At 44.5% G+C, this 288,358-nt stretch overlaps 2 protein-coding genes, 2 long non-coding RNA genes and 2 pseudogenes across 10 annotated transcripts; 5 read left to right on the top strand and 1 right to left on the bottom strand.

The window, feature by feature from the left end:
* The first annotated feature begins 32,192 nt into the window (after positions 1–32,192).
* On the top strand, positions 32,193–34,659 carry LOC311620721 (eukaryotic initiation factor 4A-I-like; annotated as a pseudogene). The gene is made up of 3 exons: positions 32,193–32,279; positions 33,063–33,629; positions 34,067–34,659. The product of its transcript is annotated as a eukaryotic initiation factor 4A-I-like (transcript).
* A 1,864-nt stretch (positions 34,660–36,523) lies between these two features.
* Positions 36,524–42,751, top strand: LOC311633773. Of its 5 annotated transcripts, none has more exons than XR_014797010.1 (3): positions 36,524–36,685; positions 37,409–37,563; positions 37,957–42,751. It is a non-coding gene; the product is annotated as an uncharacterized lncRNA (long non-coding RNA). The 5 variants fall into 5 exon arrangements; XR_014797011.1 differs by lacking the exon at positions 36,524–36,685 and adding an exon at positions 36,690–36,711; XR_014797012.1 differs by lacking the exon at positions 36,524–36,685 and adding an exon at positions 36,881–36,955.
* A 61,475-nt stretch (positions 42,752–104,226) lies between these two features.
* LOC311633794 lies at positions 104,227–200,972 on the bottom strand. Its single transcript, XR_014797015.1, has 5 exons — positions 200,931–200,972; positions 133,040–133,098; positions 107,418–107,532; positions 106,661–106,795; positions 104,227–105,335 (listed from the first exon to the last, which is right to left on the bottom strand). It is a non-coding gene; the product is annotated as an uncharacterized lncRNA (long non-coding RNA).
* LOC311612271 (integrin beta-1-binding protein 1-like) lies at positions 157,971–158,627 on the top strand (annotated as a pseudogene). Its single transcript has one exon. The product of its transcript is annotated as an integrin beta-1-binding protein 1-like (transcript).
* On the top strand, positions 175,267–181,736 carry TBC1D21 (TBC1 domain family member 21; the record flags this gene model as incomplete). Its single annotated transcript, XM_084906825.1, is given in 10 exon segments — positions 175,267–175,425; positions 175,571–175,675; positions 175,679–175,707; positions 176,821–176,915; positions 177,431–177,541; positions 177,656–177,756; positions 178,771–178,867; positions 179,089–179,189; positions 180,192–180,308; positions 180,963–181,736. Coding segments are annotated over 10 exon segments (1,200 nt in total), but the record flags the coding sequence as incomplete, so codon positions are not given.
* An 18,841-nt stretch (positions 200,973–219,813) lies between the features above and the next one.
* LOXL1 (lysyl oxidase like 1) lies at positions 219,814–243,190 on the top strand. The gene is made up of 7 exons (XM_084905937.1): positions 219,814–221,284; positions 234,307–234,415; positions 237,225–237,362; positions 237,845–238,001; positions 238,586–238,681; positions 240,813–240,928; positions 242,852–243,190. The coding sequence occupies exons 1-7, from the start codon at positions 220,150–220,152 to the stop codon at positions 242,856–242,858; spliced, it is 1,758 nt and encodes a 585-aa protein (XP_084762063.1). The 5' UTR covers positions 219,814–220,149; the 3' UTR covers positions 242,859–243,190.
* The last annotated feature ends 45,168 nt before the right edge of the window (positions 243,191–288,358 follow it).

Raw genomic sequence — 288,358 nt, 5'->3', positions numbered from 1 at the left:
AACTGTCACCAGCCCTGGTCCAAGACAGCCTCTCTTCTCCATTCCCTCTGCAATCCCCCCTTCCCACCCCACTTTCTTATTCTCCCTTGCCAGGGCTGGTACTTGCAGCTTACTTTTTAATTTGGAGTGCCTTCATCACTCCATTTGCTTAGGGCATGGGGAGTCACTGAAGAAACCACACTGGGGACTTCTTTACTTTATTTTGTGTTTTCTGACTAGAATATACCACTAGTGTATTATTTTGATACTGTCCATCTTACTGACCTCTCTCATATTTTCTTATTAATTTTTCAGTTGATTCTCTTGAGTTTTCTGGATAAACAATCATATCATGAACAAATAATGATAGCAATTTCTCCTCCTTCCTGAACATTTTGCTTCTTTTTTTAAAAAAAAATATTTTTTTTGCTTAAAGTATTATAGAAAGTAATACATATGTCTCCTTTTTCTCCCCATTGGCCTTCCACCAGTCTCCCCTACCCCCAGTATCTTTCGTCCATTGGTTATGTTTATATGCATGCATACAAGTCCTGCTGTTGATCTCTTATATCCCAAGTCTGCCAGCCCTCCCAAGTCTTTTTGCTGTAGTTTGACAGTCTTTTTGATGTTGCTCTGCCTCTGTATCTATTTTTGTTCATCAGTTTATAATGTTCTTTATTATCCATAAACAAAATGAGTGAGGTCATGTGGTATTCTTCTTTCATTGATTGGCTTATTTAACTTAGCATAATGCTCTGCAGTTCCATCCATGTTGTTGCAAATGTTAAGAATTCCTTCTTTTTACAGCAACATAGTATTCTATGTGTAGATATACCACAGTTTTCTAATCCATTCATCTGCTGATGGGCATTTAGGCTGTTTCCAAATCTTAGCTATGGTAAATTGTGCTGCTATGAACATAGGGGTTCATATATCCATTCTGATTACTGTTTCTGTTTTCTTGGGATATATTCTTAGAAGTCGCATTACAGGGGCAAATGGGAGTTACATTTTTAACTTCTTGAGGAAACTCCATACTGTCTTCCACAGTGGCTGCACCAGTCTGCATTCCCACCAGCAGTGCACAAGGGTTCCTTTTTCTCTGCTTCCTTTGTTGATTTGTTGATGATTGCCATTCTGACAGGTGTGAGATGGTACTTCATTGTTGTTTTGATTTGCATCTCTTGGGTGATTAGTAACTTTGACCATGTTTTCATATGTCTCTTGGCTTTCCAAATATCCTCTTTCGCAAAGTGTCTATTTAGGTCCATTGCCCATTTTAAAAACTGGATTATCTTCCTTTTGTTAAGTTGTATGAGTTTCCTGTAAATGTTGAAGATTAAACCCTTATCGAAGATAATATTGGCAAATATGTTCTCCCACGCATTGGACTTTTTTGTGGTTGTTTTGTTGATGCTTTCTTTTGCTGTGCAGAAGCTTTTTATTTTGATGTAGTCTCATTTGTTTATTTTCTCTTTATTTTCCATTGCCCTAGGAGCTGTATCAATAAAGATATTGCTACGACAAATGGCTGCTATATTGCTGCCTATGGCTTCTTCTACTAAGATTTGTATGGTTTCCCATTTTACATTTAAGTCCTTTATCCATTTTGAGTTTATTTTTATGTATGATGTAAGTTCATAGTCTAGTTTCTTTTCTTTCTTTTTTTTTTTTTGTAAGTATCTGTCCAGTTTTCCCAACACCATTTATTAAAGATAACTGTTTTGTCTCCACTGAATGCTCTTTCCTCCTTGTCAAATATTAAATGAGCATACTGGCTTGTGTCAATTTCTAGGTTCTCTGTTCTGTTACATTGGTCTATATGTCTGTTCTGGTGCTAGTACCAGGAAGTTTTGAGGATAGTCACTTTGTAGTATAGCTTGATATTTGGTATTTGATCCCTCCTACGTTGTTCTTCTTTCTCAAGATTGCTGCAGTTATTCGGGGTCTTTTTTTTTCATTCCAGATGAATTTTTGGAGAGGTTGTTCTAGGTCTTTGAAGTATGCCATTAGTATTTTAATGGGGATTGAATTAACTTTATAGATTGCTTTGGGTAGTATAAACATTTAGATTATGTTGATTCTACCAATCCATGAACATAATATATTCTTCCATTTGTTCATGTCTTCCTCTATCACTTTGTTCAATGTCCTGTAGTTTTCTGAGTACAGGTCTTTTATGTCCTTAGTTAAGTTTATTCCTAGGTATCTTAATTTTTTTTTTTGTGCAATGGTAAATGGGATTGTTTGTTTGTTTGTTTGTTTTCTTCTCTTTTGGTGTGTTCGTTATTAGTGTATAAAAAGGCCATTGATTTCTGGGTATTAATTTTGTATCCTGCTACTTTGTCAAATTCACTTATTAGGTCCAGTATTTTTTTTAATGGAATCTGGAGTTTTCTATGTACAATATCATGTCATCTGCAAATAAGGGCAGTTTTACTTCTTCTTTTCCAATTTTGATGCCTTTTATTTCTTCTTCTTGTCTGTTTGCTGTGGCTAGCACTTCCAGTACTATGTCAAACAGGAGTGGTAAAAGTGGACATACCTGTCTTGCTCCCGTTCTTAGGGGAAATGAGTTTAATTTTTGCCCATTCAGTATCATGTTGGCTGTAGGTTTGTTGTATAATACGTTTATTATGTTGAGGTATGATCCCTCTGTTCCCACTTTGCTAAGAGTTTTTATCAAGAAAGGATGTTGAATTTCGTTAAATCCTTTTTTCTGCATCAATTGATATGATTATGTGATTTTTGCCTCTCAAATTGTTTATTTATTGTCACATTTATTGATTTGCAGATATTGTACCATCCTTGCATCCCTGGAATAAATCCCATTTGGTCATGATGTATGTTCTTTCTAATGTAATACTGAATTTGATTTGCTAGAATTTTGTTGAGGATTTTAGCATCTATGTTCATAAAGGATACTGGCCTATAGTTCTCCTTTTTGTGGTGTCTTTATCTGGTTTTGGGATTAGGGTAATACTGGCTTCATAGAAAGAACTTGAAAGGGTGCCTTCCTCTTGAATTTTTTGAAATAGTCTGAGGAGGATAGGTTTTAGTTCTTTGAATGCTTGGTAGAACTCCCTTGTAAACCCATCTGGACCAGGGCTTTAGTTTGCTAGAAGATTTTTTTTATTGCTTCTTCAATATCTTCAATAGTTATTGGCCTAATCAGGTTTTTTGATTCTTCTTGATTGAGTTTTGGGAGCTTGTATTTTTCTAAGAATATGTCCATTTCACCTAGGTTGTCTATTTTGTTGGAATAGAGTTGTTTATAGAATTTTTTTCCATAGTAGTTTGTATTTCTGTGAAATTGGTTGTTACTTCATCTCTTTCATTTCTGATTTTGCTTATTTGGGTGCTCTCTCTTTGCTTCTCGTTGAGTCTGGCTAGAGGTTCGTCACTCTTGTTTATCCTTTCAAAAAACCAGCTCTTGGTTTTGTTTGTTTGTTTGTTTGTTTATTTATTTATTTATTTATGTCATTTATCTCTGATCTGATCTTTATTATTTCCTTTCTTCTGCTTATGCTGGGCTTTTCTTGTTGCTCTCTTTCTAATTCTTTGAGTTGTAGAGTTAGATGATTTATTATCATTTTTTCTTGTTTTTGAGATAGGCCTGCAGAGCTATGAACTTCCCTCTCAAGCCTGCTTTCACTGTGTCCCATAGATTTTGGATTGTTGTACTTTCATTTTCTTTTGTTGCCAGAATGCTTTTATTTTTTCTTTGATTTCTTTGGTAGCCCAATCATTGTTTAATAGCGTGCTATTTAGCCTCCAGATATTTGCTTTTTAAAATTGTTTTTATTGTAGTTGATTTCTAGTTTTATGCCATTGTGATCTGAGAAGATGATTGATATGATTTCTATCTTCTTGAATTTGAAGAGACTTTGCCTGTGCCCCAATATGTGGTTTATCTTTGAAAATTACCCATGTGAAGAAAGCAAGATGGCGGCATAGGATAGACATCCGAATGCAGCCTACTACAACAAATTTGAATTTAGAACTGGAAAACAGGGGAGGCATTGCCCTGAAGCACCTGACAGCTAGCTGAAAGGAGGCTCTGTCATCAAGGAAGGAGAGAGAAGGCACGCTGACCCTCAGGAACTGTGAAGGTATGGAGAACTGTGCATGCGAAAAGGCGCTGGCCGACTCCCGGTGCACGGAGAGGGAGGGCTGGGCTGAGTTGGCTACTGGCTTACTCCCGGGGCGCAGAGAGGGCGGACAGCTAACATGCAGCTGGCTTTCTTGTTAGAGAGGAAAACAGAATCACCCTATTGCTCTGATAGACGGCCCCAGTCAGGGAGAGGCCAGACTGTCAGGCAGCGAGCAGAGATCTCTCAGAGGTGTGTGAAGCCAGAGGCCATTACTGTGGGACTAGGGGAGGAGCTGATGGGAAAACAAAGCTTGTCTGCACCAACCCAAGACTCTGCCCCATCCAAGCTGAGCACAGAAGCTCTCCCAGAGGCTGGCTTTCTCTAAGGAGGGACTGGCTGGAATCCAAAGCCTGTCTGCGCCTTTACCAAAGAGGTGCTCATGCCTACAACCAATCTTGCAAGACTCACCGCGAACAGGACTTTTCTAAGGCGCAACTGACAGGAAACTAAAGATTGTCTGCTCTTCCCCGAGACTCCGCCTCATCCAAGCGGAGTACAGAAGTCCTCCTAGCTGAGATACTGCTGATTCTCACAGCCAATTGTCTTGGAGATCAACGCTTCCCAGTGATACCAACAATAAGCAAGGCTTAACAACAAGACTGCACGCAAAGCTCACAAAGGGCTACACCAAGACTGTCCACCACAGGTAACTGGGAAGGCTGTGCTACTGAGCTCTACCAGAACACCTAACACACAAAACTATTCCATCAAATCAGGAAAACAACTACAATGCAGATAAAAGGCAGGACACAAAGGAAGGAGATGGAGGAAAAGAAAAGAATGGACATTGAGTTCAAAACTACAGTTATAAGGCTTTTCAAGAATATCTTTAAAAAGGCCGATAAAATAAATGAGACCTATGAGGTTATGAAAACGGATCAACTAGAAATAAAAAGGGATCAATTAGAAATAAAAAAGGATCAACTAGAAATAAAGAATACATTGTCTGAAATAAAAAATATTACACAGAGTCCTAAAAACAGACTGGAAGATCGCAAGAATCAAGACAAAGATTTAGAACACAAAGAGCCAGAGGACACTCTTCTGCAGAAGCAAGAAGATAAGAGAATCCAGAAAGTTGAAGATAGTGTAAGAAACCTCTGGGACAATTTCAAGCGAACCAACATCAGAATTATGGGGATCCCAGAAAAAGAGAAAGAGCAAGATACCGAAAGAATACTGGAAGAAATAGTGACAGAAAACTTCCCCCACTTGGGGAAAGAAATAGTCCAGGAAGCCCGCAGAACCCCAAACAAAAGGAATCCAAAGAGGACCACACCAGACACATCATAATTAAAATCCCAAGAGCAAAAGACAAAGAGAATATTAAAAGCAGCAAGAGCAAAGCAGGTAGTTACCTAAAAAGGAGCATCCATACGATTGTCAGCTGATTTCTCAACAGAAACCATGCAGGCCAGACAGGAATGGCAAGAAATATTCAAGGTGATGAATACAAGAACCTATAGCCATAAAATACTCTACCCAGCAAAGCTATCACTCAGAATCGAAGGACAGATAAAGAGCTTCACAAATAAAGAAAAGCTAAAGGAGTTCATCACCGCCAAACCAGAATTATATGAATTGCTGAAGGGGGTTCTTTAGGAAGAGGAAGAAAATAAAGATAAAAATTATGAACAACAAATACTATCAACAAATGAAACTAAAAACCAAGGGAATTAAAAAATCTGATGAACAATATCAACTGTTGAATATAATAGAATCAGAGGTATGGAAGGGAAGTGGACTGACGATTCTCAGGGAAAAGGAGAGTGGGGGTGCAGGTAGAGACTGAAGAAAAACTGTACAGCTATGGATGAGGACAATGGGGGATGGGGAAAGGACATAGGGTGGGGTGGAAACCTCGTGGAGGGGAGCAATTAAGGGGTGGGAGGAAGAGGAACACATTTGTAATAATCTGAACAATAAAGATTTATTTTAAAAAAAAGAAAAAAGAAAAAAGAAAAAGAAAATGACCCATGTGCACTTGAGAAGAATGTATATTCTGCAGCTTTGGAGTGGAATGTTCTGAAGATGTCAATTAATTCCATATTTTCTAGTCATTAGTATTGTGCAGGAAGTGCCGGGAGGTCAATTAGGATTGCTGTTTCTTTGCTGATTTTTTGTTTAGAAGATTTGTCCAGTGGTGTTATTGTCCAGTGGGGTATTAAAGTCCCCTACTACGACTGTATTGCTGTCAATCTCTCCCTTGATATCCTCCAGAAGGTGTTTTTTTTTTGTTTTTTGTTTTTGTATTTTTTTGTATTTGGATGATCCTGTATTGGGTGCATATATGTTTACCAGAGTTATATCTTCTTGCTGTATTGCTCCCTTTTACCTTATAACCGTGGTTTTGAACTCTCTATCCAGTAGTTTGCTTTCCTCCATTTTGTTATTTGTCACCTGTCTCTTTGTCTCTGTGTTTTGGCTGCTTCTCTGTGTTGATAGAGTGGCTTTGTGTGCTAGGTATCCTATAGCGCCCAGTGACTCAGCCTCCTTAGTTACCTGATGTGGACACTCTTGGTACACCCCTTTGTGGGTTGTGTGCACAGTCTTGGTAAGTTTAAGCCTTGATTGCTGTTGGTATCACTGTGAGCAATTGACCTCTCAGCCAGTTGACTATGAGGAGCAGTTGTGTCTACAATGGGAGAACTTCTGTGCTGGAGACACCCATATGGGACAGGACTTGCTTTAGTGGGGCTTTGCCACTCGCTGAGTCTGCCCCCTGAGTGTGTCTCTTATGATTGTGAAGAGTTGTAATTTGGATGGTCTCACTCTGACCACTGGGTACACTGGCTCTTAGATTTCCAAGGAAGTGCACAGTCAGCCACTGCCTGAGGCCACCCAGCAGGAGCTACAGAGAAATATGCAGAGTCTTCCTCTTTTTGGGGGGTTTGGAGGTGCCCAAATGAGGCTCAGCTGTGAAGCAATGCAAACTGCTGTCCAGACTTGGTCTTTCTTTTGGAGGCTCTGGGGCTGTTTGACCCAGCTGCAGTTTGACAGGTTTTTAGGTGGAGAAAGGCTAAGCCATTTTTTTATGCAAAAGCCTTCGTGTACAGTTGGGGTGGATTCTCAGGGAATCACCAGGGTGGAGCAAATAACAATAGCTTCTTATCAGCCCTACCCTGAAGAGGCTCTGAGTCTCTGTGACCCACAGCACCATGCTGGAACAATGACTGCTGCAAGCACCTCTGAGAGTAAGCTGCCCTCACATTCTGGCCTGATGCCAGACAGTCCAGATTCTCCCGTATGAGTCTGGGTCCCCAGAGTCTCACCCAGAACTTGAGTTCAGAGCAGTTGGAAACTTTAATATCCCTCCTGATTGAAAAGACAATAGCATACCCAGTTACCAGCCCCTTTCGAGTGCACCTCTGTACCTCTGCACTTCACTTCCACATTTCAGCACCTCCTACCAGACTCAATGTGCTTTTCTATTTCCTTTTAGTTGAAGAATTTCCACTTAGACAGCCTTCCTGTGGTTCTGGATGATATTTGTTTTTTCTTTTATTTGTAGTTTTAATGTGGTTGTGTGTGGCAGCAAGTTCAAATGTTTACCTATGCCACAATCTTGGTTGTCCCCCGCCATTTTTATTCTTTATGTCTGTGTTCCTTCTTCCCTTTCTATTTCTTCTTTTTATAGCAGATCCTTTAGCATTTCTTGCATTGCTGGTTTGGTGGTAATAAAGTCCCTTAGTCCTTTTTTGTCTATGAAGCTCCTGATTTCATCCTCAATTTTGATTGATAGCCTTGCTGGGTAGAGTATTTTTGGATTCAGACCCTTGCTTTGCATGACTTTGTATATTTCATTCTATTCCCTTCTGGTCTGATGTGTTTCTGTTGAGAAATCAGTTGATAGTCTGATGGGAGATCCTTTGTAGGTAACTTTCTGTCTCTCTCTGGCAGCCTTTAAGAATCTTACTTTGTTGGTGGTACTTGCCTATTTAATTGTAATGTGTCTTGGTGTCAATCTTTTTGGGTTCATCTTGTTTGGAACTCTCTGAGCTTCTTGGACTTGCATGATTTTTTTCTTCCCAATATCAGGGAAGTTTTCTGTCATTATTTCTTGAAACAGGTTTTCTATTCCTTGTTCAGTTTCCTCTGCTTCTGGCACCCCATGTGGATGTTGCTTTGTTTTGTGTTGTCCCAAAATTCCCTTAGGTTCTCCTCCTGTTGTTTTTTTTTTTTTTTTAAATTTTTTTTTTTGGGGGGTATTTTTTCCTACTTTGTCTTCTAGCTCACTGATGCAGTCCTCTGCTTCTAGTCTACTATTGATACTTTCTATTGCGTTCTTTATTGCAGCACTGTCATTTTTCATTTCTTTTTGGTTCTTCTTCATTTCCTCTTGGTTCTTAAACATATTGTTGAATTTGTCTTCCATCCTTTTCAGCAATCTTATGACCATTGGTCTGAATTCTTTCTCTGTCATATTGCTAGCCTCCATTTCATTTACCTCTTTTTCTGGTGATTCCTCCTTTTCTTTCACATGCGTGCTATTTCTTTGTCTCCCCATGGTTGCTACTCTCAAGGTTTCTGATTATGTAGCTCTCCCTCTCCTGTATTAACTTTCTTTAGGCAATGCTAGCTGTGTTTAACTCTCCAGTTCCAGGTGGTTGCTCTTTGATTCACCTGTTCCTTATGCTCTGTGAGAAAGTTCAGGGCCTTTATATGATTTTGCACTTTTGTCTCCCTCTGAGCAGACCTCCTAGATGCTTGTGGTCAGGGAGGTTGAAGTTCTGGCATTTGTGATTCACAGCTGAGGTAACTGGTCACTGGACATTGTAGTTTTAAGGTGCCGGTGGCATCTGAGATTTCCCCAGTTGAAGGTAAGGCTGGGGTTATGATCCAGTCAGTTTTTTATCATAGTCATCTCCCCTTAAGATCATGCAGCCTCTGCAGCAGAGCTGGCTGCTCTGGGAGAGATTTCAGCTGCAGTATAGGCTTTCCAGTCATGGGAGGCCAGTCCACTAGTCTCCAATAGCCCCTTGGAGTATAGCTGTCCTTCACTCACAAATACTGACACTCCCCACACATCCACACAGTCTCCTTTCATTCTCTCACTCTCACACTATCTAGCAGCCTGCAGTCTCATCATCAGCCATCTTGGATCTCGCTTCTTTTTCTTTTCAATGTACTGTTGTATTGGCTAGAACTTCCAGAACAATGTAAAGCAATTGTGTTAATTGCAGACATTTTTGTCCCACTCTGACTTAAATATGAATACATTTTGCTGATATTTTATTGCTAAATATGATGTTGATTGCTGTTTGCACATAGATATTTTTATTATGTCAAGGAAATGCTTTCTTATGAAGTGTTTTCATCAAATGTGTCTTTGGCATCAGTTAAGATGGTCACATAACCTTTTTTTTCCTATTAATTGACATGATTAATTAGATAAACCTTTTTTATATATATATATGAAATGGTCTTTACCTCATTGTATTTCTAATTTCTAATGTAGTCATCCGTGAAATGGGAAGGCGACCCACTGACCCAGAGAAATCTGGTTGAATAGCAGACCTAGCTTTTGCTCTGCCTTGCCCCCCAATCTCAGGGAGGCTCACTGTAAATGCCAAGGGCTTGAGCTGTGTCTCTGGAGAGCTGGATGAGGTGTCAGCTGGTCCCAAAAGTGATCTTGAAAGTTAAGTCATATCAGATGATTCCCTTAGGTGGCTCCTCATTGCCTTCAGCAGAATCTCAAATTTCTAGGTGCATTGCCCAAGCCTCTTACAACTGGTCCTGTCCAAAACTCCACCTTGTCACAGAAATCCTGGATGGTAACAACTCTCTTACATGCTGCTCCCCTGCCTGAAATGTCCTTCCCACTTTCCTCCTCAGATTGGACTCAGAGGTCCCTCCATGGAACCTTCCTGACCCAGCAAGCTTGGGTAGGAGACTCTCCCCAGGTGACAATTCCTGACCTCACCACCTCTTTGGTATTTACCAGGTGGAAGGTGGTCCTGTGTGCACCTCTATCTCCAGGAGCTCCAGCAAGCTAAGCACCATCTAGACCCCCCCACCCCTGCCCAGGGTTTCATCTTCCAGCCCCACCCTGCTCCACAGTAGTGCTGCTCCATCAGGACTAGCGTGAGCACACTCCAAAAACACCCATGCACACACTCTTGCACCCATATTCCTGGATGTACGTGCTGAGCCCTGCACTGCTGTTCACCACCAGGGCTCCATGTCCTAACTCCTAGCAGTTAAGTGTTGAAGGGCCCCAATTGAGGCCTCACAGGTGACTGCAGCTCTCTGGGGCCTCTTTAGAAAATCTAACCAGCCTTATTTCCTCCTCATAAAAAATGACATACTTAGCACAGTTGGATCCTAGAGAAGAGTGCTTCCCCCAAAAGCTCCTGCCACAGGAGGGGGAAGCTAAGTGGGCCCAGATGACCTCTCAGAAGGCAAGGGTTTTTTTCCTCTCCCTTTCTTCTAACTACCCAGCTGTTCCCATGAGCTGTGGGATGGTCTCAGGGCTGCACACCAGCACCAGCCCAGCCCCTTCTCCTCTTCTGCCTACCTCTCCACATGGATGGAGTCCTAGATATCCTTAAGTGATTGCGGAGTGCTCTGTAACACCGCTGTGGGTGGATTCAGACAGGGTGATGTGATGATGAAGATTTCTTTATCTTCCTGAGCTGGATTCCACATACCTGCATACATTCACTCCTAAACACACACACTCACATGCATTCCAGCTCTCCTGGTGGCCACACTTTTTATTCAAGGAGCTTGAATGGATGCTTGAAATCTCTTTGCAATTAACACGCTGCTGCAGTATTATTAGCCTCTGATAGTCAGGTCTGCCTTTGTCAGAGACTATAAATATGTGGGACCTATGACTCAGCAAATCTGCTGCTATTTTTCTTGCAGATCCATGTGGATCTGTGTTTGTGTACACTATGGTCCCATCTCCCAGTAGCTCCCATTGCTTGTATCCATGGAAACACAGTCCTCCCCAACTACAGTACTCTTGGAGACAAACACTGGGAGTCTCACCCACCTTGGAGACAGAGTGTGGACCCCAATAAGCAAGAGGATGATACTTGAGGAGGAAGTGTCACTTTCTCAGTAGCTTTAAAAGTCCAGGCAAGGCTGGGCCTCTAAGCCCTTCTCCCTCTGGTTGTGGTCAAGGCCTTGTCACCTGTGCAAGGCGAGTGGTCTGATGAGGGATCCCTTACTGAGGCCTGGGCCCTTGTGGGAGTGAAGTTGGCAGGAGTTCCTGAAAGCTGTTGGTAGCGGAGGGCACTAGCATATGGGACAGAGGGAAAGGGTCAGTGGGGAAGAGAGAGGGAAGGAGATAAAATTTGGTATAAAACCTAGGGTCCTGTCTCCTGGCCTTAACTCTGTGAGATAGAGGAAAGAGCATGGGCTTTGGAATCCCTCTCTCCATCCTTTTCTTCCAGAAATATTCACTGTGGCTCACTTTGTGCCAGGCCCTGTGCTGGGTGTGGAGATGCAGAGAGAAACAGGACCCTTCTGCTTGAGGACTCAGGGTCTAGGACTAGGAGGACATACTCAACATCAGGCCAGCAAGTTAGGAGTCCTGAAGGTCAGGATGGAGTAAGGGGACACATGAGAGTGTGAGGCCACCCTTGGGGCCTGGAGAGGCTTCCTTGGAGACCTTGCAGCTCAGGGAGAGAAAGGATGAGACAGAGTACAAGAGGTGCTGGTCAGAGGCAGAGAAGGCATTCCATGCAGATGGGCAACCTGGGAAGCAGGTTGGTGAGACTCACACACAGGTCTAATTCTGGCTTCTATTAGTGGCATTATTTGAGAAATTGATGCAAGCTTTCTAATGCTTACTTCACAAGGCTGGGTGAAAATTAGCTAAAGCATCTGGGTCCTAGCTACAGTGAACACTGATTGTACTAACTCTATACCAGAGCTGTCTACATGCCAGTTATTTTGTTCCCTTTGGGCTCAGTTTCCTATATCAAACAAGGAGGCTTGACCAGATGATGTCTAGAGGCCCAGCAGCTCTGCTTCTCCGTGCCCTCAGTTTTCCCACTTCCTAACAGGTTTCACAAGTGAGAGGGTGGATCCTGGAATCATTCATTCTAAGCACACCAATTTATACAGCTTGCTTAGGGAAAGCAAGACCAGGTTGATGTCACAGCTGCCTCCTCCATAGGACATAGAGGAGCAGGAGACCCAGCCCCTCCCTCAGAACATCCAACATGACTAGAGAGACCCAATGTGACAAGCAGCTGTGAATTCACAAGGCTAGGTGTGCTGTGTATTTCCCCTTGCTGCTCTCCGCGCGCCTCTCTCTCTCTCTCTCTCTCTCTCTCTCTCTCTCTCTCTCTCTCTCTCTCTCTCTCTTCTCTCTCTCTCCTGTTTTGGAGAGGGGGAGGGCTCAAGGCTATGAGCTCTAAGGACCAGCTGGCCATGTCTGTTCTTCAGACCACTTAAGTCCTTATTCTCAAAGCCTTAGGAAGACTGGGGAGCTAAAATTACTGAACACCCTTTTTGTATGCTTATAGTAACATCACACTGATCCTGTGAGGTAACTATTATTACTATTATCCCCATCTCACAGATAAGGAAATTGCAGCTCAGAATGTTTAGGGACTGGCCCAAGATCACTCAGATGCAGGAAGCAGAGCTAGGTAGGCTATCAGTCCAGCTCAGCGTCACTCTGGGGCCTCTGCTCCCAACCTTCTCTGCACCTCACCCTCTGGAACTGGGTGTAGTTCCTTTTGAGGAGTAGAGAAGATATAAATAGCACATTGTGAAGCAAATTGTGGAGCAAAACAAGCAAGTTGCAGAGCAATACACACAGGATGGCTGCAATCATTTAAATTAATAACTACAGAGCTCAATAAACCCTGGAAAAAATTAATGTAGCCATCTGTGTGTATTACAACCAGAGGGAATGTCCCATGTCCCTGCTTCCTCTTGGATCCCCAACCCCCAAATATGAGTTCTAGAGGAGGTGGTTATAATTTCAGACCACTCCCCCCAAGATACTCCCATGACCACTGCTCCAGCTCTAGAGCTGAGGTTGGAGGGCCTGCCCCTATGACACTCTGGCTGTGATTCTGTTTCCTCAATGAATAGCAAGATTGAATGGGGCTGAGGCAGAATGCCCTGAATGAGAGAACCTACTTTGCTAACTTTTCTCTGGGACTGCATCTCCTCCCTGCTCTGTGAAGCTGTAAGGAGCTAGATCTGTGGCTAGAAGGACCTGTCTCTGAATCCAGAGACAGGGCTCAGGCTAAAGCTTACTGGAAAAGGAAGCTCCTAAAACACCTGCCCCCTCACCCCCATCCCCTGGACCCAGAAATCTTTCTTCTGTATTGCCCCTGTCCCCATTCCCTTGTTCCCCTTTTCTCTCTCCATAGCATTACCCGAATGCCAGTTGGGTGCTCAGCATTTCAAAACAATTGATATGAAGAGCCTTAGTGCTCTTTTTCTCCAGGTTGTCCCAGGTCTTGGGCTTCTGGGATCCTCTGTGTACAGGTGTTCTAGTTCCTAAGACAGCTTGGCACAGGGATTTCTAGGAGAGCTCAATAAATTGGGGAATAAATGAGTGAATCAATGAACGATATCTCACTGAAAGACTGAAACACTTACTACCAGTATTAACTTGCAAGGTGAAAAGACACCTTGTTGGAGAGGGAGGTGATATACACTGTAGCATTACATCTTTGGGTGACGAATGCACTGTTCAAGGTGGCCCAGGGCATTGTGAGGTAAAAGGAAAAATGTCTAGTCTATTCTGGTGGTGTGGTCAAGGGCAGTGATTTTTTGGAAGAGGTGGCATGGACTGACTTGTTTAGTGTGCGCAACAAGAATAAGTAGGAGTTAACCAGGAGATCAATGGGACTGGGAGAGTTCAGGGAGTAAGAAGTGCAATTACATAGGGCAGTGAGATTCCTGACCTCAGTAAATTAGTTAAGTTATTTAATTCTCAGCTTATTCCCAGGGCATTTCCTGCTCCTACAGAATCCTGGATTCAGGGTCCCAATCTCCATTGCATATACCAAGGTTAGGGAAAGAGATCGTTTTCTACTTAAGCTCAGCATTCTAAACTGGAGGAGGGTGGTATAACAAGGATGCACAAGGCTGGAAGTAACAGAAAACCCAGCAAACAGTGTCCTAATACTTAGGGGTGGTGTTTGTTCTATACAGCAAGGGATTGGCAGTCCAGGGCTTGTGTGAAAATCAACTAGGCTGTCCAGGCCCCAGGTTTCTTCCATCATTCCTTTCCACTCTTCTTTTTTTTTTTTTTAATATAAACTTTATTGATTTTTTACAGAGTGGAGGGGAGAGGGATAGAGAGAAACATAGATGAGAGAGAAACATCGATCAGCTGCCTACTGCACACCCCCTACTGGGGATGTGCCCGCAACCAAGGTACATGTCCTTGACCAGAATTGAACCTGGGACCCTTCAGTCCGCAGACTGACGCTTTATCCACTGAGCCAAACCGGTTTCATCTCTTTTCACCATTCTTAGTATGAAAGCTTTAGTTTGCATGCTTCTTGCCTCATAATAGCAAGAGGGCTGCAGTGACTTGAGACTTTCATGTTGCCGACAGAAAGAATATGGAAAGCCTAAAGCTTTTAAAGAGTGCCTTGAACCTCCACCCAGTGCTTCACTTACATCTCATTGGCCAGAAGTAGATCACATGGCTATCTATAGCCCAAGCACTGGAAGGTGGCTGGGAGAAAGAGGTGTGTAGGGATTTGAGTCAACCAGCCAGCAGTGTCTGCTATAGGTAGGTGTTTGTGCCAGAACATATAGCCCTCAGGCCTTGGACACAGGAGCCAGGCAATTAAAAAATGGCCTCCTTTGAGCAGTCATTCAACCAAGTGTTAATGATGCTCTTTGTGCCCAGTGATTGAGCCCTGGTGCCCAATGAGGCATGAGCTACAATCCAAGGCCAGTAAGAAAGGACAAGAGACCAAAATGAACTCCTCCCTGAGGTAAGGGAAGTGCTGGATGGCAGTGGGTCCTGAGCCTGCACAAACCTTTCTTGCCATAGAAGAAAAGGGCTTCAAAAAGGCCTCCAAACCCCAGAGGAGAGGATCCAGCCTCTTCATCTGACCAGTTATGAAGTGGCTTCTGTTGGAAGTTGGAAAAGATGTGCAGACAAGTGAGGTGGTATAGTTACACTGTGAATTGAATATGGTATGAGTGGGTCACTGCTCTCCAGCAAGTTAACCCCCAGTGTCAGAGAACCGAGGCCTGTCTTCCTACTGCTACCTGGCACATCCTTAATGGTCAGAGCCCTGACCCCAGAAAAATACTTCTCACATTACAACAGACAAGGTCCTTCAAGTCTTTCTGAGCTTCCTCACAGTTTCCCCCATGCAACTTGCTTTCACTCTAGCCCAGAACTGGGCCTCAGAAGACCTGTGTGGCCTTAGTTAAGTCTGTCAACCTCACTGGATCTTTAGTGACATCTTGTGGCAGCTTGGGTGAAAAAAAAACCCCACACAAAACAAAATATATTGCCCTCTCACTAGTCCCTTTAGGCCAAGCCCAGGACTGTCTGTCTAACCACAAGGCAGAAGGATCGCATATCTGATCCACCCTCTCCCAGTCATGTGATTTTAGCCACACTTCCCCAGGGAAACAATTGCAGCTCAGTCCTCCAGACTTGAATTGCAGGTATCAATGCTCTGTCCTTCATGATACTTTCTTCGGGTCTGGGAATAAGATGTGAGGGGCATGTGCTGATCACATGAAGTCAGAAAATCTCCCCGTTTTCCAGAAAGAGAAAGTGAGTCCATGGTAGAGTAAAGCTTCACCTGGGTTACTAATCTCTAGACTTCCAATCATTTTCCCTTCTCAGACATGTGTACGGTCTCACTCAACCCACAAGTAGCCAGGAAGATTATGTGTGCATTCGTGTGTGTGTGTGTGTGTGTGTGTGTGTGTGTGTGTGTGTGTTTTCATGCAACCAGGGAAGTTCTTCCTAGGGCTCCTACAATGAGTCCCTCTATGGGACTCTGTAGTTATCTCTGTAGTTCTCTCAGAGCACCCTTGGCCCCTGTCCTGTGCTCTGTTGAATTAGAAGAGTTATTTAGGGGCAGAGTCCTTCCTCCTGGGTTCCTCAGGGCCTAGGACAACATAACACACACTCTTGGCCTCCAGGACACTCTGGAGAGCTTTCCTCCTCATTCCCAGGGGTGCTAATGGGTGATTTTCCTCCAAGATGTGTATGATGGGGTTGCAGGCAGGGTAAGAGCACTTATTATCTCCCTTCCTTGCAAGCTAGGTCTTGGGGTGCAGTCAGCCCTCAGCCTTTGATGGGAGGAAGACTTAATTACCTTCTCAGGCATTGGCTATAAAGAAACAGATGAAAAGCCAGGGCCACTCCCTCTCAGCAACCAGCCTGCCTCCACCTCTTTTTGCATTCTGCCCAGTGCCTGAAATCCCCCAGTAGCATTTCCTGTTGGGGGTCACACCAAGTAGGAAACATTGGTCAAGATCCCCTAGATTACATTGTGATCCTGGGACTCTTTGGATGAAGGAGGAAGTGACAAAACAAATATGAGAGCTTCTGGGCATAAATTTCTTAAATGAGAGTCAGTGGGGTCATGGGCCTGCCTCCCGTGCACCTGGTGGGGGTCTGCATTTGTGACAACACAGCTGGGCTCTGAAGCTTTCTTATGTCCATTGCAGAGTGGCTGGTGTGCTCTTGGCTCTCAGTGGGCAAGAGGAGAGGGGAGAGGAAGAAAAAGAGGAGAAAGTGTCAAGAGTGTCTGAGAGGAGGAACCAAGATGGCAGTGTAGGTAAATGTGGTACTCACCACCTCCCACAACCACATAAAAATTACAAATAAAATACAGAACAACCAGATTTCAGAATCACCTGAAATTGGCTGAATGGAAGTCCAACAATTAAAGAATTTAACAAGAAAGTACATTGAGACTTATAGGAGTAGCAGAGCTATGGAACTGGCTGGTCTCACACCCATGTGTGGCATGCTTTTAATCAGGAGGCATAACTTGGCTGAGGAGGCCTCCTGTGAGGAGAAAGAGGTCCCAGAAGCACAGGAGACCCCCCAGCCCAGTGTTTCACAGCTGGAAAGAGAAGTTCCTGTAACTTTGGACTATAAAACCTGTGGGAACTATGGCTGAGTCACACGGAGGGGGTTGGAGATACAGGTGTTCCTCTTAAAGGGCTGGTGCATGGATTTATTTGGACTCACTCCCTGTGAGTTCCAGCACTGGGGCATATCTAACAACAATTGAAAATCTTAAAAGTTTGAGAGGATCTAGAGGTATACTGGAAGAAATTAAATTGTCTGGCATCAGGGCAAAAACTGGGGGACAGCTTTTCCCCAGACAAAGTGCTGGCAGAGCTCATTATTCCTCTGCTGAAACCTGCTTCCCTCTTCCTTCTCCCTCACACACATACAGATGACTAGCAGGTGCCTTATCTGAGTCTCCATCAACTTGGGCCTCACTGTTCACCCTGCCTTGGTGATTTCCTGAGATCCTTCCCCATCCAATTTGCAGCCCCAACTAAACTGCAGTGTCTTTTCCATTTGAATGGCCTGTGCTGACTCAGGCTTCAGACTTTCCTAAAATCTCCCAAACAAGTAGCAGCTGGGCTCAGCATATCCCACACCTTTCAATAAGTGGTCCAGGCCCAGCACTAGCAGCAGCTTTCCAAGGTTCACAGCTTGGCTTCCCCTAGTACCTTCAAACCCAACACAAGTAACAGCCACCTGCAGATCACTTTGTAGCTTGTGCTGGGTGGCCCAAGCAGGGCACAGGAAGTTGCTGATTTTGCAAATCCCAGGAGGCCCAGAACCAGTGCACCCTGTAATCTGGTGTGGTCTGTGGAAAGCTTCAGACCATACCAGGTTACAACTCTACCACTTCCACAAGTGACACAGTGACTTGTGGTCTCAGTGAGCACCAAGATCCTATTGAAGCCAGTCCTGCTCCATAGCGTGTCTCTTTCACAGCTGCTCTCGCACTGTAGTCACAGTTTGTCCTCATAGCCAATTGGCCTGGGAGTCAATTCCTTCAGTTGACGGCAACAGCAATCAAGGCTCAACTATAACAGGACAGTACACACAGCCCACCTAGAGTGCTCACCTAGAGTGCTCAGCTCAGGTGACTGGGAAGGCTGTGCCACTGGGCCCTTCAGGACACCTACTACACAAAGCCACTCTACCAATTCTAGAAGACATAGCAGCTTTACCCAATACATAGAAACAAACACTTGGAAGCAGCCAACATGCGGAGACAAAGAAATATGTCACAAATGAAAGAATAAAAGAAATCTTTATAAGTAAAACTAAAATGTAATGGAAACAAGCAAACTACTAGATACAGAGTTCAAAGCAATGGTTATAAGGATGCTCAAGACTCTAAATAAGAGCTTCAAGGAACTTAGTGAGAATATCAAAAACATGAAAAAGGACCACTCAGAAATGAAGGACTAATTGAAATGAAGAACAATTTACATGGAATCTACAGTAGAGTGAAGGACACTGAGAATCAAATCAGTGATTTGGAATTCAAGAAAGTAAAACACCCAATCAGAAGAGCAAAAAGAAAAAGAATAAAAAAATATAAAGATAGTGGGATACACATTATGGGGGTGCCAGAAGGAGAAGAGAGGGGGCAAGAAATTGAAAACCTATTTGAAGAAATAATGAGAGAAAACTTCCTCTGTCTGGTGAAATAAATAGACTTACAAGTCCAGGAAGCACAGAGAGTCCCAAACAAGATGAACCCACAGAGGCTCAGACTAAGGTGCATCATAATTAAAATGCCAAAGATTGAAGAGATAGAGAGAATCTTAAAAGTAGCAAGAAAAAGGTAGTTAGTTACCTATAAGGGAGTTCCCATAAGACTGACAGCTGATTTCTTACAGAAATTTTGCAGGCCAGAAGGGAGTGGCAAGAAGTATTCAAAGTGATGAAAATCAAGGATCTACAACCAAGATTAATCTACCAGCAAAGCTCTCATTTAGAATTGAAGGTCAGATAAAGAACTTCAGAAACAAGGAAAAGCTTAAGGAATTCATCATCACCAAACCAGTATTACCTGAAATGTTAAAGGGTCTTATTTAACAAGAAGAAAAGGAGAAAAAAATATGAACAATAAAATGGCAATAAATACATATCTATCAACAAATTGAATATCAAAATAAACAAGGAATCTAATGAACAAAATAAACTGATGAATAAAATATAATCAGAGGCATGGGAACATGGAACAGACTGACAAATCTCAGAGGGAAGGAGGGGCAGGAAGAAATTAACTAAAGAACTTATATGCATACTAGTGGCCCAGTGCATGGATTCATGCACTTTGTAAGAAAATTAATTAGAAGAAATATTTTAATATTGCTATTCACCCTTTTTCTATAATAGAAGTGTCAACCAATTTCACACTCAACAATGACAGATCAAAACACTTGTGTGATTGGTGCCAGTGAGAGCTTTATATGATCTCACATGTGTGAGTTAACTTAGCCCTGTTCATGAATCCATGAACCAGTAGTCCTCTGCAGGGCCTTGCCACTCCGTGCCCACTACCCAGAGGCTCTCCATGGCCCAGAGGCCCACCCGCATTCTGCCAGGCCACTCATGCTGCCCGCTCTCAGCAGCCTACCCCACGGGACTGGTGCACTCTGGTGGGCCTGAGAGGACTGGGTGCTGCCATCTTGTGGCTATGAGCACTTCCATCCTTGTGATGGAGGGATGGTTAATTTGTATATTACCCTTTTATTATATAGGATGGAATAAACTTGCTTAATTAGACCTGTTTGCTGATTTACCAAACTTTTTCCAGTTTAGTGAAGCACCCCAACTTTCCTTTCAGGTAATTGTCAGGAACACAGCAATAAATATCAACATAAAGCAAATTATTATTGTAGATCATGCACGGAGAACAAAGGGTAAACTATTTAACTGCAGTAGTGTTTGACTATATTCTGCACAGTGAGAAAACGTGAAGTCATTTTCAAGGTCCACATTTCTTACTTCTTTTCAGTTGGGCTAAGTTTCTCAGCTTTCTAAATCTCCATTTTCTGGCTAATGAAAAAATGATAGAACTCCACTGAGTCTCCTATTTACCTACACCAGGACTTCTGTGAGGATCAAATGAGATGAGGCACAGGAAAATGCTTCATAGACATTTGGTTAAAGTGTGAAATGTTTGCACCTGGCTATAAAGCAAGTCATGTTCCTGAGCTGAAGAAACTGTAAGGAGGATAATTGTCACTAGGGAGAGGAAGCTGGGTGTTGCTACATGGCATCATTACCAGGCGCCCATAACCACTGTTTCCAGGCTGGGCTGGGCTGTGGGCCACATTTTGCACTATGGGGTTTTGGCAACATCGGCTGTGATTTGGTGGGCTGTCATTCCAGGGTGGTGGTGGGGCCTGTGTCCCACTTGGGGGAAGCCGAGTGTTGCTTTGTGGGCACTAGGTCCATAGTGCTGTTTCTCTGTAAACAGCCAGTGTGCAGCATGGCAGTTCCTGCATTGAGTGTCTGCATCCTGGTCAGTGCAAATCACAGCAACTAGTCAGACAGACATTTAGTATATTATCTATCTATATCTATATCTATATCTATATCTATATCTATATCTATATCTATATCTATATCTATATCTATATCTATATCTATATCTATATCTATATCTATACCTATACCTATATCTATCTATCTATATCGACTAAGGGCCCATGAATTTGCTTACCTTGAAAAAAACTGTAGGCCACGAGGCTGCAGTGGGCACAGGCATGAGTCTCGGCCTATCCTCTGCAGCCTTGTTTGGCCCCCAGTCCCCTCTCTGCCAGCAGCCCTGCTCCCGCTGCTGCCACTCCTACATGCTGACAGCGCCAACTCTGCTGACATTCACTGACGGCGAGACACGATTGGGGCTGGCGCCAGCAGCAGGTGCAAGTGGGGCCATCTCTGGCAGTGGATGCAAGAGGTGGCTGCTCGCCCTGAACGCCCCTTAGGAGCAGGGGGAGGTGGAGAAGCCCTGAGGGGGTGATTGGGGCCAGCAGCTGCCACTTGCACCTGCTGATGGCACAGAGCAATTGGGACCAGTGCCAGGTGCCAGCAGCAGGTGCAAGCGGCAGCTTCAGCGCTGGCAATGGGTGAGAGTGGGGCCAGTGCCAACAGCAGGTGCAAGTGCTGGGCAGGACCATAGCACGTGGAGGAAGAAATTTTCAGTAACTGCCAGAAACTCGCCCCAATGACAGTGACTGGTGCCCTGCCTTGGTCTGGCACCCCCACTCTCCTGCTCTACCACCCTGCCAACGCCCACTATGTTCCTCACACACCCTCTGGTGGTCAGTACACATCATAGCTACTGGTCGTTCGGTTGTTCTGCCGTTTGGTCTATTTGCATATTAGCCTTTTATTATATAGGATAATCAATATCAATGAACAGATGAAAGAGTGGTAGAAACCTGGGGCAGGGTGGAATCTGGGTGGAGAAGAGCAATGGGAGGGGATATAGGGAAGGAACATCAATAATAAATGTTTTTAAAATAATAATAATAAAAGAAAAAAGTGTCTGAGCAAGAAACAGGGGGGAGGGAGAAGAAGAAAAGTTGGGCATCATTGCAGGACAGACCCATCATCCTGGATTCTTCCTTGAGGGTGGTGCTGGCTGCTGTGTCTCAACCTGGAGAAACTTTTCTGCCCTTTTTTTGGAAATGTCCTAGAACTCAGCCCAGTACAGACCCTGGCTTCAGGCTCTGAGCCCAGGGTTGCACACAGAACTGGAGAGGGCAGATGGAATGGGACCTCCAGAGTAGGATTGGTGGAGAGGAGTTTGACGGGGAACTTCTGATGGGGAACCCTGGTGTCTGAACATCCCCTGCCCTCCCTTCCATGCCGGTGCTACTCCTTCCCAGAAAGGTAGTTAAAGTAGTGGGGGGCTGCTTGGGATTGCGGCCCCCCTGCCACTGACCAGTTGTTTGATTTTGGATATTTCTTTCCTTTTTTTTTCCAGAGATGATTTCAGACATTTCTAAGCCTTAGTTGCTTCATCTGTAAAATGGGGATTGTAATATTATATCATCTCATAGGTGTGTTATGAAGATCAATAAACAAAATGTATGTAAACTGCTTAGCATAATTAATGGCATGGATCAGATGTTCACAACTCTTAGCTATTATAATTATTCTGAACTTAAAAAAAATTCCTTGCTCCCTGTGATAAGCATATAAACCTCAAACTCCTCCTTTTAATAGTACAGAATTGAAAATGCCAAAGAAATAAAAGGTTGAAGCAAAAAAAAAAAAAAAAAAAAATCAAAGCACTTATTATATGGAATATGCTTTTTTTCAAACTAAGGAGGGCTTTCCCACACAGCTCAGGCTCACTTGGAGGGTGTGGAGTGGGGAAGTAAGAATAGCTTGGACTGGACTTGTGGGTCCTTAAAGCCAGTCAGATAGTGTGCTAGGATGGGGTGAGGGAGAGACAGGAGAGGGACCCTCTACTCTAGCCTGCCTGCCTACTTACCCCAAGAGGCCTCTGGATCCCAATTCAGCTTATCAGCTCCAAGGACAATGCCTTTTAGGGGACAGAGGTAGCTCTTTGGAATACAAATACCTTTGGACCCTTTAATGTCAGCTGGTGTCCCATTCTCATGCTAATACAGAGAGAAGTTGGGAGTAGCGTGAAGGGGAAATTGCTGACTATAGGAAATCTACCTCCTGCCAGGCTCTGGGGACAAGACCCCACCTCCTTTTCAGCCAAACCTCCTAGTACTCACCACCACATACTCAGCACAGGGTTCTAGCCCTGTAGTTTTGACAAGTCTTCTGGTGGGCTGGGTGGATTCCACAATGCAGAGTTCATGAGCTGGACAATTGCCCCTTCCAATCTTCCATGCAAATATTTGACAATAACAATTGCTTCTACCTCACTCCTCTTCTGCCCTTCTTTGTGAGGTGCTTTATGCATCGGAGTTGTCTCTTGCAACCCTCACGCAGTAGCCCAAGGAAATGAGACTCATAGAGAGTAGCATTTTGTTCTAAACCTCACAGCTGTGGTACCCTGATCTAAATCCAGGTGTGTATACTTCAGGACTCCAGCTTGAGGCCTTTTGGCTGGTGGTATTGGAGATCTTGTGAGTGACATGATGGCATCAGGGAGGCCTGGTATGTGATGGAGGTGGGGTTCGCACAGGCAGATCTAGGCTCTCGGAGGTGCAGTCATAGGCATGACCCAAGTGTCTGAAAGGGACCCAGAAAAGGTGGTTCAGGTTAAGTAGGCACCTTCTCCAGTGTTGAGTCTCAGAGTTTTCAGCTCAGGCCCTTCTGGGGTTCGTGGAGGAGCAGAAAGGGCTGGGCATTGAGGAATGGAACATAACAGACCTTATCTGGAGGGTAGAAAGTTGCTACTAACTCCTCCTGGCCCTGAAGGCCAGATCAACAGTCTGGGGGAGTTAAGGCTGAAGGCCAAATCAACAGTCTGAGTTAGTCAAGGCTAAAGAACAGGACAAACCAAGAAGGGAGATTAGGCCATCTGGCCGATGCATGCAACCATAGCAACGACCTCCACCCCCCTTTTTCTGAAATGTATAAAAAAGCTGGATTTGTAACTGTTATTGCTGTTTCTGCCTGCTCCATCCTGGCGGTGGCAGCCCAGATTCGAATCTGTAATAAATTTGTTACTTAACTCCGCAATTGGCTATTTGGAGTCGTTTCCCGGGTAGGGGTCTCTGTCCCTTGGGTGGTCTCTTCTCCATTCAACATTTGGAGGCCCCAGCGAGATAAGAGACCCCCAGATGGGCAGACCCCCCATTCTTGTCGTCCGGACTACTTGAACGGCGGTGCCGGTAAGTAGAGGCCTCATTTGTTCCTTGTGTTTCTTGTTCTTGGTTGCTCGCGAGCGCTTGGGATCAGAGAACGGCGGGACGCTGCCAGAAGTTCTCAGATCCGGCCGGAGTGGGGGACGCCCCACCTGCGGTCTTGGTTTCTTGTTGTTCGAGTGGGTGGAAGTGTGAAAGAAATGCTGTGGTATGTCTGGGTTTTTTGTGTTTCTAGGAATGTTACTTGTCGTCCTTGTTTTGGACTTAATTTGTTGCCTAACTGTTTATAGATTGGGAAGAAAGAGAGAAATGGGGCAAGGAAACTCGAGGGAGAGTCACCTAAGTCCCCTTGAATGTATGATTAAAAATTTTTTCTGACTTCAGAAAAGGGTGAAGGCTATGGTGTTTCTGTAGATGCCTTCACTCTCCGGAGACTCTGTAAGTTGGAGTGGCCGAGATTTGGGTTTGATTGGCCTTCAACAGAGACCCTAGAAATGGGGCCCTGTACGGGAGTCCGGAGGATAGTCTATGGAAGCCCCGGGCATCCGAACCAAATTCCCTACATTGATATTTGGATTGATGTTCTTTTTGATAACCCCAAATGGCTGAAGGAGTGTGGTTGTCTCCTTGACAAGGAAAATTGGGAAAGAAACCTTTAATTTGTTTAAAGCTGAGTGCTCTGATGGCTAGCAAACTGCCCCGAGTGGCCACTGGGATTCCTTTTTCCCAGGGGTGCTTTGCTTTCTATCAGAGGGGTATCAGCCTACCTAACAATATTTATGTCTATGTTTATTGATTGGAAGGTATGAAATTGTAACAATTGTGGTACAAAAACAAACAAACAAACAAAAAAAAAAAAAACCTAAATGAATTTATGTCTGCCACCACCCAGTCTGATCAGTGGTGGAGGAACTGTCTCAGAACTGTTTGTTTCAATTGGCCATTTAAGTTTACATTGTAAAATCTTTAAAAGAAAAGGAAAATATTTTGTGGGCCACTTGGTCCTTGTGTATATGTCAACTCTTAAGTTATAATTTTAAAATCAGTAAGAGCTTGTCAGAAAGTTCAGGGAGTGTGATTGCAGTGTAGGGGTCACCAGTTCCCCCATGGCACCTTTGCTAGCAAGAGGCAAGCGGCGGACTGCCAGATGAAAAAGCCCTGGTGGAAGCACCTCCTTCGACACCTGGGACCCCTCGGACCCTTGTACTCCCTGCCTCAGCCCACCTGGTGTCTATTCCCTCCAGGGGTTGTTTTGAATAGCTGGAGGCAGCAGATAATTCCCCACCAGCTTTTGAAATTCCCCACCGTGAGGCGGAAACTACCTAGATGATACTGGTAACAAGTTTACAGGAATGGCTAGGAGTCTTCAGCTAAAGAATGTGTTCATTTGCAATTGAATGCTACTCCAGTGATCTACAGGGAGTGGCAGGTAATTCCATGGTGAAGATGCCCCTGATGGCCTTGCTTACAATGTTTAGTCCTTGTCATTGGTATCAGCTAAGCAGGGTCATATAGCTACTTAAGTATAAATTATGATTGAGAAATGTAATGTTATTAATCTGAAGGAAAAAAAAAATGCCAAATATATTTTACTTGCCAGCTTTAAAAGTTCAAAGTATACATTAAATTAGGAAAAGTTAATTGCAGTAACTAAATGCCTAGAATATGGCAGGCTAAACTGTATTACATGTGTTAAGAATAAGCAGTAATGAACAAAGATCTCAAGGATTGATTTATTCTCATTTGTCAGGTGAGGAATCTATATGATGCTTGAGCCCTCTCCAGATTGTTTCATACAGACCTAAGTAAATTTGTTGGGAATTTATAGTATACCTCTTGTGAGGAAGTAAGCCAAGTCATATATTTTTCTCTTAATGTAGAAAAAGTGATAGCCATATTAATTTGTTTTGTTTTGCTTTTCTCATATGCCATTGTTATCATTTCTAATTGCATTGTAAGCTTGAATTTGGGCTTGTACCTGCATCTTGTATTTTGTTTGGGAATCATTTTTGGTTTCAGTCATGTGTGCCTACTCTATAGATTTAAGTAGACTTCATCACAAAGGTTTATAATTTATTTGGAATTGTGTTAAAACAATGTGAAAACTTGGTTTAACCCCCCATGACTGCTTGGACACTTTTCACCGTGTTCTATTAGGGGACTTAAAGGCACAGTTAAAATTCTCCTGTTCCCCTTCTCAGTCTTATCTGTAGGAAGAATGTGGCAGTTTAAAATTCAAGCGGCTACTGGGAACAGAGTGCTAGACCTGCTCTCTCTTCCCTCTGCCTTTCCTAAATATTCTAAAATAATAGAAAATTTGAGGTATGGTTGTAGATTTTTGAAGGACATAGAAAGAAGGTTTAAAAGCTAATAAAGTTTTTATGAAAGTTGTACATATGATGAGAAAGAGAAACAGGGAGAGAGGGAAAGAACAAAACACAGACTTAAGAGACTCTGGGAGTCCGAGAGGGAAGGATTAGCAGAAACAAAGATTGGAAGAGAAAGTGATAAGTATGTATGTGAGAAAGGGAGGAAGAGATATATAAGCTAGAGACAAGAAAGGACAGAGATTAGAGAGGGAGAGAGACAGAAGGTGAGGCCGGAAGAGACAGAGACAATCTGAAAGAAAGGGAGACTTAGATTCCAAGGGTTTTTAACCTCGAGCCCTGACGAGACCAGGGCTCCTTTCAATTAATCCTCCAAGGGTAACCTTACAAGTGAGAGGCAAAGCTATTAATTTCCTGGTGAGCACTGGGCAGTTTATTCAGTCTTGACAGAGCCGATGGGACCTCTAGGAAGATATCAGTCCAGGGAGCCACCAGACAAACTGACTGTTTTCCTTGGACATCAAGAAGGACTGTAGACCTAAGAAGGAACACGTACAGGAGGAACGCAGTCGCTAAAGTGGACTGAAGTAGAACAATGGGCCTTTGAGGAGCTAAAGAAGGCTCTCATCTCAGCACCTGCCCTAGTCTCGCCAGATATCACGAAGCCCTTCCACCTTTACGTGAGTGAGGTAAGAGGCATTGCCAAAGGGATTCTCACTCAGACTCTAGGTCCCTGGAAGAGACCTGTGGCCTATCTGTCTAAGAGACTAGACCCTGTGGCAGCAGAGTGGCCAGTGTGCCTCTGGGCAGTGGCCATCATTTGAGGCCATCTGACTCCCAAAAGCAGTTACAATAGTGCACTGCAAAGGACATCAGAAAGGGGAGACAATTAAAGCCAGAGAAAATAGAGCCACAGACCAAACTGCAAAGGAAGATGCCCAAAAACCAGTGGGGCCTTTACAAGTCTTAGTAACCCTGACAGACCCCAACCTACACCAAAGAAGAGGAAGAATTGGCTGAACAGAAGCAAGTCATCAAAGGACCAGATGGTTGGTGGACCCTACCAGATGACAGACTGTTGGTCCCAGAGGTTCTAGGTCGGACGTTAGTTGCCCAGTCACGCCAGGTTACCCACTTAGGTATCATCAAGACTTCTGAATTTCTGTGAGGCAGATACTACGAAGCTTAAGTAAGGTAAAAGCATAGACACTAGAAGTACTGTCTGTGTACAGGTAAATGCTAGGGAAGAATTGAGGGACCCCCTGGGAATTCGGGCCCCAAGGAAATTCCCTAGGAGAGCATTAAAAGGTTGGTTTCACAGAGATTAAGGTATAAGTACATGCTAGTTTTTATAGACACCTTCCCAGATTAGGTTGAAGCGTAGAACAGAAACTGCCTCTATAGGAGTCAAGAGATTATTCCAGGAGATTATACCTAGATTCGAGCTGCCAGTAGTCATAGGATCAGATGACAGCCCAGCCTTTATAGCAAGGTATCTCAAAGTATAGCTCAAGTCTTAGGACAGGCATGAGTAGAACTCTAAAAGGTTTAATTAAAATTGTCCTGAAAACCGGTGAAGATTAGACCAACCCCCTGCCTTTCACCCTCTTATAGGCCAGGTATACCCTCTAACGGGAGAGGTTCCCCCCCTCTTTTTAGGATCATGTATGGTAGACCTCCCTCCATCCTTCCTGGGGTCAGGGAGAAACTGAAAGCTAGAATTCATAACCATTCCCTTGCTCAAGTCCTTACAGGCTCTGCAATTTACCCAGAAGGCCGAGTTAATAGCCCTCACTCAAGCCTTGGAGTGGGGAGAAGGAAAAGCTCTCAACATCTACACTGATAGCAGGTATGCTTTTGCCACTCTTCACGTGCACGGGGCCATCTATAAGGAGAGAGGCCTCCTCACGGCCGGAGGGAAGGACATTAAACATGCAGCAGAAATATTATCTCTCCTAGCGGCCGTGTGGAAACCCCGCAAGGTGGCCGTTATACACTGTAAGGGCCACCAACGAGGTGATTCCTTGGAGGCAAAAGGGAACCAGTTCGCAGATGAAACAGCGAGAACTGTGGCCCGGGAGGGGCAGGCACATGCATTATCGGTCACCCCCTCCCCGGTCAAGGAAGACCAGCCAGCCATAGTCCCCTCATATTCAAAAGAAGATGATGAACTGGCTAGGAAGCTAGGGGGGACTAAGTCCTCAAACGGCTGGTATCAGTTGCCAAAAGGGAGAGTGCTACTCCCAAAAGCAGTGGGGAGGCAGATAGTGGAGCAAACGCATCATGCCACCCACTTAGGAGAGAACAAGCTGGCTGAATTGATAAGGAAGCACTACTTGATCCGAGGAATATACAAAATGGCACAAGACGTAACCGAGAGATGTACCGTTTGTGCCACAGTGAATGCGAACTCTAGCCCTCGGATTGAAGGAGGCGGTGCCCGCCTGAGAGGTGAGCAGCCAGGAGAACACTGGGAAATCGACTTCACTGAAATGACTCCAGCCCGAGGAGGTTACAAGTACCTCCTCGTATTCATTGACACCTTCTCAGGATGGGTGGAGGCTTTCCCTACGAGGGGAGAGACAGCCCAGGTAGTCTTAAAGCACTTAGTTAATGAAATAATTCCCAGATTCGGATTACCCCTCCGATTAGGCTCAGATAATGGTCCTGCCTTTATAGCTAAATTAACTCAGATGTTGGCTGAGGCATTAAGAATAACGTGGAAACTCCACTGTGCCTATCACCCTCAGAGTTCAGGACAGGTAGAGAGAGTAAACAGGACTATAAAGGAAACAATTACCAAAATGAAAGTAGAGACTGGTGGCGACTGGGTGAGTTTGCTTCCTCAAGCCCTCCTCCGGGTAAGATGCACTCCGGGCAGGGAAGGGTACTCCCCTTTTGAAGTTTTATACGGGATGAAGCCACCCATTGTACCCCGCCTGGGGCTAGAGCACCTGTCTGGCATTAAACAACGAACTTTGCTCAAGTCTTTGCAGGCTTTACAGGCATCCCGAACCCAGAGTCGAGCAGCACTGAACGAGGCTCGACCGAATCCAGACTCAGCCATGGCGGAGAAGCAGCTTTTTACTCCTGGTGACCTGGTCTATCAACCCAGCACAGCTGACACCCCGCTGGGAGGGACCCTACCAGGTTATCATCAGCACTCCGACAGCAGCTCGAGTGGCGGGAAAGACTGCCTGGATTCACCACACCCGGTTGAAGAAAGCACCGCCTCAGGACGACAACGGGACATGGCGGGGAGGCCTCTGTGCAGCGCTGGGAGAGGCTTGTTGCTTCTATGCCAACCACTCAGGCGTGATAAGAGAGAGCATTAAAACCCTACAGAAGCGACTGAGAGAAAGAGAAAAGGAGAAGGAAAGTCAAGAGGGCTGGTTTGAAGGGCTGTTTAATTGGTCCCCTTGGCTGACCACCCTAGTATCAGCCTTGGCGGGACCCCTCCTACTCTTACTTTTAGGCCTGACCTGTGGGCCCATCATAATTAATAAGTTAGTAGCTTTTATTAGAGAGCGTGTTCAGGCTGTTAAGCTGTTGGCCCTAACCACCCAATACAGCCGAATCGTGCAAACTGAAGATGTAGCTGTTTAGCTAACTGCTGATTTCTTGCTTTTGTAAACCTGCTTGCTTGCTTGCTTGCTTACAAAGAAAAGAGGCCAAGGATTTGACCTCTGCTAAGGAACTAAAAGCAGTGGGGAATGAGGAATGGAACATAACAGACCTTATCTGGAGGGTAGAAAGTTGCTACTAACTCCTCCTGGCCCTGAAGGCCAGATCAACAGTCTGGGGGAGTTAAGGCTGAAGGCCAAATCAACAGTCTGAGTTAGTCAAGGCTAAAGAACAGGACAAACCAAGAAGGGAGATTAGGCCATCTGGCCGATGCATGCAACCATAGCAACGACCTCCACCCCCCTTTTTCTGAAATGTATAAAAAAGCTGGATTTGTAACTGTTATTGCTGTTTCTGCCTGCTCCATCCTGGCGGTGGCAGCCCAGATTCGAATCTGTAATAAATTTGTTACTTAACTCCGCAATTGGCTATTTGGAGTCGTTTCCCGGGTAGGGGTCTCTGTCCCTTGGGTGGTCTCTTCTCCATTCAACAGGCATGAGCTCTTTTTAAAGGGATTGACATGGATTTTAAGCAGATGGTCTGCTGGCTGCTTATGGGGTATTTTGTGGGCAGGCCATAGATTTAGACAACTTGACTACTTCTTAGCTTGGTGAACTTCTACTCATTCTTTAAGGCCCAATTCAAACACCACCTCCCCAGTAAGTCCTCCCTGACTCCTCCAAGCTAACTACCCCCTCTGTGCTCCCACTTTCCCAAATTTCTGTGGTACCACTTAGATGTAGCTCTGCCTCTTCCCCTGTCATGGGAAGTTCTTAAGGTAAGAACCCTTGCATGAGTCATCTCCATAATTTGAGCACCAAGCATATGGCCTGACACTCATTATGCCTCCAGGAATGTTTGCAGAATGAATGAGTGAGTGTGCAGGATGGTCCAGTTGAGGAAAACTGATCACGCTTATAGAGTCTTCAACAAAAGAAAGGCACTTAAATCAAAGCAGGGAGGTGACAGCTGGCATAGTGGATCTCTCCATTCCAGCACCACATCTTTGTTCACTTCTGCTTCCAGCTGAGATGGCAGTATCTCCCCTCCCACCACCCCAGCATATCCCTGAAATGGTTTACTTTCTGCCTCAGGGTCTTGTCCAATGCCAAGGAAGTTTACTTGACCCCTGAGCAAACATAGGTTGAAATTGCGAACCCTTAGCCAACTGGGGAATAGGAGCCAGTGGGTAGAGGGTCCCCAGAGGAAAGAAATAGGGCTGGTGATGCTGGGTTAGGGTTGTTGAAGGAAGTTGTTGGAGGTTTTATGAGAAAGCCATTTTATCTTAATTGTATTGTGCACATTAAACCAACAACCCCAGGAGCAAAAGGATGGGGAAGGCAGAGTGGGAAAATGCTGGAATGAACTGGTGATGATGGTGTGGTGGGGCAGCTGAGGATTCATTGGGGATAAGGAATTGGCTAGACAAGTTCACCTGCCTCATTTCTTTCCAGTTAGAACATAGAGAATGTGGTAGGTAGAGGGTGGGAATTGGGATTCTGCTGAATTGACCATCTGTTAACTGCCAGGCATTGTGACAGATGCTTCATTGGATCCCACACACTCATAAGCTGCTTTACATGCAGCTCCAGATACAACCCTTATAGTAGACCTTTGAGGTGAACACTATTGCTATCATAATTTTCAATAAGGGAATAGCACAGAGAGGCCAATGACTTGCCCAAGGTCACACAGGGTTTAATAACCCTATCCAACCCAGATGGGATGAGCCTGGTCTCTATAGTGAAAAGATGGGAGAACTGAGGCCAGACCCCCAGTGAAGGATGGACAAGCCATTTTGGAGAATCTGTGAATTGACGCAGACCCTATCCATGAAGTAAGCCAGCCATCCAGTAATGCATGCACTGATTCATTCTATCACTGACTCTAACATTGGGACCTGCGTAGTTGTAAAGAGAGACCATGGTCTTGTAAAAGGGGAAGCCCTGGGCCTTCATGCCAGTAAGAGGAGGATGAAGATCTCTGAGAGGATCAGTGGTATAAAAAAGACTTCCTAAAAAAGTGTGGCTGGAATTTGGTTAGGCTACTTCCTCTCTCTGTATTCAAGTTGCCTTATTTAGAAGAAGGAAGTGGCATCCCTGCCCTTTCCTTCTGGTTAGGGGCCTCTAGAAGGATCCAGGAGCTCCATGCTTTAGAATTTGAGCATCTGTGTTGGAGAGTGATTAAGATTCTCTGAGGCTAGAAACAAAAAGTGAATTTAGAGGGTTGCAGGGAAATCAAGCCAGAAAGACCAGTCCTGGGGGAGGGATGATGCAGACCCATGGCAGAGGTGAAAACAGACTGGATTTTGGGGGTCTAGAGTGTGAGGTTCATTAGGCCTCAACCAGAAATGGTGCCCAAAGCCCTGGCGCTGAGTGACAAGAAAAGATCCAGAGACAATGGCCCTGATAGAATGGAGTCTGAAGGCATCATCTATATAGATAAAAAGCCAACAACCAGAATGCTAAAATGACCAGAATGACTGGTCACTATGACACCCACTATCAGGAGTAGTGCCAGCCAGCCAACATCTCATGGTCCCTCCCCCTGGCTGGTCTTACCCCCGATTGCCCCCGTGCCGCCTGTGACAGTCGGCCCCGTCTGCCCAAGAGATAAGGACTCTGGAGACAGACCAGGCCAGGGGGAAAAAGTTTAAAGGAGTAAGGTCGGTCGTAACTCGGTGCCGGGAGTTCCTTTGGGTGGGACATGCAGGCCTCTCTCCAGATCAGGCTGATAAATTGGGGTCATAAAAAACCGCAGCATCCTGCACTCCCGTTGGGAGTCAGAACAGACATTCTGTTTGAAGCAAAACAGGCCAGGTTGTGTAAATCACCTAAGGAACAGCTAAAGACGGCCAGTTCTTTGTCCTGAGGGGCCAATCAGAGAGTGAGAGACCAACAGTGGGATGGGATGGGAAAAAGAGGTATAAGAGGAGGGACTGCCCCTCCATCGGGGCTCTTTCCTGGGTGTTTGCTGGCTGCTGCGTCAGCCAAGGTTTGAGCCCGGATTCGAATCTGTAATAAATTCTAGCATGCTTAATCAAATTGGCTCCGGTGGTTTATCTCTTGGGGACTCGCTTCGTAACACCGCCCCCCCTCCCCAATCGGGGGCAAGGATGGCCAACCTCCTGCATCCCCTCCTCCCTGCCAGCCCAGCCCTGATTGGCCCCCATTGGGGCAGGCTGGCCAGACCCCACCCATGAACCAGGTCTCTAGTCAAGAATAACTGGAATTAGATCATTGTCAGCTTTGATGACATGAATCTCTCAGAGTCCTTCCTCTGTGGCATCTATGCCTATGGTTTTGAGAAGTCCTCTGCCTTCTAGCAGTGAATCATTTTTCCCTGAATCAAGGGTTATAATGTGATCGCTCAAGTCCAATCTTGAATAGGAAAAATAGCCACTTTTGCCATATGGATTATGCAACAGATTGAATTGGATTTAAAGGCTACACAAGCCTTGGTCTTGGAACTCACTAGAGAACTGGCACAGCAGGTACAAAAGGTAGTCATGGCTTTAGGAGATTACATGGGTGCTTCCTGCCATGCCTTCATTGGGGATGCCAACATGCATGCTGAGGTGCAGAAGCTGAAGATAGAAGCTCCCCATATCATGGTGGGCACCCGAGGACTTGTGTTTGACATGCTTGTGTTTGACATGCTTAATCACAGATACCTGTCTCTCAAATACATCAAGATGTTGGTACTGGATAAAGCTGACAAAAATTTAAGCCATGGGTTCAAGGACCAGATCTATGACATATTCCAAAAGCTCAACAGCAACACAACCCGCGCGATTAGGGGCCACTCAGGGTCCGGTTTCTGGAGGAGGCCACACACTAAAATGAAGAGAGACTAGAAAAGAGTTAATTTGGGACAAATGGGGGGCCAGGTGGGAGTCAACCTCTAGTGGTAAGACTCTCTAGGCTCTGGCCTTGTTATCCCTTTTATTGAGGCTGCTATGGGATACACCCATTACCCGTAAGCAGCTTTGGGAAACACCCAGTACCCTTAAGCAGCTTTGGGAAACACCCATAGCCCTTAGGCAGATAATAAGTGGATTATCATAACAGTAAGGATTTACATGATTACAAGATGGGGAAGTTGCCTCAGTTACTATTGTCTCAATTAGATAGGGTGTGGTTGGCTCTAACCTTTCAGAGCTTCAAGGTTGACCAGCCTCTTTCTATTAGTGAGACAATGATTGGTTTCCGGCACAACACCCAGGTGGTATTGCTGTCAGCTACAATGTCTTCTGATGTGCTTGAGGTGACTAAGAAGTTCATGAGGGCCCCATTCAGATTCTTGTCAAGAAGAAAGAGTTGACTCTGGAGGGTATCTGCCAATTCTATATCAACATGGAATGACAGGAGTGGAAGCTGGATACATTGTGTGACTTAGATGAAACCTTTCATCACCCATGCAGTCACCTTCATCAACACTTGAAAAAAAGATTAATTGGCTCACTGAGAAGATGAACACCTGAGACTTCACTGTCTCTGCTATGCATAGAGATATGGACCAAAAGGAATGAGATGTAATCATGAGGGAGTTCCACTCTGGCTCTAGCAGTGTATTGATCACCACTGACATGCTGGCCAGAGGCATTGATGTACAACAAGTTTCTTTAGTCATCAACTATGACCTTCTCACCAATAGGGAAAACTATAACCACAGAATCAGTCAGGTGGATGCTTTGGCCATAAGGGTGTGGCTATTAATATGTTGACAGAAGAAGACAAGAGGACTCTTTGAGACATTGAGATCTTCTATGACACCTCCATTGAGGAATGCCCCTCAATGTTGCTGACCTCACCTGAGAGAGGCTGGCTTACTATTTTATCCCAGCAGGGTTCTCAGTCCTTGGCAGGCTGAGGAGCAGGAGGGGGGAGGGAAGGAAGCCAAAGGAAGGACATCTTGTCTTTAGTTTTCCTTTGTATAAATGTCATTTTTTAGGCAAAGAAGGAACCATGGCCCTAACCGGTTTGGCTCCGTGGATAGAGCATTGGTCTGCAGACTGAAAGGTCCCAGGTTAGATTGCAGTCAAGGGCATGTACCTTGGTTGTGGGTATATCCCCAGTAGGAGGTATGCAGGCGGCAGCTGATCAATGTTTCTCTCTTATTGACGTTCCTAACTCTCTAACCCTCTCCCTTTCTCTCTGTAAAAAAAATCAATAAAAAAAATATATATATTTTTTAAAGGAACTGTGAACAATTTAGATACCCAGGTGCCATCTCTTCTCCCCAAAACACTGATCTACTTCCCTAATCTAACCAACCTCCAAATCCCAGAGATTTCCTGATCCTCTGAAAATGACTCAAGGGGGCTATAATGTCACTCACTCTCATTTACTGGACCAAATTTAGAGAGAGAGCACCCGAATTAGGTGGCCCAGGGGACTGTCCTCATGTATGTGTGTGGGGAAGGCGGGGGGACAGGAGAGAAAAAAATAGTAGCCATTTTTCACATTGTTTTGCTCTCTCTTCGTCCAGAGGATTCGTCTTATCAGATAGACATCATGGATTCCAAGCCAAACCACTGAGGCAATCCCAACTCTGCATCTTCCAGGCTGAAAAGGGGTAGGCAAGTTATCAACATCTCTGTACTCCAGTTTCTTTATCTGTAAAATGGGCTATTATGAGGAATAAATAACCTAGAACACAGCAAGTTTCATATAATTGCTAGCATGAGGAAAAAATTGGTCTTGCAAGGCGTGTCAGGCCATAAAAACTGAACAATGCACTGCTCTGTGTGCGGGAGGGGGGGAGGGGGGGTCGTTATCACTGGCCCCAGGACAGATCATTGGATATGGCCTGGAGACCCCCAACACCTGGGGGGCCTTGCTGTAAGTTCATGAAAGGGGGAAGAACCATATCTGCAAGACAAAGACCCCAGAAGGTTATAAAAAGTGAAGCCCTTGGTGAGTTTCTTCACTCTGATTTGGAAATTACTCCCAGAGTCCACAGTATTAATAAAAGGGGTCCCTCCCTTTCTCTAGGAAGTGTGCTTGGTATTTCTTTGGTCTTTTGCAACATTTTGTTCTCTGATTGTGAAGTTAACCACGTTTGGCTCTTGCCCCCAATGAGTGGACAGGGTTTGGGGCCCAGGGGTGTGGGATAGGCCTCCGGAAAGCATGTGCTGCTGGTTTTAGCAGAATTGAATGGGGGGAAGGGGTGCAGTCTTCAGGCGTTCCTGGACCACAGCCCAAGACCCAGTCGGCATCTGGAGAAAGTGGACAGACACCTCTGGACCTGTCAACATAATTCGTAAGGTAGTGTTGTGGAGTGAATGACCACTGGAGTCCAGGCCAAATTAAAATGTAGGGAGCCTTTATTAGCCGGCTGGTGACTGTTCTTCCTTTCTCCACGCAGGGAGTCCAGAGAGCAGCCCCAAACCTTTGTGCAGCCCCAAACCTTTTAAACCCATTTACCACATCTTGTTTTTGAAGAGTAAGTAATTTAAGACAAAACAGTTTTTCTTAAATAATGTCAGGGTCATGTTATTGATGACCATGTTATTTACAGGGTCATTGTGTTCTCAAGAAAGCTGACAGTGACCTATGAAGGAAGGCCTACATGCTGGGAAGAGGCCATGAGACCATATCTCAAGGCCTGGCCTGGTGTCAGCACTGACAACTCTCTCTGGGGTTAGTCTACGATCTCTCTGGAATGGGAGTAGTCTTATTTTTTGAGGTGCAGCTGGGATTCAAGGCCAAGTTGAGTAGGAGGAAGCATGTTCAAAAATTCTAATTCTTTAACATTAGGGGCTTGAGTCAGTCAGGCCCACTCCAAGTGAATGGAAGGGGAAGCTTGATCACCTCCCCAGGAGCCATAGGACTTCATCAGGTAAATTAGGAATCAGGTCTTCGGAGGTGAGTAATTTCAGAATCAATTAAGGAATTATGGGTTCACTCTTCTCTGTTTGTTGTGTGTGGGATTAGCAAATTTGCTACCGAGGAGGCTGAATGCAATCTTGACTCCTCTGGTAGGTTCTCACCGAGATATCAGTCGAGAAATTCTGTTCTGGGGCGTGGGTGCTGGGAGTGTCCCCATGCCAATCTGGGGAGTTGGGCATTATCTGCTCAGCTCCAGTCTGGGTTAGTCTACTGAGAGAGTGTGAGTACAAATGTTTATCTGCCTTGGCATAATTATCTGCTGATTAACTGGTCCGCATGAAAGCGAAAGGGGGGGAACAATAGCTGATTTTCTGTTTGCTCATCTGGTTAAAACATTTGATCTATTGAAGGCTGACCCCTTGATGGTCTTCAAAAGTCTCAAGCAGCACAGTTGAGTTAGTTTCCTCAGAGATGTTTGCTCTCTATCACGGAGGAGTAATTGATAATTTTTTGGGGTCTATCTTTGTGTACTAGGAGCTTTGGTTTGCTCTGTGATTTTGCTGTGTTAAATCGAAATTTTGGAATTCTGGGGTAGATTTAAAGGTATTTGGGGCTTTTCTTGTCTCTTTTGGCTGGCTGGGACTTTCAGGGGCAGAGTTCACAGCTCTGCAGGGCGGAGAGATTTTAGCTGCCCTGCCCCCTGCCTGTGCTGATTAAGGATCTTTTCTTTAAGGAGACCTGCTGGAAACCAAATCAGTTTCACTGAAAAAGAGATGTTGACAGGAAGCCAGGAAGGCTGGTCAGAAAAGGTGTGGAAGATTCACCAGAAAAAAGGTGAGGGAAATTCACCGCACTCAAAGCCCATGGCCAGCTGCAGAGTCACGAACTGTAAGTAGGGTGGGAACGTCTTTTTTCAGCCAGGCTAATGGGGAAGAATTAGGTTATAAATATAAAGTAAACTTTATTATAGATTTTTGGTTTGTAAACTTAAAGAATGTGGTTTCTTGTTCAAATTAAAATCTTAGTTTGTATTTGGAATTTAAAATCTGTGATAAGAAATGAGACTCCACTGCTGAAACCGCCTCTGGTGTGGAGAATTTCAAAGGTGGCAGGAGAGGGCAAAGTTATCTGCTCTCCTGCAATGAGATTACTTAAAGTTTTCTTTAAAAATTATAAAAGAATTCGCAGGGAAATGCTGATCTTGGCCAAATTGGGTGCTAGTTATTACTTCAGAAAGCAAAAAAGAAAGAAAAAAATTAAGACCTGTCTTTATCTTTTAAGCAAGAAAAAATATGTGGCCAGAATTGTTGCTGGAACTTCCCCCAGAGCAAGGAGGATTTGGGAGATCCAATCAAGAAGCCCACTCTCCAGTGTGCTGAGGAATGTGGTATTTTGCATTTGAATGGCTATAAACTTCCTCCAAACTTATGTGACAAAATTTTTTTGGAAGTTGGCTTAATTATATAAATAAAACATAAAGTTTAAAGTTGCCTCATAAAAAATCTAGAGGACAGAATGGAAGCTCTTAATTGACTATGTCTTGTATTTTCTTAGAAATGTAAAGTGTTATTAATCTAGAACATGCAAAATATATTTGACTTGCCAGCTTTAAAAGTTCAAAGTGAAAATTAAATTGGGAGAAATTATATAGTTGTAATTAAAATACCTAAAGTATAACTTGTTTTTGAGAAAATAAAAAGTGTGTTTTCTTTAATGATTAAGAATTCAAAATAAGTTGCTTATTATTGGTTTAATTAAAAAAAGAGGATTAATTCTGTGTTCTCAACCAAATATTTTCTATGCAAAAACTAGTCTAAATTTAATTGATATCTTAAGATAATAATAAAAGGTATTATAATATTTAAATCATATATGGATATAGATATTTGTTTGATGGTTTTTTCCATGTTAAAATTTCAAGGCCTTAACAGAGATGATTCTTGGAAAGCTCCAAGGGCCCGGAGAAATACAAGAAATTTATTCTCTTAAATGAAATATTTTAAAAACAGATTTAATAAACTTGAAATTGCATGGAAAGCCTTATCAAATAAAAATTAATAAATATAAATATTTTAGAAGGTTTATAGGCATGTATTGTTAATGGCAAAGGAAAGCAGTTAACTTATTTGGCGCATGGTAAAGAAGACGTATAGACGCCTGACACCTGAGAATGTCTTTCTTGCCATGTTAGCAGTAATCATCTGTACGGTAATATTACCTGGGACAAATGTGGAAGTGTTCAGGACTTATGTTCCTGACCCTTCATGGGTAAAAGCCCTTATGTGGGCTGATCCCTTGCCAATGTAGTCACCAATAATACTAAACACTTTGGTCATCCAGGAGGAAAATGGGTGGGGCAAGGAAGTATAATTACACAGGTGTTGCCACCCAGCTTCCCTTTTTGTATGACACAAAATCAAACCAATGCTCCTTTGTGTGTAAAATTAAAGAGAGGTTTCTGGTTTGCACCAAAGTAGAGGAATATCACTACTTGCTCCTGGGAGAGGTGCAGAGAATGTAACTAAGACCTTGTCTATACAAAAAAAAATTGACAGCCAGTTTGAATTTGAATTGCCATTGGCTTAGAACAAAGAATATCCTTGCATGGTATTATTCTACAATGTCATTTATAATTTTTGATATTTTACAACAGCATATTGTACAATTATTCCAAACAAAATTAAAAATCTAATTTTTGAATGTTTTGCAGCAATTTAAAAGGACATGAAAGGATTTAATCCCTTCTACTGTGTGGAAAGCCTCACTGGGAAGGCACTTGAGCATTCTATATTGGCCTTTCTTGCCTTATTTGCAAAGAGGGACCCTCTTGTCACAATCCAATTGCCCACAGCTGTTGCCAGAGTTTTCAATTCATGCTGAGGTTAAAGCCTCGTGGTGGCTGGTACCATGGATTCGTCTCTCGCACAATGGCGTGAGCTGGGACCTCCCTGGAGAAGAAACCTGGGTTCCCCAAGATATGTGATCAATGCCGGGGCCCCACCAGCAGGCGAGGGGATCCCAAGGCAGGTACTGGGCATAGAGGCCATAGGGGCATAGGCTACCAAGGAGACAGAACTGAACCTCACATCACCCTGCTTGGCCCCAGAGGATGGCTGGTTAGCCAATGACAGGTAAGATTCCTCAAGGGAGGGACAACCTAAGACAGGCACAGCCGCAGAGGACCATCAGGAGAGGACCTGGGGGCCAACAGAGGTGGGGCACAGATCCTCACCCCCCCAACGCTGTAGGGGCTTGAACACTCGCCCTTTTGAGGGATGTCTCCTGCCCCATGGCTGCTTCACGCTTCTCAGATTGGGACCCAGGCAACAAACAGATTTGGTCCAGCTCAGATTGAGACCCAGCTCCAAACAAGAGACTTGGCACAGCTCATATTGAGACCCAAGCAACAGAGAAGTGGCTGATGGCGACTGTCCTACATCTAAATCCAACCTAAATCTACGAGTGCTCAGGGCTTTCTCAAGGATGCATATAATCTTTTCCATTAATATTTACAGAGTAAACTAAAATTGTTGTTAAAGTATTAAATTTGACAGTAAAATAGTCAAGTTTTCAAATTAATTTAAATTGGCTAAATGAAATGCGTTAATATTCAAGAAAATTTAATTGTACAACAGGCTGTTCCTAAAGTATTAACCAAAATTTCTATTGGTAGTCCATTTCATGGTAAATTTGTTTAACATACAATAAACCCTAAAGCAGTCATAGTTTTAGTACAAAAAATTAATATTTAAAAGTTATCAAAACAGCATTATAAAAATTTTTTCAAAAAGCCTCCTAATAATTAAATAGAAAAAAGGGGGATAGTGGAAAATACCATGTTAAAAAAAAAAAAAAATGTGTCCTGTAAGTAAATTACATCTAGAAAAATTTTTCTTCTTTTGAAAACCAATTTTCATTTGTAATGATAACAGTAGACAGCCATGAAAAACACACATAGTACCAAAATAAGTCAAAGAAAAATTGTTTGGGCAAAAAATTAAAAGTATCCCAACTAAAATTTATAGAAAAGATTCCTTTATTAATTTTGGTCGAGATATGTTTGTATATTTTCAGAAAACTCCAAGACCATGTGGGTTCCTGCAACAGAGGAATTAGCAGGAATGCTCGAGCCATGAAGACAGGAGGAAAAACAGACCAGAGATGGAAGATGCTGACGACGCCTTGCCATACTAGCAGTCAGCAGATGTGCGTCGCTGCAGGTTGTCCAGGACCAAACCAGAGGTCGGACCTGCATTGCCACCATTTTTCCACCATCCGGATACCATTGCTGACATGGACTCAGAACTGTTGGACATTAAAATTTGGACTTGAAACTTTTGGAAACTGAAATTTGGACTCAAAAAACTGTTGGACATTGAATCTGGGATTCAAAACTGTTGGCCCAGAAAGAAACATACTGCAGACTGATTTCATTTGACTCAGCATAGCCATTGTTGCTTGTTTCATTTTTTTTTTGTTGTTTGTTTATTTCTAGTCTGCATATGCAAAATTTTTTAAGGAAAGAAAACGGGGGAGATGCTGGAAACCAAATCAGTTTCACTGAAAAAGAGATATTGACAGGAAGCCAGGAAGGCTGGTCAAAAACCTTAATTGCCCTAACCTTTAGTTGAGATTTTGTTAGCTGAAGCAGAATCTACCTTGTCTGTGAAAGTTTCTGTTATTTCCTGCCTAAGGGCTACATGTAAATTTCTGTTTATGTTGCTTAAGATGTCTTCCCCAAAGCCTCAATAAAAGGGGATGGCAGGACCAGAGCAGGAGTAGTTCTCCCACTAGAGTTGGACTACCGCCTGGCCCCCCAAATCGCCAAATTAAATGTCTTCAAGTCTCTTTTCATTTGTGTGCGGCCCTTCTCCAGAACCTGAACCCTGAATTGGAACTCTTTCTACGCGGGCCGTGAAAGAGACTCCAATAGAGACCCTCCAGGATTTTAGTAAATTTCCCTGCACCCTTGTCTGTCTCTCACCACCAATCATCATGGAGTTGGGACAAAGTAAACCCACTGTTCTCAACTGCAAGTTGGAAAATTTTGAAAAGGGTTTTATTGAGGACTATGGTATTAAAATGAACCCCCAAACACTAAGGAAATTCTGTGAATTAGAATGGCTAGTCTTCAGGGTCAGCTGGCCCCTGGAGGGCTCTTTAGATGTAGGACTGGTCAGGGTGGTCTGGAATGTAGTCATGACAGATCCCGGACAACCAGACCAGTTCCCTTACACAGACAGCTGGTTAGGAATTGCTCAAACCTTGCCACCTTGGGTCCAGTTCTATAAGGTTTTAGTAGTAGGAGAAAAGAAACAGGTCTATCAGAATGGAGCCCAACCCCTTGTTCTGCCAGGATCCCCTGAGAAGTCCCACCAGTCTTATCATCTCCATATGTGCCACAGGCAGCACCAAGTGCTTCCCCAGCTGGTCTGAAAGTCCAGAAACTCCACCCCCTTCAGTTTCTCCTCAACCAGCCTCTCCAGATCCAGTTGGGTGGTGCTTGCGTTCAGTCGATCAAGGGCCCATGCCACAACCAACACATCAGATACCTCTCAAGGAGATGTTGGTGCTAAAGTACTTGGCGAAGATGCGACCTTGCAGGAGGGAGGGCCAATCTATTATTATCAGACCTTTACTACCAGTGACATCTTAAATTGGAAACATCACACCCCAGCTTATTCTGACAAACCTCAGGCCATGAAAGACCTCCTGGAAATGATCTTCCAGACCCAGAAGCCCACCTGGGTGGACTGCAAGCAGCTTCTTCTCACATTCTTTAATACTGAGGAGCACATGAGAGTAGTAACAGAGGCTCAGAAGTGGCTCCAGACACAGGCCCCAGCAGGAATATTAGATACAGACAGATGGGCTAGGGAGACCTTCCCAGATGAGAAACCCGATTGGAACCAGTGCTCAGAAGACGGAAAGACTAGCTAGAAATATATCAGCTGGCCTTCCACCAGGGGGTCAGGGCTGGAGCCAAGAAACCCACCAACGTGGCTAAAATCTCTGAGGTTTTCCAGAAGCCTGACAAAAGTCCAGAATCTTTTTTTAAAATAAATCCTTATTGTTCATATTATTACAAATGTTCCTCATTTTTTCCCCTCCATTGCTCCCCTCCACCAGGTTCCCACCCCACATTGTCCTCATCCATAAGTGCACAGTTTATGTTCAGTCTCTTCCCTCACTCCCCACTCCCCTTTTCCCGTAGAATCATCAGTCCACTCCCCTTCCATACCTCTGATTCTATTATATTCAACAGTTAATATTTTTCATCAGGTTTTTTTAATTCCCTTGGTTTTTAGATTCACTTGTTGATAGTTATGTATTTGTTGTTCATATTTTTTATCTTTATTTTCTTCCTCTTCCTAAAGAACCCCTTTCAGCAATTCATATAATTCTGGTTTGGCGGTGATGAACTCTAGCTTTTTGTTTTTATTAGTGAAGCTCTTTATCTGGCCTTTGATTCTGAGTGATAGCTTTGCTGGGTAGAGTATTTTATGGCTGTAGATTCTTGTTATTCATCACTTTGAATATTTCTTGCCATTTTCATCTGGCCTGCATGGTTTCTGTTGAGAAATCAGCTGACAATCATATGGGTGCTCCTTTATAGGTAACTACCTGCTTTTCTCCTGCTGCTTTTAATATTCTCTCTTTGTCTTTTGCTCTTGGAATTTTAATTATGATGTGTCTTGGTGTGGTCTTCTTTGGATTCCTTTTTTTTTTTTTAATATATTTTATTGATTTTGTACAGAGAGAAAGGGAAAGGGAGAGAGAGCTAGAAACATCAATGAGAGAGAGTCATCGATCAGCTGCCTCTTGCACACCCCCTACTGGGGATATGCCCGCAACCAAGGTACATGCCCCTGACCGGAATCGAACCCGGGTCCCTTCAGTCCCCAAGCCAACGCTCTATCCATTGAGCCAAACCGGTCTCGGCTGGATTCCTTTTGTTTGGGGTTCTCTGTGCTTCCTGAACTTGTAAGTCTATTTCTTTCACCAGGTGGGAGAAATTTTCTGTCACTTTCTTTTTTTTTTTTTAATATATATTTTTATTGATTTTTGTACAGAGAGGAAAGGAGAGAGATAGAGAGTTAGAAACATCGATGAGAGAGAGAGAGAGTCATCAATCAGCTGCCTCTTGCACATCCCCCACTGAAAATATGATCACAACCAAGGTACATGCCCTTGACCAGAATCGAACCCAGGACCCTTCAGTCCCCAAGCCAACGCTCTATCCATTGAGCCAAACTGGTTTCGGCTCACTATTTCTTTCAATGTTTTCAGTATCTTGCTCTCTGTCATCTTCTGGGACCCCCATAATTTTGATGTTGGTTCGCTTAAAGTTGTCCCAGAGGTTTCTTACACTATCTTCAACTTTCTGGATTCTCTTGTCTTCTTGCTTCTGTGGAGGAGTGTCTTCTGGCTCTTTGTGTTCCAAATCTTTGACTTGAATCTTGCAATCTTCCAAAGTTCTGTTTTTAGGACTCTGTGTAATATTTTTTATTTCAGACAATGTATTCTTTATTTCTATTTGATCCCTTTTTATTTCTAGTTGATCCCTTTTCATATCCTCATAAGTCTCATTTATTTTATCGGCCTTTTCTAGAAAATTCTTGAAAAACCTTATAACTGTGGTTTTGAACTTTATATCCAGTCACTTTTTGTCTTCCATTTCTTTCGTTTGTGATCGGTTTCCTTGTCTCAGCATTTTTGCTGCTTCCCTAAGTTGGTAGAGTGGCTTTGTGTGTTAAGGTGTCCTATATGATTCAGTGGGTCAGCCTCCCAGTTATCTGAGGTGGACATTCTTGGTGCACCCTTTTGTGGACTGTGTGTACAGCCTTTTTGTAGTTAAGTCTTGATTGTTGTTGGTATCACTGGGAGAAACTGACCTCCAAGCCAATTGGCTATGAGGATCAGCTGTGTCTCTGCCAGGAGACAGCCTTATTTGACTAGACTTGGAAAATTGCAAAAGTCTCTGTGCTCAGCTTGGATGGGGCAGAGTTTCAGGGTGGAGCCTACAGCCTTGGATTTCCGTCAGCCCCACGCTTTGAGGTTCCTGAGTCTCAGTGTTCCTCAGTGTCCTTCAGTACTCACTGCAAGCACCTCTGAGAGAAAGGTGCACTCAAGTTTCGCCCACTACCAGACAGTCTAGTCTCTCCCCCAATGAGCCCGGAACTGGCGTTCAGTGCAGTTGGAAGTGGGGTTAAGAGCATTCTGGAACTTATGTCTCCTTCTCTCTAGGGCAATCCAGCAGCACAGTCAACAGTCTGTCCTCTACGCACAATGTGCGCACCTCCAGGGCTCTACCTTTCACCGCTCCCCTGAGTTTCCTCCCTGAGAGCCCAGATTTCTTCTGTAGGAGCCTGGGATCCCAGGGTCTGGCCTAGAACTGGGGTTCAGTGCAGTCGAAACTGGGGCTCAGCACAGAAGGAGCTTTTATCTCCTTCCCACTAGGGAATGCTAGCCAGGTACTCAGCCACTCCTCCTCTCTAGCTCTGTCCTCTCCCCACGCGAACCATGTCTTCATACCTTAGGCTTTTACAGCTCCTCTGATTTTCCTTCTGGTTTTCTCTTTCATTCTAGTTGTAGAATTTCTAGTCAGTCAACTTTCCTGTAGTTCTGGATAATGTCCACTTTATATTTTAGTTGTATTTTTTGAAATTGTTGTGTGAGGCTGCAGTTAGGCATTTACCTATGCCGCCATTTTGGTTTCTCAACCCAGAATCTTTTTATGAGAAACTATGCAAGGCATACTGAATCTACACTCCCTTTAACCCGGAGGCCCCAGAAAATCAAACCATGATAAATGCCACTTTGTAGGCCAAGCCCTACCTGATATCAGGAGAAAATTACAGAAGCTGGAAGGGTTTGCAGGAAAAATGCCGCCAAACTGCTGGAGATAGCCAACAAAGTTTTCATCAACTGAGACAGTGTGGCAAGGAGGGAAGAAGAAAAGAATATATAAAGAAGGGCCAATATAGTAGCGACTTTTAGAGGCTCAGGCTCCCAGTCAGACTAGAAAGGGAAGCAAGAATACATATTAGGGGGAAAAGGAAGGGTGAGCCTGAGACGAGTCCAGTGTGCCTATTATAAAGAGATAGGACACTGGAAGAATGAATATCCCAAATGGCAAAGTAAGAAGATTGGGCCCCCTTTTCTGCCCAGTTGCTAACAACCAGAGCTACCTGTAGCAGCTCTCATTGGGCTAGCAATGGCTGATTCTGACTAGGACAGATTGGGCTCACTTCAGCTAGACCTCCATGAGCCAATGATCAGAATGAAAATTGGGGGCCAGTCTATGGACTATATGGTTGATACAGGAGCTGAGCACTCAGTAATCATACAGAAAGTAGCGCCTCTTTAAGGAAAGGAGATCACCATTATTGGAGCTACTGGGAACCAGACCCTTAGACCATTCTGCCATCCTCACTGATGCCAATTTGGTGGTCATCAAGTAACATGAATTCCTGTACTTGCCAAACTGTCCAGTGCCTAATGGGTAGAGACCTTTTAGCCAAAACGGGTGTAGAAATCACTTTTGCTCCAAATGGCTCAGCACCGCTTCACCTAAGTGAGGAGACCTCCCCAATGATCCTGTCCTTAGCAGTGCCAAAGGAAGAAGAATGGAGACTTTATATCCCCCAGACAAAGGCCTCACCATTAGAACCTGAATTAGAGAAGAAATTCTCGCTGGTCTGGGAAGAAGGGAATCCTCCAGGCCTGGCTAAGGACGATGGCCAGGTGCTAATCATGTTAAAGCCTGGGGCCCAGCCTGTTAAAATTTGCCAATATCTAATTCCTAGGAAGCACACCTAGGAATCCAGGTCCACTTAGACCGGCTGCTTCAGTGGGGACTTGTTAAACAATGCACGTATCCATGGAACACGCCTCTCTTGTCTGTCAAAAAGCCTGGGACTAACAACTACCACCCAGTGCAGGATCTACAGGCTATAAATGAGGCTGTTATAACTCTGCATTCAGCACTGCCAAACCCCTGCACTCTTCTGGGACTTATCCCATCAGAGGCAAAATGGTTTACCTGCCTACATCTGAAAGATGCCCTTTTCTGCCTTCGATTAGTGCCTTCCAGTCAGCCTCTCTTTGCTTTCAAATGGGAAAACCCAACTACAGGGGTCAAGGACCAGTTCACCTGGACCAGACTGCCACAAGGGTTCAAGAATTCCCTTACTCTTTTTAGTGGAGCACTAGCATCTAATCTGTCTAAGTTCCCAGGATAGGACTTGGGATGTGTTCTACTCCAGTATGTAGACAACCTTCTACTGGCCAGCTCCATATGAGCTCAATGAGGGAACATAGCCCTTCTGAGACTACTAACTGAAACAGATTACAGGTGTCTAAGAAAAAGGCACAGATTTGTCAGAAAGAAGTCAAGTATCTAGGCTTCTGGATCACCCAAGGGAAACGAAGGCTAGGGACTGAAAGGAAGCAGGCAGTATGTGCCATCCCAGACCCTAGCACCTGGTGGCAGATTTGGGAATTTCTGGGAGTGGCAGAAATTTTGTCAAATCTGGACCCCAAGGTTTTCAGACTTGGCCAAGCCTCTCTAGGAAGTTTTAAGAGGAGAAGAGAAGGCACCCATTGACTGGGGTCCTGAACAGGAGAAATCCTTTATCACAGTAAAGGCAAAGCTCACTGAGGCCCTGGCACTAGGGCTACTAGATGTGATGCAAGACTTTAATCTTTTTGTTCATGAGAACAGCAGGGTAGCCCTAAGAGTTCTAACCCAGAAATTTGGACCCTGGCAAAGACCAGTAGTCTATCTCTCCAAGCAGATTGACTCAGTTGCCTCCGGGTGGCCACCTTGTCTCAGGGCTCTTACAGCCATGGCATTATTAGTCAAGGAAGCGGATAAGCATACCTTATGACAAAACTTAAACGTAAAAGTACCTCATGCTGTTGTCACCCTGATGGAAGCAAGGGGGCAGCACTGGCTGACTCATGCTCAAATGACTCAGTATCAAGGGCTGTTATGTGAGAATCCGAGTGTATGATTAGAAGCAGTGAGAATACTTAATCCTGCCACTTTTCTACCCATTGCTGAGAGGGCCCCTGAGCATAATTGCCTGGAAGCCTAGAGGAGGTTTATTCCAGCCGGCCAGACCTAAGGGATAGGCCCCTGCAAACAGCGGACTTGGTATTATTCACAAATGGCAGCAGCTTCTTAGATGAAGGAAAAAGATGAACCGAATATGCAGTGGTATCAAACTTTGAGATAACTGAAGCACAGGCCCTGCCTGAATGACAGTCAGTGCAGAGAGCAGAACTTTGGGCTCTAGTAAGAGTCCTAGGACTCAGTAAGAATAAGCGTGCCAACATCTACACTGACTCACTATATGCCTTTGCTACCCTGCATGTCCATGGGGCCCTATATAAGGGAAGGGCTCTTGACAGCAGGAGGAAAAGGAATCAAAACTTAGAATGAGATTTTAAAGTTACTAGAAGCAGTATGGGAGCCTAAGGAAATAGACGTCATTTATTGCAAAGGTCACCAGAAAGGGAAAGACTCAGTATCAGAAGGAAACCAGTGTGCTAACGCCACAGCCAAGCTGGCTGCTAAAGAACAAGCAGCACCAGTACGGATCATTTTGGCCCCCGGATTACCTGAACCTCCAAAGTACACTCCTCAGGAAGAGAACTGGGCTCCGAAAGAAGGGGGAAGAGAACAATGGAAGGCTGATGGATACTCCCAGATTATAGGGTCTATGTCCCAGAACAGTTAGCCCATAAGGTAGTCCTCCAGCAGCATGATCTCACTCATTTAGGAAAGGCTGCCCTAGAAGCTTTGTTAGGCAGTTACTACCTAATTGCCCATCTTCCCTCCTTGTGTGCCTCAGTCTCTCAGCATTGCCTCCTCTGTGCTCAGAACAATGCCAAACAGGGTCCTGTGGAACTGATAGGAGTTAAGTGCTGTGGGCAAGCTCCTTTTGAGGACTTAGAAGTAGATTTTACAAAAATAGGGCCTGTAGCAGATGGAATAAATACCTGCTAGTCTTTGTTTGCACTTTTTCAGGTTGGGGCGAGTCATAACCTACTCACACTGAAAAGGCGAGAGAAGTCACTACGGCATTGCTGAAGGATATAATTCTACAGTTTAGAATGCTTCTGACCATAGGGTCTGATAATGGCCCAGCCTTTGTAGCAGAAATAGTACAACAGGTAGCCAAGACTTTAAGAATTAAATAGAATCTACATACAGCTTAGAGGCCTCAGAGTTCAGGGTAAGTGGAGCACATGAACCAGTCTCTAAAGCAGGCTATGGCTAAGCTATGCCAAAAGACAACCTTACCCTGGACAGATATCTTGCCTCTTGTACTCCTGCGGGTATGCTGTGCTCCAAGGACAAGGGTAAGTTTCTCTCCCTTTGAAATTCTATATGGTAGACCCCCTCCCTTAATTTGGCCAAAGGAAGATTTAGAGGAAATAGGGAACTTAGAAATCCAGAAACAACTACAGGGACTTGGAAAAACTGTCTTTGAGGTCCACAGGTGAGTTATTGACTGACTACCCATCTCTCTAGGAACAGCGGTATATCCTTATAAACCTGGAGACCAAGTTTGGGTATAGGATTGGAAAAAGGAGCCCCTCAAGCCTACCTGGAAGGCACCCTATCCAGTCATGTTACCCACCCCCACAGCTCTTAAGGTTGCAGGACTAAACACTTGGATTCACCACTCCTGGGTGAAGGCAGCCCCCCAGCCGAGTGACATCCAGTTTGAGTGGAAGGTGACCTCTGACCAGAACACCACCTGTGGATCACCCTCAAGAAGACAGCAGACCTGGCCAAGCAACCTGCTCCAAGGAATTCAGATAACACCCTGCTGAATTCTCCCTAACACTAATCTTCCTTTCTTATCTCTTCTTAAGGTAACATGCTCTAGTATTTCTGGATAATCACTGGTTTTATCTAATAATTCTCATTTTGTTTTTTTATGAGTGCCAGTAGAATCTGAAACTAGGACCAGGAGGAGAACTCATCTGCTCTTGCTGGGACACAGAAACACCATAAAATTACTGCTCCCTACACATCAAGAAAACAAAGGCCTTATCATAAATTGTTGGATTACACCTTGTCATACCATCCTTTGCTCCTTGCTTAGAGACTCGCTACCTAAATATGCTAGACCGGATAGTCCATGAGAAAACCCAATAAAGCCAGATTTTTGTTAGCTATATTTATCAGCCTTTGGCATGTTACGACTCTACTACCAAATGCATATGGGGGGGTGGGGGGGGATTGTATTGGACAAAAAATAAAATAAAAAATAGGACCTGTCATGACCAATGTGCAGCTAACTAATGTTGCTCCTATTTGTTTTAGCAGTACACAGGGCCAACATCCAACGGGTCGCCTCCCAGATGAACTATGCAACTCTACCCCCAAGGCTGAAAACACCACCTACTCCTGGTACCTCCTGCAGGAACATTCTATTCATGTGGGACTATTGCTTACCTTTGCTTGCCTGCAAACTGGACGGGAATGCCTTTAAACTTCAGATGGTCCTACAAACCAGAAGAACTCCCTACAAACTCCTGAGAGGAAGATGATAACCCCTTTGTCATCATCCCTTTCCAGCAGGAAGTAGCTAAGATCGGTCATCACCCCTGTTCAGCATAACATCCTATGGTCGTTGCTCCACAAGGATAAAAGAAGCTTGTGGGACAAGCGGGCGGGGTGGGGGAAGATGGGAGATAATGAGGAAACTGGTCTTGCAAGGTGTGCCAGGCCATAAAAACTATGAACAATGCACTGTCCAGGGGAGAGGGGAGGAGGGTTGTTATCGCTGGCCCCAGGACAGATCATCAGATATGGTTTGGGGACCCCAACACCTGGGAGCCTTCCTGTAAGCCCACAAAAGGGGCAGAACCATATCTGCAAGACAAAGACCCCAGAAGGGCCTTAAGCAGAGGCCAGGGATGGCCAGAGCTGGCCAAGGCTGCAGAAACTTGGTTTCCTCCATTGACAAGGGCAACCCTAGCCTCCTGCTCTCTGCAGCTCTCTAGCTGCTGCCATTTCTGTTGGAATTTATTTATCTTCTATAATTGAAACTTTGTACCCTTAAGCAGAGGTCTGGGCCAGCCAGGTGTGTGGAAAGCTTAGCTTTCTCCATTGCTGGGGAAACCCAAGCCTCCCTCCTGCTTGCACTTAGCTGCAGCCATCTTGGTTGGGTTTAATTTGCATACTTGCTCTGATTGGTTGGTGGGCATGGCTTGTAGGTATAGTGGAGTGATGGTTAATTTGCATATCACTCCTTATTTAGATAGGATATATAATAAAGAGACAGGGTGTAATGACTCATCACGACCAAATGTTAACCATCCAAAAGTCAGCTCTGGTTTCCCATGGTGACCCAGCACTGACTACTGTGGCTGCAGGCCTGGTGACCCAGCAGTGACTGCTGGGGGGAGGGGGGGGGCAAGGTTTGAATCAGGCCCAGAAAGAGACCTAAAGAGAGAAGCAGGGGCTGATCTGTAGCATCTGAAGCAACTTTTGACCAGCACTTGCCTCTCTCTTCCCCTCCAAGCCTGGCCAGCAGTCCCCAGTCCATTTCTCTCCAGGCCTCCACCAGGCCTGCTAACCATCCCCACCTTTCTTATCAGGCCCTGTTGATAGGCCCAGAGTCACTGACTGGTGTAGAAATCAGCCAATCAGAACACCAATCTGGAAGTCAGTCCTGTAGTCAGCTCTGGGTTGCCATGAGGACCCAGCACTGACTACTGCAGCTGCAGGCCCTGTGACCCAGCAGTGCCTGCTGAGAGAGCTTTGAATCAGGCCCAGAAAAAGACCTGAAGAGAAAAGCAGGGGCTTATCTGTAGCCTCTGAGGCAGCTTTTGACCAGCATCAGCACCCTGGTATCTGGGGTTTATTTATCTTCTATAATTAAAACTTTGGAGGCTGGAGCAGAGCTAAGCCTCCTGCTTGCTCTGTGGCTGCCACCATTTCTGTTGGAATTTATTTATCTTCTATAATTGAAACTTTGTGGCCTTAAGCAGAGGTCTGGGCCAGGGCCTCCTCTTGGGTGGCTGGGGGGTGTGGCCAGCCTGCAAACCACCATAGGCCCCTTGCCCAAGCCACCCCATGTCCCAAGGGAACCCCCACCCTGATCCGGGACAACCTTCAGGGCAAACCAGTCGGCCCCCCCCCCCCCTGTGCACCAGGCCTCTATCTTATTTAATAAAAGAGTAATATGCAGATTGACCATCACTCCAACACACAAGATGGCTGCCCCCATGTGGTCAAAGATCTGCCTCCATGTGGACACAAGATGGCCACCACAAGATGGCCAGCAGGGGAGGGAAGTTGAGAGGGACCAGGCCTGCAGGGGAGGGCAGTTATGAATGACCAGGCCTGCAGGGGAGGGCAGTTGGGGGCAAACAAGATGGCAGGGGAGCAGTTAGGCATCAATTAGTCTGGCAGCAAAGTGGTTAGGATGTGATCAGCTAGCAGGCAGAAGCGATTAGGGGCAATTAGGAAGACAGGCAGGTGAGCAGTTGGGAGCCAGCAGTCTTGGATTGTGAGAGGGATGTCCAACTTCCACTGGGATCGGGCCTAAATGGGCAGTCCAATTATCCCCCGAGGGATCCCAGATTGGAGATGGTGCAGCCTGGGCTGAGGTACACCCGGTACCACCATGCATGAATTTTGTGCACCAGGCCTCTAATCCTCTAATATATATATATATATATATATATATATATATATATATATATATATATATATATATATGGAGAGAGAGAGAAATCAAATAATTTGTATACATGTATTTCAGTGCTAATATATTGTTCCATAAAACATATACAAAATAGTAATTTTAAAAGGATAATACAAAAATATATAAACAGAAGTTCTAATACTTTCTTTCTACACCCCAGTGGATCTTTTTGAGTCCCCACTAGAAGCAGGCACAGTGCTTTGGTGACCACTTCTTGTACTAGAAGCCTGCATACATTGTTCAAAAAAGTTTCTGCCAGGGCTGATGTGAGAGGATAAGCTCCAGGGCCCCCACATGGGAGCCAAGGAGTGCTAATGTGGGTGATTAAATAATTTGTAATCCATTTGGAATGGCAGCCATGTCTAACAGAGGTCTGATGACTGCTCTATAAATAGAAAGTTGGCCAGGGAGGCAGTTGGTGGGACATATTCCAAGGGCATGGGGTAGGCATATGCAGACTTGCTCTTGCTATTCAGTGTCTTCTTGCTGCAAAAAGTGCCTGCCCAGTGCAATTGGTCAGTCTGCCCCTTCCCTGCCCAAACTCACTATCCTCTTCTTCCTCTGAATCATTCTCTCCTGTGCTCCATAATCTCCACTTGGAACAAGTCCTCTTATTTGAATCTTCCTCCCTCCAAGCTTTTTTCCTCTTTCCCTCCCTTTCTTTCATCCATTAGTGGCTCTGTACTAGCTCTCTATTCTGTGTACGGCATGTAAAGTGTACCTGTTGTTTTTGCTCTCCCAGCATTAGTTTCCCTTCTTCTGGAAACCATAATCATCTTTTCCTTTTATGAAATGTCCCCTATCTCATTTCAGGCTAAGAGACTTGGGTGGTATTACCCTCACTCCCATGGTTCTAAGAATGGGCACATCACCCAGGTCTAGCCAATCATAGTCACATTGGTGGTCACATGATCCATCCCCGGCCACTGGAACCACTGGGAAAGAGGTACCCTCCACTGTAATTGCTAAGCTGATAGAATATAAACTAGGAACTGCTGGGGACTATTTGCCATCCTAAGGGGAGGTGGCACAAAGCATGTAGATTCTTGAGGACCTCAGTGGAGCCTCTGATTCAATTATATTTGAAACTTATTAACTTATTCTTTTATGTGAGCCAGAAATTCCTTTGTTTGTGCTTAGGCCATTTTGAGGTTTTTGATAGATTATAAATAGAGAAGGTAGACCAGAGACTGGGTGGCAGGACACACACAGGCTTTATTGGAGGGAAGGGTACCCCTGCCAGCTGCTTCCACGGAGAGGTGCGGAAGAGAGTGAGCGAGGGGCTTACAAGCACCTTTAAGGATAGGGGGCGGGGCTTAGGGCACTCAGCACACGGATTGATTAGGGACCAAGAGACTTAGGAATCGGGGGCTTAGGGTATTTGATAGGTGCTGATTGGTGGTTCAGAGCTCAGGAATGTCTGGCCGCAGGTGGGGTTTATGTCTGTCCATCAACTGAGGGAAGGGAGGATCTATCATTCCAGGCTTCTGGTAATATTTAAAAAAATTGAGAGTCCGGGCAAGGTCAGGGGGCGAAGGTCAGTCTTCCGTAGCTACTTCCAGCTGTGAGGGGGCGTCGTCTTTTAGAGGCATCTACTCGGGGTCTCAAAGATTCTGGTGTTCAGTTCTGAATTCAGTGCCAGATAGATCTTTCCCACCTTCTGGTTGACGAACTCCTGCATTCTGTTCTGCAAAAGACATGGGCCAAAGAGCAAAATTAAGAGTATAAATACCAGTGGGCCTAATAGTGGGAAGAGCCATGGGGTATGTGAGCAAAAAGTAGGTAGTGTTTTTCTGTGCTGGTAGAGGGGTGTGCAGCAGCATGATTTCTCCAAGAGACTGGTTGGTGTTGAGAGCGATCCTGTTGAGTCACTTGGGAGGTAAAAGCTGGTTCTGAGGCTGCCACGGCATCACTTGTCTGGTTTTGCTGTTTCTCTGGGCCTGGAGCTGAAAGACAACCTGGAGGGTAAGATTCTTGGGAAGGTAAAAAGGTGGGGCTCCTTGGTGTAGCCCGGATTTCAGTTAGGACCATGGGCAGAAGGTCCGGCTAGGAGCTGCAAATTTCTGGAGAGAGAGAGTTTAGTTAGATGGTCTTTAAGGAAGCCGTTGCTCTTCTGGATTTTATCCGATGAATGTGGGTTTAGGGTATGTGCAGTTTCCAGGAGATGCCAGAGATTATGTGTGTTATCAAGATCTCAGCCACAACCTCAGCAGTTTCCTTGTAGGTAGGAAAGGCCTCTGCCCACCCTGTCAGGGTGTCTACCATGGTGATAGATATTTGGTCCACTTGTGGGGAGGCATATAAAGTCTACCTGCAGTCCTGCCCTGGGAGGTGTCCCCTTCATTTGATGGGTAGGAAAGTTGGGGTGCATTCCTCCCTAGGGTGAGATAGCTGTACACGTGGAACAGGAGGAGCAGGCACTTGTGACTGCCTCTGGCAGTGTAGGCGAGGTGAAGAGGGATGAAGGCCATCTCCAGGGTCTTCAATCAGGTAGTGTTGATCACAATCACGTAGGAGGCTTTCCGAAGTTCCTGGGGATCTAGACACAAGCTTCCATCCACAAACAGAGTTAAATCAGGATTAGAGAGAGGAACCTGTGAGTCCCACTCAAGGTTGAATGAGGGCCTCTGATGACCTCAGGGCAGGAGTGCTTTGCTGCAGTTTGGGTGGAGGCAGCAGGAAGGAGAGTGGCTGGGTTCAGCGCTGGGGACTGGGTTAGGGAGATGTCAGGACTCTCAAGGAATAAGAGATGGAGTTTCTGCATGTGAGAGGGGGCAAGGAGAGATCAGGATCGGTGTGACAGAGAAGACCTATGGGTGGAGAAGACCTGTAAGGGTTGCTGGAGGCAGATCTTCTGGGTCTCCTTGGTGAGAACAGCAGCTGCAGCCAGAGCCCAGAGGCAGGGCTGCAGTCCCCAAAGTGTGGGATCAAGCTGTTAGGACAGGTGGGCTACAGGGGTGAAGGCTGGCTCTAGGGGCTGGGTGAGGACCCCATGGCTATTCCCTGTCTTTCATCAGTAAGTAGTTGGAAAAGCTTAGAGATGTCTGGAAGAGAGAGAAAGAGAAAGAGAGAGAGAGAGAGAGAGAGAGAGAGAGAGAGAGAGAGAGAGAGAGACCAGAAGGGTATCCTGGAGTTAGAAAAAGCTTGGCGAACGAGGGAGGGTGAGGAGACCTGGTATAAGGGCTTAGATAGGAGAGAAAAATTTGGGATCCAATGATGGAAAAATCCTACCAGTGGAGGACAGTTGTAGTGACATCCAAGAATGCTTGTTAGAACCCAGCACTACAACTGTAGAATAGTTCCCTGTAGAATAGTTCCCTGTAGAATAGTTCTGTAGAATAGAACTGTAGAATAGTCTCCCCTGTAGAATAGAACTGTAGAATAGTCTCCCCTATAGAATAGTTCCCAGACTGACCCTCTGGCTAGGCTCCTCCATTGCAGCACCATAAGTTCTCAATCTCTAGTTCAGGTGAGCACTAATGTAAGGCCTGGCCAAACAGGTGACTATCTCTGAACCCCTGGGGCAGGATTGTCCAGGTGAGAGGGAAGCAGACCTGGAGCTGAAAGATAATTGAGACCTAGATGTTATTTTTAGGGGGAAAAGAGTAGGTGTCTTAATTGCCTCACTAGTGATATGAAAGGGGAGAATAGGTTACTGTTGGAAGTAGGTTCTTGTTTTTCCAGTTTTGCCCCTTGTTGGACATCCACATGTTTCTTGTAGTTCCTGAGACAGGGTTTCAAAGTAGGTAGAGCAGTAGTTATGGGGACAGGTAAAGGCTGATTATTGAGGCTGCATCTACGTTGGGTGAGAGATAGATTAGAGTACAGGTTCCTGTCCAGCTGATGGGGAGACAAATGTATGAGTTTTCCCCACAGAGGAAGAAAAATCCCTGATGATGGAGACAAGCTGATAGGTGTAAGGAGAAGAGGTGGACTGAAGGGTATGAGATTCCTTTTTCTTAGTTCTGCACTCCAAGCTGAGAGAGTAGATGAATGATTGAGACTGTGTTGCAGTGAAAGTGGGAAGGAAAGGGGAAGGAAAGTAGTAAAAGCCAGGGACCTAGATGTTGGATAAGAGGTTAGAGACTGTGAATATTCTGGTTTAGCTTAAGAAGTATCCAGCAACCTTGTCCTGTCAGGCTTGGGGACTGAAACCTCACTTTCTTGCTTAGAAAAGGGGCAGGAGTCGGGAGAGGGAGCAGGCTCCGCAGCTGTTTCAGGTTAGCCAGGCCTCTAGCCACTTGAGGTTTTAAACTGCCTGCATTCTTCCTAGAGATAGAGGAGATAAGGAGATAAGGTGTTTACAGGAATAGCTCAGAGAGTGAAACTGAGGTAGGTGACTGAGGTTTGGGAAAACTGGGTTTTATGAGGGGATGCATAGTAGTCCTGGTGGGGTACCGAGGTAGAATGAGAAAAGAGTGAATTTGAGATGGCTAATGGCTGTGAGACTGATCTGTCAACCCCCATAATACAGACTGAGGAGGGGACAAGGGTCCCAGCGAATTCAGAGAGGGCAGAATGAGTGGCCACAGTGTCAATTAAAAAGGAGATGGGCTTACCTGCCACCACAGTCGTTACCCGAGGCTCTGTCCTGCTGATGTAAGTCTGCGAGGCCCTGTCAGAGCATGGGCAGCTTCTTCGGTGGCCAGTCCCAGGAGGTCTGGGAGCTCCAAACCGGATCCAGAGAATGGCCTTGCTGGACTCGCTGAGGCCAGACCAGAGGGTCAGACAACAGTCTGATTTCCAGTGGCCTTCCTTCCACACCTTGGGCAGGGCCCAGGCAGGGATCTCGTGTTGTGGAATTTTTTTCTGCATGAAGTCAAGAAGCCACACACTAAGCTGGCTCTAGGCACCAGGGGCCAGGTCACCTTTCCAGTAACACTCCCATCTCTGGCCTCTTGACCTTTAGGGCCAACATTGTGTCCCACAGGGTATGTTGGTGCCACTTGTATCCATGGCTAGATTCATTTATGAATTCTGCCTAACCATTGTATTTGGCCCACTTTATGGATGAGACAGACATGCACTCTGCTGGACAGGCAGCTTAATATTTGATCTGGAGTGAGGCATGTGCCTGGTTTGAGCCTCAGTTTTTTCATCTCCCTTTCCAGGAGTGACCTGGACCAGGTAGGACTGTGGCTGAAATGAAGATTTACAGGCCAGGTGGGGTCAGGATGGACAGGGAGGGCCTCTGCAACTTCTACTTCTGGAAAAGCTTTTAGAGTGGGAGATATAGGTCTGTGGTAGGGCTGATGTCAAGGGCAGGAGCCAACTAAGAGGTCACCTGTCACCTGCCTCTTGGCTGACCGCTCCTTCCAGTATTTGCAAACTCTGGCAGGAGCTTTTATTACCTGTTACCTGACAGCTAATTGACAACAGAAAACCTGCAAGTTGGCTTTCTTCCCTGGATACCTAGAAGCCTGCATGGAGCTGCCAGCAGTGGTTGGTAGGGGCGGAGATGGGTTTTAGTAGGTGAGGGAGAGGGGTTGGGCCTGGGATAGTAGCTAGGCCAGGGGGCAGGGACACAAGTGGTGGGAGGATTGGGGAAAGTGGGATTTTCTTAGGAGTTCAGGGAGGGTCCATGGGCAAGCTCTGCCAATTTTGGTTCACACTCACCTATTCATTCATTCATTCATTCATTCATTCATTTAACAGAAACTGACTGAGCAGCTGCCATATGCAAGCTCCACCCTGAGCACTGAGGGAATCTCAGGAAGGAAACAGACAAGAATACCTGTCCTCAGAGGAACCTTTTTTCTCAGGTGAGAGTCTCCCCTGTAGAATAGTTCCCAGACTGACCCTCTGGCTAGGCTCCTCCATGGCAGCACCACAAGTTCTCAGTCTCTAGTTCAGGTGAGCACTAAGGCAAGTAAGCGGCCTGGGGCTCTGACCCAGCCAGGGACTGAGGGACTGTGGAGCCCACGGAGGGGCACAGGGCCTGACTGTCCCTTCATATCATTCTCTTAATCTCCCTGTACTGAAAGAGGCCAAAGCTGTTTTGCCCTAGTCAGTAGCCCTTATCCCAGGGTTTACCAGGCATCTCAACAGGAACTCTGTCCCTCAAAACATTTCTGTCCTGGTCCTTTCTTTTAGTCTGTTCCTAAGAGTCCATGGAATTCAGGAGCTTATGAAACAGATCACAAACACATTCATATGTAGCCCCCAACCACACATTCTGTAAACGCATGGGCCTCCAAAGTGCTGCCCTTGAGGATCCTGGATGCAAGTGGGGAGAGGGGTCTGGGTCCTCACAATAGTACCATGTGAACTTTGCACCTAGCATTGACCCCCTGTGACATTGTGGGTGTGATTCTTGGCGCTTAATGTATTTTACCCATATATTGCTCATGAGAACTCTAGGGAGTAGGTTCTATCATATCCCCTTTTTACAAGTGCAGGAGGTTCCTTCATTTGCCCATGATCATCCAGGTAAGGGTGAGGAGCTTGCCCACACTATTCCTTCCTGAGAGGCAAATCAGGAACAGCAGGGCAAGGACATGACAAGTAAGAAAGAGAGCAGTGAGTTCCTTAGTGCTTGGAGGGCCGAGGTTCCTGTGGACTGGGTATTCTGCGAAGATGCCTACAGGAGGGTGCTCCTCAAGGCAGACGCTGAACAGACCCCTGCTGGTGACCCCTCTCAGCACAGGGCCCTGCACAACCTCTGCTCTCCAGGAAGGCTGAATGAAGGAACACCTTGTAGTCTCCCACCAGCCCTTTGGGGACCTGTAGTTGGGTTAGAGATGAAGAGCAAGAGCATTGTCAGGACAGGGAATTGCATGAGATGGGTCCTGGCAGTGAGGATGATTGGGAGGCATTCCTAGAGAGGAGCCTTGGAAGGGAATTCTCAACTTGGTGGGGAAGGAGTGGTGAGGACCCAGGGGCTAGTGTTGAATTGAAATTGTCTGGCTCATGCAAAGGGGAGATGTGGCAGTTAAGAGGTAACCTTTGCTTTGTCCAACTTTGGGAATAATTGGGCTAGAAGGACCGTCACAGATCAGAGGGCTGAACCTGCCTTGTGCAAGTGGGAAATGGTAGTTCCGGAAGGGGAGGGCAGCTTGGAGGCCTCCTTACCTCTGGGGAGAGCAATAGGCAAGATGCTTCCAACCATCCAGGAGGAACCCTGAAAATATAAATCTCTGAGAGAGGCCCCAACTAAGGCTTAGAAAGGACAGAGGCTGACCCCCACCCCTAAGCCCTGTCTGCTTCTGCCCCTCACTGGCCAGCCTCTATCCTACTCCATATATTTGTTCAGCAGCTCCCAGAACCACAAATGACCCCCATCCTCCTTTCCATCTCTCTAAATCTCCCTTATATTGGCTGGGCCTTTATCTATAGCTGGGCCCAGCTCCACGTTCTACTTCCTCCAAGATGTCTTCAAAAATCGCCCTCACCTGCTGACCCCTCATTTCCCCTAGGGGTTTTCAACCTGAGTCTGTTCTGATAAAATTAATGGGATTGTGTGAAATTAGGGTTTCTTCCTCTGTCCTTTCACTGGCCTTCTGCTCCTCCCCTGCCATGCTCTGAGCTCCCTAAGGGGATGAGCCTGTGGCAGGCTACACTCCAATCACACCTTCCCAACCACCTTACCCCCACAGAAATCATGCTGGAGAAGAGAAGGCTGCCAAACCCTGGACTATAGGGGAAGCCAGGGATAGGCTCCTGCACCCCATTCTGCCTGCCCTTGTCACCTTCATGGACAGAGAAACAGCTTTAGGCATGAGATCAGATACCACCTAATATCTATAACTTCATCCACCACCTAGACCAGCCCCCTCCCAAGCCCTTTGTGGATTATCTCATGGTCAGACAAGCACATGTGAGTATTAGACCAGAGCCTTTAACACTAAGTCTCATTCACCTTCTCTTACATGCCTCAAATGACAGGCTTCTCACTACCAGTAGCATCACTTCATATCTTGCCTGAGTGGTCACAATCTGTGTCTCTTTAGGTATGCAGTGCCTGGTGCCAAAGGTCCTGACATGAGGACCAAAGATGGGTGAGCAGAACAAAGGTTAGGCAACTCATCATCAGTCACCAGGGCACGGGACCACCATTTGTGCTCTACTCTGGCTGCTAATCCTTCTGTCTGGGATGTACATGGCCTGCCTGCCTGTCCTCTGTTTTTCTTCTTTCCTTTTTCCCTCCTCTCCCCACTTCTTGAATCTAAAGATTGCATGAGTCACTTCACTTTAAGCACCAGATGTCAGATGCGGTTGGACTTGAAGTAGAGGCCAATTTTCCCCCTTTAGTCAAAGAGAGGTCAGGGCTGAGGAAAGTACCCTACACTGTCATCTGGATTTTTTCTGGAGTGTGAGGGTGATAGTTCTCTTTCCATTCCCAGCTTGAATGTCTTCCTTCTGGCACCAGGCAGGGGCCAGGCAACTCCATGCAGTCCAGGGCATGCTCAGTCACCCAGACAGTCAGCATAGCTAGTCTAAGAGGAGCCTGAGGCCCAGTGCCAATTCCCACTCCACCCAGAGAGTGCTCAGTGAAAGCCTCCTATGTCCCAGCTCCATGTTGGAGCTGTAGGATAGACAGGAAAAATAAAGAAGCCCTTGTCATTAAGGGATTGGCAGTCCATTTGGGGAGACAAAATTTATACAAACAATAGTTCATGGCTTTTAGCTGGATTGTGTTTCTACTTCTATACATGACTTCATTTTGTTCTTACAACTCTTCCACATGGATGTTATTGTCCCCATTTCACAGACAGGAACACAGGGCTCTGAGAGGTTAAGGTCAAATGGGCACTGTGATAGAGTTGAGCCCTGACCTCATCCATCAAATCCTAAGCCTCACTATCTGGTCAAACTGGAGAAAAGGCAGGGACAGCTCTAGGAGGAGGGGCCACTGTCCTCTCTTCCCCAACTTAGCCTGGGTTGTGCTCCTCTACTAGGAGAACTTAGAGGTCTTAAGCAAGTCTTGAGGTGCTTGGCAGGCCAGAGATATTGCATGTCAGAGATCTGAAAGTGGAATTGGAAAAGAGTCTTAGTTTGAGTTCCCTTGAAAGCAAAACTTGAGATTAGGATGAGGGTGTCGGTGATATACTTGGGAGCTAGAAAGGGGGAGTGGCGAGAATGAAAGAAGAAAGTCAGAAAAACTGACAAAAAGGAACATTAGCATAAAAGCCAAGGTGGGGGTGGGCTCTGCTCCTCTGGTACCTCCCAAACTATTTGCCTAAAAGATGGAAGGCTGGAACAGGTGACCCATTGGCTCCAAACCCCACTGATTGAGGACTGGCCCAGCTGATGTTCACTCCTCTGCCTTACTGTATGTACTTGCTCATGAGCCCAGCTGGCACCTGTGGCATCAGAAAGATATTGGAAAGATTAATTTTAGGTGCTTGAGGTGGGCACTGAGCTGGCATAGAACTGTCCATCTCTAAATGCAGTTGAGCCAAAAGTGGGTTTTGCTCTAGGGGATAAGATGCATTTTGTTCTGAGCCACCAAATTCTGGGCCTGCCTTAGTAACCCAGAAGATATGCTTTATTGAGCAGTCCCAGCAGGTACCTAGCTGGGAGCCCTGGAGTACAGTGCAGAGAAGCTAAGAAAAGACATAAAAGAGTGACGAATAAGATTTCTACCCAGTAAAGCTATCATTTAGAATTGAAGGTCAGAAAAGAGCTTCACAGACAAGAAAATGCTAAAGGAGTTCATCATCACCAAACCAGTATTACATAAAATGTATAAGGGTATCCTTTTCTAATTTAATTTAATTTATTTTTAAATTTTTTATTGATTAAAGTATTAAATATGTCTCCTTTTCCCTCCATTGGCCCCCGCCCCAGCACATGCCCTCAACTCCCTAGTGTCTTGTGTCCATTGGTCATGCTCATATGCATGCATACAAGTTCTTTAGCTGATCTCTAACCCCTCACCACACCCCCACACTCCCGTCTTCCCTCTGAGATTTGTCTGTCTGTTCGATGCTTCTCTGGATCTACTTTTGTTCATCAGTTTATGTTGTTCATTATATTCCACAAATGAGTGAGATCATGTGGTATTTATTTTTCTCCAACTAGCTTATTTTGCTTAGCATAATGCTCTCCATAGCAATTCATGCTGTTGCGAATGGTAGGAGTTCCTTCTTTTTTACAGCAGTATAGTATTCCATTGTGTAGATGTACCATAGTTTTTTAATCTATTCATCTGCTGATGGGCATTTAGGCTCCTTCCAAATCTTAGCTATTGTAAATTGTGCTGCCATGGGATGGATGTATCCTTTCTGACTGGCATTTCTAATTTCTGGGACTATATTCCTAGAAATTGTATTATTGGATCAAATGGAAGTTCCATTTTTAATTTTTTTTTTTTAGGAAATTCCATACTGTTCTCCACAGTGGCTGCACCAGTCTGCATTCCCACCAGCATTGCATAAGGGTTCCTTTTTCTCTGCATCCTCACCAGCACTTATTTGTTGATTTGTTGATGATAGCCATTCTGACAGGTGTGAGATGGTTTTTCATTGTTGTTTTCATTTGCATCTATCAGATGATTAGTGACTTTGAGCATGTTTTCATGTCTCTTGGCTGAAGGGTATTCTTGAAGAAGAAGAGGAAGAAGAAATTAAGCAATAAAATGGCAATAAATACATATATATCAGCAATTGAATCCTATCTAATAAAAGAGTAATATGCAAATTGACCATCACTCCAACACACAAGATGGCCACCCCCATGTGGTCAAAGATGGCCATCCCCATGTGGTCAAAGATGGCTGCCCCCATGTGGACACAAGATGGCCACCACAAGATGGCCAGCAGGGGAGGACAGTTGTGGGTTACCAGGCCAGCAGGGAAGGGCAGTTGGAAGGGACCAGGCCTGCAAAGGAGGGAAGTTGGGGAACCCAGACCTACAGGGGAGGGCAGTTGGGGGCGACCAGGCCTGAAAAGGGGGGGCAGGCAGTTGGGAGGAACCAGGCCTACAGGGAAGGGCAGTTGGAGGCAACCAGGCTGGCAAGGGAGGGCAGTTAGAGGTGACCAGGCTGGCAGGGGAGTGGTTAGGGGATGATCAGGCTGGCAGGCAGAGGGGTTTGGGGTAATCAGGCAGGTAGGCAGGCAAGCAGTTGGATCCAGCAGTCCTGGATTGTGACAGGGATGTCCAACTGTCCATTTAGGACCGATCCCACTGGGCATTTGGACATCCCTCAATGGGTCCCAGATTAGAGAGGGTGCAGGCTGGGCTGAGAGTCACACAATCTTCCCCTTGTGCATGAATTTCGTGTACCAGCCTCTAGTTTAAAAATAAAAAACAAACAAGAAATCTAATGAACAAAATAAATTGGTGAATAAACCAGAGTCATGAAACATGGAACAGACTGACAAAAGTCAGAGGGTAGGGGGGCAGGAAGATATTAACTAAAGGACTTATATGCATGCTAGAGACCCAGTTCATAAAATTTGTGCAGAGGGGAGGGTATCCCTCAGCCCAGCCTGCACCCCTTCCAATCTGGGACCCCTTAGGGGATGTCCAACTGCCAGTTTAGGCCCAGTCCCTGTGAGATCAAGCCTAAACTGACAGTCAGATATCCCTCTCACAACTCAGGACCGCTGGCTCCTAACCACTTGCATGCCTGCCTGCCTGATTGTCCCTAACCGCTTCTGCATGCCAGCCTAATCACCCCCAACTGCCCTCCCTTGCTGGCCTGATTGCCTACAACTGGCCTTCCTGCCACAACCTGCCTCTTCCACTGGAACCCATCTTCTCCATGCCACACAAAGCTGTGGGACCTGGAGGCCTCACTGCATGGAGTGGCCACCAAGCCCCACCTCCACTGTGTGCATAGCTATCTTGTGACGGCCGTCTTGTGATGGCCATCTTGTGATGACATGAGGGCATGACACCACCTAGGCTATTATTAGTATGGATATGCATTACTCATGATGCCACCTAGGCTATTATTAGTATAGATATACATTACCCATGGACACAGGGTGGTGAAGGCTGGGGCAAGGCAGGAACTGGGTGGATGGGGAGCTGTGAAAGGGGGACAAGGGAGACATTTATAATACTCTCAGTGGTAAATATAAACTGGAAGATACATCTCTTCCTTTATGGGAGACAGTAAAAAACACAAAACAAGTCAATGGAGGAAATGTGTCTTTCTTACACAGTATATTTTCCCAAAAACAATTGGCATTTTGAAACCACTTCATTCTAACCATAAGTAATCAGTGGAAGAGAAAGGGTGGGGAAGAGACAACAGATGGTTTTATGCACATTAGCAGAAAGGCCAAGATGCGGGTGGGGCTCCACTCCCCAATAAAGATGAAAAAAAAATACATTGATGTACTCTTAATTCATTTTGCTGATAGCATCAGTTGCCTAAGTATCTTCCTTCCCTACTGGCTGGCTGGCTCCTCAAGAGAGAGATCTCTGTCTGTCCACAGCTCCCAGAGGAGCTGCCAGGGAAGCTGCACTGAAAAACTTAGTGTGACTACCCAGCCTATGCTCTTGGCTGCCAAAAGTGGACTGTAGGTCCCTGACTCATCTTAGACTGCCCTGGGTCTCAGTGGAGCAAGAAATGAGGTTCTAACTGCTCAAAAAACTATAAGTTGTCTTTCCCACCCTTTCTCTTCCACTGATAAGTTATATCTGGAATGAAGTGGTTTCAGACTGCCAAGTGTTTTGGGGGAAAATATCCTGTGTAAGAAAGACATTCTCCCCATAAACCTGTATTGTTTTTGATTGTCTCCCATTAAGAGATGTATCTTCCAGTTTACATTTATGGCTGTGTAACTAAAAAAAAAATTCCCTACTCTATATTTTGTCAGCCAAACTTCCCCCAGCAGTCTTTCTGTTGGGCCAGCAGGCTGATGACCAGAGTTCATGGTTGGAGGCTCCTCAGCTGAACAAGCTACCAGGAAGAGCCATAGGCTGAGCTGGCTGTGGGCCTGGCATAGACTGGCACAGCCAGGACCTCTTGTCTATGCTTGCTTTCCAAGCCAAATCAGAAGGCAGATGTTGGCTGAGAGAATGTAGCTGGTCATCCAGGCAGAGAGAAGGCAGAGAAACAGAGGTAGCCCTAGCCTGCACCAGCACCCTCCACCAGGCCCAACACATATGATAGGGCAGTAGGGACCTCCTCCCCATCAGCCTCAAGTGCTACCACCTCCTAGATGAAGTCTTCCTGATTGCACAGAATAAATGGAACTTCTCAATTTGCTAGCTTCCTTGCAGGAACCAGATTGTTTTCTGTCTGCTGTGGGGTCTTTTGGAGTCATGATTGCCTAGTAGTTCAGAGCAGAGTTTCCCCCATCAGAACACCTCCCTTCCTCACTGTCTGACCTGGGCCAAGTTACTTCACTTTTTAGGGTCTCAGTTTCCTCAATTGTCAAATGAGGGATCTTTTAAGGATTAAATTAGATGGCCTGACTTAAAACCATTAACACCATTTACTGCTTAATTTTTTTTCATAGTACTATCACCCTTTAACATTCTGTTTCATTTGGCTCAATGCCTTTCTGCCCTCTCTGAATACAATCTCCAAGAGGGCAGGTGTGGCTGCTTTCCTTACTGCCATGTGCCTGGAGAGGAGGGTGCATGGAACCATGTGGAAGGGCTGGCCCAAGAGAGCAGGAGGAGCATAGGGCTCTGAGTCAGCAAGTGCAGTAAATGTGGTTCTCACTTCTAGCATTTCTGGAGTCTCTACTGTGGTGTTTTGGGCAGGGAATGCTCCATCCAAGGCCAGAAGTTGCCCATGAGTCTATTGCCAGCACCAAACTGGAAGCCCTTTGGGGACACAGACCATGTCTTGTCATTTCAGGGTCCCCAATGTCCTTGCCCATAATGGACCCTCTTGGGATTTGAGGGGCCAGAGAACCAATGCCTCTAGGCTCTGACAAGGGTCACTTTAGTCCAACTATCCTTGCTGGTGCTGTTCTGAGTTGCCCAATCTCTCTGCACCAGGCCCAAGTTGCCAATACACTCCTGCACTGGGTTGGTCCACAACTCTCACTTGCCTCAACTATCTGGTCGAAGTTTGCCAGACAGTGCTCTGACTACAAGGTGGGTTGGGGAGTCCACAGGCTTCTGTGTCTGGCAGACATGGCTTGATTTCTGGAAAGTGACACTGGGCCAAATCCAACCTCCTTGAGCCTATTTTTGGCATCTGCACAATGGGGAGGGTGGCAATTGTAAACGGAAAGGGAGGTCTCAGAGATGCACCCTCCTGGCAGTACTTTGGCTAAATACTTTCAAACCCTTTCTCACCTTCTATTTTTGTCTGATTCTCATAGATATGCGGAAACCCAACAGCAGTTATGCTCATTCTAAAGATGAAGAAACTAAAACCAAGAGGCAAAACTATGCCTGATGATCTCCTAGCAGCCTGGGGCCAGACAGACCAAGTCTCCTGGCTGCTAAGCCTGCCCTGACACCAGTTACAAGCTACAAGCTACAAGCTACGAGGGTCTTGAGGGTAGCAGCAGGGCTCTGGGAACCTCCCTCCTGGCCCCACAGGAGGAGGGGAGGAGATTGCTATTCTCTCTCTTCTCTCTGCCTTTTAATTGCTTGGAAACAGAGCTGAGGGCAGCTGGAACACTCATCCACTGCTGATCTCATGACTGGAGGCTTGTTTGTTCACAAGCTCCTGAAAGCCCTCAGACTCATATTTTTACACTCAGGCTTCTGCTAAATTATGCCGCAGACTGAGCTCTTCCTTGCTGAAGATCAAGTTTGAGGAGTGGGGAGTTGATTTCTGGGTTTATGAGTCATGTTGGAGCCTATCAGAAGCCAAGCAGGGGAAAATTAACAACAAAAAGAGTAATAATGGGCAGTTTGGTGTTTATTTTCTGGTGTTTCCCTCCTATTATGGGCCCACCATGGTCCCTAAGTGCATCAACAAAAAGAAGCTTCGCAGGGAAAATTAAATGGTTCCACATTTAAGATAGAGCAATCAGCTTGTGCTGGTTGCTGTTTAGCACTTATGGGGCTCATGACATCTCAGCTTGATGGAAGAAATGGGGAAGCCTCAGAGCAGCTCTTCAACATGCACACACAGAAAAAACAGCCTGCTGCATCTCTCTGTGTAGAATTACAAAGTTCAGGCAACATTCCGTAGGAGATTGGGCTCACCTGAGAATAATGAGGGAGCGCTTCCTAAGGAAAAGAGGGCATCTGAGCCTGACTCATAATGGGTCAAAGGCAGGGACAGATACACTGCTGCTATGAAGGAGGGAAGGGGAGAGAGAAGGCCAGAGGATGGGCTGGAACCTATTTTGGAAGCCTAAATTTTTGCAAAATATCTATTGATATGGGTTCTGCCCCAGCAAGTAAGGTTTGGGGCAAAAACACTTTGTATCTACTGCAAATAAATGAAGGGCTGGAGCTGGTGAGAGGGTGTTGGAGGAGATCCCAGCTCCTGAAAGACCTCAGAACATAAGAGAGTTGTCTCCTAGTAACTGAGCCAATAAGGGCCTAGGTAAGGCCTGTGAAGGTCAACCTCATGAATGCAAGGTCATGAGGGCAGGGAGAGGGGACAAAGGAGACACGGGGAGAGGGAATCACCCTGTGTTCAGTGTTTACATGTGGTAGGTACTTAACACATGTTAGTTCTTGGCTCTACCTTTAACACTTAGGGCATATGTGGCTTTCTTGTTCCCCTCAGTGTCCACCAGGGCACAAGTCTGTAGATTGGGTCCACCCATTCATCTATCCTCCAACCCACCAGTTCCCATCTATCATCTATCCATTCACTCACCTACCCAGTTAGCTAGTCCCCCTCCCACATCCAGCCACTCATTCAGTCAGCTCCCTACACAATAGACAGGCAGGCAGTGGAGCACAGTACAGAAACTCCTCACCATCAGCCTGCTTGGTAACCTGGAGGCTCCTCAAGGTGGTACTACCTTGGGAGGTACCAAGGACTTGGCTGCCTGCCTTAGAGCTGCAGAATCTGCTTTGGGGAGCCAGTGCTAAGGAGATTGATCTCTATGTCAGACTCACATTTACCAAGCTCACAGGGACTGACGCTTGTATACATACTCTGATGCTCACATTAATTTGTAATAAGCAGAGTCTCTCCCAGTAGGCAAGTAACATGGGAAGTCAAATTATCATCAGAAATGCTGGCTTAGTAATTCACGGTGAGCAATGGAACTTCTGAGGGGTCTATCTTATCCCTTAAAAGCAAGTTACAAGAGAAGATCGTCAGAAGACCCCTGGATGACCCTATGTTAGAGCTGGTGTTTGGCAGGGGGTTGGCTGTGTGATTTACTGTCTGATGGCCTCATGCATCTGTCCCACTCTGGAACTGATCTGTTTTAAGCACCCTCTACCCCAGGGGTCAACAAACTACAGCCCACAGGCTCAAACCAGCCACTGCCTGTTTGTACAGCCTGTGAACTAAAAATGGTTTTTATATTTCCAAATGATTGAAAATAAATTGAAAGAAAAATGTTTTATGACATGAGAAAATTACATAAAATTCAAATTTCAGCACCCTAGATAACGTTTTAATAGAACACAGCCCATTCATTGGTTACCTATTATCTATGGCTGCTTATTTGTTACAACCTCAGAGTAAAGTAGTTACAACAGAGACTGTGTGGCCTACCAAAAGCATAAACTATTTACTATCTGCCCCTTTCTAGAGAAGTTTGCTGGCTCTTGCTCTAGGCCACATGTGTCAAACACAAGGCCCGCGGGCCAAATCCAGCCCGCCAGGCCTTGCAATGTGGCCCGCACCGCGCTGTCATCACTGCACTCTGCTGTCAGTTTATGACATTGTCAGTTTATGACTGTTCAGTAAACCATTCGGCCCGCAATTTAGGCTGGATTTTAGATTTTGGCCCCTTCTCTGATTGAGTTCGACACCCCTACTCTAGGCCAACCCCTCACCCATCTGTGGCCTTTATATCTTTATTGAATTTCTGTCACCCTTCAACCCTGTTGACCTGAGATTATTTGGACATCACTTGGATCACGGAAACTGCCCCAGTTGCCCAGTAGTAAAATTTAGCCAACCTCTTGCTTCCTGCACACACATTAGCACATCATGAGCACTGTGTGAGGATGTAATCAGTCTTTGCTTGCAGTGGGTTCATTGGCACCTCCATGTACTAACAACACAAAACACTTGTTTTCATCTTTCCATTCACCCACTGTTCCCCCATTCACTGCCAGCCTACTACCCATCACCTTTTTACCTGCCAAGCCAGTCTCATTTGCCCACTCATGGTATCACCCACCCTTCCATCTCTTGAACATCCACTTAGCCTGTAGTCTAACGAGGTACAGCCTGTTGTTGTACACATGCACACCCCCCAGGTGTGTGTGTGTGTGTGTGTGTGTGTGTGTGTGGTGGATGACTGTACTACTTGACAAACTCCACCTGTGTTTGAGACTTTAATCAGAGGTTAAAGGCAGATGAAAAGGTCATGGTCCCTATAGATGGGAGTTTAGATAAGCTGAGTCAGGCTGTCTGTCTCCAGGGAGAATTTCTCTGATTGAGAATAAACAGCGCAGCTGCAACTCTGTAGCCTTCCTCTGCTTTAAGGCTGTGCAGTGTCTATCCTCAGGAGTTCTTATAAGGCAGCTGTGTGGCAGAGAGGAAAACAAGAAAAAAGAAGTCTGGAGAGAGGGGAAGAAGGAGACAAAGAGCTGAGGAGAGGAGGGAGAGGACGAGAGAGTCGTGTCCTGTTGGAATTGTTTAGGTGCCAGTGGCTCAGGGCCCATTGATTCATTATTCCAGAGTTCCTTTGTCTGGGCCTGGATGATGTGAGCAGGCTTATCTGGGTGTGCCTGGGGGTGGTATGGGCACAGCTGGGCACTCAGGCAGCCAGCACATGGGCTCTGCCTCCTATAGTCCTTCCCAACCAGCTAGGAACTTAGCTCTCTGGCTCTCGTAGAGGGGCTAGGAGACTGTGCAGCATTCAGCCTGAGCTTTAGGGGCACTCAGGTTGACAGGTCCCTTAGAGATAGGAGAAAGGGAGGGTCTCTGTAGTCAATAGTGCCTGTCTTGCAGCCCTGGAGGCCAGCTCTGGATCCAGCTCAGCTGGTTCCCCTTAGCCTTAGACACCAGACCTAGGGCTAAATGGTGTTGGCCACACAGAGGTGCGTAGGCAGAGTGGGAACTGAACCCCAGTCTCTGAGTCCCCAAGCCAGGTTTCCAGGGGCCACAGACAGAGGTTGGAATTAAAACTGAGAGAACAACTTTGGAAACAAGATGTCAATCATTGCTTTTTGGGCTACTGGCATATATCTTTAAATCTGGAAGCATCCATTCATGGATGGAGAAGCCAAGGCCTCAAGTGACAAAGAATGAAGGACATGGTCATTATAGACATTGGGCATCCAACCCTTGAACCCAGAGCCTCCTCTCTGTAGGGAGGCAGCACAATGTAACAGTGAAGACTATAGGTTGTGATGGCAAATGAGAGGGCAGCGCGGGGTGAGAAGGCAGCGCGGGGGGGGGGGGGGGGGGGGGTGGGGGCAGCTCCCAGTAACTACCCTAGGCCTAACCCAACCAATCAGGTCAGCCAAGGTAGTGGCACCACCCTCCCTATAAAACCCATTGATATGTTAAGTTCTTTCTCTTTCTGGCCATGCCCTCGCTGGTGTAAGTGGGACTGAGCTTGGACTAGTCCGAAATAAATACAGGCTTTCTGCAATTGCATCGGATTCGGCTCCCTGGTAGTCTTTGGGGTTTATGACACTTGGGCATTACAGCAAACATATGTGGCTTCCTCATATGTCCACCTCCTCTCCTGGCCACTGTGAATCTCAGTTGCTTCTGTAAAACGGTTATTTGAGGAATGAAAGAGTCATCCTTGTAAAGTGCCTGGTGCATAGTAGGTGATTAACTATTAAAAAGTCCCTTCTGTGTGTTAGACCCTAGGGTTAGAAAATTGAATAAAACCTTCTCTGCAAGGAGACACCAGTTTGTGGGGAGATGTTTAGAGTCACCATCAGAGGATTCAGGACAAGATGTGGGTGGTGTGGCATCATGAGGAGAAGGGAATTAGATGGCTTTGCAGAGATGGCAGGTGCAAAGACGCATGAAGGCAGAGTATTTGTTCAGCAGATGGGCAAGGCAGAATATTCCAGGCAGAGGTAGCACAAAGGCAGGCATGGGTGAGCCCTGGGCTGGAGGCTGCTCACGGGGCAGCCACGGAGTGTTCTCTCTGCCAATTGAAGGCCCCCATTTGGCCTCACAGGGACTTGGGCTCCTCACTACCCTTCCTCCAGTGTGAGCTTTGGGAAAGGAAATGAGCTTAATTTTTTGCTGAAGCCAATCAGCATTATGGTTCAGCAAATTTTCTATTGGAAAAAATAATTCTGTAATGAGGCCCTACACTTTGCCAGAAGGGACAGAAGTGAGATATAAGAATAAAGGGGGTTAGCCCTAGATGGTATGGCTCAATAGTTAGACCATTGATCCACATACTGAAGGGTCATGGGTATGATTCCAGGTCAAGGGCACATACTTGGGTTGCAGGTTCAATCCCTGGCCTTGGTGGGGGTGCATACAGGAGACAACCAACTATGTATCTTTCTCACATCAATGTTTCTCTCCTCTCCCTCACCTCTTCCCTCCTTCCTTCCACTCTCTCCAAAAATCAACATCCTCAGGTGAGTATTAACATCAACAAAAAAGGATAAAGAAGGTTAATATGTGTGTGGAGCCTCCTTCACCCCTCCAGGAAACTCTTCAGTTTTCACTCTGGTAGGCACACACATAGAACCCTCCCACCATATACAGTCACCACTGAGCGTTCACATCCAAGCTCAGTCACATGCTCACCTCTGAGCACATGCAGACTCCCAAACTATCTGTGTCTGGGTGTGTGTGTATGTGTGTTGTCTTCTGTAGAACTCACACACTCACACTCATATTCACACTCTGGGCTATCCTGCGTGTTTCTCCAGACTACTGTTTCTAACCTTCTAGATGCTAGGGAACAGAGAGATTGGGAGCTCTGGACCCAAAAGTGACCTGATGCTGCTAGTTGTCACTGCCTGTTTCCCTTCAGGTTGGAAGGCACAGGAATGCCCCTGCCCATCCCAGGCTATTTGCTGAGCACAGAAGGACTGGAAGGCATCCCCTCTGACCCTTGTTCACTTATGGAGTTGGGAGGGGCACCCAGGGGCCCTCTGTGGCCAGAGCTCAGGGGAGGTCCTGTGGAAGGCAGTAGAGTCCAACCTGTCAGGTTTAGGGGCCCAAAGACAAAATTATGTCACTGCTAAGTTCTCTGGGGATGTAATTGGGTCTAGCGGTCCTTGACTAATCTGTGTTTATCTTCCTCAAACCCCTGCCATGTTGCCTTTTTCCTGCTTAGTGACCACAGCCCTGAACATGCCCTCCACCTAGACAGGCCCAGGGAGGGAAGAATGAAGGCAGGAGCAGGGGTGGAGGCCCAGATCTAGAGCCAGACCAAGAGGCCACAGCAGCCAGGCTCCAGTTTCCAGAATTAAAAATTAGAAAATCAGTTTTTCTGGACCAGTTGGAAAATGAATCTTCCCCACAGATGCCCAACTTGAGTGCCATGGATATTCTGCCATGAGGAGGGTCTGGAGTGGTGCATTGCTCAGGGGAGCCTTAGGGTGAGGAAGGTTTAAACAAGAAGAGGGGCATGCTAGATGCTAGATGGGGGGCAGTGACAACCAAAGTTCTAATACTTCCTAAGGATTGACTGTGTGCCAGGCACTATTCCAAGTGGTTTTGCAGGGCTGAATTTACTTTATCTTCACAACATCTAAGGTACAGAGAAGTTAAGTAACTTGCCCATAGTCACTTAACTAGTAAGTGGCAAGGCTGGGATTTGAACCCAGAATGTCTAACTCCAGACACAAAGCTCATAACCACTCTGCTATGTGGTTATGAGTGGAGGGAGGGTCTGTGAGAGGAGGAGTTTGAGAGGTAAGGGCATGGGAGAGGAGTTGGAAAGGTACTGAAATGCCAAAGAGAGGATTTTAGAGCTGATCCAATGGGTGACTGGGAATAGAAGGGACAGTCTCTGTACCTCTTTCCCACCTAGAGCACCACCACTTCTGGCTTCTACCAGCTCAGAGGAGGAGGAACTATTATAGGTATTATAGTAAGATCTCCATTGTTTTGTCTGCTTAGACCTTCCTGCTTCTCAAGAACCTGCCCATCACTAAACCACCCCACCTCAGTTCTGCCTCCCACCCCTATCCCCACACAAAGGGACAGGTACATAACTCAAACCTGTCCAATTAATATCCTTCCCTTAGATTTAAACACCTGAAACCCAATAAAAAGCAGAGAGCTCTTGTCAGAGAGAACCCTGGAGCCCATGGACAAGGTTCTGGCCAGTAGAGAAGGCTAGCATGAGGAAAGGAGGCTGCCAGTCTCTTCCAGCAGAGAAGAGAGGCTACAAGGGAGCCTGTAGTGTAGGAGTCACATCCAGTCTCCAGGAAGCCGGCTGCTCCCCACCTTACCCAACATTTAGTTTTGGGGTTTAGTAACATCCCTTTTGTGCCTTGCTAGCTCAAATCGATGTCCATCATTGGTCATCAAGAGGGACTGAAAATGTAAAACTCTGGAGGGGAAGGAGGAGTTTCTAGTGAAGTCTCTGTGTAGAACTTGGGGGGCCCTGATAAGCATCCCCTCAGTTATCCCATCCCAAGATAGGGATTCACTAGGTATGTTCCGGTCAGCCTGGCAATGCAATGGTCAGGGTGAATTGAACACAGTCCCCAAGGCTGTTGGCCTGGCAGCTAGACAGACATATGGACGGTGAGCACCCAACATAGCAGAATGGAGAGTGGGCTGTGTGTTGGTGCTGCACCCCCTCCCCACCACCCCAACCATGAGAGCTGGGGATAAGACCCTATGCCCTAACCCCAGGCTATCTCCATACAAGCTTTTAAGGGAGGAGGGCAAAACTAGTCTTGGGTCACTCCACTTCCTAAGTCAGCTGCTACATTGGGTCCTCTCTCTCCCTCTAGGCAGAAAATGTTTCTGTCCCATTAAAAACAGTTAGAAACAAGTACTTCCTAAATCCTAGAGCATTTAAGTCTGGTGATTGTGCCTGGGGATTTGGGCCTGCATTTCCTATGCCAGGGCTCTAGCACAGTGAGTAAGGGAGAGGAGAGGGATTCCGGCCCAGGAAGGAGCCCTTGGTAGGCTCCACAGTAGACCTCTGAGAGAGGAAGCTGTATGGTTCCCAGCAACGTTATAGCCTCACTTTGGGGATGTAGGGTCATTCAAGAGCTGTGACAGCAAAGAACAAATCATGGCAACACACTCCATTTGGCTTTTGGACTTAAAGTGAAAACCAAAGAGCAAATGACAAATTATGGCTTAGCTCCAGCCCTTGTTGTGTGTGTACATTATGTGTGTGTATGACTGGGTTGAGTGTGTACTTATAAGCACATATGCATGTAATCTGTATACATGCTAAGGCCTTCCTACATCTGCCCACATCTTCTACTCATGGCAAGGGCCAATCTTCAGCAGAGCTGAGAAGTTTGAGGATTCTGAAGTGTCTGCTGTTGGTGCTTCATCCCCCGTCATAGCCCTGGCCCTGGCTTTCCCCACTCCCTAGCCTGCCCCTCTGGCCTCCCTTCTGCACTATTTCCCCACAAGATAGGCATTGACTGACAAGTGCCGATTTTGATTTCCATAACAGGTTATAAAGAACTAGTGGCCTGGTGCACAAAATTTGTGCACATTAAAAGGGAATTAATTATAAGAAATATTTTAATATTGCTATTTGCCCTTTATTTATATTAAAAGTGTCAGAGATGAAAGAAAATTAGTAAAATGTATATGAAAATCTTCCTCCTGTCAGAGTTTGGGGCACAAGCCTACCTGCATGCACCTCAAAATTGTTCAAGACCCAGTCCCAGCTGGACCCCCCTCATTGGGCAAGATCCAGATCTGGCCAGCCCCACCCCTGTCAAGCCCCACTGGGTGGGGGAGCAACCTCAGGTCCCCTGGCCTGGTGCTAAGCAAGGGTCACAGCCTTAGGTCCCCTGTCAAGCCCCACTGGATGAGGAGTGCAGCCTCAGGTCCCCCACCCTGGCCCAGTGCCACACAGCCTCAGGTCCCTGCTGATCACTCATTAGGGCTCATTATGGGAACCCCACCTCTGCTGGGTACAGCCATCTTGTGATGTTGAGAGAGTCAATTTGCATATTACCTCTTTATTATATAGGATACCATCTATAAACATGGCTTTTTCTTTAAAGCCTTATTAACCAGATTTGATATTTCTCAAAGTATCTGGAAGTTACTATTTAGTAATAAAAATATTAGAACATTTGCACCTATTGTATAAGTTTCCAGCCCTAGGTGTTCTGTTCCAGGCTCTTCCCACCCTGGCTCTAATCTCACTTTTCTGCCTCCTCAGACCTTTATAGACCCTGCTCTCGCCCCAAGGTAGGAAGAAGTGATCTGGGGCCATGGGAGAACTGAGAGTTGAGTTTTTTGGGTTCTAGTCCTATCTCTGCTTATAACTGCTTTTGTGACCTTGGACAAGTTTCTACCTTTATTTGGACCCATTTTCTTCTCTTTAATTTGGGTGCATGAGTCATTGTGGGGGACTGTCAGTACCTCCAAGGGTGACTTTTGAGATTTGCAAAGAGTTTATTTGTTTCAAATCATTGTATTATGTGATTTTTAAAGTTATTATATTAGTTTCCTATAACTGCCATAACAAATTACCACAAACCAGGTAGCTGAAAACAACATAAATTTATTCTCTCATGGTTTGGGGCCTAGAAGGGATTTTAGCAGATCAGCATTCCCTACAGAAGCTCTAGAGGATAATTCATTCCTTGTCTCTTTTAAGTTTTAGTGGCTGATAGCATTTCTTGGCTTATGGCCACATCACTATCTCTGCCTCCATGGTTATACTGCCTTACCTTTGTGTATGTCACATCTCCCTCTGTAAGGATACATTAGATAGATAGTATTTAGGGTTCACCAGATAATCAATGATAATCTCCCCATCTCAAGATCCTTAATCACATCTGCAAAGACTCTTTTTTCAAATAAGGTAACATTTATAGGTCCCAGGAATTAGAACTTGATATCTTTGAAGACCATTATTCAGCCTACTATAACCATAGCATTAAATCCATTTAGAAATGTCACCCATCACTAAAAGCAAGTGCAAGTTTTTTTGGGTTTTTTTTGGTTTTTTTTTTAATATATCAAAGGAAAGGAGGAATTTAAAAGAATTGAGAAACAGTGGACAAAATAACCTGTAAGGATCCTCGTGGTCCTATCACTGTGCAATTCTAACTACCACATACTGATGGAAATGCATATTATTGATTTTTAACCAAACTAGTAAGTAGTGACAGTCAAGGAGTGACATTCATTGCCAATGGATAAAATTGATCCCAGACACATGGCAATGAAATCTTCCTATGAATAAAGTATTATCTAGATCTATGGGAATCATGGGTTCAGCTGATTGCAGGGTCTTGACACTGGCTGTTTGTTTCAGGCCAGATGGAACCCAGGCCAAGTTGGCAGACTGGGTGGAGAGGCCATAAACCCAGGCTTTTTGAACACCCCAGGACTCTATTCCCTTGTCAATGCCCCCAGTTGGCCCAGGTTATGCCCACTGCACACCCTCACCATGGGAATATGATAACCTCTCAGACCATTCCAGTCAAGTCAGTTGAACCTCTAAGCCTGTGTCTTGCAGGGGAGGGATGAGGGGGAACCCAGAGGACAGAAAACTGTCACTATGGATCACTTTGCTTCTCCCATACCCATGCATTCCTGCCTGTAGCCTCACAGCCTCCAGGAGCCACAACCAGGGTGGGAGTGGGAAGAGATTGGTGTCAAACACTTTTAGGCTAATATCTTGGCTCTGCCATATTTGTCTGACTTTTCTGGGGAGATTTCACCTCCCAGGGCCTAGGAAGGTCAAGGAAGGGGAAGCTGGGCCTAAGTGAGGGTTCCATTGGACCAACTTGCCCCCTGTCCTGCCCTCTCAGGGGAACTGCCTGAGGATAGATGAGGAAGTGGGGACATCCTAGTGTGTAAGAATGTCATGCTGGGGAGTCTTCACTCTAGGGGAAGGCACAGGAAGGATCCCCCAGCCTAAGGCAGTACAGGGGGGAGGCCAACCTCCCTGCACACTCATTCTCTGTTTCTCTTTCCAAGGCTGCCAGCCTGGCTCCCTTCCTGGGCCTGCTGTCTCTCCTCCTCTCCCCAGTGAGGACTTAAACCCCAATTCTGTCATATGAGGTGTGTGGATCCAAACAGAATCTGCCTGAAAAAAAAGACGCAGAGGCAGGCCAGGACAGGTAGGGATAGAGAAGAAGGTTCCAGAGCCAGGGTCTGGACTCAAAGCCAACCTCTGCTGAGTACCATATTTTCCGGCATATAAAACGACTTTTGAAATGTAAAAAAGTAAACCAAAAATCGGGGGTCGTCTTATACGCCGAGTATATCCCGAAAAAGTCTCGATAGGCCGCTAAACGCTAAATGAAAAGAATGCCAAGGAGTAAGTGTGCATTAAGAAGAGGCACCTCTTATTGGCCAGAACTCGAAAAGCATGTAGCAGACATGGTTCTTGAGCAAAATATGTATGTTTGCACTTCAGTGGGCCAAATCTAACCCAGATAACAGCAAAGGATTTAAGGCCACTGTATCCTGAAGTACTAGGTTCTTGGAACAGCACAATCTGGTACTGAGGCAAAAGACCAAAATTGCACAAAAATTACCTGCAGATCTTGACGGCAAAGTAAGTCTTTTCCATCAATATGTAATACAACAGCGCAAGAAACATGGCTATGCATTAAGTCAGATCGGAAATATGGATGAAACTCCTATGAATTTCGATATGGTTGGAAATAAAACTGTTAATCCAAAAGGTGCAAAAACAGTGTTAATTAAAACAACAGGACATGAGAAGTCCAGTTTTACAGTGGTACTAGCATGTACAGCTGATGGTGCCAAACTAAGACCAATGATTATTTTTAAAAGAAAAACAATGCTGAAAATCAAGTTCCCTGTTGGAGTTTTTGTACATGTGAATGAAAAAGGATGGATGGATGAAGAGGAGTAAAGCTTGATAACGTATGGAGTAGGCGACCAGGTGGACTTCGTCAAGAACGTAGCCTACTGGTGTGGGATATGTTCAGGGCTCATTTAACTACCAGCACAAAGAACAGGCTGGCAAGAATAAACACAGATGCAGCAGTTATTCCTGGAGGATTGATATCATTGGTACAGCCACTGGATGTGTGCTTAAACAAGCCATTTAAAGATCGCATTAGAGAACAGTGGAATGAGTGGATGGTTAGCGGCGAAAAGTTATTCACAAAAGGAGGAAACATGCGTGCGCCACAATTGGATGTTTTGTGTAACTTTGCCATAAAAGCCTGGAATGATATTACTGAAGAAACAGTAATCAAGTCTTTCAAGAAGTGTGGCATATCAAATTCTTTGGACGGTATGGAGGATGACTTCTTGTGGCAAGATGAAAAGGAAGCCGAAGCTGAAGCCATATCATCTGATTCAGAATTTGATCCATATGATGACTGTCTTACAAATGTACCACAAGAGGTCATTGATGAACTTATGATGTCAGAAGATGAACATGATGAGGATTTTGAAGGATTTTAAGCTCACAATGCTCCTCTGCTTAGAAAAACCTCTTATCATCCCAGTCAGTCACAAACAAGCATTTTCTGCAAGTTCTTCATGTAATTTTCTTTCCAGATGATGCCATCATTGTTAATGTTCTCTTTTGGATTTCTTGTTTCTCGGTCAAGTTCATGGCATTGCCATTTGTGAAGAGACCTTCCATTTATCGTATCAATGTACAGTATATTACAGTATGTTCGAAAAATGTCATTCATTAAAAATTTAATTAAAAAAAGAACTGGTGTTGCCTCGGAAGTGGGGGGTAGTCTTATACAGCGAATATAGGCCTAAACCTATGTTTTAACTGTAAAATTAGGGAGTCGTCTTATACGCCGGAAAATACGGTAAACCGGGAACCTTCCCAGGGCCTCAGGACTCTTCTCTAATCCCCAGAAAAATGCACACTCCATGAGGCTGTACCAGCCAGGGTTCTAGTGTCCAGAGATGGGTGCACACAGATGGTCTGTCCTGCAGCTTTCTCAGAGAGCAGGCTCCTGGCCTGAAGCCAGGCCCAGGTGATCTCCATCTTATTTTCTAGGTCTTTCTCTGCCTCTGGTTCTCTTTTCTGATACCTGCTTTCTTTTCTCTCCTCCTGGACTCTTGAAATCCCAGTTATCCAGCTGTCAATCTTTCCTTTTTTTTCATTCCTTCTTTAGTCTTTCTCTCAACTCCAACTGTCCACACCCAGTTAGCTCAATGGCCTGCCACATTTTTCACAGAAAGAGCTCTCACAGCTGTCCCTTTCAGCCCACTCCCAAGGTTGCCACTCTAACTGAGACACTCTAATGGCTCCTCTTCACTCATTGCCAAAATATTGTCCCCAAATTTCATTTCCATCCTATCCTCTTCATATCACAGTTCTCTGGAAAGTCAAAGGTAAACCATTCCTGTTGTTATTCAGATGCTCTGTCCTCTGAGCGGGTTTCCCCCACATCCCTCCCCTGAAAGACTAGGAGCAAGAAAAGGATAGATATATGGCCTTTCAGAGGTGGGGGGTGCGCACAGATGAGGGGTTTTGGGGGCTTTCCCCAAATCTGTTGGAAGAGACAATCCTGGGACCTGAGGCAGAATTGTAGCTGGGGAGAACCAGGAAATAACCCAGAGGGTGTGCTAAGACATAGTAGCAAGGGGGTGGGGATGCAAGAACTCTGATCACAACCAGCAGAATCAGGTGGAACAAGATAATTTCTACATCTAAAGCTGTTCTCTAGGATCATCAATGAAAACTGGGAAGGCATCCCATCTGCCAGGTCCTGAGCTGGCCTTGTTTGCTCAGGTGTGGGAATAAGAGCCCAGAGGGCTGAAGATGGAATTTGGGATGGGATGGTTAGATCCTGGTTGAGGAGAAAGGAGGCTGGGGCTGGAGTAAAAAAGGCCCAAGAGAGATCCTACTGAGGGTCAGCCAGACAGAGAGGTTCTGGAGACAGATCCGTATAATGTTTCTGGGATATGCAATATAGAGTCCTCCTTATCTGCTCTGTAAGATCCTTAGTAAAATCTACATCTCTCACTAATGCTCAGGTGAGTGCATTGCTTGGGAAAGTCTGGAGAGAGTTGGGTTTCTTACCTGGATGATCCCGGTGGGGGCAGAGAAAGGCACTGAGGGTAAAAGTCTGGAGAAGGAGGCCTGAGATAGCCCTGGGAATTCCCAAAGACCTTCTATATCGGACCCCTTTTGTGATTGGGGTACATGAGAACAAAGCAATATATGGTCTACCATTCCTGGGCAGAGATGGATGGCTTGTTCCTAGAGGAGGGCAAAGGGTTATATGAGTTAGTGTGTATGTGTATAGAGAGTATACATGTGAGCTAAAAAAACTGCATTGGAACCTCAGGCCTACAGAGATTTGATGTGACCACGGGTCAGTATAAGCTCTCCACTTCCCATATCCCTGGAGAAAATGCTGCTGGACTATCAGTGCCAACACAGCTATAGCCACTGACAGGGACTCACTCCACCAGCCTGCCAAACTGCCACAGCTCTGCAAGGGTATGGGCACTCAGCTGCAGATCACGGGATGGCTTTGCTGGCCCAGAGCTCTTTGGTTTCTCTCCTTGAGGCCATAGCACCAGGATCAACCTATAAATCAGACTGTGCATGCACCTCTGGGGTTCTTGGTTTTATCAGGAGGCCCTGAGAAAGGAAAAATATAGTCAATGAGGGTAGAAAGAGGTTATTATGTCATTTTATTAGTAAAAGGATGCAATCTCATTTTGCACTCCTCCCTAATTGAGAGGACATATAAGTTGTTGTTGCCTTAACTCTGACCTAATTTAAGCAGTATATCCCTGGTCTGGGAGAGGCAGTTGGAGACTCGGCATCCTGACCCAAGAACCTGTGTGATCCCTGAGGCAGCACAATGTGATGTGTCAATAAGGAGAATCAGAGCATTGAGTCTGGTTTTTCTGATGTTTTCTACATGTTTCCAGAAATTTAATGGTGCTCTGACATGTGCAATTTTTTCGTAGTCCAAATGGTATGGTCTGGATTTTCAGGGGTGAATGAGGCATGTTGAATCATTTGCCCAAGAAACACTAGAATGTTTATGTTAGACAATTACTATCTGTGGCCATGATGATGTCACCAATTTAGGTTTGGATGACAGACTCCCCCAGCTTCAGAACATGTTGTAGGCCTGGTTGAAATGCACAATAAGCTGAAGACAAGTCTAGACTAAGTCAGGCTAGGCAAAAATCTTGATGCTTCTCACAGGTGTGGCCAGTGCCAAGAGGAGGCAAGAGGCTGTAACAGATGACCCTAAGACAGTGGTCGGCAAACTCATTAGTCAACAGAGCCAAATATCAACAGTACAATGATTGAAATTTCTTTTGAGAGCCAAAAACTGACTTCTGCTCATGGGCCACGAAGTTTTAAGCACAGTGTACTTTTGCGCCCACATGTGGTATTTTGTGGAAGAGCCACACTCAAGGAGCCAAAGAGCAGCATGTGGCTCAAGAGCTGTGGTTTACCAACCACTGCCCTAGGAGACCCCATCCTTATATTTCCTGGTTCTATCACCAAAGAGATTTCTGTTGATGTTGGCCATTAGACATAAAAAGTTAAATTGAAGAAGTTACACTGAAAAACAATGAACTATAGTTACTGAGAATTCAGTGTGCTTTAGACTTTGTGCTAGAGCCAGCAGTCGCCAACTGGTGGTCCGCGGACCACTGGTGGTCCATGAAGCCCAATAGCTTGGTGACTGCTGTTAGACACTGGGATCCAATAGGTAACAAAACAGTCATGTAAGTCAAAATGTTTAAGCATTGGATATTTTATGTGTTTCAATTAATATTTTGAGAAGCTCAAAGGTAGGTTATGAAGACAGGTGAAGAGGCAACTGGAATATACTATGACAGGCTTGGATATGACAAAACACAAGGAGCTATAGAAACCCCAAGGAGAGGAGTAAGCCTGAACCAGGGCATCATAGAAGGCTTTCCAGAGAAAGTGGCATTAATAAAAGCTGAAGAATGGGTAGGGCAGTCAGACAAGGATGGTGGCAGGAGAGGAGATGGGGGGAATTGTAGGGAATATGCAGAAAGGCCCAGACATGCAAGAAAACATGGCATATTTGAAGACCTGGTGTGATCAATGCACTGAGTTCAAGAAGGGGTCTGGTGGGAGGTGAAACTGAGAAGTAAGCAAGGCAGGGTAATAAAGGGCTTCCATGCCGAAACCGGTTTGGCTCAGCGGTAGAGCGTCGGTCTGCGGACTGAAAGGTCCCAGGTTCGATTCCGGTCAAGGGCATGTACGTTGGTTGCGGGCACATCCCTGGTAGGGGGTGTGCAAGAGGCAGCTGGTCGATGTTTCTCTCTCATCGATGTTTCTAGCTCTCTATTTCTCTCCCTTCCTCTCTATAAAAAAATCAATAAAATATATTTAAAAAAATAAAAAAATAAAAAATAAAGGGCTTCCATGTTAAGACATTGAACTAGACTTCATTTTTAATATAAGCCATTGGAAGTTCTAAACAGATGCTCTAGAAAGATCATTCTAGTTTCCAGAGTGGAGTCAATAGATCAGAAGAAAATACTGGAGTATTTTCTGGAGGTGAGGGCAATAGTTAGGAGGTTCTCAGGGTGAGAGATGGTTGTAGGTTGGATATGGGCAGTGATGATGAATATGAAGAGGAGAGGAAGATTAAGAATGATTGAGTGGAGGAATACCTGAAAGTCTTCTGTGATTTAGAGACTGAGCAGAGGCCATGCTTCCTCCTGCAGAGCTCCTCAGTGGAATATGCAAAATTTTTTTCATACACTTCTCACTGTTGTCAAAGAGAAAGATGTCTAAGAGGATGACTGTATTGGGGAGCTGGGAAGAAAAGTCCATGCAAAGTCCATGAATTTCATGGATTGGGCTTGGGCGCAACAGAACCTAGCCCTCCAGGAAACAAAATGCCACCTTATTCTCAGCCCTGGCCTATGACTACACACCTTTCCTGCTCTTGCTTTGCCAATCAGATTCTGAAACTGGAGTTTCTGCTTTTTTCCATTTGAATAAGTCCAGCTATACTTTATGCTTTTGCTGACTCAGGCTGGGTTCCTGATCACCTGATCTAATTCACCCTATGAAGAAGTTTTGGACCTTGTCATGGTCCCTCTCTAGTCACAGCCCACCTCTAACTCAGCCACATTTTTCATGCTTTTGAGCATCCACTGGCTCTGAAAGTCTTCTGTTCAAGGATAGCTGTGCTTGGTGAAGCCAAGGAGGCAGAGTGATAACTACTGGCTCCTTTACTCTGAAAGTGACTTGAGCTCTCCACCACAGACAAGACATTCTAGACCCAAGCTATATAATAAAGTCTAAGGACCCAATTCCTGGCTCTGTGCTCCCAACTGTATTGGCCTAAACTCCCAGGAATTCTAAAGCATATACTCCAGTAACTATAAATTTTCTTCATCCTTTCTTGGTCCAAGTAAGAATAAATATTTTCCCAAAATTGCTCCATCCCTGAGTACTGAGTGGGAGAGAAAATGTGAGTACAGGGGGGAGTTTCTATGGAACTGGGGATAAGGAGATAGGGACCATGCTTCTTACAGTCAGACCTCTCCCCCACAATTACAGCATTCTGTCTCCAAGGATTAATTAGATGATCACAGGTCTGGGGAGTGTATGGCTTGTCAGTTTTCTTACCCTACCTGAAGAAAAGGTAGGGTAAATTGTGAGTAGAAGGAGAAGCTCTGGAAGAAGTGGGTGCCAACAAGTAACCAGTGTTTTGTTTTGTTTTTTCTTTTTTTTTGGCTGTCTCCTCATTATTGGTGGCTACCAGTGAGGATGCCTTTGGCTGTAGGTAAGAGAAAACTCCAGCTCAAGTGGCTTAAATAATGAGTTTTAGTATCTCCCAAAACAAGAAGGCCAAAGTGGAGGTATATACTAGTGACTCCAAGAGCAGCTCTGACTGCTTTCCACTCTTGGCTTCATTCTATTATTCTGGAAGAGACCAGCTCTTCCTGCATGGTTCTTTTTATTTTTGACTATTCTTTTTTTTTTTTCATAGTTATATTTTTTCTCATGCTGTTGAGCATCTTTACTATCATTACTCTGAACTGTTTCAGATAAATTTATCTCTGCTTCATTTATCTCTTCTTCTGGAGAATTCTCTTGTTCTTCCATTTGGGAGTTGTTTCTTTGTCTCCTCATTGTGGCTGTCTGTTTGGGTTTGTGACTATTAAGTAAGTCCTCTATGCCTCTCAATTTTAGTGCAGAACAGTGTCAAATGCTGTTTCTGACTAATTAAATCAGACAAAGACTCAAAGCCTCCAGAGACCACCTCTGTCTACAGACTGATAGGATTCCAACTTGAATCGCCCCAGGCAATTATCTTCAGGTATGGCCAGAGTTTTTTTCTTATAATTTCCCCCCCAACAGTGTGGGGCAATTGCTTCTGCCTGGAGTCTGATTGTTATTTTAGTCTCTTAAGTGGACTCAGGGCAAGGTGTTTTCCAATAGGATGAGGCAACTGTCTCCCCCCCCCAGGCCAGGCAAATATCTGTATGGGAAAGATGTCCTCTGCTGAGTGAAAGAATAACTCAGCACAGGAAATCAAGGGTATCTGCTTTCTGAGCTCTAACCCCTGAATCCCAAATCCTAGCTTCTACTCTCACAGCTCCAGTATACTCTGCCCTCCCTCTACAGGAGCACAAGGTGGGTAACTCCACATGAAATTTTGTGTATTGTCCCCTTAAGAGGGTGCCTGCATTTCCAGCCGTTGCTCCCTGGCAACAGCACCCCTACTGCTTTTCACAGCCAGATATTATGTGGTGTTCTCTGCTTGAAGATGTGTGTGTGTGTGTGGGGGGGGGGGGGCGCAGCTTGAGGATTAGATAAGAATTCTCAGGGGCAACTGACGCCCACAGCTGAGATATCTCTCCAGAACTTTAGCTGCTGTCTTTGGGTGCCCGGTCAGCCCTTTCTCACCTCTGCCCCTCCTTCCATTCTCTATGTGGTCTCTATCTTTGCTCCTTAGTTTTCACGGTTCTCTCCAGCAAGTCTTAAATTGAATATTCAGGAAGTTTTTCTGTACTTTAGTTGTAATTCTAGTTTGATCCTGGAAGAATGTCTGCGCAGCATCTACTTACTCTGCTGCCATTTTTAATCTCTCCCTGCATGGTCCTTTTAATTTCTTAAATCAATGTGAGCTCATATCCATACCTCCCAGAAGGCTTTTTCTCACAGATCTTTGGCCAGAATTGTTCAAACATCCATTCTTATAACAACAGTTGTCAAGGATTTCTTAGTGAAATCCATCACTTTCCATAAAAGAAGTTCTCCCTTAAACACAATCTAGGTTCTGTTAGTGGAACAAATGGTTGGCAAGTAAGTTGAATGAGTAACAAACACTGCCCATTGCAGGTAGTAAGGTTGAAATCAGTTTGGGCTCTTTCTCTGTATCACTTGGGGTGGGGGTGGGGGAAGGGAAGTGGTGAGGGAGTGCGATAAGACAATTATTTTCAGCAATAAGAAAAAAGGCATGAGAATCACGGCAGATCAGGGGCTGAACTGAACATTTAGACTGAGCAGAAAGTCTGTATTTTTTGCTGCTCACAGCACTTTTCTTTTTTTTTTCTTTTTTAAAATTTTTTTTTTTATTAAATTATTATCTGTGTACATATTTTAACATTGCCCTCCCCTCCCAAACCCTCCCTCCCCAGAGTTTTGTGTCCATTGGTTGTACTTATATGCATGTATACAAGTCCTTCGGTTGATCTCTTATCTCCCCCAGATCTCCCTACTCTCCCCGCTGTAATTTTACAGTCTGCTTGTTGCTTTACTGTCTTTATATCTGACTTTTGGTTTGTCAGTTTATAATGTTCTTTAATATCCATAAATGAGAGAGGCCATGTGGTATTTCTCTTTCATTGACTGGCTTATTTCACTCAGCATGATGTTCTCTAGTTCTATCCAGGTTGCTGCAAATGATGAGAATTCCTTCTTTTTTATGGCAGTATGGTATTCCATTGTGTAGATGTACCATAGTTTTTGGATCCAGTCATCTGCTGATGGGCACCTAGGCTGTTTCCAGATTCTAGCTATTGTAGACTGTGCTGCTATGAACATAGGGGTGCATATATCCTTTCTGATTGGTGTTTCTAGTTTATTGGGATATATTCCTAGGAGTGGGATTACTGGGTCAAATGGGAGTTCCATTTTCAGTTTTTTGCGGAAACTCCACACTGTTCTCCACAGTGGTTGCACCAGTCTGCATTCCCACCAGTAGTGCACGAGGGTTCCTTTTTCTCCACAACCTCGCCAACACTTGTCGTTTGTTGATTTGTTGATGTTGGCCATTCTGACAGGTGTGAGATGGTACCACATTGTTGTTTTGATTTGCATCTCTCGGACAATTACTGACTTTGAGCATGTTTTCATGTGCCTTTTGGCCTTCCTTCTATCTTCTTTTGAAAATATTCTCTTTAGGTCCATTGCCCATTTTTTAATTGGATCATTCATCTTCCTTTTATTTAGTTGTATAAGCTGTTTGTAGATATTGAAGATTAAACCTTTATCAGTGGTAACATTTTCAAATATGTTCTCCCACACAGTGGGCTTTCTTGTTGTTTTGTTGATGGTTCTTTTGCTGTAAAAAAGCTTTTTATTTTGATGTAGTCCCATTTGTTTATTTTCTCTTTAGCTTCCATTGCTCTAGGGGCAGTATCAGTGAAGAAGTTCTTTTGGCATATGTCTGAGATTTTGCTGCCCGTGGATACTTCTAGTGTTTTTATGGTTTCCCGTCTGATGTTTAAGTCCTGTATCCGTTTTGAGTTTATTTTTGTGTATGGTGTAAGTTGGTAATCTAGTTTCATTCTTTTGCATGTATCTGTCCAATTTTCCCAACACCATTTATTGAAGAAACTGTCTTGACTCCATTGTATATTCGTGCCTCCTTTGTCAAATATTAATTGAGCATAGTGATTTGGGTTGATATCTGGGTTCTTGATTCTTTTCCATTGATCTATATGTCTGTTATTGTGCCAGTCCCAGGCTGTTTTGAGAACAGTGGCTTTGTAATACAGTTTGAAGTCTGGTATTGAGATCCCTCCTACTTTACTCTTCTTTCTCAGGATTGCTGTGGCTATTCAGGGTCTTTTATTGTTCCAAATGAACTTTTGGAGAGTTCTTTCTAGATCAGTGAAATATGCCATTGGTATTTTAATGGGGAGTGCATTGAACCTATAGATTGCTTTAGGAAGTATGGACATTTTGATGATGTTGATTCTACCAATCCATGAACATGGTATGTTCTTCCATCTGTTTATATCTTCCTCTATCTCTTTTTTCAGTGTCACGAAGTTTTCCGTGTATAGGTCTTTTACTTCCTTAGTTAAGTTTATTCCTAGGTATCATAATTTTTTTGGTGCGATGGTAAATGGAATTGCTTTTTAAGTCTCTGTTTCTATAAGTTCGCTGTTGGTGTATAGAAATGCCATAGATTTCTTGGCGTTTATTTTGTATCCTGCTACATTGCCAAATTCATTTATTAAGTCAATTAGTTTTTAATGGAGTCCTTTGGGTTTTTTATATACAATATCATGTCGTCTGCAAATAAGGATAACTTTACTACTTATTTTCCAGTTTGGATGCCTTTTATATCCTCTTCTTGTCTAATTGCAATGGCTAGTACTTCCAGTACTATGTCAAACAGGAGTGGCGATAGTGGGTATCCCTGTCTTGTTCCTGTTCTTAGAGGGAATGGTTTTAGTTTTTGCCCATTGAGTATGATGTTGGCTGTGGGTTTATCATATATAGCTTTTATTATGGTGAGGTATGTTCCTTGTACTCCCACCTTGTTGAGAGTTTTTATCAGGAAAGGGTGTTGGATTTTATCAAATGCTTTTTCTGCATCAATTGATTTGACTATATGATTTTTATCTTTCAATTTGTTTATGTGATGTATCATGTTTATTGATTTGTGGATATTGTACCATCCTTGCATTCCTGGAATAAATCCTACTTGGTCATGGTGTATGATCTTTGTGATGATCTGCTGGAGCCGATTTGCTAGAATTTTGTTGAGGATTTTGGCATCTGTGTTCATGAGGGATATTGGCCTGTAATTCTCTTTCATTGAGTTGTCTTTATCTGGTTTTGGTATTAGGGTGATGCTGGCTTCATAGAAGGAGTTTGGAAGTGTTCCTTCCTCTGAATTTTTTTTGGAATAGTCTGAGGAGGATAGGTTTTAGTTCTTCCTTGAATGTTTGGTAAAACTCTCCTGTGAAGCCATCTGGCCCCAGACTTTTCTATGCTGGAAGCTTTTTGATGACTGTTTCAATTTCTTCCCAAGTCACTGGTCTATTGAGATTTTTAGATTCTTCCTGATTGAGTTTTGGAAGTTTGTATTTTTCTAGGAATATGTCCATTTCCTCCAGGTTGTTCAGTTTGTTGGAATAGAGTTGTTCGTAGTATTTTGTAACAATCCTTTGTATTTTGGTGGGGTCTGTTGTTATTTCACCTCTTTCATTTCTGATTTTGTTTATTTGGGTCCTCTCTCTTTGTTTCTTGGTTAGCCTGGCTAGAGGTTCATCTATCTTGTTTATTCTTTCAAAGAACCAGCTCTTGGTTTTGTTGATCTTGTGTATTGTTTTTTTGGTCTCTATATCATTTATCTCCGCTCTGATTTTTGTTATTTCCTTCCTTCTGCTTACACTGGGCTTTTCTTCTTGCTCTTTTTCTAACTCTTTGAGTGGTATGAGTTAGATCATTTGTTACCATTTTTTCTAGTTTTTTGCAATAGGCTTGTAAGGATATGAACTTCCCTCTCAAAACTGCTTTTGCTGTGTCCCATAGATTTTGGATAGTTGTGTTTTCATTGTCATTTGTTTCCAGGATGTTTTTAATTTCTTCCTTGATTTCTCTGGTAACCCAGTCCTTGTTTAATAGCATGCTGTTTAGTCTCCATGTGTTTGATTTCTTTGGATTATTTTCATTGTAGTTAATTTCCAGTTTTATGCCACTATGATCTGAGAAGATGCTTGATATGATTTCTATCTTCTTGAATTTGAAGAGACTTTGCCTATGTCCCAAAATGTGGTCTATCTTTGAGAATGTCCCATGTGCATTTGAGAAGAATGTATATTCTGTGGCTTTGCGGTGGAATGTTCTGAAGATGTCGATTAATTCCATCTGGTCTAGCGAGTCATTTAGGATTGATTTTTCTTTGCTGATTTTTTGTTTAGATGATTTGTCAAAGGGTGACAGTGGGGTATTAAAATCTCCTACTATGATTGTATTGCTATTAATCTCTCCCTTAATGTCCTCCAGCAGTTTGGTTTTTTTTTTTACATATTGGGGTGCTCCCGTATTGGGTGCATATATATTTACCAGGGCTATTTCTTCTTGTTGGATTGCTCCCTGTAGTATTATGAAGTGGCCTTCATTATCTCTTGTTATGTCCTTCACTCTGAGATCTAATTTGTCAGATATAAGTATTGCTACCCCAGCTTTTTTTTCATTTCCATTCGCCTGGAATACCTTTCTTTTATCCCTTTACCCTCAGTCTGTGTGCATCTTTTTTTCTGAGGTGGGTTTCTTGTAGACCACAGATATATGGGTCTTATTTTCTTATCCAATCCGTTACCCTATGTCTTTTGATTGGAGCATTTAGTCCATTTACATTTAAAGTTATTATTGATAGATACTTATTTGATGCCATTTTTATTCTATACCCATGTGTTCCTTCTTTGCTTTCTATTTCTTTAATTTTACAGTAGACCCTTTAGCATTTCTTGCATGCTGGTTTGGTGGAGCTAAATTCCCTTTGTCTGTTTTTGTCTGTGAAGCTCCTGATTTCACCTTCACTTTTGATTGATAGCCTTGCTGGGTACAGTATTCTTGGATTCAGACCCTTCCTTTGCATGACTTTGTATATTTCATCCCATTCCCTTCTGGCCTGATAAGTTTCTGTGGAGAAATCAGTTGCTAGTCTGATGGGGGTTCCTTTATATGTAACTTTCTGTCTCTCTCTGGCTGCTTTTAAAATTCTTTTCTTGTCGTTGGTGTTTGCCAGCTTAATTGTAATGTGCCCAGGGGTCGGTTTTCTGGGGCTCATTTTGCTTGGGACTCTGCGAGGATCTTGGATTTGTGTGGGTTTTTTCTTCTCTATCTCAGGAAAGTTTTCTGTCATTATTTTTTGAAATACATTTTCCATGTCTTCCTCAATTCCCTTTCCTTCTGGAACCCCTATTATTCTCATATTGTTTTGTTTTGTATTGTCCCAAAGTTCCCTTAGACTTTCCTCCTGTTTTTTAATTTTTTTTTTCCCCAGAAGCTGTTCTAATTGGGTATTTTTTTCCATCTTGTCTTCTAGCTCGCTGATGCGGTCCTCTGCTTCTTCTAATCTACTCTTGATGCTTTCTATTGAATTCTTTACAGTAGCGATGTCATTTTTCATTTCTTCTTGGTTCTTCTTCATTTCCTCTTGGTTCTTACTCATATTGTCAAATTTGTCTTCCATTCTTTTTAGCCATCTTATGATCATTACTCTGAATTCTTGCTCTGGTAGGTTGCTTGCCTCTATCTCGTTTACTTCCTTTTCTGGTGAAGCCTGCTTTTCTTTTATATGTGGGCTGTTTTTTGGTCTCCCCATGATCTCTCTTTTTAGGATGTCTGTTTGTGTAGTTCTCTCTCTCCTGCTTTGATTTAAAGGCACAAAATACAACACAACCAGGTACAACACACAAGGCACTGAATAGAAATGTGTTTGCGATATTAATAACCACCAATAAAGGTGACTAGAACCCAGCTAACAAAAACATACAATCAAACAAAAAGAATAGGCAAATCAATCTTATTTAAAAAAGCATACAACTTCAGTATAGTTAACATTCAACATACAACTTCAAAGAGTTAGAGAGAAAGACTGTTTTTTTTCTGTTTTGTTTTGTTTTTAGGACAACTGCGAGGAAGCTGTGAATGGGCTTGGAGCAGGGAGTTGGAAATTAGATATAAACAAGTAGGGTAAATTGGTAGTAGTAATAATGTTGATTACATATACAATGTAATAATTATAAAGTTAAAATCAAGTGAGGAAAAAGAAAAAATAGTTTCTTGAGTAAACGTTGCAAATAATGAAAACAAAAATAAAAACCAAAAATTTAAAAATTAAAAAAAATTTTTTAATTTAAATAAAATTTGCAGTAATGAAGGTCATTTGCTTCCTCTATTGTTATGATCCAGTCCTGATTTTTAGGCAGGTTTTGCTTTGTTTTTATTACACTAGAGTCAATTTGTGTTTCTAGGTTGACTTCCCAGACTCTCTAGAGCAGGGGTCTTCAAACTTTTTAAAGTGGGGGCCAGATCACGGTCCCTCAGAGAGCTGGAGGGCCGGACTATATGAACTACTAATTCCTACTGTAACACCTTGGCTGTGCTCACTGCCCAAAACACCTGGCTGGCAGGATCAGACTCCCCTGGGGGCTGCTTGTGGCCCACGGGCCGTGGTTTAAGACCCCTGCTCTAGAGCCTCTCCAGCTTTTTTTTTTTTTTTTTTCTCGTCCTCTCTGCAGCAGGATCTACAGAGCAGGGGAGGGGGCAAGTCCGAGCAACTGCAATCTCCCGCAACTCTCCGATACCCCTCTGAGCCAGATCCAAATGTGTTGCTCTTTAGATATCTTCCCTGTTAGGAGCCCCGTCCACTTTCACGGGTGACACCCGCCCAACAGCTGGGGCTTATACTTGTAATCACCGCCCTTGTCCTCCAGCTTCTGCACGTTCTGTGAGCGCAGGCTTTTGTCTTCGCCGCAAGCACTCTCCACCCTCTCCCCGCCAAATCTGACCTTTTCGCCGAGCAGTGGGGCACTCCAGTGAGGCCAGGTGTTCGCGCCACCTGGGATCCGCGTTCTGGGGGTCACAGCTGCTTGGTAGTCGCTGCAGCTGTGGATATTCAGGCCTCTGACACGATCCTATCTTCCTCTCAAGATGGCGAGGTTTCCCCGTCCAAGCCGGTAGGTAGCTCTGGGCAGGGACGTAGCCCGCGTGGGTGCTTCCCTGTGAGAGGTACCTCTGTCAGCGGCCCCCCAGCAGTTTCTTCTGGTGTTCGCTGTCTCCCAGCTTGCTAATAAACACTCACAGCTCAACACCATCAGCTGCTCTCTCTTTCTGCTTCAGGACAGGGCTCAGAATCCACCCATCTATTCTTCCACCATCTTACCTCCTCCACAGCACTTTTCTATCTCCTGTCTTACCCAATAATCATGCAGATCTTTTGAGAAAGGCAGAGAAGTAACTATTATCTCCATTTGATAAGTGAGGAGACACTCTAAGATAAAGTGACTTCCCATCGAGTTCCCCTTTCATTCACACCTCCTAGGTAAACCAGCACGAAATAATGGCTTATTTTTAGATCTTTGTGTAAAATGATTTTGTTTCATTGATTACATGGTCTCAGGGGTCAGCCTGTGGAGTCAAGCATCTGGATTCTCAGGACACTTTTCAAAATATCCAGGTTTTTTCCCCTTATGGGAGGAGATACAAAGATGTCCTTCCAGGCCTCATCACAGGCCTTTAATAGTATTAGTAGAGGCCTGCTACATGAAATTCATGCATGCGGGAGGAGGTCCCTCAGCTCAACCTGCACCTTCTCCAATGTGGGAGCCCTTGGGGGACATCCAACACAATCCGGGACCTCTGACTCCTAATCATTCACCTGCCTGCCTGCCTGATCCTCCTAACTGCTCTCACCTGCTGGCCTGTTTCCCCTAACTGCCCTCCCAGTTGGCCTGGTCCCCCCTAACTCTTCTCCCTTGCCAGCCTTGTAGTCCCTATTAACTTTTTAAAAACCCTTTCACACACATTTGTATTTGACTTCCTTGCTTCTCCCTCTCACACATTTTTTCTCTCTTTTATCTAACACTTTTTCCTACTGACTCATCATTTATAAACTTTTCTTTCCTCCTGATTTCCTACTTCTGTTCCATTATCCTTCTTCCTATCTTTCTCCTACCCTCCCCACATTCCTTCTTTCCTTTATTTTTACCCCTGCTTTTCCTTCCTTCCCATCTTACTTTTTTTTTCTTCACTTCCTCCCTCAGACCTGCTTTGCCCCCTCCCCCATTTCTTCCTTCTTCCCATTCTCCTTTTAAGCTCTACTGGCTCCCCTTTAAAACTTTTCTTCCCTCCCTCTTTCTCTCTCATCCACATTCTTCTCTACTTACTTCCACTGTGTGTGTTTTTTTACCTGTACTTTTTAAAAATTATTGATTAAGGTGTTACACATGTGTCCATATCCCTCCATTACCTCCACCCCACTCCCATACATGCCCTCACCCCCTCCCAGTGTCTTGCATCCATTGGTTATGCTTATGTGCATGCACACAAGTCCTTCAGTTGATCTCTTACCTCCCCTCCTCCCCAGCCTTCCCGCTGTAATTTGACAGCCTGTTCAATGCTTCTGTGCCTCTGTATCTATCTTTTTGTTCATCAGGTTATAATGTTCTTTATTATCCATAAATGAGTGAGATTATGTGGGATTTTTATTTCACTTAGCATAATGCTCTCCAGTTCCATCCATGCTCCTGCAAATGGTAAGAACGCCTTTTTAAAAGCAGCTTAGTATTCTATTGTGTAAATGTACCATAGTATTCTAATCCACTCATCTGCTGATGGGCACTTAGGCTGTTTCCAAATCTTAGTTATTGTAAACTGTGCTGCTATGAACATAGGGGTGCATATATCCTTTCTGATTGGTGTTTCTAGTTTCTTGGGATATAGTCCTAGAAGTGGAATCACTGGGTCTAATAGGAATTCCATTTTTAGTTTTTTGAGGAAACTTCATACTGGTCTCCACAGTGGCTGTACCAGTCTGCATTCCTACTAGCAGTGTATGAGGGTTTCTTTTTCTCCGCATACTCACCAACATTTGTCATTTGTTGTTTTGTTGATGACAGCTATTCTGATAGGTGTGAGATGGTTCCTCATTGTCGTTTTGATTTGCATCTCTCAGATGATTAGTGACTTTGAGCATGTTTTCATATGTCTCTTGGCCTTCATTTATTTCCTCTTTCGAAAAGTTTCTATTTAAGTCCGTTGCCCATATTTTTTTTTTAATCTGGTTGTTTATCTTTTTTTGTTAAGTTGTATGAGTTCCCTGTAAATGTTTGAGATTAAACCCTTATCGGAGACAACATTGGCAAATATGTTCTCCCATTCAGTGGGCTTTCTTGATGTTTTGTTGATGGTTTCTTTTGCTGTGCAGGAGTTTTTTATTTTTATATAATCCCATTTGTTTATTTTCTCTTTAGTTTCTATTACCCTAGGAGCTGTCGGTAAAAATATTGCTTTGGAATATGTCTGAGATTTTACTGCCTGTGGATTCCTCTAATATTTTTATGGTTTCTCATCTTACATTTCAGTCCTTTGTCCATTTTGAGTTTATTTTTGTGTATGGTGTAAGTTGGTAGTCTAGTTTCATTTTTTTTGCATGTATCTGTCCAATTTTTCCAATATTATTGAAGAAACTGTCTTGACTCCATTGTATGCTCTTGCCTCCTTTGTCAAATATTAATTGAGCATAGTGGTTTGGGTCGATTTCTGGGTTCTCTATTCTATTCCATTAGTTTATATGTCTGTTCTTATGCCACTACCAGGCAGTTTTGAGAACAGTGGCTTTGTAATATAGCTTATATCTAGTATTGAAAGGCCTTCTCCATTTCTCTTCTTTCTCAGGATTGCTGCAGCTATTCGAGGTATTTTTTTTAATCCAGATGAATTTTTGGAAAGTTCTTTCTAGGTCTGTGAAATATGCCATTGGTATTTTAATGGAGAGTGCATTGAATCTATAGATTGCTTTAGGTAGTATGGACATTTTAATGATGTTGATTCTACAAATCCATGAACACAGTATGCTCTTCCATCTATTGATATTTATGTCTTCCTCTATCTCTTTGTTTAATGTCCTGTAGTTTTCTGAGTAGAGGTCTTTCACATCCTTAGTTAAGTTTATTCCTAGGTATCTTAATTTTTTTGGTGCAATTGGGATTGTTTTCTTAGACTATCTTTCTGTAAGTTCACTGTTGGTGTATAAAAATTCCATAGATTTTTTTGGCGTTAATTTTGTAGCCTGCTACATTGCCAAATTAATTTATTAAGTCTAATAATTTTTTCATGGAGTCTTTAGGGTTTTATATGTACAGTATCATATAATCTGTGAATAATGACAATTTTACTTCTTCTTTTCCAATTTGGATGGCCTTTATTTCTTATTCTTGTCTGATTGTTAGGGATAGCACTTCCAGTACTATGTTGAGTGGTGAAAGTGGACATCCCTGTCTTGTTCCTGTTCTTAGTGGAAATGGTTTTGGTTTTTGCCCATTGAGAATGATGTTGGCTGTAGGTTTATCATATAAGGCTTTTATTATATTGAGATATGATCCTTCTATTCCCACTTTGCTTAGAATTTTTATCAAAAAAGGGTGTGGGACTTTGTCAAATGCCTTTTTTGCATCAATTGATATGATTAAGTGATTTTTGTCTCACTTTGTTTATGTGATGTATCACATTTATTGATTTGCAGATATTGTATCAGCCTTGCATTTTTGGAATAAATCCCACTTTGTCATTGGGTATGATCTTTCTAATGTAATGCTGGATTTAGTTTGCTAGAATTTTGTTGAGAATTTTAGCATCTATGTTCATCAGGGATATTGGCCTGTAATTCGCTTTCTTTGTGATGTCTTTACCTGGTTTTGAGATTAGGGATATGCTGGCTTCCTAGAAAGAGCTTGTAAGTGTGCCTTCCTCTTGAATTTTTTTGAATAGTCTGAGAAGGATTGGTTTTAGTTATTCTTTGAATGTTTGGTAAAACTCCCCTGTGAAGTCCAAGGCTTTTGTTTTCTGGAAGCTTTTTGATTACTGTTTCAATTTCATCAGTAGTTATTGGCCTATTCAGGTTTTTTTAATCTTTCTGATTGATTTTTGGAAGCTTATATTTTTCTAGGAATGTGTCCATTTTGTCAAGGTTGTCCAGTTTGTTGGAGTAGAGTTGTTCATAGTATTTTTTTTTTACAATCCTTTGTATATCTGTGGGGTCAGTTGTTACATCACCTCTTTCATTTATGATTTTGTTTATTTGGACCATCTCTCTTTGTTTCTTGGTGAGCCTGGCTAGAGGTTCATCAATCTTGTTTATCCTTTCAAAGAACCAACTTTTGTTTTCATTGATCTTATGTTTTTGTTTTGTTTTGTTTTGTTTTTTGTCTCTATGTCATTTATTTCTGCTCTAATCTTTATTATCTCCTTCCTTCTGGTTATTGTGGGCTTTTCCTGTTGCTCTCTTTCTATTTCTTTAAATTGCAAGGTTAGATGACTTATTGCCATTTTTTTCTTGTGTGTTTTTTGTTTGTTTGTTTGTTTGTTTGTTTGTTTTCGATAGGCTTGTAGAGCTATGAACTTCCCTCTCAGGACTGCTTTCATTGTGTCCCATAGATTTTGAATTCTTGTGTTTTCATTGTCATTTGTTTCCAGTATGCTTTGAATTTCTTCTCTGATCTCCTTGGTAACCCAATCATTGTTTAATAGCATTAGCTATTAGCCTCCAAGTGCTTGAATTTTTTTCATTGTTTTTTATTGTAGTTGATTTCTAGTTTTATGCCATTATGGTCTGAGAAGATGCTTGTTATGATTTCTATCTTCTTGAATTTGAAGAGTTTGCCTGTGTTCCAATATGTGGTCTATCTTTGAAAATGTTCCATGTACACTGGGGAAGAATGTATATTCTGTAGTTTGGGGGTGAAATGTTCTGAAAATGTCAATTAAGACCATCTGATCTAGTGAGTCATTTAGAATTGCTGTTGTTTTGCTGATTTTTTGTTTAGAGGATTTGTCCAGTGGTGTCAGTGGGGTATTAAAATCCCCAACTATGATTGTATTGCTATCAATCTCTCCCTTGATATCTTCCAGAAGTTGTTTTATGTATTTGGGTGCTCCTGTTTCAGTTCCTTGGTTCCTATGTTTACTATAGTGATATCTTCTTGTTGAGTTGTTCCCTTTAGTATTATGAAGTGGCCTTCCTTATCAGTTGCTATGGCCTTTACTTTGAGGTCTATTTTGTCAGATATAAGTATTGCAACCTCAGCTTTTAAAAAAATATATATTTTTTATTGATTTTTTACAGAGAGGAAGAGAGAGGGACGGAGAGTTAGAAACATCAACGGGAGAGAACGGGAGAGAAACATTGATCAGCTGTCTCTTGCACACCCACTACTGGGGATGTGTCAGCAACCAAGGTACATGCCTGTCCCGGCCTGCGGGACAACAACGGGGGCCCGCAGGAACCACCTAAGAGAATGAGGCAAACAAGGAACGCGAAAGAATGGGAGCAAGACAAGGTTCTGATCAAGCTCCGATTTTTATTCTCTGAAATGGCTGTATTTATACAGCAGAAACAAAGGGGGGCAGGGTTGCCTATGCAGGGGGGTCTTTGGTATCTGGCAACACAGGATTGGCTAACTGCCAGGGGCGGTGTGACATTCCAAGGTGCAACATTCCAAGGCTGGGCTATCTAGGGGGGAGGATCAGGAAGGGGAAGTGGCAGGAAGATGCTAAGCAGGAAGATGCTAAGCTGCAGGTTATCTTATCTTCTGGCCAAGCCCTCAGGGCACCACATAACTTCTGCTAGAGGGAACTTAATTCTATTTCCTTAGGACTGAGTTGCTTGCCTCAACTCTGCTGGCTCCCAACACATGCCCTTCCTTGACCGGAATTCCACCTGGGACCTCAGCTATTTTTTTTTTTTTTTTTTTTTTTTTTCATTTCCATTTGCCTGAAAATTTTTTACTATCCCTTCACTATCAGTCTGTGTGAATCCTTTGTGCTGGGGTAGGTCTCTTGCAGACAGCATATACATATATGGGTCATGTTTTCTTATCCTTTCAGCTATCCTATGTCTCATGATTGGAGCATTTAGTACATTTATGTTTAATGTTATTATTGATAAGTAGTTATTTGTCTTCAATTTTATTATTAATGTTTGTGTTCCTTCTTGCCATTCTGTTTCTTCTTTTTATAGCAGCATGTTTAGCATTTCTTGCATTGCTGGTTTGGTGGTGATAAATTCTCTTAGCCCTTCAATTTTGAATGATAGCCTTGCTGGGTATAGTATTCTTGGATTCAGTCCCTTGGTTTGCATGACTTTGTCTATTTTATTCCATTCCCTTCTAGCCTGGTGTGTTTCTGTTGAGAAATCCATTAATGTTATAATGGGAGATCCCTTGTAGATAACTTTCTGTCTCTCTCTGGCAGCTTTTAAGATTCTTACTTTGTTGTTGATGTTTGCCAATTTAATTATGATGTGTCTTAGTGTTGGTCTTTTTGGGTTCATCTTGTTTAGGACTCTGTGTGCTTCTTGGACTTGTGTGTGGGTGTTTTTTGTCAATATCAGGAACGTTTTCTGTCATTATTTCTTCAAACAGGCTTTCTATTCCTTGCTCTGTTTTCTCTCCTTCTGGCACCCTTATTATGCATATGTTTTGTTTTGCATTGTCCCAAAGCTCCTTTTAGGCTCTCCTCTTGCTTTTTAAGTTTTCTTTGCAGTTGTTGCTATGTTTGTATGTTTTTTCCTACCTTGTCTTCTAATTCGCTGATCCAGTCCTCAGCCTTTTTTAGTCTACTGTTTAAGACTTCCATTGTGTTCTTTATGGCAGCTATTTCATCCTTCATTTCCTCTGGGTTCCTTTTCATGTTGGTGACATTCTCATTCAGCTCCTTATAATTCTCATTGAGTTGTGTGTATTTGTCATCTTGCCATTTGAGCATCCTTATGACAATTACTCTGAACTCTTTCTTTTACATGTTGCTTATCTCCATTTCATTTAATTCCTCCTTTCCTTTCCTTTGGGGATTGTTTTTTTGTGTGTGTTTTTTTTGTGTTTTTGTGTGTTTTTTTTTTTTTTTTGGTCTTCCTTTTTTTTCCTGTAACTTTTTAATTATTTCTGTTTCTGTTAGAAATAAAGTGAGTTCCCCAAGTCAGGGGTTTTGGTAGAATACAAAACACTCAGGAGCCAGGCAGCAAGGCAAACATATTTACTTCTACATAGAAGGGTGCACATACATGGTCTGGAAGCATGTGCACACCAAGCAAGCAGTCTGCTTGGCTTTATAATCCCTTATGCACGTGACCTGTCCTTTGCTCTTGATTGGAGCTCAGGTGCACAGTCTTTTGCAATTGGCTAATTCAAAGGGTGGGGCTGGCCTTTGTTTCAAGATGGCAGCCCCCAGGGGAGCTGCAAGCCATGCGGCCAACAAGGTGGCTGCCAAGTCACATGGTACAAAATGGCGGCTGTCTAAACTGTTTTTTGATAGAAAAGATGACTTGTTTATTTTCACAGTTCTTAGATCCAACTGCTTTGCTACCCAGGTTCTTTTGAGGGTGGTAGTAGAGGTGTGATCTCTCAAGTTTCCTGGGCTTGGTGATCTAAAGGAGCTCCCTACTTGAGTATTTGGGTTTTCTTGATATAGTTGGATACTGAATGTTAGTTCATTTTTCATGAATAAATTATCTTCTTGGGTTGGCAATGTGAATCACCCTCAGCTTCATTGTGCGTGCTGTTTTGGATGTGATTGTGGTTCTGGCTCTTGTGGAAAAGGTCTTTCTGGTATGTTATAACTGTGGGTTCCCAGAGTTCACAGCCTGGAAGGAAGGAGTATCAGGGCCTGAGGCTCAGGTACTGTTACTTTGGCCAGTGTGGTGTGACTCCTGCTGGATTAGCATCACTCTGAAACTCACTGTGTGGAGCACTGACCCAATGACAGTGGGGGGGGGGGGGGGGGAGAAGGAGCAGGTGTCTTGTAGTCTCTGTTTGAGGCAGTGGCCAAAGTGATTTCCCTCTCTGGATCACAAGGGGCTTCATGATCCAGTGGCTGGGGATGTGAGAATCTCAGGGTCTGTGGCTGAAATAATGTGACCTTGTTCAGGGAGGCAAGTCCTCAACAATTCACTGAACTGTCCAGAGGTAGAGAGCCAGGAGAGGGATGTCATGGATCCTACTGAGGGAGCTGTGTGCCCCTGGTTAGAGAGGCACATTCCCAGTGGCAGCACACAGATGGGCCCAGGCATCTTCAGCTGGGGTGTGATATTGTGAAGCCCACATGCTGGATCAGAGTGATTGTGGTGTGCCACTGGCTCTGCAGAGGGAAAAGTCCACAGTTTATCCCAGTTTCTGGTTCAGGGGATGAGCACCCTTGGTTAAATATGCCCACTCAATGGCTGCTTACAGAGGCACCCAGGAGTCGCCTGCTGGGGCACTGTCTTCAGGGGACCTGCATGCTGAAACCACATGATACAGTGTCTGATGTCTGTGGGTAGGCAGCCGGGAAGGGAGAAGTCCAAATTTCTACTGCCAGGGCTGTATGCCCTTGTTTGGATATGAGTGCCCTGACCTGGGGCTTAAAGAGGTACCCTTGAACTGCCTATAGGGCAACAGGCTCAGTAGGCCTGTGTGCTGGAAAGGTGCAACTGTGGTATCCAGAGTTCAGTAGCCAGGGAGGGGGATGTCCCAATTTTTGCTGTCTTTTGCCCTTGGGTAAAATCGCACATACCCATAGGTGGCTCACAGAGGCATCCAGGAGTCATTTGTCAGGGTGGTAGGGCTCAGGAGGCCTGCGCTCTGGAAAGGTGTGATTACAGTGTCCTGATGTTGGCAGTTGTGGGGTGGAAAGACTCAGTTTTTGCTGCCAAGGCCTTGTGCCCTTGGTTGGATTTGTGTGCGCCCAGCGGTGGCTCACTGAGGCACCTGGAAGCTGTTTGCCAGGGCAGCACACTTAGTGTGGCCCTTGTGTTTAAGACATGTGACCAAGGTGTCTATGGGCAGGCAGGCAGAATGGAGGGAAATCTGAATTTCTATTGCCAAGGCTGTGTGTATCCTTGTTTGGATACAAGTGCACCCCACGAGGGCTCACAGAGGCACCCAAGAGCCGCCTTTGAGGCGGTGAGTTCAGAAGGCCTGTGTTCTGAAAAAGAGCAACTGTGGTGTCAAAGGTCAGCAGTTGTGAATTGGGTAGACGAATTTTTTGCTGCTGTGCCTTTGGTTGAATTTGCGTGCACCCAGTGGTGGCTCATAGAGGTACCCCAGGGCTGCTTGCCAGGGTGATGCACTCAGAGAGGCCCTTGTGCTGAATCTGCATGACTGAGCTAGCTCTGGGTAGGCAGACAGGAGTGGGGTAATTCCTAATTTCTACTACCTAGGGCCCTGTGCCCTTGGTGGCTTTTTTTGCACCCAGTGGCAGCTCACAGAGGCACCTGAGAGCTGTTTGCCAGAACAGTGCACTCAGCATGACCCTCGCATTGAAGCCGTGTGATAAAGGAGTCTGTGGGCAGGTATCTGAAAAGGGGGGACTCAAAATTTCTATTGCTGGGGCAGTGAGTCCTTATTTGGATAAGAGTGTGCCCAGTGGAGGCTCACAGGGGTACCCAAGAGCTGCCTTTGCGGCCTCTGACTCAGGAGGCCTGTGTGCTGGCAAAGCGCCTCTGTGGTGTCAGAGGTTGATAGCTGTGAAATTGGAAAACTCAGTTTTTGCTGCTGTGCCCTTGGTTGTTATTTGCACACTCCCAGTAGTGGCTCATCGGGATACTCCAGAGCTAATTGCCAAGGCAGTGCACTCAGATAGGCCCTTTTGCTGAAGCCATGTGACTGAGGTGTCTTTGGGTAGGCAGACAGGAGTTGGGTAAGTCCAAATTTCTACTGCCAGGGATCTTATGCTCTTGGTTGGATTTGCTCACGCCCAGTGGCGGCACACTCAGGCACTCAGAGGGGCCCTGGCGCTGAAGCCACACAACTGAGATGACTGTGGGCAGGTATCCAGGAAGGATTTCTATTGCCAAGACAGTGGGCCCTTGTTTAGGTAAGAGTGTGCTCCGCAGTGGCACCCACTAGCAGTCTGTGGAGTGGTGGACTCAGGCAGCCTATGCACTTAAAAAGCACGACTATGACACAGGAGAAGTGTGACTGTGGTGTCAGGAGTTAAGCTACTGGGAAGGCGGGAAGTCGCACTTACTGCTGTGGAAACATGCACCCTTGGAGGTGGAGGTCCCAGGGTCCATGGGTCTGCAGCTGGGGCAGCAGGATTTTGCATGGAGTGGCTGCCAGGTCATAGGCAGTGTCTAAGGGCTGTCAGGGTGGTGGTGCTGATGAGTTCCTAGAAGAGGCCACTCTCCCCTTCAAGACGCTGTGGGCTTCGTACCTGAGTTCTGCAACCCAGGGAGTGCCCGCAGCAGTGGGAGTCTCTCCCTGTCCGGGAAAGCCTGATCTGCCAGCCCCTGCTGTTCCTACCGGATTTAACTGTCCTTCACTCACTCACACACACACCACACACTCTCCTCTCATCCCCTCACTCACTCACACCCTCTCCCTCATCTCCATCCTGCACGCTGCCATCTTCTATCTTTTACATCCACTTTTAAAATCTATTTACCTGCCTAATTATTCACTATCATTTATCCTTTTTCTTTTCCAACTCTTACTTTTAAAATCTGTCCCCAGTACACAACGATACTTGATTTTCATTATATCTCCTACAGTTCACTCACACATCTTTTTTCCTTCTTTAACTCTGCTCTCTACTGACTCCTTTATAAAGTTCTTCCCTCCCTCCTTCCCTTCTTAAAGCTTCCATTTGGTAGGCAGTGCATTAATCCCCAGTCCAAGGCTCATCCCTGGCCAGGTGTTCACTGCCGCCCTTCCCTGGCCTCCCTGCCGCTATCCTGCTCCCATTCCCTGCCCAGGATGCCCAGCCCAGTGAGGGTGGCTGAGGCCCACATGGCCCAGGCACTGCTGCCATGAAGTAAAGCAGGAGCGCCTCTGCCCAGAAGGCCTCAGACTGTCCTCCATTTCATCCAGACCATGGGCACCTCCCAACCAACTGATCTCCTGCTGCGTCTGGGTGGGGCTCCCTGCTCCACATCGCCTGTGCCCTGCCCCACACCAGGCACACCTGCTCTGCTTCCCCCTTTCGCATGCAACTTCCTTCCCTTTTTCATCCTTGCATCTTTTTCTTGTTCCTTTATGTATTTCTGTTTCTCCTCTTGGCCTGTCTGCATGCAGGCCTGCCTTCCTCTCCCTCTCCTTTCTTATCCGCTCCTATTGTATCCTATCCTACCCCAGCATTGCAGCTGCCTGAGCAGAGGGTGGGGATGTAGCCTGCTAATGCGGTCATGATGTGAAACTGTGATGGACAAATTTGCATGTTCCTCTATTATTAGATTAGATGGAAACAGGGTATTCCCAAACCAACATTGCCCTCCAAGGAGTGGCACTGTCCTTGATACTGGCTGCTACTTTCCACCACATATTGTCCTTGATGCCTTTCCTTTTCAGCTTTGAGGTGAAATTATTAAATTAAGATCTGTTTGTTTCACAGGCCTCCTTAGAATCACCTTTGCTACCCCACTGAGCCACTGAGGAATTCTCCTATGGCAGAAATGAAATGAAAAATTATTTGTGAGTTCCAGACACATGCTCGCATGCACTCAGAGCTTAGTTAGCTTAGCGCACACCTATAGCACTAAACTGTCTACATTCTTTAGTTCAAGGGCTGACAAGCTATGGCCCACTGTCAAATCTGGTCCACTGCCTGTTTTTGTAAATAAATTTTTCTGAAACATAATTATATTCATTTCTTTCCTAATTGTCTTTGGATGCTTTAGGTCTACAACAGCAGAGTTGAGCAGTTGCAACAGATACTGTATGGCCTACAAAGCCTAAATATTTACTAACTGCCATTTTATAGAAAAAAAAAATTGCCAACTTCTGCTCTAGTTTATTCCATTTGGAACAGATTTTTGTTTTGAGCACAATCCTGTATTTTTCATGACTCCCTTCATAGCTACCTTCCTTCCCAGCTCAGGATGAGGTCTTTCCCTAGTATGTCATGCCAGCACAGCCAAGGGTGAACCTGAGGAGAGGCAGTGAAGGATTAAAGAAGACAGACAGGAGAATACAGCCGGGGCTTGATAGATCTCCTGTGCCTGGATGAGGACACAGAAATACCCAGCCTGCAAGCCAAAGCTTTATTTTATAGTCAGATCACACAAAGCAAAACAAGGGAAGTGGTCAACATGTTTACAATGTTCTTGTGAGTTTCACCTTGTTTTGGCAGCACTTGCTGCACCTCCCACAGCCCATTAGCTACCCAGGAAGGAACTAGGGAGGACTATAACGTCCAGCTTAATTATGCTAAGAGGGCTCTGCCCTCCAAGCTGGGACTTGTCAGTCTGAGATTTAACTCTATAGCCACTCCCTACATCTCTCCATTTTTGTTTGTTTGTTTGTTTGTTTGTTTTTAAACTACTATAATAAAGATAAAACTTGAACAGCAAAGCTCTGACTATTAAAATAGTAACAAAACAATGCCAATGCAAAAACCAAACTACAGACATGTTAACATTTTAAAACTTGAACATTAATAACAAAACTCTGGCTATTAAAACAATAACAAAATAATGCCAATACAACACAGAAGTAAGAGAGAAATCAAACTACAGACATGTTAACATTTTTAGCTACAGAATGAAAGTTTCTTTTGCTGCTGGTGTATAGTTACTCAGAGTCCTCAGACTTGGCTGCACAAGATTTTACAGAAGACTGGAAGCTAACCAATGCTAGCATAGCCAGAAACATGGGTGAGGGAGTAGCTTCCACTTCTTGCTTTTCTACCATCTGCTGGGCTTCAGTTGTTAATTTCTTCAGCTGACCCCATTTTGACACCTCAGCCCCTTGTATAGCCTTTATTTTGTTCTTCTACATTGCTGTTATGGGGCAACTCTCAGTCTTTTGAATGAATGGCCAAGGAGCTCCTCTGGGTCCATTGTGGTGATGCACATAATGGTCTGGAACCCAAATCGGCTGCACTGTTCCTTCTGGAAAGATAAAAAACACAATCTCTTCTCCACATCATTACTGGATCTGGTCCAAACCATTGCCCAGATGGTGCATCCTTCCATTGGGTTAACCTGGTGGAGACTATTGTACTGAAGGCCCAATGCTTTTGGATTCTGTAAAACCCTCTGCATCATAATTCAAAAACTTTAACACATAATATCCCTCCATAACATCTTTCTCCCTCTTTTTGTTTTTGTGCTTCTAAGTGTCCTTGGTTTAAGGAAGATAAGATTTATATTTCATGGGGGAAGGTAATGGGGGAGAAATGAGATATATGTACTACTATATGTAATAATATGTAATACTTTAAACAATAAAAATAAAAAAGATTTATATTTCAGTATTTTGTAATTTTAAAATACCTAGATAATTAATAACTTTTATTATTTAATTTAGCAATGTTCTAAAGTCTTTAAGTTACCAAGGACTTTGGAAAACTATGTATAAGCATGGCAAAAAGGCAGGGGGAGGAGGGAGCAGGCCTCCAGACTGCTTGAATTTTAAAACTGCCACATTCTTTCTTAGAGATAACATCTAAGGTTGGTGCTGTGGTTTTTCTGCTTTTACAGGGGGAAAGGTGACTGGCCCTTTTCTCTAACAGAGAGGCAGTCAGTCTCCTCTTGAGTGGCTGGACTTACATTATTAATATAGTTATAATTATTACTAAAAAAGCTTTATTACAAATTCTTTCATTTTAGTTACATTTATTTATGTTTTAACAATTTTGAGATTTTAAAGCCAATTATTATTATCCGAGGCATTTTCTTTGGCAATTTCTGTAACAGAGATAACTTCCTGACTTTCAGTGGCTTTAATGTTAAAGTATTATTTCATTTTATTTTCCTTTATAAAAACAGGAGTGCCCCGGAACCTGTGAGGAAATGTTGGAAGGCAATCCATTATTATTCAAGAACTACCCATTAATATGGAAACACTTGTTGCCCAAACCCAGCCTGTATATTTTTTCTTGTGTCATTTTTGCCATCTTTTAAAGAGAAAGAGTCTTGGGTTTAATCCATAGCATCTGTGAAGAGATGGGGTTAAATTCAAGAGGCCACCCAAAATAGGGTGGGGTGTGCCTTCTCTTAAGCTAGCCTTTTTCTCTTCACAGGTACAGAAATGACAGATGTATCCCTAAATTGTGAGAAATTTTTCATCTATTCTAATTTCAAGTGACGAACTGGGGAATAAAAATATGGCAAAAATGGGACTTTTAACAACACTCCCAAGAATGGGCTTCCATTTTATAGGATCATCCAAAGACCCAGTAGTTAATGGGCTGGGGCCTTTTTTAGTTACTTACCTTTGTCTAGGGAATTTTTCTAGAACCTGTGACATCAGCCATGTGTATTGTTTATATTCTTCCTCTCCATCCCCACATTCTGTTTGCTCTGGGAAAATTTAGTAATGGTCTGGGCATCTACTGTTTCTTAATAGACTAACATTAAACAAATTAAAGCAAACAACACAGACAGATAAAACAACAATCAACCAACAAGCACCCATAAGACATAGATAAGACTTAATAAATCAGAGTTCTTTTCATGAATCTTTCAGATGTTTTTTATACTGCTTGGGACTTACAGCCAGAATGAAGCCTAGATCTCAGCCTGTTGTTCACAGATCTTATCATATTCTGCTCTCCACAGCATTAACTGGCGTTTAAAGTTATTTTTGCTAAAATTTGCCTGTCCCAAGGTGTTATATTGTAATTTTCAGACAAAGCATTAAAGAGTCCTTTGTAAGAGGACTGTTAGCCCCATTTTCTCTAGCTGTTGAGCCTTCACACACGAGGGGTGGAGGATCTGAGGCCTTAAGTGTTACAAATTTTGATTCTCAATACAAAGTGGGCATAATGCAGTTCAAACAAGAGCCCACATAGTTAAAGATGACAAGGGCACTTGTATTCCTTGAGCCTAATTTAAGAAAGTACCTTTTGACACCTTAAGAAATTTAGAAATTTGACTATGCTTATTTGAGCATTGTTTAAGATATCCCTTTCCTAAGATCTTGAATTTCCCATGTTTTACACCTAGCTATTACCAAACTGCTCTCCTTACCTTACTTTTTGCTTTCTGCACTGGAGCATCCTTTCACCTTACAATTATAGTTCCCCCATACACACATTCCATATTGGACGCCACATGTGCCATGCCAGCACAGCCAAGGGTGAACCTGAGGAGAGGCAGTGAAGGATTAAAGAAGACAGACAGGAGAATACAGCCGGGGCTTGGTAGATCTCCTGTGCCTGGACGAGGACACAGAAATACCCAGCCTGCAAGCCAAAGCTTTATTTTATAGTCAGATCACACAAAGCAAAACAAGGGAAGTGGTCAACATGTTTACAATGTTCTTGTGAGTTTCACCTTGTTTTGGCAGCACTTGCTGCACCTCCCACAGCCCATTAGCTACCCAGGAAGGAACTAGGGAGGACTATAACGTCCAGCTTAATTATGCCAAGAGGTCTCTGCCCTCCAAGCTAGGACTTGTTTGTGGTCCTGCCACTGGTCAGTCTGAGGCTTAATTGTAAAGTCACTCCCTGCACCTTACCTGCCCCAGTTCCTGGATAAACCAGCTTTCCTACCTGTATGTGTCCTAGGTCCATCATCTCTTTAAATTTAAACTACTTTTCTCAACTAGTAATTCAGTGGTGTTCTCTGGACTTTTTCCACACAAGTTTCCTAAACCCACTCATCTTAGTCACACAGCTTTCTGCTCATCTTCCCCACTCCAAGCTAGACAATACTAATAGTTAACCCAATATTCACCTCCAGGAGACTCAAACTTCTTTATAATCTTTCTCAGTGTGTTAAGACTTTTTCAGTTGCAAATTACAAAAACCTTATCCAAATTAGCTTAATTTTCAAACAAAAAGTTTTCTACAAAATCTAGCTGATTTATGGCTCACAGAACTCAGATGATACGATATGAACTCAAATATATATGTCATTTTTTGGTGCTGTATTCCTCAGTATTAGCTTCATTTGAGTAGGCCTTTATCATGTGGCAGTCAGAGGGCTATAACCATTTTCAGCTTCTCATATCTCTCAACATCTCCATAAAAGAAAGATCCACTTCATTATAACAACAACAACAACAACTAAGAACTGAGTCTCAGTGGCTTGCATGGGGTCATGTGATTATCTCTGAGACAATCACTGTGGCCAGAAGAGTGGAATATTGTGATTGGCTTGGGGTAGATGTTGGGTAGGCAATCCAAGTGGATAAGCAGACTTAACCTGGCAGAGGACTGTTTCACAGAGGAAAATGCTCTTACCAGATGGAGAGTGAATGGATGCTGACCAGACAAGAACTATAGATAAACATCTCACCCCACCTGCTGGGTTTGTATTTCTTATCCTTCCAGATTTTTGCTTTCTCCTTCTCTGCTGTCTTCTCAAGAGGCTGTATCAACATTTGAGTCTCTTCCAGAACCACATGTGCTTCCTGAGCTATAATATACCTTCCCTCTAACCTGTTCATCCACCCTCTCCTTTATCTCATAAACTCTGGGGATGTTCAGCTCCCACCATCAGTTCCCTAAATGTCCCAGGTCTTCACTGTTTCTTTTCATGCCTCATTCCTTCTGCCTTTTTTACTTTGTCTGTGGAAGGCACTTCTGTTAGACTCTCCAGGTCAAGAATCCCATCCTCTGGGAAGCCCCCTACCCTCTAGAGTAGAAGACAGCATCTGTTATCACTGCCCCTGCACCAATGTCTTGCTGTTTCTCTAATCTGGCACTTACCCCCACAGGATGTATCTTTGTCTTCTCTTTTAGACAATGGGTTCCTCAAGGACAGGGAATTTTTAGGAAATGTCTGCTGAATGTACACATCTTATCAGTGAGCTGGTCTTTGTATGACTTTTCCAACTCCAGACTTATAGCAATGTCAGTCCCTCTAAAATCCCATAGGATTAATGGGAGACCACAGCTAGACACATTACTAACTAATTCAGTAAACATTAGTGAACACTTTATGTGCCAAGCAATGAAACCATGGGATGATTTAATTATATTTTCAACCTCAAGAAAGCCAGTTTATGATAAACAAAGGAAAATGTCTTGCCTTTTTATCACTCTCTCCCCAATACCTAACTTAGTATCTGACACATAGTCAATGTTTACTAAAGATACTGAACAAATAAATGAGAAATGAGTACATGAAGGAGCTAATGCTTTGGAAGGTGTAGCTTAGGCTCTGTCAGAGTGTGGGATCCAAATAGACAGCTGGAGAGGTATTGTTCCATTGTCTCCTGAGAGTGCCAGGAACTGTACCAGTGCTGGGGATTCAAGGAGAAGGGACAACCCACTGCTGACTCCATGACCAATGCCCCCCATGTTTACAAGAGAGTGTTAGAATTGCCAAGTAGAGGTGGGCTGAGAGCTATGATGAGAAAATGTGGTGAGGGAGTGTAAAGAGGGGAGCCAATAAATTTCTTGATTGAGCAGTGAGTGTCTTTCATAATGAGATCTCTATGTTCTCAGCCCTTTCCACAGTTTTCCGTGGGAGCCTCAAGAAAATACTAATCCATTTGCTCAAGGAAATTATCATTCTCACTAGAGCCCTGGTACACAAAATTCATGCTCAGGGCGTGGGAGGGAGTCCCCTTACCAGCCTGCACACTCTCCAATCCAGGACCCCTCAAGGGATATCTGACTGCCAGATAAGGCCCAATCTCTGGGATGGGGCCTAAACTGAATCAGACATCCCTCTCACAATTCTGGATCACTGGCTCTTAATTGCTCATCTGCCTTCCTGCCTGGTTGCCCCTAACAGCCCCTTCCCTCACAGACCTGATCACCCTTCACTGCCTCAGCATGCTGGTCTGGTTGTCCCTAACTGCCCCCCTGCCAGCCTGGTCACCCTAACTGCCCCCTCTGCTGGCCTGATTGCCCCTCACGGTCCCCCCACCAGCCTGGTCGCCCCATGCAGCCTGCTGTTCAGTCATTTGGTTATCCTTCACTAACCCTCCTGCTGGCCTGGTCGCCCCATGCAGTGTGTTTGTTCAGTCATTTGGTCATCCTTCACTAAGCCCCCTGCTGACCTGGTTGTGGGCAGCCATCTTGTGAGGGTGTGATAGTGAATTTGCATATTACCTCTATATTATATAGGATGATGATGTGTGTGTGTGTGTGGGGGGAACACTCATAAGACACTAAGAAGAAAATTAGTAGACAATGGCTGGCTTCATGCTAAATTCAAGACTAAGAAAATAACAAAAGAGAGAACTGACATTCATAGTGGTCCCAGGTGTTTGGAAAAAGCTTCTTGGAGGAGAAACATTCAGGATGGGGAGCTGTGGGGACTTTAGACCTCTGAGGCTCTCCAATGGCAGGCTGGGGCCCTTTTATACAGTTACAGTTTACTCTGTTGGTAGCAAAGAATCATTGGGAGGGGTATAATTAGATATGGATTTTAGAAAAATTAGTCTCATACATAATATAGAGATGAGGGTGGGAGGTGGGGATGTGAGATAAGATCAAGGGGAGCTAGCTTTGCCATAGCACCAGTGAAAAACCATGGCAGCCTCAATCACATCCTTCAGTTGAGATACCTGGCTCCCAGCAGCTGAATGGCCATCACAAATAGTTCCTTTCCCTTGGCACCTGGTCTAGTAAATATTTCTGGGGGGTTGCAATTTACTCATTCATTTATATTGTTCTAAACTACAGTCTAGGTACTGAGAATAAATCTGTGATCAAAACAGTAAAATCCGGTGTCTTTGTGGGGCTCCCACCCTAATAGTCTTTTGTACTGCCATAGATTGCTCCCAGGGAGAGAGGAACATGGTACAGAATTGTCTTTCAGGGCAGTATATCTGGGAGATTCTTTTGGCAATCAATCAGCTTTCCCTACCCCAACTCTCTCCCACATCCCCATTGGCTAATAAGCCATGTGCTTCTTCCATTTTATCCAATTTAGTCCTGATCCCCAGCAGAGCCTAATGAAGTGGATGGTGGTGCCTATTATGCAATAATGTGTGGGAAAGGACTCTTGGGATGTCTCTGGCAATGGCTTCCTTTAGAGAGTACTGAGGCAGGGGGCATGTATGGGCTCAAGCTGCTATTCATCAGGCACGGGGTTAGTAGGGAGGCCCTGACTCAGGCCAAGGAGGCTTCCTCAATGCCTGAGTTGGTTCATGGGTCCAGGGGAGGACCACACCTCTCAAAACGAACACTGGTATCTACAGAATGCTGATCAGACCCAGACCTCAGGATCTAAGATGATACTGTGAGGCAGAAAATACACAAAATAACCAAGCAGCCTTTATAATTAACTTCAGATCCCTTCCAGCAGTCATTTGGAGTTAATAGTTTCTTAATGCAGTGCTCATTTTGGTGACTTTAATTTCCAATTAATTTTGCCAATTTTCCTTCGAGGTGCTCACAGTGTGATAGAAATTCCTGAATGGTAAAGTCCCCACCATGGGGACCTAGGTGGGGGTAGCTGAGGTAAAATTATCACCAGAAGGCTGGGCCCTGCTTGGATAGAGAAGTCAGAGCCTCCTGAGTCCAAGGAGGCTCTTTTGGGGATTAGGTGACAGAGGAGAGCTGATAAAGTGATGCAGGGGTGATGATGCCCTAAATTTCGCTGGCTCTTGATGAGAGTGGGGGAGCAGAGGCAGACCACTCTGCTGGAACTATAAGAGATGCTGCAGGACTAGGGACAATGTCCTTCTTTCTGTCAAGGAAGATCTTAGTGCTCTGTGCCAGGACCATTGGTGCCTGCCCAGATCCCTTTGCTGGGCCTATGCAGCTGCTGCAAGTGTTAGCTGCTAATGGTGCAAAGCACCCACTTCTTTAGAATTGCCTTTGGCAAATGGAATTCACTTCTGCCAGGAGGCTCCACCTTCCCTGCTGCTCAGGCATCCTGTACACAAGTGCTGAGTGGTATAGGCAAAAGTTTGCCCTGTTGCACCTGTACTGACCCCTGCTTCTTGCCAAAGGGTGAGGCTGCCTCTGTGCTGTGGTTAGGGTTCCAGAGTGTGCAGCCAGATGCCAGCTGAGATCATGTTCTTACTTAAGTCTTTCTAATATTGTGTCCTACTTCCTCCCTCCCTTTCTCCTTTGAGGATTGCTCATCAAGTCCCATGTACCTCGATCTCGGTCTTGGGCCCAGCTCTTGGTATTTTATTACATTATATTCTTGTCTAGCTCTTACAGTGTATAGATAATGTTCTAAGTCTTCTATTTTAAAATTTCATCTTATCCTTATAGCAATTCTGTGATGTAGGCATTGTTAGCATCCCTATTTTGAGATTTAAAAAAAATGAGACACAGAGCGGTTGGGAGATTTGCCCAAGATCAACATAGCTAGTAAGTGCAGAATAGGAATATGACCTCAGTCAACCTGGTTGCAGCCTCTGTAACTTAACCATCATTCCGCCCAATATGTAACCACTAACCCCAACAACTCCCCTAGAGGCATGGGCAACCAGAGGGATAAGGGACAGCTTTTCCCAAGGTCACTGTCAAGGGGAGTGAGGCACAGGAAGTTGGGAAACCCTGCAGCTCTGGTCCCATGATGTCAGAGCACACTTTTAGGCAAACTCTCCCCAACCGCTGCAGGGATGGTACTGAGACTGATAACATGACTCAGTGGAGCCAATACTAGTGTGGAAGTCAGATAACCCAGACTCTAGAGCCATCTTCAGGACTTGGAATGAATAATTTTTACCAGTGGGCCTCTGTTTTATGAAGAGCCCTAGCTCTGACTCTTTGGCTTTAGGAAGTGGAAACTTGTTGCTTCTCTGGGGATCTCTCATCAGAGGGTGAGCCCAGATGTCTGTCCATGAAAAGCAGGAAGATACATCCCAGGACCTGCAGGAATCAATGGCTTTGTCCCCAAGGGATTGGAGGAAGGGTCCACGGGGCTACAGAAAACCTTGGGTTGCAATGACTACTCAATGTCCATCTGTCAAGTTTTGTCAGATGCCTGTATTATGTCAGGGACTCTACACTTGTAAATCTACAGGTGTACAATGGAGATAACTTCACAGCAATTGTCATTAATTCACTGACCCTTGCCCTATGTAAAAATCCCTCCCCCCAACACACAGTGATATTTAAAGTTTCCATGGTGTGCTTCCACTGTTCTGGGGAAACTGTTCTCTGCTATCAAGTGGGGTTATGCCATGTCCTTGCTCTGCTGCCAGAAACCCTCTCAGTGATGACCACTGCCTATAGAGCCACAGGAGAGGACTCCACTGCTGAATCTATGGCCAATGTCTTTAATAAGAAAACCACAGCTGGCTGTGCTCCCAAAGATGCCAGTCCACAAGGGACCACAAAGCTGCTGTTCTCTTTGACACTCCTCAAAGGAAAAGAAGAGACCCCGTTCACTTCCTGAGGCAGGGCTGGAGTTGGGTAAAGATTGTGAGAGGAGGTGAATAGGAGTTGTGCAAATATTCTTTCCTTCTCTCCTACCTTCCCCAACACCCATTCTGCTTCCTCCTTCTTTTGACTTAACAAGGCCATATCCAGGGTGGCCATCTCCCCACAGGCCAGGAAAGCAGGGTGGGGACAGGGCAAGATCCTGTCTGCCATCATGCTTTCTGTGAGTTTCAATCCCCTTCCATTTTCCCCCACAAAAACCAGCCCTCGCTAACGCCTGTGGCAAAAGCTGCTGCCAGGTCAAAGCATCTGCCGGGAAACTCAGGCCCAAGACCTGCCAGAGGGTGTCAGAACCATTATGGCCTTCACTGTAACAGATCCCAAATCCCCAGCTGGCAAGAGCTTCAAAGGCCAGCTGGCCAGGGCTGTGAGCTGCCTTTGTGGAGAAGGACACCAACTTTACTCTTGGAGCCAGGGTGACAGGTGGTATGTTGTGGCTGTTAGAGGCAGTGCTGGAAGATCCTCCTTGTTGTGCTCCAGCTTCTTTTCTCACCCTCTCCACTCTCCACAAGCACAGCTTTGACCACACCCATCTCCTGTTCAACAACCATAAAAGATTTTATAAAGCCCACTGGATGAGCTGCCATGCTCTGGCTCTAAGCCACCTTTACTCATGTCATAGATGCCAGTTAAACCTAAACTTGCCTAAACTTGCCCATTGCTGCCAAGCCTCAGAACCTTGGCACATGGCATGTCCTCTGCATGGAGTGCTCCACGGTCCTCTTTCCCACTGTGGAGAACTTGGGCCAACAGGCCTGATACTAAGTCAGCCAATATTATCCCTTTCCCTGGTGCCCATGCTCTCCCCTGCCCCCATGGCCTTTGTCTCCCTAGATCCTGGGGAATGCAGCAGAACTATTGTCATAGGGTTGGAAGGGACCAGAGAGCTCCAAGTCCTCCTACACACCTCCTAGATCAGTGATTCTTATAATTAGGATGTATCAAATCTCCTGAGAGGCCCACCACCAGAGTTTCTGATTCAGGAGGTCTGGAGTAAAGTCCAAGTATTTTCATTTCTAACAAGCTACCAAGTAATGTCAATACTGCTGGGCCAAAGACCACACTCTGGGAACTGCTGACTAGATTTTGATTCAGAAGTTAACATTATATCTCTGTTTCCCCATAAGACTCAATGTAAACATACCCACTCTCTGGTTAGGCTTTCATTGATGGCTGTGGTGCCTGAGGGAGAGTCTGAGCTTCCAGGCACCTGCCATTCAGAGTCCTGAGGAAGGTTTCAGCCATCAGTACTATAATGAAGTCAGTAACAAGAGCATAAAATCCTCTGCAGGGAAAATAATCACAGTGATCCATAAAGTAGCATGATATAACCATCAATAGTGGCAATAATAATAGTAATAACATTATTATAATATAATGTCATCTGACATAATATGCTAAATCCAGATTAACCTGAGCAATAGAAAAGAATTACTGACATGGGTTGAGTACATGTTAAGGGATAATATTGGCTGACTTAGTATCAGGCCTATTGGCTTGGGTTCTCCACAGTGGGAAAGAGGACGGTGGAGCACTCCACGCAGAGGACATTATTATTTATTATTCATAAAGTTTAATTGGGTGTCCTGTATTTTATTTTCTAACTCTGGCACCCTGACTGTGGAAGGAAGGAGGGAATAAAAAGAATAAAAAAATGTTGCTTGCCCTCAGACAACTTCACTGCCTGACAGGAGAAGAAAGATGAATCCAGGTCCATATGATCAGTGGGATGAGGGTTGCGCTTCCCAAACTTGAATGTGTTCAGGAATCACCTGAGGATGTTGTTAAACTGCAGTTCTGCTTCAGGGAACCCAGGATGGGGCCCAAGATTCCACATTTCCAACTACCTCTGGGAGATGCTGTTACCATTGATCCCTGACACACTCTTTGTAAGAGAACTTGCAGAGGGAAGCTTAGAAGCTGTGGTAGCTCAGAGGAGGTACCTGGTTCCCTCTGGGGTGTTTTTGGAGGAGGTGGTACCTGATGGGTCTTGGCGGATAAGACTCAGGGGAGAAAGGTAGAGAAGGTGTGCCAGGTGAAGAAGCACCATTTGTGGAGTCCCAGTGGAGAAGAATTGCAGGTTAGGGAAGGACAGGGGGAACATGGATGGAGGACAGGGTTTGAGCCAGCAGAACTGGACTCTAGGAATCCAGATATTATCAGACAAAGTTGTTTCCAAATCGGACGCCCACCCTATCTCATAGGAGAAGAAGAGCTAAGGTCAGACCAGTATCATCCTATGTTCTGGTGCTGAGTTGGAGGTAAGCACTGGAGTGGGGGGAGCCCAGGGCTTGTTGGATGAATGAATTTAATATAAATTTAGTGCAGGGCAAAGGCAAGGCACAGAGGAGGCCCAACTGACACAGTGACCCAGAGTCTATATCCCACATCATTCACATCATCTCCACATTTTGATCAGAATATCAGTGGCAGAGCAACTGGTTTTGTCAGTAGCCTTGTATTCACATGATTGGGTTCTAGAATTTGTAGTGATTATGTGGCCTTGAAAGACTTTAAAGTTACCAGCGCTGGGGTAGTAGCCCTCACAAGACCTGTTCTATTTTTGCAGGTTTATCACAGCACCGAAGACAGAATCCATTCTCTTCCTCTTCCTTTGGTAATAGATCTCCTATGTTTTAGCTTGGGACATGGCCTCTCAGAACTAAGTCTACTTCCAGCCTCCCTAGATGTGATTTTGCCAATAGGGTGTGGTAGACATAGTCTGGGAATCAGTCTGGGTGTAGTGCAGGAAGCAGGATCTAATCTAGGTGTTCCAAGTAAAATGGGTCATAATAATAAAGTTGGCACTTAAAAAATCATTGGCAGGACTGGAAACAGTAAGGTGGTGAAATACTGCTAGGATTTGTAGTCATGGCAGCTGTAGACCAGAGGTCAGGAAGCTCCAGAACACTCCAATGTTGCAGCTGCCCACAGACACAAGGTGATCTTCAGCGCACTGGAGATCTAGCCACTAGTCAAAATTCTCATGGGCAGAGGTTAAAGGCCAGCTGTGTCCACTGCCTTAGGAAGAATAGCTTCCACCTTCTTTCTGCCTTCCAGAGCCATGTGGTTGAAGCTCATTGGCTGGAACTAGTCACATCTAGAATCCTAGTGTCAAAGGAGCCTGAGTCATTCAGTGTTGAGGCTTCTAGGCTCTGTGATAAAGCTAAAGCATAGCAGGGCAAGGGCAAAGCAGGCCAAATGCCCCTGGACAGTACTTACTATCACCCTTCCTGCCAGCTGGGACACAATGGGCACAGCAACATCCTGGGATGGCAGAGAATCACAATGGAGGTCTCATAAATACCCCAGGACCTGGGTGAGAAGTATACTTCTATCATATTTAAGTCATTGTTTCAGCAGCCAAACTTGTTCTGATACAGCACCACAAAGTATAAAATGAGGCCTCAGAGGTACCACTTCCAGAACCTGTGATGTTGAAGGTACTGGAATATCAATTCCACCTGGTTAGCAGGGCTGCAGTAGTCAATACTCTATCAAATGGCAAAGCAGTATTTAGGGTTGTGGGTGGCTGGTGCCAAATGCGGACCATTGAGTCTATGCTAAGGGAAACTGCAGTACGCTCAGAGGGGACAGGGGTGTTGGGGAAGACTTCTTGTAGGAGGTGGAACTGGGAACAGAGAGGGAGAGAAAAGCCTTCTGGTGGAGACCATTTTCTGTCCCTTCCCCAGAGCCTCATTGACCAGAGAGCCACTCTAACAGCTATGGGGGCAGGAGATATAAGTATGGTACCCAGTTAATCACAGGACTAACCTTCAACCTGGAGCAAGATGGAGACCAGAGGATGGCCTAGGATTAGAAATTAGTCTTGGCCAGAGACCAGACTGCTGGTCCAGGCTCACAATGTAAACTGTGACAAAGACCACAGCTCAAACTAGAATCAGTGGCAGGACTCCATCTGGGACTGGTGTCTGGCTCATTTTTTTTATGGAAAAAGTATTGTCCCCTGTGTGTGACCCATGTGTGAGCTCAATTTCATTAGTTCCTTTGACAATAAGCCCCAATGAAAGGCTGTCAGAGTGTGTGTAATTTCTTCAAAAATCATTTTACTCTGAACCCTCTCTTTACTCTTTCCCCAAACTTAGATTTAGACTCTTATCCCCTCCTGGTGAAAGAGGACCTGCAGGCACAGAGAATTAAAACAAGCTTCCTTCATTCTCACAGCAAGTTCAGGAGAAGCCAGTTGAGCAGGTGCCCAGCCCAGGGCAGCCTAGTGGACTCACAGCTTCCTGCAGTGATTTGGAGAGAAGCCCCAGGTCACCCTGAAGCCCACAGGCAGGCGATCAGCTGGAGGAGTTGGCAACAGGAATATCCTGGATCAGAGCCTTGGGCCACAGCCAAGGCAGTTTAGTTGGGGCAGAGGGTGAGGGCTGAAGCTTACTCAGCCTGTTCTACAGCAAGCCTGGGGGCAGGTGCCAGCAATTTCCCATTCCTGAGTGATGGATTCAGGAACCACCAATTGGCCAGAAAGTACAGGGACCACCTCGCTCCAGCTCCTCATGGGCATACTCAGCTGCTCAAGGAAATACAAAATGATGGTAAGTGACAAAATCGAAAATGTAATTATGACAGATGGACCATGTAATTATGAGCAGATGTAATTATGAGCATATGGACAGATGATAAAAACTGATCCCCAGGCTCTGAGATTTAAAGTGAGGTCACAGAATGACCCCATCTTGGTCACACAACCAGCAAAGTGAAGACAAAGGAATGAGCTTGAGGACAGGAGCCAAGCTCTGTGGAGGACAGCGAGCAAACAGCTTCAGCTGCACTGCACTGATAGAATGGGGTCAGATACAAGGATGAACTTCCTAGAAGTGAGGGTGCTTAAACATTGGCATAAGTATGACATCACCTTCTTTTCCAAAGGACATGTATATCCCTCCTGGACAGACTCTGTACAACAGGACCCCTCCAAGATCTGTAGGAATAAGAATGGCTCCATTATCAAATGAGAAATCTGCAAAGGTGGAGGCAGATGGCATTTGAGAAGAGGGCAAGAGGAAGAAGACTCAGTGTGTAGCAAGGCCCAGAGGGCTTTCTTCAAGCAGAGCTGGAGAGCAGGCCCCATGCAGATGGACATCACAATGCTTGGCCCTGACAATGTAAGAAGGTCTCTGAGTGATTCCTTTTGTTCCTTTTGAGCTTCCTTCCCCTTGATCAGACCAGGGGCAGAGCAGGCATGGTGGCCACTCCTCAGGTGGAAACAGCAGACTGCCTAGCCCTGCACTCTTTGAGGCTCTAATGGAGGGAAACCTGTCTAGGCTCATGTGGCAGATGGGATTCCTGGGATCTGTGGAAATGTTCATGCAAAAATTGGGGAGCTTAGCACCAACATCTTGAGCAGACTTGCGTTGCCAACTACTGCTGAGAGATCTGGTTTAGCTTTACTATGAAGGACTGAATTGGCCAGCTTCATTGGTCCCCATTCCATCAACCAGGCAGGAGATAAGTTCCTTATGCTTGGTAAGTTCCCAGGTTGGTGAGAAAGAAGACTCATACTCCAACTCAAAATAATCAAGGTAAGTTTCCATTTATTGAGCATCTACCTTTTCTAGGCAAGGTATCGGGTCTAGTAATAATTAATGTCGTTTTTAAACATTCGTTTAAAATCTTGCTTGGCGTTGACTTGTATTGACATAACCTTCAAACACGTGGTATCTACAGAACGTGTGAAGTGCAATTAACAAGTTTTTGCTTGAAAAAGTTTGTGTTTGGTTTGGTTTTTGTTGCAAAACTAGGGCTAAGAAGATGGCGGATGAAGAGCATATTCGGCACTGCATGCTTTAGGAGTTCCAATTAGGAAGAAAAGCAAGTGAGGCTGCAAAAAACATCTGTAGTGCTCTTGGTCAAGATGCAGTTAGCGCCAGAAAATGCCAGCGTTGGTTTGAGAAATTTCGCGAGGGAAATTTTTCGTTAGATGACAAGAGTGGTCGAGGCCGTGTGTCCAATTTTGATCAAGAAGCTCTTCAAGCTCTTTTGGTGCAAAATCCTCAAATTACCCAACAAGAGCTTGCGACAACTTTAAATTGTTCACAAAAAACAATTTCCAATCAATTGCGTGCACTTGGCAAAGTCCAAAAGTTTGGAAAATGGGTTCCTCATGAGTTGACCGACAACAACCGTAATCAAAGAGTCACAATTTGCAGTTCGCTCCTCTCTCGTCAAAACCGTTTTCCGTTTTTAGAGCAAATTGTTACCGGAGATGAGGAATGGATGCTGTATGTTAATTTGAAAAGGCGGCCTCAATGGTTGGACAAAAATGAGGCTCCGCAGCCCACGCCAAAACCTGACTTGCATGCGAAAAAAGTGATGTTGTGTGTTTGGTGGAATTTTAAAGGAATTCTTCATTATGAACTTTTACCATCTACCCAAACCATTACAAGTGCAGTGTATAGTGCCCAATTGGAAAGGTTAGCCCAAGCTTTAAGAGAAAAAGAACCCGCGCTGATTAATCGGAAGGGCGTAATTCTTCACCACGATAACGCACGACCACATACTGCAAGAATCACTGCTGAAAAACTGCGCCAGTTGGAATGGGAAGTTCTCCCTCAACCTGCATATTCTCCTGATATTGCCCCTTCCGATTACCATTTGTTTTGTTCTTTGCAAAACTTTCTTCTTGGAAAAAAATTTAATAATGAAGAATGCCTCAAAAATGCATTGACCGAATTTTTTGCATCAAAATCACAAGAATTTTACAACAGAGGGATTAAAATGCTTCCTGAGCATTGGGCACAAGTAGTAGAAAACAACGGCAACTATATTGTTGATTAAATTTTGTTGTATTGTTTAAATAAATTCGATTTAAAAAAAGTATTAGAAAACAACATTAATTATTACTAGACCTAATAGAAGCCCACTGTGGAGGTTAAAAAGTTTATAGTTGGCTGGGAATTGAGACATAGAAACAATCCAATATAATAAAAGGCTAAATATGCAAATAGAACAAATGGTGGAACTACCAAACAACTGGTCACTATGACATGTGCTGACCACCAGAGGGCGCGCACGGAACATGGTGGGCATCAGCTGAGGTGGGATGCAGCAGGTGAGTGGGGTGAAGCAGGTCAGTGGGGGGCGCCAGACCAAAGTGGGGTGCCAGTTGCTGTCATCGGGGAAATCCTCTGGTGGTTATTGAAAATACTTTGCTCCCGTGTACTGTGGTCCTGCCCAGCACTCTCACCCACTGCTGGTGCCTGGCACCAACCCCCAATCACTTAGCACTGTCAGGGTACAAGCAGTGGCTGCTGGCCCCGGGGGCTTCTCCACCTCCCTCTGCTCCTGAGGGTGGATCGGAGCAGCAGCCACTGCTCACACCCACTGACAGTGCCAGCCCCACTTGTACCCACTCCGTACCATCAGCAGCTGTGAGAGGGGCCAGGGCTGTCAGTGTGTGGGAGCAGCGGTGGCAGGAGTAGGGCCACTGGCAGACAGGGTACCAGGGGCTGTGGCAGGAGGGACTGGACAGGGGCATGGAGGATGGGTTGAGATCCACCCCTGTGCCCACCACAGCCTCGCAGCCCACAATTCCTTTTAAGGTGCAAAAATTTGTGTACTGGGACCCTAGTTAGATATAAGTGAAATAGCCAGGTATTAACTCAAGGTCACACGTGGTTCACATATTAAGTGCATAGGAGCTAGGGAAAGGAAGAGTATAGGCCAGAGTAATCAGTATAGGCTTCTTGGATGAGGTAGAGTTTAAATTTGACCTCTGTGGAATAAGAAAGAATGGCTTGGAAGATTAGAGGGGAATGCATCCCAGGTGAGTTCAGTGTATAGTACACATGTAGAGGTGGAAAAGAGTATTCAGAAAGAGGGTTTCTGAACTTCAGCTCAGTGCTAAGGTCAGGGGGCAGAAAATAGATCCTTAGTGATTCCAGTAGGTCCAAGATCACTTTATGAACAAATGTTTCTCTGTGAAAGAATCCTGTGCCAAGGGATGAATTAATTTCCCCAAGTGGACAGATTCATCTCTAGGAGGTCAGCCCATATCTGAATGGTCCCTGTAGTCCATAGTCTTGGGTTTGTGGAGCAGGTTACATGAGTCCTGACCCTAAGCCACAGAAAATGAAACCAGATTGGAATAAATGATGACCCTCTGCTGTGTTGATGGTGAAAGATCAGTCATTCTACCCTCCCATGTCCAAGAAGTGGAGAGATGAAAGTTTTGGGAGAGGAGACCAGTGCCTCCTTCCACCAGGAGCTGAACCATGAGCTCCTTTGGCTCCAAGGCTAACACTGCAGTCCTCTGTTGCCAGGAAAAATGTAATGAAAATAGGCTGGTCCTACCATTCCTGGACCATCATTCATCACAGGACACATCTTTGTTACAGGTACTGAGCATAACACAGAGCAGGCACCATTGAAGAAACTGGAAACAAAGAAGGAGCACTGCATCAAGCACACCATCTGGCTGTCCATCACAGGCCACGCATTTAGGCCTGCAGCCAAAACACTGGAATGTAAGATTTGGATTTATTGGGGGTGTTAAATCACAATGAATGCCACTCTTTTTCCTTTTAGGGACAGTCTTCCTAAAACATCTCTAACTCCCCGACTAGCCATTCCTAATAATTCAAGACATGTGTGTCTGCCCACCAACAGCCCTTTTCTGGGGATTTTCTCCGTGATCTCCCCTGATCCCATGAGTCAGCCTCTCACCTTGGGGAAGCCCCTCCCTCACCTGGGAGAAGAGGAGATCAGAGTATAAACTGTATGGGGGAGGAGGAAATAAGGTCCCTTTTTTTATTTAGCTACTTGACCTTCTGGGAATGTGGGCATTCCAGGGGAGTTCTTGTCTCTCACCCCTACTGGCCCTAGGGGAACAATGGCAATTCTAGATACCAGCTGTGTTGCCTTGGAGAAGTCACTCTTCACACTTGGGACCTTTACCTTCTCCATTAAATGATGGGATCAAATTGGACAAACCTTAAAGCTTCTTCCCACTCCAAAACTGGGTAAGCACAGATTCTGGAGGCCTCAGCTCATTCAAAGCAAAGCCTGGCTAAGGGTCAGCATTCCAGAGTTTCAGAGAGAAGCCAGAGCCAAAGACCAAGGCTGGGCTGTGAAGATGACACTTAGTCACCTTCAAATTGGGGGATTCCATTGGGAGCTGTTCTTTTTGGCACTTCACTGCTGGCTCCCACCCCATCTTTTTCTCTGCTTGCTTCCTTTCTTTCTTCCTTCTCATCGATTTATACCTGCCATACTTCTTCCCACAAACTATTTATTTCAAACCATATTTTGTCAAGCTAGAAATGGTCCTAGTGTTGTCCCTCCCAAAATCAGAATCTGAAGCCTCAATTTCTGATTGGTCTTATTGTTTAACGAGAGGCCTGATGCATGAAATTCATGCAAGAGTAGGTCTTCCTTCACCTGGCTGCTGGCACTGGCTTTCCTCTGGCACCCAGGACCCAGGCTTCCCTTGCAGCCCCAGCTTTGTCCAGGAGGTCATCCAGTCTAATTTGTATATTATGCTTTTATTATTATAGATGACATCAGAGACTGCCTTAGTAAGAGACCCTCATGGAGAAATGATGGAGAAACATTCCTAAACCTGAGCATTGGACATCTAATGTGCTTAGAAGCTGGGAAACATTTCCACTCTAATTTCCTCAGTCCACCTTCCACTCTTATTAGGATGTAGCTGGTTCTGTCTAAAACAGCGGGCTCCAGTAGTCCATTTATTTATTTATTTCCTTTAAAAAAATTTTTTATTAAGGTATTTATATGTGTACATATCTTACCATTGCCCCCACCCCCCACTCTCATATATACCCTCAACCCCCAGAGTTTTGCATCCATTGGTTATGCTTATATGCATGCATACAAGTCCTTCAGTTGATCTCTTATCTCCCCCATCTCTCCCTAACCTTCCCGGTGTGATTTGACAGTTTCTTTGATGCTTTACTGTCTCTATATCTATCTTTTTGTTCATCAGTTTATAATGTTATTATCCATAAATGAGTAAGATCATGTGGTATTTTTCTCTCATTGACTGGCTTATTTCATTTAACATGATGTTCTCTCCAATTCCATCCAGGTCGCTGCAAAGGATAAGAATCCCTTCTTTATTATGGCACCATAGTATTCCATTGTGTAGGTGTACTATAGTTTCCTGATCTAATCATCTGCTGACAGACATCTAGGCTGCTTCCAAATCTTAACTATTGTAAATTGTGCTGCTATGAACATAAGGTCCAAGAGTCCTTTTAGAGGAGGCTGACCTGAAGTGTGAGGTAAGCATTCACAAAGAGGAATCTCTGTGGCTCCAAATACCTGTCTTAATAAACCAAGTAACATGGTTATGACATAGCAGTGTCTTTTGACAGAGACATATATTATTTTTTAAGTTTTTTGAATCTAAAATATCTTCACATGGTTTCAAAATGAAAAAATATTAAAGGTATATAGTGAAAGATTTTCCTTCATTCCCACCTAAAATCCAGTTTCCACTACTCCCCCATTCAACTGCTATTCATTTCTTATGAAGTTTTCCAGAGTATTTTTATGTTTATTACTAGAGGCCCCCCAGTGCACGAATTTGTGCATGGATAGGGTCCTGTCAGGCCCGCCCCAATCAAGGTGGATCAAAGACGGGCCTGTTGGTGGTAGGCAGCCAGCCCAACACAATTGGGGCCTGATCAGGGTCAAGTCAACTGGGGGGAAGGGCCACGGGTGATTGGCTTGTGGGCTCTGCCCCTGATTGGAGTGGGGGGCCTGATTGGGGTGGGGCCGGCCATGGGGAGGGGCTGTGGGTGGTGGGCCAGCGGCCCCTGCTCCTAATGAGGTGGGGGGAGTCAATCAGGAGCAAAGCTGGCTGGGGGGAGGGGCCGTGGGCCTATCTAGGTGGTGGGGGCCCATCAGGGGTGGGGCCAGCTGTGGAGAGGGGCCGCAGGCAGTTGGCTGGCCGGCCCTACCCCTGATCTGGCGGGGAGGTGGCTATCTGGGGTGAGGCTGTGGGGGAGGGGTTTCAGGAGGTTGGCTGGCTGGACCTTCCCCTTATTGGGGTGGGGGAGCAATCAGGAGTGGAGCCGGCTGTGGGGAGAGCCTTCAGGTTAATGGGTAGTGGGTGATCCTTGGGGGAGGGGGTTACCAGGGGAGGGGCTGCAGAAGGTTGGCCAGCTGGCCCCGCCCCCTATTGGGAGATGGACAATCAGGGGTGGGCCAGCCTGGGGGAAGGGCCACAGTGGAGGGGCATTTGGCCAGCAGACCCCACTCCCCAATTGGGCTGGTTCATTGACTGCAGTGGGGATCATAACAACTGGTCATTCTGGTCTTTATGGCGTTGTGGTCACTGGCTTTTTATATATTCAGATAAGCAAAACCAAATATATGTTTCAATTTCTCCCTGTTTTTCACAAAAGTTAGTATCCTATACATGCTATTTTGCTTTTTGCTTTTTTCACCTCATGAAATATCTTAAAGATTTTTTTATTTCTTAATAAGATCACTCATTTATTTTCATAGCTACATAGTATTCCATTGCAGGCTTTATTTATTATTCAAAATCCTCATACACCCAAAAACATTTTGAAGTGGTTAATAGGAAGGCAGACAATAGAAGATGTTTGAAATAAAAGATGACTCATAGCAGTGAGGCCCAGTCTTCAGTGTGCATAAAAATTGACTTGGAATGTGTAAGACCCCCCCCCTCCTCCACGCTCTGCCATGGTTCTTACCCAGTAGGTCTGAGATTAGACCAGTAAACTGCACTTTAGCAAGTTGATTCTGGTCCAGCATCTATAGCCCTCTCTTTGAGAAGCTCTGGTGAAAGGGAAAGGAGGAAGCAAGAATTACATCCTACACTGAAAATATGGAGCTTGTTGCAATTTAGCTCTGAGGTTCCTGGCAGCTCAAGATCAAAGTGGAAACAAAAGGATATAGTGGCCGAAACCGGTTTGGCTCAGTGGATAGAGCACCGGCTTGTGGACTAAAAGGTCCCAGGTTTGATTCTGGTCAAGGACATGTACCTTGGTTGCAGGAGGCAGCTGATTGATGTTTCTCTATCATCAATGTTTCTAACTTTCTATCCCTCTCTCTTCCTTCTGTAAAAAATCAATTAAATATATATATATTTTTAAAAAGGATATAGTGTTCTCTCTGCCAGAACAAAAGGCCAGTTTTTCAGGAGACATAAACATATCCCTGGCATTAAAATTTAAGCATATTTTATCATGGGAGCCGTTACTTAAGGTACTTTGAGCTATACAACATGCAGCATCTCCCCACAGCCAAAGAAAATGCAGGCGCACTCTTCAGAATTCCTCTGCAGAAGTCTTGGCTTGGCATCAAGGACCATGCTTCTATAGCCAACATGGAACCGAGAAATGAGAAAACATGAGCCATCCTTGCAGTTTTATTGGTCCAAAAGGCACTATTTTAATTGGTCAGAATAGAGCTGCTCTGGTTTGTCAGAGTTGAACAGGTTGGATTAGATGGGGAAAGCCTCCATCCTATTGGTTGAAATAGGGCTGGCTCAGATAGCAGAACACAACGCAGGCAGGCAGTTCATTCTTGGCTTCTCCATAACGTGCAGTTTGTGTGAGAGGTCCCTGTGCAGAAATGACTTTGCACTTTTGTTTGTTTGCTTGTTTGCTTGCTTGTTTTAGTTAGCTACCAGGAGCCCTTCTTAGTAGATATCTTCTTTCTCAGTGTCTACACCAGCAATGCTGGTTGTGTTTTTATAGTCTATCACTCTGATATGTCTCATCTGCCACCCACTTCCACTTTTAAGGACCATTGTGATCACATTGTGCCAATCTGGATAATCCAGATTATCTCCCTATTTTATGATCAACTGATTAGCAACCTTAATTCCATCTGCAACTTTAATTCCCATTTGCCATATAATATAACATATTTACAAGTTTTGGGGATTATAATATGGACATCTTTGGTGGGGCCTACCACTCTAAGTAAAAGAGACTATAGTAAATTCAGCTTCTACTAGTACATCTCAGGCTGCCATAGGATCTATCCTCTATTTCTACCATCCAGAAGAGCTCCACACAGAGCTATGTTCTCAGGACTTTTCTGGGGGACATGTTAGGCAGGGGATGACTCAGCATTGATTTTCTTCCCAGGATTCCATCCTGTGCAACTTTTCTGTCTAGCACACACAGCAGATGGGGCATATTCAAATTACAGGTTTCCTTTCAGAACTCCTCAGCCCAGCTACCTTCTTTCTCCCATAATCTGTAAGGACATTATCCTGAAGAAATCTCACCCATAGTCTGTATTATACCTGGACATCTCTATCTATCCTGAAATTGGCCTTCTCCAACAGCCTCTCAATGAAATCATTGAGAAACCTCGTCATGGATGCTGTGCTATACTGCCCAAATGGCTCCCACAGGACTTATTCTCCCAGCTCCTGCTCTCTCTGGGAATTGTCTCAGCTGAAGAAAGCTTCTTTACCCAAGAATACATCCCCTTCCCTGGGCAGTCAATGCTCAATGACAGGGTACAATGGACCAGCTCCCTCACCCCAACTTGAGAAAGCACTGGAGGGTCATCCTGGCTCCAGAGTACCTGCAGAATCAGCTAAAGCTTCATTGAGATTGTATCACAAGCCAATTTCTCCTTCTGCCCAATCCTACTCCCTTTCTTTCCTTCATAAGCATTGTCTCTGAGACCACTCCCCAAGAAATTTTCTGCACACAAATCATCTCACAGTATACTTCCAGATGAACCTGACCTGTGATAGTTCTAAAGTCTTGGCCCAATTATATTAGGCCTCCTGCTGACTCCCTACCCACCATCTGACTACGTGAGCCAAGGTGCACCAAGGCAGAGGAAAGCTACCTCCCATATCACTTTTTTAAGTTTCCAAAAAGACTGTTTACTTTGTATGATAGTTCTCAGCCTTGCTTATAGAAGCGGGTCTTCCATGATGTTCCCTGGGCCAGCTGACATTCTAAGATGAGTTTTAAGGCAAGCAGATCTCGGTTTGGGCCCTGCTCCTTCACTAACCACCTATGTGATCTTGGGCAGGTTACTTAATCCCTTTATGACATTGTTACCATATCTGAAAGCAGAAATGATAATTTAAAAAAATCACAGGTCTGTTGTAAAATTAAATAATGTAACATAAGGAAAAATATTTAGCACAATGCATGGCATGTAAATATGTGCTCAAAAAACATTCAATTCCTTTCCTTCTTCTTTTGGGTCTGGGGACACTCGCCAACTAATTACCAATTACGATTTTTAAATTGACCCAGTATTGAGCATTATAGACACAGATGTGGTATATAAGTCTATAAAACATTTTCAAATATACCATGCGATGGAGCAGGGAAGTGAGGTATTAGTTACTCAACTCAGTTCTCCCTGTATGCTAGTCTTGATTTTCATGCTGTTGGAAAATTCTTCACATCTAGCAAAAATTCATCTTGGCATGAAGAGTAGCAGGTGTTTTCATTTTATCCTAAGGTATCTCCCTGGTGGTCTAGTGGTTAGGATTCAGTGCTCTCATCTTATCCTAAGGCAAATGGGACCTAGCAAGACATCCTTTCACATCTGGCCAGAGCAGAGGCTGTGCATAGGATCAACTCTTCTTCCTAATAGGGAATGAGCCTTAAATTACGGCTACTTGAGACACACAATTAGAAGAGAGCATGTGAGCAGACAAGTTAGCCTACACAAGCACTGTGCCTTCCCCAAATGCAATGATCATCCACTCCACTCCACCATCTTTCTGCTCCTTCGGCCCAATCCCCAGGGGAGCAGAAGAGGCCCCAACATGCCCAGGGTGGCGCCATATTAGAGCAGTATCCATGGGTTGGATGGGTTTGCAGTGTTGGACTTAGGAGGAGTATGGAGAACCTGGGGCAAGAAGTTACACACCCAGTTCACATTCCAGCTCCAGGTGGGCCGTTCTGACAACCTTGGCCTAGCACATGCCCCTCATAATCCCAGCATGGTGACACCCTCACTGGGCTCAGAGAATGCTGAATTCAGCCCCAATTAAGAGAGCATTTTGGGGCAGGCTGCTGGCACTAGCAACTGCTGCTATTTTGGGAGTTGTTGAAGACACTCTCTTCTCTCTCTCTCCTTGTCCATTTCTGCTGTTTTATTTTTCCTACTCTCTCACTTCTCCATTATCTCTAGGTTTTGCTCCCTGAGTATGCATGTCTTTTAATCTCTGAGCTTCTCTGTCTCTTTGTCACTCTGTGACTGTATCTCACTGTAGATCTCTCTTGCCAAACCAATTTGACAAACAGTCTCACCACCACTGGGCCAGGTTCTAGCTGTGCTCTGGGGAAGAAGCCAAATGCCTCCAGAAGCCTTGGGTATGTTTGCCTTTCTCAGATTCTCCCCACCCTTCTGCATCTTGACCAGCCCAGGTCCTCCTACCCAGGAACTTCAGGGCTTGTTTCTGCCAGCCAAGGAGAGAATCACATTCCAGGCGCCCCTGGTTAACATAGTTTCTATGCCCCAAGTCCCCAGACCTGCCATCAGAGTTTGAGGACTTCTTCCTCTTCACCTAGGCTGGGTGTGCAGGGTTGGTTCTAGAAGGGTAGGGGGAGTCTGGGGTAGGAAGCCACACACCCAATACATATTCCAGCTCCAAAAGGACTGGCATTTCCCAAATGGGTCTGTGGCAACAAAGGCTCCAGGATTCCCAAGAGGCCAAAGACCATGCTGCCTCACCTTGCTGAGCCCAGGGAGACCTGGCATGGGGCCTTCAGTTTGAATGGTTTGCTCCCCCTAGGTCAGGTCAGTAGGACATGCCCCTTGTCAATCAAGAATTCATAGAGGGGAAGGCCTCCTGAAGGGCCCTTGGCCAGCACCATGCTAGGATTATGAGGGTTCTTATTACCATTCTTTTAGTCTTCCAAATCCTTATATCCTCCTCAACCTAGCTCATTTACTTTCTTCCTGATCATCCACCTTACACCACCATCTCCTGCCTCCACTCCTGCATCCCTGGTAGATTGGGCTCTCAGCACTGATCTCTCCCATCCTGGAACCTGCTGGCTGGATTCAACCTGACCTGTGCTCTTTGGCACAGGGTATGAAAGGTGGATGTTTAATAGGATCTGCCTGTGAACTCTCTGTGGTCCTTCCCCTCTCAGACATTTGGGTCGAAGATCTGCCCTCCCAGGGCTCCCCTGTATACTAGAACTAGGGGCTACATGGTAATTCATGTACATTAAAAGATTAACACTTTCTATGTTATAGGCCCTATTAGACATTTGCAGTTGAATTGGCTTACTCTATTCATAGGCCAGCCTTTTGATTTATTGGCCCCATTCTAGAATTGAAGGACCTGAAGCCAAAATGGTTTCCCAAGTCAAATTATAGGAACCCAGGTCTCCTGATTCCACAGCCAGAGTTTATTCTGAACCTCAGTTTCTAATACCTGTAACTAAAAGAAGAAAAGACTTCTATAGAGAATACTCTTCTCCAGGGAATTCCGAAGTGGGGATCCAGGGGACCTCACTGCCTTTAGCAGCTGCTCAAGAGATAGATCCAGCTGTTCAGAAAGATAAGCCCAGTTGCCAGCACACTGAGCTAGACAAGAGCCTGCACCCTTGGCAGAGCGGAGAAGCCCTTGCTCTTGGCCAGGCTAGGCACAGCTGGTGACAGTTCTCAAAGGGGTTTAGGGGCAAGAGAACTCTGGGGGAGGAGGAGATGCTTTATGAGCCAGAGGTTAAGGGAAAAAGACACCAAAAATTCCTGGGTGGTAGGTGGGACTGAGACTCCACACCTGATGAGAAACATGGCTGATTGAGGTTGGACAGCCTAGAGGCAGGACAAACAAACTCCAGGGGAGGTTCTTGCCCTTGTCCCAGGTCAAAGGAACAGACACCCATTCACAAATGTTCCGCAGCAGGGAACCATGGTGGCTGGAGAGGAATTTGAGCAGAAGTAGGATGGCACTGGTGCCCCAGGGGTTCCCCTTCTGCTCCTCCCACAGCAACTTTTGCTACAAAGAAGGGAGCAGTATATAATGAATTGGTAACCCAGAATACAACCCTGCTGGGGGCCACCTGCTTTTGCTTGTGAGCCTGGCCAGAATGGAGGCCAATTATCAGCCTTCAGAAAGCTCAATGTGTCCAACTTCCTATCAGAGTGAGAAGAGGCCAGAGAATTCTGCATTGTCCTCACACCTTCTGGGTCTTCCTTCATTCATGTGCACCTGCCATCTGAGCCATTGGGGGCAGAACAGAGACTGTCTCACCCAATCTAGAGATGAGAAAACTGAGTCCGAGGGAATAGATGGGTTTGACCTAAGTGTCAAAAGCCCAGAACTGGACCCTGAGCTTCCTGCTCCTCAGTATAGAAAGGCTAATCAGATCACCTAGGTCAGTGTAGACAACCAGATTATGTGGAGCAAAAGAATATATTTTGGAATAAAACATTGCCATTACTGCCCAGGACCTTGTTTACTGGTAGGACTCAAATCCACAACATTAGTGGGTTATCCTCAGCTCCCTGCACACATGGGTGACAAAACAGAGGCCTGGGGAATCTGGGCAGCTTTTCCAAACCACAGAGGAAGGGCAGAGCCAAGGCCTGAAAGAAGTTTTTGTGAAGCCTAAGCTCTGTTATCTTTCAACCACCACCTGGCAACAGACAGTAGCCTGCATTGTCAGGAATGTCTGGGCCAGGGAGGAAACAACTATTCTGGCAGGACCAGAGGGTCTCACTGCCTGGCTCCCAGTCCAATTTGACTTTCTTATTGCTTCTCCCTGTGCAAGGGCCTAGTATCTCTGGAAATTGGTCCAGAGAATGAGTACCAGCAATATCAATAATTTCTATTATTACTTTTGTCTGCTTCTATTCACACTGCAACATTTTCTGCACTAAGCCTTTACGCACACACGCGCACACATATACACTTTACACACATCCTCTCACTTCATCTTCAAAACAAACCTTTGAGGTAGGTTCTCTTTTATTCCCATTTTGTAAATAAGGAAACTAAATCTTAGAGGAGTAAAGTAATGCTACAATATTTCCAAAACCTGTACAGTGTACACTACCCACAGGTGTCAGGTTGAAAAATAGACATCTTTCCAACAGTACGTGCTGCCTGAGAGTGACATGGCTTCTCCACAGAAGGCAAGCCCCTAATCAATGAAGCTTGTGTATTGTGCGGTGGGATGAGGTTGTGCACATAAAAATTCTATTTATAGTTATACTTTTAAGTTAATATTCAATTATTAGGAACACATTTGAAAACATAGCTTTTCCTAAGGATTAAGTTCCACTTACCAATCTTATTGCTCCCCTTATAAATGTAATAAGAACATGACCTTCACTTTTTCTTCAATTAAAGTTTGATTAACTCAAGTTGAAAAAAACTAAACTCCCTCAAAACCGTGCCATTTACAACTTAATTAAATTTGCTTAAACAATTTCAGCTACGTTTCAACATTAAATATTTTTTATTTTCCTAAGTAACTTAAATGTCTAACTGAACAGGCAAAAACTTTCCATCATGTACATAAAAAACTGTTTTAAGTCTAATAAATTAAATTTATAAATATAGCAACTTTCATGTTCTCTTAAATGTTGCACCATTAGTCAAATTTTCCCATACCTTTTAACCTCAAATTACAAGCAGACTTCTGGTTATAGCTAAGATGGAGAAAGCACAATTCACCTTCTCTCTCACTGATTATAAATAAAAACAGACACAAGCAGCACTCTCTAAAGACTGAAAATATATGGTGGGTTGGGAAGACAAATAAACATTCAAAGAATAACCATTATGGCAGGAAGTTTCTGGGTTTTATTCTTTCCATATCTTTGAGCTGGGACTTTACAGGGAACTGCACAATCTACAACTGTGCAATGGGCACAAATTAAAAAAGTTCTCTTTCTGGCCAGAGGACTGGGGATAGGAACCCTACAGGATAGACACATGGAGGAGAATTTCAATTTTTTTCTCTTTTACTCTTCAGGGCTACTGCATGTAAAGCCCCAATCATGAAGCCATATTCCTGCAGTGCTGGTGGCACAGGACCTAAAACTCTGAGAAAATCATTCTTTCTAGCTGAAGAAACAGAGAAAATGGGACCCCATGAAAGTATGGGGGAGATTCTGATAATTTTCTCTTTTTTATTTCATTGCTTTATTCTGAAAGTGAATATGAGATGTGTGACAGTATGGGGAGGCTAAAATCACAGATTTTTAGTCCAAGGACTAGGAGAAAGGCCTCTGAGCATCAGAGAGTGGGAGGGGTGGCCATGGGGAACTGGAGAAAGAACTTGCTTCAGTCTGCACATGAAGTTTTAGACTCACCCTTGCGTGTTGAATGCACAGAACTGACCCAAAGCAGAAGGCAAGTCAGGACATGTGGTCTGAAACAAATAAGATTGATTACATAAGATTAAAAATGTCCCAAATTAGTCCACATTCAAAGAATCAGCGAAATCTGTACTCACAAAAGAAAACACAATTAGCAGATGCTGACCTCAAAATGATCCAGGTAGTGGAATTATCACACAAAGACATTAAAGCAGCTGTTAAAATTATAGTCTGTAAAGTAAGGAAAACTGATCCTGATATGATAGAAAGATAGAAACTCTCAGAAAAGAAATAAAACTACTTTAAAAATTAAATGAAATTTTTATAACAAATTTTAATGATCAAAATTGTAAAACTCACTTTGTAGGCTCAATAGAAAAACTTGAATGACAGAGGAAAGTGAGTGAACTTGAAAATAAATGAATAAAAATAATCTGGACAGCAGAAAAAATATTTTTAAAAGGGAATAGATTTTCAGGGACTTCTAAGACAAAATTAAAAATCTGATATTTATGTCAGATAGAGAGGAGAAAAAGTTTGGTGCAGAAAAAATATTTGAAGAAACTTCTAAATTTGGTGAACAAACAAATTTACTAGAGGCCCGGTGCACAAAATTCGTGCAGGCAGGCGGGGAGGTCCCCCTTAGCCCGGCCTGCACCCTCTCCAATCCAAGACCTCTTAGGGGATGTTTGATTGCTTCTCACAATCCAGGACTGCTGGCTCCTAATTGCTCACCTGCCTGCCTGATCACCACTAACCCCTCTGCTTACCTGTCTGATCTCCCCTAACCACCTCTGCCAGCCTGATTGCCCCTAACTGCTCTCCTGCAGGCTTGATCACCCCTAACTGCTCCCCTGCTGGCCTGATTTCCCCTAACTGCCTCTGCCTCACCCTGCACCTGGGATCCAGAATTCCCTTCTCTGGCTGGTCACAGGCACATGGAATCCAGGCTTCCCTTCCTCTGGCCAGCCACAGGCACCCAGGACCTGGGCCAACTTCACCTGGGCTGGCTGCAACTACAGGGGACTGTGGGAAGGCAGTTTTGTCCTAGCCTTAGTTGCAGGCACCTGTAACTGAGGGGTGGGTGGCTTGTCCCTCTCCAAGGTTGCAGCCACAGGTGCTGGTGCCCAGGACTGTGGGGCCAGCATCTTGTCCCTCTCTAAGACCGCAGGCACAGATGCAGCCACTGGCGCCCAGGACCATAGGGACCATAGGGGATGCAGATTGTCCCTCTCTCAGGCTGCAGGTACAGGTGCAGACACTGGTGCCCAGGACATGGGGTGGGCAGCTTGTCCCTCTCCTTGGCCACAGCATGGTTGGTCCCCATTCCTCTCTTGTGAGCTCATTTATTCCTGGCTGGCCCCATTTCTCTCTTGTGAGCTATTTTGTGCCTGACTGGTCCCCATTCTTTTCTCCCTAGTGTTGAGTGTCTGAGCTGTTATGGTGTGACAGCATGACGACCATTTGCATATTAGCTCTTTATTATATATGATAGATTCAAGAAGCTCAGGAACCCCCCTTAAAAAGGATAAACTCAAAGAAAAACTGACTGAAATATATCTTATCAAAACCTTGCTGAAAACCAAGGATAAAGAAAGAAATTTAAAAACAGCCAGAGGAAAATACTAACAAATTCAATAAATTAATACATTTAAAAAAATACATAACAATCCAGTAGGACTCATTCCAGAGGTACAAGGATGGTTCAACAGCAAATATGATCAATGTAATATACTTCATTAACAAACAAAAAATAAAATCATATGATCTTATTAATACCATGTTTCCCCAAAAATAAAACATCCTCCAAAAATAACACCTACTTACAGGTTTCCTTCTGAGTGAAATATAAGGCATCCCCCCGAAAATAAGGCCCCCCCCCAGGCTCTGTCTCAGAATGAAAATTAATTTACCGTAAACTCTTCGCTAGGGCAGCCCCGACTGGCATCTAGCAACCAGTGACTTTACGCGGAGTCCTGATGTCACTGCTGTGTGGAGGCGGAGCTGAGGTCAAAGTGAGTGGTGAACACGGGGCGGGAGAGAGGAGGAGACTTTCGCAGATACGTGTAGAAGAACAGGAGGATTAGAGCTGATGGGATGCTGCAAAGGTGGTGAGTGCTGGTCTGTCTCTGGTAACACGGCCGCCCCCATGATGCTCACAGCCGCCCCCATGATGACTGAAGGTTCTCAGTCAGTGGCAGACCCTGCTCCAGCCCAGATCCAGGCCCCAGCAAGCCCAGTGACAGTCCCCAGGCAGGCCCCAGGGGGTAAATGTCTGATAAAGGGGTAGGGGGGATGTCTGGTGAAGGTGTTCAGTGGCACAGGGGTGGGGGGAGGGAGATCACTTAAAATGACACAGGAGGATCAGAGGGGACAATCAAAATGACACAGGAGGATCAAAAGGGGTTACTGAAATAGTAATCCCCCCTCTGATTCTCCTGTGCCATTTTGATTCCCCCTTTAATCCCCCCTGTGTCATTTTAAGTGATCCCCCTCCCCCGACCTTGATACCTCAATTCCTTTTTTTTATCCCTAGAAATGAGCGCAAAAAGAAAAAGCTACAAGAGAACAAGAAAGGAATCGTGGAAGACTCTTGGGGCCAAAATCTTACTGCTTTCTGCAAAGAGAAGATGTTGAGTATCCAATTGGTCTGAAAATGGCGAGCAGAGTATGGTAACCTCATTGAACAAGTGGACAAGGGAAATGCTAAAAAGCACAAGTGTGGATCAGGTCGGCAATCATTATTTTCCGAGCTGGAAGACCTGATCTGTGAATGAGTTGTTGATAAGAGAACAGAGGCTTTGGTTGTAAATAGGGCTCAGATTCAAGAATTTGCCCTTGCAATGGCACCGCAGTTTGACATAGTCCCTGAAGACTTCAAAGCATCACAACACTGGCTGGATAATTTCCTTCAGCGAAGTGAACTGTCTTTAAGAAGATCTACTGGTACAACATTGTTTAGGTTGGAAGATGCTCAAATTATTAAGCAAGCACTTGCATTCAAGTTCTTTATTGATGATGCTGACTTCTCTAAATACAATCTTTCCAACATGATTGCTATGGATGAAACTGCAGTGTTTATGGACCAATCGTCTCAAACAACAATTGAACAGCGGGGTGCCTCCTTAGTGCCTCCTTCCCTCCACTGCTTACGAAAGTGCACGTGTTTCCTATATTTTGGCAATTCATCTGGATGGCACTAAAATCCCACCTTTAATCATTTCTAAGGGCAAGAAGGAAAAGATTGAATGTGTTTTGGGCATTTTTATTCTTGAAACTGAAAAAGCCTGGGCCACACAAGCAGTTACAAGGAAGTGGGTCGATTTAATGCTGCCGCTTGTTATGTGAGGGAGCCAAAGAGGTCTGCTAGTCTGGGATGTAGCCAGCACTCACCGCACTAAAGACATGAAGACATCTTTTCACGTAAGAAAAATAGATCAGATAATGATTCCCGCAGGAATGACGGCCTATCTCCAGACTCTTGATATTGCAATAAACAAGCCATTCAAAGACAATTTGCACATGGAAATTAATGACTACATTGAAAATAGAATGGAGAGAAATCAGCGTGGAAACTTTGTGAAACTTAAACTGCAAGAAGTTGTGACTTGGGTGAAGAATTCATGGGAGAAAATCAGACAGTTGCATTGCAAATGCACTGCGAGCAGGCTACCTTGACAAGAAGTACTCATTTAAAGACAGTGCTATTGCTAAACATGAGAGATTTGGTCCACTAATTTTGAAAGAAATGGAGTCACAAGAAATTCACCAGGAAATTAAGGAATTGGATTGTTATGATGATGTTTCAGAAGATGATGACATGATTGTTATTGAATGAATGAGTAAATTCTTGATCCTGTAGGATTCACAGTTTGTCTGGTTTGTGTTGACAACTACCGTACTACCGTACCGTATACAGGTAATAAATTTCCTTTATTTTCATTTAACAATAAATGTGTACCATATTCTTCTTCATGAAAAAATAAGACATCCCCTGAAAATAAGACCTAGCGCATCTTTGGGAGCAAAAATTAATATAAAACACTGTCTTATTTTGGGGGAAACAGGATAGATGCAGAAAAAGCATTCATAAGATACAACATATATTTATGATTAAAATATTCAATAAAATGGGTATACAGCTTTAGACCACACCAAATTACAACTCTACTGACATCTATAAGCAACACACTTAAGGAGTGGACTTGGTAAAGCCCCACTGAAGCCAGTCCTACTCCATAGGGATTTCCTGCACAGCAGCTTTTCTATTGTAATTTCAGCTAATCTTCACAGCCAATTGACCTGGGGATCAATTCCTTTCAGTGATGCCAACAGCAATCAAGGCTCAACTACACAGCCCAACAGGGCACAACTAGAGTGCTCATCTTAGGTGACTAGGGAGGCTGAGCCCCTGGGCCCTACGGGACACCTACTATACAAAGCCACTCTACCAATTCCAGGGGACATAACAGTGCTACCTAATTCATAGAAACAAACACAGGGAAGCAGCAACATGTGAAGACAAAGAAACATGTCACAAATGAAAGAAATGGAAGCAAGCGAACTACTGGATACAGAGTTCAAAACCATGGTTATAAGGTTACTCAAGGATATTAATGAGAGCTTCAAGGGACTTAGTGACACTTCCAAGGATTATAGTGAGAATGTCAAAGGGTGAAAAAGGATCAGTCACAAATTAAGCATATACTAACTGAAATAAAGAATAATTTACAGGGATTCGACAGTAGAATAGAGAATTCTGAAAATAAAATCAACAATTTGGAATAAGATGGAGGGGGGAAAAAACACCCAATCAGAAGAGCAAAAAGAAAAAAATTTAAAAATATGAAGATATTGTAAGGAGCCTCTGGGACAACTTTAAGTGTACCAACATTTGCATTATGGGGGAGCCAGAGGAGAAGAGAAGGAGCAAGATATTGAAAACCTATTTGAAGAAATAATGACAGAAAACTTCCCCCACCTGGTGAAAGAAATAGACTTTCTTTAGTTTAGTCAGAAAGCCCAGAGAATCCCAAAAAAGAGGAACCCAAAGAGAACCACATATATCATAATTAAAATGCCAAGGGTTAAAGACAATGAGATAATCTTAAAAGCATCAACAGAAAAGCAGTTAGTTACCTACAAGTGAGCACCCATAAGACTGTTAGATAATTTCTCAACAGAAACCTTGCAGGCCAAAATGGAGTGACAAGAAATATTTAAAGTGATGAATAGCAAGGATCTACAATCAATATTACTACCCAGCAAAGCTCTCATTTAGAATTGAAGGTCAGCAGATAAAGAGCTTCACAGACAGAAAAAAGCTAAAGGAGTTAATAACCAATGTTACATGAAATGTTGAAAAGTATTCTTCAATAAGAGGAAGAGGAAAAGGAAGAAGAAAGAAGAAGAAGAAGAAGAAGAAGAAGAAGAAGAAGAAGAAGAAGAAATAAAAATATTTTAATGTTGGTATTTTTATTTCTTCTTCTTCTTCTTCTTCTTCTTCTTCTTCTTCTTCACTAAAATGGCAATAAATACATATCTATCAACAACTTAATCTAAAAATAAAAATAAACAAATAATAAATCTAATGAACAAAATAAACTGGTGAATAAAATAGAATCAGATGCATGAAAACATGGAACAGACTGACAAGTCTCAGAGGGAAGGGGGGACAGGGGAAGGAAAGAGATTAACCAAAGATCTTACATGTACATATGCATTAACTTACCTATGGACATAGACAATAACATGGTAAAGGTCTAGGGAGGGGCAGAACCAGTTGAAGGGAAGAAATGGGGGACAGAAAGGGGACATCTGTAATGCCCTAAATAATAAATATTTAAAAATAAAAGAAGACCAGATAGAAAAACAAAACACTCAATCAGAGCAGGAAAAAAAAAAAATACCTTAAAAAACATGAGGACAGTTTAAAGAACAACAGAATAATATCTGCATTATAGGAATACCAGAGGAAGAAGAAAGTGAACAAGGGAAAAGAAACTGAAAAAATAATGACAGAAAATGTTCCTGAGGTGGTAAAGGACAAAGCCACATATGTTTAGGAAGCACAGAGGGTGCAAATCAAGATGAACACAAAGAGACATATTCCAAGACATTTCATAATTAAAATGGCAAACATTAAAGACAAAGAGAGACTCTTAATGGCAGCAAGAAAGAGAAAGTCAATGACCTACAAGGGAGCTCCCATAAGGCTGTCACCTGATTTCTCAACAGAAACACTGACAGGTCAAAAGTTCATGGCCTAAAGTGTTTGATATAATGAAAAGCAAGACTCTAAAACAAAGACTCCTCTATTCAGCAAGGCTACTATTCAAAATTGAAGGTGAGCCCAGTGGGCATGGCTCAGTGGTTGAACTTCAATCTTTGAACCAGGAGATCATGGTTTGATTCCCAGTCAGGGCACATGCCCAGGTTGTGGGCTTGGTCCCCAGTAGGGGGCATGCAGGAGGCAGCCAATCAATGATTCTCTCTCATCAATTATGTTTCTCTTTCTCCCTCTCCCTTTCTCTCTGATATCAATAAAAATATATTTTTTAAATTAAAGGTGAAATAAAAAGCTTCCCAGAGAGAAAAAGGCTAAAGAAGTTTATTATCACCAAATCTGCACTGCAAGAAATGCTAAAGGCACTGCTGTAAGAAGAAAAAGAAATAGAGAGAGGAACATAGGTATATAGGAAAAAATGGCAGTAAATACGTGCCTATCAATAATAACTTGAAATGTAAATGGATTAAATGCTTCAATAAAAAGACATGGTGTAGCTGAATGGATAAGAAAAAATACTGTATATGCTGTCTAAAGGAGACCCATTTCAAGCCCTAGCTGGTTTAGCTCAGTGGATAGAGCATCATCCTGTGAACTGAAGGGTCCCGGGTTCAATTTCAGTCAAGGGCACATGCCAGGGTTGTGGATTTGATCCCCAGTAGGGGGCATGCAGGAGTTAGCCAATCAATTATTCTCTCTTGTCATTGATGTTTCTCTCTCTCCATCTCCCTTTATATATAATTTTTTTTAAAAAGACTGACTCAGGATGAAAGTGAAGGGATGGAAAAAAATTTCCATGTAAATTGAAATGAAAGAAGCAGGGGTATCAATACTTATATCTGACAAAATAGACTTCAAAACAAAGACCATAAAAGAGACAAAGAAGGTCAATACATAATACAAAAGGGATCAATCCAGCAAGAGGATATAATCCTGATAAACATATATGCACCCAATATAGAAGCACCTAAACATAATGAAAAGCACTTCGAAGAGTTTAAGGGAGAGATCGATAGCAATACAGTCATAATAGGGGAATTAACAACCCCACTGACATCACTGGGTAGATCTTCCAGACAAAAAAACAAGAAAACAGCAACCCCAAATGACACAACTGATTAGATGAATTTAATTCATACTTAGAGGACATTTTTCCCTAAAGCTGGATATTCTCAAAGATAGACCACATGTTAAGACACAAACTACTAAGTCTCTACAAGCTTGAAATCATATCAGGCATCTTCTCAGATTACAATGTCATGAATCTAGAAATCAACAACAACAACAACAAAAAACACTCAGAAACATTCAATTACATGGATACTAAGTAGCAGGTTATTAAACAATTAATGGGTTACCAGTGAGATCCAGGAAGAAATCAAACACTTCCTAGAAACAAAGAAAAATGAACACACAACTACCCCAAATGAATGGGGTACAGCAAAAGCAGTCCTTGAGAGGTAAGTTCATTGCATTACAGATCTACTACAAGAAACAAAAATATCTCTAATAAACTATCTAACCCTACAACTAAGATAACTAGAAAGAGAACAACAAGAAAATTCCAGAGTAAATAAAAGGAGGGAAATAAAGATAAGAGTGAAAATAAATTATAGAGATTAAAAAACAAAACAAAACAAAACAAAAAAACAAAAACACTCAGTACAAAAGATCAATGAAACCAAGAACTTGTTCTTTGAAAAGACAAAATTGACTAACCTTTATCCAAATTTATCAAGAAACAAGGAGAGAGGATCCAAATAAATGAAACCAGAAATAAAAGAGGTAAAGTAACAAATGACACCACAGATTTTAAAGGATTGCAAGAAAATGCTATGAACAACTATATGCTAACAACAAATTGGACAATGTGGGAGAAATTAATAAATTTATAGAACATACAATCTTCCAAAACTCAATCAGAAAGAATCAGAAAACCATAATAGACAAATAACTAATGGAATTAAAGCAGTAATAAAATAAAAACAAACTCCCAGCAAACCAAAGTCCTAAACTAGGGAACTTCAAAGGGGAGTTTTACCAAACATTCAAAGAAGAACTAACACTTTCACCTCAAACTATTAAAAAAATTCAAGAGAAACAAAAACTTCCAAGCTCTTTTTATGAGCATTATCCTAATTCCAAATCCAGAAGAAGAAAAAAAACACTATAAAAAAAGTATAGCCCATATCCCTGATGAAATAGGTACTAAAATCCTCAATAAAATATTAGCAAGTTGAATCCAGCAATACATTAAAAAGATCATATACCATGACCAAATGGGATTTATTGCAGGGATGCAAGGCTGGTACAATATTTGCAAATCAACAAATGCAATACAACACATTAACAAAATGAAGGATAAAGCTCACATGATCATATTAACAAATGCAAAAAAAGCATTTGACAAATCCCACACCCATTATTTTATAAAAACTCTCAGCAAAGTTGGAATAAAGGGGTCATACCTCAACATAATAAAGGCTATATATGACAAACCAACATCATACTCAATGAGCAAAAACTAAAAGTATTTCCCTTAAGAACAGGAATAAGGGATGTTTGCTTTCACCACTCTTATTCAACACTAGAGACCCGTTGCACAAAGATTCGTGCAATAGGCCTTCCTTCCCCTGGCTGCCAGCACCTGTTTTCCTCTGGCACCCGGGACCCAGGCCTTCACTCTGGCTGGAGCCTTCAGTCTTCTCCATTTTGGCTGGAGAGCCATTCATGTAGCTCCCTTCACCCCCCACCTCATAGCAGGCATCCTGCCCTGTGCAGCCACTCCACGCTTGTGTATGCAAATTAACCCACCATATTTGTTGGGATAATTTACATACTCACTCCTGATTGGCTGGTGGGCGTCGCAGAGGTATGGTCAATTTGCATCTTTCTCTTTTATTAATATAGATAGTGCTGGAAGTCCTAACCACAGGAATCAAATGAGAAGAAAAAATAAAAGGCACCAACATAGTAAAGGAGAAAGTAAAACCATATTCACAGATGACGAGGCCACCAAAAATCTAGTAGAGTTAAAAAATGAATTTGGCAAAATAACAGGATTAACACCTAGAAATAGATGGAATTTTTAAACACCAAATATTGAACTCTCAACAATTCCGTTTATGATTATAACAAAAACAGTTAAGATACTTAGGAAAAAACTTAACCAAGGAGGTAAAAAATCTGTACTTGGAAAACTATAGGATGTTGAAAAAAGATATAGAGGAAAATACAAACAAGTGGAAGCATATTCTGTGTTTATGGATTGGAGCATTAACATCATTAAAATGTCCATACTACCCAAATAAATCTATAGATTCAATATAATCCTTATTAAAATACCATCAACATATTTCATAGATATAGAACAAATACTCCAAAAATTTATGTGGAATAAATAAATAAAAAAGGCCCCGTATAGTCACAGCAATCTTGAGAAAGAAGAACAAAGTTGGAGGGATCACAATACTACACATAAAATTATACTACAAAGCCTCTGTAATCAAAACAGCCTAGTACTGGCACAAGAACAGGCATAGATATCAATGAAACAACAGAGACCCCAGAAATTGATCCAAGTCACTATGCCCAATTAATATTTGACAAAGGAGGCAAGTGTATACAATAGAATAAAGACTGACTTCAATAAATGGTCTTAGAAAAATTGGACAGGTACATAAAAAAATATGAAACTAGATTACTGACTTGTACCATACACAATAATAAATTCAAAATGGATAAAGGATTTATTGTAAGTCATGAAACAATAAAAATCTTAGGAAAAAAAAACATTGTGAGCAAAATTTCAGACATCTCATGTAGCAGAATTTTCATAGATACATCTCTTAAGGCAAGAGGAACAAAGGAAAAATAAACAAATATGATTACACTAAACTAAAAAGCTTCTGGAGATTATTTAAAATAGCAGCCAAATTGGCAGATGTGTCCTGCACCTTGTCACGGAGCAGATAGAAGGAATAACTAAAACAAATAACATCCACCCAGAATTGGCAAATTACCCACAGTTGGTGAGACAATCTGTAGCCAAAAAGGGCAGAGGATGCATGGAGAATTGGGGATCTGGGCTAGAGAAAGAGACGCATGACCACCAGGATGAGAGGGTCAGAAGGAAACTGTGCTGCACCAAATCTGCATCCCTTGGGGACACACATAATACCCGACTGTGGAAGGGAGGTCGACAGGAAGATTTAAATCAGCTGTGAGAGGCTGCATCTAGAAAGGCAGCCTGAAGAGCTGCCCAAGCCTTATGGTATGGGGGGAGGTAGAGAAAAGGGGGGAAGACAAGGGTTATGGGAGAAAAACTCACAGTTGTGCAATTGTTTTGCCTCTGTCTTGTCCTTGCTTTTATTCCTAAACTCAGTTCATAGGACCTTTCAATTACAAACACTTACTGAGGCTGCAGTGCAGGTGGAGGTGTAGTTTTGTGGAGGCTGTAGAGAAGCTGTGGAGATGAGTTGGACAAGGAGAGGTGACCAGGAATCGAGCACTAAGACATTCTGGAAATCTTTACCCTCCAAACCTAAGCAGCCATTTTTCTCCTGAAGAGCCAGACCCTCCCAGCAGCTTCAGGCTCAAGGTTTGCAGAGGAAATAAAGACTCTGAATAGTCCTAGGGAGCCCCATTCATTCAATTCTTTAATCTTACTTTCTGTATATAATTTCTGCCTCTAGAGATTCTATCCCTGTCCTCCCCCCCTTCTTTCTGGGTGTTTGTTGATTGCATTTGTTTGTTTATTTATTTGTTTTGTAGTGTTTTCTCCCCACATGTATTTTTCTTCTTTTTTCTTTTCTCTCTTACTTTTTCCCTTTCTCTGAATATCATTTTTGCTCTCTTTTCTCATCTAATTCTCTTTTCTCTGGTGGTCACTTTTATTGAGGTTATCAGTGTCGTGAATACATTCATGTTTTGTTTCCTTTGTATCATGTCTTGTTGAGTTGTATTTTGTGCTGTTCAGTCAATACGGTAGAGAGAACTTCATAACCAGTCCTGCTGAGAGCAGACTCCATCCACAAATGTGACAATAATACTCAAGATCAAACTACACTAAGAGATCCCAAATAGCCCAAATAGGGGCATCCCTAGAATACCCAGCCCAGAAGACCTGAGAGATTGCACCACTGGGTCCCACAAAACATCTACTATATAACATTAACTAAATATATATATTGATAAATATGGGTAATATAGATGTTTGATCTAATACATAGAAACAACCACAAGAGAACAGCACATATGGGAAAACAAATAAACAACCCCCATATGAAAGAAAATGAGGAATCGCCAGAAAAGGAAATAAGTGAAATGGAGGCAGGCAATTTGTCAGAGAAAGAATTCAAAGCAATGGTTATAAGGACAATTGAAAAGGATGGAAGACAAATTCAACAACATGTATAAGAATCAATAGGTAATGAAGAAGAATCAAGATGAAATAAAGAATGACATTGCTGCAATAAAGAACACAATGGAAAGTATCAACAGTAGACTAGAAGAAGATGAGGACTACATCAGTGCATTAGAAGTCAAGGTAGAAGAAAACACCCAAACAGAGCAGCAACTGGGGAAAAAAAAGAAAAAAGAAAAAAAAAAAAGCCTTAAAAAACAGGAGGAGATCCTAAGAGAGCTTTGGGACAACATGAAACGAAAAAAACACCCACATAATATAGGTGCCAGAATGAGAAGACGCTGAGCAAAAAAATAGAAAACCTGTTTGATAAAATAATGGCAAAAAACTTACCTGATTCTGGAAAGAAAAAGCTCACACAATTCCAAGAAGCACAGGGTCCCAAACAAGATGAACCCAAAAAGACCAACACCAAGACACATCATAATTAAATTGACAAACATCAACGACAAAGTAAGAATCTTAAAGGCTCCCAGGGAGACACAGAAACTTACCTACAAATGATCTCCCATTAGATTATCCAGTGATTTCTCAACAGAAACACATCAGGTGAGAAGGGAATAAAATGAAATAAACAAAGTGGTGCAAAGCAAGGGACTGATTCCGAGAATATTATACCAGCAAGGCTATCATTCAAAACTGAAGGTGAAATCAGCAGCTTCACAGACAAAAAAAAAGGGGGGCTAAGGGAGTTTATTACCACTAAGCCAGCAATGCAAGAAATGCTAAAGGGACTGCTATAAATAGAAAGAATAGGAAGGGAAGAATGAACCGGCCATAAAGAATAAAAATGGCAACAAACAAGTACCTACCAAGAATAACCTTAAATGTAAATGGATCAAATGCTCCAATCAAAGGCATAGGGTAGCTGAATGGATAAAGAAATATAACCCATATATTTGCTGTCTACAAGAGACCCACCTCAGAACAAAGTACTCACAAAAAGTGATAGTGAAGATAAGGAAAAAAAACAACAACAAACTTTCAGGCGAATGAAAAAGAAAAAGAAAAAAAAGCTGAGGTAGCAATAATTATATCTGATAAAATAGACCTAAAAGTGAAGGCCATAACAAGAGTTAAGGAGGCCACTACATATTAAAGAGAACAATTCAACAAGAGGATATGACTCATATAAACATATATGCACTCAATACAGGAGCACCCAAATACATAAAAAAAAAAAAAAAAAAAAAAACTTATGGAAGATATCAAGGGAGAGATCAACAGCATTGCAATCATAGTAGAAGATTTTACTACCCCATTTACACCACCAGATAAATCCTCTAGACTAGGGGTGTCGAACTCAATCAGAGAAGGGGCCAAAATCTAAAATCCAGCCTAAATCGCGGGCCGAATGGTTTACTGAACAGTCATAAACTGACAATGTCATAAACTGACAGCGGAGTGCAGTGATGACAGCACGGTGCGGGCCACATTGCAAGGCCTGGGGGCTGGATTTGGCCTGCGGGCCTTGTGTTTGACATATGTGCTCTAGACAAAAAATCAGCAAAGAAACAGCAATCCCAAATAACTCACTAGATCAGATGGAATTAATTGCTATCTTCAGAACATTTCACCCCAATGCTACACAATATACATTCTTCCAAGTGCACATGGGATATTTTCAAATATAGACCACATATTGGGACACAGGCATAGTCTATTCAAATTCAAGAAGATAGAAATCATATCAAGCATCTTCTCAGATCACAGTGGTATAAAAATAGAAATTAACTACAATAAAAACAATTTAAAAAATCAAGCACTTGGAGGCTAAACAGCATGCTATTAAACAATTATTGGATTACCAAAGAAGAAATAAAAATCATCCTGGAAACAAATAACAATGAAAACACAACAATCCAAAATCTATTGGATACAGCAAAAAGCAATCCTGAGAGGGATGTTCATAGCTCTACAGCCTACCTCAAAAAAAAAAAAAAAAAAAAAAAAAAAAATATATATATAATAAATTATCTAACCCTATAACTTAAAGAATTAGAAAGCAATAAGAAAAGTCCAGAGTAAGCATAAGGAAGGAAATAATAAAAATCAGAGCAGAGATAAATGACAGAGAGAGAATAGAAAAATAATACAAAAGATCAATAAAACCAAGAGCTGGTTCTTTGAAAGGATAAACAAGATTGATGAATCTCTAGACAGGCTCACCAAGAAACAAAGAGGAACAACACAAATAAGCAAAATCAGAAATGAAAGAGATGAAGTAATAATTGACCCCACAGACATACAAAGGATTGTAAAATAAATTAATTAATTTAAAAAGTTAATTAATTAATTTAAATATATATATATATATATATATATATATATATATATATATATATATATATATACACACACACACACACACACACACACACACACACACTATGAACAACTCTACTCCAACAAACAACTCTACTCCAACTCTACTCCGACAACCTAGATGAAATGGACATATTCCTAGAAAAATACAACTTTCCAAAACTCAATCAGAAAGATTAAAAAAACCTGAATAGGCTAATAACTACTGATGAAATTGAACCAGTAATCAAAAAAACGTCCAGCAAATAAAAGCCTTGGTTTGGACAACTTCACAGGAGAGTTTTACCAAACATTCCAAAGAATAACTAAAACCTGTCCTCCTCAGACTAATCCAAAAAATTCAAGAGGAAGGTACATTTCAAAGATCTTTCTATGAAGCCAGCATTACCCAAATCCCAAAACCAGATAAAGACACTACAAAGAAAGAGGATTATAGGACAATATTCCTGATGAACATAGATGCTAAAATGTTCAACAAAATTCTAGCAAATTTGATCCAGCATTACATTAGAAAGATCATACCTCATTGATCAAGTGAGATTTATTCCAGGGATGCAAGGCTGGTACAATATTTTCAAAACAATAAATGTGATAAGAGCACATAAAAATTTGAGATACAAAAATCACATAATCATATCAATTGATGCATAAAAAAGCATTTGATAGAATCCAATACCCATTTACAATAATCTATAATAATAAAAGCATAATATGCAAATTGTCCAAATGACTGAAGAGCAGAATGACCATCTGGATGACATTCTGGATAACCATGCTATGACACCCACTGGAGCCAGGCCAGCCAAGGAGGGTGTATGCGATTAGTTGGGGGCCCGACCATTGCCCCATGGTCACCCTGCAGAGGAAGGCCCAGGCCACCGGCCAGCAGGCTGTGATGGGTGGGCGGGTTCTCCCTCTGCAGGGGCATGATCAATTACCCTAAAGAGAGAGACCCAGACTACCCTGTGGCAACATTGCGGCAGATGGGCAGGGCATCCCTCTGCGCGGGCAATCCATTGAGGAGCCCTGGCCAGGTAGGCAGGATCTACCTCTCTGGGGTGATCATTGCGGGACTCCTACACTATGAGAGGGCATAGGTTGGGCTCAGGAACACCCCTCCCCCCAAGTGCTAAAATTTCATGCACTGGGCCCCCAGTTCCTAATAAAAACTTTCAGCAAAGTTGGAATAAAGGGATTATACCACAACATAATAAAAGCCATATATGACAAACGTACAGCCAACATCATACTCAATGGGCAAAAACCAAAACAATTTCCCCTAAGAATAGGAACAAGACATGGATGCCCATTCTTACCACTGCTGTTCAACATAGTACTGGAAGTACTAGCCATATTGATCAGACAAGAAGGAGAAATAAAGGACATCCAAATTGTAAAGGAAAAAGTAAAACTGTCGAGGAGGTAAGATGGCGGAAGAATAGATGGGCGGATTCTGAGCCCTCTCCCGAAGCAGAAAGAGAGAGCAACTGAGGGTCTTGTGCTGTGAGTGTTTATCGGCAAGCTGGGAGACAGCGAACACCAGAAGAAACTGCTGGGGGTCTGCTGACAGAGGTGCCCCTCACAGGGAAGCACCCACGCGGGCTGTGTCCCTGCCCGGAGCTACCTACTGGCTTGGACGGGGAAACCTCGCCATCTTGAGAGGAAGATAGGATCGTGTCAGAGGCCTGAATATCCACAGCCACAGCGACCACCAAGCATCTGTGACCCCCACAACGCGGATCCCAGGCGGCGCGAACACCTGCCCTCACAGGATTGCCCCACTGCTCAGCGAAAAGGTCAGATTTCGCTGGGAGAGGGTGGAGAGCGCTCGCAGCGAAAACAAAAAGCCTGTGCGCACAGAGCGCGCTCCCGGAAGCTGGAGGACAGGGGCGGTGATTACAAGTAGAAGCCCCCGCTGTTGGGCGGTTGTCACCCTTGAAAGTGGACGGGGCTCCTAGCAGGGGAGATATCTAAAGAGCAACACATTTGGATCCGGCTCGGAGGGATATCGGAGAGTTGCGGGAAATTGCAGTTGCTCGGACCTGCCCCCTTCCCCCCTCTGTAGTTCCAGCTTCAGAGAGGGCGGAGAAAAAAAGCTGGAGAGGCTTTAAAGTCTGGGAAGTCAACCCAGAAACACTGCCCCCAGAGGCTAATTCACAAATTGACTCTAGTGTAATAAAAACAAAGCAAAACCTGCCTAAAAATCAGGACTGGATCATAACAATGGAGGAAGCGAATGACCTTCATTACTGCAAATTTTAATTAAATTTTTAAAATTTTATTATTATTTTTTTAATTTTTAAATTTTTGTTTTTTATTTTTGTTTTCATTATTTGCAATGTTTACTCAAGAAACTATTTTTTTTCTTTTTCCTCACTTGATTTTATCTTGATAATTATTACATTGTATATGTAATCAACATTATTACTACTACTAATTTACCTTTTTCATCTTATTTTCTTTTGTTTATTTTTATTATTTTTATTTCATTTGATTATATACATATATATATATATTTTTTTTTAATTTCAGGATTACTGTTCTACAGTCTTTATCTATCCTTCTTTCTCCAACGCTTTATTCCATCTCAACCCTACCTTTATGCCTTCACCCTCTTTCCAATCTTTTCCTTTGATACCCTGTTTATCTTAACCCTTTCCTGCTCTAGATTTCCCCCATTCCTTCTGTCTACCCCCTCCTAAAATTTCACCCTACTTGTATATATCTAATTTCCAACTACCTGCTCCAAACGCATTCACACCTCCTCGCAGTTGTCCTAAAAACAAAACAAAACAAAAAAAACAAAACAGTCTTTCTCTCTAACTCTTTGAAGTTGTATGTTGAATATTAACTTTACTGAAGTTCTATGCTTTTCTTTTATAAGATTGATTTGCCTATGCTTTTTGTTTGATTGTATCTTTTTGTTAGCTGGGTTCTAGTCACCCTTATTGGTGGTTATTAACATTGCAAACACATTTCTATTCAGTGCCTTGTGTGTTGTACCTGGTTGTGTTGTATTTTGTGCCTTTAAATCAAAGCAGGAGAGAGAGAACTACACAACCAGACATCCTAGATCATGGGGAGACAAAAAAACAGCCCACATATGAAAGAAAAGCAGGCTTCACCAGAAAAGGAAGTAAACGATATAGAGGCAAGCAACCTACCAGAGCAAGAATTCAGAGTAACGATCTTAAGATGGCTAAAAAGAATGGAAGACAAATTTGACAATATGAGTAAGACCCAAGAGGAAATGAAAAAAACCCAAGAGGAAATGAAGATGACTCAAGATGAAATGAAAAATGACATCGCTACTATGAAGAACTCAATAGAAAGCATCAAGAGCAGACTAGAAGAAGCAGAGGATCGCATCAGTGAGCTAGAAGACAAGATGGAAAAAAATACCCAATTAGAGCAGCTTCTAGAAAAAAAAAATTAAAAAGCAGGAGGAGAGCCTACTGGAGCTTTGGGACAATGCAAAACAAAACAATATTCGAATGATAGGGGTTCCGGAAGGAAAGAAAACCGAGGTAGACATGGAAAATGTATTTCAAGAAATAATGACAGAAAATTTTCCTGAGATAGAGAAGAAAAAACCTACACAAATCCAAGATGCTCACAGAGTCCCAAGCAAAATGGATCCCAGAAGACCGACGCCAAGACATATTATAATTAAATTGGCAAACACCAATGACAAAGTTAGAATCTTAAAAGCAGCCAGAGAGAGACAGAAAGTTACATATAAAGGAACACCCATCAGACTAACAACTGATTTCTCAACAGAAACTTATCAGGCCAGAAGGGAATGGGATAAAATATACAAAGTCATGCAAAGAAAGGGTCTGAATCCAAGAATACTGTACCCAGCAAGACTATCAATCAAAATTGAAGGGGAAATCAGGAGCTTCACAGACAAAAAAATACTAAAGGAATTTATCTCCACCAAACCAGCAATGCAAGAAATGCTAAAGGGTCTACTGTAAAAATAAAGAAATAGGAAGCGAAGAAGGAACACAGGGGTATAGAATAAAAATGGCATCAAATGAGTACCTATCATTAATAACATTAAATGTAAATGGTTTATATGCTCCAATCAAAAGACATAGGGTAACAGATTGGATAAGAAAACAAGACCCATATATCTGTTGTCTACAAGAAACCCACCTCAGAAAAAGAGATGCACACAGACTGAGCGTGAAGGGATGGAAAAAGGTTTTCCAGGCAAATGGAAATGAAAAGAAAGCTGGGATAGCAATACTTATATCTGACAAATTAGATCTCAGAGTGAAGGACATAACAAGAGACAATGAAGGCCACTTCATAATACTAAAGGGAGCAATCAAACAAGAAGAAATATCTCTGGTAAATATATATGCACCCAATACGGGAGCACCCAAATACATTAAAAAAAAAAACAAAACTGCTGGAGGACATTAAGGGAGAGATTAATAGCAATACAATCATAGTAGGAGATTTTAATACCCCACTGTCACCCTTTGACAAATCATCTAAACAAAAAATCAGCAAAGAAAAATCAATCCTAAATGACTCGCTAGACCAGATGGAATTAATCGACATCTTCAGAACATTCCACCGCAAAGCCACAGAATATACATTCTTCTCAAATGCACATGGGACATTCTCAAAGATAGACCACATTTTGGGACATAGGCAAAGTCTTTTCAAATTCAAGAAGATAGAAATCATATCAAGAATCTTCTCAGACCATAATGGCATAAAACTAAAAATTAACTACAATAAAAATAATCCAAAGAAATCAAACACATGGAGACGAAACAGCATGCTATTAAACAAGGACTTGGGTTACCAGAGAAATCAAGGAAGAAATTAAAAACATCCTGGAAACAAATGACAATGAAAACACAACAATCCAAAATCTATGGGACACAGCAAAAGCAGTTTTGAGAGGGAAGTTCATATCCTTACAAGCCTATTGCAAAAAAACTAGAAAAAAGTGTAACAAATGATCTAACTCTACAACTTACAGAGTTAGAAAAAGAGCAACAAGAAAAGCCCAGTGTAAGTAGAAGGAAGGAAATAACAAAAATCAGAGCACAGATAAATGACACAGAGACCAAAGAAACAATACATAAGATCAACAAAACCAAGAGCTGGTTCTTTGAAAGGATAAACAAGATAGATGGACCTCTAGCCAGACTAACCAAGAAACAAAGAGAGAGGACCCAAATAAACAAAATCAGAAATGAAAGAGGTGAAATAACAACAGACCCCACCGAAATACAACGGATTGTTACAAAATACTATCAACAACTCTACTCCAACAAACTGAACAACCTGGAGGAAATGGACATATTCCTAGAAAAATATAATCTTCCAAAACTCAATCAGGAAGAATCTAAAAATCTCAATAAACCAGTGACTTAGGAAGAAATTTAAACAGTCATCAAAAAGCTTCCAGCAAACAAAAGCCCAGGGCCAGATGGCTTCAAAGGAGAGTTTTACCAAACATTCAAGGAAGAACTAAAAACTATCCTCCTCCTCAGACTATTCCAAAAAATCCAAGAGGAAGGAACACTTCCAAATTCCTTCTATGAAGCCCGCATCACCCTAATACCAAAACCAGATAAAGACAACTCAATGAAAGAGAATTACAGGCCAATATCCCTCATGAAGATAGATGCCAAAATCCTCAACAAAATTCTAGCAAATTGACTCCAGAAGAACATCACAAAGATCATACACCACGACCAAGTAGGATTTATTCCAGGAATGCAAGGATGGTACAATATCCGCAAATCAATAAACGTGATACATCACATAAACAAATTGGAAGATAAAAAACATATAGTCATATCAATTGATGCAGAAAAAGCATTCGATAAAATCCAACACCCTTTTCTGATAAAAACTCTTAACAAGGTGGGAGTACAAGGATCATACCTCAACATAATAAAAGCTATATATGATAAACCCACAGCCATTATACTCAATGGGCAAAAACTAAAACCATTCCCTCTAAGAACAGGAACAAGACAGGGATGCCCACTCTCACCACTCCTGTTTGACATAGTACTGGAAGTACTAGCCATTGCAATTAGACAAGAGGAGGAAATAAAAGGCATCCAAATTGGAAAAGAAGAAGTAAAGTTATCCTTATTTGCAGATGACATGATATTGTACATAAAAAACCCAAAAGACTCCATTAAAAAACTAATTGACTTAATAAACGAATTTGGCAATGTAGCAGGATACAAAATTAATGCCAAGAAATCCATGGCTTTTCTATACACCAACAGAGAAACTGCAGAAACAGAGACTAAAAAAGCAATTCCATTTACCATCGCACCAAAAAAATTAAGATACCTAGGAATAAATTTAACTAAGGATGTAAAGGACCTATATGCGGAAAACTACACAACACTGAAAAAAGAGATAGAGGAAGATGTAAGGAGATGGCAGAACATACCATGTTCATGGATTGGTAGGATCAACATCATCAAAATGTCCATACTTCCTAAAGCAATCTATAGGTTCAATGCACTCCCCATTAAAATACCAATGACATATTTCACCGACCTAGAAAGAACTCTCCAAAAGTTCATTTGGAACAATAAAAGACCCCGAATAGCCACAGCAATCCTGAGAAAGAAGAGTAAAGTAGGAGGGATCTCAATACCAGACTTCAAACTATATTACAAAGCCACTATTCTCAAAACAGCCTGGTACTGGCACAAGAACAGACATATAGATCAATGGAATCGAATCGAGAACCCAGACATCAACCCAAATCACTATGCTCAATTAATATTTGACAAAGGAGGCACGAATATACAATGGAGTCAAGACAGTTTCTTCAATAAATGGTGTTGGGAAAATTGGACAGACACATGCAAAAGAATGAAACTAGATCACCAACTTACACCATTCACAAAAATAAACTCAAAATGGATACAGGACTTAAGCATCAGACGGGAAACCATAAAAATACTAGAAGCATCCACAGGCAGCAAAATCTCAGACGTATGCCAAAAGAACTTCTTCACTGATACTACCCCTAAGGAAACGGAAGCTAAAGAGAAAATAAACAAATGGGACTACAGCAAAATAAAAAGCTTTTTTACAGCAAAAGAAACCATCAACAAAACAACAAGAAAGCCCACAGTGTGGGAGAACATATTTGCAAATGATACCACTGATAAAGGTTTAATCTCCAACATCTACAAACAGCTTATACAACTAAATAAAAGGAAGATAAATAATCCAATTAAAAAATGGGCAATGGACCTAAATAGAACATTTTCAAAAGAAGACAGAAGGAAGGCCAAAAGGCACATGAAAACATGCTCAAAGTCACTAATTATCCGAGAGATGCAAATCAAAACAACAATGCGGTACCATCTCACACCTATCAGAATGGCCAACATCAACAAATCAACAAACGACCAGTGTTGGCAAGGTTGCAGAGAAAAAGGAACCCTTGTGCACTGCTGGTGGGAATGCAGACTGGTGCAACCACTGTGGAGAACAGTGTGGAGTTTCCTCAAAAAACTGAAAATGGAACTCCCATTTGACCCAGTAATCCCACTTCTAGGAATATATCCCAAGAATCTAGAAACACCAATCAGAAAGGATATATGCACCCCTATGTTTATAGCAGCACAATCTACAATAGCCAGAATTTGGAAACAGCCTAAGTGTCCGTCAGCAGATGATTGGATCCAAAAACTATGGTACACCTACACAATGGAATACTATGCTGCCATAAAAAAGAAGGAATCCTCATCATTTGCAGCAACCTGAATGGAATTGGAGAACATCATGCTGAGTGAAATAAGCCAATCAATGAAAGAGAAACACCACATGACCTCACTCATTTGTGGATAATAAAGAGCATTATAAACTGATGAACCAAAAGATAGATATAGAGACAGTATATCAACAAGTAGACTGTCAAATTACAGCGGGGAGGGGAGGAAGATCTGGGGGAGATAATAGATCAACCGAAGGTCTTTTATACATGCATATACGTACAACCAATGGATACAAAACTCTGGGGAGGGAGGGGATGTATGGGAGGGAGGGAGGGGGGCAAAAAAAAATCAATAAAATATATTTTTAAAAAAATGTGGATGCCATAAAATTAAAAAGGGATGTATTTTAATTCTTAAATCACCATCATCATTGCTAAAATAAGAGTTCTTATTAAAATTTTATAATACTAACATGTGATGTAATGATATTAATAAAAATTCCAGCTTAAAAGCCACAAAAAAAAAAGTAAAACTGTCATTAGTTGCAGTTGACATGATATTGTACATAAAAAACCCTAAAGGCTCTATCAAAAAAAAAAGACTAGACTTAATAAATGAATTTGGCAATGTAGCAGATACAAAATTAACACCCAGAAATCTATGGCTTTTTTTCATTATAACAACAAAAATTAAGATACCTAAGAATAAATTTAACAAGAAGGTAAAATACCTCTACTAAGAAAACTATAGGACATTGAAAGAAGAGATAGAGGAAGACATAAACAAATTGAAGAATATACTGTGTTCATGGGTTGGTAGAATCAATATAATTAAAATTTCCATACTATCCAACCAATCTATAGATTCCTTGCAATCCCCATTAAAATACTAACAACATATTTCACAGTCCTAGGACAAACTCTCTAAAAATTCATGTGGAATAAAAAAAGACCCTGAATAGCCACAGCAATCCTGAGAAAGAAGAACAAAATTGAAGGGGTCACAATAACAGCTATAGTACAAGCCACTGTTCTCAAAATGGCATGCTACAGTCACAAGAACAGACATATAGACCAATGGAACAGAGCAGAGAACCCAGAGATCAACCCAAGCATTATGTTCAATTAATATTTGACAAAGGAGGCAAGAGAATACAATGGAGTCAAGACAATCTCTTCAATAAACGGTGCTGGAAAAATTGGTCAGGTACATGCAAAAAAATGAAACTAAACCATCAACTTGGATAATGCACCAAAATAAACTCAAAATGGATAAAGGACTTACATGTAAGGTGGGAAACCATAAAAATATTAGAAGAATCCATAGGCAGCAAAATATCAGACATATGTCATAGCAATATCTTTATCGGTACAGTTCCTAGGACAATGGAAACTAAGAATAAAATGAACAAATGGGACTACATCAAAATAAAAAGCTTCTGCACAGCAAAAGAAGCCAAACCATCAACAAAACAAGAAAGCCCACTGCGTGGGAGAACATATTTGCCTAACCGACAAAGGTTTAATCTCCAAAATTTATAGGGAATTCATACAATTTAACAAAATGAAGATAAACAATCCAATCAAAAAATGGGTAAAGGACCTAAATAGACACTTCAGAAGAGAACTAACAGAAGGACAAGAAACATATGAGAACATGCTCAAAGTTGCTAAGTATCTGAGAGATGCAAATCAAAATGACAATGAGGCACCATTTCACACCTGTCAAAATGGGTATCATTAACAAATCAACAAAAGACAAATGCTGGCAAGGATGTGGAGAAAAATGAACCCCTGTGCACTGCTGGTGGGAATGCAGTCTGGTGCAGCCTTTGTGGAAAACAGTATGGAATTTCCTCAAAAAATTAAAAATGAAACTTCATTTGACCCAGTAACCCCTCTTCTAGGAATATATCCAAAAAAAAAAAAATCAGAAACAACGATCAGAAAGGATATATACTAGTACACCCCTATGTTTATAGCAGCACAATTTACAATAGCTAAGACTTGAAAAAAGCATAAGTGCTTATAGGCAGATGTGTGGATTCAAAAACAATGGAATACCAGACTGTAGTAAAAAGGAACTCTTATCGAAACAGCATGGATGGACCTGGAGAGCATTATGCTAAGTGAAATAAGCCAGTCAAGGAAATACAAATATCACATGATCTCACTCATTTGTGGAAAATAAAGAAAAGCATAAACTGATGATCAAAAACAGATCCAGAGTCAGAGAAACATCGAACAGACCATCCAACCTCAGAGGGAAAGCAGGGGAGTGGGTGTGAGTAAGAGCAACCAAAGGACTTGTATGCATGCATATAAGTATAACCCATGTACACAGACAGGAGGGGGTGAGGGCATATGCTGGGGGATAGGGTGCAGGGGAGAGGTTAATGGGGTGGGGGGAGAAAAGAGACATGTATTATACTTTAAACAAAAAAGAATTTTTTAAAAATAAAAAGTTCCTGCACAGCAAAAGAAACCATCAACCAGATGAAGAGAGAGCTCACTGCATAGGAAAATATACACTGAGTGGCCACAGATTATTATAATCTCTGAAAGCATTATAATCTGACCAGATTATTATGTGTGCAGAGATCATAATAATCTGGCCACTCAGTGTATTTGCCAGTGATACATTTGATAAGGGGTTAATTTCCAAAATATATAAGGAACTCGTACAATTTAACACAAGAAAAACAATACAATATAAAAATGGGCAAAGGACCTAAATAGACACTTTTCCAAAGTGGGCATCCAGATGGCTGAGAGACATATGAAAAAATGCTCAATGTTACTGATCATCAGAGAGATGCAAATTAAGATGACAATGAGTCATCTCCTCACACTTGCCAGAATGGCTACCACAAACAAGTGCAGACAAAGATGTGGAAAAAAGGGACCCTAGTATACTCCTTGTGAGAACGCAAACTGATGCAGCCACTGTGGAAAACAGTGTGTAGTTTCCTCAAAAAATTAAACATGGAATTGCATTTGACCCAGTGATCCCACTTCTAGGAATATAGCCTAAGAAACCCCAAACATGAGTGGCTGCCCCCGCGCAGGCTGCGAGGCAGTGGGTGTCCGACCACAGATGACCCCAGGGATGGGCCAGCAGCTGTGAGGGGAGCTCCTCTAGACCAAGCTCTAGTGAAACATGTTTCAGAAAGGCAAAAAGCGACACAGTAGTAGCAGCTCCCAAAGTAGCGAGATCAGTACTAAGAGCAAATCTGTAGACTCCAGCCTCAGGGGCCTTTCTCGGTCCAGCACTGTGGCCAGACTCAACAGGGACTCCATTAAAAGCTCAGGACAAAACAATAGCAACTTGGACGCCTGTGTGGAATTCCGAACAATATACGTCTGTGCCATTGAGAAACTGAAACCCTCTATAGGAGAAAGTCTTGAAGAGCCACTGGACCTGATAAATTACATCGATGTTGCCCAGCCAGATGGCAAGTTGCCTTTCGTTCCCCTGGAGGAAGAGTTTAGCATGGGAGTTTCTAACTATGGCATCAAAGTATCCACATCGGATCAGTATGACGTGTTGACAGGCAGGCCCTCTACCTGATCATCCAGATGGTGTGCTATGAGGATGGCCGGGAGGGCAGGGAATAGCCTGCTGGCTCTAAAGACCACTGATCCCAGCAGCGAGGAGGTCAGCCTGTGGGTGTACCAGTGTAGCAGCCTAGAACAAGCACAAGCCATCTGCAGGGTTCTGTTCACCGCTTTTGACTCCGTGTTGACAGCTGAGAAGGCATCAATCTGCCGCCAGCAAAAGTCTGCATCAGGGAAGGAAGGTTCAGCTGTTTCCTAAACTGGTTTTCAATCTGCTGCGCTAAAATTGAAAAGTACACAGTGACCCCTTGTTCTAGATTTTCTGGGAAGAAAATGCAACGCATAAAACATTGATAATTTGTTTTTCTAATAAAATGTGTCTTATTAAAAAGAAAGAAGGAAGGAAGGGAAGGAGGGAGGGAGGGAGGGAGGGAGGGAGGGAGGGAGGGAGGGAGGGAGGGAGGAACCCAAAACCCCAATCAGAAATAATATATGCACCCCTATGTTCAAAGCAGCACAATTTACAATAGCTAAAATCTGGAAACAGCCTAAATGCTCATCAGTAGATGAGTGGATAAAAAAAGCTGTGGTACATTTACACAATGGAATTCTATGAACCTGTAAAAAATAAGTATCTCTTACCCTTTGAGATAGCATGGAGGAAACTAGAGATTATTGTGCTAAGCAAAATAAGCCAGTCAGGGAAATACAAATATCACATGATCTCACTTATATGTGGAATTTAATAATCAAAATAAGCAGATGAATAAAATAGATCCAGAGGTATTAAAACATGGAACAGACTTGAATCTCAAGGGAATAAGGGAGGGGGGTTGGAAGAGATTAACCAAAGAACTTATATGAATATATGCATTACCCATAGACACAGACAAAAAAAAAAAACAAACACCAGAAAACAAAACAAAAACAAAAAACCCACCTCATATCTGTTAGAGTAGCTATTTACAAGACAAGTGTTGGAAAGGTTGTGGAGAAAAAGATACCCTCACTCGTTGTTGGTGGGAATTTAAACTGGTACAGTCACCATAGGAAACATGGTGGTTCCTCAAAAAACAAACAAACAAACAAACAAACAAAAAACTAGAGATGCCATATGGCCTAGCAATTTCTCCTCTGGGAATCTATCAAAATTATTCGCAATGATATATGCACCCCTACGTTCATTGCAGCATTATTCACAGTGGCCAAGACATGAAAACAGCCAAAGTGTCCTTCAATAAAGAATTAGATAAAGAAGATGTGGTACAGATGTACTATAGAATATTACTTAGTCATTAGGAAAGATGAAATAGAGCCATTTGTGACAACATGAATGGGCCTTGAGAATAATATGCTAAGTGAAATAAGTCAGTCAGAAAAAGCTAAGAGCCATATAATTTTATTTATGTGTGGGAAATAAAACTGAAACTTATAGACACAGACACCAGTACGGTGGCTAGCCAAGAGAAAAGGGCAGATAGGGGGAGTAAAGGATAAAGGGGGCCAAATATATGATGATGGAATAGGATTTGACTTTGAGTAGTGGCACACAGATCATGTATCATAGAAATGTACACTTGAAATCTACATGATCTTATTAACCAACTAGAGGCCTGGTGAATGAAAATTCATGCACTGGACGGTGGGTGGGGGGGTGTAGGATGGGGGGGAGGCCCTCAGGCCGGCCTGCCTCCTCTCACAGTCTGGGAGCCGCAGGGGCAGGAGGTGACCCAGTAATCAGGGGAAGGTGACACATCATCAAACCTCTGTTGCTGCCACTGCCACCAGGGCAAGCTTTGGCCGGCCCTAGTTACCTGAGCCTTGGGAAGTCCTGGGAGGCTGGGCAGCCACCATCTGAGGCTTGCCTGTGCCACAGACCGGCCCTGGGCAGCTGCGGATTCGACATCTGAGGCTTGCTAGCACCTTGGGCATCAGCTGGGCACCATTCAAGGCTTGCCTGCGCCGTGAGCTGGCCCTAGGTGGCTGGGGGGCTAAGGGGACTGGGAACTCCAGAGGCAGGTGTACAGAGCAGCCAGACCCACCTGGGGGTGAACCCAGGCTTGCCACACACATGCCACCACAGCACGGCTGAGGGGACTAGGCACCACCATCTTGTGGCTATGAGCGCCACAATCTTTGAAGGCAGGGCAGTCAATTAACATATTCCCTCCTTATTGGCTGTGGGTGCCACCATATTTGAGGGCGGGGCGGTCAATTAGCATATTCCCTCCTAATTGGCTGTGGCTACCACCATCTTTGTGATGGTGTGAGAGTCAATTAGCATACTCCTCCTTTATTAGATAGGTCCAGTCACAAAATTTGTGCACGGGGTGGAGGTATCCCTCACCCAGCATGCATCCTCTCCAATCTGGATACCCTCAAGGGATGTCTAACTGCCTGTGTAGGCCCAATCTAGGTGATATTGGGTCGAAATGGGCAGTAGGACATCACTCTCACAATCCAGGACCACTGGCCCCAACTGCTCACCTGTCTGTCTGCCTGATTGCCCCTAACCGCTTCTGCCTGCCAGCCTGTTCACCCTCTAACCACTCCCCTACCAGACTTATCAACACCTAACTGCTCCCCTGATTGCTCCCAACTGCCCTCCCCGGCTGGCCTGGTTGCCCCATTACCCACCCCAGCTGGCCTGGTCACCCCTAACTGCCCTTTCCTGCAGGCTTGGTCCCTCCCCCACTGCCTTCCCCTGGTGGTTATTTTGTGGTGGCCATCTTGTGTCCACATGGGGGTGGCCATCTTGTATGTTGGAGTGATGTTCAATTTGCATATTGCCTCTTTATTATATAAGACATCATCCCAATAACTTTAATTTTAAAAACAGCCAGAGGAAAATAATGCATTACATATAGGGGAACAACAATTAAAATGACTGCAGATTTCTAATCAGAAACCATGGAAGCCAGATGGCAGTGGAACAGCATTGCTAAAGTTCTGAAATAAAAGACTGCCAACCCAGAATTCTCTATCTCATGAAAAAATATATATTTTAGAACAAAAGAAAAACATTTTTAGATGTAGGAAAATTAAGAGAATTTATTACCAACATGCCAGCTCTATAAGAAATGCTAGAGGAAGTTCTTAATAAAGAAAAATGATACTAGAAACTTGGAACTAAAAGAAGAAAAATAAAAATGATAAATAATGGACTATTTTCAACTTCTTAAGTACTTTAAAATGTATATGACTATTGAAAGTAAAAATGATAACTTTGTTTAATGGATATTTCAATGCATATAGATATGCCACCTATAACAAGTACAACATAAAGAGAGGAGGGAAAAGGGACCTGTATGGCTGCAGATCCAGAACCTGGCAACCCTTTCACACTAATACCTTGCTGATGAAATCAATAAGAGTTTGTTTAAAATGTTCATTAAAGTCAACCTAAGGAATGCTGATTGTTTGCTTTTTTAGTTATTGAAAATTCTAAAGTTAATTCTAAGAATTAAAAATTCAAATTACTTGGGGAAAAAATGTATGGCTTTGGTAATAGAAGGCCTGAGGCATGGATTAGCACAATTTAAAACATAAAGAGGCCATCAAGAGTGCTAATGTTGCTAAGGGTGTGAAAGTGCTCACAAAACAAGAACAATAGGCAATTAAAGAGGCAGAGAAAAATATTGTTGATATGAGTAAATGAAAAGCAGTTAGCTTATAACAGCATTTTGTAGCCTGGGATGGAGGCCTAGGCTGCTAGGGCAGATGGAAAGCTTTGCTTCCTCTGTTGCCTGGGAAACCAAAACCTCCCTCCTGCTCTCTGTGGCTGTAGCCATCTTGGTTGGGTTTATTTGCATACTCGCTCTGATTGGCTGGTGGGCGTGGCTGGTGGGTGTGGCTGAGTGATGGTTAATTTGCATATTGCTATTTTATATTTTATTAGGTAGGATATTAGTGCCCTGGTGCACAAAATTCATACATGAGGATTGGGGGGCGGGTGTCCTTCGGCCTCACCTGCACCCTCTCCAATCTGGGATCCTTTTTGCAATCCAGAACCACTGGCTCCTAAGCACTCACCTGCCTGCCTGCTTGATGCCCTTAACTGCTCCCCTGCCAGCCTGATGGCCCTAACTGCTCTCCCCTCCTTGTCTGATCCCCCTAACTGCCTATCTGCTGTCCCCTCCTTGCCTAAACCCCCTAATTGCCTATGTGCGCTCCCTTCCTCTCCACACCTTCAGACCCTGGAACAGGAGTGCTGAGAGCTCTCTGCAGAGGCCCCACCCCTGTACTGACACCCCCCTCCAGGCCGGGCGGTGTGGAGGACCTGTGCGCGCTTCCTCTGTGGGGGGCAGCACAGCCCATCTTGATGTCCCCCTCCAGCCTCATGTCCCAGTGATACAAGTCTTCACCCCTGTCCCTGCCCACCAGCTCCTGTGTGCGCGCACCTTTGACCAGTCATGACTGGGACACCGTTAGGACCAATTATCATATTACCTCTTTATATAGATATGTGTTTATATGCATATTTGTGGGTTGCTGGTGTTTCTGAGGGTCTGAATCTGTTTAAAAATGAATACTAGGTTCCTCATTAGCGCAGTAGGTAGCGCGTCAGTCTCATAAAAATGAATACTGAAACATGTGGTCCTGCTTGTGTACTCCTAAATTTGAGGGATATTTTGTATCAATATGGAACTTTAACACAGGAGAATGAGTGATGGCATGAACATTTGTGCAGAGATACCCGTGCCTGAGGCAATTTGGGATGGGTGCTGGGAGCTCTTGAGTACCTTGGCCACTTGCTCTTCATATGAAGAAGCCTCCTGCTGGATCTGGCCTTGCTGCCTCATCTGCATTGGAGGGTCAAATGAGGGCCCTTAACCAAACAGCCATCTGAGGTCAGCAGCAGCCCCAGGGATCACAGTTGTGCCAGTTGTCCTCACTGCCTAGCCCAGGAGGCCACAGAAGGTGAAAAGGGCTGCCTGAGGCTGGAGGATCCCAAAATAGGGTTTCTTATGGGTTCAAGGTTAACCTGGATGTGTTCTGGAGCAAATGACAACACAGACAACTGTGCCAAATACTATGTGCTAAGCACTTTAGACATTATTTAAACATCACAACAATACTATGAAGTAGTATCACTACCCATTTTACAGATAAGAAAAAAGAGTCTGGATCACACAACAAATAACTTGTAAGACTTGGATCTTTTACAGATCATCCTGGAAAGAGCGGAGAATGGGTCTCATTTCCCCCTAAACCACCACTTCAAACAGGTCAGTTTGGCTTGATGGAGACAAACATTCATTTCAGAGAAAAAGCTTTACCCGCCCCCTCTGGATTTAAGATCTAAGACTTCTGTGGGGACCAAGGGGGAGGTGGGAAGAGGGAAATGATTGTGTCTTTCCCAGGGAGCCACTGATGTTCCTGGAGCCCAGGCTTGGGAGTGTCCCCTGGCTTGCTCTGTGGCTTCCCCAAGAGGCCTGCTTTGCAGCTCCCTAGAGATCAGGCTGCAGGAAAACGACTCAGGTGACATTGTCAGAGGTGGTCCTGGACACCACGGCTGCTCTTACTGTGCTGGGAAACTGTTCAGTCTTTCCTTCTCTGATGTAAGTAGCAGAGAAAATACATTATTTTTTCATTAAAAATTCATTTTGTAACAAATAGCCTTCAGAGATGTAATTAGCCTCATTATTTCTCTCCATTAGCAGTCCCTGGAGTTTGCTGGAATTTCTTATCCGTTTCTCCCTCCATTTCACTCTTTCCATCCTCGTTATCAGCTAGGTTGTAACACTTCCCCTCTCCCTCTTCTGACCATCACCACTTGTTCTGGTTGGGACTGAACAACTATTTGAATATCTGGAGAAAGAGTTATAGCGAACTACCTCCTCCCTGCTGGACATGGGATCACAGTCTCCTGAAGCAGCAAGGGTTTGAAGGTGCCTATTTCTGCCAACAGGACTCCAAGGGGAGCTCCATGTGATACAAAGGCATCCTGGCTAGTGGCAAAGCTCAGTAGAGCTAGGAGGTTACTGACTCCTCTACTTACTGGCTAAGTGATCCCAAGCAAGTAATGCAATCTCTGTGACCTGTTCTTTTTCCAGAGTGGTCAGGGTTGGCATTGACATATGTAAAGCACTTCACCTGAGATATATAGCAAATGCCCAGTAGAAGGTAGCTGTGGTTGGGCAAGAGGGGGTTTCTGGGGACCAAATAAGCAATAGACATGATAGCAGTAAAGACTCAGACTGAGCTTGGTGAGAGTCAGAACCACACACATGGTGGTTCCCCAGGAGCCTGGACTGAGGGAAAGGAATCAGGAGAACCACAATGAAGGAGCAAGATCCTTTCAGAGCAGGAGGGAGCATGTGGAGGTGCAGCCTCAGCTGAGTGCCTCCCTTTTGCTGACTGTGGTGGCTTCTTCTCAGAGTTGCTCCTCTGGTTATTTCTGGTTTCAGTGACAGCTGGATGGAAGGTGACAGAGAGGAAGTGGGGAGCAAGTGAGAGCTTCCTAAGATGATGGAGATGGTCCAAAATGCAGCAACTAAAACCCAGTGGCATTCCAACTAGCTCAGGGGATTCAGGGTGGCTGGGCTAGCTATTGCTCTGGGGAACTCCAACTGTGTCCAGCCCGCCTCCCTGCTCTTCTCCCACTGGTGACAGATGATGTGAGGCTGTCTCCAGCATCATCAGAAATGCCGAGCTCAGAGGGGGTGAGGGAGGAAAACTTGCTGCTGAATATAAGCTGGCCCTGGCTCACACCATGAGAGCCAAAGAGGAAAGCAGAGCTTTGGCACAGATGATCATTAGTACTTCTCTATGAAATAAAATCACAAAGTGCAGCATTTCAACCTAGAACTAAGTGCCCCAGACTTAGACTATCAAGGGTAGGTGTCCTTTGAAGGGGGCTCACTGATAACTGTTACAGGGACACAAAATCATTTCGTGTTGTGCCAACATGAAGGGAACAGAAGTGAACTCAGTTTCTAACAATGGGCTCATCTTTCTTTTGTGGTGATCTTGGCCTAAGTTCCTGGAGAAATGCAGAGAAACCACAGCTGAGCTTTGAACTTTGCATGATGGAGGCAGGCAGAACTCGGTTCATAAGTAGTTCATAAAGATGTTATGGATAATGTCTTGGGCATTAATAGCACTAATGGTGATGCTGAGGTTCATAGTTTCTCCCATGCAGTTAATTCTTAGTTGTTAACATAATTCGTGTGGAAGAACAGAGGCATAGATCATCCCAAATGGCAAGTAATGCCCACTCCTCGCCTCCTGCTCTGGGGCATTTGCTTTGGACACTTCTTAAGGACCTTAGAATGAAGGCACCCTGTGCGGGAGGTAGTTCTGTCCTTTCTCCACCTCCTCCCTACTCAAAGCCACTTCACCTCCTGTTCTGTGAAGACCTGGGGGCAGCAGATGAAGGGGAAAAGGCTAAATGCTTTCCTGGGTTGGGATGGAGTAGTGGAGGGAGGCAGAGAACACAGCATTTTTATTTAAAAGGCCTCCTGCAGTGCCAGAAACTTTCAGGATAGGACAGTAAATGAGACAATTGTGGCCACTGGAGACTTCCATATGGACACTGATTCATGATATCAACAGGAATGTGAAAGCCAGAGGCCAACACCTTCTGATGTCATGGCTGGGTACCGATAGCTAAGGAGGGAGAAACATCCAAATTTGAGGTCAGAGTCCAATTCCAACTCCAAGCTTCTAATTTAAATTTGGTTGGTCTAATTACTGTCTTCTCCTAACAGTTAAAACTTTAGAGCCAGATGACTTCCACAGCCGGTACCTGAGTAGAAATGCAAGTGATGCTTACGGTGGAGAACTGGTGATGTTGGAGACAAGAGGAGCCATCTCTTCTGTATCATTCGACAAATACTGAGCACCAGTGCCAGGCAGTCGGAAAAGTACAAAAATCAGACATTGACCCTGGTGGGAAAGCACTCAGGGCCTCCATATAGAAATCTCTGTAATACACACAGAGAAGGTGAGATCTGAGAGCTTCACTTATTTTTCCATTCATTTAAGTCCTTTATTCAGTCACTGGGGCATTTTCTTAAGTGCTCTGGATATAAAGGTAAATTAAACTGGTCTCTACAATCTGGAGCTACCATTTAAATACTGAATTGTAGTCACCTAGAAGCTTTTCAAAATATAGTTCCCAGGCCCCAGCCCAGATGTCCTGATTCTGAATGTCTGGAAGCTTCACTGAAGAGATCTGAAGCTTCAATTCTAGATTTCTTCAGGTTTGAGCCCTGGTCTTGTGGGATAACAAGTGAAGAGACTCTAGAGGTGGGAGAGCCAGAGATAGAGAAAGGCTTCCTGGCCCACCTCTGTCAGGAAGCCTTCCCTGACCACTCTACCATACCCTAGGACATGGTCTGCATATCTTGACTCCATCCTTCTGTAGGTACTGCAGTTTTCCTAGATGACTGGTATGCTTAGTCCCCATGGCTCCAGGATGTGTCATACCTTTGATGCTGAGAACTCTGATGTTCCAAGGTCATTGTGACAAGGGTTCTAGGAGCCTTGTGACACACAGCTGGCTGGTTCTGTTCAAGTGTGGGAGGTCAGGAGAGACCCAGTTCCCCCTGGGAATGCAACTCATCCCCCAAAATGAAGATCACTTTCCCTACTAACTAAGCATCATTTAAAGCTAGAAGTAAACTCTGGGTAGAGCGTTAGAGGGTGCTTTGAAGACAACCAGCAGGAGCCATGACCACCCTCTCTCCCGAAAACAGCCTCTCTGCCAGGCTGTCGGCCTCCTTCATCCTGGTGCGTGTTCTTCATAAGCTCCAAGTCCCTCCCTCCCCAATCTCTGGTTTGTATTAAGCCATTTTCCCCCCCGCAGGCTGGGAAAGACTGAAACTGTGAGCTGACCTAGAAGGGTAGGTTGTACCTTGGTCTCACCATCAGCACCAACAACAGGACTGAGAAGCACAGGTCACCTTTCACCCTTCTCTCTAAACTAGTGTTACCTTTTCCTCATTTGTGACATTCTAACTAATGGGGTTTAGGTTTGCAAGTTCAGTCTTAAAGATGCTGATTAATTTTCTTTGGTGCTATTGACAACAATTTTGTTATGCTGCCACCAGGTGGCAGTAATGCTTTTGTTAGTGGTGCTTATAAGCCTAGCTAGTAAGATAGATTAATTCATTAGAAGTCAGCTTCAGTCGTAAAAATTGTCCACACGGTATATTTTTCAAAATTATAGTAACTAATTATAATTTCAAGTCTTGATAATTATAATTATTAAGAGAGGGATAAAAGAGTAGAAATCCAAAAATGGGCACCCTTCTCCCTGAATTTTAAATGTTACTGCTTCATTGCAGATTATTAACGGGCCTTGATTTGAATTTTCTTCATATGTTTCTTCATTTCTCTGAACTTCAAGGAAGATAATAAAACAACACGTTTTCACATAGAATCTATATTGTATAGTGACTATTCTAAATGCTTTATAGCCACTTATCATAACTTTATAAGATGGATGATACTATTCATTTTATAAATGAAAACGTTGAGGCAGAGAGTAAATAAACCTGCCTATACAGCTACTAAGTGGCAGAGGTGGTATTTAGATGTAGACAGTAGGTTACAGAGTCCATTTTCTTCCCCCCGCCCCCCCTCATTGATCTTTAGAGAAAGCAGAAGGGAGGGAGGGGAGAGAAAGAGAGAGAGAGAAACATCAATGTGAAACACATATCGATTTGTTGCCTCCCACACGTTCCCTGATTGAAGCTGAGATCGAACCTGCAATCCAGGTACATGCCCTTGACTGGGAATCGAACCCAAGACCCTTCAGTGTGCAGACCTACACTAACTATTGAAAAACACAGGCTAGGGCAGGAAGTCCATCTTCTAATTCAGTGATTCTCAAGAGTGGCGCTCAAACCTGCAGCATCAACATCAATTAAGAAATGCAGATTCACTGAAACCGGTTTGGCTCAATGGATAGAGCGTCGGCTTGCGGACTGAAGGGTCCTGGGTTCGATTCGGTCAAGGGCCTATCTCTCTCCCTTCCTCTCTGTACAAATCAATAAAATATATTTAAAAAAAGAGGGGGAAAAAAAGAAATGCAGATTCTTTTGTTTTAATAAATCCTCTGGGTGATTCTGATGCACACTAACATTGAGAACCACTGTTTTAAACCATTCTGTTCATCAGCATGCTATATTGATGATATACCCTCCACATCTGGGTTATTGCTAATCACCTGCGTAACTTTCAAGTGCACTTACTTCCCCCCTCCCAATTTTAATATGCGTGCCCTCCTTGGGCCCCCCACCTCTCTCCTGGGTGAGAACCATTGACATGGTAGGCCATAATTACTGTTGGGAGTGTGTCTTGTCCTTGAAGTGAACTGGAGTGTAAAAGAGGTTAAAAATCTTAAGCAGAGTCAATGACCCTTCCCAGGCTTTCTTGAGGGATCTGTTTCTGAGTATTCAGAGGAACCGGGCATCAAAGACAATGACAGACAGTTTTTCTTACCCTCCAGTGGATTTCCTATTTTATTAGAAATACTAAAGGTTCGATGCACGAAATTTGTGCGGGGAGTGTGTGTGGGGGGTAATGTCCCTCAGCCTAGCTTGCACCCTCTTCAATCGGGGACCCATTGAGGGATGTCCGACTGCCCATTTAGGCCCGATCCCACTGGCAGTTGAACATTCCACTCACAATCCAGGACTGCTGGCTCCCAACCGCTCGCCTGCCTGCCTGGCTGATTGACCCTAACCACTTCTGCCTGGCAGCCTGATTGACACCTAACTGCTCCCCTGCCAGCCCGATTGTCCCTAACTGCCCTCCCCTACTGGCCTGGTCATCCCTAACTGTCCTCCCCTCCAGGCCTGCTCTCTCCCAACTGCTAGCCTGATTGCCCCTAACTGCCCTCCCCTGCTGGCCTGATTGTCCACAACTGCCCTCCCTTGCCAGCCATCTTGTGGCAGCCACCTTTTGTCCGCATGGGGGTGGCCATCTTTGACCACTGGGGGTGGTCATCTTGTGTGTTGGAGTGATGGCCAATTTGCATATTACCTCTTTATTATATAGGATTAGTGGAAATTCTTAACCCAAGATGAATAAGGGAAGAGAGGGTGGGGAGATGTACACCTGCAGCCATGGTCTCTGGCCACAGGAAGCCCCTTTCTTCAGGGGAAGCATGGCCAAATTTCTCAGGTTTGCTGGTGGGGAGTTTTAGCCTACTTATGCACATCATGAAGGTAGGCGATTTCCACAACTGCTCTACCTCGTAGTGTTCTTCTCAGGAGAGTAGAAAAGCAGCTACTGCATTGCTGAAGCATATCGAGCTTGGGTACAACATAGTTCCCCCTCCCTGGCCACCAGGCTATTATACCAAGATGGGTTGTTCAGGGCATTAAAGAATAGGGGAATGTGGGCAAATGAAGGTGGATTTGAGAAGCAATGGAGCTAACAGTCCTCATCACTTTGAAGGACCCCAGATACAGGCTCTATGATTTCTGGAACACATGGGTATTGTGGATGTACTAGAAAGGATAGAGGGTCCAAGATTGCGAGAGAGAGTGCAGGCCAGGCTGAGGGACCCCACTGGTGCACAATCGGGGCTAGGAAGGGACGTGGGAGATTGGCCAGCTGGGGAGAGACTGTGGGAGGACTCCAGGGTGTGTCTGGCCCATCTCACTCAGTCCCAATCAGCCAGACCCCAGTAGCAACCTAACCTAATAGTCAGAACATCTGCCCCATGGTGGTCAGTGCACATCATAGCAAACAGCTTAGCATATCATTAGCATATTACACTTTGATTGGTTGAATAACTGACTGATCAACCAGAAACTTAGCATATTGGGCTTTTATTATATAGGATTGCTTAGAAAAGTGTTTGGCCCATCACTGATGCCTTTAAGTGTTTACACTAATAAGAGAATTTAATGAATTTGTATTCACAATTAATTTTTTAATTTCTATTATTTTTATGCTTTATGATTTCATTACTTCCCTGTTGTTTTTGTATTATTAAAATGAATAGGAAGAAAAATGTATTGTTCCTATAAATCTCTAATATTTAAAGTAAAAAAATTAAACAATTTCCTGTCTCCATCTTCAAGTCAAATAAAGAAACTGAATTTTCAGTTTAAAATCTTCCACAAAGAACATTCCAGGCCTAGATGGCTTCACTGATAAGTTGTACCAAAAAGTGAGGAACAAAATAGTGGCAAGTCTTAAAAAGCTTGAAAAGCACAAATGCATTCCTACTCATCCTATAAAGTCAACATTACCCTAACATTAAAATCAAAGAAATTGCAATAAAATTATAGGCCAATATCTCTCATGAGCATGGATGGGAAAATCCTAAATAAGATTTTAGCAAATAAAATCCAATGATTTGTAGGAAGGATAATATATGATTACTAAATGGATTTATCCCATTTCTATAGAGACAGAACATCATGTAAAAAAAAAAAAAATCAAACAATCAGTCTGAAAAAACTCTCAACAAACTAGGAAGATAAGGGAACTTTCTCAATCTTTTCATTTACTCATATCAACAATATTTTTTCTGCCTCTTTAATTGCCTGTTGTTTTTGTTTTGTGAGCACTTTCACAGCCTTAGCAACATTAGCACTCTTGATGGCCTCTTTATGTTTTAAATTGTGCTAATCCATGCCTCAGGCCTTACAATTTTCTTTCCCCAAGTGATTTCAATTTTTAACTCTTAGAAACCTGAATTTTCAATAACTAAAAAAGCAAACAACCAGCATTCCTTAGCTAAGCTACAATTAACATCATATGGCATCATGAAAGCCTGAATGCTTTTCTGCTAAGATTGGGAACAAAAGAAAGATGTCTGCTCTCACTACTTTTGTTCAACATTATACCTGAGTTTCTAGCCAGTGCATGAGACAGGAAAAAGAAATAAGGCATCCAGCCTGGGAAGGAAGAAATTGTTAAACTGTCCTTGTCCACAGAAACATGATCATCTATATCAGGGTTGGCAAACTTGGTCTGTAAAGGTCAAGTAGTATTTTAGTTTTTGTGTGGTGTTTCTGTTGCAACTACTTAACTCTGCCATTATACCACAAAAACAGGTACAGACAATGCATGAATGAATGGGCATGGCTGTATGCTTTTGTTTTAACTTTATGTTAAAAAAATACAACTTGGAGGCAGATTTGGCCCATGGGTCATAGTTTCAGATCTTTGGCCTGTATAATAAGTCCCACAGAATCCATAAAACAAAAACAAAACAAAAAAACCCTACTAGAACTAATAAGTGAGTTTAGCAAGTTTCAGAATATAAGATCAACATATAAAAAATCTATTGTATATACTAACAATGAACAATTAGAAGTTGAAATTTTAAAAATAATACCTTTTACAATAACATCAAAAAAATGAAATATTTAGGGATTAATCTAACAAAATATATGAATAACCTATAACTATAACCTAAAGTCTACATAACATTACTGAGAGAAGAAATTTAAAGAGACCTAAATAAGTAAAAAAATATACTGTGTTTGTGGGTCAAAAGATTCAATAGTGTTATCAATTCTCCCTAAATTGATCTATAGATTTAATACAATCCCCATTAAAAAAAAAATCACAGCTGTCTTTATTATAGAAATTGACCACCTGACTGAAATTCATTTGGAAATGAATTCCTAAAGTCCATGCATTACCTTTTTTATAAATACTCCTATGTATTTTTTTAATTGATTTCAGAGAGGAAGAGGGACAGAGAGATAGAACCATCATTGTTGAGAGAGAATCATTGATCTCCTGCATGCCCCCAAGTGGGGACGGATCCCACAGCCCAGGCATGTGCCTTGATGGGAATTGAACCTGGGACCATTCAGTGTGCAGTCCAACGCCCTATCCAGTGAGCCGAACTGGCCAGGGCATGCATTCCCTTTTATAGTTAGGAATCTGGGACACAGCCCAGCTTTGGCTATCTCCTCCTACATCTGGTACTGCCATTGTGCACGCTGAGTTGCAGCCTCTAAGTATAGATATGAAAACATGACAGCTGTCAGAGGGGCAGAAACCTAGCTCTGATTGGCTCAGATGAGTGTCCATGCAATAGGTGCGAGGTAATGGATTCTGCTTCCCAGGGTTAAGCCAACACTTAGAATTTTTTTGTACCTTCTTGGGCCCACATGTCCTATTTTGGTTCAGAAGATAGAGAATACATAGAGAAGATAGAATGGGTCAGTCCCGGGGGAACTAATCATGAAAGGGTAAGTGGGAAATACAGCAAATAAACCATCACTGTGGTGGTCACTGCCATGGCTCCAAAGGGCAAAGGACACCAGAGCTGGATGCTGCTGGCACATGGGCTGAGACAGCTTTTTGGTTTGTATGCACTGCAGAATGTGAAACAGAAGCAGGAGGAAGGGAAGAATGCAAGGTGCAGGACCAGGGTGGCTACAAAGGGGCAGGTTCCAGTGACTGGAGCATTTAGAGAGAGGCATTCCAGGGAAGGCTGTCTTGCTTGGTGACTTTTTTACTATTCTGAAGGATCATTAAATCTATAGTTTACTACCATTCCATCAGTGTTTCTTTGGGGTGACTGCATTGGCCATTCATTGGAATGTAAGGGAAGTTGACTCTATGTTGCAAAATGAAAGGTGAAACGTTTTTCTTAAAATGTGAAAGGTTTGCCGAAACCAATTTGGCTCAGTGGATAGAGTGTCGGCCTGCAGATTGAAAAGTCCCAGGTTCGATTCCGGTCAAGGGCATGTACCTTGGTTGCGGGCACATCTCCAGTAGGGGGTGTGCAAGAGGCAGCTGGTCAATGTTTCTCTCTCATCAATGTTTCTAACTCTCTATCCCTCTCTCTTCCTTTCTGTAAAAAATCAATAAAATATATATTTTTTAAAAATGTGAAAGGTTTTAGAAAATACATTATTCATTCCATCCCTACCAAACATGGACTAGGGGAAATTATCTAAAACTTGGGCCTATGGGTTCTTTTTTTAATTTCCAGTGTTGTTTTACCATCTAATACCTTGATACTCATATGGTCAATGGACCAGCAGAGTCAGCAATCCTCTGGTAGCTTGTTAGAAATGCATCATCTTGCCCTACCCGGTTTGGTTCAGTGGACAGAGCACTGGCCTATGGACTGAAGGGTCAAGGGCACATGCCTGGGTTGTGGGGGGTCAGTCCTCAGTTGCCCCGACCTGTGGGGCACAACAACGTGGGGAGAGGGAGGACCTGTGGAGGATGAAAAGAAGGGACAGGGGCACGGAGAAATGGAGGCAAGACAAACTTCTGATCAAGCCTCAAACTTTATTTTTGGAACAGCAGCATATATACAGCAGGAACAAAGGGGGGCAGGGTTGCCTACGCAGCGGGGTATTTGACAGTGTATAATTGGTTTAGGCACTGAGTGACAAGGTGGTAAGGTATCTGGCAACACAGGATTGGCTAACTGCCAGGGCAATACTCTAACTTCTAGCTGCTAGGGCGGTGCCCTAACTTTTAGCACGGGCTCTGATTCAACCAGCGGCTGACTCTGGCTGAGTTGCCATGGGAACATTCCAAGGAGGGGCTAGCTATGGGGGAGGATCAGGAAGGGGAGTTGCAGAGATCCTCCGGAGCAAGATGTGCTAAGCGGCAGGTTATCTTTAGCTTCTGGCCAAACCCGCAGGGCACCGCATAACTTCTGCTAGAAGGAACTTAATTCTAAGATGGAGTTGTATTTTCTTAAGATGGAGTTGCTTGTCTCAACTCTGATGGCTCCCAACACTCAGTAGGGGATATGCAGGTGGCACCAATCAATGATTTTTTCTCATCATTGATGTTTCTATCTCTCTCTCCGTTCCTCTCTGAAATAAATAAAAATATTTTTTGTTTAAAAAAATGCATTTTTTTGGTCCTACCCTAGACCATCTGAGTCATAATCTGCATTTTAAAGATTCTCATGTGACTTGTTTGCAAATTTAAATTTAAGTCACATGCATGCATGTTCAGGTACATATTAATGGGAGGTCATTTCCATAAGAACTTTAACTTCTTGTTATTGTTTTAGAGCATTTTTAATTACTTTGTATGCAGTGTACTCATTTCCCCCCAAACACACACACACACACACACACACACACACCTTAATTAGTGCTTATTTTATATTTTTATTATAAAAGCAACATATATCTTTATAGAAAAGTTTGAAAATAAAATGAAAAGGAAAAATTACTTATAATCCTATCATTCCAAAATAATCACTATCATGCTGGCCAGTCTAACTCAGTTGGTTGAACACCATCTCATGCACCAAGAAGTCACAAGATTCCTGGCCAGGGCACAGACCCAGGTTTCAGGTTCAATTCTGGTCAGGGAGCTTATGGAAGGCAATCTATTAATGTTTCTCTCTCACATAAATATTCTCTCTCTCTTTTTCTCTCCCCTCTCCCTCCATCCCCCTTTCTCTAAAATTAATAAAACATACTTTTAAATAATAATAAAAATCACTGTTAGTTTTAGATCTTTTTTTGGTATTTTTTAGTCTTCTAACAATTTTATAGTGGTTAATTCATTATGTATTTGAGTCTATAAGATGTAGTTTTATAATATATTACAAACATTTATGGAGGATAGATAGTACATAGAGAAGATAGATACTGATTGTACAATTTTGTATTCTGCTTTTTTCTGTTAACATTTATATTTTTCCAGATTATTCACCCTTCTAAACATTGTTTTATATGCTTCATAATATTCCAATATGTATATAAACCATGGTTTACATAACTATTCCCAGTTTTGCATAACACTTAGAGCACTTGCATTTTTCATTTTGGTAAGTATGTGCAATGAAAATTATTGTGCATACAACATCTTAATATATTTTTTCAGTAATTTTTTTCAAGATAAATTTCTAGAAATGAGTCAGAGACTACTGTGAGCTTAGATTCACATTGCAAAATCCAGAGTATATCACTTAAAAATCACACTGAAAAGAAAAGCTAAAGGTCCCTAACAGAAGGCTAAGTGGTTGTCCTCCACAGGTGAAGAGAAAACCGCCCATTGACAAGACAGAATGGGATGGCTTCTTTGATGAGAACGGTCAGTTGGCCAAGTCACGAGACTTCATTTGTGTTAACATCCTGGAAAGGGTATGGTCCCCAAGCCTTGGTCTTTCCCTGGAACTAGGGAGCATGGGTGGACAGGGGTGGGTGGGAGGGAGGTAGAATTGGGAGAGGCTCTTTTGGCAGGTCATTCAGAGAACCCATGGCCTCTCACCCCCCATCCCAACCTCAGGGTCTGCACCCTTTCGTGAGGACAGAAGCCTGGAAGTTCCTCACGGGCTACTACTCATGGCAGAGTTCCCAGGATGAGCGGCTCACAGTGGACAGTACAAGGAGGTAGAACATTCCAGATCCTATAGGGAAGGGTGGGTAGTATAGTGGGGAGGGGGTGCTCACCCCAGCGTGGTTTTAAATAGACTTTAAACAGACTTCTCATTCTGAGTGGCAAATTTCCCATGGCACTCCTGACCCAGAAGGGGCCTTTACCAGCCCTGCCCAGTTCTATTTACCAGTCTACATACTAGCGAGACATGAGCTTGACCCCAACCCTTTCCCCACTATGTCCCATCTTTCCCCTGGGCCTGTGCAGCCTAGGGAGGTGGAAAAGATTGACATGCAGGGTGTGTCGTAGGAAAATCCAGGGCAATAAGGGGATCTGAGGGCTAGCTGGGGAACCCTGAGACAAGAGCCCACCTATGTTAGTTTCCTGGAGCTGCTTTAACAAAGCATTATAAACCAAGTGTCCTACCACAATAGAAATATATTAATTCTCTCAGTTCTGAAGGCCAGAAGCTCAAAAGCAAGGGCCTAGCAGGGCCTCTCTCCCCAGGAAGGCTCTATGGGAGCACCCTTAGGCCTTGTCTCTTGAAGGTTCTGGCAGCTCCAGACGTCTTTGGCATGTGGCTGCATCACTGCAGTCTATGCTTCTGTGGTTACATAGCCTTCTCCCTTCTCCCTATATTTCTCCTCTGTGTATCTCTTATATGGACACTTGTCATTGGATTTAGAACCCAACTAGGTAATTAAGAATGAACTCATCTTGAGAATGTTAATTATTATATCGGCAAAGACACTTTTTAAAGTAAGGTTACATTCACAAGTTCCAGAGGTTAGGACATGGACATGGGGGACATCATTCAACCTCATTGTGATGATGGGCACATAACACCCCCTCATTCAATTCTTATAATTCTGAGACATAGGTGCTAGTGTTATCCCACTCTACAAATGAGGACCCTGAAGCTTAGAGAAGGAAAGTGAGGTCGCCAAGGCTTGACCCTAGTTGTAGACCCCAATTATTAAGTTGTGAAGCAAGGATTCAGGTGTGTCCATCAGACTGCAGAACCATGAGGTGAATCTCATCTCCATCTGCACTCCAGGCGCATAGAAGAGCATGGTTAGGGCTGGCACAGGCAGAGTGGAGGGGAGCATCCCAGTCAGTGGGCACAGGTTCCTGATTTAGCCTCAGTCCTATTCTCATAGGAAAAATTATGAAGCTTTATGCCAGATGTATGAGAAGATTCAGCCCCTTCTGGAAAACCTGCACCGGAACTTCACAGAGACTCGGAATAACATTGGTGAGCAGACTGGGGTGGGAGGGCTGTGCAGAGGGGATTGCTGGAAGCCATCTCTGAGCCCTCCTCAGTCTTGTGAGGATATTTCTCCAGTTCCTGGGAGCTGTCTTGACATGAGCCTGAAATTTCCCCAGCTAAACTGTGGTTAGTCCATCCACCCACCTCTACTGGGTGCCCTTAGATGCCCGGGGAGCATGGTGTTTCCCTGGGTGCATGTTGTTCCTGCTGGTTTGTCTTCATCTCTTCTCACCTTGGTCTAGAACTGGGCTGGATTTGAATTGAATGAAGGGTCACAATCCTGGCACTGGGTTCCACCTGGTCAAAAATTTGGAAATGGGAAGAAACCCAGGCAACTCAGGGTGTGGTGAGAGATAGAGTTGGGGCGCAGGAGGGCAGGGGGAGCTGATGTTCCTTTTAAAGCTTTCTGCCTGGATTGGTTGGGGGAAATAAACTCACCTATAGACCTGCTGCTGGAGGTGATCTGATTCTATCCCTCCTGTCCCTTGCTTGCAATTTAGCATACGACATCCAGAAACTCTATGACAAAGATCCCCTGGGAAATGTCATTATTGACAAGAAGAAGCTGGAGAAGATCCTGCTCCTCAGCTATGTGTGCAACACCCAGGCAGGTGCGCCACAGTGCTGAGCCCCCTCTTCTCAATCCCTTGCTGGAATTTCTCCCCTGCCCAAACCCAGGCTCTACTCTCCTACTCAGCCCCTCCTAACCGGCCCCTCTCCCCCAGAGTACCAGCAGGGCTTCCATGAGATGGTGATGCTCTTCCAGCTGATGGTGGAACATGACCACGAGACCTTCTGGCTCTTCCAATTCTTCCTGCAGAAAACGGTGAGAGTTTGGCCTAAGATGAGGGCCTCCTCTTCCTCACTAAATCTTTAAACAACCCCTCGAGTTAGGCAGGCATTAGCAGCCCCAGCATTTCCTCTAGCCCTGGTACAGATCTTAGGGTCCCAGAGGAGCCTAAAAGTGTGCTCCCCAGTGCAGTGTGTTCTGGGTGCAGGTGGCAAGCACTGGAGTTGTGGAGGCTGGAGTGATGCCCTGAGTCCAGCTTTTACCAAATCTTGAAAGGATGTGACTGAAAAAGCCCAGTGATGGCACACATTTCTGGCATTCCTCTCCCAAATATGCTCGGCTCCCACAAACATTCCATGGCTCCTCATACCTTCAGAATAAAAATCCAATGACCTCTGCCAGGCATTCAATCCTCCATCATCAGGCTGCTCTCATGGCTCACTTCTCATGACCTGTGCTCCAGGCACACCGGGGACTCAGGATTACCCAGATGCACACCGCACTGTCCAGGCTAAAGGCTTTTATAATTGCTGCTCCCTAGAAAGACTTCATGATCCGTGAGAGGCTTCCCAGAACCCATTCTCATCCTTTCCTCCACCATACAATAGTGTGCATACTGTGCTTCTCTGGACCTGCTTCTCAACCACAGTATGTGTGCAGAAGAATAACAGGGCTCACTGCATTGTGAGCCACACCTGAAACATCTCTGCATCCCCATCTCTCTCTCTCTCTCTCTCTCTCTCTCTCTCTCTCTCTCTCTCTCACACACACACACACACACACACACACACACACATATGCTCACCCACAGGTGCACACATATATACAGATGGAAACACTGGCACACACAGACCACATAGACACAGACATGATGTGCTCATCTGTGCACACATACATTCACAACATCCAGACTTACACACAGAGACATGGGCCTGACCTAGAATACAGAGACATACAGAAACTCCCTGGAATTGGAGAGCAGGGCTGGCTTTTCTGGTGCCCACAAGCCCAGAGGATTTAGTTTCCCTCCCTCCCACCCATCTTTCACAGGAGCACAGCTGTGTCATCAACATTGGGGTTGGCAAGAATTTAGACATGCTCAACAACCTGATCAGCTTCCTAGACCCTGTGTTTGCTAAGCACCTAAGTGAGTGGACAGGGTTCATTTCAATGGGGTTGGAACCTGGGCAGTTGAAAATCCACCACAATCTCCAAGGGCAGCTGGATAAATGACAGTCAAACACATCCTGTGTTTCCCAAGTGTGTGGTATGCTCTGGTATCTGGCTGTCTGTTTCAGCTCCCTTGTGTGTGTCATCCATTTTCTCTGATATAGCCTCCTGTCTGGCACCCCGTTTCTCTCCCCACAGAAGGAAAGGGTGCGGGGGCTGTGCAGTCCCTCTTCCCCTGGTTCTGCCTCTGCTTCCAGCGCGCTTTCAAGTCCTTCGATGATGTTTGGAGGCTCTGGGAGGTGAGGTGCTCTGCTGGGGGACTGCCCCTCCCCTCAGGCAGGCAGCAGGAGAGCTCTTTGGCTTTGTTGTGGCTTTAGATGGAGTCTAGGTGCTCCGGGTTTATTAGGTCAGTGACCCTGCTCCTGCCCAATAAGGAGGAAGCTAGAGCACCAGTTCATCCATTTGTTCATGAGATCCCATCAACTTCACCTCTCTGGGCAGTCAGGGCAGAAGAAGGGGCCTTACAGCCTATTCTGTGGACACCTGGCCTGCAGCTCACTTCCCTGCCTCCTGCCAAGTGCCTCACTCTGCTCTCATTCCCTCATCTTCCTGTTCCTCCATCTTCCCATCCACTTGGGTGCTAGCTCCTTACTGAGCCTTCCCTCTGGAGGAGGTGGGTCCCCACAGACAGGTTGCACTGCAGTCCTTTGATCCCAGTCCCCATGGCCATCAGCAGATGAACCTCCCCTAGAACATACCTACCACCCATCACTGTCCTGTCCAGTGGCCTCTACTGTCTGCAGAACCCAGTCCAATGTTTAGCCTGAAAGGTTTAGCCCTATAATTCAACCCTGCTTTCCTCCTCCCTCCTGACCTGCTGGTCTCCATGCCCAAGTTGATGACCACCCACAGAACTTTGGTGACACTTGTTATTGTTGACATCAACCATTGCTTTGCTGAAGCTCCACTCAAATGTTACCTGGTTGTTCTCTGTACCTCTCTCTACCTCCCTCTCCACTACCCATCCCTCTCCCCAATTTCTCTCTTCCTCCTTCCTCCATCTAATAAATTCCCTGAAGGCTCTTTTTCTTATTCCCCCAGGAGCCTAGAACCCAGCATAATGCCTAGAACCCCAGAGGTAGCTGTGAGCACTTTTCTGAGTGAGTGAGTGAGTGAATAAGTTAGCAGTGAGGCCCAGGAATGTCTGACCCTGGGCATGTGGGTGGTGGGTACCTCACCATCTTAAGGGCAGTGCAATCTCAGGCCACAGGGCACAGACCAAGACTTGCCCACCCTAACAGGTTCTGCTGACAGGGAAGCCCTGCAGAAATTTCCAGGTGCTGGTGGCCTACAGCCTGCTGCAGATGGTGCGTGAGCAGGTCCTGAAGGAGAGCATGGCTGGCGATGACATCCTCCTGGTGAGAGCACCCTCTGGTCAAGCCCAGCCCCACAGCTTCTGGGGATTCCCCACCCTGCACTTTCCTGGCTGAAGGCCCCAGGCTCATGGGGAGCTGGGCTTCCGTGCCCTCTTTGCCCTGGGAAGGATCATGAAGGAAGCCAACATGTCCTGAGCACCACTCTGAGTGCTTTACAGATGCACTCATTTGAGCTTCACAACAAGCCTGACCCAGAGGGGTGATGCCCATCTTCATCTTCACCCCTATGTTTCCTATGAGGAGTCCAAGGTCTTGAATGGTATTTAACCACTAGGCTTGATTGCTTCACAGTTAATTTCTTGGCTCTAGCATCCTCCTGTGGCAAAAGATCTACAGTTTCCCAAAATTTCTAGCCAGTGCTGAAATCTTTATTCAAAAACATCTTAGGTGGCACCCCAATTGTAAAACAAGTCCTACTTGGCAACCTGTGAGATCCTCAGTAGAACCCCAGAACTCCCTAGACCTCAGTGTGAAAACTACAATTACCATCTCCCCAAAATATAAATTTCCAGTGTTGAAATTTCAAGCACTATGCCAGATGGGTTAGGAAAAGATCCAGTGGCCCCAGTGATGTCCATAAGTAGCGGTTTTGTTTGCTCAGCCTATGCCTGCTTCCTCCACCTTCTCCCGGCACAGGCCTGCAACAACCTGGTCGACCTTGATGCCGATGAGCTGATCTCTGCTGCCTGCTTGGTTTATGCGGAGCTCATCCAGAAGGATGTAAGTTTCCCCAATTATTTGTCCTTCTCCTCTTCCTTTTCCAACCCCAGGCAATGGCAGTTATATTCAGCTTCAGAGACAGTTTGTGCCACATTACCTGACACCAACCCACAGAGGTTATCTGGCGTGGTCTTTTTGCTGTTTTTATATGTAACTCATGCCTCCTCTGGCGGACTACGCTTCCCAAAAAAACAGCCCTGACCCGTCATTCCCTGCGTCCATCCCAGTGGATCTTGGCCTAGCACCGAGCACCCAGGGACTCAAGATAAAATCACTGGCTGCATGAACTGAAATATGAGAGCAGCAGACCAATGTCTGTTTCCCTCAACCTGCCAGTCCCTCCTCTTCCCAGGTTCCAAAGCCATTAAAGGATTTCTTACTCTGAGGACACACACAATGGACAGATGCCCTCAGTGGACAAGACAAAGGTGGTGCTTCATCCATGAGGTCAGGATCAAGTCCGCTGGGGTGTTAGGGTGAGGGCATAGTTAATACAGGTGCAATACAAACAGCCTTCTGGAGTCAGTCTGTGGTGGGCAGTGTGTGCCAGGTGCTGAGGGTAGACAGAGAGTCCAATGAGAAAAGAGGCCTAGGAGGGGAGAAGAGAGATTGCAAAGCTGGAGGCATAAATGCTGGGAAGAGATTGGATGGGTTGAGTCAGCAACTCCTCTGTGGCTAAGAGTTTTCCAAAGTGACAATAGTTCTGCACTGGGGAGCAAACAGTTAAGAGTCTAACCAACTCTAAGAGCCTTTCCACCTCCTGTGAAAGAGAGTTGAATGGTCTAATAGGCTTGTTCAATCCATTGGACTCAGTCCTGAGAGGAGTTGGCATCTCCCATTCCTCCCTTTACTCCCAACACACCAATCCCACATTAAGCTGTTTCTCCAGAGCTTCCCCAGCAGTTCGTAGAACAAAGCCCAAATCTCTGAGTAGCAGGTGATTCCACTCCTGGTTTCAAAGCCTCCCTCTCAATTGCACCTTCATTTATCAGTCTGAAAATATCTCCTCAAATTGAACTATCCTTTTCAGCTTTATACAATCTCCCCAGAGAATGCCACCTTTTTCCTGTCCAGGCAGTTCAGTTTCTCCCTGGGGCAGAGACTCAGCCACACACTCTCCCTAGGTGAGGCCAAAGCTTAGAGCCTGCCTGCCCATGCCCTGAGGGGTTCCTGAGGGTAGACATGAATATTGACCAGAAAGAGCTGGGGTTGGGACACTGACCAACCCCATAGCTGTTCGGTAAGTGTCTGCACATGTATACACACACACACACACACACACACACAGCCCTGCCCAGGGGCTACCATTTTTCAGAGAGGGTTGATGAATAAGAGAGGGATCCATTGGTTTTACTGTGGATCCTGGCCCTTGAGGGTGAGAGATAACCAGCTGCCCCATCCTTCTACTCCCATCCTATCACTCTCAGTGACCATAACTCCAAAGGCATAATCTCCCAGCATTCATTGGGAAGATTCATATACTGTGCTTCTCCTTAGGTTTATGTTCCCAAGACAGGTGATTTAAATAAAGATTCCTGCATGGAATACAGTGCTCCAAGAACAATACTGTGTTTTTATTCTACCAAAGAGCCAGAGTAAAAGACATCTTGGGGAGCTAACTGTAGCCTTGGAAAGAGAAAGTCCACAGAAACATCAAATAAGCATTTTCTAGTGCTTCTTTTGGCCTGGTGGCATTAGTTGGTCTGTGGTTTTTGGTTGGGATATCCACAATGCTGAACATCATCTCTTCCAAAACTAAAAATTAAAAGCATTCACTTCCTAGGCCAATGATTTTCAAACCTGTTTCTAAAGTCATTGTACCCCATCATAACACAGTCTTTCCCAGAAACCCAGTAGTTGATGTTGGGATGGGGAGCCCAGAGCCCTCCTTTCTGGGATCCCCATCAGACTCCTGCTCAAACTCACATCATTAACTCCAAGAAAACCTCTGTTGGTCTTAAAGATGAACTGGATTAAGTCTCAACACTGAATCGTTCCAGATTCAGATAAATTCCAGGTGATATAATGATGGACACAAATATCTTAGAAGAACCAAACTTCTGTTAGCTCATTTACAGCTCTCCTGACCTTGGACTGCAGATTATTGTCTTCTCACCATGGCTGATCATATCATGGAGCCAGAACAGGTTTCTCCTCACTTGTTTATCAGTTGTATAACCCAGTGCTATTTTTTCTAGGTCCAGTCAGGAGATAGAATTATGGGAAGAATTGAAATCCTAATCCTAAACTGTCTTTAATGTAGGGGCTGTACTAGTCCAAATAATATGTTAATTCAACACTTTTGTCCTTACTATGAGCTGCCAATTGTCCAGGCACTGAGAATGTAGCAGTGGGGAAAAGAGAGAGACAATCCCTGTTTCCATGACACTTAGCGTTGAATGGGGGCCATTCAACATTAAAGAATGTGTGATTACAAATTTCCTTTTGTGCTCTAAAGGACAAAAATGCAGTTTTAGGAGAGAAGATACAAATTAGTGGTGTTGGCAATGACATTAATGATGATAGTGGTGATGTCTATGATGGTAGTGATGATAGTAGTTGAGAGGAATTGTGATGTCAATAATAATGGTGGTGAATGATTGTGATATCAGTGAGGACAATAGTAGAAATGTCAATGATGATGGTGGTGGTGCTAATGGTGACTTCAGCAATGGTGTAGTGTTGGCAGCAGAGATGGCCATGTAAATATGGTGATGATAATGGTGATGTCAGTGAGGTTGATGGTTATCAGTGATGTTAGTGTCAACGGCATGGTAGGATTTGTGGCAGAGTTGATGTAGTGTAGTGTGATGATGGTAGAAGCTACTGGGATGTCAGTGATGACAGTGGCTGTTGGAGGTGGTGTCATCAATGGTGCATAGATTTGGTGGAGGTAGTGGTTGTGGTGATGTCAGTGGCAGTATTAGTGGCAGAGGTGTGATATCAAGTCTGCAATGTTAGAGATGAAGATGGTGGTGATTATGGTGGTACTTTCATCCAGTTAACAATGGCCATCTCTGTATTGATGTTGATGATCGTGTTGGTGGTGATGGCAATCATGGTAGAGGTGGAAAAAGTGATAAATTCAGGAGAGAATCCAAGATGGCTGCACAGGTAAACACCTAGCCGCAGCCGCACACAATTTCAATAAAATACAACTAAAATATAAAATGGACATTACCCAGAATTACAGGAAAGTCAACTGACTGGAAATTCTACAATGAGAAACAAGGAAAAAAACAGAAGGAAGAGCGGGGAGCTGTAAAAGCCTAAGGTATGGAGACACGTGGCGTGCACGGAGAGGGAGTCCCAGAGGCGCGCACACTGTGCGCAGAGGACGGACCGTTGACTCTGCTGCCAGATTGCCCTGACAGGAAGGAGACAAAGGCTCTGGACTGTGCTGGGCCCCAGTTCTGACTCCTCTGAACCCCAGTTCTAGGCCAGACCCCAAGGACTCAGGCTCAAACAGAGGGAGCTGGGCTGTAAGGCGGAACCCCGGGGGAGCAGCAAAAGGAGGTCCCGGAGGCACACATTGTGTGCAGAGAAGGGACGGTTGGCTGTGCCGTAGGATTGCCCTGGTGGGAAGGAGACAGGGGCTCCAGACTGCTCTGAATGCCACCTCCAACCCCACTTCCAACTGAACTGAACCCCAGTTTCGGGCTCATTGGGGGAGAGCCTACACTGTTTGGTAGCAGGCGAAAATCGAGGACACCTTTCTCTCAGAGGTGCTTGCAGCGAGTACTGAAGGACCCTGGGGATTACTGAGACTCAGAAACCGCATAGGGAGTGGCTGACAGAAGCCAAGCCTGTAGGCTCCACCCTGAAACTCCGCCCCATCAGGGAAATGGCAAAAATGCCAAGACAACAAAATAGATCACAAATGAAAGAAATGGAGGACAAAAAGCGACTGGATATAGAGTTCAAAACCACACTTATAAGGTTGTTCAAGAATCTCCTAGAAAAGGCCGATAAAATAAACGAGACCTCTGAGGATATGAAAAGGGATCAACTAGAAATAATTAGGGATCAACAAGAAATAATAAGGGATCAACAAGAAATAATAAGGGATCAACAAGAAATAAAGAATACATTGTCTGAAATAAAAAATATTATACAGAGTCCTAAAAACAGAATGTAAGACCGCAAGAATCAAGTCAAAGATTTGGAACATAAAGAGCCAGAAGACACTCCTCCGCAGAAGCAAGAAGGCAAGAGAATCCAGAAAATTGAAGATAATGTAAGAAACCTCTGGGACAACTTCAAGGAAACCAACATCAGAATTATGGGGTCCCAGAAGATGAGAGAGAGCAAGATATCAAAAACATACTGAAAGAAATAGTGACAGAAAACTTCCTCCACCTGGTGAAAGAATTGGACTTACAAATCCAGGAAGCACACAGAACTCCAAACAAAAGGAATCCAAATAAGAACACACCAAGACAAATCATAATTAAAATTCCAAGAGCAAAAGACAAAGAGAAAATATTAAAAGCAGCAAGAGCAAAGCAGGTAGTTACCTATAAAGGAGCACCTATACGATTGTCAGCTGATTTCTCAACAGAAACCATGCAGGCCAGATGGGAATGGCAAGAAATATTCAAGGTGATGAATAGTAAGAACCTACAGCCAAAAATAATCTATCCAGCAAAGCTATCACTCAGAATCGAAGGCCAGATAAAGAGCTTCACTAATAAAAAAAAAGCTAAAGGAGTTCATCATCACCAAACCAGAATTATATGAATTGCTGAAGGGGGTTCTTTCGGAAGAGAAAGTAAATAAAGATAAAAATTATGAACAACAAATACATAACTATCAACAAATGAATCTAAAAACCAAGGGAATTAAAAAAAAATCTGATGAACAATATTAACTGTTGAATATAATAGAATCAAAGTTATGGAAAGGGAGTGATTCTTGGGGGGAAAGGGAGAGGGGGATGTGGGAAGAGACTGAACATAAACTGTGCACCTATGGATGAGGACAATGGGGGGGGAGGGGAAGGGCAGAGGGTGGGCTGGGAACCTGGTGGAGGAGAGCAATGGATGGGGGGGGGGGGGGGAAAGAGGAACATTTGTAATAATATGAACAATAAAGATTTATTTAAAAAATAAAAAGAAAAGAAAATATTAAAAAAAGAAAAGAAAAAGTGATAAATTCATTCTGGAAAAACTAGTGCCTAACACATTTCCAATATAATATTTTTAAATGAGTCATAATGGCCATGATCATAGAGATGAAGAAAATGGAGGCACACAGGCATTATCTAAGCTTTCTAAAACTTGGCCCTGAGCCAGATGTGAAAACTTGGATAGGCTGTGTGCCTTCTGTGGCCTCACCCCACCTCTCCTCCTTTCACTCTTATTCCAAGCCTCTTCCCTGGGGGTCATTTGCTCCCTTTTCTCTGGCCACCTTGCTTGTCTTCATTCCTGGAGCTTGTCTTCATTCCTGGAGCCAGGATAATGGCTCTCTAGCTTCACAGAGGCACATGAATAAAGATCCAAGTCCTCTGGGCCCCTGAGTCTGTGTTTTAGACTCAGAAGGAGAGAAAGGAGGAAGGCTATGAGTGTACCCTCAGGCTAGCCAGACCTCAATCCATTGAGGGGGAAGAATTCCTCCCACCTTTAAGGGGAAGGACACACCAGCAGGGAGGCCTCCACTGCCCAGCACCCAACCCCATTGATATGGCCATGCTTGGAGTGGAGCACTGGCCTCTTAAAAGGACAAGGAGGGAAGAAGAGGTGGATTTTTAAAAAGTGAAGGAAGAAAAGTGGGATGTTTTAGAAAATGGGGGGATGGGATGAAATGGGAAGGAATGTAAGCTTCCTTCTTCACCTAACTAAAGGCCAACACTTACATTAGGGACCATCAACAGAGCTATGAGTTCTGGTTGAACATGGCAAAGTGACTAATGGTGCTTGGGCCCTGATCCTCAGGGCTGATGCTTCTCAGTAATGAATTTTCCAGACTACTCTTTAACCAGCCCAACACAGACAGGTGTACACACATATACTCCACACACTCACAGTGCAGCCCAGGCATCCTTGGCGGTGTTTTTGTTAACCTGACTGAGATGTAGCTATGCTAGAAAGATCTTTTTGTTTGCCTTTCAGAAGAGTCAGAATGTTCAGACCCATTTAGACCAAAGAAACTATCTTCTCTCTTACTGCATAACACATACACACTGCCATGCACAAATACACACTCATACATACACATACTCATCACTCATACCCACTCACACAAATACACACTCAAACATACACACAATACACACATATCAATACACACAATACACACATACTCACACCCACACTCACACACACATACACTCATACACACACACTCACATACACACCCATTCACACAACATGCATACACGCTCATACACACATATACTCACCCACACATACACACTCTCACACAAACACACATACTCACACAAATACATTCTCACACATGCTCACACACGTGTGCACATACACTCACAAATCCATTCACACACATACACACATGCATGCACATACACCTTTATGCCGTCATCAAGTCCTGCCGCTTCTACCTCTACATAGACTATTACTGGGAGAGAGAAGGTGACTTAACCATGTTCTCTGGCTCCTTTCTCTCCACATCTACACAGGCCAGGCTCTGTAGTCCAGAGCTCATTAGTGAGGTAGTCCTAAGGGGGCTCCCTGGCTCCTGCTCCTGCTCCTGTCTCCAACAATCCCAAAGAGATGCATCAGGCCCCATAATCTGGAACTGCAGCTCCTACCCCTAAAGGCAGCAAGTGTTCCCCAATCCCACCCTCCCACTGACCCTTTAGGGACCAGAGGGAGGGGACTGTGACAATAAGGAGTGGGCTGGAGTCCCAGGAGGTCAGGAATAAGGGCACTGTGGCTCCAACCCTCACAATAATTACAGCTGCATTTGCTGAATAATCCCTATGTCCCAAGACCTGTGCCAAGTACTCTTTTTATTGGTGGGGACCTTGAATCACAGGGGTACACAGCCAGTGATGGCAAAGTCAGAATTTGAACAGTGATGGTGAATCCCAGACCCTTCACTCTTAACACTGCAGTATTAGTTCTGTAGCTACTCCAGTGTTCACCTGCCCTCTTCCTGTTATGACCTTAGAACATCTGGAGAAGTTCAAACTGCAGCCAAGTTTACTGCATTTTGTTTTGAAACAAAGTTCAGGATGCTCTGGACAATCCTTCTCCAGTATGGGGCTCAGCTGGGGCTTTGTGGAAGTCAGTTTGCAGAGGTTAGAGTAAGGAGTCAAGGAGGGACTACCATGCCTCTCTCCCAGGCATGGCAATGGCAGCAGCAAAGCTGGGAGGCTGGAGTGGGAGAGAAGGCTAGAGGATGGCTGCACAGGAGCTGATTACTCCCCATACCTGCCCCTGCAGACCCCTCTCTGGACCAGCCCCCGGTGTCTGGTAGATGGGATGGAGTAAGACCAAGGTAGACAGGAAAACTCCCCATCAGTGCCAAGTGCTCCTCTGCTACATGGGAACCACCAGCCTCACTGCCCACAAGGGGAAATGATTTATTTCTGAGAACTCACCTAAAGCACTAGCATTCAACTGTCCTGCAATCCCTAGAGCTAGGCGAGCCTACACTGCTGAAAAGAGGAGGAAGGTAGCAGCAGGGGTGGGAGGGCAGAGTCACAGCAGAAGCTTTTTAATCTCAGCTGCACATTAGAACCACTAGGGAGCTTTTAAAAAATAACCCAGGCCCATGGCTCACCTATGAAATCAGAGTCTCTGGGGGTGAGTGAGAGTACAGGCACATTTAACCTCCACAGTTGGTTCCAGTGTACAATCAGGAGTGAACACCCCTGCACTTAGAGCAGGTGTCTGATGGAGGGGGTGAGTGGTTTAACACTTTTCTTCTGCACAGGATGGGGTGGGGGACTTGCCCAAGGTCACACAGCAAAAGAGTCATGGTCTGTAAAGGGCAGAAGTGACTGTGCAGGACACTATCTGAACTGATACCGAGGACCAGAGCTCATCACTGCAGCCAAACCCTTCCATCAGTTCCACTCTAGACCACATGAAAGTTTCAGGCTGCCCTCTCCTCAATGGCTTTTAAAGAACCTCCCACCTTCCCATCTTGAGCCTTCACCTGAATGACTCTAGAATTAAGCGTTCCAAATTCTTTTCTAAAATATCACATTAAAGAGTCTCTTTAGGAAATTAATAAGTACCCAAGTCTCAAAAACCCAACGCTCATCTGCAGTGATATGCAAACAGCACCTGAACACCCACAGTATAGCACTCAGAAGCTGGGAAGAAATGGAAAGCAAATGTATTCAATCACTATAAGGACAGCCCCAGACTAAGGGCCTCAATCTTTAACCAGACAGCAGCTGTCTCTTTCAGTACAGGCATGGCTGACAGAAGGGCTGAGCTGCCTCCTGTAAAAAGCATCTTGAGGAAGGTTCAAGATGAGGGTGTGTTCTGATATCTGGCTTGCTGATGGTGTCATCTGAGAAACCTAGGAAGGGTATCTGCAGGCAGGATAATGTTCTCTGACTAGGCTCATTGTCCAAGTTCCAGGTTCAATGCCAGGTGGAGAAAAGGTGATGGTGACAGGATGGTGGAGGCCCTGGGAGAGATTATGTGGAATTGATAGGGTTGGAAATAGCTGAGAAGATGGTAGAGATAGAGGTGAGAATGAGGAAGTCCCTGGTAATGATGGTGATGACAGGGGTGAAATGGGGTTAGAGGAGATGATAGCAGGGCAGTAAAGAAGGTAAGTATATATAGTGGAGGTCATGATGGTGATATCATGGCAGAGGCAATATCGGATGTGATGATGTGGATGAAGTGGAGATGACAGAGGTAATGCTAACTGCAGTCACAGTGGGAAGAATGGGGGAAGGATGGCAATGAAGAGGTGAGGGTGTTAGAAATTAGGAAGAGAATTGGCAGTGGCAGGGAGTTGGGGTATGAAGATAACTTTGGTGACTAATAAGAGGTGAGGGTGATGGAAAAGATGATGAAAATGAGCTGGTGAAGATGGTTTCTCAAGACTCTTAAGCTCCTTGGGGGAGGCTGTTAGAGAATCATCAGAACAAAAGCAGGGAGAAAGGGGGAAGGAATCTGAAGAAACAATGTCTGCTGTGATGGGGAAGAGGAGGAAGTTCCCAACCATAGACCTAAAGAAAACTCAGAGACAACTTCTGGCTTCTCTTCAGCAACATCTCAGCTTCACCCAGTTCCATTTTGTGAGGCTAGCAGACTTGAGGTCTGTAAGTGGCCAGTGGGGTGACTGACCAGGGTTGGAGAAATCATAGCCACTGGGCCTTAGTTTCCTCTTCTATGAAGTTGGAGGAAGTATGAAAATGAAGTGAATAAGTGAGTTTGGTCTCTTGCTGGGGCAGCAGGGCCCTTATCCACAGAGGTCCCTGGGCTGACCAGCTGTGCACGTGCAGTGGCAGGAAGCTGCCTGTGGGAGGCAGGGAAGGATGAGGTGAGTATCAGAAAACAGAGAGCACGTGGTAACCAAGACCAAGGAGACATTCGCAAATGTCTCCTCAGGAGAACAGACAATTGCCTGCTATCACTCCTCCATGGCCCAGATCCTCTTCACTTTTCTGTCACCCTCACCTTATTTTGGTTTCTATACTGAAGGTTGCCAGAACTGTATCCCTGACACTCTCCTCACAGTTCAAGTTCCCTCTGGGGAGGTCACACCCTAAGACAACTACAGAGTGAACTGGTTTAGCACACATGCTCTAGAGTCAGACTCCAGATAATAGTTGTGTGACCCTGGTGCTTAACCTCTTTGAGGCTCTGCTTTCTCATCTATAAATTAGGAATAAAAATATCTACCAAACAGGCTGTAGTACGGGTGTCTATAACATGTTTAGTCCAGCTAACTTCAACTCAAAGAACTGGTAGCTGTTCTGAATCACGCAGGCACAGGGCAGACACTTCAGGAGTCAAGTGCACCAATCTCATTTATTCTTTAACCTAAGAAGCAGTAGCCACAGGAGTGAGGGCCTCTCTAAGACCTGTGGCTTCTGACAGCTGCAAGGTACAACAGAGCCATCTGCTCCTTCAAGTGGAACCTACACTTGCACATGTTGTCCTGCAGGGGACGCACCTCCTCCACAAGCCAGGGCTCCATGGAAGACCAGGCTGCCCCAGGGAGAAAACACCCTGCCCAGATTGTAAATCACTCTGCAATCCCTGTGCTCCACTGGAGAGAAGGGGTGAGAAAAAAGGAAGCCTAGACCTCTGGCCAGATCTGCTTTGGGAGGCTGGAAGAGGGGCAGAGAGATGGAATCAGTTGTTGTTTGTGGAGCTCAGAGGTCCTAAGTCTTTCACTCTGTCTGCAGATTTGCTGAGGACTGGCCATTAGCTTAGGGCAGAAGAGCCATCAAGGTTTCCCTGAAAGCATCTCTGGGCAATTCCACACCCCTTTCTTTGTTTGGAATCCCTCCCCACACATACACACTGTGCTCCAGCATGATTCACAGTGAGCGGCCCAGCTGGTGGTCCATGTTTGCCTAGGGTGGCCTGAAGAGAGCACGACTTGGCAGTCACTTCTCCTATGTGTCTATCAGCCTCCTCCCTAGGCCCACAAACCACACAGGCACACACCAGGACGCTGCTGTTCCCATCAGCAGAGGTTCTGCTCTGAGTCACGCAGGCACAGGGAGCAGTGACAACACAAGCCCACAAGCCGTGCCTTCCTGCTACAGGGCCAGTGTCAGGGCCAGCAGGACCATTTAGGATGCACACTGAATGCCAATCTGAACAAGGTAGAACCATGGACATGTATGAACCAGGGAAGGAATGCAATGAAGTCTGGGTTGAAGGGTTCTGTGTGGGGCTGGAATTTGAGGCTGCTTCTGTTTTTTCTAGCCAATAGAACTACACTGTTTGCCACAAATGTGGGCTTTAATATTTTAGTAATTTTAAAAATGAAAAACAGGTAAAATATTTATTATATTTTACTAATATATTCATTGCTTCATGTAATCAATAGGAAGATATTAATGAGATTTTTACATTCTTATTTTGGTATAAGTCTTTAAAATAGTGTATATTTTATACTTTCAGCACATCTGAGTGTGACAAACTACATTTCAAGGGCTCAGTAGCCACATGGAGCTAGTGGCTCCCATATGGGACAGTGCATGTGAGATAGTCACTCACCCTTGTTACCTCTGGTCCCCAATCGCAGTAAGCATATATGGACTTTCTGACTCACAGGCTGGTGGTCTTCTGGGATCCTGAGCAGCAGTGGCTGAAGGATCTAATGAGCTCAGGCTCCCTCCCTTTGATTACCCCCACAAGGGCAGCCCATGGAGCCTTCTGGAGAACAGGAACCTGCTCATAGCTGGATGGGCCATCGACCCTTGCCAGGGAGCTCCCTCGCCAGAGGAGGCTTCCAACTGGTGCAAGCTTCACAGGATAGATACCTCAGAAGCCCTCTTCAAACCAGTCCTCAGGGCACTCAAGGCACAAGGCTGTGCTACCAGAGCTCCTTGCCAGGCCCATAGCCCCACGTGAGGCTGGGGATGGCCCTCTGCCCTACTTGAGGGGAGGAACTTTGTGCAACTATAAGGGAAGTTAACAGTATCTGCAGAGTAAAAGAAGAGAGTACGGAAAGAGGTCCATGAAGGCAACAGTCTGGGCAAAGGTCTGAAAGTGGGATCTAGGGGACAGGCGATGACAGGGAGCCAAAGGAAAATTAGGGGAGAAAGAGAAAGGAGCAGCTGTTGGCCTTGGAGGTGTGTGTGTGTTTGTGTGTGTGTGTGTGTGTGTGTGTGTGTGTGTGTGTGTGAGAGAGAGAGAGAGAGAGAGAGATGCATGCTAAATGCCAATCTAAACAAGGTGGAATCGTGGACGTTCTGAGCCAGGGAAGGGATACAATGAAGTCTGGTTTGGGGGCATGTTAACTGGAGCCCATGCAGAAAGGACCAGGAAGGAAGAACTGAGTAAGGAAGTCACCACTCTGGGGTGATTATACATGGGATGAAGGGGATTTGTGACCTCCTGTGTTTGGCTCTAGAGAGCTCAGCCTAGGTTGGGCCTCCGTGTAGAGTCTTCAGAGAAAAGTGGGTCAGAGGCTTTAAGGTTGGTAACCCAGGGGTTTCCAGGCTTTCTCTGCATGTCTCTAGGAGGGCCTGCCAGCTTCCAAAGGGATTCCAATGGCTACTGTGGCTGTGAGTTGGGTAGGGTTTTGCTTCTCACTCACCTTCTACTCTGGACTCCAGAGTCTGAGGGCTAAGCCGTGAGCCTGGGTTCCTGCACAGCCAACATATTCACAGCCCACTGCAGACCATGCAGGGCATTTGTGAGCATTTTAAAAGGCTGTCCCTCTGAGAAGATGCATCCCTTTGGTAGATAGTGCCTTGTGCTAAAATGTGCCCAGAATGGGCTGGGTTTCACTCCCATCTCTCCCATGGCTGAGACCCAGCACATAAACGACATGGCCATGCATTGCAGTCCTTTATGTTTTCCAGCACTGAGGGAAACTGTGCCAAAGTGGTAAGTCACATCTGAAAAGCACAATGAGACTTTACCCCCATCTCCCTCAGATCAGGAGCTCAGAGCTATGAGGGGACAGGATGGTGGGGAGGTTCAGGCAGAGTGAACTTGTTGAGCCCATGGAATCAGAGCAGCAGTGTGCCAGGCTACAAAGATGGTTACATCTTGTCTTCTTGGAGCCAAGTGAACACAACTCTAGGAGACAGGCAGGATAGAGAGTAGAGTTCTACTTAAAAATAAACAAACAAACAAAAGCCAAAGCATTTAAGTGCCTCAGTTGGCAGTTAATAACAAAATGGTGGGGATAAGAAGCCAAGTCACAGGGCAGTGAAGAGGCACCAAGCAAACCTAGGGATTGTCCTTGCCCTGATCTTGGGCACTCATTTCACCTTTCTGACTTTGTTTATCTGAGTTAACATGAAGATAACTACGGCTCTTCCCCAGATTAAAGATAACACTGTATAGAGAGTGTGTAGTGACGGCTACAGAAACTGGGACTAAGACCTCAATTTCTTGCAGGGAGAGATGTGGACACTCCCTAAAGGCCCATATAGATGAGGAAGTCTAGGACGTTAGAGAGTTGTCAAAGTACCAGACCCACAGACCAACAGAAGGTGGCTCAGAAAGCTGTGCCCAGCCCCCTTCAGGACCAGGTGAACACGGCCTGCTGAGAGCTCCCAGGGTAGCCCAGGCCAATGACTCCATGTGGGCTATGGGTCGGGATCTCTCGCCCAACTTGGGGCAGCTCTGCAGGGCCATCTGGAGCCATCTGCTTTCTCAGCGGTGCAGCTGCTGCTCTGCCCACCTCTCTTCCTTTACTGTGAGAGGCAACCCCACTCAAATCCCTGAGCGTAAACCTCCATCCCTGAGTGCTTCCCAGGGATAGTATTCCTTTCTTCTGGCTGCTGTAACAAATCAGCACAAACTTTGTGGCTTAAAACTACACTCATTTATTGTCTCTCAGTTCTGGAGGCCAAACGTCAGAAATCAGCCTCCAACGTGGCAGCACAGTTGGCTCCTTTGGGGGACTCTAAGGGAGAATCTGTTTACTCACCTTTTCTAGCTTCTGGGGGCCTCCTGCATTCCTTGGCTCGTGGCCCCTTACTTACATCACCCCAACCTCTGCTTCCAATGTCATATCTCCTACTTCCTCCTCAGAAATTCTCATCTTCCTCTTGTAAGGACCCTTGTGATTAAATCTAGGGCTCACCCAAACAATCCAGAATAAACTCTCCAGCTCATAATCCCTAACTTAATCACATATGCAAAGTCCCCTTTCCCATTCAAGATAACATCGCCAGGTTCTGAGGATTAGCATGTGGACATTTTAAAGCAGGGGTCCTCAAACTTTTTAAAGTGGGGGCCAGATCACGGTCCCTCAGAGAGCTGGAGGGCCGGACTATATGAACTACTAATTCCTACTGTAACACCTTGGCTGCGCTCACTGCCCAAAAAACCTGGCGGGCAGGATCAGACTCCCGTGGGGGCTGCATGTGGCCCGCGGGCCGTAGTTTGAAGACCCCTGTTTTAAAGGGACGAGGAGAGCTATTCAGCTTATAACACCAAGAAGCCAAACCAAAGGAAGTAGCCTTCTATCTTAAGCTCAAAGGCCTAATGAGTCTGATTCCATCAAAGAACAGTGGGAGAAGTCTGACTGTTGAAAGCACTGCCTTTGGAGGCAGTGAGACCTAGGTCATGAGATAACTAGCTACCAGGAGGCTTACGCAGGCCTAGAAGTCTTTGAAATCCAGGAATGTCTGCATTCTTTTTTCTCTATCCCTAAATGTTCCTCATTTTTTAAAGCTTGGCTGCTCCAGCCCACTCAGAACAGCTGCCTGCTCTCTGGCCTCCACCCTGCTACCCGGTGCCTCCATTGGTGCCTGCCCCCAGCCTGCTACACCAGTCTGTCTGCAACTTCTTTCTCATTTTTTCACCTTTTGATGCCCAGCATGGGGGTCTGTGCTCCTGGAGAGCAGAAGCCTCATTTGCTTCCAATCAATCAAATAAATGCTCGTAGAACTGGGTCACCCTAAGCTAATCCATAACTCCCAAGGAGAAAGATGAAGTGCAAGGTGTCAGCCCAGTGGCCTGGCAGCTCAATTGGAATGGGTACAGGCTAGGATATTCTAGTGAGCCCCACCTACACTTCCATCCATCTAGGCTTGGCAGCTGGAGGAGTGGTATTCTGCTGCTGCTACAGGCCCACCGGGTGGCTCTCCCTGGCTCTGAGCAACTCCCCAATCTGCTAGTAGCCCTCTTTCTCCAGCCCCAGGTACCTTCCAATGGCTTTCCCATTTCCATATTTTTCAGAGTAGTTTACATACTCTGTATTATCTCTCGTTCTCCCATAAGTCAATCCTGTCTGGCTTCTGCTCCTTTCTCCCACAACACTGCCTTCCCCAGAGTCACCAACAACCAAAGGCTCCAGCAAGGGCTGGCTTCTCTGCAGCTCTCCATCCTGCCCACCCCTTGGCTTCTAAGTTTCTCTTCAAAAGGCAATTCTGTGGCCCTGGACTGGACTTGGTCCCCACATGGGTCAGACTGGAATGCTAGGAGCATGAATGTCCCAGGAACAATCCATAAACGACTAGGGGTGGAAGTTGGTGGACAAATACATGGAACAGTTCTGAGGTATGTTTTGCATATCAGGGAGTCCCCATTGGGGCTGGGCCAGGAGTTGCCCACAGCTGTGGCCTGATCATTAACACACCTCTTATTGACTTGCCTCTCTACCCAATCTCACTTCCCTGCCTTCTCCTCTGCTTCCTGGAACCACCTCCCAAACAAATGGTTCACCCAAATCCTTGTCAAAATGCCTGTTTTCAACCTGGCCAGTGGGCACCAAAGGGTCTTGGGTTCCATTCCTGGTCAAGGGCATGTACCTGGGTTGCAGGTTCTATCCACACCCCAGTTGGGGCTCATTCAGGAGGCAACCAATCTCTCTCTCCCTCTCTCTCTCTCTCCTCTCTCTCTCTCTCTCTCTCTCTCTCTCTCTCTCTCTCTCTCTCTCTCTTTGGGTGTGTGTGTGTGTCTCTTTCTCTCTCTCTCTCTCTCTGTCTCTTTCTCTCTATCCTCTCTCTCTCTCTCTCTCTCTCTCTCTCTCTCTCTCTCTCTCTGTCTCTCTCTCTCTCTCTCTATCTTCCCACTCTCTCTCTCCCTCCCTACCTCCCTCCCTTATTCCTTTCTCTCTCCCTCTCTCCCCATCCTCCCACTCTCTCTAAAGAAAATAGGGGGAAAGATCCTCTGATAAGGATTAAGAAAAAGCAAAAAACACAAGCCTTGTTTTTGTGGAAACCAAACTAAGGCAGCAACAGATCATGTTACTCTTTCCATTGCCAACCAAAAGAGACCAGGCTCCTTTGCTCAGTCTCCAAGGCTCTTGATGGTCCTAATGTGTCTGCCTCTTCTGTATCACTTATCTCCCTTTCCAGCCTAGTGGTCACCAGCACCATGCACCATCCACAGCAGCTGTGTCCCCCATACACAGGAGTGCCCTTGTACCTTTCTACTTTATGCTCAATCAGCATTTTGTCTTGGCGGCCTTCCTTTGTGACTAGGGAGACAAATCTTGGACTTCTTGCCTAATCAGCATACTGTGAAGTCAGCTATGAGGAAGAAGTAGCCAGGATGGGATAGACTGTTGGCCCAGAGTGAGACCTTGTTCTGGAGAGGCTGCTATGCCAGCAAATCCCCTCCCTCCAAGGCCCTGCAGGCAGGCAGGAAGCCTCTTCTCCTTGCCCGGTGATCAGCTTGCACTGTGTTAACCTAAAAAATAAAAAGTTCTTTCAAAGTGAGAGGCAAACAAGCATTTACTTGAGATCAATAAGAACAGCTATTCTGTGCCATGGCTGGTGTGACTCAGTAGACAGAACATTGGCCCATGCTCCAAAGAATTGCAGGTTCAAACCCTGGCCCCAGACAGGGTGCATCCAGGAGGCAACCAATCAATGTGCCTCTCTCACATCGGTGTTTCTCTCTCTCTCTTTCCCACTCCCTTCTACTCTCTCTAATAATCAATACAAATTCTCCAGTGAGGATTTTTTTTTAAAAGCTATTCTAAGATTCAATGAATCAACAGAAGCCCAAATAGTACTGTGTTTAGGAGATGAATATTTATGAGAGGAGAAGGGGAACAATACATCAGTAGAAGAAAGATGTTTTTTGTGTGCAAATAACATACATACTGATGTTCATTCTAAGCAATGTTGTTGATTTTTAGTCCAGAAGTTATCAGATAGTCATAATAACTGTTTTTCCTTGCAAAAAAAATTTAAATATATTTATTGTTGATAATATTACAGATATCTCCCATCTCCCCTTCCCCACTGCCTCTTTCTTCCCCTTTCTCTCAGCCTCTCTCCCTGAAAAAAATTTTTGGACACAGTATTTCCCTAAGCCCAGTCAAAAGGTTATTTTGTCCTGTTTTAACATCCCAAGGTTTGAGGTATCCAACTCCATTTTAAAGTGGCTCCATTTATATTATTGTTTACAACTGGCTCAAAAAAATGAAACTTGCATTTCTTCCCAATTCTGCATTCATTGACATCAAGTTGGTATCTTGAAATCAGCCATGGTGAGAGTATTTACACCATGGAAACTGGCAAATGCTACAAATCAAGGATTTAGTTTTCTTCAGGGAGCCACTACTGCTTTTGTCCCCATCCCTGCTCCCCACAACATGTGGCTCTGAATGTGATGAAATCCACACAATGTTTGCAGGTTTATAGCACAGATTCCAGCTCTAAGTTTCCTTTAGAATCAGGGCAGAATCAGCTTGTGGGAAGGATGTCAATTGGGCAGGATGATTCCAAGATGGTTGTGGATGGAGCAGGGACCAGAGGGCAGATAGGTGAGGTGGAAACCAGAGCAGGAAGGAACTGGGAGGTCAGGGCTGTGTGTGTGTGTGTGTGTGTGTGTGTGTGTGTGTGTGTGTAGAAAAGAGAAACAACAAGGGAGAGACAAGGAGAGAAAGAAAAGAAAAAAGGGAGGGACGAAGACAGAGTAAGGCAAGGTAAATAGAAACAGAGGCAGAAACAGAAAGACAGCGTGAGAAAGGGAGAGTAAGACAGAAATGGCAAAAGCCAAGGGCAAAAATAGTGACAAAAGTGAAAACGGAGTGATGAACAAAGACACTCAGCATCATTACAGGTCCTAGGAGGTAAGCAGGCACATACCTAGCTGACAGTGAAACCTGCTTCTACAGCATTCAAGTTTATTCTATGGAGCAGCTTTCAAAGAGGCCAGAAAACCAGGTATCCCCCATAACCCAACCACCAGCCACAGTGGGAACACCTTAGGTGCCAATCATCTACCAGGATTAAAAAATGCTAATGTTTGATTACTTCTTCCATTTAGGCACAAAGTCCCTCAGTAATTCAATAATGCATTGCCCAATTACTCACATGATGAGCAATTTTAAATTAGGTTAAAAATTTTTAGGCTTGTAAATTGCTAAGTAGTTTGATTGTTTCTGAAGGAAATTCCCTCCTATGGCTTTATTCTCCCTTCTTAATCAGAAGTGAAAGAATGAGCAGATCTAGAGTCTGCCTGGTGGCTCCCCTGGCTGAATTCAGTACATCTGTGAGGTTAGGCTCCCCAATTCACACCCTGCCCCTTGCCTGGCGATGTACTGAAGTCAGCTTTATGATGCAAAAAACAACAAACGACTTGTAAATCTTTTCCCGATTCTGCATTCAGTGGCATCATGTTGGTAGCTTGAAATTGGTTATGTACCCTGACTGGGAACCAAACTGTGACCTCCTGGTTCATAGGTGGAAGCTCAACCCCCTCCTCCTTTCTTCCCTCCCTCGCTCTTTACCTCTCTCCTTCCCTCCCTATAACCTGAGCCGTTACTCCCTATCAACCAATTAGCCCACAGAAAATAGCTAAATATAGTGCCTTATGCCTTGGCATCTACCAACTAGCACAAACTGTCCGTGCTCTTTCCTTGCTCAACTGTGTCGTTCCAGTCATGAGCCATCTGCTGCACCTGGAACCTCATTGGGCTGCTCTCCAGCCTGTTTTTGTTGGGGTCTGCACTGATGAAAAGTAGTTTGTGAAGACCAGTTTGGAAAGACTAGTGTTCAGATCTTAGCGTTACCACTTCCTAGTGTGTGACCTCAGGCAAGTTATTAACCTCCCTGAGCCTCATGGTCCTTGTCTGCACAGTGGGACTAATATTGCATGGCTCACAGAACTGCTGGGATGGTCAACCAGCATAATAGGTATAAGATTCTAGCCAAGACCTGGCACAGAGGGAGAGCTTGATAACAGTTCATCCCTTCCCGTCACACATTCTTTGCTTGTCCCACAGTAGAACAGAAGTCATAAAATTATGCCTACCCAGAAAATCTGTAAAATCAGTAGTTTGTTATGGACAGAGTATCTATCCCTATGTCCTGAACCCCACCTTCCTCTTTGACCCTATGAGGCAGTCAGATGTGCTTCCTGGGGAACCGCGTGTGCGCGCGCGCGCGCGCGCGCGCGCACACACACACACACACACACACACACACACACACACACGAGGGCATGTGCACATCTGTTCACTTATGGTGCAGGTGCATAGGCCATAGGCTAACTGGGGCAGGAAGAATGGGCAGGGAGGTGGGAGCATGCAGTGCCCCCTTAACCCCAACATCCCTCCACCAGCCTGCCTCTGCACTGTCCTCCTAGGCAAGAGGTACCCTGTGAGTGTGAAGAGGCTTTAGTGCCCTCTGCTGACAACAACGCTACCTGCAACCCACATTCAACTCAATAGAGCCTGTGTGGCAAGCACTGGGTGCCTGGGGGACTCGCCTCCTTTTAGTGTGGGGAAAAGGAAAACCAGAAAGGGGGGAAGAGAAAGGATACGGAGGTTCAAAGAACCCCTTCTGTCTTCAAAGCCTTCAGGATGGAGGATCCAGCTATGTGTCCACTGTGAGCACATCAGCTGCTTACAGCAGAATCACCTCCTCAGACGCGCTGAAGACTTCACAGGGACACAGCCAGACCCCAGGGGATCCCTAGGCTCTGGCTGTGATGCCTGTAAATCCACACAACAGAACTATACCCTGTTCCAGAGAGATTTTTCTGCCACCTCTGGAAGGGCCAAGGCCCAGAGGAGGAGGCAGGAGAACTTGATGGTAAAAAATGTGGACTTGGGAGCCACATGACCTTGGGTTCCTAACCTTTCCAAGACTCTGCATTCTTCAAAATGGATGGAAATAATACAATTGCTGTGGGAATTAAATAAAAATTTGCACAGAGCACAGCCCAGGGCCTGGCACACAGCAGGCACACAATAAACACGGCTATTATTATTACTGCTATTGTCTCCCTTCCCATGGGCTTCATGAGTGGTGAAGAACACAGTGTGATCAGAATCTCTGCAGCTTACCTGTACCCTGGGAGGTGGGGTCATCAGAGTCCTGGTCTTTGTCACTCAGATACCTATCAGAAACAAGGGTTGAGATGGCCTTGTGGGCACTGACCCTTTTTCTTCTAGGTGGCTCTTCCCTACTCCCCAGGAGCTGCCCTCCTGGGCCAGGCTGCCTCTGCAGGTGTGCATCTGGCCTCACATGGACGGTGAGGCCCTTCTCTGGGACATTTAGACTTAGAGTCACTGGGAACCAGTTCTGTCTTGTGACAAACCTTCATGTTACAGCACTTGGAAACTGTCAGTGGCTATCACTTCTGTATTGTGGACCAAATCAGTCTGCAGTGAGAGGAAAGAATGAGGCAGGAATAGAAAATGAAGGATTGAAGGGGTTTTCATGGTTCACACACCCCTGGTTCCAGATGCCACTTATGCCCACCTATGTCACCATCCCTCCACCGGGTGAACTACTAGACTCCTACTTAGATTCTGTGAGGTGCTCCAAGGTCCCTACAGTAAGCCCCCACTTCTGCTCAAGTGTGCATGAGTGGGGCTTCTGTTACTTGCAAGCAAAGGGACAAGGACATGGTCCTCAACTCTTTGGTCCCCTGCTGCCTCTCTTCATCTTCACTCACAGCTGTTCCCATCCTACACTTTCGTACATTCCCTAACCCAAAAAAAGTTCCAAAGCTGTTTTTTTATTTTTGCTTTTAAGAAATGTTTTCTCAAGTGTAACATGTTCATTATAGTCTCCGTTTGTTGAAGTATAAACATGAAATTGTTTTCTAACAACTAACCCTCTTACCCAACTGAGTGCCAGGGCTCTGCGGGACACAGTAGGTGCACTGTACACATCCCTGCATTCCCCTCTGTTAGAACAGTCTCATCAGTAAGACTTGTCCCTGTTCCCCTCCTCCAGTCAACCCCATCTCTGCTCAGACAGACTGTGACTGCCTCTCCCTCTCTCTTCTACGGATCTCTGGGACTGGAGACTAGGAGAGGGATTGGAGTCTCATGAAACTGTCCTCTCCTGAGTGAATTATCACTGCTTCTCTGGCTACTAAAACCTGCGTCCCTCGGGAGGGCCTGTTCATCCTTTGAAGTGAGGTTCTCCTGGGTGGGCTCCATCATCACAGCTGAGTGCAGCTCTCTCTGTAGTGCTCTCTCTGCCTCCTTTCTGTCTCCTATTTCCCCTTTCCCCTACTCAGGCAGCTCAGTGTATATCACAGAGTCCCCAGATGAAACAGACACCCACCATGCTAGTCTTGCCTTAAAGTAAATTTCCTGTGGAGAGTAGCTTCTGCCAGTGACACGACAGTTGTTCCCCCTACCCTTACTGCTCTTACACTCGCCGCTGGGTGTCGAGGTTGACAGAGAAGAGACAGTGCAATCCTCTTGCCAGACCTACAGAAGGGAGATGTGCGAATCTCTGATTGTAGGGGTACAAGGGCCCTGATATTTTCACATTCAGTTTTGGGTCTTAGCTGCCTTGCAGAACAGGAGGAAAAGTGCCAAGCAACATCCTGTTATGCTGGCACAGGGCTCTCCTCCCTCTTAGAGCCCAGCCAAACTAATCAAAAAGAAAGGAAAGCTAATTCCCAATCCAGGAATGCGGGGAGTTCATGGGAAATGTGTAAGATGCAGATCTAAGGGAGACCCAAAAGACTGACTCGCAACTTCAGTTTCTGAGAGAGCAACACTGTACCAGGAAAAGCAAGCAGACGAGATGCTGGCAGCATTTGCCTACTGCCCCCTAATTTGGAGGGCAGGGGATAGAACATGAGCTTGCAGAGAATATGCCACTTGCATATTCCATGATGTGGATCAATAGGCTGTGGAAAGAGTTGACAGGGAGGCTTTGGGGTGCATATGGTCACTAGTTCAAGTAAATAATGGTGGAGGGGCGGGGGAGACAGGAAGCTCTCCCTGAATCAGCTTCTCCCTGATTCCACGTTTCTCCTGTCATGAAAGGGTGAGTGCAAGTTTGTCATGGCTACATCAGTTACCTGGCACATAGACCCTGCCTGTGTCCCACTGGACCTGCCCAGCCAACTCCCAACTACACCCCAAGTAGACCCCTGCTTTGTACTCACTTCATTTAATTAAAATGTGAACTCTGAGAAAAGAGATTTGGAAAACAAGAAGGAAAGAATGAAATGAGTAGATGGCTGGCTAACAGGCAGGTAGAAATTAAAAGGAAACCATGTAAGAGCAAGAAAGGTTGTAAAGAAACTAATAATGTAGCTGCAGATTTAAAATTGCTTTATGATGGTAAAACAACAGAATGGAAACTACAGAAAACTGAATTGTTAAGTGTGAAGAACAGATAGGAATTCTCTGAGAATGCAGGGGAAAGCCCAAAGGAAAAAAAACACTAAAAGAGGGAGCATAATAGACATCAAAGGAGAAACCAAACAAATGAAACAAAACAAGAATCAAAGAAGAGAAGAGACAATATTTCTGAGCTGATGAAAACCCTGAGCCTATAAAGTTAAAAGGTACTTTTTTTTTTTTTTTACCTAAGTCAAATTAATAAAAACAAACAAACAAACAAAAACCCACAAATAATTAGAAATACCATGCATGATTTTGTCCATTTTAAGGGTAAAGAAATAAGAAACAATCCAAATTTTTGAAAATATATAATTGGAAGAAAGATTCCATGGAATGCTGGGAAGTGCTTATGTTGTAGGGGGAAAACTTCTGTCATAAAACAAACTTGAAAAATGCTGAATGAATTTTAAAAAAAAGAAAAAAAGAAAAAAAATCTTATATTAAAGCTTTTTTGGGGTTTTTAAAATGTTTGTGTAACTTGTTAAATTAGTGATATTAGCAAGCATAGATTTCCAAATTTATTTGATGATGAACCCCTTTTCCATCTGTGCACTCACTGGAATATACTTTGGGAACCACTCTTCTACAGAATTTTGAGAGATCAGAGTTTATCCTAAAATTTCAACAATCTGCAGAGGCTATCAGCATGAAGACCACAGAAAGACTTTCTGAATGTCAGAATTTAGAATGCATGCCATGTATGGCTCCACCTTCCAGCGGGGAGGGGGACAGTGCTCAAAGATGCACTCTTAGTATGCAGGAATAAAACAAAATAAGTAAAACTATAGTAAACAAAAAATCAGTTTGGGAAAGTTGTTGCAATAAAAGGCCTGGAAGTGAATGTTAAAAACTTGTTAGCCTCGACATCCTTCTCAGCCTAGCCCCTGCCCAGGAGGCTGACCCTCACAGACCATGCTCCTCCAGACTCCCTGGTGGAATTCTGGGTTGGAGACTCGGGGCTGGGAGGAGAGTAAAGTCAGTATTTCCTTATTGCTCATTCCCTACTTTAGTGACCTCTCTCTGGCAGTGGTTTGTTATTCCACTTTTGCATTCATTCATTGTTTGCTTCTTATATGTAACCTTATCATAAATTGAACCCAAAACAGCTTCATAAGCAGTATATCCATAGAGAGATATTGGCAGTCTCCAAACCCTATTAAAGTGAATTATGCTTCATGTGATAAGTACCTGCATAACAGCCTGCATGCTGTGTTTGTGGTTGAACCTCACTGTCAGCCAGCCTGGGGGTCAAGCTCATGCATATTAGCAATCAAGACTCATATACAAGAGTAGGGCCCTACAATGTGCATAAAGGACATTATTAGAGCACCAAGGTCAGGTGATCAGAGAAACTGTGCCACTGGGTCCTCAAGGTCACCCACTACATAAGGCCACCCTACCAATACTGAAAGTCATTGTAGATCAACCTAATATCTTTATATATAAAAACCTAAGCAACCAAATGACCAAATGACCATTTGACTGGTTGCTATGACATGCACTGACCACCAGGGAGCAAACGCTCAATGCAGGAGCTTCCCCCTGGTGGTCCATGTGCTCCCATAGTGGGAGCACTGCTCAGCTAACTGACGGGAGCCAGATACCAGACTCACAGCAGGCAAGTGCAGCTGCGGCAGCACAAGCCTCTCTTGCCTCTGCAGCAGTGCCCTACCAAGCAGCAGCAGTGGCAGGTGCAGCAGGGCCAGGATGAGCAGGAGTGGCACAGTGCCCAGCCCAAGCTCAAGCTCCTCCCTGGCTGCCTGCACTCTGTTCACTACTACAACCCCTAAGGGGGCCCAGATTACAAGAGGGTGCAGGCCAGGCTGAGGAACCCCACCAGTGCATGAATCCGAACAAGCAGCCACAATGGAAAGAAAAAGAAACCCCAAATGAAAGAACAAGTGAATTTTCCAAAAGAAGAGTTAAATGAAATGGAGATAAGCAATTTATCACATAGAGTTCACAGTAATAATTAAAAGGATGTTCAAGAGCATAAAAAAATATATAGAAACTATGAAAAACAAGCAGTTGTAAATGAAGAATGACATAGCAAAAATATGGACTACACTGGAAGGAATAAACAGCAGATTAGAGGAAACCAAGGATCAAATCAGAGAATTAGAAGACAGCATAGAAAAAAATCACTCAGTCAGAGGACTGAAAAGTAAAAGCAATGAAAAAAGTTTAAGGGTGATGTGAGACAACATGAAACATAACAATATCCGCATCATAGTAGTAACAGAAGGAGAAGAAAATGAACAAAGGAGAAAAATTGTTTGAATAAATAATGGCAGAAAACTTTCCTAATCTGGTGAAGGAAAAAAGTTATGCAAGTTCAGGAAGCACTAAAAAGAACCCAATGCCCAGCAAGTACCCAAATCATAAACAAAATGCCAAAAATTAAAGACAAAAGGATAATCTTAAAAGCAGCATGAGAAAAGCAATTTGTTACCCCCAAAGAGCTCCCATGAAGCTGTCAGCTGGTTGCTCAACAGAAACTCCATAGACATGAAGGGAATGACATAAAGTATTCAAAGTAATGAAAGCAAGGATCTGAAATGAAGACTATTCTATTTAACAAGGCTTTCATTAAAAATACATGGTGAAATAAAGAGCTTCCCAGACCACAAAAAAGGGGTAAAGGAGTTTTATTACCACCAAGCCAGAATTACAAGACATATTGTGACTGTTGTAATAAGAAGAAATAGAGAGAAAAACAGGCATAAAGAATAAAAATGACCTATGAAGCTGTAAAAAAAAAAAAAATGAGGTCTCTCTTACCCTTTGGGGCAGCATGGATGGACATGGAGACTATTATGCTAAGTGAAATAAGCCAATCTGAGAAAGATAAATATCAAATGATCTCACTTATTTGTGGAATCTAATGAACAAAATGAATTGACCAACAAAATAAGACCTAAAGCAGGGAGGCATAGAACAGACTGGCATACTTCAGTTGGGGGTTGGGAGTACTAGAAGAGATAAACCAAAAAACGTATACACTTATGCATAGCCCATGGACACAGGCACTAGAGGGGAAAAGACCTGGAGGGAGGAGTGGGTAGGGCCTTGGAGGAGGAGGATAAAGGGGGCGGGGGAGAGTATGGGAGATATCTGTAAAACTACAAATAATAAAAAATATGTACTGTAACTTTTTAAAAATTATTATAAAAGAATAAAAATGGCAATAAATAAGTACCTATCAATAATAACCTTAAATGTAAGTGGATTAACTAATCAAAAGACAAAGGGTAGCTGAAAACATTTTATATATATATGTAGATAGATGATAGATGATAGATGATGATAGATAGATAGATAGATGATAGATAGATAGATAGATAGATAGATAGATAGATAGATGGATACACACACACTGTCTGCAAGATTCCCAACTCAGAACAAAAGGCTCACACAGGATGAAAGTGAAGGGATGAAAAAAAATTATTCCATGTAATTGGAAATGAAAAAAAGTAGGGGTAGCAATACTTACATCTGATAAAATAGGGCATAACAAGAGATAAAGAAGGTCGCTACGTAATACTAAAGGGGTTGATCCAACAAGAGGCAATAACCCTGATACACAAATAGTTTTTTAAAAATATATTTATGTACTCAATTTTGGAGCACATAAATATATTTTAAAAAACTATTTGAGAACTTTAAGATGGAGATCAATAGCAATATAGTCATAGTACGGGACTTCGACACCCCACTGATTTCACTGGATAGATTTTCCAGATAAAAAAATTAACAAGGAAATAGTTATTCTAAATGACACACCAGATCAGGTGGATTTAATTGACATTTACAGAATATTTCACCCTAAAGTTGCAGAATATACATTCTTTTCAAGTGCATGTGGAACATGCTTAAAAACAGACCACAATTTAGGACACAAAACAAGTCTCTACAAATTCAAGAAAATTTAAATAATATCAAGCATCTTCTCAGAACACAATGGCATGAAACTAGAAATCTACTGCAATAAAAACACTTAGAAACATTCAAATACATGGAGACTAAATAGCGTGTTATTAAACAATAAATGGGTTACTAATGAGATCAAGAAAGAAATTTAAAACTTCCTGGAAACAAATGAAAACAGTCCTGGAACAACAAAAGCAGTTCTGAGGGGGAAGTTCATAGCACTACAGGCCTACATCAAGAAATAAGAAAAATCTCTAACAAAATATCTAACCCTACTACTAACAGAATTAGAAAGAGAACAACATGGAAAGCTCAGAGTAAGTAGAAAGAAGGAAATAATAGAGATCAGGGCAGAAATAAATGAAATAGAGGCCAAAAAATCAATGAGGCCAAAACCGGTTTGGCTCACTGGAAAGAGTGTCAGCCTGCGGACTGAAAGGTCCCAGGTTCAATTCCGGTCAAGGGCACGTACCTTGGTTATGGGCACTTCCCCAGTGGGAGATGTGCAGGAGGCAGCTGATTGATGTTTCTCTCTTGTCAATGTTTCTAACTCTATCCCTCTCCCTTTCTCTCTATAAAAAATTAATAAAATATATATTTTTTAAATCAATGAATCCATGAGTTGGTTCTTTGAAAAGATAAACAAGACTGATGAACCAAAAGCCAGACTCATCAAGATCAAAAAGAGAGGACCCAAATAAATAAAATCAGAAACAAAAAGAGGTAAAATAACAAATGATACCACTGAATTACAAAGGATTGTAAGAAAATATTACAAACAACTATATGCCAACAAATTTGACAACCTAGGCAAAATGGACAAATTCCTAGAAACATATAATCTTCCAAAACTGAATCAGGAAGAATCAGAATATCTGAATAAACCAATAACAACTAATTAAATTAAAGCAGTAATAAAATAAAAACTTCCAGCAAACAAAAGTTCTGGACCAGATGGTTTCACGGGGGAGTTTTATCAAACATTCTAAGAAGAACTAACACCTATCCTCATACTATTCCCAAACATTTCAAGAAAAAAAATATTTCCAAGTTTTTTTTTATGAAGCCAGCATTTTCCTAATTCTAAAACCAGATAATGAAACTATAAATAAAATTACAGGACAATATCCCTGATGAACATAGATGCCACAGTCTTCAACAAAATATTAGCAAATATTAATGTATTAAAGATTATTCACCATGACCAAGTGGAATTTATCCCAAAGATGCAAGGCTGGTACAATATTTGCAAATCAATAACTATGATACATCACATAAACAAAATTAAGTATGAAAACCATATGATCACACCAATAGATGCATAAAAAACATTCAACAAAATTCATCACCCATTTTTTATAAAAATTCTCAGCAAAAATGGGAATAGAGGGATCATACCTCACATCCATATATGATTACCCTACAGCCACATCAGACTCAATGCAACATCAGACTCTCATAGCAATTTGACAATGGGAAAAAACTACAAACGTTTCCCTCAAAAACATGTGCAAGGGAGAAACCAAGATGGCAGCATAAGGTATACACCTGTATGTACTGCCTCACACAGCCGCACCAAAACTACAACTACAATAAAAGACAAAACAACTATCACCCAGAACCATGGGAAAGCTGGCACAGTAGAAGTTCTACAATGAGAAGGAAAGAAAAAAGCTCATTGAGACTGTGTAGGAGATGCAGAGGCATGGAAAAGCAGAGACACAGAAGTGCACTAATCGGGCTGGTGACTGGGGGCACTGTTGTGTTTTGTTTTGTTTTTGGTTTTTTTTGTTTGTTTGTTTGTTTTTCAATTGGAGGGAAGATACAAGCTACCGACTGCTCTGATCTCCAGTTTCCAGTGAGACTCTGGAAATCCAGACTCCTACAGGGAGAAACTGGACTGTCTGGCATCGGGTTGGAAAGTGTGGGTGGCTTTCTCACAGAGGGGCAAGCAAAAATCATTGTTTACTGCACTGGGGTGTGGGCTGTGGGGCCATGGAAACATGGAGACATAAAGACAGCTGGCTGGCAGCCATCACTGCTTGCCATACCTTAGTGATTCCCTGAGACCCTGCCTCATCCAATTTACAAACCCACTCAAGCTATGCGCAGCAGCTTTTGCATATGAATGGCCTGCCCTTTCACAGCTTAACCTAACAAATTGCAACTGGGTCCGACACTTCCACCAAGATGAGAAATCTGCAGATCTCGCTGTAGCTCCTGCTGGGTGGCCTCAGACAGTAGCTGACCTGCACCTCTTTAGTGATCAGTGTGAGACACCAGATTTCAACTCCTCACATACATAACTGACATAAGAGGCAGATTCAGTGAGCACCAAAGCCCCACAGAAGCAAGCCCTGTTCCATTATTGACAGAACTGATCCTCACAGCCAACTGGCCTGGAGGTCAATTCCTCCCAGTGTACCAACAGCAATCAAGGCTTAAGTACACTAAGACTGTGCACCTAGCCCACAAAGGGGTGCACTAAGAGTGTCCATCTCAGGTGATTGGGGAGGCTGAGCCACTGACCCCTATAGGTCACCTCCCACACAAAGCCACTCCATCAACACAGGGAAGCAGCCAGAATGCGGAGACAAAGAAACATGTCATGAATGAAAGAAATGGAGGAAAGCAAACTACTTTTAAAATTCAAAACCACAGTTATAAGGTTACTCAAGAATCTTCTGGAAATCACCAAGAAACTTAGTGAGACCTCCAAGTAACTTAGTGAGACCTTCAAAGATCTTAATGAGAATGCCACAAAAAAAAAAAAAGAATGGAAAAGGACCAGTCAGAAATTAAGCATACACTGTCTGAAATAAAGAATAATATACATAAATCCAACAGTAGACTAGAAGACCCCAAGAATCAAAACAAAGATTTGAAATATGAGGAAGCAAAAAACACCCAACCAGAAAAACAAGAAGAAAAAAGATGCCAAAACCAGTTTGGCTCAGTGGTAGAGCATCAGTCTGTGGACTGAAAGGTCCCAGGTTCGATTCCGGTCAAGGGCATGTACATTGGTTGCAGGCACATCCCCGATAGGGGGTGTGCAGGAGGCGGCTGGTCGATGTTTCTCTCTCATCGAGGTTTCTAGCTCTCTATCTCTTTCCCTTGCTCTCTATAAAAATCAATAAAATATATTTTTTTTAAAAAGAAGAAGAAGAAGAAGAAAAAAGAATCCAAAAATATGAAGATAGTGTAAGGAGCCCCTGGGACAACTTCAAGCATATCAACATATTAATTATGGCAGTGCCAGAAGAAGAGAGTGAGCAAAATATTGAAAACCTATTAGAAGAAATAATGACAGAAAACGTTCCCTACCTGGTGAAAGAAATAGACTTACAAGTCCAAGAAGCACACAGAACCCCAAACAAAAGGAGGACCACACCAAGACACATCACAATTAAAATGCTAAGGGCAAAAGACAAAGAGAGAATCTTACAAGCAGCAAGAGAAAAACAGTTAGTTACCTACAAGGGAGTACCCATATGACTGTCAGCTGATTTCTCAGCAGAAACTATGCAGGCCAGAAGGGAGTGGTAAGAAATATTCGAAGTGATGAACAGCAAGAACCAAGATTACTCTACCCAGCAAGGCTATTATGCACAACTGAAGGTGAGATAAAGAGCTTAATAGACAAGAAAAACTAAAGGAGTTCATCACCACCAAACCAGGATTATATGAAATGCTGAAGGGTATTCTTTAAGAAAAGGAAGAAGAAGAAATTGGTAAAGATAAAAATTATGAACAACAAAGTGACAACAAATACATATCTATCAACAAGTGAATCTAAAAAGTCAATACAAAAATCTGATGAACAGAATAAACTGGTGAATATAATAGAATCAGGGGCATAAAAAGGGAGTGGACTGAAAATTCTTGGGGGAAAGGGGGTGTGAGGAGTGAGGGAAGAGATTGAACAAAAATATTACACCTATGGTTGAGCGCACGGGGGTGGGGGGTAAGTTAATGGGGTGGGGGTGGGGGGCATAATCAGGTGGAGGGGCACTATGGGGGGAAAAAGAGGAACATCTGTAATAATCTGAACAATAAAGATTTATTTAAAAAAAAAAAAACATGAACAAGACAGGCATGTCTGTGTTCATTATTCTTATTCAACATAGTACTGAAAATCCTAGCCACAGTGAAAAAAGAAAAGTCATCAAAATTGGAAAGGAGGAAGTAAAACTGTCATTGTTTTCAGATGACAGGATATTGTACCTAGAAAACCCTAAAGACTCCACCAAAAAACTACTTGACTTAATTAATGAATTCAGTAAAGTAACAGGATACAAAATTAACAACCATAAATAGATGGCATTTTTATACACCAATAATGAACTCTCAAGAAGATAAATTATTCCATTTACCATTGCAACAACAATAAAAAAGATATCTTGGACAAGGATGTAAAAGGCTTGTACTCAGGAAATTACATTGAAAAAAATAGAGGATGATACAAACAAATAGAAGGATAGACTGTGGATTAGATCATTAAAATGTCCATACTACCCAAAGTAATCTATAGATTAAACACAATTCTTATTAAAATACTAATGGCATATTTCACATATCTAAATCAAATACTCCAAGAATGTATATGGAATAAAAAAAAGACCACAGCAATCTTTTTTTAAAATATATTTTATTGATTTTTTTACATAGAGGAAGGGAGAGGGATAGAGAGCCAGAAACATTGATGAGAGAGAAACATCAACCAGCTGCCTCTTGCACACCCCTTACTGAGAATGTGCCCACAGCCAAGGTACATGCCCTTGACCGGAATCGAACCTGGGACCTTTCAGTCCACAGACCGATGCTCTACCACTGAGCCAAACCGGTTTCAGCAACCACAGCAATCTTGACAAAGAAGAACAAAGTTGGAAGGATCACAATACCAGATATCAAATTATTGTAATCAAAACAGCCTGGTACTGGCACAAAAACAGGCATATAGGTAAATAGATAGAACAGAGAACCCAGAAATGACCCAAGCCATTACACTCAATTAATAGTTGACAAAGGAGGCAAGAGCATACAATGGAGTAAAGATAGTCTCTTCAATAAATGGTGTTGAGGAGGGGAGCAATTGATAGGGGGGGAGGGAAGAGGGACACATTTGTAATAATCTGAACAATAAAGATTTATTTTAAAAAAAATAAAAAAATAAAAAATAAATGGTATTGAGAAAACTATATAGCTACATGCAAAAACTGGAAAACTAGACCACCAATTTACACCATACACAAGACTAAACTCAAAATGTATAAAAGACTTAAATGTAAATCATGAAACCATAAAAATCCTAGAAGAATTCACAGGCAGCAAAATCTCAGACATCTCTCATAGTAATATGTTTACAGATACATCTCCTAGGGCAAGGGAAAACGAAAACAAAAATAAATAAGTGGTACTACATAAAAATAAAAAACTCATGCCCAGCAAAATAAACCTTCAAAAAAATGAAAATGAAAAGGGACCCCACTGTATGAGAGAACATATTTGCCAATGACACAGGGATTAATTTCCAAAATATATAAAGAACTCATACAACTTAACAAAAGGAAGACAATCCAATTAAAAAATGGACACAGTACTAAGTAGCTACTTCACCAAAGAAAACATACAAATGGACAAAAGACATATTTTTAAATATGCTCAAAGTCACTAATCATCTAAGAGATGCAAATTAAAAGGACAATAAGATATCACCTCATACCTGCTAGAATGGCTACCATCAACAAATCAACAACAAATATTGGTGAGGATGTGGAGAAAAGGGAACTCTAGTACACTCTGGTGGGAATGCAGACTAGTGTATCCACTGTGGAAAACAGTAGGGAGTTCCTCAAAAAATTAAAAATGGAACTCCCATTTGATCCAATGATCCCACTTCTAGGACTATATCCTAAGAATCCCAAAACACCAATCAGAAATGTATGCACCCCTATGTTCATGGTAGCTCTATGTACAATAGCTAAACTCTGGAAACAGCCCAAGTACCCATCAGTGGATGAGTGGATAAAAACACTGTGGTGTATACAGTGGCTCAAGAAAAACAGAAAAAAAAGTAAATCACTTTCACTGTCTATAGCTGCTCTCTGTTCACACTACTAAGTGTACTGAACTGATTGTGTATCCTCTCTAGCCCTCCAGTTTAAAGGCTAACGGGGAAGAATGGTGCACAGATTAACGGAGGGGAAGGCCAGTCAGTCAGCCATTGGAAGCAGAGAGGCAGGTACTAATAATAGACCTACTCTTGTGCAAGTATGAATTTAGAAAGGGCACATGGAAGTGGGGGAGCTGTGGTAAATTTACACCATGGAATACCATGCAGCTGTACGAAAGAAGGATCTCTTACCTTTTGAGACAGCATGAAGGTGCTATTATGCTAAGCAAAATAAGCCAGTCAGAGAAAGACAAGTACCACATTATCTCACTTATATATGGACTCTAATGAACAAAACAAAGTGATAAATAGAACTAGAGATATGGAAGCCTGCAATAGACTAACGAATCTCAGAGGGAATGTGTGGGTAGGAAGAGATTAACCAAAAAGTGTATATGCATACATGCATAACCCATGGACACAGACAATAGTGAGGTGAAGGCCTGTAATTGTTCCCATTTTGCAGAAAGAAAAAAGGCACGATGAGTCACACAGATCACAAATGGCTGGAACAAAAGTCAGGCCCTCTGCGACTCCTATGTAGCATAGGAAGACATGAAGATTACAGCATCATTTATAAGAGCAAAGAAAGTAAAATGAAATCAAAGAGAGGCTTTAATTGTATTATAATTATCCACATAACTCAGTCATTTAAAATCTTGTCAAAGAAAAATAGTTTTCAGAGTAGCCAGGTACTGGTATAGGCAGAACTTCAAGAAGCTTCCAGTTAGAAGGTGCCAGCAGCTGTGATGTTCCATTTCTTCAGCTGGGCAGTAGTTCCACATGTGTTTTCATTTTGGAATCATTCATCAAGCTGTACACTTTGTGCACTTTTCTATATGTATGTTACAGTAAGACTTTTAAGGCCTTGGTCAGGTAGCTCAGTTGGTTAGATCATCATTCCAATATACCAAGGTTTTGGATTCAACCCCCGGTCATGGCACATACAGGAATCAACCAATGAATGCATAAGTAAGTGCAACAACAAATCAATCTCTCTCTCTCTCTCTCTCTCTCTCTCTCTCTCTCTCTCTCTCTCACACACACACACACACACACACACACACACACACACATCAATAAATAAAATTTTAAATATGTTATTTTTTTTAATTTAAGTTGCCAGATGTTTCTTCTGGAATTAAAAAAGCCCCTGGAGTCCCTCTTGGTCCTACAGACATAGGTTGTAGCCACCAACTGCTCCATGGGGAGTTTGCTACCAACCTTTCATGGTCAGAGAAAGTCTGGTCCTTCCTACCACAGGAAGGAAGTGGCTGGAATCCTTCATAGAGAGAAATAAAGCAACCCCACCACTGCACCTTCCCATCTCAACCATTGGGTCAAGATGTCGCAATTTATACCTGCATACCTCCTGTCAGAGTGAAAACTGAAGAGCTGACATTTGGCTCATACCCAGGCCCAGTTCTAGAGAAGATGAGGTTTTAATAGGAGAGGAGCTGAGGCTGGAGCCTTGCCTGAGCCAGGCAAACAAAATCTTGAGCACCTCCTCATCTGGGTAGGCAGGCGCTCCTGTGATCAATATGAATACTAGAAAGAAAAGTAGGTCATGAAAATTACCCTTTCTAAATTTCCTATCATTGATGTATTTCATTTGCAATCTGAATTGAAAAGCTATTTAAAGCTGTGGTCCCTTCCTCTTTTAGCCCCTAGGTGAGCAAAACTGAACTCCTAGCGGATTCCTGGAGGTGGGGTCATTTACACTAAAGTACAGGAAAGAAACTTACTTTGTTTATCCTATGGCATATAATAGGAGCTAATCCATACCCATGACCCTCATCTTATCTCACCCAGAATTATGTCAGTGTCAGACATGACCGTGAGCACACATCTGTCAGCACTGGCCCTGAAGGCCACGCTCCTCCTATCACCTACCTCTACCCTTGCCCAAACCACCTGCCTCCCTCACCACAGGGAAAGAAGCAAATTGCATGTGTCCCACAGAGAGCAGAGAGCAAGCCACCTCACAAAGGTGACACCAGGAAAGTCACAGACAGAGACAGACAGATGGGCAGAGACTGAGGAAGATAGAAATGTCTCTCAGAGGTCATGAAGAGGCAGCACAATGTCTTCACCTCCACTCAGGACTCCTCATGCTGTTCCTTCTGTTCATTTGTATCAATCTCATTAGCCTACAAACTCTTTGGGGATCAGACAGGTTTGCTTCTCTCTGTAACCCCAGTAGCCAGCCAGATGCCCAGGGAACATGATATCAGAGGAAGTGAGTGGATAAGTAAAGGGATAATTGGAAGAAACATCAGCAGATGGAATAAGAGAGATGTGGAAGAACTGAGACTGTGAGACCCAGAAGCAGAGTGAGACAGACAGAAAAAATAATGGATGGATGGATGGATGGATGTACTGAAAACAGAAACAAACAAAAATTCTAGAGATCCAGAAAGAAAGAAGAAAGTTAAATACAGAGGCATGAAAACAAAAGCAGAGAGAGGATGGAGAGAGAATGAAGAGAAGAGCCTTCCCTTAGGACCAGAGGGTTTTTACCTCAGTTTCCCTGCTAGTTCTCCATTATTAGCCTAGCTGTAGCCTAAGGGACTGAGCATCCTCATTGTCTTACCAGCACACTCCTTTGGGCAGGGGAATCTGTTAACCTCCTTCTCTCTACTGCATAGTGGCTGAGCTCCACCCCACAACTTTGACATAAGGGGCTCTCCCACCCAGGAGACCCCAGGCAACAGACTGGACCTCCTCTAAGGAAGGCTCAGGCAGTGGGGATGAGAATAAGTTTTCCCCTCCTCCACCTTGTAATGATGTCCCCTCACCTGCATCTACCAGCTCCCAGGGGCTGGAGAGGGTGGGAATGGAACAAGGAATGTATCATTAAGCAGGCCCCTAAGCCCTGGCTGCCTGTTGAGAGGAGGAGAAAGTCAGAAAGGGGAAAGCTGGCTAGGCTGGGGGCTGAGGAGGCACTTCCTGACTCCACAGAGCCTTGCCTTGATGCCAAGATTGTTCTTATTAGGGCCAGTATTTCCATTTCCCCAAGAACCATGGGGGAGGGGCCCAGAGAGGCCCTTGCCAGAAAGAAAAACTGAGTGGGAGATGGCCAGAGCCACCAAATTCCCATGAGTCTTAGAGAAGGGTGGGTTCCTTCCCTTCCCCTCTCACCCCATCTGTCTCTGACCTCACCTCCCCCACTTCCTGGCTTCTCTGAAGTTCCAACACTAGAGAAAGATGCTTCCAAACCAAAGGTCCCCAGCTCCCTCTATTCCTGGGCTCTGGGGACTGAAACTCCCTCCCCCCTCCCCCCTCCCCCCCCCCCCCCCACTGCACTAGATGTGGCTGCAAGGGAAGGGTGGGCTCAGGGCCCAGCTGGCAGTGGTCACTCAGTGGTCCTCTCCCTGCCCAGTCAGCAAATTCTGTGCCAGCTGCCAGACCTCACTCAGCACTTCCTCCAGTCCACTTTCCAGAGTGGCTGGAGCTTCCACTCCCAATTCAGTACAAAAAGTATTCATGGCTCTTCCTGAGCTGCCCACCCAGGTCCCAGGGCCTGGGCTCAGCAGTTAGTGATCATGGGAGGAGGAGGATACCCAGCTCTGCCCGATGTGAGAAACAGGGCAGGAGCACCAGAGTCTGCCTTACTCCTTCCCAACCACAGAAGCATTCTGAACCACAGTGGGTCTCCTGGTTTTCCTCTGCAAAGCAGTGAGGCACGTCATGGCTCCCATCCCTTCTCTGGTCCTCAAACTCTCTGCTGGTCTTGTTCCCCCACAGATTTTTCAGAGACTGGGAAATTTTCCATCACAAGGGCAAGAGATACTGACCACTCCAAGGGAGCCCTGGCAATAGACAGCCCAGTCTAGAGCTGAGCACACAGTAGGTGCTTAAAAGCCATGCATAGTCAACAAGCTTTTTCAGCCCTGTATCACTGTCTCTTCAACGTCCCTTGAGACAGTTTCTAGTGCCAGGGACTGGCAGCAAGCTTTAACCACATGCCTATGTCTTAAAAATGTGGGTGTGAATCTTGGCCTGTACAGGCAGGCCTCCAGAGGAGCTGCCTGCCTGCTTCACCTCCAGACAGCTCAGGATCAGCCCAACCTGGGGACTCAAAGCCCTCATTTGACCCAAGCCCTTTACCAGCCTTTCCAGGTCTTTCTCAGTTCCCCATTGTGCAGGCCTCAATCAGATTGATGCTGGGAACAACTCCAGCCACTGAGATAAGGTGTTGCCCTTTGTGGAGAGGTAGAATCACAAAGGCTCCCCTGGGCTCACAGAGATGCTGGGCCCTGTCAGCCACAGAGCCCTGGGGAAACCCAACTGAAGGAAGAAGGAAGTCAGAGCGAGGGAATGCAGAAGAGGGATGAGGACAGCCCCAAGGGATGTCTGCCTTGCACAAGGTTCATACTGGACAAGGAAGGATACTGAAAATAGGTAAAAATAGGAAAGAGACAGGGAAAATGGTGGAGGGGGGGGCACCCTTGAGAGATGAGCCCCTTCCTTCTCTCACAGTCCAGAGAAAAGAAAGAAAATAGTGGCCACATGGCTGGTACTATGCTGGGTACTTTCCATAATCTTCTCATTTATTTTCCCAATATACCACAAGAAAGGTATTACCTCCAGACTATAAATGAAGCATCTGAAGCTCTGACAGCTTAATTGGTTTCCCAGGACAGAGGCCTGGCTAGGCCAAGACCCTAGCACCGTCATCCTGGGGACCCCAAGTCTCCAGTCTCAGCAAGGGGCTGGCAAGGCTGCAGCTCTGGCCTTGGGAGATTGTACAGAGGCCCAAGCTGTGTTCAGAGCAGTTTATTCAAACAGAGCCTAACAGGAAACTTGGCTTCTCTGACTTACTCTGATTCGACCTTATTAAGAAAAAAAGAAAGAAGAGCAGGAGCCAGCATAGGGTAGGGTTTCGTGCCAAGAGCTGGCTCAGAGTTAGAAGCCTGCTGAGCACAATGGTCCATGCCCTGATCTCACCACTGCTGGAAAGCCCTGAGGCAGCCCCTGCCTCCTGCCTGGCTTGAATTCTGCCTTCTCGATTCTAGGCCAGTGAGGCTTCCCTACGTCTGTATTCCCTTCATTCTTCCTCTTCCCTTCCCCTCCTGCCTGGGGGTACTTTGAGGCCTGTTTCCACTTCACCTCCTCCTCCTCTCCTGGCGCAGCTGCCCATCTGGCTGGCAGGAGGGCCCTATAGGACCCCAGGGATTCCAAGCAGCTGAGGCCAGCACTGCAGGGGGCAGGCAGGAGGGAGGGTAGGCTTAACCCTCCAAGTCCCAGTGATCCTCTGTAAGCTGGTTTTGCATCTGGCTTGGTGAGCCAAACCAGTTGCTTCTTGCAGGAGTCCTGTCAGGAGTCTGAAACCAAACTCACACTGCATAGCTAAGGGACCAGTATTGAATGGCTGCTGGCTAGGTTATGAGCATTTAAATGGTAGAGGGAAACTCCGAATCACCTGAACCAGCCCGTCCTAAAGCACAATGTGATGGGTGAACAAATGTTGGCAGGGGAGCAAGGGTTCAGGATCCCTGAGGAATGTCCATTCTGGCTGTCTCCTCCCAAGATGGACTCCAGGAGTTCCCAAAGTAGAAGGTTAATCTGCAGTGGCCATGTTAAAGACAGGGTCTTCCTAGCTGTTTTATAAGCACCAGAGGGGGATTTCTGCTCTCCAGTTCCCAGGAGCAAGATTGGAAGGCAGAAGGCAGTCCAGGGGAGACATTTAGAAATTGATTTCTTAGACACCAAAGAGTTCAAACAGGCCCATTCTCCTGAATCTCCCATTATGCCATTCTATGTTATAGCACACAACACGCCAAACGTCCCCTGTCCCACAGCAGACAGCCCTGGGTTTCATTTTATCCTCTCAGGTTATGTCTAGGCTATGTTGACTAAAGAGATACAAAATAGAAACCATATATGTGTAGAAAGTCAATGTCTCTTATGATTTCACAAGTTCTATTCAAAACAGGGGTATAGGCCCATTCTATAGACCAGGAGGGTAAGAAAGAAAAAGCTGAGCCCCAACTCCTTTGTATTCAGGACGCTCCGGCTAGGGTTCAGCATCTCCCCAAGAAGGCCCATCAACAAGGAGGGTGTCTCTTAGCTTTGGGGAAGGGAATGGGAGCCTAGGAATCCTAGTGAGTGGCTGGAGTTAATGGAAGTCAGGGGCTCTTTCAAGCCCACACAAGAAGCAGTAAGTTGGAGAGGAGGGAGTCTGGGTCCAAAGCAGAAAGAAATGGCCAGAGTGCTGCTGGCCCTTCAGCCCTGATCTGCCTACCTGGGCCCCATTTGCTAGGCCTGAGTCCCCAGAGGCCCCCTCCTACTCCAGGCTTCATTCCCTTCCTCAGAGGCAGGTCTGTGGCTTGGCTGGGAGCTCCAGGAACTGAGGGAGCACAGCAGCTGTGGGACGGTTCACATAGCTAAAAGCCGGCGGGCCATAGGGCCCTGCGGAGGAGACCCCAGCAGGCAGACCAGGCTGTCTAAAACCTCCTAACACTTCCAGCCTGTTGCTTATTCATTCAGAGTGGGAAAGCGCCAGCCCCAAAGCCAGCCAGTGCAGGGCTGCACACGTAAGGCCCCCAGGCGGTCCTGCCCGGTGCCCTGCAGAGAGCCTCCTGCAGCCTTGGGCACCGCCCCTGCCCTGCCCTGACCCCTTGGCCTCGAAATGCTGTCATCGGAGGAGCCGTCCCGCTCGGACCAAGGCCAGGATGAACAAAACTAGAGCTGCGGCAGGCAAGGAGCCATCCTGTCCTCGAGGCCGTGGGGAGAGAAGCACGCACAGGGGGCCACTCCTGAGAGCCTCTCGGTCCACCAGGTCTCTTCAGAGGGGCCACCATGGCTTTGGCCCCAGCCGGTTTGCAGGTGGGAACCCTGGTGTGGGGCGCCTGCCTCTGCATCCTGGTACACGGGCAACAGGCCCAGCCAGGGCAGGGCCCGGACTCGGGGCGCTGGCGGCAGGTGATCCAGTGGGAGAACAATGGGCAGGTGTACAGCCTGCTCAACTCAGGCTCCGAGTACGTCCCCGCCGGAGCACCGCGCGCCGAGGGTAGCTCCCGGGTGCTGCTGGCGGGCGCCCCCCAGACCCAGCTGCGGCGCAGCCAAGGAGGTCCCCGGCGGCGGCAGGCCCCGTCTCTGCCCCTGCCCGGGCGCGTGGGCTCGGACACCGTGCGCGGCCAGGCGCGGCACCCTTTCGGCTTCGGCCAGGTGCCGGATAACTGGCGCGAGGTGGCCGTCGGGGACAGCGCGGGCATGGCCCGGGCTCGCACCTCTGTCTCCCAGCACGGGGGCTCCGCCTCCTCGGTCTCGGCCTCGGCCTTCGCCAGCATGTACCGCCAGCCGTCCTCCATCCCGCAGCAGTTCCCCTACCCGCAGGCGCCCTTCGTCAGCCAGTACGAGACCTACGACCCGGCGGCACGGACCTACGAACAGGGCTACGTGTACTACCGCGGGGCGGGAGGCGGCGGCGGCGCCGGGGCGGCGGCCGTGGCCTCGGCGGGGGTAGTCTATCCGTTCCAACCGCGGCCGCGCTACGAGGAGTTCGGCGGAGGGGGCGAGGAGCAGCCCGAGTACTCGCCGCAGGGCTTCTACCCGGCCCCGGAGAGGCCCTACGCGCCGCCGCCCGCCGACGGCCTAGACCGCCGCTACTCGCACAGCCTCTACCACGAGGGCGCCGCGGGCTCCGAGCAGGCCCTCCCCGGCCCGGGCCCGAGCCCCGACGCAGCGCAGGCCGCCGGCGGCGCCTACGGCGGCGACCCCGCCCTCGGCTGGTACCCGCCCTATGCCAACCTGCCTCCCGAGGCCTACGTGCCCCAGAGGGCGGTGGAGCCGCAGCCCCAGTTCCGCATGCCGGAGCCGCCCTACCTGCCGGTGCGCAGCTCGGACGCGCCCCCGCCGGTGGCGGAGCGCAGCGGCTCGCAGCAGGGCCGCCTCAGCGTGGGCAGCGTGTACCGGCGCACCCAGAACGGCCGCGGTGAGTACGGCCCCAGGGCCAGCCCTGTGCTTTGTATTCCTGGTCCCTGATGAACTACTCTGTGCGTCTAGACCCTCCCCGGTCCTTTTTACCAAAGGCCCTCCCAGAGCTAAGTAAAGACCCCCACCCCCACCCCCCCCCCCCAGGTCCCAATCCACAGCCCCAGTGCATACACCTCCCAGCGTCCATATGTCATCAGTGCCAGCATTTGGCCAGGCCTGGGCTCTGACCCTGGCTTGAAGGGCGAGGGGGGGAGGGGAGTTTGGAGGAACTGGTCAAGCGTTGAGATGAGGCTCCTCCCAAACCTGGCTTGAGTCATTTGGCGACAAAGGGAAGGAGCCCTTCTCCCTGCCTCTAAATCACTCCAATCAGCTGCCCCTATGCCAGCCTCACAGGGTGAAGCAGGGAACAAGAGTGTCAGAAAGGCCTTTAGGGATGCCTCTGGAGGTGTGGCAAATTCACAGTCACCGGATTATGTGAGGTTGGCCCCAATGAACCGGAGGCTAGAGGGGAAGCTCTTGCCCCAGGCAGGAATCCAGATTAGATGAGAGAGGTGCAAAATTGAATAGGCTGACAAACAATCAGTAATTGAGATAAGTAATATTTAATGTATTTTTAGATCAAAATAATGCAAAAAAAAATCTGTGATGAGATTTTAAATAGAATCAGTAATGGTGCCATGCCAAGCCAAATTGGAGCCCAAGGCAGACTGAAAAATCAGCAATCCTGATGATATCTTTATTTGAAATTTTGGTATTTTGTTCATCACAGATTTTTTGCATTGATTTTGATTTTTTTAAATATTGTATCAAATATTGCTTATCTTGGTTACTGAGTATTTTGGCGCCCTCTTAAAGTTTGTACCCCAGGCCAGTGCCTCATTCATTCAACTAGCTCATCCTAGTACTGGCCCTGAGAAAGTCTTAGAAGGCCACCGTGGATGGGCCTCCCTCTGGTTTTTTTGGGATGGAGGGGTGACATTACGACCTGGAAAGCCCAAGCCATCTGTACACAAAGACACGGTGCAGGGGACAGACAACCTTCCTTCTTCAGATGGGCAACTCCTCATGTGCTATTAGCAAGTGGGCTACTGTGCCAAGGGCCCGCTAGTGGTCTGGCCAGAGCTGGCCAGCTATTGGCCCACCCTCTGTCTTAGAATCCACTTCTTCCTTCTGTTTCTGCTAGTTCACAACCCACCTTGGTCAAAGTTTTCCATTCAGTCTCCAATGCATGTATGCTCCACTCCTGCCATGCCTTTTTCAAGCTGCAATCAGTGCCCTGATTCTCTCTCTGTTCCACAGAAAATCAGCCCACAAGGGGAGGGCTGAGGCCTTAAGGCCCAGGGGCTCAGGTGCTGCACTCTCAGCCTTTTCTCTGCTGCCTCTGTCAGTACAGGGACTGCTGCCTCGTCTTCAGCCATACTGACCTTGGGTGAGAGGCTGCTGCTGAGGCAGGGGTTCAGGTAAGAGCGGTGCTCCTGTCTCCCTAGGGGCTGCTGGAACCCACGGCTGTAGTTCAGAGGAGTGTCCCCACAGGTAGCACCACTCCCTCACATCCAAGGCATAGCACTCGAGTTGGGTGCTAATTCCCAGTTTGAGAATCTGCAGGAGCTTAAAAAGGACCAAAATGGAGGGCCCTCTGCGATGTGATGAAGGGTGTTCCTCACTGGGACTTGCAGCACATGCACATCAGCTGCTCCTATAGCTCCTTGGAGGGGAGGACATTTGGCCTATAAGGTGCTAAGTTTTTGTGGTGGCTTTTCTTAGGATGGAACTCAGTGGTACTCAGCCAAAGGCATCCCACCTCTGGGCGGAGGAGAAAACCAAAGCCTCAAGTTCCACAGCACTGCTGGCAGAGTCAGACCTGGGGCCGGACATATGTGCTCCAAGACACTGGGTATTTTAGGCCCCCTTTTTGGCCTGTCAGTTTTTAAGGTTCAGAAGGGGACCTGCCAGGATGAGGCCATGTCTGGAGTGGAGGTACTTGCTGCTTAGCAGGGCCTCCGGCCATTGCTCCTGAGCTCCACAGTTCATTTGGATTAAAGACATTTTTCCCCTGAAGGTAGTATGCTAGAGGCCAGGTAGAGTGTGCTGGTGTGCACCAAATTTAGGCCCTGCACTGGGAAGCACAGAAATGAGGGCATCTCAGTACTGTGATTGGGCAAGCATTGGGGGATGGACTATATGAGGTCAGAGGAGGATTCTCCAAAATCAGGGCCTGGGGACTCAGGGTGGACTTCCCAGAGAGGAGGTGTCCAAGCATTGCTGCAAAGGATGGCCATCAGCACCCTCCCCTTGTCATGAAGGGGTGGTGTGTGGGGTGGGACTGTGTGGAGTGCAGGCGAGTTTGAGGCTCAGAGAGGGAACACTACCTTCTCTCCTATTATTGGTCCCCCTCCTTATTCTGCTAGGCCAGGACCATGGAAAATCCTGGTTCAGGGAAGGCCAAGTCTTGTTCTTTAACTCAGACCCCCAGGCTTGGTGTGGGAGTCCAGGGCAGATTCTCCAAAGCTGACCTCATTCCTCCTGGCCACACAGCCAGGGGGCTGAGGCCCAGCACTGGCAGCCTGAGTGTGTGGGTGTGGATGTGTCCTCACAACACTAAACACATGTGCACACCACCCTCCTCCCTCTATCTGGGTGGTTTCCAAGTGCCTGTCCAGAGCCCAGTTTCTTCCTGGGGTGCCTCTCACCCTGGGCAGGGGTATCCAAGAATATCTGACTCTGAAATGTGTAACTGGAGAGAAAACTAGGAAACAGAGGCTCAGAGAGGGTAACATACTTTCCCTGGCTGTCCACAAATCCATGAGAGGCCTGGAGGGTGGCCACCTGCTTCCTAGGCCCAGCTGCATCTCCTTTGCTGTGTCTGTCCCTCTCCCACAGCTAGGCCTCCCCTCCTGGGCTTCCTTGCCCTGCTCCTGCCTCTCCACAGCCTCATCTTCTCTGAGCTGGTGGTCTTAGTGCTGACCCCAGAATACCACAGCTCTTTTCCTAGGGCCTCCCCCTCACACCCCTGGCAACCCTATGAAAGTAACATGGAGCAGGTGGCATGGGCCATCCTCACAGGACATCTCTCATGGCTTCACCAGCCTACCCTGGCAGAGGTTCTCTAGCCCTTCCCTCACACAGCCAATCAGAGGTTAAGAGAGAGCTATGATTTCCTCCTCCCTGATCCCCTGACCCCTGCCTCTCCCTTACCAGTCCATCTGGCACATGGGGCAGATAAACCTTTGCATTGCTGACCATGTTACTCTCCTGCTCAAGAAGGTTATAGCTCCCAAAGCCTTTAGGACAGAATCTAATGCCTTGGCCTGTGGCTCCAGAACCTTGAGGTACCTCCTTCCTTTAACCTCCTCCTCCGCCCCTTCTCAAGCCTCTGCATCCCTGTGGGAACTCTGCATCAGCTAGGCCTAGAGGTTTCCTCTGCCTGCACACCCAGGTATTTCTGGGATACTTACTCTCCATCCAGTGCTCTGCACTCAAGAGGCCATACATGGTCCCTTTGTCCCTGACAGCAGCCCTGGCTCCCTGCTCACATCCCTACTGCCTTCCCCTTCAAGTCACCTACCCACCTTCTTAGGACTTGGAATAGATGTGGTGAAGGACAGAAGCAGTCTACCCTAGAAAGCATCCAGAGCTAGAGTTCCAAGTCAGAGATGATGGTAACAACTTGGCCATTTGCTAAAGAACACCTGCTGAACTTAGTGGTTAAATGTTTACTTTCATTTATCCTCACAGCCTCCCAGAGAGGTGAAGATTATGGTCCTCTAGTACAGCTGAGAAAACTGAGACTTAGAGAGGTCTCACTTCTAGATGCAACTGAGCCAGAGTTCACCTTGACACTGTCTTCTCTGCATTGCACAGAAATGGCCCAGAAGGACTCACTGCAACTGCAAACTGAGCAGGCAATGCAAAAGCCTGGGTCTCCTCCACCAACTTCCCCTCTCTGGGCCTATTCCCCTAATTGCAGCAGGGGAGGAGGATATTGACACTAGCATCTATTGGGCATCTATAAAAGGCTAATATACAACGTGTCCCTGGAGTTTGACCGGGAGACCTGGAGTTCTATTGGTCCTTATGACGTGCACTGACCACCAGAGAGCAGCGTGGAACAAAGGAAGGCCCCGGCCAGCAGCAGGCAGCTGGGGAAAGGAGGCCCCAGCCAGCAGCCAGAAGGCCCTGATCAGCCCTGATCACTGGCCAGGCCTAGGGATCCTACCCATGAATGAATTTTGTGCACTGGGCCTCTAGTTTTACATATCACCCCTTTTAACTCCTGCAGCAATAATGAGCCAAGTACTGTCATTCATCCCATTTTATAGATAAGGTGATAGGCTCATTTGTTAATTGTCACACAGCCTCTTAGTAGTGAAACCAGGATTTGAGTCTGTATGATTTCCCCATCCTGAGTTCTTAATATCATATATTATTACTTTTTAAAATTTTATGTATTATTGCTTACCTTACACACTTCATTTATTTGGTCAATCAACAAATATTTGATTGTCAACTGTTACAGGCAGTAGTTGTGATGGGATGAGCTGGGACAATGAGTGCACAAGGCTTTGGAAGTGAAGAGTCACTCAGCAGTGTGGTGTGATCCTTGTTATCCTCACTCCAGACTTCAGACCTTTATTTAACAAACACTCATCTAGTGCTTCTGTAGTGCCTAACCCTGTCCTGGACACTTTATAATTAGAGTAACTTAATCCTCATAACAACCCAAAGTGTGTTTCTCACCATTTTGCCAATGAGGAAACTCAGGCCCTCAGAGGTGACTTGCCCACAATCACATAACTGGTGACTAGTAAAGACAGAATCCCAGCTCAGTGCCCCTTCTCCTTCCCTGAAGTTGTTTCAATGCTCCTTCAGAAAGAAATGGAGTTTTCAGGCCAACGAAGCTGTCATAAAGGGTCAGATGGGTTGTGGAGACAGGGACCTGGGTCTTCCTTCTAATTCCCTGTTTGACAGTCAAATGCCACTAGTGTGGGAACAAACAAGTGGTATCCTGGCAGCCTCATCTCAGGCAAACTTCCTGTCTCCTCTCTCCTCATCCATTTGCAGAGTCATATCCTCTCGCCCCTGCAAGAAGAGATAATTCCTATTTTAAATAATAATAGCAGCTGATATTTATTGAACACTTACAGTGTACCAGACATTATGCCAAGTATTTTTATTTTCTCATTTAACTCCCCCAAGTATTTTTATTTTCTCATTTAGCAACCTTGGGAAATAGATAGCATTATCACCCCCATTTTACAGACCAGAAAACTGAGGCTCAGTAACTTATCCAAGTTCAGTTACTTATCCAGGATCTCAGAACTCATCAGTGGCCAAGCTTGGGCCAAGGCTGACCCTTTACCCCACTTAACTGCCCCTCAGGGAAGGCTATGTCTTTGTGTTCATTGTTTCGCTCAGGTCTGGACCCCCTGAAAAACCAACATTTTGAGTTTTGCCTTGAGTCCACAAGTGTCACAGCCTTTTTGGGGTGGTGGCCGAGCAAGGTGAAAAGTCATTAGGACCTACTGGCACCAGGCTGCTGCCACACTTGATCTGAAAGTTCTGGCCTTTTGTCTCCCTTCTCCCTATCTCTAACTCTAGGGCCCCCTATTTCAGTGTCCTCTCAGCTCTGAAGGGCACGCCTCCCAATAGTCCCAGCCTGAGTTCACCCCACTCCTATACAAGCCAAGAACACATGGAAAACTCTTCAGAGCAGTGGCTGAAATGGCAGGAGAGGAAGAGGGGGGAGAACTGGAGACGGGAGGTTGGCTCAAGCAGATCACAGCTGCTTCCAATTCCCATGCAGGCATTCCTACTGGGCAGCTACCGGCAGGGCTCCAGAGGGAGGCTGAAAAGAGAGGTTGGGTCGTGTCCTCTACTCTGCCCTGACCTAATGGCCTCCTTGTCATAGGCAGCTGGACCTAGAGGGTCTTTTTTTCTGGATTCAGGATTACAGGACTAGAATTGGGCCAATGTTCCTCTTCCACTTGTTGATGGCACCCAGAAATCAGGAATTCCAATATCATCTGGAAATGGGTGATACTGGTGTCAGAGCAGAAGGAATTTAGATGAGGGAGGCACGGTTCAAGAGGCCTGTGACATTAAAGCCTCAGGAGACAATCCACCCTTATTTCTGCTTATGAGACAATTGGTAAATGTCCTTTTTCAAAAGAAGACTTTTGGAGTCAATCCCAGCCTTTGGTTGATAATATAGTCTATGCTCACACAGGCAGATGTTATCAGACCCTTTGTGGGGTGCAAGTATTTGTGCACATGCACGCCAAGGATGTACAAGTGCTGCCAGGCCGTGAGCTGAGTGCAGGGAACTCAGGGGTGTCCATACTCATCCCTGTCCTTACAGTGGTCATACCCTGGCAGCAAGAAACCAGTCACACAGGGTGCAGTGGCCCAAACCCACCAATATATCAACTGTCTCTCAAGTTCCCAGACCTGCTGTGCACTGAGACCTGAGCCCACAGCTGGGCTGCAGGCAAAGCAGAGCCCCTCCCACCCCCAGGTGCTCTCAACTGGATGATCATTTCATGAGGACATTCAGCTATTTAACAACATTATTTGTGCCTTATTATGTTCTGGGCAGTGGTCTAGAACTTGGGTATTCATTAGAGAAAAGAAAGACAAAATTTTTGCTCATGTGAATCTTATGTTTTCGTGCACGAACATAATAAATAGGTAAATAATAGAAGATGGTAAGTACTATGGGAAAAATATAGTACTATATTTTTCCATAAGGGAGGTCAGGAGTGTGGGCAGGGAGAGGCAGGTTGCAAAAGTGTTCAGAGTAGGCCTCATGAAGGTGCCATTTGAGCAGAGACATGGAGAAGAATGAGTCAACTCTATGTCTGTGGAAAAAGCATTCCAGATAGAGGAAACAGCCAGTACTAGGACCATGAGGGAAGAATTCCCTGGGGTTTTCAAGTGTGTGCCAGTGTGGTTAGAACAGAGTGGAATGGGAATGGGAGCATAATCGGAGACAGGCCAGAGAGATAAAAGGGTCAGAACATGGAACACCCTTCATGAATCGGGAAGCTATTTCAGAGTTTGAGCTGAGCAGTGACATTGAAACAGAGGACCTGACTGCTATGCTGGGAATGGACAATGGAAAGGTAGGCCAGAGACTGATAGGCAGCTAGTACAGAAATCCAGGCAGAGATGATGGCAGCTGGGCAGGGTGGCAGAAATGGGGGTGGTAGGAAGTCAGATTTGGAATGTGTTCTTTAGATAGAGCTAATGGGATTTCCTGATGGACTAGATGTAGGGTGTGAGAGAAAGAGAGGAGTCAGGCATAATATGAAGGTTTAAGGCCTGTGCAGTTGGAAGAATGAAATTGTTAGAAGCTGAGATGGGAAGACCGTGCGAGTGGGTTTTGTAAGAATGGTAAACAGTTCAGGTCACTGTGAAGGATCCCAGGGGCAGAGAGGGAACTCAGGGGACTGGAGCATCCAGGAAGACTTTTGGAGGTGGGGTCAGAATCACTGATTAGGACCCACAAAGATGGGAGGGCAGTGAGGTGTGTGAGGAAGAGGCTGAAGGCTTAGCCAGAGTGGTAGGTAGCTGACCTCCCTAAGGTTAGCCTCCTTCCAGCTCAGCCCCTATTTGCTTCCTGGGCAGTTTGCTCAATTGAACAAACACTGATAGATCCCCTTCTCTGAGTTGGGACTGCCCCACAGAGTGAGGTTGTCACTGCTACTGGACTGTGCCTCCCAGTTGGGTAGGGGCAGCAGATGTGTGCTGGGAGGGGAGTCAGGGTAGTGACAGAGGGATGTTCAAGACTGATAAGGTAGGATTTGGTCTAAAGACTGTGAGGTCAGAGCTGGTGTGTGTGTGTGTGTGTGTGTGTGTGTGTGTGTGTGTGTTTGCGCGCGTGCGTGTGCTATAGACAATTCCATGACAAGAGCACTATAGTGTTAGAGGCCAGGGCAGAAAAGGTTAGTTATGCTAAGTAGATGTCTACTGATCCTTAGGGTTAAGAGAAGATCTAAAAGGTCAGGTGCAGTAAGACCAGACCACCCTGAGAAGTTTAGACTTAATTCTGTTGACAATGGGGAAGCATTGAAAATTCTGGGCCTGACTTTATGGCATCACAGCTCCTTTGCTTGGGCTGCAATTGCCCCTTCATGGCCAGGCACAGTGGACCACACAACCACCTTGCCCGATGTGGCACTGTCAGGCCCGTGCTGACAATTTAATGTTATCATTATTAGATGATAATTTCATAGGGCACATATGTATTTTATTGATTTTTCTCAGAGAGGAAGAGAGGGATAGAGAGTTAGAAACATCAATGAGAGAGAATCATCTATCAGCTGCCTCTTGCACACCCCCTACTGGGGATGTGCCCGCAACCAATGTACATGCCCTTGACCAGAATCGAACCTGGGACCTTTCAGTCCACAGGCCAACACTATCCACTGAGCCAAACTGGTTTCGGCTCGGCTCATCTTTATTCAAGGCTGTGCTCTGTGAGCATTCTGCTCTCCTACCTCGGGACTCCTCTGGAGTCTGGCTGCATGAGCCAGAACATCCGCTGCACACATATTTCACAGACCACTGCCCCGTTCCTGCTGGCCATTGTTTATCCTCCAGCCCGGCTCAGGCTATTTGGCATTCCCATCTCTTTCATCTATTTCTTGTGAGGACAGATTTCCAAAGAGACAAGGTTTATATAACCCATAGAAAGGGGAAGTCAGCAGGGAAATAGGTGAGGTGTGGGGAAACAGCAGAAATGTAACCACAGGTCCTCTGCTCTGGGCAGCTTCCATGAACCACTGAGCAAGAGGGAACAGATCTTTCCTGAGCAAGGAAGTAGGTCAGACGTGGGAGAATCTCCTGGCTGTAATCGTCCGTAGAGGTTGTCAGAGGTCTTAGACTCTTACCCAAGGCTGGGGAGTAGACTGAATAGATCCTAAAAAGTATTTTAATCTCCAAGTGTTTATGGAGCTATCAAATCATGCTCAAGAACTGTTTAGTCCAATCTCCCCATTGTCCATATGAGGAAACTGAGCCTTTGAAAAGGGAAGGGACCTGGACAATGAGGGATTAGGGCAGGCTAGACCTGAACACATTGTGAAGGAGCTGTGGATCCCCTACAGAGGACGCTCTAGAGAGAGAGCCAAAAAACAAAAGCTGGCCCTTGTCCTTGGCTTTGTGTCTTCACTGCCCTGTAGGATTTAATGGGCCCTCCTAGGCTGAAAGGCTTCCCAGACCAGCAGCTGCCTCTGGAATGGCCTTGGGACCAGATTCAATTACATCCAGCCCCTCCCTAGCCAAGCAGCCTGGCTTTGTCCATCCCAGGGGCCTTTGCTGCCCTTTGACTCAATGTTCCCCACTCTGGGCTAGGCTCTAAGCGGCCTGAATTCCTAAGTGCATGACCCCATGGTCAGCATGGAAGAGTGCCCACAGGGGCCCAGCCCAGGGCTCCAGGCCATGAGTAGAATAGAAGACAATTAGATCTAAAGAAACAGAGGCAATCAGGCCTGGAGTGGGCCAAGCCTGCCCAGGGTCACACAGAACATATGTGACAGAGTAGGATAGAAGCCAGGCTCTTGTCTACCTGCTGAGAGCAGAGGACCAGATGCTGATGATGACCAGGGCCTCCCTGGGTAGCCTGAGCAAGGCCATCCTTTGGGTGGTTAGCCCCATCCCTGTGGGTCTATCCCAGGATACCATCTAGCTTGGCCATGGAGTGGAGGATGCATACTGCAGAGTCCTATTTGACAATGACAAGCAATGAACTACATATATCTTAAAAGTTTGCATTGGCTGAAAACTCAAGAATCAGAATGAGATGATAAGACAATATCAATTATATATTTTAAGAATACATAAGCACTGCAGATTTTCTAGAGACACAAATATTCCAGGACATATCTAAGTGTCAGGGCTCAGAATGAAGGTTAAAAATTTTTATTACAATTATTACTGGGCCTTGCATAGACCAATGATAATAGTTAGTTTGCTCTGAAATGAGAATTATGATTAATTCCATTTTCTGCACTTATAAAAACAGGAGTCTCCACAAAAAGTTCTCATTGGAACCCACTTAATAGGGTCTCCAGTGCCACATCCAAGGGCTGGGTTACTCCATACATTCTGAATAAAATATCCCAAACCTTTCTCAAATCCATAGCTTGACTGTGGTGATATTTGCATTTGTCAAAATTTGTCAGACTGTGACCTAAAATCTGTACATTTTAATGTGTAGATGAAATTTCAAAAATGTTCATTTTTTTTTTTTTTTTTTTTTTTTTTAAAGAATGACAAGAGTTCTGGGAGGGGTTTAGGACACAGGATCTCCTGGAGCTGCCCCAAATCCCTGTGTGACTGTGGTAAATTCATTGCCTTTTCTGAGCCTCAGTTCCCTCCAGCACCTCCATGTGCCCTGGTATCTTGTGGGGAACAGGTTGAGGATCATGCTGTGGATGATGGAACAGTAAAGTGTAGTGGGCTCTCTGCATCTGGAGAATGGGAACTGGAAGATAAGAAGGCTGACTAAGGGACTTGAACATTTGCAGATTTTGGTATCCTTGGGGGTGGTCCTGGGAACCAATACTCCTTGGATACTGAGGGATGACTTTATTATTGTGCTAATCATTAAAGAATCTCACCTGACAGAGGCCCTTGGGATGAGGCCCCGCAACATGGGGATAGGAGTGTGGGATGTATGGTGGGTCTTCCCTGCCAATGGAAGCAAGAGGCATCCACCTGAACCTGAGATTTCTCAACAAAAAGAGGAAGATCATCTATGGCCAGGGTCAGGGTTCAGATTGTAACCAGCAGCTCAGAGGTGTCTGCCCACATGTAGTACTCCAACCCCCCCCCCACACACACACACACACTCGCACACACACACACACACACACACATACACACTCGACCCAGCCATGGCTCTGGAGGTTATTTTAAAAACTTGACCACATTCAGCTACAATAAAAAGGATTGTTGATGTCAAAATGACTCATTTTAAGGTGTGGTCTGTTTTGTTTTTTTAAGTACCACGCTTTAGTCTACAGTCAGGAGACAAACAGCAATGAGTCTGAGGTTCAGAATTGTTGATAGGTATCAGACCTCAGTATGTGGTTAGGATCAGGGCTCAATAAAGGACCAGGGTCAAGCAAGAGTCAGAGGTCTGTAATGGCACTAACCTTCATTGGCCCTGAATACCCCTAGCCTCTTACTCAACAGGCTCTTCTAACTTCCCTGGACTGCACAGTTGGCTCGTGGACTGGCCAGGCCAGAAATGCTTTGTGGAGCCATCTGTGCAGTGTTTATTGAAACCGAGCCTGCGATGGGGGAGGCAGCTTCTAGGGCCAAATGCTGGATCTCATGAGGCTTCAAGCCTGGCTGACCACCCTCACATGTTGCTGAAGGATAGGGGGTGATTCCTGTTTTCCTCACTTCTCCCTCAGAGGCTTTTAGGAACCAGTGGGTGAGAACCAGCTAGACACCAAGGTATCCCCTTGCTTTGAAGGCCTGAGGAGCCCTTGGAAAATGACTGCAGGCATTCCTGGGGGCTTGAGTAATGGGAACTAGGCTGGCCAAGATGGCTCCATCAGCCAGGAGCCACCTCATCCTCACCCACCCCAGTGCTCCAAGACTTCTCTTCATTCCAAGGAGGTGAGGTCACACTGGCTGCCTGGACTTGGTCTCCACATGAGGCTGGGACCCCAGGTCAGGCATAGGTACAGTCTGGGACCCCAGGGGACATGTGAGGGATGGTTTGCAGGAAGACACCTCTGTGAAAGGCTTAGAAGCCAGAGTGCCCTCTTCTGCCTCATTTTCTGGGCCTAAAAGCTAACAAGAGGGTTTTGGTAGCCAGAAGAGTGAGCTGGAAGCCTGTACACAGGACAGAAGTCCCCCTGCCTTGCTTGTCTCCCAAGAGCAGAGGGCTTACAACCTTGTTTCATCTTTATTTGCCAGAATCCCCGAAGCCTAAGAGGGGAGAGGATATAGAGGCCCAGGCTCACTTTTCTGTAAGTCAGTGACCCAGCAGGGGCCCAGGGCTCTGGAATCCCCCTGCCCACCTCCCACCATACTCCATGCCCCACCACTCCCACACTCCCAGCATCAAGATTTATTTCATGCAGATGGGGTCTGGAGTTTTAATTCTTAAAAGCCTTAGTGGGAATACCTTATTCTTGGGAGTGTTAAGGAGGAAGGAAGGTCAGATGGACAGATCCTGGCATATCCTGAGAGCAAGTGATCACAGGGGTGTAGAAGGCTCCATACTTCCCCTGAGATCTCCAGGAGAAGAAGCCAGGTGCCCTCAGGTTGGAGGCCAGAAGCTGCAGGCAGGGGAAGGAGGGTGGTCCTGTCTGGGGGAAGATGACTGGAAGGAGTGGGGCTGGGTGCTCAGGCTGAGAACCCTGCCTGGTCAGCAGCCTGCTCTGTGGATATGTTTTCCTTCTAGCCCATCCCTTCCTGCCCACCCCTACTTCTGCCAGCCAACATTCACCTGGCTTTCTCACAAGACTGCTGGGACTCATTTGGGGCCAAAAGCCCAGAGTTATCTTGGTGGTTTATGAAAAAAGCTAGGCAAGAGGAGCAGAGGGTGTCTGGAGGCTGATGCAGAGACCTGGGGAATAAGGACATGGAGGAAGGTATCTCTGTCAGGAAATTACTTGGTTCATGCAGTCTTGCCTCTAGGTCTTGTCCGTGCTGTCCCCCCTTACCAAGAATACCCTTCCCTCTTTTCTGGCTCTCCACATTCTGCCCTGTCCTCTAGCTCTTACTCATGTCCCAGCTATGCTAGCAGGTCTCAGCACTCCCACAGCACAGAGCTCCAGAGGTGAGCTCCTGCTCCCTGACTTCGCTGAACCACACCTGAACCTAGGGAGAAGGGCTCACATCCCACACCTCGCCCAGGCTGGGAGGCCTGTGTAGAGGAAGAAGAATGACAAAGGGTGTTTGGGGCTGGGGAGGTCTCTGGGCATTAACCATGGCCAGCCTGACTCTTAATGTCATGCTCTTCTTCCCTCCTCCCTTTCTCCCACTGCTCATTCCCAGGTCTCCCTGACTTGGTCCCAGACCCCAACTATGTGCAAGCGTCCACCTATGTCCAGAGAGCCCATCTATACTCCCTGCGCTGTGCAGCAGAAGAGAAGTGCTTGGCCAGGTAAGGAGCTGAGGATGAAGCTTGGAGCATTGGGACAATCCCTAGGAGTCACCCAGAACTTGCATGCGAGGCTGCCAATGTCCAAGTGCTTGACTGGCCAAGTGTCTGAGCTTCTCAGGACCTGGTCCTCACCATCTATGAGCTTTGCCTGCTACAAGGGAGTCAGGAGGGGAAGGGAGCAATCTTTTATCCAGCAATTGTCACTATACAAAGAAGCTTCCTTTTACTGTGGCTTTTAATCTTCATATCAGCCCTGAAGATATGTGTTCAGCAGGGCAGGAAACTGAGGTGCAATGATAGGAACTAAAACTTTTTCTTTCTACGCTGCCTTATAAGAAGGGTCCAGGTTCCCAGTGCTTCTACGAGGACCTGGGAAGTCCTCAGGGAGACCCAGGACCTGGGATACAGCAGTGATAGTGGGCATGGGTGACAAAGAGGCCTCAATTATGTGTGGCACCAGAGAGGGAAAAGAGACCAGTTTACATGACCCCAAAGGCAAGCACAGCCAACTCTCCATTGTTCCCAGGTGATTCTGCTTCCTACAGAGCTAGCTTCTAACTTCATAAACAATAAATATTTTATTCAAATATGTACGCCTTGGGGACACCTCCCTGTGCTAAATAACTAGTTCAATATTACATTGACCTACCTCTTTTGTTGACATTTCTCTATTCTGGAAGCACCTATTTTTCTTAATTACCTGCTTTGTTTAGACATTTGAACTCTTTGTTTACTTTTATTTATTTATTTTTTTAGTATCTGGAAAGCCCTTTGGAATCTAAACTTTTTCTCACTATGGAACTTCTAGTCCGCTGCCACTCAGAATAGCTGACCACATCTGTTATTTCTGTGACAATATAAGGAGATTATACCAGGATGTAGCTCAACTCACTGCTTCATTCATCAAGAAAATCTGGCTTCAAAAAAGGCACTATCAGCTTAACTAAACATTGTGATTAGTAATATAATTGATTTACATGCTGGTGCAAGTTCCTTATCTCATTACAAACTGGCAACAAAGAGTGTGTGAACTAGCAACAATCCTGGTACTACACCTTGAGTACCATTCAGTTGTCCATGGAAAGAACACAGTGATGATGCTCCTGCTATGGTTCCTTCAGCGGTGGGTAATTCAGCCTCCGTGGCAATCCATAGGCATAGGCTGAGTTTTGAGGAGCTTGAGCCAAAATCCAACTATCTTCATTGGAGCATCCCCTGTGTCCAGACCTGAGTTCCTGCATGGGCTGGACAGGAGGCAACCGGGCACAGTCCTGCCGGGGATGTCCTGGTCCTGCCAGAGAGACATGCCCCAAGGACAGAACCAGGCACCTGGGAGAGGGAGGAGAGCTAGCATGAGCAGTGTGCAGGCTGGAGTTAGCTGGGAGAGGTCAGCAATGGCTGAGGCATCAGAGGAAGTTGGATGCAGAGTACAGACCTAGAAAACTAGGCAAAACTAAAGCCCTGAAACACAGAGCACTCAGATACCATTGAAGTGTGGGCTGCAGGTGCCAGAGCACATATGGCCAGCAGGACCCAAACAAGGGAAGGGACTTGTTCCAAATCTCACCACAAGTTTGTGGCCTAGCTGGGCCTAGAACCTTGATGGTTTCCAATGTTGTGCTGAGCAGAACAGAAGGATGGTATTGAACACAGCAGGGGGAAAGAGGATGTCTGTTCCAACTCAGACACAGATGGATTGCAAGCATCCTCCAGACAAGACCCAAGACCTTATGTCCTGGCAGAGAGGAGCCTGCAGTGCCTATTGTCCAGACATCCTCTCAGAAAGAGCTAATCCCCACAAATGGCCACCTTCTGCCCCTGGACTTAAGGCCCAGACCTTAATGAATGCCAGAGAAGTGCTCCTGAGGACAACCAGGACAGCTATCTCAGTTGGGAATTGGGGTCATAAGTGAATTGGGAGTCAGCAGACTGAACCAGAGCCATATCTTCTGAACAGAAAAAGGCAGGTCGGTGAAGCCATACAATCAGGTAGAAGTGACCTAGTGACATGGACCTAGCCTGGGGAGAGTGTGGATCACTATTAGAACTCATAAGCAGTCACAATTCCTTCAAGTGGAGCAATCAGAGCAGAATTTCTTAGGGAGGGGAATTGAGTTGGCCTAGGACAGTGGTCGGCAAACCGCAGCTCTCGAACCACATGCGGCTCTTTGGCCCCTTGAGTGTGGCTCTTCCACAAAATGCTACATGCAGGTGGGCAGGTACAGTGTGATTGAAACTTTGTGGCCCATGCGCAGAAATCAGTTTTCAGCCTGGGCGAGTCTGTTTTGAAGAAGCAGCATTAGAACACTCAAGAGCCAAAGAGCCGCATGTGGCTCGCGAGCCACAGTTTGCCAAACACTGGCCTAGGAGGTTGAGCGAGTTCTTAAGCAAACAGCATGGGCGAAAGTATAGATTAGCAAAAGAATTAAGTCTGTTTGAGAAACAGTGTTTGAAGCTGGAACCTGTGTGTGGGGAGTAGAAGATAGGACTAAGAAAGTGAAGAGGCTTTGACATTGAAGAGACTGAACCTGATTCTTAGAACCACACACAAGATGTGACACACTAGTCAACAATTATGACTCTGCTCAGAATCTCCTGGATAGGCCCATTTTTATTGTTTTTTAAAAATATGTTTGTATTGATTTCAGAGAGAGGAAAGGAGAGGGAGAGAGAGAGAGAATCATTGATCATCTGCCTCCTGAGCCTTTCCGAAATGCAGGGGTCAGATATCACGATCATCAGGGACAAGTTCTGGGTTTCAGTGCCCTGGTTCCCAATCCTACTCCCGTATTTCCACCTGTCTTTGCAGCACAGCCTATGCCCCGGAGGCCACTGACTATGATGTGCGGGTGCTGCTGCGCTTCCCGCAGCGGGTGAAGAACCAGGGCACAGCGGATTTCCTCCCAAACCGGCCGAGGCACACTTGGGAGTGGCACAGCTGCCACCAGTGAGTGGGGTCAATGGCCTCTCCCACCCCTCCTCTGGGCTGGAGGACTTGCCCCAGCTCCCCTCCTCCATTAGTGCTAGGGGGTGGGTGGGAGGTGCTGGTAGGAGGGCCCATGAGGTGTTTTCTGCCAAGAATCCACCACTGGGGCAAGAGTTTCTCAAAGGAGCCTTAACAAAAGCTGGAAGAGGGGACTTGGAAGAATCTATCTTTAAGGGATGGAAATGTCTACAATAAAGGGCATTTGCCCAAGGGAGTAGCTGCACAGAAGTAAGTGAGGAGTTCTGAAGGGGTACTCTCCTAGAGTGACCTGGCTAGTTGAGGACAGGACAGATGCTGCCCTGTGGGACACAGGAGGGCAGGAGCCCAGATGGGTCAAGAAGCTGTGTCACAGCAGGATCACTTGGGCCCATCTCAGGAGGGGGATGGGATGGGAAGCACCAGGGTGACTGGGCCTTCTCTGTTCTCCTGTCCTGTGCCTCCAGACACTACCACAGCATGGACGAGTTCAGCCACTACGACCTGTTGGATGCAGCCACAGGCATGAAGGTAGCCGAGGGCCACAAGGCCAGCTTCTGCCTGGAGGATAGCACCTGTGACTTCGGCAACCTCAAGCGCTACGCATGCACCTCACATACACAGGTTGTGCTAGAGATGCAGGGCAGGGGCGTAAGGTGCAGGATGCAGCTGCACCCTAGGAGCTGGAGGAACAGACAGTAAAGCAGCCTGAGCCAAGCTGAAGGGCCAGTGCCAAGGCCCCTGGCCACTCAGATCAACAGAATGGGGGGTCTTCTTTCCAGTCCTTAGAACACCACAGGGCCCTTTGGGGACTCTCTCCTCTCCCCCAATCAGACCCTTTCCTACATCATTCCCAGAGTGTCTACTCATGGAAAGAATAAAACATTCCAACAGAGTAGGATAGCATGATGTTCCAGTTGCCTATTTGTCTACCCAGCTCTGTCTTTCTGTCTTTCTGCCCAAACACCACAAAGTGCCCATATATCCTCCATCCATACCCTTCTTCATTTGATCCCTATAATCCTGTACTTTATTTATTATCTCTCTGGTCCATCCTCCCTGTGGGATTAAGGAGGAGCAGACCCACTCTCAGCAGTTGCCTAAGACCAGGGTCAGGGCAAAGCACAAAGGAAGGAGGGCCCATGGCTGGAGTGGTCATGAGGCCCTCTGAGGAGTATATAGTACCTCACCGTCTACTCTGTTCTCAGGGCCTGAGCCCAGGCTGCTATGACACTTACAACGCAGACATCGACTGCCAGTGGATTGACATAACTGATGTGCAACCCGGCAACTACATCCTCAAGGTGGGACTCCCAGCCTGGAGCACCCCCTCCAGCAGCCTAACGCTCACATCAGTGTCCCCACCTCTGAGATCCGCTTCAGCTTTTGGGCATGTTCCCCTCTTCCCAGCAGCTGAGCAGAAGCAGCATCTTGGGGCATCTTGCATAGGTCTACTCTTCCCACATGAAGGTCTCAGTTTGGGGCAGACACAGCCTCTTTCCATAAAGACATCGAGGACCCCTGGTGTTAGAAGAGGTGATGACTCTGTCTTCCCTAAGCAAAAGGGGACTTGGTCCATGGTCAGTAAAGGCCATCTGGAAGAGGACATCACCCTCTGAGAGAAACCTTCAGCTCTTCACAGTGACCCTGCAAAGCCTGAGGCTCCAGTGACTGAGTCCTTCCAGCCTAAACTCCACCTCCAATGCTCACTTGCTCCAGTGCCCCTTCCTTGGGGGACAGATAGAAAAGCACATTGAGGACACACTGCCCAATGTGGTATATCCCTGCACAGGCTGTGCAGGACTGAGCCTCAAGACCTCACCTGGGGAAGGCAAATCTCAGCCTCCCTTCGCACAGGTGTGAAGTGAGGGTGGGGGTCATTGTGCCAGGTCCCCCGAACCCACTGTTCATAGAAGGAGGAGCAATGAAGACGGGCTTGGGAGACAGCTTAACTTGCATGAAGGTGGCTGCCAGGGGCAGCCCATCCTAAGCGCCTCTCAGGAGTCTCCATGGGCCTCTCTTGACCTCACCAAGGGCCAGGGTTTTCAAGGGCATTCTGTCCTTCCTTCATCCACTCATTAAACATGTGCAAAGGCCCCAGGAATTTTGGGAGCTGGGAATTCAACCATAAGCAATGCACAGTTCCCACCCTTAAGGAATGTGTAAGGACTTAAAAATAATATCTTTCCACCTGACTTAAATGTTATGCTGTATTTGCTTGATGCAGCCTACCCCAGGGAACCACCCTACCCCACAATAACCCAACATTTGAAAGGCTTCCTTGTGTCTGGACAGCTCTTCAGGAAAAAAGTGCAGGTTATGCTTGGGCCATCATCTCAGTGAGTGTAGGGAACCTTGGGCTCCAGGGCAGGGGATGCCACCTGGCATTCAACAAGCCTCCAATGGGTCATATAGACAGGCATGTGTGGTGAAAGGCTGAGAGCCTCGGAGTCGGGAGACCAGGCATGGGATCCCTGCTTGGCCCCTCACTCCCTGCTGTGTACCTCATGGCAGTGACTCAACCTCTCTGACCCCGAATGCCCCATGCTGCACTGTGGGGCCCACCAAGCCTGAGCTGTGGCTCTGGGGAAGCTTCCCATTTTATCTAATAAAAGAGTAATATGCAAATTGACTATCACTCTAATACACAAGATGGCTGCCCCCATGTGGTCAAAGATCCTGCCCCCATGTGAACACAAGATGGCCACCACAAGCTGGCCTGCAGGGGAGGGGAGTTGGGAGGGACCAGGCCTGCAAGGGAGGGCAGTTGGGAGTGATCAAGCCTGTAGGGAAGAATAGTTGGGGGGGACCAGGAGAGGGCAGTTAGGGGTGACCAGGCCTGCAGGCGAGGGCAGTTAGGGGTGACCAGGCCTGCAGGGGAAGGCAGTTAGGGGCAAACAGGCTGGCAGAAGACCAGTTAGGTATCAATCAGGCTGGTAGGGGAGTGTTTAGGGGGTGATCAGGCTGGCAGACAGAAGTGGTTGGGGCAATCAGTAAAGCAGGCAAGTGAGCAGTTGGGAGCCAGTAGTCCTGGATTGTAAGAGGGATGTCCAACTGCCCATTTAGGCCCAATCCTGGTGGGCAGTCGGACATCTCTTGAGAGGTCCCAGATTGAAGATGGTGCAAGCTGGGCTGAGGGACACCCCTTTCTGTGCACAAATTTCATGCACCGGGCCTCTAGTCTTCTGAGAAGGGTGGTCTGATATGTTCTTTGTCTATGACTGTCTCTTCTCTCCTCCCTTTGTTTCTCTGCATCTCCCCATGTCCCTCCATCAGTATATCTCTGTTTCTGTGTCTTCACTTCTCTGTCTTCCTCTCTTTGTTCCGTGTGTGTGTGTGTGTGTGTGTGTGTCTGCCTGCCTGCCTGCCTATCCAGCACCTTCCCTGATGACCAAGTGAAGCACAGCCCCCTGACCTTTTCTCTGTTCCCTCCAGGTGCACGTGAACCCTAAGTACATTGTTTTGGAGTCTGACTTCACCAACAATGTGGTGAGATGCAACATCCACTATACAGGTCGCTATGTTTCTACGACAAACTGCAAGATTGTCCAGTAAGTGCTTCCCCAGCCCACCCTGCCCCAGCCCCTTTCCTGCTTGAGGAGCAGGCTGGCCACACAAAACACACAAAATACAAGGTGATTTGAATCACCTTGATGGCCAAACACAGCTGCAGTTGGGCCCAGCTCACAGGATAAACAGGAGAACCTTGTCTGTGCCAACCCCAAGCTGAGTGCTGTGGTGGGGCTCAGGCTGCAGAGTTGATCTGCAGTGTGGCTCTCTAAGATTTCTCAAGTGGGAACCAGCAGGAGGCAGCTTTGTTGGGAAAACATGCACAGGCACTGCAATCCCACTTCTGTGACTTCCTGGCTCTGTGACGTTGAACAGTTCACCTCACCTCTCTGAGCTACTTTTTCAACTAGGAAAAAAAATAGCCATTTTTTATATCCCACGTGGGCTTCTAAGGAATATTTAAAGGCCTTATGTCTGTGTGTGTTTGAGAACCTTTCACAGTAGCACTTAACGAATGGTAATTGATCATTAGTGTCCTTATCAAGTAGATTGAATTAAACAGTCCCAGGTTAGAAGTGATTCTGGTTGGAATGAACCATCATCAATCTCTGAGCCCCAACTCTGAGTTGATAAACTCTAGCTCCCCTGCTCCCCTGGGCCTGCAGGCCCTTCCCTCTGAGCCCTTCACATAAATGCTTGGAGAGGCTCCGGTCTTGTCAGAGTGTTTCTGAGACACTAACATCTGCGAGCTACTGGCCCAGGAGCCTTCTCACCTATGGGTTTCTGAAGAGGAAAAAAGGCTTAAAAAATATTTATTTAGTTAGAAAGAAAGTATTTCTGGTATTTCTCTGCCTAGAAAATAGTCTGGGCCCAGCCAGCATGGCTCAGTGGTCGAGCATCAACCTATGAACCAGCAGGGTCAGTGATCAATTCCCATCAGGGCATATGCCCAGGTTGTGGGCTTGATCCCCTGTGGAGGGTGTGCAGGAAGCAGCCAATCAGTGATGTTTCTCTCTCCTCAATGTTTCTATCTCTCTATCACTCTTCCTTCCCCTTTCTCTAAAAAAGTCAATAAAAACATATTTCTCAAGGAAAGAAGAAAGGAAGGGAGGGAGGAAAGGAATAAGGGAGAGAAGGAGGGAGGGAGGGAAGGAGGGAGGGAGGGAAAGAGGGAGGGAGGGAGAGAGGGAGGGAAGGAGGGAGGGAAGGAGGGAGGGAGGGAGGGAGGAAGGAAGGGAGGAAGGAAGGAAGAAAGGAAGGAAGAAAGGGAAAAAGAGAGAGAAAGAAAGAAAGAAAGAGAGAGAGAGAAAGAGAGAGAGAGAGAGAGAGAGAGAGAGAGAGAGAGAGAGAGAAAGAAAGAAAGAAAGAAAGAAAGAAAGAGAAAGAAAGAAAGAAAGAAAGAAAGAGAAAGAAAGAAAGAAAAAACTATATGGGGCTAGGCCCATGGTCGGCAAACTGCGCCTCTCGAACCACATGCGGCTCTTTGGCCCCTTGAGTGTGGCTCTTCCACAAAATACCACATGCAGGCGCGCAGGTACAGTGTGATTGAAACTTCGTGGCCCATGCGCAGAAATCAGTTTTCAGCCTGGGCGAGTCTGTTTTGAAGAAGTGGCTTTAGAAGTTTAAGTTTAAAAATTTTGGCTCTCAAAAGAAATTTCAGTCGTTGTACTGTTGATATTTGGCTCTGTTGACTAATGAGTTTGCCTACTGCTGGGCTAGGGCACGGGAAAGGGTGTTGTTGAGACCCTGATCTGGGCGGGAGTCCATGAAACTCTTCTTGGACATGGACTGAGGGGCCTCTCTCCCCAAGCCCAGATTACTGAGAGGAACAAAACCTGTGCCTGCTCTCCCACGTGGATCTGGGTTGTGGAGGGAAGTCTTTGGGCAGGGGAGGCAGTTGGGGGTCTTGCCAACAGTGGAGTGAGAGGCCTTACCCAGAAACCTGCCTCTCTTTCTCTCCTTAGATCCTGATCTTCAAGAAGGTGGACAACTGCCAACCTCCCCGCTTCCCAAAGCAGGTCCTGATTACCAGGCAGCCTCCCTCCAGGACACACCTGGTCCAAGGGATACAACCCCACCCACCACAGGAAGGGGCAGCTGAACACAGGGGCACCTCTCTCTACCAGCCTCAGGGAGTGAACCTGGACCAAAACCACAGGGATTCCTGGTGCCAGGCCCAATTTCATACTTAAGTTTTCACTACAACATTATTTTGTTGGTTGTTGGTTTTTATTTTTTATATTTTGACCATACACAGAGGAAGATTGCCCAGACCTGGGCTGAATAAAACAAGGTTTTTTTACTCTGTGGCTCCTCATGTGCCTGCCGCGGGGCTGGCCAAAGAAGGCTAGGGTGGGCTCAGGGGACAACATGAGACTTCCTCTTTCTCCTAGCGGAATTCAGAAAGAGCAGCCACTACCCACCAGAACTACAGCTTGACCAAGAGGGCATCAGGCCCACTGTGGAAACTTGCAGCGGTTCATCCCAAACCACGTTCTGTGTAGGAAGAGGATTCCCCTGGGAGAGGGGTCTCTGCTCAGTATCCCACTCCTTCCCCACCTGCCCCTGCCTCATTCTACCGGCTACTTACTCACATGTTGAGCACCTACTGAAAGCTGGGTCTGTGCTTAGAGTACACACTGGAGAATCAGACACAATTCCTGCTCTTAGAGTTCACAGGAATAGAGTTGAGAGCACACTACACCTAGTGAGACAACTCCTGGGGGTGAAGGTGGAGTCTTCACATGGGAGGGGATCTCCCAGGGAGGGGAAGGAACAAGGGTATGCTGGGCAGAGGCTGATGGAGGTGGAAGGCAGAGATGCAGGGAAGCCCTTGACTGCTGCAGCCCTTCCTCTCCAGCTTCGTCTGTGGACTTCCTGAGGTCCTGGACACTGAGTCATGGCAGGAAGAAGCAGTAGAGTGGCCTCTCCTCTCCCTTCCCTTCCCACAGCCCTCAGGATACCTCTGCACCCACCTGCCCCTGCCAGCTCCCTGCCTACCTAGGGGAGAAACTAGTGAAAAAAAGGCCAGAGACATCCAAGAAGCAGGGCTTGGTCCAGGGTCCTCCTCCTGCTCACTGGCTCTGTGACTCTGGGCAAGTCATGCTACACCTTGGGCCTTGGTTTCCTCAGCATCAAGTGGGAGCACTCCTGCCAGGCTCACATGATAAAATGGAGAGCCAGTGTGCTGCAGCCACAGGGACAGTGCTAGGTGAGCTGCAGAGGGCTGCACCTAGCCCTCCAGGTCACTGTGGACCGCCACCTGTTTACATCCTCTTTCTCCTAGCAGAATTCATCCCAAAGGAGAAAGTAACCCCTCTTTTGGCTCTCATGCAATTTATAACTCAGGGTCCCTGGCAATAACTAGGTCTTCCAATGAGGTGAGGAGGAAAGGCTTCTTGGAGCCATGCTGAGCTGCCAGAAGAGTCTTGGCCCCAGCCCCCTGAGTCCTTGGGCCACTCCCATCCCAGACACAGAATGGAGTGGAGCATGGCCCCAGCCCTTTCCACGTTCCCTCACTAAGGCTTTCTAGGATCAGCTCAGAGGGCACTTCACCCTGCCACCCTCCATCCAGGGCTGGGCCAAGAGGCCTGAAGAGAGAAGGCGAAAGCCCGTCATCCAATGGTCATCGTCCTGCTGTGTACCCCTTACCCACGTATGCCTCAGAGATGCTGTCTTGATTCCAGCCCCACCCCTCTCCATTCTAGATGCCCCCCAAGAGTGAGCAAAGGAGAACTCAGGCAAGGATCACCCTGTCCCTGACTATCAGAGGAGTTAAAAGTCCCCAATTCCCAGGTCATCATGGAAGCCCAAAATGGGAGCCTGTTTGAGGCTACAGACTCAGCCAATGCTCAAGAAAGGCTCCTGGGGATACACAGTGCTCCCCGGGGGCTCTGGACAGGCTAGAGGGCTTGCAGGAAGAGGAGGAGGGGAGGAGGAGCAGGACCAGCTTCCCTAGCTGAACCGAGAAAGGGTTATTTCTTGAAAGTGGATTTTTAAGAAAATTTGCCAGTTGGTGAGGGCCTTGGCACCAACCAGGGTCCCTCTTGGTCCCTAGCAGTGCCTGTGTGCCCACTTGAACTTGTCACTCAGCACCACACAGAGCTTTCCAAGAAAGTGAGAATGGCATGGTGAGCAAGTCATCTCCATTCCTCAGCCAGAACCTTCTCCCTGTATCCTGATGTGTGAGAATCCATCTGGGCTGCAAAGGGCCTCTCAGTCACCTGCCTCAAGCCCTCCTCCTCAGCTTGCTCAGCCCTGGAGCTGAGAAGCTCACCGCCTCTCAGACACTGCTGTGAGCAACACTGGTAGAGGAGATGGACCTCCATCAGCCTATCTCTGGTCGGCCACAGAATTTATTAAGTTCTAATAATTGGAGTGAGGGTGGGTGAAGGACACAGAGGGGCTATGCAAGAGGTGGGGGACCTGGCTATGGTGCTAACTCTGTCTTCAATTGGGCCTCAGTCTCCCCATCTGTGTCCTGAGGGGCTTGGCTCCTTGAGCTCCAGTGCTGCTCTATTAGAGAAGGTGGGAAACGGAAGGGAAGGGAGAGGTAATAAGCAAAGCCCAGCCTGTGTGAAGGCAGGAGAGGTAGACTGCTGGACTCAAAGCAGCCTGGGAGGGTCTGGGGCATCACTGCAGACAGCGGCCTGAAGTGGGGCATTAGATGTCAAACCACACTGGACCTAGCAGGGAAAGGAGTGGTTGAGTGGACAGAGCCAGTTTAGGGGACAGCTGGGACCCAGATCCCATTGCTGTTCTGCTCCAGATGAGCTCCCTCTCCCCCAGCCCCAGATGCTCATAGCTGCCTGCTACCCAGGGCAGCAGCATCCTCAGCGTAGAGCCCTCTGCGTTGCCCTCACTCTACAAAAATCCCGCCTTGTTTGAAAAGCTATTTAGGCCTATGTCAAGGAAGTATCTCAGAACCACAGTATGAATGGTAGAACTGGCCTGACATTCTTCCTGGCTTTTAGGTGAGGAGCCCTTACTCCATCAGACTGACTTTTAAGAGAGCATGTTAATACGCTGTTTGGCCAGGGATGGGAGATTGTGAATATATTTGTAGATTTCATGAAAACAAAGTTTGACTCTCACTCTCGATGGGAAGGAAGCCCAGGGCCCAGTGCGACCCTCCCCACCTTCCCCTCTCCCCGACTCCTTCCCCTACCCCTCCTTTTCTCCCCCCCTCCCAATCTCTCCACCCCTCCAATCCCCCCCCCCCCCCCAAAGTCTTTCAGTCTCTCGGCCCAATCCTATGGCATCCACACTAGCATACAGGCCATGCCCAACACCCAGCTAAGGGAGGGTCCTGCTTGCTCTGCTGATTCCAGACTGATTGAGGTAACAATGCCTGCCTCTCTAACCTGGGATGGGGGGCTACTTCCCAGCTCCTTCCAGGCATCTCTCTTCTTTTGTTGTCAAGACAAGAGACCAAGGTGCCTTTGGCTATCCATTCATAGTCTCTGAGGCCTGCTGGTCATGCACAGGAGTGGGCTCCTCACTATGGCTGCCTCTGGGCACACACCACAGCCACAGCATATGTTGGAAATCATCACACAGCTCTCTGCAAACCCCCTGGCATCCCCCAGATTGAGTCATGCAGGAGGAGCCCATGGCAGGCCTGGCCAGGGTGAAGGAGAGGTGCTGCCTCCAACCAGGGCCTTGCTGAAGCCTGTGTGGATACAGCTGTAGAGAGCAGCCAGAACCTGGGACTCAAGGGCACACATGACACATGCTACCTGGAATTTGCAAAACTTTCTGAAAACGAGAAGGTATTGAAAAAGCTTTAATTCTGAAACACAAAATATGGAAGGCAGTGGAAGCAGTTGTGGATTTTGGCACTCATATACCCTGACTATAGGAAATCAATTCTTCTTTTTTTTCCCCTTAATTTTTTCAAAATAAAGTGTAATATGCTTTGAGCCACTGGATGCCAAGAGGAAAATTCAATGTACTGAGTCATTTTACTCTCACCCCAGAACACAGAGGAGCCCTATGGTCTTCAGTCCCCTCTATCTCACATAGGCTTGTTGACTGAACCTCCGAGGGCAGGCATCTCCAATTCCCACATGGTCTGGGCACAGGACACCAGTCAGTCTTATCATCCCTCAAGGTTCACCATGACCTCAGGGTGTTGCCAGGCGAGGACACTATCCTTGCTATGGAGCAGAGCCTCAGCCCATCACCCAACTCTTCTGACAAAGATAGCCATCCTACCCCGACCGCCTTAAGTAGGTTACAACCTCTTTCCTCTGCCTGCTTCTACTATGTCCTCCTTAGCTCCTCTCTCCACTCAAGGATACAAAGTTTCAATTATAGAAAATAAAATCCCAAGAAAAATGGCCGCAGCCATGGAGCTGGAGAAAACAGGCTAGGGTTGCCCCCGGAAACAGAGGAAGCCAAGCTTTCCACCTACCCTAGCTGGCCTAGGCCTCCACTCCAGGCTACAAAGTTTCAATTATAGAAAATACATAAAACCAAACAGAAATGGCAGCAGCCAGAGTGAGCAGGAGGCTTGGCTCTGCTCCAGGCTACAAAGTTTCAATTGTAGAAGGTAAATAAATTCCAGATATCAGGGCCTTTGCTTGGGTTGCCAGGGAGCATGGCTGGCCTGCAAACCACCACAGGCCCTTCGCCCAGGCAGCCCCACACCCCAAGGGAACCTCCACCCTGATCCGGGACACCCTTCAGGGCAAACCAGCAGGCCCCCACCAGTGCACCAGGCCTCTATCTTATCTAATAAAAGAGTAATATGCAGATTGTCCATCACTCCAACACACAAGATGGCTGCCCCATGTGGTCAAAGATCCTGCCCCCATGTGGACACAAGATGGCCACCACAAGATGGCCAGCAGGTGAGGGCAGTGGGAGACACCAGGCCTGCAAGGGAGGGCAGTTGGGAGGCACCAGGCTGCAAGAGGTGATCAACCCTGCAGGGGAGGGCAGTTAGGGTGATCAGGTCAGCAGAGGATGAAAGTTGGGAGCAAATAGGCTGGCAGGGGAGCAGTTAGACATCAATCAGTCTGGCATGGTAGTGGTTAGGGGGTGATCAGGCTGGCAGGCAGAAGCAATTAGGGGCAATCAGGAAGGCAGGCGGGCGAGCAGTTGGGAGCCAGCAGTCCTGGGTTGTGAGAGGGATATCCAACTGCCTGTTTAGACCCGGTTCCATCAGGGATAGGATCTAAACTGGCAGTGGAACATCTCTTGAGGGGTCCCAGATTGGAGAGGGTGCAGGCTGGGCTGAGGGACACCCTGCACCCGTGCACAAATTTCATGCACTGGGCCTCTAGTTAAATAATAATATTCTAGGCACATATTTATAAATTGTCAAAACTGACTCAATGAATGAAAGACCAATAACCACGGAAGAAAGTTAAAAAATTGTTATCTCTAAAAAAAGACACCAGGTATAGAATTTGAGTGTGAGTTCCTTTAAACTGGAGGATCAGGTTACTTCTACATTGTTGTTTTTTTAATTCTCCCATAACATAAGGGGTAAATGATGGATTGATTTCATCCTTCGGAGTGAATTTGAAGCCAACATCACTCCAATACCTAATCTGACAAAGATAGCCATCCTACCCCGACCGCCTTCCTGATGATAACCACAGTTTAATTTTACTCTTGGCAATGGAGACAAAAACTCCAGATGAAAGGCTAGTAGTACTTTGGAGTGAGTGCAAAGCTTGCAAAAACACAAAAGGCAACAGCTCGAATTTCAGCTGGGATACCCTGTTGAGTTGATAATTTGTCATTTACTTTCCTTTTTGAGAAGTTCTTTAGTTTGTTTCTTTGTTTTTAAGTAGGTTACATTCTCTGCATCTCCCTACTGGGCTTAGTAATATCTGACTAAATAATCAAGTCCTGATGGAATTCCCTCTTTTGCTGTATTAATGTGCATATGCTCAAAACTTTGGAACAGTGCCTGCCTGTGGTCACCTCGGCAACGGAATCCTGGGCCCAACGGCCTTGATCCAGCTGGCAAAGCATCCATATCAGACAAGAGATGGGGCCTCCTCCATTTGGGGTCCCCGCAGCCTGGGAGAGTCTCAGCCAGAAAACAGACTGTCACTGCACCTGGAGGCCACCTGGAGGTCAGGACTCTATGTCTAGAATACGTGACATCAAAGGCCATCTCATCTCTGACACAACTACTGTCTCTTTCATTTTGTAAAATATAATTCAAGTATTTAAGGAATAATTTGCACATAGTGAAATTCATCCATTTTAGGTACATAGTTTGATGAGTTTGGGCAATTATGTATAGTTGTAAAAAAAAAACAAAAACAAAAAACAAAAAAAAAAACAAGCAACACAATCTAGATGTAAAATATTTTCATTAACCTGAAAAGTTCTCTCCTGCCTCTTTTTTTTTTTTACAGTCAAATTTTTTTCTTTTTTTTTAATCAATCTTTATTGTTCATATTATTACAAAAGTTCCTCATTTTCCCCCCTCCACCAGGTTCCCACCCCACCCTCTGCCCTTTCCCCACCCCCCATTATCCTCATCCATAGGTGCACAGTTTATGTCCAGTCTCTTCCTGCATCCACCACTCCCCTTTTCCCCGAGAATTGTCAGTCCACTCCCTTCCCATATCTCTGATTCTATTATAGTCAACAGTTAATATTGTTCATCAGGTTTTTTAACTTCCTTGGGTGGTTTTTTTTTTTTTAATTAATAAACTTTTATATTTTTAAGAATAAATTTTTAAATCTAATAATTTTAAACCTTGTTTTTTCTGCCCTGGGAACTGAGAAGCAAACTTGTTTACATGTAAACTTACCCTTGGGCTATCAAACTTCTAGCCATTCAAATGTAAATGAACACATTGTTTAAAGATAGCTGCTAGCTGGAATTGGATTACCTGTTCTGGATGGGAAGGGCATGTCCTCCCTTTTCTCCATTAAAATTAAGGTGTTAGCTTTAAAACCTCTTTTTGGCAAGAGACCTTAAACTTTCAGAACTTTAAATTTTTCAGGTAGAAATCAATTACTTAGCATTTTCTCAAATCAATAATACCTCCCCATTCCCAAGGATACACTTCAAACAAAAGACACATCCAAATAGATCAACCAACCTCATCCAGACCCCATACAAGGCACTCACAGATCAACACCCCAGTGCTACAACAACTCAACACATCCAGATCTCAGCCTCATCACTTGATTCAGCAGATCCTCAAGTTCCCCCAAAAGTTTCCAGCCATATCTGAGAAGCAGCCCTGGGGCATGGGCAGGCGAGGAGTGAGCTGTTCCAGGCCCGGCTGCTCCGGGCCTGGCTGCTGCTGCTCCAGACCTGGCTGCTCTCGACCCGCTCTCCTGCCTCTTATAGGCAATTTTCTGTCCCCACCCCTAGGCCCTTGCAACCACTAATCTGCTGTTCTTGGGTGTGCCTTCTCCAGATTCTTATATAAATGGCCTTTTTCTTTCACTTAACATAATGGTTTTCTTATGAAATTCATCCATGTTGTTGTGTATATCAATAGCTTATTTTTTTTATTGCTGTATTACATCCTGTGGCCCCCAACTTATTTTTCCATGTACCAGAAAAGAAGCGTTTGGAATGTTTCCAATTTGGAGCCATTATGAAAAAAACTGCTATAAATATTCACCTACAGGTCTTTGAATGGATATGTGTTTTCATTTTTCTTGGTTATATACCTAGGGATCAGGTTAGTGAGTCACATGTGGGTATGTTTAACTGTACAAGAAACTGTCTAACTGTTTTCCAAAGTGACTATTGCTCTACAAAGTGGCTATTATCACTTTGTATTGTTTTCTTTTTTTAAAAGCTATTCTAGTAGGTATGTAGTGGTGTTTCATTGTGGTTTTAATTTTCACTTCCCTGATGAATAATAATGTTAAGTGTCTGTTCATGTATATATATTTCCACCATATCTCATCCCCAGTAATGTTTCAGTTTAAATCTTTTGCCCATTTTTAATTGTCCTGTCTCTTATTACTGAGTTGGAAGAGTTCCTTATCTATTCTGGATTCAAGTCCTTTATCAGTTATGTGTTTTGCAAATATTTTCTCCCAATCGGTGGTTTGTATTTTAATTTTATTGAAAGCCAATATAATTATTTTTTATATGGATTGTACCGTTTGTCTTCTCTAAGAAATCTCTACCTAAACTAGATCACAAAGATCTTCTATATTTCTCATATAAACATATAATTCTATAATATCCCTCTAAGTGCTACTTTAAATTGTACCCTAAAATTTTTGATATGTTGCATTTTCACTTTCATTTAATTAAAAGTATTTCTAGGAGGATCCAAGGTGGTGGCGTATGTAAACACCTAAACTGCTGCTTCACACAACAATTTCAAAACTACAACTAAAAGACAAAACGTCTATCACCCAGAACCAAGGGAAAGCTGGCTGAGTGGAAGTTCCACCACCAGAAGGAAAGAGAAAAGAGCATTGAGACGTCACAAGCGCTGAAAAGCTGAGGTATGAAGGCGAGCTTGAGATCCGGGCTTGCAGCGGGCATTGCTTTTTTCAACACGAAGGGAGACAAGCTCCCAATTACTCTGAAATCCAGTTTCTGGGGAGATGCGGGGGACACAAACTCCTATGGGGAGAAGCTGGACTGACTGTCATTGAGTCGGAAAGTGAGGGTGGCTTGCTTGCATAGGTGCGAGTAGGAATAATTGTTTACTGCTCTTGGATGCAGGATGTGGGGAAATGGTCAGAGACGCAGAGACAGCTGACTGGCAGCCATCACTGTTTGCCATGCCCTAGCCTAGTGATGCTCTGAGATCCCCACCTCACACAACCTACAAACCCATCCAAGCTCCAAGCAGCAGCTGTTGCATATGAATAGTCTGCCCTATCGCAGCTTAACCAATGCAAACTTGCAGCCCTGGTCAGACAGCTCCAAAACTCCAAACCCCAATCAAAGAGGAGAAAACTATAGTTCTTGCTCTAACTCCTGCTGGGTGGCCTCAGACAGTAGCTGACCTGCACCCCATTGGAGATCCAGGAGCCAGTGTACCTAGTGGTCAGTGTGAGACACCAGATTTCAACTCCTCACATCCATAACTGACACATTCAAGAGGCAGACTCAGTGAGCACCAAAGCCCCACTGAAACAAGTCCTGCACCATAAGCGTGTCTCCAGCGCAGCCATTCTTCCATTATAGACAGAACCGGTACTCACAGCCAATTGGCCTGGAGGTCAATTCCTCCCAGTGTATCAACAGCAATCAAGGCTTAACTACACCAAGACTTTGCACTCAGTTCACAAGAGTGTACCAAGAGCGTCCACCTCAGGTGATTAGAGAGGCTGAGCTACTGGCCTCTATAGGTCACCTACCACACAAAGCCACTCCATCAACACAGGGAAGCAGCCAAAATGTGGAGACAAAGAACCATGACATAAATGGAAGAATGAAGGAAAGTAAACTACTGGACAATATAGAGTACAAAACCACATTTATAAGGTTACTCAAGAATCTTCTAAAAACTGCTGAGAAACTTGATGAGACCTCTGAGGAGCTTAGTGAGACCTTAAAAGACCTTAATGAGAATGCAGAAAAAAATGAAAAAGGAGAAGTCAGAAATTAACCATACACTGTCTGAAATAAATAATATACAGAAACTCAACTGTAGATCAACATAAACCAAGAATCAAACCAAAGATTTGAAATATGAGGGAGCAAAAAAACACCCAACCAGAAAAACAAAAGAAAAAAGAATCCAAAAATATGAAGAGAGTGTAAGGAGCCTCTGAGACAACTTTAAGGGTACCAACATCTGAATTTTTGAGGTGCCAGAAGAGAGAGAGCAAAATATTGAAAACCTATTAGAAGAAATAATGACAGAAAACTTTCTTTACCTAGTGAAAGAAATAGATTTACAAGTCCAGGAAGCACACAGAATCCCAAACAAGAGGAATCCAAAGAGGACCACACCAAGTCACATCATAATTAAAATGCTAAGGGCAAAAGACAAAGAGAGAATCTTACAAGCAGCAAGAGAAAAACAGTTAGTTACCTACAAGGGAGTACCCATATGACTGTCAGCTGATTTCTCAACAGAAACTATGCAGGCCAGAGGGAGTGGCAAGAAATATTCGAAGTGATGAACAGCAAGAACCTACAACCAAGATTACTCTACCCAGAAAAGCTATTATTCACAATTGAAGGTCAGATAAAGAGCTTAACAGACAAGAAAAGCTAAAGGAGTTCATCACCACCAAACCAGGATTACATGAAATGCTGAAGGGTATTCTTTAAGAAGAGGAAGAAGAAGAAAAAGGTAAAGATAAAAATTATGAACAATAAAATTACATCAAATACATACCTACCAACAAGTGAATCTAAAAATCAAGTGAATAAAAAATCTGATGAACAGAATGGAATGATGAATATAATAGAATCAGGGACATAGAAAGGGAGTGGACTGACAATTATCAGGGGGAAGGGGGTGTGAAGGGTGAGGGAAGAGATTGGACAAAAATCTTACACCTATGTATGAAGACAGTGGCGGGGATAAGGGCATGGGTGGGGTGGGAAATCAGGTTGAGGGGAGCTATGGGGGGGAAAAAAGAGGAACACCTGTAATAATCTGAACAATAAAGATTTATTTTAAAAAACTTTAATAAAAATATTTCTAATTATTCTCTTGGTTTCTTCTTTTAATCATGAGTTATTTTTAAACTAGTGGCCCAGTGAATGAAATTCATGTATGGAGGGGGGTGAAGCGGGGAGGGGTTCCTCTCAGCCCAACCTGCATCATCTCCAATCAGGCCTAAACCAGCAGTTGGACATCCCTTTTGCAATCTGGGATGGCTGGCTCCTAACTGCTCACCAGCCTGCCTGCCTGATCACCCTCAATTGCCCTCCCCCTGCTGGCCTGGTTGCCCCAACTCTCCTCCCCTGATGGCCTGATCTCTCCCCAATAGTCCTCCCTTGCTAACCTTATTGCCCCCAACTGCTCTCCTCAGCAAGCCTGATTGCCCCTGATGGCCTCTGCCTCAGCCCCCATCACCATGACTCTGTCCAGAAGGAAGTTGGACATCCAGAAGATGGCCAGTCAACCAGGCCTAATTAGCATATTACCCTTTTAGTAGTATAGATAGATTATATAGTATAGGATTGCTTAAAGGGAGGGTGAGGGGGAGACTTTTTAATCAGAAGGAGATGCTCTTGGCAGACAAAAATACATAATCCCTATACTTTGACTGATAGACAGCCATATGTGATATACTACCAAAATAGTCATTAAAAAATTGAACGGAACCTGAACCTCACACCTAGCCCTAATACTAATCCTTACCCTAGCCCTAATTCTAACCCTAACCCTAGTCCTAACCTTGATGACATCATCATTCCCAGTATGTCCCCTGGACCAAACCATTACCACCTGAGCACTAAAAAAAAAAAAAAAAAAAAAAAAAATTGAACAGCTTTCTTACACCTTACACCAAACAGCTGTTGCCCTTAAAACCCCTCCTCAGCTGCCACCTTAGGTTCTTCCCTCACAGTTCATCCAGATTAGGTTCTGATTGGTCGGTTTCTATGCCTGTCAGTGTCAAAAGCTCTGCCTCCTAGACAGCCATTGGCTCCTGACACTTCACCTAGATTTGGTTCTGATTGGTTGGTTTCTATGCTAGTCAGCATCTCTGGGCCTATCAATGGGCCTGATCAGGGAGGTGGGGCTGATCAGCAGCCCCAATAGAGCCCGAGAGAAAGAGAGGTGTGGTTGCTGGCCAGGCCATGAGCGAAAGAGAGAGGCAAGTGCTGATCAACAGCTGCCATGGAGGCTAATGATCAAGCCCTGCTTCCCTGTCTTCCGGCCTGATCTGCAGCCCATCAGCAGTCAGTGCTGGGTCGGGACACCCACAGCACTGCAGTCAATGCTGGGTAGCACTAACTTCCGGTTGGTGGAGCGTTCAGTCATTAGGATCCTGGCTCTTTATATGTATAGCTGTGTTGCTTAATTTCCAAATATATGGAATTTTCCAGATACCTTTCAGTTACCAATTTGTAGTTTAATTGCATTATGATGAGAAGACATATTTGTATGATTTTAATTATTTTAATTTTTTTTTGAGATTTGTCTTATGGCTCAGAGCACGATCTATTAAACTGGAATTTTAGGGGTAAGATATTCAGGTTCAGGAAATTTTAGAAATTTTGGAAATTAAGGGGACCATGCAGAGCAGCAGAAGGTATATTTCCATAGAATGGGGGAGCTGGAAAGGTGCAACAGGTACATTTCCATAGAATGAAGAAGCTGGGAACAGCAAAAGATCTATATTTACAGAATAAAAAGAAGGAAGCCCTTCATCCATAAGAAGAGGAAGAAAGCCCAAAGGGAATTGAAAAACAACAAGGAGGGGGAGAGAACCTCACATGTGTGAGGTTCAACCTTTGAGCCCAGGAGTTACTATAGTAACCAATCGAAGGGAATGGTGACCAATTAGAAAGAATATCAAAGCACCAGGATCACCAAAACCAGTTTGGCTCAGTGGATAGAGCATCGGCCTGCGGACTGAAAGGTCCCAGGTTTGATTCCGATCAAGGGCATGTGCCTTGGTTGCGGGCACATCTCCAGAAGGGGGTGTGCAAGAGGCAGCTGATCAATGATTTTCTCTCATCAATGTTTCTACCTCTCTATCCCTCTCTATAAAAAAAATCAATAAAATATATATTTTTAAAAAGCACCAGGATCTATAGCCTTTATTGAAGCATCCATCTTATATAAAAACTGCTGTTTGAAATTTTAACCCTGCTATTTGACTCTGTAATAATAAAGAAAATAAGACTACTCCCACCTCAGAGAGGCCATTAAAGCTTCTCCGGATGGGGTTATCAGTGCTGGCACCAGGCCAGGACTTTGGTTGAGATCTCAAGGCCCCAACACATAGGGGTTCTTTAAGAACTTGCAAAGAGGGCCGGAAACACCCTATATTTGGGAAACAAAGAAGGTAAAAACATATAAATAGGGAAAGTTCCTCCATGTTGGGGCCCAGAATTTGAGAGACATTTTCCTTTGAACCCACATGTGATAAATATCATATAACTCCATCTCCCTAAGGATCGCTTGGTTCTTCTCCGGTTTTCTGTAACATTATAAGCCATAGGGAAAATCAACTCAGGGGGACCCTTTTTCCCCTCCCTACTTGGGAGTCCATTCTGTGGGACTCTTTTCATCTCCCCATGTAGGAGTCTGTACTTGTTTTTCAATAAATCTCCACCTTTGCTATACCACTTTCTGTCTGTGGATTCATTCCTCGATTCAGTTGGATGCAGTGATCTCTAAGTGTCAATTAGGTTAAGTTGGTAATACTGTTATTCAAGCTATCCATATCTAAAATGATTTTCCTTCTACTCACTCATTCTGTCAAGTGTTGAGAGAAGTAGGTTTGTCTATTTCTCCTTTCAGTTCTATCAGTTGAACATCCTAAGGGTATGTTCCCAGTACATATGCACTGAGGTTGCTTTTCTTCTTGATGAACTTGACCTCTTTATCATTATGCATTGTCCCTTTTTATTCCTGGAAATATTCTGTATTCCAAAGTCTACTTTGCCTCATGTTAATACATATACTTCAGCTTTCTTTGGATTAGTTTTGGCATAGCATGTCTTTTTGTCCTTTTACTATTAACCTACCTAGGTCTTTAAGTTTAGGCTTCTCGTAGATAGCCTGGTTGGGGTTCCAGGGGGTTTTTCTCACTGGTGTTGTTCCATCCTTTGCTTTCAAAGGCACTTGTCTGCCTCTCCAGAGGGGGCTTTCCATGTGTTCTTGCTTTTGCCCTAGAGTGGCTGCTATTTCTGTTCTCAGTTCTGCTTGCTCAGCCACCTAGAGCCTTTGCACCTGAGACTCGAAGGGTAGGGCTATGTATAAATATTTCTCTCTTTTCTGCATCCATCTCGGCAGAGAATGGTCCAATTCCTGAGTAGAGGAGCCTAGGGATTAAGAAAATGAAAGAGACAGACACAGAAATAGAAGGAAAAAGCTGAGGCCTGGTGGAACAGCTGTCCTCTGATGGCAAAACAGTGACCCAAAGCCAATACAGCACATTTATTTTATATAGCAAAATACCAGGAAGTTTTATTAAAGCTCAAGACAATGGAGATTATGTGCATTCTTGTGGCTTCTTTGTAATCATCACTTCTGGGTGGGCCTGGATAATCATGTTTGTTCCTGGTGCTTGGCTGGATTTAGTTAATGAAACCCACCCCCTGGTGCCTGAGCTGAAGCTCAGAATGACAACATACCTGCCTCTGGAAAAGTATGTTTCTAGTGCATGGTTCTGCTAGGCACCACTGGATTCAGATGACAATCAGCTCGGGGGCCTTTCCCGGGGGCTCTCCACACCTAAGCAGTGTTCTTGTCCTTGTATCTCTGATTGGACTTGAACAGGAGAGCCTCTCCCACAGGAGTTGACTTCTATCCTTTCTCCAGAAGCAGTGGATTTAATTTCTGCTTCTTATCACCCCCAATGGCTTTATTTGAAAGAACTCCTCCCAAAGTAGATGAGTTGTATGCTTATCTTCCAATCACCTCTTGTATGTATGTGCCACCAAGTGTGTGAAAGGGCCTCTCCCCTCTTCTGTTCCTCCTTCTCCCCCTCCAATCTTCCTCTTAGGAAATGGTGGGGTAAGGACAAATTCCCTCGCACCTCCCACATGCTCTCTCTCTCAAGACAAAACAGTGTCCCATCATTCCTTAGAGAACCTGTCAAGTTGGGAATTAGTTCTCCTGGTTACCTATTACATCCTCAGCTCTCTGGTGGGTTTAAAATCCATAGTTTTATAGATTGTTTGGCTTTTTCTTGTTGTTAGATTGAGAATGACATTCTTTTGTGGCTTTCTACATCCTAAAAGAAAGTGGAACTCAAAGGGGTTTCTGTACACCAAGTACCTCTGAGTGACTCCTACTGCCTCTGAGGCAATGTGCATGGCCAATAGTGTCTCATGGGTTTTTCATTGCCCCATAGTTTGGGTTGTGTTTGCTGTCATTCACTGAGTCCTTACTCCATTCCAGTTCTGTTCTGAGTGTATCAGTTCATTTTAAGCCATCTCTAACTCCTCTCTTTCCTCCCACACTCACATCCTTGGTTCTATCTTCAAAATATAACCAGTTCCTTTCAAAACAAAACAGTGAACTCACCAAAGGCCCCACAACTGCAATTATCCCGGAGAAATACTAGTGAGGAGGAAACTGGTGTAGCAAGGCATGTCAGGCCATAAAAACTGTGAACAATGCACTGTCCATGGGAAGGGGGTCATTATCGCTGGCCCCAGGTCAGATCATCAGATATGGCTTGGGGACCCCAACACCTGGGGGCCTTCCTGTAAGCCCACAAAAGGGGGCATAACCATATTTATAAGACAAAGACCCCAGAAGCTTATAAAAAGTGAAGACCTCTGTGTTATTTCTTCACTCTGATTTGGAAATTATTCCCAGAGTCCACTAGTGTTAATAAACAGGATCCCTCCCTTTCTCTAGGAAGCGTGCTTAGTATTTCTTTGGTCTTCTGCAACATTTGGTTCCCTGATTGGGAAGCTAACTGTGTTTGGCTTTTGCCTCAGGTGAGTGGACAGGGTTTGGGGCCCAGGGGCGAGGACAGGCCTCCGGAAGGTGCACACTGCTGATTTTAGCAGAATTGAACCAGGGGGGACTCCAGGGCTCCCAGACCTCAACCCAGGACCAGGCCAGCATCTGGAGAAAGTGGATGGACACCTCTAGACCTGTCTACAGAATTGGTAAGGTAGGGACCCATCAGTCAGGCCCACTCCAAGTGAGTGGAAGGGGAAGCTTGATCACCTCCCCAGAAGTCATAGGACTTCATCAGGTAAATCAGGAATCAGGACTCTGGAGGTGAATAAATTCAGATTCGATTAAGGAATTATGGGTTCACTCTTCTGTTTGTTTGTGTGTGGGATTAGCCAATTTGCTACCAAGAAGTGGGACTGGATGCAATCTTAACTCCTCCAATAGGGTCTCACAGTGACGTCGGTCAAGAATTCTGTTCTGGGGCGCGGGTGCCCAGAGTGCCCTCATGCCCATCTGGGGAGTTGGGCATTATCTAGCCAGCTCCAGTCTGGGCTAGTCTACTGAGTGTGAGTACAGATGTTTATCTGCCTTGGCATAATTATCTGCTGATTAACTAGTCTCTGTGAATGCGAAAGTTACTTTGATTTTCTGTTTGCTCATCTGGAAAAAATATTTGATTTACTGAAGGTTGACCTTGTGATGGTCTACAAAAGTCTCAAGCAGCACAGTTGACTTAGTTTTCTCAGAAACGTTTGCTCACTATCATGGAGGGATAGTTGATAAAAATTTTCTGTTCATGTTTGTGTACTAGGGGCTTTGGTTTGCTCTGTGATTTTGCTGTGTTAGGTTGAAATTTTGGAATTCTGGGGTAGATTTAAAGGTATTTGCGGCTTTTCTTGTCTCTTTTGGCTGACTGGGACTTTCAGTGGCGGGGCTCACAGCTCTGCAGGGCAGAGAGATTTTAGCATCCCTGCCCCTGCCTGTGCTGATTAAGGATCTTTTCTTTAAGGAGACCCTCCAGGCTTTTAGTAAATTTCCCTGCACCCTTGTCTGTTTCTTGCCACCAATCATCATGGGGTTGGGACAAAGTAAACCCACTGTTCTAAATTGCATGTTGGAAATTTTTTAAAAGAGTTTTATTGAGGACTATGGTATTAAAATGAACCCCAAAACACTAAGGAAATTCTGTGAATTAGAATGGCCAGCCTTTGGGGTCGGCTGGCCCCCGGAAGGCTCTTTAGATGTAGGACTGGTCAGGGTGGTCTGGAATGTAGTCATGACAGACCCCAGACACCCAGATCAGTTCCCTTACACAGACAGCGGGTTAGGATTGCTCAAACTTTGCCGCCTTGGGTCTGGCTCTGTAAGGTTTTAGTAGTAGAAAAGAAACAGGCTTCTCAGAAGGGAACCCAACCCCTTGTTCTGCCAGGATCCCCTGAAGAAGTCCCACTAGTCTTACCATCTCCATATGTGCCACAGGCAGCACCAAGTGCTTCCCCAGCTGGTCTGAAAGATCCAGAAACACTGCCCCTTTCCATTTCTCCTCAACCAGCCTCTCCAGATCCAGTTGGGTGGCACTTGCATTTAGCCAATCAAGGGCCCAGGCCACAACCAGCACATCAGATACCTCTCAGGGAGATGTTGGTGCCAAAGTACTTGGCAAAGATGCGACCTTGCAGGAGGGAGGGCCGGTCTATTATTATCAGCCCTTTACTACCAGTGACATCTTAAATTGGAAACACCACACCCCAGCTTATTCTGACAAACCTCAGGCCATGAAAGACCTCCTGGAAATGATCTTCCAGACCCAGAAGCCCACCTGGGTGGACTGCAAGCAGCTTCTTCTCACATTCTTTAATACTGAGGAGCACATGAGAGTAGTAACAGAGGCTCAGAAGTGGCTCCAGACACAGGCCCCAGCAGGAATATTAGATACAGACAGATGGGCTAGGGAGACCTTCCCAGATGAGGAACCGGATTGGAACCAGAGCTCAGAAGACAGAAAGACTGGGCTAGAAAGATATCAGCTGGCCTTCCACCAGGGGGTCAGGGCTGGAGCCAAGAAACCCACCAACATGGCTAAAATCTCTGAGGTTTTCCAGAAGCAACTTTCTATGAGAGACTATGTGAGATTTACTGAATCTACACTCCCTTTAACCCGGAGGCCCCAGAAAATCAAACCATGGTAAATGCTCCTTTGTAGGCCAAGTCCAGCCTGATATCAGAAGAAAATTACAGAAGTTGGAAGGGTTTGCAGGAAAGAATGCTACTGAACTGCTAGAGATAACTAACAAAGTTTTCATCAATCGAGGCAGTGCAGCAAGGAAGGAGGAAGAAAAGAGAATACAAAGAAGGGCCAATATAATAGCAGTGGCTTTTAGAGGCTCAGGTTCCCAGACAGATCAGCAAGGATACAGATCAAGGGGAAAAGGAAGAGCGAGCCTGAGACGAGAACAGTGTGCCTATTGTAAGGAGACAGGAGACTGGAAGAAGGAATGTCCCAAACAACAAAGTAAAAAGACTGGGCCCCCTTTACCAACCAGTTGCTATCAACCAGAGCCACCTGAAGCAGCTCTCATTGGGCTAGCAATGGCTGATTCTGCCTAGGACAGATTGGGCTCACTTCAACTAGGCCCCCACGAGCCCATGGTCAGAATGAAAACTAGGGGCCAGTCTGTGGACTTTATGGTTGATACAGGAGTTGAGCACTCAGTAGTCATACAGAAAGTAGTGCCTCTCTAAGGAAAGGAGATCATCATTATTGGAGATACTGGCTACCAGACCCATAGACCATTCTGTCATCCTCACCAATGCCAACTTGGCAGTCATCAAGTAATTCATGAATTCCTGTACTTGCCAGACTGTCCAGTACCTCTGATGGGTAGAGACCTTTTAGACAAAATGGGGGCAGAAATCACTTTTGCTCCAAATGGCTCAGCACAGCTTCACCTAAGTGAGGAGACCTCCCCAATGATCCTGTCCTTAGCAGTGCCAAGGAAAGAAGAATGGAGACTTTATATCCCCCAGACAAAGGCCTCACCATTAGAACCTGAATTAGAGAAGGAATTCCTGCTGGTCTGGGAAGAAGGGAATCCTCCAAGCCTGGCTAAGGACAATGGCCAGGTGCTAATCATGTTAAAGCCTGGGGCACAGCCTGTAAAAATCTGCCAATATCCAATTCCAAGGGAAGCATGCCTAGGAATCCAAGTCCACTTAGACCGACTGCCTCAGTGAGGACTTGTTAAACAATGCAGGTCTCCATGGAGCACGCCTCTCTTGTCTGTCAAAAAGCCTGGGACTAACAACTACCACCCAGTGCGGGATCTACAGGCTATAAATGAGGCTGTTATAACTCTGCATTCAGCACTGCCGAACCCCTGCACTCTTCTGGGACTTATCCCATCAGAGGCAGAATGGTTTACATGCCTACATCTGAAAGATGCCCTTTTCTGCCTTCGATTAGCACCTTCCAGTCAGCCTCTCTTCGCTTTCGAATGGGAAAACCCAACTACAGGGGCCAAGGACCAGTTCACCTGGACCAGACTGCCACAAGGGTTCAAGAATTCCCCAACTCTTTTTAGTGGAGCACTAGAATCTGATCTAAGTTCCCAGGACAGGACTTGGCCAGCTCCACACGAGCTCAGTGTTGGGAGGGAACACAAGCCCTTCTGAGACTCCTAACTGAAACAGATTACAGGTGTCCAAGAAAAAGGTATAGATTTGTCAGAAAGAAGTCAAGTATCTAGGCTTCTGAATCACCCAAGGGAAACAAAGGCTAGGGACTGAAAGGAAGCAGGCAGTATGTGACATCTCAGTCCCTAGCACCTGGTGGCAGATTCGGGAATTCCTGAGAGTGGCAGGATTTTGTCGAATTTCGATCCCAGGGTTTTCAGAGTTGGCCAAGCCTCTCTATGAAGTTTTAGGAGGAGAAGAGAAGGCACCCATTGACTGGGGTCCTGAACAGGAGAAATCCTTTATCATGATAAAGGCAAATCTCAGTGTGGCCCTGGCACTAGGGCTACTAGATGTGATGCAAGACTGTAATCTTTTTGTTCATGAGAACAGCAGGGTAGCCCTAGGAGTTCTAACCGAGGAGTTTGGACCCTGGCAAAGACCAGTAGCCTATCTCTCCAAGCAGATTGACTCAGTTGCCTCTGGGTGGCCCCCGTGTCTCAGGGCCCTTACAGCCATGGCATTATTAGTCAAGGAAGCGAATAGCTTACCTTATGACAAAACTTAAATGTGAAAGTACCTCATGCTGTTGTCACCCTGATGGAAGCAAGGGGGCAGCACTGGCTGACTCGTGCTCAAATGACTTGGTATTGAGGGTTGTTATGTGAGAATCCGCATGTACGATTAGAAGCAGTAACACTTAATCCTGCCACCTTTCTTCCCATTGCTGAGAGGGCCCCTGAGCATAATTGCCTGGAAGTCCTAGAGGAGGTTTATTCCAGCCGGCCAGACCTAAGGGATAGGCCCCTGCAAACAGCGGACTTGGTATTGTTCACAAATGGCAGCAGCTTCTTAGATGAAGGAAAAAGATGAGCCGAATATGTAGTAGTATCAAACTTTGAGACAATTGAAGCACAGGCCCTGCCTGAATGACAGTCAGTGCAGAGGCAGAACTTTGGGCTCTAGTAAGAGCCCTAGGACTCAGTAAGAATAAGCCTGCCAACATCTACACTGACTCACGCTATGCCTTCGCTACCCTGCATGTCCATGGGACCCTATATAAGGAAAGGGGGCTCTTGACAGCAGGAGGAAAAGGAATCAAAACTCAGAATGAGATTTTAAAGTTACTAGAAGCAGTCTGGGAGCCTAAGGAAATAGCCGTCATCCATTGCAAAGGTCACCAGAAAGGGAAAGGCTCAGTATTAGAAGGAAACCAGCATGCTGACACCACAGCCAAGCTGGCTGCTAAAGAACAAGCAGCACCAATACGGATCATGTTGGCCCCCGAATTACCTGAACCTCCAAAGTACACTCCTCAGGAAGAGAACTGTGCTCAGAAAGAAGGGGGCAAGAGAACAATGGAAGGCTGGTGGATATTCCCAGATCATAGGGTCTATATCCCAGAACAGTTAGCCCATAAGGTAGTCTTCCAGCAGCATGAACTCACTCATTTAGGAAAGAAGCTTTGTTAGGCAGATACTACCTAATTGCCCATCTTCCCTCCTTGTGTGCCTCAGTCTCTCAGCATTGCCTCCTCTGTGCTCAGAACAATGCCAAACAGGGTCCTGTGGAACTGATAGGAGTTCAGTGCTGTGGGCAAGCTCCTTTTGAGGACTTAGAAGTAGATTTTACAGAAATAGGGCCTAGTAGGAGGAATAAATACCTGGTAGTCTTTGTTTGCACTTTTTCAGGTTGGGTTGAGGCATAACCTACTCACACTGAAAAGGCGAGAGAAGTCACTAAGGCATTGCTGAAGGATATAATTCCACAGTATGGATTGCTTCTGACCATAGGGTCCAATAATGGCCCAACCTTTGTAGCAAAAATAGTACAACAGGTAGCCAAGGCTTTAGGAATTAAATGGAATCTACATACAGCTTAGAGGCCTCAGAGTTCAGGGAAAGTGGAGCACATGAGCCAGACTCTAAAGCAGGCTATGGCTAAGCTATGCCAAGAGCTAACCTTACCATGGATAGATATCTTGCCTCTTGTACTTCTGCGGGTACGCTATGCCCCAAGGGCCAAGGTAGGTTTCTCTCCTTTTGAAATTCTATATGGTAGACCCCCTCCTTAATTCTGTCAAAAGGAGATTTTGGGGAAATAGGAAACCTAGAAATCCAGAAACAACTATAAGGACTTGGAAAGGACACACAATGTGTGTTTGAGGTCCACAGGTGGGTTATTGGCCAACTACCTATCTCTCTAGGAACAGCAGTATATCCTTATAAACCTGGAGACCAGGTTTGGGTAAAGGATTATAAAAAGGAGCCCCTCAAGCCTACCTGGAAGGCACCCTATCCAGTCATATTACCCACCCTCACAGCTCTTAAGGTTGCAGGACTAAACACTTGGATTCACCACTCCTGGGTGAAGGCAGCCCCCCAGCCGAGGGACATCCAGTCTGAGTGGAAGGTGATTTCTGACCAGAAACACCCCCTGTGGATCACCCTCAAGAAGACAGCAGACCTGGCCAAGCAACCTGCTCCAAGGAATTCAGATAACACCCTGCTGAATTCTCCCTAACACTAATTTTTCTTTCTTATCTCTTCCTAACATAACATGCTCTAGTATTTCTGGATAATCACTGGTCTTATCTAATAATGCTTATTTTGTCTTTTTATGAGTGCCAGTGGAATCTGAGACTAGTACCAGGAGAAGAATTCATCTGCTCTTGCTGGGACACAGAAACACCACAAAATTACTGCTCCTCACACAGCAAGGAAACAAAGGACTTATCATAAATCACACCTTGTCATGCCATCCTTTGCTTCTTGCTTAGAAAGTTGCTACCCAAATATGCTAGACAGGGTAGTCCACGAGAAAACCCAATCAAGCCAGATTTTTGTTAGCTATATGTGAAAGAAAAAAGCCACATGCTAACCTGACAAGCTCAGGCAAGGCCTGCGTGGCAATCTTACAAACCCAGAGACCTAAGATAAGCACAAACGATGGTTTGAAAATTAAATATTTAGCAGGTTATAGTAGGTAGTCATGTTCCAGATATTTCACCTGACAAAGCTTAACTTTGATCTTTTACTGAGCCCAATTGCCTTCCTGCATCTGAGATAACATATCTGTGAGATGTCTGGGTAACTTGTAACTTCCTTTTTTACCCCAGAACCCTCAGAGCACAACAAATGGCCTCAAGACATTCCCTCATTTTTATTGTTATCAAGTTAATTGTCAACTGTTAATTACATTAGAGTATCCTGTATCCATCTCTATAAAAGAAGCTCATGTCCATCATTTAACCTTTTATTCCATCCCAGAGGTTTCCCCACTTTGCTCTGTCCCACCTCCTTAATCTATCACCAATGAATTTCATGTAACTCACCTACATCCCTTTCCTTTGATTGCAATGTATAAATATAGAAATGGAAGCAAAGCTGTGAGTAAGTTTCCAACAAGAACTCAACAGAGAAACACAAAACCAAGATGGCAGCATAGGTAACCGCCTAACTGCAGCCTCACACAACAATTTCAAAAAATACAACTAAAATATAAAGTGCACAGTATCCAGAACTACAGGAAAGTTGACTGACTGGAAATTCTACAATGAAAAGGAAAGAGAAAACCAGAAGGAAAATCAGAGGAGCTGTAAAAGCCTAAGGTACAGAGACACGTTGCGTGCGTGGAGAGGACAGAGCCGGAGAGGAGGGGGAGGCTGAGTGCCTGGCTGGCGTTCCCTAGCGGGAAGGAGATAAAAGCTCCGGACTGTGCTGAACCCCAGTTCCGACAGCACTGAACCCCAGTTCTGAGCAAGACCCTGGGGACCCAGACACATACAGAAGGAATCTGGGCTGTAAGGCGGAAGCTCAGGGGAGCAGCGAAAGGCAGAGCCCACGAGTTACGCACATTGCACGCAGAGGACAGACTGTTGACTGTGCTGCTAGATTGCCCTAGCGGGAAGGAGACAAAAGCTCTGGACTGTGTTGAGCCCCAGTTCCAACAGCACTGAACCCCAGTTCTAGGCCAGACCCTGGGGACCAAGGCTCATACAGAGGGAATCTGGGCTGTAAGGTGGAAGCTCAGGGGAGAGGCGAAAGGCAGAGCCCCCAAGTCGCGTATATTTCACACAGAGGCCAGACTGTTGATTGAGCCTCTGGATTACCCTAGTGGGAAGGAGACATAAGCTCCAGACTGCTCGTAACCCCACTTCCAACTGCACTGAATCCCAGTTGCAGGCTCGTTGGGGGAGAGACTAGACTGTCTGGTAGCGGGCGAAACTCTAGGGTACCTTTCTCTCAGAGGTGCTTGCAGCAAGTACCAAAGGACACTAAGTAACACTGAGACTCAGGAACCTCATAGGGCGGGGCTAACCAGAAGCCAAGGTTGTAGGCTCCACCCTGAAACTCTGCCCCATCCAAGCTGAGCACAGAGGCTCTTGCAGTTTTCCAAGTCTAGTTGAATAAGACTGTCTCCTGGCATAGATACAGCTGATCCTCCCACCCTACCAACTCAGGGAAGCAGCAAAAATGCCGAGACAAGGAAACAGAAAGAAATGGAGGACAAAAAGTTCAAAACCACGCTTATAAAGTTTTTCAAGAATTTCCTAGAAAAAGGCCGATAAAATAAACAAGACCTATGAAGATATGAAAAGGGATCAACTAGAAATAATAAGGGATAAACAAGACATAAAGAATACATTCTCTGAAATAAAAAATATTATACAGAGTCCTAAAAACAGAATGGAAGATTGCTAGAATCAAGTCAAAGATTTGGAACACAAAGAGCCAGAGGACACTCCACAGAAGCAAGAAGACAAGAGAATCCAGAAAGTTGAAGATAGTGTAAGAAACCTCTGGGACAAGTTCATGCAAACCAACATCAGAATTATGGGCATTTCAGAAGATGACAGAGAGCAAGATACCGAAAACATAGAGAAAGAAATAGTGAAAGAAAACTTCCCGCACCTGGTGAAAGAAATAGACTTACAAGTCCAGGAAGCGCACAGAACCCCAAACAAAAGGAATCCAAAGAGGACCACACCTAGACACATCATAATTAAAATTCCAAGGGCAAAAGACAAAGAGAGAATATTAAAAGCAGCAAGAGAAAAGCAGGTAGTTACCTATAAAGGAGCACCCATACAATTGTCAGCTGATTTCTCAACAGAAACCATGCAGGCCAGACGGGAATGGCAAGAAATATTCAAGGTGATCTCTACCCAGCAAAGCTATCACTCAGAATCGAAGGCCAGATAAAGAGCTTCACAAATAAAGAAAAGCTAAAGGAGTTCATCACCGCCAAACCAGAATTATATGAATTGCTGAAGGGGGTTCTTTAGGAAGAGGGAGAAAATAAAGATAAAAATTATGAACAACAAATACATAACTATCAACAAATGAATCTACAAACCAAGGGAATTAAAAAATCTGATGAACAATATTAACTGGTGAATATAATAGAATCAGAGGTACGGAAGGGGAGTGGACTGACGATTCTCAGGGAAAAGAGGAGAGTGGGGTGCGGGAAGAGATTGAACATAAACTGTGCACCTATGGATGAGGACAATAAGGGGTAGGTAAAGGGCAGAGGGTGGGCTGGCAATCTGGTGGAGGGGGGAAAAATGAGGAACTTTTGTAATAAGATGAACAATAAAGATTTATTTTTAAAAAATAAAAATAATAATAAATATAGAAATGTAACCCACCATTCTCTGGAGCATTATCTCAATCTGTTGAGGTTCTAATTCTTGGCATTTGTCAACAGTTTGGCTCAAATAAACTCACAAAAATTCTTTACAGGTTTCAATGGTTTTTTTCGTTAACATATACTTATCAGCCTGTGGCATGTTACAATGTACTACCAAATGCATTTGGGGGGGGGGGGGGGTGTATTGGACGGAAAAAACATAATAGGACCTGTTGTTGTGGGCGACCCGCGAATGATGACCACCAGTCAACCAAACTGGAATTTAGGAAGCCTTTATTACGAACTCGAGTCTGGGCTCACATCTCAACTGACACAGCAGTGAGCAACGAGAGCCCTGACCCACTCTAAGTATGCTACGTTTATCCCCATTTTAGGGATGCCTGGCAGATTATGATTGGCTAAAAGTTTTAACAAAGAAATGTCAGTTATAAGTTATAGAAAAATTCCACTAGTACAGTAACATTTAGTTTATACAACACCTGAGGTGGGGGTTTATTTTCAGCTTAAGCAGTCTCTGTTTGACCTGGTTTGGTCTGTTTGTTCTGCCATGTGGCTACTGGAAACAGGACGTGCCTGCCTGGGGGTTGAGCCTTGCAACAAAACTATTTTATGGCTAACAGTTATGCTTAGCTAAAGTGTATCATGCTACATTCTTTGTTGTGGGTCTGGTTGCTCGTTCCTTCCCTGGCCTGGAGCCCTGCCTCAACAGGGTCTTGCTGGCCACAACACTGTCACGGCCAATGTGTAGCTAACTAATGTTGCTCCTATTTGTTTCAGCAGTACACAGGACCAACATCCAACAGGTCACCTCCCAGATGAATTATGCAACTCTCCCCCAAGGCTGAAAACACCACCTACCCCTGGTGCCTTTTGCAGGAACATTATATGCATGTGGGACCACTCCTTACCTCTGCCTGCCTACAAACTGGATGGGAATGACTTTAAACTTCAGATGGTCCTACAAACCAGAACTCCCTACAAACCCCTCTGAGAGGAAGAAGCAGGATGCTAATCCCTTGATCATCGTCCCTTTCCAGCAGGAATTAGCTAAGAGCAGTTGTCATCCCTGTTCACCATAATATCCTGTGTTCATCACTCCACAAGGCTAAAAGAAGCTTGTGGGACAATGGGGTGAGGGTGGGGGATGGGGAGGGGGTGTGATGAGGAAACTGTTGTCGCAAGGTGTGCCAGGCCATAAAAACTGTGAACAATGCACTGCCCTGGGGGAGGAGTGGGAGGTCATTATTGCTGGCCCCAGGACAGATAATCAGATATGGCCTGAGGACCCCAACACCTGGGGCCTTCCTATAAGCCCATGAAATGGGGGCCGAACCATATCTGCAAGACAAAGACCACAGAAGGTTAAAAAAGTGAAACCCTCTGTGTGTTTCTTCACTCTGATTTGGAAATCATTCCTGGAGTCCACTAGTGTTAATAAATAGGACCCCTCCCTTTCTCTAGGAAGTGTGCTTGGTATTTGGTCTTCTGCAACACTAGTAAAGACTTATTTTGGCCAAAGCCAGTTTGGTTCAGTGAATAGAGCATCGGTCTGCGGACTGAAAGGTCCCGAGTTCGATTCTGGTCAAGGGCATGTACATTGGTTGCGGGCACATCCCCAGTAGGGGGTGTGCAGGAGGCAGCCGGTTGATGTTTCTCTCTCATCGATGTTTCTAGCTCTCTACCCGTCTCCCTTCCTCTCTGTAAAAAAAATCAATAAAATATATTTTTTAATGTGTGGTTTTATTGCTCACCATAGCCTGAAATCTACTAAGAGAGAGTGCCACTAGTATAAATTATGCAATTGAGTTCCCACATTTGGGGAAATTGCAGGGGTCAGCACATCTGGAACACAATGGATAAGCTTCATCCTGGGAAAGCCACCTTCATGATCATGGTATCTCACCTGCCAGGTTGTTGCTCAACTACTGAGCCACACCAGGTGGGCATACTTTTTTACATTTGTGCTTCAAAAGATACTATCAAGAGAAGAAAAAATGGTGAGTGGATAGGCTGATGTGTTGCGTATCTCCCCCTAGGACCAGACTGGAAAAGCAACTAAATCAGAGAACATCCACTCAGAATTAACAAATTAGACACAGCTGAGGAGACAATTCTCAATAAGGAAGGGCAGAGGATGCCTGGAGAATAGTAGAAGTGGGGATCTGAACTGGAGGGGAATGCCCACCCCTGGGTCAAGAAGGTGAGGTGGAGGCTGCATTGCACCTGTTAAAGAAAAATAACATTGAAACCTGTAAATAATTTTAGTGAGTTTATTTGAGCCAAACTGTTGACATGCCAGGAAGCAGAACCTCAATGGATTGAGATAATGCTCCGAAGAATGGCAGGTTACATTTCTATTTATACTTTGCAATCAAAGGAGGGACATAGGTGGGTTACATGAAATTCATTGGTGATAGATTAAGGAGGTGGGATAAAGCAAAGTGGTGGGAAACACCTAGGATTGGATAAAAAGTAAAATGATGGATGGATACTTAGGTGAGTGCAGGAACAATTAACATAATAAAGAAGAAATTTGAGGCATCTGTCCTGGGGCCAATCACATTTGGTTGTGCCCCAGGGGCTCCAGAAAAAGGGAAGTTACAAGTTAACCAGACATCTCACAGATATGTTATCTTAGAGGCAGGAAAGCAAATGGGCTCAGGAAAGATCTAAGTTGATCTTTGTCAGGGAAAATATCAGCCTAGGACATGACTACCCACTATAACCTGTTTGTAGTTAAAATATTTAATTTTCAAACCATCTTCTGTGGTTATTTTAGGTCTCTGAGTTTGCAAGACTGCCACACAGGCTTCCCCTGAGCTTGTCAGGTTATCATGTGGCTCCTTTTGTTCACACACCAAAGCAGAAAAAAAACATGGTTTAAAGTTAATTATTAGATTTTGAAATTTATTCTTAAAAATATAAAAGTTTATTAATAAAGAACTGCTAAATATTTACTTACAAGCTCTGAAAGTTTAAGATTCAGATTGAATTAGGAAAAGTTATATAATTGTGGTAACTAAATGCCTAGAGTATAGCAACTTGTTTTTGAGAAAATAAATTGTGCTCTCTCTTAAATGATTAGGAATTCAAAATATTTTACTTCTTGGTATGATTTAAAAAATAGGATTAATTCTATGATCCAGTTTAAATTTAATTGATATTCTTTAAGATAATTTAAGTATATAAACTTTAAATCATGTATATAAATACATATTATATATTTGATCTTTACAAGTATATTTCAAGGTTTTGAGTGTAACTTTTGGATATTTTAACGGGCCCTGAAATGTTCAAAAGTCTGTTCTCTCTTTAAAAAATGTTTTTTTGATTAAACAGATTGATACTTAAATCACATAAAAAGCTTTATCAAATAAAATTTAATTAATATATTTTACTTATATACTACATATTAAAGTTATGAAAGTTTTTGCCTGTAAGAAAGGCAAAAACAATATATTTCTTAAATATAGCCAAAATTTTCAACAGCAGTAGTATTTGAAGAAAGAAAAGCCTCAAGCAGCCTGCATGCATTTTTTAATCCACTGGAGGTGCGACACTGTTTATGCTTTAAGATCAGACCAATAAAGTATCAAACCTATAAATTTTACTGAATAAGTTTCTTTGCCATTTTAAAAATTAGATACTTACTTAAAATACTTTATAAATTGCTTTTAAAATATAATCAATGTCTCATAAGTTAAGTTACATGAGAAACCAATGTTTTTATAAGTAATTGAATCCTGTCTGGTAGCCACCTGCATTCTTAATTAAGCTAGAGGTGGGGCAACATTTGCAGTTTGTGAATTCAGAAGTAAATTTGTTTTATTTTAAAATGAAGATACCTACTTTAATTACTTAAATAAATTAGATTGTTAAGTTATAATCAAGATTTTCAGCTAATTGCAAAGCCAATAATTTTATAAACAATTTTAACAAAGACCAGAAAACAGCTAGTGATTGCCTGCAAGGTGATTTTGACTTTCATTTAAAAGAACAAATTGAGCAGCCGCCATGATAGCTATATGTCTTACCGCTCACATGGCTTGCTGCCCACCATCTTGAAGTAGCAAAGCCAACCCTCTTACTTTGAATAAGCCAAAGCCTTTATAAGCAATTTATTTTTATTTTTTATTTATTTTTAAAAAATATATTTTATTGATTTTGTACAGAGAGGAAGGGAGAGAAATAGAGAGTTAGAAACATCGATGAGAGAGAGTCATCGATCATCTGCCTCTTGCACACCCCCTACTGGGGATATGCCCGCAACCAAGGTACATACCCTTGACTGGAATTGAACCCGGGACCTTTCAGTCCCCAAGCCGACGCTCTATCCATTGAGCCAAACTGGTCTCGGCCCTTTATAAGCAATTTAAATAAGTTTTCTATGAAAGTTGCTAAGACTTTGCATAATCCCTCTGTATATGCAAATAAGCATGAGAGGATACTTTAAAAATATAATTATAATTTTAATAAAAAGAGAAATTTTAAAATTTTGAATTCTCTTTCACTAATATTTACATGTAAACTAAGATGGTTGTTAAAATGTTAAATCTGAAAGTAAATTAATAGTCAGCCTTACTGTAAGAAGACTTGTAATATAACTAGCTAGTCGGCTGTAGGGTTACTTCTCAAGCTGCAGCCTTACAGGACGCTTGTTGTAAAAGGGGAGACAAATAGATTCTTAAATGAAACTCTATAGCCTGAAAAATATTCTGAAAGGAAATAAAAGGTTTCCTTCAAATGCTGTAATGATTGTAATTGAAATCAATTGTAATTGAAATCAAGTATATATTACAATTGATTGTAATATATACTTGACCTCTTAAGAAGGGCAAAACAAAGTAACCAAGTAATTGGTAGCCAGTTTGAAATTGAATTGCCATGGCTTAGAGCAAAGAATATCCTTACATTATATTATTCTACAATGTCATTGTAAATTTTGATATTTTATAACAGCATATTGTACATATATCTCAAACTTACAAACTAACTCTATGAATGTTTGGCAGCAATTTAAAAAGCATTTGAAAGGATTTAATCCCTTCCACTGTGTGGAAGGCCCCCTGGGAAGGTACTTGAGCATTCTATATTGGCCCTTTTTGCCAAGAGGGACCCTCTTCTCACAATTTAATTACCCACAACTGTTCCTTGAGTTTTCAGTTCATGCTGAGGTTGAAGCCTCATGGTGGATGGTACCATGGATCTGTCTCTCGCACAATGGTGTGAGCTGGGCCCTCCCTGGAGAAGAAACCTGGGTTCCCCAAGATATGTGATCAAGATATGCCACCAGCCGGCAAGGGGATCCCAAAGCAGGTGCTGGGCATGGAGGCCATAGGGGCATAGGCTACCAAAGAGACAGAACTGAGCCTCACATCATCCTGCATGGCCCCAGAGGATGGCTGGTTAGTCAATGACGGGTAAGATTCCTCAAGGGAGGAACGACCTAAGACAGGCACATCTGCAGGGGGCCATCAGGAGGGAACTTGGGCATCAACAGGTGGGGCACAGATCCTCATCCCCCAATATTGCAGGGGCTTGAACACTCGCCCCTTCTGAGGGAGGTCTCCTGCCCCATGGCTGCTTCATGCTTCCCACGCCCAGCTCAAATCAGGACCCACGCAACAGAGATGTCGCCCAGTTACAAATGAGACTTGGCACAGCTCAGATTGAGACCCAGGCAACAGAGATGTGGTTGTTATATTTAAATCCAGTCTAACACCAGGAATGCTTAGAACTTTCTCAAGGATGCATATAATCCTTTCCATTAATATTTACAGCATAAACTAAGATTGTTGTTAAAGTATTAAATTTGACAGTAAAATAGTCAAGTTTTCAGATTAATTTAAATTGGCTAAATGAAATAAATTAATATTTAAGAAAATTTAATTATACAAAAAGCTATTCCTACAGTATTAACCAAAATTTCTATTGGTAGTTCATTTCATGATAAAATGCTTAACATGCAATTAACCCTAAAGTAGTCATATTTTTGTGCAAAAAAATAAAATGTAAAGTTATCAAAACTACATTATAAAAATTTTCCAAAAGCCTCCTAATAATTAAATAAAAAGGAGGATAGTAGAATAATATCTTATAAGTAAATTATATCAAGCCTTAATTGATTTAAAATTTTTTGCTTTAAAAAATTTTTTTTACTAAAAAATTAATTTCCATTTGTAATGCAAACAGCAAAACACACATGATATCAAAATAAGCCATAGGAAAATCATTTGGACAAAAATCAAAAGGGTCCCAAGTCTAATTTGTGGAAAAATTTTATTTATTAATCTTTGGTCGAGAATATGTTTATATTTCCAGAAAACTCCAAGGCCATATGGATTCCTGAAACAACAAATCCTAGAGAGAACTTGGTAGAATTGTTCCAGCCACAGAATAAGCAGTGGCCCACAAGAACAGAGGAGAAATAGTCCAGAAATAAAGATAGTGAAGATGTCTTGCCATGCTAGCAGTCAGCACCTGTGCATTGCTGCAGGTTGCCCAAGACCAAAGGCAAGGAAGGTCAGTATGAATACATTTCTAGACCATGTGCACACCCTTCTGCATAGAAATCAAAATGTTTAATGTTTAATGTTTTTACCAAGACCCCTGAGTTGGGGTCTTGCTTTATTTATAACACAGGGAATGGTGTTAACTGCCACATTAAAGAAGGTATTATACCTCGGGCATTGCGGTATAAATGGATCCAATTCTAGAAAGGCTGGATCTACTGCAGCAGGGGGACAAAAGTCCTTCAAACCTCTTATATTTCAATATAAATACAAGCTCTTATTTATACCTTAACAGATTTTACTACAGAGCCCATCAACCTATAGTAATAGTACTTTTGTGGTAAATATAAGCAAAAATTATTGAAACAACAACTATAGGGCACACTAACTTAGAAGAACTTTTCATTTAACTTTCAACTTTTAAAATATTAGAGAAAGAGGGTGAAACCAAGATGGGGGCATAGGTAAATGCCTAACTGCAGCTTCACACAATTTCAATAAAATACAACTAAAATACAAAATGGACATTACCCAGAACTACAGGAAAGTTGACTGACTGGAAATTCTACAACTAGGAGGAAAGAGAAAATCAGAAGGAAAATCAGAGGAACTGTAAAAGCCTGAGGTACTGAGACACGGTGCACACGTGGGGAGAGGACGGAGCCAGAGAGAAGGGGGCAGCTGAGTGCCTGGCTGATGTTCCCTAGCGGGAAGGAGATAAAAGTTCTGGACTGTGCTGAACCCTAGTTCCGACAGCACTGAACCCCAATTCTGGGCGAGACCCTGCGGACCCAGGCCCATATGGAGGGAGTCTGGGCTGTAAGGCAGAAACTCAGGGGAGCAGCGAAAGGCAGTCCCGGAGGTGCGCACATTTCTCACAGAGGACAGACTGTTGACTCTGCTACTAGATTGCCCTAGCGAGAAGGAAACAAAAGCTCCAGACTGCTCTGAACACCACTTCCAACCCCACTTCCAACTGCACTGAACCCCAGTTCCAGGCTCATTGGGGGAGAGCCTAGCCTAGACTGGTAGCGGGCGAAACTCGAGGGCACCTTTCTCTCAGAGGTGCTTGCAGCAAGTACCAAAGCAGCGAGTACCAAAGGACACTAAGGAACAGTGAGACTCAGGAACCTCATAGGGTGGGGCTGACGGAAATCCAAGGCTGTAGGCTCCACCCTGAAACTCCGCCCCATCCAATCTGAGCACAGAGACTTTTGCAATTTTCCAAGTCTAGTCAAATAAGGCAGTCTCCTGGCATAGACACAGCTGTTCCTCACAGCCAATTGGCCTGGAGGTCAGTTCCTCCCAGTGATACCAACAACAATCATGACTTAACTACAAGGCTGTACACACAGTCCACAAAAGGGGGCACCAAGAAAGTCCACCTAAGGTAACTGGGAGACTGACCCACTGAACCATATTGGACACCTTAGCACACAAAGCCACCCTACCAACTCAGGGAAGCAGCGAAAATGCCGAGACAAGGAAACAGAACACAAACAAAAGAAATGGAGGACAAAAAGAGACTGGATATAGAGTTCAAAACCATGCTTATAAGGTTTTTTAAGAATTTCCTAGAAAAGGCCAATACAATAAACGAGACCTATGAGGATATGATAAGGGATCAACTAGAAATAAAAAGGGATCAACTAGAAATAAAGAATACATTGTCTGAAATAAAAAATATTATACAGAGTCCTAAAAACAGAATGGAAGATTGCAAGAATCAAGTAAAAGATTTGGGACATAAAGAGCCAGAGGACACTCCTCCACAGAAGCAAAAAGACAAAAGAATCCAGAAAGTTGAAGATAATGTAAGAAACCTCTGGGACAACTTCAAGTGAACCAACATCAGAATTATGGGCATCCCAGAAGAAGAGAGAGCAAGATACCAGAAAACATACTGGAAGAAATAGTGACAGAAAACTCTCCCCACCTGGTGAAAGAAATAGACTTACAAGTCCAGGAAGCGCACAGAACCCCAAACAAAAGGAATCCAGAGGACCACACCAAGACACATCATAATTAAAATTCAAAGAGAGAATATTAAAAGCAGCAAGAGAAAAGCAGGTAGTTACCTATAAAGGAGCACCCATACAATTGTCAGCTGATTTCTCAACAGAAACCATGCAGGCCAGACGGGAATGGCAAGAAATAGAACTCTACCCAGCAAAGCTATCACTCAGAATTGAAGGCCAGATAAAGAGCTTCACAAATAATAATAAAAAAAAAGCTAAAGGAGTTCATCACCACCAAACCAGAATTATATGAATTGCTGAAGGGGGTTCTTTAGGACGAGGAAGAAAATAAAGATAGAAATTATGAACAACAAATACATAACTATCAACAAATGAATCTAAAAACCAAGGGAATTAAAAAATCTGATGAACCATATTAACTGGTGAATATAATAGAATCAGAGGTATGGAAGGGGAGTGAACTGACGATTCTCAGGGGAAAAGGGGAATGGGGGGTGCGGGAAGAGACTGAACATAAACTGTGCACCTATGGATGAGGACAATGAGGGGTGGAGAAAGGGCAGATGGTGGGGTGGGAACCTGGTGGAGGGGAGCAATGGAGGGGAAATAAAATGAGGAACATTTGTAATAATATGAACAATAAAGATTTATTTAAAAGTAAATTTAAAAAAAAATAAAATATTAGAGAAAGACAATGTCCATGTTTTATTAGAAGCAATGTCCTCAGTGTGTTATCCACCTCTCTGTGCCAACATTAGGGATCAATACCCAAGGAGTTAAACATAATCAAATCTGGTAAATTGGATATCACTCAATAATGGAAAAAGCCAATCATACTCTTAAACTAATTTATTAAAATAAAAAAAGGAGATACAGATGTTATGTGTCACCTCAAAAAAGCTATCATGCTTTTTATACTTTAAAAAGTTTTTTTAATTGTGATGCAGAGGATTGTACAGCAGGTGAAAGGCATCAGGCCTCCTGTATGATAGCTTCTACCAAATCAGCTAGGTGGAAGGAAGCATAAACTGGACAAGAGTTTTATCAGATTCGGTAATAATGTGGGGAAGAGTTTGTATTTTATATCTTTCCAGAAAGAGCAATGCAGCCAATTTGGGTGCCAGAGTGTTACATCCCTCATCACAATGGACTCAGAGAAGCTCCTGTGTCCCTTCACTCAAAAGGACTAAGTACTGCCCAAGATGACAGCAAAGGTAGAAGAAGAAGAAAACCGAAAGCTACGCTAGGGACTGTGGTGCCAACATGGAGTCATCTGAAGAAGTTAAAGACTGAAGTGGAAGCTACTTCAACCATGTACCTGCTCATGCTGGCATCTGTTAGCTGCCAATCTTCTGCAAAGTCTTGGGCACCAAGTCCAAGGACTCTGAGTAAATATACACCAGCAGCAAAAGAGACTCTTATTTAATAGCTAAAAATGTTAACATTCCATAGTTCTGATTTCTCATATTGTTGTTTTGCATCGGCATTGTTTTGTTATTATTTAATAGCCAGAGTTTTGAAAATGATAACATCTATGTAATTTAGTTTTTGCATTGGCATTGTTTGCAATTGTTTTAATTTTAGAGCCCTGTTATTAATGTTTAAATTTTATTTTTATTATAGTAGCTTAAAAACAAACAAACAAACAAAAAAGGATGAGATATAGAGGGACACCCAAGAAGGCACATGGACATTCTTTAAATTGTTAGCTGAGCCCTAGGCACTGGCAGAGTACCTTTATCCAGGTGTCAGCAGGGGCAGGTCTAGATATGTAAATCCAGTAATGCTAGAGTCTAGTTAAGAATGCAGATAAGCTCCTTTGACCCTATAAATAAACCTGCTGCTTGGCTTCGGGTCGCCTTGCTGCCTCTCCATCAGAGAGTATGGCACCCACCTAGCACCCAGCTTGATTAATCTATTTCTGCCTTCTTGTCTTTTTTTCTCTAATTTCTTAATCTCCAGCTCCTCCACTCAGGAACCTGTCGTTTTCCATTTTGGACACAGAAAACAGAAACAGCCCTCTGCAAAAACATGCTCAAAGTCACTAATCATCTGAGAGAAGCAAATCAAAATGACAATGTGGTACAATCTCACACCTATCAAAATGGCTATCATCAACAAATCAACAAATGGCAAGTGCTGGCAAGGATGTGGAGAAAAAGGAACCCTCCTGCACTGCTGGTAGGAATGCAGACTGGTGCAGCCACTGTGGAGAACAGTATAGAGTTTCCTCAAAAAAATTAAAAATGGAACTCCTATTTGACCCAGTGATCCCACTTCTAGGAATATATCCCAAGAAATCAGAAACACCAATTAGAGTGAATATATGCATCTCTATGTTCATAGCAGCACAATTGACAATAGCTGAGATTTGAAAACAGCATAAGTGCCCATCAGCAGGTGAATGGATTAAAAAACTGTGGTACTATTGTATCACAAGTCAGCAAGCTGGACAAGACTCCTTAATGAGCCAATTAGTTACGAGTCATCTTTATTGTGTGCAGGTTCAGAGCAGATTACCTCTGTCAAATTCTGAACATCCAAAGGAGGAATCTCTTTTTATATCTTTTTATGTCTTTCTGTAAGTTATTTTTACAGACAATTTGTAACCTTGAGTACATATATCTAACAACACCTATAACCTTGAGTATATATCATATTCATACAGACACCTGGCATGGGAGTATTATCAGTATCAGTGTATTAGCCCTTTACATTCGATGGCTAGCTTGCAAGGTCAGACAGTTAGGTTTATCTTTTCTATTATTTAAGCTTAAAAAAAAGTTATTTTTCAGAATAAGAGACTATAAAAATAACATAGTTGACTTACAGAATAAGAGGCTGTCTAAGAATTACAGAGTAGTTCATACAGCAGTTTCAAACAGCAGTTTTCCAAAGGAGGGACCACCATGCTTCTGTACATCTACACAATGGAATACTACACTGCTGTTAAAAAGAAGGATCTCTTACCATTTGCAGCAGCATGATGGACCTGGAGAGCATTATCCTAAGAAAAATAAGCCAGAGAAAGATAAATACCATATGATCTCATTCATTTGTGGAATATAAAGAACAATATAAACTGACGAACAAAAATAGATCTAGCAACACAGAAGCATAGAACAGACTGTCAATCTGCAAAGGGAAGGCAGGGGAGGGTGGTAGGGGTGGGGGTAAGAGATCAATCAAAGGACTTGTATCCATGCATATGAGCATGACCAATGGACACAGACAATAGGGGGGTGGGGGCATGTGCTGGGGAGTAAAATTGTGTGGGGAGAGTTCAATGGGAGAAAAAGGAGACATATGTAAAACTTTCAACAATAAAGAATTATTTACAAAAGAAAAAAAGGAGATAACTATCAAGGAAGTGAAGCCCTGGTTTATTTATCTCAGTGTTTAGAGCATCTGCCTGCAGATTGTGGATTCAATTCCTGGTCAAAGGCATGTACCTTGGTTACAGGTTCCCCAGCCCAGGTAGGGATATGTGTGTGGGAGGCAGCCAATCGATGTTTTTCTCTATCTCTCTTTCCCTTCCTCTTTCCTTCCTTCCGCTCTAGAAATCAATGGAAAAAATATCCTCAGGTGAGGATTAAAAAAAAGTAAGTCATAAGACAATCCACAAAATGAGGAAAATATCTGCAAATTATATGTTTGATAAGGGATTAGTATCCAGAATATACATGAGAGGTTCAGACAGAAAGGTAAATGAGGTATATATAACTTCCTGAGCTAAGGAGTGATGTCAGGATCCTGAGGCTTCAGAGGGAAGGAAGGTCATATGCAGAACAATAAGAAGAGCAGATGTTCAACAAGTAGATGTGTTCCATATCTTACAGATAGATCATAAAAAAAGTATTTCTGGTGATAACTCTTATTATGGGCAAGGACCCCAATTTAAGTTCCTTTAGGGAGAGATAAGTTTCTCTTGAGCCTGCAGGGCCCTGCTTGCCCTTCAGCTCAAAATAACCCATGAGCCAAGTAGCCCAACTTGGAGAGGTGTGTTCTGAACCCCTTAACCAATCAAAACCATAATGAGATAGTACTTGATACTCACAATTCAGTATTATTATAATAATAAAGGCACTAACAAATGTTGGAAAGGATGCAGAGAAATTGAAAGCCTCATACATTGCTGGTAAAAATGTAAAATGTTGCTGCATTTGAAAACTGCTTGGCAATTTCTCAAAGGTTAAATATAGAGTAACCACATGACTGAGAATTGCCATAGATATATATTCAAGAGAATTGAAAATATATATAAACATAAAAACTAATACATAGTAACAGTATTACTCACAATAGCAAAAAAAGTAGAAATAACCAAAATAATAATCAACTGATGAATGGATAAACAAAATGTAGTATCCTATCTAATAAAAGAGTAATATGTAGATTGACCATCACTTTAACACACAAGATGGCTGCCCCCATATGATCAAAGATCCTGCCCCCACGTGGACACAAGATGGCCATCACAAGATGGCCAGCAGGGAAGGGCAGTTGGGAGGGACCAGGCCCGCAAGGGAGGGCAGTTGGGGGTAATCAAGCCTGCAGGGGAGGGCAGTTAAGGGTGACCGGGCCAACAGAGGAGGGAAGTTGGGGTGACCGGGCCTGCAGGGAAGGAAAGTTGGGGGGGACCAGGCCTGTAGGGGAGGGCAGTTAGGGGCAAACAGGCTGGCAGGGGAGCAGTTAGGCATCAATCAGACTGGCAGGGGAGTAGTTAGGGGGTGATCAGGCTGGCAGGCAGAAGTGATTAGGGGCAATAAGTAAAGCAGGCAAGTGAGCAGTTGGGAGCCAGCATTCCTGGATTGTGAGAGGGATGTCCCCACCAGGATAGGGCCTAAACAGGCATTCAAACATCCCTCAAGGGGTCCCAGATTGGAGAAGATGCAGGCTGGGCTGAGGGACAGCCCCCCGCCCCCATGCACGAATTTCATGCACCAGGCCTCTAGTATCCATATAGTAGACTTTTATTCAGCAATTAGAATAATGAAATATTAATGTAACTATAACATGGATGAACCTTGAAAACATTATGCTAAGTGAGAAAAGCCAGTCACAGAGGACTACATATTGTATGATTCCATTTATATGAATAGGGAAAACTATAGAGAAAAAAAAGTGAAACAGTGAGTAGGATTAGGAGTGTCATTGCAAAGATATAAGGAGTAATCACTAATAGGTTTGTGTGAGTTTTTTGTTTGCTGTTTGTTTGTTTTTGGGGGGTAATGAAATGTCCTAAAATTGTGATGATAGTTGCACAACTCTGGGAATATACTTCAAACTTTTGAACTATACATTTTAAATGGATAAATTTTATGGTGTGTGAATTATATGTCAACTAGAGGCCTGGTGCATGAAATTCATTCACGGGGTGGGAGTATCCCTCAGCCCAGCCTGTACCTTCTTCAATCTGGGACCCGTCAAGACCATCCAGAACTGCTGGCTCCCAACTGCTCGCCTGCCTGCCTTCCTGATTGCCCCTAACCACTTCTGCAGTCCAGCCTGATCACCCCCTAACCACTCCCATGCCAGACTGATGGATGTCTAACTGCTCCTCTGCCAGCCTGTTTGCCCCCAACTTCCCTCCTCTGGTGGCCTGATCACCCCTAACTGCCCTCCCCTGCAGGCTTAATTGCCCCCAAATGCCCTCCCTTGCGGGCCTGGTCCCTCCTAACTGCCCTTTTCTGCTGGCCATCTTGTGGTTGCCATCTTGTGTCCACATGGGGGCAGGATCTTTGACCACATTGGGGCAGCTATCTTGATCTTTTGTGTTGGAGTGATGGTCAATCTGCATATTACTCTTTTATTAGATAGGATAGAGGCCTGGTGCATGGGTGGGGGCAAGCTGGTTTGCCCTAAAGGATGTCATTGGAAAGATATAAGGAGTAATCACTAATAGGTCTGTGTGGGTTTTTTGTTTGTTCTCTCCAGCTCAGTGGCTGCCACCATTTTCCTTGGAATTTATCTTCTATAATTGAAACGTTGTATCCTTGAGTGGAGGCCTAGGCCAGCTAGGGCAGGTGGAAAGCTTGGCTTCTTCCATTGCCGGGGAAACCCAAGCCTCCCTTTTGCTCTCTGCAGCAGCAGCCATCTCGGTTGGGGTTAATTTGCATATTCACGCTGATTGGCTGGTGGGCATTGCTGTGGGCGTGGCTTGTTAGTGTAGCAGAGTGATGGTTAATTTGCATATTAGTATTTTATTAGGAAGGATAAAGCTGTTTTATATATATATATATATATATATATATATATATATATATATATACACACACACACACACACACACACACACACAAATGTTCACACTAGCTTTATTTGTAATAGCCCAAGCCTGAAAACTACCCAGATATCTTCCAAGAGTGAGTGATTAAACAAACTGTGGTCCATCCATACCATAGAGCACTACTCAGCAATTAAAAGAAATGAATTATTGGTATGAGCCACAGCTTGGACTACTTTCCAGGGAATTATGTTGAATGAAAAAGCCAGCCTTAAAAGGATACATCCTGCATTATTTTACTTATGAAAGAAGAGTACAGATGAGTGGTTGTCAGAGGTTAAGAATAGGAAGGGAAGGTGTAGCTAAAAGGGGGTGACAGGAGGGATCTCCTGATAATGGTACACAACCTCTTGATTGTTTTGCTGGTTACTTCAGGCTACCCATGTGACAGTCTTGCATAGACACACACACACACACACACACACACACACACACTCACACTTACACACACTCACACAAGTGTACACATAACTGGTGAAATCTGAATAAACTCTGTGGAGAGTGCCAATGTCAGTGTCTTTGTCTTGATACCATGTTTTGGTTATATGAGATGTTGAAGGAACATGGCTGGGGAAGGGGTACACAAGACTTCTCTGTGCATTTATTTGCAACTGCCTGTGAATCTATAATAAAAATAGAAAAATTAAAATACATACAACTAGAATCAACCCCTTCTAATCACTTGCCCTGGTACCACCCTGGTTTAAGTCACTCTCACCTTTTACTGAATTATTGCAATGGCCTCTTAATGGATCTCTGTGCTTTTACATACAGTCTCTTCTCAGTAGAGCAGCTTTTAGACAGTTCCTGTCACTTGTGGAAATAAAGACCAGCCAAATGAGAAAAGCAAAGGCTATTTATTCAGACCTGGCTCCAGCAAGGAAGGCAGCCTTGTCATTTTATGTTGGCAGATACTCCGAGGAGGCAGAGATGTGGGAAAGCTTTACAGTGGAAAAAAGAAGGTTGGTGACCTGGAGAAGCTGTCTCTGGACTCACCAAAAGCAGGACAAGCATTGCGATTGGTTAGGGAGCATGTTTGGCTTTTTCTGGCTGGTTCTAAGTTGGAAACAGGGACAAAAATTAGGGAAACTGTTAGTTCTGAATCAAATCCTGACCAGTTGGGAACAATTGTTACAAAAGTCACTATTTAGCTTTCTGGGATAGAGATAGCTTTCTGTCACCAGAGATAGCTGTCTGACCTCCAACAGGCAGCTTCCTTGCCTGGTTATTATATGAAAGGCCTGTTTCCTGGGCAGGTTGCTGCAGTTTGGGGCCAGAGTTCTACTTTTATACATGGTAAGGCCATTGGCCATTTGTGTATTCAGACTCTCCCATTCCTCTGCTAGAACTATCCAGTGGCACCCCATCAATCACCTACAGGGCCCTACATGAACTGGCCCCATCTTCACTTCTACCATCATCTCCTCCCACACTCCCCGCTCTCAACTCCAGCCACATTGGTCTCTTTGCTGTTCCAGAACATGCCAGGCTCTCTCCCAAGGTATGAATGGCCTTCTAACACACTGCATAATTTTCTTATTTTTAATTATTATTGTTTAAGTATACCAGAAACTCTCAACTAGAATGTAAATTCTACAAGATGGGAGTCTTGGTTGATTTGCTCACTACAATTTCAGCACCTAGAACATTGCCTTGTCTAGCCCAGTACTTTTTTAACAAATAAGTGAATGAATATGTGAGTATGTGTATGTTCAGATAGAACATCTACATAATTTTTATTAGATGCTTGGAATTTACCAGGCACTGTGCTAAGTGCTTTCATATATTACCCTATTTTATTCTTTAGAGCACTTCTATAGGGTAGGCATTATAAGAGCCACTTATTTTCCAGACAAGATAATCCAAAGGGACACATTTCCCAGAGTCCTAGAACTTCTCAGGGATCTACATAAATGTTTAAAAGTGAAAACATTCTGGAGGAGAAAAATGGCGGCCAAACAGATGGACCTGTTCTGAGCCTAGTCCCAGAATAGATAGAAGGAGCGCCTGAGAGTCACTCGGGGAGTGTTAGTTGGCAAGCTAAGGGGTAGCAGAACTCTAAGAGAAGGTAAGGGTCTGCTGGACAGGATTTCCTGACCAAGCGGCCCTCACTGTGGCAGAGACCTCTCCCAGAGCTAAGGCTCAGAGGAAAAACTACTCCATCTTACAAAGAAAAGAGGATCTTATCTGAGGCCTGAAAAACCCACAACAGTGGAGACCACCAAACAGCTGTGATGCCCCAATTGGTGCAAACACGTGGATTCAAGGGAGTTCTTCAATCACTCATGGAAAGGTCAGAGTTTGCCGGGGATAACGTGAGGGATCTGGGTCCCGCTGTGATGGTGGCGGCGGTAGCTGCAGTGGCTGTGAGGCCACAGTGGCTCCGAAAGAGGCAGTGGCTGCAGAGAGAATCGCGTGCTGCAAGACCCAGTGCTGGGTTTGGCATGATCTTCCCAAAAATCAGGACTTTTTTAAAATGCCAAGGGATGCGGGACAAATTGTTAAGAATTGGGACTGTCCCACCAAAAGTGGAACATCTGGACACGTTGGCACAGACCCATCCTGCGCCTGGTCCCCTTCAACCCCTTGCTTCTGAGTATTAGGGAAGGACTGCCCAGTTTGGCATATCCTGGGAGACTGCAGAAGGAAATTGCCTTCCTGGAAACAGGGGATCAGAGTGGGAAGAGACTAGCTGGTAGCCAGCACCAAGGCAGCCTACCTCAACAAACCATAGAGAGTGCCATAGAGAAAGAAGGCTAGAGCAGCCAAAAAGATGGGGAAGTCAGTCCAGAAACACTGCCACCTAAGGGCTGAATTACAAACTAACTTTTTAAATTAATATTATTACTTTAAATTAATCAAAAATAAATGGACACAAATAACTAAGAAATAGCCTTCTTAAAATTAAGGACTAGCTTACAAAACTGAGGTGCTGTGGAATGCAGGGAACTGCAATATTGTCTGGACCAAGAAACAGGCGTGCCAAATAGAATAACAGAAGAAGTGAATGACCACTACTGCACATTTTTATACTAATTTTTCTATTTTTTATTTTATTTTCATTTTTTACATCTTTTATTTTATTTTCATTTTTACATGTTTTACTTAAGAAATGAATTTTTTTCTTTTTTCCTCACTTGATTTTACCTTTTCAATTATTACATTTTTTTAGTTTCAATCATCATTATTACTACTGCTATTTTGCATTTTTTGTTTCCTTTTCCTTTTTCTTTTTTTTAAGTACCATTTTATTTTCTCTTTATTTTACATTGGGATTAGTCTTCTTCATTCCATTTTCATCTCTACTATAGCATCATTCAAACCTATCTCAACTCAACCTTTATGCCATCATTCTCTTACTAACCTTTCCCCTTTATGTCTCCTGTTTATCATAACCCTTTCCTGATTTAATTTTTCCCTATTCTTTCTGCATACCCCCTGCTAAATTCTCACCCTACTTATATACCTAATTTCCAACCCCCTGTTCCATGTGCATAAATACCACTCTCTTCACAATATTAACTATTTTTAAAAAAACAAAAAACTGTTTTCCTCTCTGTCCTTTTGTTGTTGTTTGGGTGAATGTGATTATATTGAATTTTTATGCTTTTTAGTGAGATTGATATGCTTATTTTGTTGTTGTTATTGTTGCTTAGTATTTTTAATTGCTTTGCTTTTGTTTGTTTTTTACTTCTGTTTATCTTAGCCTTGCTTGATATTAGTGGGTATTGTAGTTTGTATTAATCTCCAAGTATTGCTGCTGGCATTTGCTGGGATTAGTGGTTGTTCTATTGGAATTTTCTTCTCATATTTATAGTTTGTTCCCCTTTTCTCTCTTAGTCTGCTTCTTGTCTCTCTCTCTCTTTTTTCCTGTTTCCCAATTTAATTTCAACACTACTTTTTTTCTTTTTTCTGTATCTTTATTTATCCCTCTTTTTTTTCTTTTCTTCTTTCTCTCCTATCCCCTAATTTGCCTTTCTCTAGTGGTCACCTTTATTAGAGGTTATTAATATCGCAAATACATTCCTGTTCAGTGCCTTTTGTGTTGTACCTGGTAGTGTTGTATTTTGTGCCTTTAAATCAACGCAGGAGAAAGAGAACTACATAACCAAACATCCTGAAAAGAGAGACCATGGGGAGACAAAGAAATAGCCTGCACATGAAAGAAAAGCGGTATCACCAGAAAAGGAAGTAAACGAGTTAGAGGCAAGCAACCTACCAGAGCAAGAATTCAGAGTAATGATCATAAGATGGCTAAAAATAATGGAAGACAAATTTGACAATATGAGTAAGAACCAAGAGGAAATGAAGAACCAAGAGGAAATGAAGATGAACCAAGAAGAAATGAAAATGACATCGCTACTATGAAGAACTCTATAGAAAGCATCAAGAGTAGACAAGAAGAGGCAGAGGACTGCCTCAGTGAGCTAGAAGACAAGATGGAAAAAAATACCAAATTAGAGCAGCTTCTAGAAAAAAAAAATTAAAAAGCAGGAGGAGAGCCTTCGGGTGCTTTGGGACAATACAAAACAAAACAATATTCAAATAACAGGGGTTTCAGAAGGAAAGGAAACTGAGGAAGACATGGAAAACGTATTTCAAGAAACAATGACAGAAAACTTTCCTGAGGTAGAGAAGAAAAAACCCACACAAATCCAGGATGCTCGCAGAGTCCCAAGCAAAATGAATCCCAAAAGACCGACACCAAGGCACATTATAATTAAATTGGCAAACACCAACGACAAAGTAAGAATCTTAAAAGCAGGCAGAGAGAGACAGAAAGTTATATATAAAGGAACCCCCATCAGACTAGCAATTGATTTCTCAGCAGAAACTCATCAGGCCAGAAGGGAATGGGATGAAATATACAAAGTCATGCAAAGGAAGGGTCTGAATCCAAAAATACTGTACCCAGCAAGGCTATCAATCAAAAGTGAAGGTGAAATCAGGAGCTTCACAGACAGACAAAAAAAAAAAAAAAAAAAAAAAAAAAAAAAAAAAAACCTAAAGAAATTTATCTCCACCAAATCAGCAATGCAAGAAATGCTAAAGGGTCTACTGTAAAAATAAAGAAATAGGAAGAGAAGAAGGAACACAGGGGTATAGAATAAAAACGGTGTCAAATAAGTACCTATCAATAATAACTTTAAATGTAAATACTCCAATCAAAAGACATAGGGTAACAGATTGGGTATGAAAACAAGACCTATATATCTGCTATCTACAAGAAACTCATTTCAGAAAAAAAGACACACACAGACTGAGGTGAAGGGATGAAAAAAGGTTTTCCAGGTGAATGGAAATGAAAAAAAAGCTGGGGTAGCAATACTTATATCTGACAAATTAGATCTCAAAGTGAAGGACATAATAAATAATGAAGGCCACTTCATAATACTAAAGGGAGCAATCCATCAAGAAGAAATAACCCCAGTAAACATATATGCACCCAATACAGGAGCACCCAAATACATTAAAAAAAAAAAAAAACTGCTGGAGGACATTAAGTGAGAGATTAATAGCAATACAATCATAGTAGGAGATTTTAATACCCCACTGTCACCTTTGCACAAATCATCTAAACAAAAAATCAGCAAATAAACATCAATCCTAAATGACGTACTAGACCAGATGGAATTAATCGACGTCTTCAGTACATTTCACCCCAAACCCACAAAATTTACATTCTTCTCAAGTGCACATGGGTCATTTTCAAAGATAGAACACATGTTGGGACATAGGCAGAGTCTCTTCAAATTTAAGAAGATAGAAATTATATCAAGCATCTTCTCAGACCATAGTGGCATAAAATTGGAAATCTACAATAAAAATAATTCAAAGAAATCAAACACATGGA

The sequence above is a fragment of the Pipistrellus hanaki genome (assembly GCF_964339955.1).
Source record: "Pipistrellus hanaki genome assembly, chromosome: 1".
NCBI lineage: Eukaryota > Metazoa > Chordata > Mammalia > Chiroptera > Vespertilionidae > Pipistrellus > Pipistrellus hanaki.
Note: the sequence above shows the minus strand (reverse complement) of the source record. Positions and strands in the feature narration are given on the sequence as shown.

Excerpts from the sequence above, each read along its gene's own strand:
- LOXL1 (XM_084905937.1), top strand. The coding sequence starts at position 220,150 with ATGGCTTTGGCCCCAGCCGGTTTGCAGGTGGGAACCCTGGTGTGGGGC. Across the intron at positions 221,285-234,306 it reads GCGCACCCAGAACGGCCGCG|GTCTCCCTGACTTGGTCCCA; the intron begins GTGAGTACGGCC and ends GCTCATTCCCAG. Across the intron at positions 234,416-237,224 it reads GAAGAGAAGTGCTTGGCCAG|CACAGCCTATGCCCCGGAGG; the intron begins GTAAGGAGCTGA and ends CTGTCTTTGCAG.